At 38.3% G+C, this 264,114-nt stretch overlaps 2 protein-coding genes and 1 long non-coding RNA gene across 17 annotated transcripts; 2 read left to right on the forward strand and 1 right to left on the reverse strand.

Annotated features, from left to right (window-relative positions):
• Positions 1-2,654: 2,654 nt before the first annotated feature.
• On the reverse strand, positions 2,655-149,741 carry PRLR (prolactin receptor). Of its 5 annotated transcripts, none has more exons than XM_062612906.1 (17): positions 149,562-149,741; positions 149,123-149,185; positions 146,651-146,738; positions 131,817-131,907; positions 23,185-23,254; positions 18,159-18,272; positions 17,072-17,204; positions 14,826-14,995; positions 13,968-14,134; positions 12,828-12,969; positions 11,236-11,368; positions 9,836-10,005; positions 8,306-8,475; positions 6,945-7,089; positions 6,018-6,117; positions 5,028-5,097; positions 2,655-4,411 (listed from the first exon to the last, which is right to left on the reverse strand). In XM_062612906.1, the coding sequence occupies exons 6-17, from the start codon at positions 18,226-18,228 to the stop codon at positions 3,383-3,385; spliced, it is 2,499 nt and encodes an 832-aa protein (XP_062468890.1). In that variant the 5' UTR covers positions 18,229-18,272; positions 23,185-23,254; positions 131,817-131,907; positions 146,651-146,738; positions 149,123-149,185; positions 149,562-149,741; the 3' UTR covers positions 2,655-3,382. The 5 variants fall into 5 exon arrangements, with proteins under 5 accessions (XP_062468890.1, XP_062468888.1, XP_062468891.1 ...); XM_062612904.1 differs by having other exon boundaries at positions 149,123-149,305; positions 149,473-149,741; XM_062612907.1 differs by lacking the exon at positions 149,562-149,741 and adding an exon at positions 149,330-149,464.
• LOC134160685 (uncharacterized) lies at positions 146,480-147,887 on the forward strand. Its single transcript, XR_009963656.1, has 2 exons — positions 146,480-146,734; positions 147,730-147,887. It is a non-coding gene; the product is annotated as an uncharacterized LOC134160685 (long non-coding RNA).
• Positions 149,742-150,048: 307 nt separating the features above from the next.
• SPEF2 (sperm flagellar 2) lies at positions 150,049-237,227 on the forward strand. 11 transcript variants are annotated; one of them, XM_062612919.1, is made up of 35 exons: positions 150,049-150,119; positions 150,777-150,879; positions 157,563-157,815; positions 159,492-159,662; positions 161,289-161,429; positions 162,449-162,519; positions 163,380-163,596; positions 170,182-170,370; positions 171,363-171,550; positions 172,603-172,771; positions 177,288-177,504; positions 177,617-177,747; positions 177,970-178,036; positions 179,803-179,876; positions 180,679-180,782; positions 181,626-181,873; positions 183,260-183,368; positions 183,890-184,047; positions 187,190-187,350; positions 188,810-188,937; positions 189,031-189,169; positions 192,636-192,773; positions 195,150-195,310; positions 196,147-196,330; positions 198,347-198,485; positions 200,841-200,963; positions 203,716-203,854; positions 205,158-205,387; positions 221,326-221,432; positions 223,302-223,484; positions 226,562-226,654; positions 227,301-227,471; positions 230,578-230,766; positions 230,908-231,030; positions 236,766-237,227. In XM_062612919.1, exons 1-35 carry the CDS (start codon positions 150,062-150,064, stop codon positions 236,844-236,846), a joined length of 5,157 nt encoding a protein of 1,718 aa, XP_062468903.1. In that variant the 5' UTR covers positions 150,049-150,061; the 3' UTR covers positions 236,847-237,227. The 11 variants fall into 11 exon arrangements, 10 of the variants coding, with proteins under 10 accessions (XP_062468903.1, XP_062468906.1, XP_062468904.1 ...); XM_062612922.1 differs by having other exon boundaries at positions 183,263-183,368; XM_062612920.1 differs by having other exon boundaries at positions 177,973-178,036.
• Positions 237,228-264,114: the final 26,887 nt, after the last annotated feature.

Genomic DNA, 264,114 nt, shown 5'->3' on the forward strand with positions numbered 1-264,114 from the left:
ACTTGAAGTGATGCATATATAAATTTGACACTGAAAACACCATTCAAACTTTTCACAGAATAAATCCAAATGAAAAATTTGACTAATGGTGCAAGAGCTGGAGGGCTAATCCCTGTTTCTGGGGTAAATTCGGTTGCATGCTTCATCCCTCTCTTTGTCAAAAGAGGTGTCAAGAGCATGTTATCCCCCATTGGTGCATCATAATTTTACAACAGTTGACTCTGTACAACTGCTGCAAAATCTCATGTAATCTATTTCCTAATATTAAGCTTAAAGAGCTGCAAGCAAAAATCTTGTTGCAAACAGAAAGAAGTATTTAAACATCCAGAGGCCCATGCACTCAGCTGAAGGTTATTCTGATTTTACAGAACAGTAGTTTATTATCTTCTTAATGTACTTTCAGATGTTAAAGGCCACTTTCAGAAGGTGTTGTTCCCACCTTGAGATTAACAAGGTGTTTTGGAAAATAAAAGCAAATCCAATGGAAAAAGAATCAACCTGTACATTTGTTCAGCTTAAACAAATATATTTATGAAACTTGTGTTCAAATTGTATTTGGCTAGCAAATCCCTTAAAAAGTTTAGCTACTCAGAGCAATGAGCACCTTTTTCACTCTGGCTGAATTTTCCTTTTCACAGAAAGCCATGATGATTTGGCATATGGAGACATTCCTCAACAAAGGTGTGAGAGAATCTGTACCTCACAATTTAATCTGGGCTACAGCTATTTTGCAGCTTCAGTACCAATTTATGGCAAAGCATAATAACTCTTCTGTTCAGTTTTTCCTATGTGTGGATTACTGGAGGTACACATATAGATCCCTACAGTTAGGCAGGACAAATCATACACTTAAAACCTGCTAAAAGTTGTGTCTCTGTGCCTCAGGTCCAAAGTAACTGATAAGACAGCAAAAGCCTGCTGCTGACACCCTATACCATGCTTTGGTTTAAAACAGTCATCTGTGTCTTCCTATAAGAAATCCACTACATAAGGAAGATCTGTTGTCTACAGTTTGATAAGATCCTATTGCCTCTATGCATCACAGAAGGCCTGTAGCAGCATGCCTTCATGTGTGGCATCAGGTGTAGAAAACAGCTTGGGTCAGATACGGCTAGCTGTGTAAAGAAAGGGAGTGTGTCTTATCTGGATTAGCTCTGTCCAATTCAGTCAGAAAAGTGAAGTGTCAGTGGAGCACTGTCAGAGTAAATTACCAGCTTACATACAAGCGCAGACTAATTTCTGCCTTGCAGAATACAAAACATTCCAGTTTTGACTGATAAACTGGTAATTTGTTTTGCAGTACTTTTAGCATTTCTAGAAAATTTTTAAGATACACTACAAACAGTATATCTACAGTAAAATCATCCTGTTAACTACAATTAAACAAAATTTTATGTTTATATGCTCTCTGGAATAACCACTTCATGGGTTCAAGTGTTAAATAATTGCCTGAATTAAGAATTTAGCATACCTCCCAACACGTTGAGGAGAGCATCTAGTCTGCTCTGGTCAACCTCTGGAAGTTGGCAGTATGTTGTCTGTGTGGTCGACACAGGCTCTAAATTTGATGTCTGAAGTAAAAGTTTCAGTGTACACTGACACTGTGTGTTTACAGACACACAGATAATTAGTTAAACTCTGAAGTCGTGGCAGTGGAAGGGCTAGATAGCTCAACCAACCTGTGCTTGAGCAGTTCCTTGGCATGAAGGTAACAGGTGAGAATCTGATTTGCCAATTAGATATGGCCTTCTGGTACCTTCAAAATCTGAAAGTCTCTTTGGCCTGGCTCTGCAGCAGATTACCTGATACTGCAGGAAGGCTGGCTCAGTGCATAAAATCATGAAAAGCTGAAGAAATGTAAAGCTGTACAGGAAGGATAAGAACAGAAAAGAGCTCATCTATAGTAAATACACTTTCTTGCCCATGTACAGTACAATTTCTCTTACCTCATGTTTCCAATTTCCCCTGAAGCTAGTGATACTGGCTAAATACTTGGCCCAGTTTTAAGTAGTCATCACTTGGTCATACTTTCCTGAAGTAAATTAAATTTTTGTTTCAACAAAGAAGTTGCTGTCTGAGTAAGTTACCACAGTAAGTTCAAAACCATTCCAGGATCATTTTGATTCTGCCTCAGTTACACAGATATGAGGAATCCTCACTGTTCTCATTGCTGCTCCGGAGACGTGTCCAGCCTTTCTTTCCTCATTCTCACCACTATTTCAGCAGAGTTCTGACTCAGACTTTATGCCTCATATCTTTGACTTTGTAGGCTAGATTCCAAATTACTTTTTGTAAGTTCATAATGAAAAATCTGACTTCAAACTTTCCTTCCAAGTAAAGAAAGAAATGCAATGCCTAAGGATCACCTGATTGGCATTGGAGTATAAATTCAGTGGGAAAGAAGCTTTGCTCTCAAATATAGATTCTATTTTAATTTTATAATTACAGGTGATAAAAAATATTTGAAAGAAATAATTTGCAATTCAAAAAGTAATACATTTGCAATATATTAGAAATATAGTTAAAAATGACAATATTTTTAATTAGTAGAAAGTTTAATTTTATGCTTTATATAGAAATTATAGCTTTAGTTGTTACCGCTGTCTCAGCAGAAGGAAACAGAAAAGTTCCTAAGTAGTTAAATAGCATTGGGGAATTAAAAAATATTTTATTTTGGCTTTTTTTATTTAATGGTAATATAAAAATAGCCTTTAAAAATACATTGTTAAACATAGGGGGTTTTACTAGAGTAGAATTGTGTATTATATACAGTAAGGCATATAATATTTTCCTGCTATTTTTTTCATGTTTGGTTTGATTGGACTAGGATATAAATGGGATGCAAATTTTCTGTCACATTGAACCAAAGCAAAAAAAAATTTAGAAGAATTTATTTTACTGTAATTTGTTGAATACATTCTCTTTTATGATTTGTCATATATAAGAGCTCCTTTCTACTTAAGGATTGAGAAAAATGTAAAGAAAACTTTATCTAGTGACAGCATGCATTCAGAAGAAAATACAATTTAACTGATTGAGGAACCGCTCGGATCACTATGGTATACTGATTGATCTGTAATGATTTTCATCTTTGTTGAATCTGCAGTATTCCCTCAGATTTAATCAGTTAATAGAAGATCTGGAGAGCTGAATAATTAGTTTACAATGTGTTTTTCATAGCAGATAATATCCATTTCCTCATTTCTGTGTGTCAGAAACATGTGTGAATGATCGAAGGTTCACTTCCATGGTTATTACCTCAACCCACAGTTTATTTTCTGTGTAATACACATAGGAGGCTAGACTTTTTTAAGGAACTCTTTGCTATGTGGCTTTGTTTTACTGTACATACATACTGTGTATGTACCGTACAAACTACTAGTTATTTAAAGGGAGGCATAAAGGAAGATGGGTCCATGTAGTCTGATGCACTGTCCTCTCTATTCATCTCACTTGGGGCTGTGGCAATGTAGCTTGTATCTGTTTCAGCTTCACTTTGCTGGACATTCTGAGGTGTTTCCACTGCAGGTTCTTGAGGCACAGACGTTTGCTGGTTGTGTGCATCTGGCATTAACACTAGAATATTATGGTCCACAACTGTTGAGACCTTGGTGTATTCTTTGCTGGTTCCTGGAACAGTGTATTTTTCATTTTGTCCACTATTTTCTTTACATTTCAGTAATACTGCTGGGTCCATATCTTGTTTGACTTTGTGAACTTCTACATAATCCATTAGTCTAGGATTCAAAAAAGGTGACTGGTCATTGGGTCTGTTTTGTTTGACCTGCACTGTGGTTTGGTCAGTTTTGGAATGGAAATTCTCCATCTCTCCTCGATTTTCCAAGTTGTCATGGAGAGTTTCAGTGATAGGATATCGTGGCTGATGATTTTCTTCATTTCCCACCAAAACTGGTGCAATGTTCATATTTGTGGCACCCAGTGTTATTGTACGTGCATCTACTGTACTGTGGTAGGCAAACATAGGAGGCTGATTATTAGGTAACTGAGCTGGAGGCCACGTGGATGATCTTGGATTCTCATTGTTAACAGGGATTATTCTCTGTTCTGAGGCTAGACACAGAATTTCACAGCTTCCTTTTCCTCTGTTTTCTTGAACATTTCTTACGCCTTGTGTTTGAAGTGTTGATGGAAGGGCACGGGCGCGGGACCCTTTGCATTTCTCAGAAAGCAAAGAAGGGCTATCACAGCTCCCTCGTCCTGAGTCACTGTCTGTTTCCTTGGGTGTCATTTTTGTGTTTTTGCTGGCATGACCATGGTCACGGCTTGGCATGAGTTGCTGTTCTTCACTGTCCTCTACCTCCAGATATTCTACCAGTAGTTCCTCACAGTCTGATGTTGGAGGGAAACCGTGACAACCAAGAGCACTCAATAATTCTTCAGATTTTCCTCTCTAAGGGCATAACAAGATACATTTTTTCACTGTTAACCCTAGGTTTTATCTGACTAGAACAATTGTGAACAGTCTACATATTTAATATACAAAGACTTCAATAGTTATATCACTAGACCTATACTGGAGTTTGTATTGCTGCAGAAAATAATGGAAGAACAGATTTCTTGAGTTCCCTCAGTGGGGAGGCACAGTCCCAGAATTCATGTTTCTAAAATGGAAGGACTTGGGAGCTTCTGGGAGGTACAGGTCTCATGGGTTTAACAAGAGTGAAATGGAGGAGAATGATGGAGCAGCTATTTCCTGTCTCCTCAGCACCGCAAGAGACTGTGGAGAGTAACTTCCATAAGAACTGGCAGGAAGATCACACAGGCATTAGCTCTTGTGGTGTCCCAAGGAAAGTCACAAACTGTTCTTAAATACCCTCCTACTACTAGTGCAAGGCAAGACTGTCTCACACATACCCTCTACACAACCAATCTGAAAATGTTGTTTATTTTTAACATTGATCAAATCAACTGAAGCTGTTTTATACTTTATTATGGCAATTGTACTTGCAAACACATACTTTAGGAAAGTAATGGCGAATTCTTTTGTTGCTATCAGTGATACTAACCTGTAACAGATGTTTATCTATGCCTGTTATCTTTGGTCCTGGAACTGGAGGTAGGATAAAGGCTACCATTCTAAAAAAACAGAACAAACACACAAGGTGTAAGTATGGGCTCTATCTCTCTTTGTTCTCCTATTTGTTCTTTTTATGTTTGACATTTTAAATACCTCTCCCTTATCTGACGTCTCCCTGTTGGACCTCCATTTCCTGTCTACCTCTCAAGCCAGGTAATGTAGAGATGCAGTTACAGTTCACAACTCACGCTTAGATGTATTTATAAGAAAAAGTACGCAAGTTATTCAACTGCAGAAGTAACACTGCTAATATGTTTTTGCTGTCCTTTGTCCCTTAACCTCCACTTCTCCAATGTCATTGTAGCTTCAAAACTAGCCAAGAAACAGCTATCTGGGGCACAGTTCAGGAGGACTACTGGGCCTGGGTGTATATACTTGTCGACTCACTACTGCTATATAGGATTTATGAGGAATGACTTCTGCTGGCTTTTCCATCAATGCTTTAATCTCCTACTCAGCCAGTAGTTTTGCAAGACTTGTAAAGAAGTGATAATTTATGACATCTCTCTCTGATTTCAGAGCTGATTGAACTTAGTGTTCTAAGAAATTATTTGGGAACTGGCAAAGAGGTGAGCAGAAAGACCATATAACCTTGTTTCCTTTAGAAAATCAGGTCAAAACCAAAAGGTGTGTCTTCTGTAGAGGCAGGGATACTCCATATTATATTTGCTGAATACTTACGTGGCTATCCAAGATGGTCAGATCTAATAGGGACATGTATTTACTGAGAATTTAGCCCGCTTTCCCATACGAACAGAAATACCTCATTATCAGCTGCAAATTTAAAGTCAAATACCTGTAACTTGTAGTTTATAAGAGAACACAAAACCTATAGGAAATTTAATCAGATGTTAGATTGAATTTTTGAAAAGGTTGCTGAGATTTTCAGCTCCATGCAATTGTGAAATTGGTGACTTACCTGTACCCTTTTAAAATCATTATCCAGCTCATGATTAAACATATAAGAGATGACAAAACACCAACGACGATCCACACAACCATATCTTTTACTCTATATTCTAAGAAACAAACAGAATTATTTAAAGATGCACATCTGCTGTATGCATAGTCAGCATGCAAAAAAGGTCTCAAATTACTTCTATTTTAAAAACTGGTCCAAACTGCCAAATGTAGTATTGAATATAGAGACCTTTACTAGCATAGGTGGATCTCAACAATCATTGTAGTGTCTGATAATAACTATGCTTTTTATTAATAGCACTGTGCAGGAAATAAACTCTCTTGGAAAAATGATACAAAAATATATGAAGAGGGAAATATTGTCACAACCAGTTATAGCAATTGGGTTCAAATCCAATTACTCCAATACTGTAGTTATTTAATTATCAAATACATATCATACAATTAATTAAATGGTGGGTTAAATCATCTAGGACTAGATATTTTTAAGGATTTCTATGGTAACATAACATTTTTTACATTTAGGTGTTTATTTCAATTTCATTCCAGACAAAAAGTAATTAAAAGCTGTTACTGTCTGAAGGCAGTCACTCTTTGTTGTCTGTGTAGCAGTTTTAATGCAGTTACTGGTATTCTTTTAATTAAAAACTACCATCATGAGAACAAATGAGGCAATAAATAGAAAAGACATTGTTTAAATAAGTAAAGGAATTGACTTTAACTTCTTAACTCCAAAAGGTAACAAAGGGGAAAGCTGACAGGGTAAGGTGCAGGGACACTGAGAATTCAGTTACGTAGCAATGATCTTACCTGTCCTAGGCAAACTATGGGATGTCAGTCTGCACAGGTGCCACAAACAGCTAACAGAGGTATTATGTGAACTTCCATGTAACAGCAATTACTGAAGGGATGCCTGGCCACTCACCAGTTGGGATTTGAATATACTTTTCTGGGCTCCATTCACTCCATGATCCATGGTGATCTGGTTTGCAATGAATCTGTATAATGTATGTCTTCCCAGTATTTAAACTAAATATTTTATACTGTGTTTGCTGTCCAACAAAAACAGTCTGGAAATTAAATAAAAATGATAAAATTCATGTAAAATTGAGACATTTTTCTGTGAAAATCAGAGCTGGGTTTAAATCTTCATAATGAAGTTGGGAATATAGAACAAATCAGCATAGCTTCCTAGTAACTGTCGTGGAGGCATAGACTAATGGTACATTTATTTTATTTCTATAGTTCAGCTTTCTAACATGATTCAGTGGGAATGAGATCTGCCTCTGGTATACTGTACAAATCAAAGTACTACAAAAACACATCATGAGAATAGGGCAAATAGGGAGGAACCATGGTAAAGGTTGGAACTATAGTGGTGTCAGGGAACAGAGATGGGGAAGAAAATAAAAAGAGAAAAGAAGGAATGTGGAGTTGGTGGGACTGCACAGGGTGTTAAAAAGTGGGTCTTCAATGGCAAGGGGGCAGGAAGTTCAGTGGCAGGAAGGAGGAGATACAGAGATGTCTGGAAAGTACTGCAGCAGACAAAAAGGGGATGCAGCCAAATACAAATAGCTGTAGTATTTGCTGCCCAGTTGTGTAGTTGCACATCCTGGCAGTATACAATTATTATGTGGCCATGACAACCATCACCCAGTGGCTTTTTGTAGAAATTTATATAGAATCATAGAATCACAGAATAGTCAAGTTTGGAAAGGACCTTAAGATCATCAAGTTCCAACCCTCCTGCCATGGGCAGGGACACCTCCCACTAAACCATGTCACCCAAGGCTCTGTCCAACCTGGCCTTGAACACCGCCAGGGATGGAGCATTCACAACCTCCCTGGGCAACTCATTCCAGTGCCTCACCACCCTGACAGTAAAGAATTTCTTCCTTATATCCAATCTAAACTTCCCCTGTTTAAGTTTTATATGATTTTACATAATGTCAGTGAACTTTCTGTTACCCAAGAAGTACTTGTAGGTAAGAACAAGTTATCAAAAAGAATCCTGGCTAAATGAGAACAAACAGTTTAAACTGTAATGCCAATACGCTTAATATATAATGGCTGCAATTAAAAATAAATATTCTGTCACCTGCTATCATGCAACAGCATCTGAGATACCAGTAATCTCAGTAGGTAATTGCAGATTACATGCAAGCACTTTTGAAAAATGATGAACTATTCACTGTGCCTGTTTCATTACATTCAGGTGTGTGACCTGGCTGACAAAATCTAATTGACCAGAAAACACCATCTAGTGAAGACTTGCAACATCCTCACCTCCCATTCCTCTCCTTCTTGAAGCTTTAGTCGTAACTCATATTCAAGGGTAAGCCATCCAGATCTGACATCAGCCAGTGGGGGTGGAGACCATGTCAAGATTAAATATGGTTTTCTATTTACTGACTTTTTTAATTCCAAAGTTATATTCACAGGAGGATCTGGCTGTACTGTTAAAATAAAAGAACTGTCAGTAAGAGTCTAAATTATTTTTTCCTTGAATAGTAGCAATATAAAATGGTGTGAGTGGTCAGTTACCACTTCTGTTGTACCTAGTCATTTAGAAATGGTGCTGGAAAACAGGGATCAAGAATTTCCTGATAAAGGAAGCATGGATTTATAAATATAAATTAAAAACTGAAGAACAGTTCATATGTTGAGTTCATCTTGAGATTTGCCTTAATCATTTATCATCAGAAATAATTTTTTCTTACATTACATTTATTGTTGCTTTTCCACACGACTGTTAACCTCTTCAGTGGTGTGTTATGAAAGCTGTGTTTTTCCCATAATTGTATCAAAGTTGGCATATATATTTAGGAATGCTGAAAACACAGATGTAGCTGATGAAACCTGTACCCCACCCCATCTTTTACATTCAGAAAACACAACAACATGATGCCTATATGCATATGTAACGATATTTAAATATAAAACCAGTAATATTAAACCCCGTCTATATTTCAAAAATAATCCAAAATGGAACGCAGGTTTCTGCTACAGTCAGGCTTGCAAATTGCTCAGTTCAGAAGTAAAGCTTGTGCATATTGTGCATGTATTTTATCACTCATACAAAGCTTCATGAAGTAATCAGGGTATAGAGGTAAAACATAAAGCCTTTTCTCTAGCTGCCAGACTCTTGGCAGCCAGATCCTTGTAACAAAATGTTTATTGACGATAATGTTCCGTTCCCTTAGAAAAATACCTAAATGCTTGTCCACAGTCACTCTGTGGAAAAAGTCTGAGAAAAGAGATTATCAGTACACTGCTATAAAGAACACTAATTCAGCTTCTTGTGGGTCTGGAAACTACTTTTAGGCAAATCAAATGTAAGTGTTATTAGTTAAAAGCTCAATTTGGTTTCAGTTGCTGGTAGAGTGGAAAAAGATTTTAGCTGGATGATGTTTCTTAAGGCTTGACTGAAAGATACATGGAAAAACAATAAATTGTTATCTGGATACATTTTTAAAGCTTTTAGAATTTTTAGGTTTCCTTTGAAAATAAAACAGTAAAGAGATGAATATTAATTCATTATTACACCATACTTTGTGGGGTGTGGGTGGTTGTTAAGTGTTTCTTTTGTGGCTTTGGTGTTGTTTGTAGTTTGGGTGGAATATTGATGGTCTTTGTCTAATCTGTTTCGCTGGTGGCTGATCCTTTTTCTCAGTAATCAAGACGATCTTATTTGTTCTTACAAGTTTTTAACTTGGATATAATACTATACATGAGAAAAGCTGGAATTAAAATTCTTGAATTAAAACACATACTCATGAATTATTTGGCTCCACAGAAATGCTTTTTATCTGTTACCTATGTAAGTCACATCCACATAATGAGGATCAGAGACGTTACTTCCCATTTCATTTGTTGCTTTCACAGTAATATTGTATATGGTCCAGAAAGAGGTGTGCTTTCTATCAAAGTAACATGAATTGGGGCCTGCAGTTCTGTAGTCTGGACATTCATAAATTTGTTCTTCTCTGAAATGAAAGAATCATGGTGATTAGGCTGTGTGATTACAGAGACTGTAACACCTGATTGATTACTAGTAGTTCAGCATTATTTGGGGCTGGATCAGGTTTTTCATGGCTGGAAATGTAAAAAAATCGGAAAACTGTTTTCAGACTAAAGAATCCTTGGACAATTCCAGAGACTGTAATAAGCATTCCTCCCCCCCCCCCCCAAAAAAATATAAAGACTACAAAACTTGAACGATTTAGGCTGTTATAGATACAGCAGTGGGCTAAAAGAGTGCAGCTCTTACTTTTCTGAATGCCATTACCCTTTGCATAGACCTTACAGGTTTCAGACAGCCAGCAGAAGTGCTTGTGAAGTCTTCTAACCCATCTATTAAAAAAAACATGAGTATTTCCACCGTACATTTCACACTTACATGAGTTCTGCATTTTAATATGCTGTCAGAATCTATTTTGGTCTTTCATCACCTGTTCCACAAAAACATCTACTTTGTACCTGTCCTCCAAACCCATTGCCAAGCTTCCCAAAGGGAGCAGGGATAGGAGAGAAAGTGGGGTATGTAGTACTTGTTTCCATGCTTCTCTGAGAGGCACAGTAACAAAAGAGAAAGTTGTGGATGTGGACCTCATAGGTTGCCCTTGCTGGCTGAACCAGTAGTTGTTTTGCACTAAGACCTAGCTTTCAGCTAACATGTACAGAGTTTAGCATCTAGTTGGGGCAGTGCAAGGGTGAGCAGTGCTGGGTGAACTAGAAATAGTTCACAGGACCCAAACAAAATATTGACTACTGCTTTAAAGTGTTTAGCACTTGATCTAAATTCCAGGACCAAGATTACAGCAGAAACCAGGAGGCATTCATGGCTTATGAATACCTGTGCAAAATAAACATTATCAGAAGATGAAAATTTTAGTATCTATGTGATAATTTTGGAAAGTTTTACTTGTGGGGCTGTGGGGCTAAAGATCTACAGGTGTGTGCATGCTTTTATGCTGTTGCTGGTACCATGGCACCTTTCAAGGCAGTCTGTCTTTCAAGGCAGAAGAATTCACTGAAATTTGAAAAACCTGATGTTATAGAGAGACCTTATTTCGGCCTTGGTTCTATTCCAGACTGTATCACTTGGACAAAACCATGTCCTATGGAAAATGACATCTTCTAAAAGCAAAACTGATTTGGATTAGTTTTCCAGGACCTTCCAATAAAATACTGAATAGTTGCACATAGCTTATTACCCTTCTTTGCTGTAAAGCAAAGTGTGGGTAATAGGATATCCTCCATTTGAAGCAGGTTTCCACCAACAAGTAAATGTTTCCTTTTCTGGAGAACGGCATTTTATTATTGTAGGTTTTTCAGGAGGTGACTGTCCTGTTAAAACATAAAGAAATGAACTGGTTAGTAAGATTAATGCGTTATGTCAGCGCTGAACTTACAAAGCGTCAAGCAGAGCACAACAAAATACTATTTTTATCTACAAGGAAAGAAAACTTTTGCTTCATATTAGCGTAGGAAAGGAAGAACAGTTCAGTGGTTAGGGCAGCAGCCTGCTACTTTGACCTGGATTCAGAATCCTTTCTCACTGCAGCTGTGCTGAGAAGTTATGTTGTGGTTCCTTGGATTTAGCTCTTCCCCACCGTATCTGATAAGGGCTGCTCAGTTACTGTTACAGCATGTTCTATAAATCATTTAAAATACATTCTGCTATCCAATCTGTTTTCAACATAAACCATTTTTTCTTTAAAAATTGTATTTTAAGATGCCTCTTATTGTTTAAAAAATATGCTGTCATTTGTTTTGGGCTTTACAGGAAAAAAAGTGTTTCCTCATTTGTTTATGTCCTTTCCAGTAATTTCCTTTTGAAGTACCTATGTGGAGCTGACTTCAAAGATAGATACAAAAAAAAGCAGCTCTCATATTTCCTTGTAAAATGACATTATACTCAGTACTCAGCCTGACTGCTGCCAAGCAATTTATAATTATTTGGATTCCTGATAATGTTTTTATATAATTAAGCAAAGCACTTTGAGTAGGGCAGAGGAAAATGTTTAGATTTTGAATAGGATGCCAGTCAAAAGGTGGGATTGAAACTTTTTGTAGTTATGTATTTGTGGCAAAATATGGTCCTATTACATCAATAATAAATACCTTCTACTATGTAGAGTAGGGACATTGATTTTCCAAATTTCTAATTGCCTAAGCTCTAAATTCCCAGATCTGAAAATGGGACATTTAAAAAGTATTTTTTTATTAACAGTACTTCAGCAATCTCCACGTCAAATAATGAACAATACAATCAGTGACAGAAGATTTGGCTAAAGTGTCTGACAAGACAGGATGTCATGCATATTTAATGTGTCCACTCAAACCCACAAAACACAGATAGTTATTTCCATGTGATAGTAGCTGCAAATGTTATGCTCTATTAGACACAGCAGTGCTTTCATTTCAGTTACTAATGAACAAATGAATGATTCCTACACAAGTACCATTACCCGGTACCTACAGTGGCAGATTAAATCAACATGATTTTTGTAATAAAGGGCGAGGAGCAATAGATTATTTAGGCACACTTGTATGAGAAGTGACTTCCTGGTAAATCCTAGCTTGTTTGTCGTAGCCAGTTCGAGCAGAGGATCCTGAGTGGATCAACAAGACTAAAATGTGGTTACACATGAAGTATGTTGAAGATGCACTAAGATGTTCCCCCAGCACTATGAAGTATCTGTGTGAGGAACCAGGTTTTCAGGGCTGCCATTTATGCACCTTTCACAGCACTGAACAAGCTAGAATTTAAAAACAATTAACAGAATGGCAATCATCTGCTCACCTTTGGGGATCTGAATGCGTCTTTCAGAGCTCCACTCACTCCATTTTCCAAGGTCTAACATGCAACGGACCTGAACAACATACTTCACCCCAGGCTGTACCCTAATCACTTTGTACTGTGTCTGCACTCCCACAGATATTGTCTGGAAAACAAAATGGACAGGAAAAAACAATAAATAATTCATCCATTTTAATAAATAAGCTACAAAGGAGCTTGTGTCACTGATGATGACACTCAGACTAATTAAATAGTACTTAGAGAATAACTAAGAGACTTAAGAAACAAAAAGGGTCAGCCTGAAAAGCAGTATTTAAGGAAGCATGAAAGTTTTAAGGGAGAGGAAATTGGAATCTTTATCAGTGGTTGAAGTTCAGCTTGATGTGGTCAGAAGCTGCTCAGCTAGCATCTGCCTGGGCCAGCCAGAGCAGCTCCCTCTCTGATGCTGTGAGTAGCTGCACCCCAGACAGCACAGGCTGAAGCAGGCAGGAACCCACACCTGTGGGCTCTTTCTCACTGGTGTGTGTCTCGGTAGAAGGGATGCGGCTTCACGTTAAGTTAAAGCATCCACGTCCCCTCCAGAAGCAGCTGTACTTAGAGGAGTTTGTACTTGCAGGAGGTGGGGTGTGCTTGTAGCCTACCCTGGGAGAGGGGAATTTCTGCATTTAGCATACTTCTAGGACTAGTTACAGAGGCATGTTTATAAATTTGTAGGTGTCTATTAATGCTTTCATGTGGCTGGTATTGTGATTAGTCTGTTCTATTGCTAATACTGACCTTGACTGCAGAATTAAATGATTGCTTGTTAATTACATCTTAATGCATCAATAAACTGCTTTGATCCTGATTTGGTTTAAACTATACGAACTGAGCAATCTCTGATGCTTGGGAACAGACACATTGCTGAAAATTACAATTAAATATTGGTGCACTACAGAGGCTTTTATACTATACAACAATAGGAAAATTGTACAAATCCTGTGTCTACAAACTACTACAGTATTTTTTTTTCTTGAGTCAGATTTGGTTACAATATTTTTTCTATCCCTACAGAAACTAATTTTTTTTTTATAATACCAGTGAAATTCAGACAAGACAACTCACCAGAAGAGCATTTACACAATAAATATATTTTCCCATTACCTCCCACTCTTCCATTCCTTCAGTTTTCAGCCGTAGCTCATAGTGATACACATGTGAATTAGATCTGACATCAGCCATTGGAGGTGGAGACCATTTTGCCCAAAGGTTCGTTATGCTGGCAAATGTTTTTGTTTCTAGAGTGAGGTTCACAGGAGCATCTGGCTGAACTGTATAAGTGAAAAGTTTGCCATTAATGATTTAATTTTCTCTCAGGAAAAAAGGCACCTCCTTTACAGCTTTGTATTTAATCACATTAATTCCAGATCATTCAGCACTTCTTAAGATAACAGTACAATAGCTTTTTCTTCCTTTCTCTCTAATAGCATTTAAGTGGCTACTGCTTTACCACAGTATCAGCCTGATATTCGCCAGACTAAGGAAATACAAATTGTCATTTCATCAGGCTATTCTTGCAATATTAAAATGTCAGATTTTTCGTAGCTAAAAAGACTGACTACATTTATCATTACAATGTGTAGATTATGTGTATGCAGAAAGCAGAACAGAGTGGGAATATGATACTACAAAAAGCTGGCAAAATGCTTAAGCAGTTATTTTTACCCTCCCAAGACTGCAGCTAGCAGACAGAAAGATATTTACATCTGGAAAAAAAATCCTGGAGCAAATTTTCTAGCCGTAATTAAAATGACAATAAAATATGCAGTTACTTAATTCATAAGTAGAATGCAGTTTTTCACATAAATTAAAAATGCGTATTTCTGATCATCTGTATATAAACTGTTCTCCACAGCAAGTTTCACATGATGAGGAAAGAAATCTCTCACCACTACTTGCTCTGGGATTAAAAGCCACATACATCTCCAATTAGTTTGTTTTTAATTTCATTCTTCTCTTTACCTATGGAAGCCACATCCACGTACTGAGGATCTGAGCTGTTACTTCCAATCTCATTTGTTGCCGTTACAGTGATATTATATGTTGTCCAGGCATTAGTGTGGTTTTTATCAAAGTAGCAGGAATTGGGACCTGATCTTTTGTAGTCTGGACATTCATAGATGTTTTCTTCACTGAAATAAAATCATTTAAAAAGTTAGAAGTTTAGGAAATTAAGCAAAGCAGATAATATTCTTGTAATGGCCTATGTTCAGCAAAGAAATTTGAAATGTTTAAACTTGAATATGATCCCACCTCTGGGAAACATTTTGGCAAGTGTCAAATGCTATTACCATAATGTTTCATTGCTATTTTTACTGCAGTTGTTCAGTATGAGGAATATGTCAACAAAAGAATGGAGAGAGAAATTTCCAGAGACAGCACAAGGCAATTTAAAAAAATGTTTAAAAGCAAGTTTAAAAGCAAGTTAAAAGGCAAATTAAACACATTCATTTTGACTAAAGAAGAAAAGCTGCTAAATATCGTCACGTATTTCCCCTGGAAAGTAACCTTAATGGGATCTATGGCAGACAAGTGTTTTATTAGTTTGGTTTTCTGCAAGATGTTAATTTATCTGCTTTTTAACATGATCATTATCACAACTGTCTCAGTAAAAAATATCTAATTAATTCATGACCTCTTACATATTACTTTTGTATGGGTCTTTGGCTTTTTTAGGAGAGGGATTGTTTTGTGCTCAGTTAAAGCTGAATGGGTGATGTACTCAGAGCCTATCCCACGTGGGAAGAACTGCGTGAAACCACAGCACCAGCTGAGATGGTTCAAGGATGAACATTGTTATATGCCCAGTGGACCACTAATAACAAGCTCTCTTAGTTTCCAGGCAGTTTTGTCCCGGTTCACAAAGAGAAGATGGGAATAAGGGGACTGTACCTGAGAGGCAATGAGCTAAGAAAGGCAACTGTGGCCCACACATGGTGTGCTTGGCAGTGCCTGGTATTCGCCTAGTGTTTGGCGGATTTAATGAAATGGATAAGCATTCCTGTCTATCTCTAAGCACGACTGTTCTGCGCTGTGATAAGCATGACTTAAAATGTTCATTAAAATTTCTGTTTTGATCAAGATTGAAACATCTGGACTTTCATAAAATTATTGTTGAGTATGGTAACTTCATTAAAAGCTGCGTCTTTCCTGATCAATACCAAATGATTTGGAATTTACCAAATTCCAAATGATTTGGAATTCATTTAGTTGAAGCAGGGAAGTCTGAGGCTTTACCTTATCTATTCTGAACCTCATGGGATTTATTCAAAGATATTAAATCTCTGAGCCTCCCTGCTTACTGGGCCCTATTCAGAGACCTCTTGTTTTCAGGAAGAAAGGGCAATTATACAAGGAAGCACAGGTTAAGCAGAGCTGCTAAACATATACACATTTTATTCTTAAACAGATGAATGTATCACAGACTTAACCAGAACATTAACTTCTGGGATGCAATAGCCACATCTGATTTTACTCCCTTTTTGGGAACCACTAGATTGGCTACAAATCCAGAAAGGGAAGCAAAGATGCTATGTATCTCCAGATGGGGGTTTGCTGTGCACAGCATTGGACAAGCTCTTTAGCAGGACCCTGAAGGCACCACCAGCTCTCACACACTGCCTGGGTCCCAGGTCCCCATGTCAGCCTGCTGCAGTAGGGCTGGTCTCCAGCTCCCCACAGCTTTGTACTTCTCAACTTTCCCCTCAAGCCAGCCCCACCCCATGGGCTGACATCCTGGAGCAGCCTGGTCTCAGCCTGCTCTATTGCCAGGGAGGTGTGTGATGCTGAAGGCTGGGCTGCCCTGCAGCCTGCCCTGTTCCCAGGGATGGAGGTATTGCCTTGCTGCCCCAGGGGAGCCCCCACGGCCCCACGGTGCCTTGATGGTCCTCTCCTCAGTGAAGCATGCCATTCTGCTAAAAGCTGTGTGCCTCCTGATTAAGATGGATAAATACACCTTTCCCAGCACATCTTTAGATCAGTGGGATTTTAGGCCAGATGAGTTTCAGTAGGGACAGGCTGAAGGTTTGGGACCGGTAGTGGTCATGTTTTCTTCCTACAAGGGAAAGCCATTCATCTCTTGCAGCCCTTGTTGGCTATCTGAGATTTAAGAGTGTTTCATAAAAACACCTTTATAAATTAATGCTATCATTCCCTTGTTCTGTCATAATCATCACTTGATCATTTACAGAAGACATATGCATTGTTACCTGTCCTTGCTGTAGAACAGGGTGTAATTGGTAGGAAGTCCTCCATCTGAGCCAGGCTTCCACCAACAAGAAAAGGTTTCCTTTTCTAGAGAATGACATCTTATTATCTTAGGTTTTCCAGGGTATGATTGACCTAGGGAAGTGCAGAAATCCAGCTAGTTAGAGTTGGCCAATGTTTTTGGTTGTTATGATTGAATGACATATTCAGCAAGGAATGCTTTTCTGAGGACAATAAAATGATCTGAAACTACAGACTGAATTTGTCAAGCAAATCTGCCTGGGAAAAGCCTCAGAATTTACTAAAATAGCTACTAAAATTATTTTACTTATCTTTTTCCAATGAAAATTTGAGTTTAACCTAAACTTAGAAAGTGTACAGTTACCTTCAAATTAAATTTAAAAGCTTGGAAGTAAATGTGTGACCTTTTTACCTCCCCCTAAAATATAGAAGAATTTTTGTCTTCAGGTAATCTTAAAACTAAATTTCAACTTCAACTTTGCAACAGAAACAAAGTTTCATTAATTGCAGATATTTGGGGCAAATTGTAGGCAAGACAAGTAATAAAAAGAAGGAATCAGTGGGCTGGATGCAGTATTTTGTGTATTGGTAAACTGAATGTATTCATTAATTATTTGAATATTCCCTGATAATCCCAAAACATTTATTTCCTGTTAAGACTACTTGTCATTAACTTCTACCAAAAACACAGGCCATAAATTTACATACATTCTGACTTGTAAAGCATGTGGCTTTTCAACCTAAGCTTAGCTTTACTTCATGAAAGTTCCATACCATTACTTCTAATACTGTTACTATTATATGATGCTAATTCCCAAGCATGGAGTGAGTGTAGGGATGGAGTGAGTGCATTTCACCATTGCCACCATATAATAATGAAATTAATAGCATGAAAAGAAGAGAGGACTCAAGTCATTTCCAAAATCTCTGTACAAAACTTTAGAAGAAAGTAATTTAGATACGTACAGGCTCCAGTGGTGGTCAGGACAGATCAGGTAAAGCCTCAGACTTTTCTAAAGAAACTGTTTTAAAGGAGAAAACAAGTGTTTCAGGAAGCGTTGTGCTTACCCATCAGACCCACTGCAGTCAGAGCAAGTAGCAGAATGATTTGAACTGATGATGTCAGTTTCTGCTTCATGATGCCTGCTTCTCCTCAGGAGGAAGTACCAGATCAAAGGCTCACTGCAAAATACGTCATCACGCAGTAGTCAATAACAATGCTTAATATGTAATATGTATCACTTCTCTTGATCAAAGTCCTTCTTGAATTGCAGCTAATTGATTCTTCTTTTGCTCAAAAAGGTGCAGCAACACCTATGGTTCCACTTCAGAAGCAGAAAAACTGGATCACAGAGCAGTGAGTAATTCTTCCTGAATGGTTAACAGTGCTAGATTACAATTCTGTAGCATTAACAAATCTTACATATATATTTGGCATCTTGAGATGCTGTGTGCTTCTCTTAAAGCTCTTCATCTAGGCCCATTAGTTTATCTGAGAAATCAGCCTCTTGTAAAAACCAGAGGCAGTGTGGCAGAACTTGGCTGAAATACAGCGAGGCGCAAGTGAGAAGCCACCTGCTGTGAAGACGCAGTCCCTGTGGTGGGCTGACACCACTAGATGTCCTCAGAATTCAGGTTACAGCTGAGTGTGGCCAGGAGTCGCTGTTGTTGCTAAATCTGATTAGCCTGTAGAAGAGACAGAATGACTTCAAGCAAACCTCCTGCTTGTCCCACCAGTACTCGTCCTGTTTGGAGATGGTGACTGGAGTGGGCTGTTACACTCTCGGTAGCCAACCTCACTCCTTAAAGAAGAACAATTTATCATCTGAATAGGAAACTCCTTACCTTGGCTTTCTATTCCTACCGAGCACATCTGACAGGTATTTGTACGCTTGAAACCCATTCACAGCGTGGGAACAAGCTGTCTCTTTGCTGAGGAAAAATGCTTTGTGGTTTATCAGATGACTCAATTTTCATTATGCAATTCATTTTCTGTATCAAGAAACTATAATCTGTCAGCATATAAATGTTTTTTATGCACGAAGGCAAACGGAAGTATCGGTTAATTTAACTGAGTCTAAAGCATGTTTACTGTGGACAGTCTGGAGAACAACAGTTGGCTACCTTTCCATATACCACTTCTGAATATGAAAGCACGTTTAACACATGCTTCCTAGCTACAGCCTGGAAAATCACATCTGGGTTAGTTTTAAGCTCACTTGCAGCAATCTGTGCATATACAGTCAGTGGAGAGCAAGTAACTTTAATATGAGTTCCAGTTTTGTGTAAGCACATTCAGATTTTATGACTATAAACAAATGGCAGGCACAAACAGTTGTGTTTAACTTCAGAAATGAGCTGAAAACTTGGTGTAAGGCAGAGTGCAGACTACTGAAAGCATACAAGAGCAAGGCACATTTTTTCTAAAGGGAAGGTGAAATACTGAATTATAAACAGTAACTATTTCATGTACTTACGAGACCACTTAAAATATTTTATTATCTCTAACAATAGTTGCAGCATTTGCAAAATGCAGCACTTTCAAAATAAGACTCATACTGTGCTTTAGAGAACTGGTACTATGATTTAGGTTTTTTTTTTACTTTAACAGATGTATCTCTTCTGTGTAAAGAGCTGACAGACAAGAAATGGATTACAGTGGGTAAAAGAATGAAATTTATTAATACAATGAAAGGGAAAGCATCATAAAGAAAGTATTCAAAGAAACTGGGATCATTTTGGAAGCTGAAAAACTAAAGAACCAAATTAGTAGAAATGGGATGAAGTTAATGCATGTAAACCTAGGTGTTTTTCATTGGGAACATTCTTTTTTAAAAAAATGAGATGATCATGAACTGCTTTTGCAAAGTGGTTGTGAAAAAGAACAGGACATATACAGGGAAGGATTATGGTTCTATTACTGCCACAGACTGAACTCTATGAACAGTTCCTGTCACCTCTATTTGGCAAAAAACCCCACCAGGTTAACCATTTAGAAAATATTTAGACCACAGCTAGGAAGATGAGCAGAGGACACAGGGGGTCATCTCATGATGGCAGTTTAAAGAGTTGGCTTTCTCCTCCACGCAAGGATGGTTGTCTTCTGTAAACGTAGCAGGAGATTAGCATCAAAAGAGGGAAAATAACAATGGGTAAACTCTAGCAAATGTTGGAGCAGGACTAGATGGCCATAATTAGCTCATAAAATTAGAGAAAAAATGTTACCATCACAGCAGCAGGTTTCTGGAATAGTCTTCCAATCACGATAATCCCATTTAGTTTTCCCAGCTAGTCTGATCTATTATGAAATATATATGACATGGTTGGATGTGACAGCTGAGAACTGGACTTTGTGATCTAATATATGCTTTCTAGGCCTGTGTTTCAAGTTTAATACTTTGAACTATTAACAGTTAGAAAACTGCAGAAGCATGAGATGGCTGGACATCCTATTTTACATTCAGGATTTAGTGCTTTCAAATTATTTTCTACTAAAAAATTATTAGAACCTCTGTTTATTTGAAGATTAAGCTTAAAAGAATCCTAGAAAAGCTTCATTCTGATACTTGTTTTGCTTTCTGAAGGAATGTGAGCAGCAGCAGAGCAGTGGCCAGAAGGCTCCAGGAATATTAACCATATTCGATTTGTTCCAGTGCCTATGTTTCCATGGTTGCCTTGTATTTGGTATTTGTGGTTGAAATGTTGTTTAGTAGAACAAATAATATCCACTTTGTTGTAACTGCATCAAAAGTGCATCTCCCCTGTTTATGACTCGATGTTTTCATAAAGGGGTAATTAGCATTAATGAAGATGCTGTGAGGGAATGCCTCATTTTTAGGACTCAATGTATTCTTTTATAAGAGGCACAGTGGACAATGATTTGCCAGAATGCCATGCAAAACCAAAGGTTGAGTAACTGATAATTAAAAGATCACAAGCCTCCTTTTTGAGAGCTTTTATTTAATTCCAACAAAGTTATTGCATTCTGACATACTTGAACTTCTCCTTTTTAAGACAGCTGTTAAATAGTATTCAACAGCTGCACATTGCACCCCAGAAAACAGTGTGCCTTGATGGAAATTGGAATGATTACTGAGGTTTTAGCATGTACAACAGTGCGCTTTAAAGATGCCTGTAAAATAACCCTACTCTATAACTAATAATATTATGAAATTGTAGGTTTGAAAACAGTGCTTGCAATGCTGCTGAATGAAGCTGAAAGTTAAACACCAATACTGAAATCAGGTGCAGAGGACTAGGGTTGGAAGAAAAAATATCCTTGTCTTAATTGAGTTCTAGTTCGTACATTCTTTTCTCTTTCTTGGCTATGCTGATGGATAAATATCCTGAGATTGACAGAGAAGCCTTTATTCATTTCTGCAAAGATGGAAAAAATTTCTATCTGAAATGTTTTCAGGCTTGCAAGAAGGGGAATAACTGTATAGAACCCACTGGCAATGACATTACGTCCATCACAAGCTTTGCTTGTGCTGCTAGAGAAATCTATAGCCGAAAGTACTTTACCAGACAAGATTCACACCCCTACTAGTTATGATGATAAACAGTGTTCATCTTTCAGGCCTGGGGGAAGGCAGTTTAAGGAGTCTTAAAACACAGCAGTTCATTACTATTTGAAAGGCTGAACTACAGCTGTATGAAACCAACTGCAAATAAAGAACTAAATAATGCAAGAATGTGACAGGCTATTAGACCATACAGAATCCTACTAGCCATATATTCAATTATACTGGAGACATTGTATGAGTCTGTCTTCCCACATTAAGTTCTCAAATGCCAATACTGATGTATGTCCATAGCCAAGGCTTGGGCATCGTTACCACTATAGATGTGTTTCTGAGTGACAGTGATTGTTTGCATCATACTGCAAATTAAAAGCTGTGGATGGGCAGTGCATCCAGAGATCAGCTCTCTGAATGAGCCCTAATTGGAGGTCTCCAAATTCTGAATCCCTCAGGCACCCACTACAGCCTTCAGGGAGATATATAGGTTCCTCAGAAGATAGGGAGTTCAGACATATCTCTGATATGAATTTCCTTCGGCTGATTCCAGGTAGCTGCTTTCAGCACATTGCTTTTGTGAGTGCTTTGTGAGGATGCTTAGTTCCTGCTGTTGGCCGTGTAAGGAAAACTAGTCATCCAGTTAACTTCTCTCCTGGGACTTAACTTCGTATTTCTTTTGTTGTATAAACTGGAAGCACCTACAAGTTCTTTCAGGTGAAAAAGCTTTTCACCTGAAAAGTCTATATAAGGGTTTCTAATGTATTTTTCCTAAATTTCTCTCTCAAACAGAATTCCTCCTAACGATCCTTTGTAATCTTTCCTTTGATTAGCAGTTACATGTGATGATGAATGGAACAACTTCTCTCTCGCATGGACATGTGCTCCACAGTCTGAAACACTTAAGTAATTTCTGAAAAAGAAAAATCATGAAACTGCAGATTCTTGAAAATAGTTTAGACACTTATTTCTCCATCAAAGTATTTATGTAATCACTTAACTCCCAGTGATTTACAGAACTGAGCCTGAAACTCTTCTTATAACTCTTAACATCTGAAAGAAAAGCCAAGGAAAAAAGAAAGCACCATTCTCCCTACTTTACAGATGGGGAACCAAGACACAGAACACTCAAGTACTTTGCTCAGACTAATACCAGAAATGTAACAGAAGATACAAACTGATCCTTTCCTACTATTTTTTTTTTTTCTTTTCTGAATACCATCTCTACTGCCTTGTTTTCCCAGTAAGACTTGGTTTAGCTAACAACAGTGTTACCCTACCAGTCTCACGGCTCCTGAATATTCTGTTTTCTTCCCTGAAGGTCTGTATGTTTAGCCATAATTTTAGGATTCTTATTTTTTACAGCAGTCTTTCACAGATAAGAAAATCATAAGCTGTAAAGAATAAAATTTTAGTATTTGAATTTACATTACAATTTACAATACAACTCAAAAATTGCACTTGAAATATGATGGAAGTTCATTTCTACCAACTACCAAGCCCAACTCTATTATCTTGCTATAGTAATTTTAAATATTATTTATGTATAGCATGGTCATGTAATATCAGTTTCCTACCTGAAGGATTCATGTGTGTGAGGAAGATTTTTGTTCCTCTATTTTCATGAATGTCAGATCACTTGATAACCTGCAAAGAAAAAATATTCCAGGATTAGTATATTATTGGAAGTATCACTACTTTATTCCTAAAATGTGAAGAGAAAAAAAAAAAATCTCTTTTTGCATTAGCTGATTCAGATACTGACACTGTAAGCCAGTACATTTAAACATTGAGAGCAACAGCGAGCAACTGTACAATCTCTTTCCTTTATCTGTTTGAATAAAAGCACAAAATTTTTTAGCAATTTAAGATGCAGTTTAGATGTAACCAGTAGATTGTGCTAGGCTATGTGATCGAAGGCTAATAACCATCTACATAAAGACTGGGACAGCATCAGATAAAACTTGATGGGATCTAGGGAGGAACCCTGGTGGCTTAATTGGTGAGAATGGGGCACAGGGAATTGGCTACCCCTAAAACTATGCAAGTGCAGTCAGATCATTGTCCTTTGTGTGGAACATACCAGGAGGAGCCAACTGAACAAATCTGTTTCCTGCCTCACAGACTGAAGGGGGTATAACACTTGTTAAGGATGCGGGTGGGAAAGAATCTGGGGAGGAAAGGAAGGGATCAAAGTGGACTGGGGAGAAGCAAGCATGGGAAAATAAGGCAAAAAGGGGAATAAACGGGTCATTTAAGTGTGAACTGGTGGTTTCTCTGACTGAGATGTGCACCTGACCACTGTAGTCTACCCTTTATTTTCATTAAGTCCTCTTTCTAACTATCTCTTGTCTGGGTGTCCTCCATTCTGAGTGGGTACATTTGAATGTGAGTGAACTTTCAGACGGATTAGCCAGTGAGGAGTGGGATTGCAAACCTCACATGCAACTGCCCCTCGACTGAGGAGACTAGAGGATTTGAGGCCAGCTACTGGGTTGACTGAGCATCTAACACTAGCCACTAGAGCCACCCATTTGCTTTTTTTGCAAATACAGACATATATGTGAAAATGTATACGTTGTTGATGTGTGTGGTCCCTGTGTGTGTTTATTGTCCGTGTGCCCACGCATTGGGACCAGCTTGCTCAGCTTTGCTACTGTCAGTACTTGAAGGTATGATGTACAGCAGCCTCACATCTATGGGGCTGTCTGATTCAGCTGCCTCTAACAGACTGAAATTAAATGTTTTACCCCCCAGAAGCCACTATGCTTAACTAACTATTCTCTGACATCCCATCCAAATACATTATGCTGTGGAGAAATAATTTAGATGCGCTTCAATGGGCAACTTACCTGCAAGAGCAAGAAAAACTATTTATATGTGAAAATACTAGCTTCCTCATACTATTTCATACAAAGTCTTCTCTCTTTAAACAATTTAAAACAAAGTCGAATATTTTTATAACTGACATTAAGAAGGATCTGTATCACCTGGAGAGCAGGTGGGAAGCTGTGTTACTCAGTTACCAGGGTATACTTTTGTTTCATTCCATTTATGTAAAGCCTAATGAGAACAATAAAAATACCATGAAATTATTTGGCAGCTAAACATTATGCCATTACAGGGAAACAGATTTAACTGGGGGTGATAAACGATTTCTTTTTTATGTGTGTATATATGATATCATACATATGAATATAGCAGAAATAATGTTTGCAATGCACATATTCAACCACGACATAAGGTGAGATGTACTTTAAAAGACAGGGCTAAGCGCTCCCTGTTTTAGAAAGGGCAGAAATCTGGTTGCCAGTGTGCATGCTGGTAACACAGTTGGATTCAGAATTGGCTAAATAGAAGAATTCTCCCAAATACAAGCTGCCTTAGATCTGGATCTCTTCACAGAGACATGTAAAACGTCACACAATTTGCTGTATTTAAAAGGAAGCCTGTTTCTAAGGGAAAGTGGATGGTTATGATAACTAAATAAACTTTTCTCTACTTTTCTGATTTCTACAACCAGGTACTACATCAGAACATACACTTCTGAAATTTTGAAATTTTCCAGTAGGACATTTTCTGAAATTTAGCAAATAACTGCAGTTTTGCGGTAACTTTTTTTTTTCCCATTGAAAAAGTTTCATTCTCATGTTGCAATGAAAAATTTCTGATAATCTTTCTTTAATTATACATAGAATTTCAATGAACAATGCAATAGCATGAAATGTTAATTTGTCATTTTGGGGCAAAGATGCTGGTGGACAGGTGAGGAAGTTTATTTCTTATTAAGGAGAGACTAAAATGATTAAAACTTTACAGGAAGCAAAAGAGCAGAACTTTGAAAGCATTAAAGGGAACACAGTAAGAGAGAAAAGTGTGAAAGGTTTATAGAGTGACTGAGGAAAAGAGACAATAAGGAAGGATGCAAAACGGGAAAAAAAACAAATAATCTGTTGGCACTGGGCAGTAAAGGGTTGGATAAAGTTGTAATTTTGAATGTATTCCAATTTCCCCTTTGTGTTTCAAAGCTCCACCCCCAAACAGCCTTTTCTTGGGGAACACAGGCAGTGAGTTGGGTGGAGGAGAAGAATGTTCTGTATCGAAGGGCCTAAAAGCATCAGTAGGGTAGTGCTGAAGATAGCTGTGACCTTAGCCTTAGCACAGTTTCTTTATTTCCTCTCACTGAGATAGTCCATTTTGCCTGAGTCTGTGTCTGGAGTCTCTCCTCAGAGCTTTACAACTCTAGTAAGACTGTAACCTGGCTGCAGGGGAATAAATGTTCTTGTTCAATCACAGTTATGCTCAGTAATTAACATTATCAGTGGGAGCAAAGAAAACTATTGGACAAATAATTGTTTCCCATTTCAGTGCTCTCTTTTTCAGGAGGTCCTCAGTATGAAGCTGTGAAAGTAGCTGTTTCTTTGTCTTATTCTGAGTACATATTGTACATTTTACAGTTGAATTGCTTAAGTAAAAGAACACAATTACCAAAAATTACTACTCCAATCAAACCAATAGAAACAATCAATGTCCTATTATATGTGAAGATTTCTCAAACATATTCCCCAAACTTCAAACTTGTTGATAAAATAAAGCTTTGTGGTTGCATGCTAAAGGCTACTACTAGTGCCATATACAGATCAAGAGGCACACTTGTTGGCTAAAGGAATGAAACAAGTGTTTTCATTGTAATCTAAAACTAAAGGGAAGAATCTTTTCTTACAATTATTTAAGAGAAATTGCTCTTAATAATAAAACAATTGCTCTTAACAATAAAACAATATTTAACCTTCAGCCTTCACTTTCCTGAGCTTAAAATAATTACTCTTTTCACACTTCTAACCTGAAGTATTATACACTCCCTCTAATGCAGAAATACGTGGATGTGCAGAGAAGTATACTGGTGGCATTTTATAGATCTCTGGTGACTCATTCCTGTGCTTGACACATTTTTTAAGCAGATTATTTTCTTCAGGTGTTTATCTCAGTGTCATTAATTTCCTATGTCAGTAAAAACCACACAGCTTCCTTACAGAGAGTGTCTCATTACAGAAAGCAAAAATATCAAATTATTCTGAATTTTCTATATGCCAAACCAGTACCAGTATCACTATTGCTGTATCACAACCCTGTTAAGTTCCACATAGATTCTCATCTTCCAGAAAAAATGGCTTTATTATTGCAGTTTTGCAGTGAAAGAATACTGAAGGTCCTAAAACCTTCAATATGCATTCTGAAGGAATTACGCTGTGATGAGGATTACAGATTTCCTTCCTAACTTCTTCATGATGAATACATGAACTGAATGAACTATAGCACTAACCTGATCTACCCCCCATCTTCAATCCAGGCTGCTGTTTCTTGGAGATTCTCAGTTATGCTGGATTGTGGTTTGGATTTTTCATTTGTTTTACAGTATAAGGAAATGAATCTGACATTGCAGACTGTGAGATTTTTATGTACTTGTTTACAGAATAAAGACTTACACAGCAATCTCTGGAGGTAAAGGTAAGTTTATCAATGTATTCTTTCATTAACCCATTCATTTATTAACTCACTTGCTCTGTTCCTTAGAAACTGCAAGGACCGTACTCTGTCTCTTAGTGATGAATGCATTTCTAACAGGTAGTTTTTGCATCTCTGTCAGAGTAAATAAAATGCATCAAGAAACTACTTGAAGAAATTCATTTTGCAAAGAGAGAGAAATCATTTTGCAGCAATACCCTGTGGAGAATGACTTGAGGGTGTTGGTCAATGAGCAACTTAACATCAGCAGCTGGCTTCAGTGTGTGCTCGTAGCTCAGAAACCAACCGTATCCTGGGCTGCATCAAAAGGAGCATGACCAGCAGGTCAAAGGAGGTGATCCTGCCCCTCTACTCTGCTCTTGTGAGACCTCACTTGAAGTATTGTGTGCAGTTCTGGTGTCCTCAACATAAAAAGGACATGGAACTGTTGGAACAAGTCCAGAGGAGGCCACGAGGATGATCAGGGGACTGGAGCACCTCCCGTATGAAGACAGGCTGAGAAAGTTGGGGCTGTTCAGCCTGGAGAAGAGAAGGCTGCGTGGAGACCTCATAGCAGCCTTCCAGTATCTGAAGGGGGCCTATAGGGATGCTGGGGAGGGACTCTTCATTAGGGACTGTAGTGACAGGACAAGCGGTAATGGGTTAAAACTTAAACAGGGGAAGTTTAGATTGGATATAAGGAGGAAGTTCTTTACTGTGAGGGTGGTGAGGCACTGGAATGGGTTGCCCAGGGAAGCTGTGAATGCTCCATCCTTGGCAGTGTTCAAGACCAGGTTGGACAGAGCCTTTGGTGGCATGGTTTAGTGTGAGGTGTCCCTGCCCATGGCAGTGGGTTGGAACTTGATGATCGTAAGGTCCTTTCCAACCCTGACTATTCTATGATTCTAGGATTCTATAAAGGCAAGCAAATGGCCCAATGAATAAAGATTAGCTAAACATGGGATATTAGGTTTTGGATTATGGATAGTATTTATTTTTAACAAACTGAGGACATAAGAATGCCTCTCCCCTATTTCTGCCACCAAATATGTCTGATTAGATTTCATATGAATGTTTTCAGTTTGCCCTACTACTCCATGTAGTTTATTTAACCACTTCTTGATTAAATAATAAATAAATAATTATGAAAGAGAATTTGGAGAAAGATTTCAAGGAACAAAAGTTACATTTTATACTAGTGCAAAATATATTTTATTGCTTTTCTACAGTTATTTGGTGAAAAAAGACTCAGAATGAAATCAAGACCTTTTGGTTATACCATTTATTAATGCATCTGGCTACATCTGCTTTTCAGTGAATGTTTTTGATTTGCTTTTGTTGTGTTGCTTCAGTGGTTGTGCAATTTTTCCTTCTTTGCACTTAGTCTCAAATTGTATCTATGGTGTGTATGAGAATGATAAAGTTTTATAAGCCTTATTGTACTGGGTAATGACATCACCTTGGAAAGTAGAATCAAGACTGGAGTCCTCTGCCTTTGAAAGATTATAAAACCTCCAGCCAGTTTAGGAGCCAAAGGGGAAGGGATGATGAATGGGGATTGAAGTTGTCAATTTTGAACTGCTTGCAAGCAAAACCACCTGATTTTCACCTAAGAGAAAACTCTGACCAAAATTCAAAAGTTCCAATAATGATGACTTTTTATGCCCAAGCACCTGAAATGTCAGATCAGCATGTTTTAATAGGACAAAGGCTAGCTCACAAAAATGCCAAAAAAAAAAAACACACACAAAAAAAAAAGGTAATAAATCTGATATATCAATGGCATTTCTTTTAGAAGTATTTTAAATTTTCAGGGAATCAAAGAAAAGGCATACGCATCAGGAACCCTCATGCTTGCCCTCTATATAGAGGACTTCATAGTAAATTAAGGTAAACTAGTAAATTTTACTAACAGCTGAAATAATTTTAAGTATCATAATTTACATTGCTAGAAATCAATTATCAGCCTCCATAATTAACATCAACCCATTTTGTTTTATATTTCATTACAATGAACTTTAATTAGTATTTTTTCGTAGGCACCCAGTTACCTGATCATATTTCAAATGGTAAAAACATTATTTTTGCATTTAATCCAAAATATTTCATCCACAATCCCTGAAATAAAAACCTTATGCTGACATTTATGAAATGGCAGGAGGAAAAAATGCTCTAACTGGGTTTTACTTTAGGTGGTAATAACACAGGCTTTTAAATCCTTGCTTACATAAAACCTGACCTTTTCATTTGATATAAAAGTCATTTTTATTGAAACTTGGATCCACACTTCAGTCATTATTGCTACCTGCATCTTTACAAGTTGCCTTTTCAGTAATGCCTTTTATGGTCATACGCCTTCATCTTCTTGGCTGTATGCCCTAGGTAGCAGCATATTTTATATAGTTTAAATGAAAAAATCATTGAAGAGTAATGCAACCATATTTTAGATTTCTCTTTTAATCTTTCACTTGCTTCACTGACAGACTGTTGAATATGTAATCTGACACTCTTTAATAGATACTGGCACCAGACTTTCAAATCCAGTTCAGATTGTTTGTTTAACTGGGCATGGTAGGAATCCTGAGCCAGAACAGTCAGATCTCTGCCTCCCTTAACGTCTTCTAATTCATGCACCTGTCAGAATGCATGAGATGGTTACGCCTCTAACAGGGCTGCCAATATTACAGCCCTGGGTGGCTAACACCAATATAGAACAAAGCATCTGTGAAGAAGCTCAAGCACACAGAACCTATTAGGGCTCTAAGAATCACGCACAAAAGTGGGTAAAAGAGGCATTTTCCTTCCTCCTCCCTGCATCTTTGTCCCAGGTGCAGGTCAGAGAGTGTAGGCGCTTGGCTTGCAAAGGTTCTATCTGAATGAAGAACAGGTTTTGAGCATTGCTTTGTGGTAGCTTTTCAAGACATCAGAAATAGCAATAGGATCTTAAGAGGGCAAATCAGTTGCAGACAATACAGATGGGTAATAGAGGCATTATGAAGTCTTTAGATGGAAACATACATTTTAGAAATGAGTAGACCAAGTGAATCACAGAAGTCTATCGGGTTATAAGTACCATTTTTCTGCCCTTTTTTCCTGCTTAGATTTCTTCAAGCTTAATTCTATCGCACTTTCAGAGCCCTAGGTACATTTAAACATTTGCTTACTTTTGTCTTACTTTTCATTTACATCGCTACTTTCTATGAAATATGCTGACTGGTACAAAAACTAACTAGCTGTTCAATAACCCAGATAATTCTTCTTCATAGCTAAATGGTGCTGAATAACGTGTGCTAAGGATAACCTAAGACCATCTCTGCAATGTTGCTAAACTGGTTTAGATGCCTTCTGCCAATGAAGCATCATGCCAACACAAACTTCACTTCTTCATTCTGAACTATAAGCGTGAGCTACTCAGCACAGGCATCCGTATCACACAGATTAGGAGTCACAGGTGTACTGATCTGAATAGACAACCACTACCTACAGATATGTTACTGCCCTTTGTCAGAAGTCGGAGATGCAGTTAGAAAGGTGTGTTAGCTTACATGGACAAGAGATAGGCAATGACCCAGCTTTTGGAAGGATGAATAAACACAGTAACATTTAGCCAGTTCTCACAGGCTGTTTTGTCTCTGATACAAAAAACAAAGAGGGCATTTTTTTAATAACGATTTCTGGTACATTTCTCCTCCAGTGGTACAAAAGAGCAGTGCTTCTGCAGGTTGTTGATGGGCATTCCATTTCAAAATCTACTCCACTCCTTCAGTTTCCAGCTCTGATTTAATTGCTTAGCTATTAACTGCTTGAACAAAATTAATGCTTTCAAAGATGAAACTGGTACTTGAAAATACTAGTGTATGTGCAGAAGCGTATGAAAAGAGACAGTCATAGGCTCTTTTTTATAATTCAAACCCTCTGATCTGAGCAAGAGTGCTTAGTTTTTATACCTTCCTATTCCTAGAAGAGTTTCACAATTACATGTCTACAACAGAATATACAAATAGAACATCTCCAAATCAGAAGTGCACAATTATAACCATGTTGCTATACAAAGTATGGCCATACATTCTTAGCTTATTTATTTATTAAGAATACTCCTTTGTAAAAGGAATGCGATTCCTTCTACAGGATCATGTTCTGATTGTACATCTCTGAGACTAGACATATGCGAATATTGTCTTTGGGCATAATATTAAAGCTCTATTGTATTTCAATGATCTATTCATGGGACAACTGTGAATAGCAGATGCAAGAAGAAAGCACTCTTAACATCCTCTATGTGGCAAAGGCAAGAATCTTCTGCTGAGGAGAAGGCTATAAAGACCATAAAGACCATCAGTGTTACAGGAATCATTTGTTATCCTATTTTTCCATGTGATGGATTTTGATATCATTAATACTACATTTTCTTCACATGCTCCATGTCTGATAATTTCACCTGTTGAAGCTCATTCACTCTTAGAGGATTTCACAGGCCAGACAGATCTATTTTTTTGTGTTATTACCAAGCAGAATTTCTTGAAATTATATGTTTGTACTTCACAAGGCTCAGCAATCAAGCACATGGACTTAGTCCTTTACTATGCTGTCTGTATGAACCTCTTTACTTCGAGAGTCCTACTGATTCAAACTTACTTTTTGAGATTTCTGCTTTCTGTGTGATGAGTGTAATGGGAATTACACACTGCTATATTTCTTTAACCCTCAGTTTCACAGCATCTAAGAATTCTTTTAATATAGTACCTGCAAAATATTTCTACATATAAAATATAGAATATGAAGTGAGGTTTTAAAAGTAGCACACAAAATGGATGTGAATTATTGAAAAAAAATATGGAGTTATTCCTGATTTGACATAATCTACCTCAAGAAGCAAGCATTTTCCTGCAGGAATCTGAAGGCTTAGTAGCAGCTTCTCAAGGTCAGTTTTGCTATGGAATTAAGTTCACTAGTATACACTCTGAAATAATTTGATTTCACTGAATTCATGCATTTTTGCCACTCAGTGGATTAAATACTTGTATAAAATCAATCGATTACTAGAAACTAAAAAGGACAAGAAAGAGTTCATGCTTTTGCTATCGTGCCAGTGCAAATACTCTAGATTATGGGCTAAAAGCATCAACTGGATAGGAAATCAATCAGCAGGAAGCACTGCTAGCATCAATATCTTTATCTTAAAAAGCACTTCAGAAATACAGGGGGCAACTGTTAAAATCAGAGGCATTTCTGCAGGCTGTCTGCAAGTGAAACTGGTAGGAATAACCGTTAGTTCAAAGGCTTTAAAACTAGACTTCCAGTTTAAAGACTTGTTGCTGCTGTTTCTAAGACATGATGTTATTTTTACATTCCTCAGTGAAAGCATAGGTTCTGGAGGACAAATCTTTGGATAAAAGGAGGGAAAAAAATTCAAGGGCAGAGAATCATAGAGGATATTAAGCCTTCCAGGTACCAGAGGTGGGAAGACAGAAATGAGTATCAGAGAGCAGGTGTACTGCTGAAGAAGAAAAAGAATTAGAACTCAGCTCCAGAGTTCTGCTTCCATCCCCGCCAATAACTTAGTCTCTGACATGCTGGACATCTCTTGCCCACCTGCAAAATGGACAGTTTTGAGTATCTCCAAGGATAGCAATTCCACAACCCCTCTGGGCAACCCTTTCCACTGTTTGAATGCCCTCAAAGAAACAAGTTTTTTATTATGTTTAAATGGATTTTCTTATACTTCAGTTTGTGCTCATTGCTTCTTGCCCTTTCTCTGGATGCCTCTGAGAAAAGCCCACCTCTATCTTCTTTACTTTCTCCATCAGGTATTTACACCCATTGATGATGTTCCCCTGAGCCTTCTCTTTTCCTGGCTGAATAGCCTGAGCTCTTTCAGCTTCTTCTCATAGGAGAGGTGCTCCAGTCTCTTATTTATCTTAGTGGTCCTTTGCTGGACCTCAGTATGTCAGTTGTCTTTTTTCTACTAGGAAGCCCTGAACTGGACACAGCACTGCAGGTGCTTTAAACTTAAGACTGGCAAGACCTTCAGGATAACACTCAAAAACCAAAGCTAAAATATGTAACTAATTCCATTCATTGAGAAAGGGGGAGATTATGAGGCCAGCTCTTAGGACTTTGCATTAGAGCCCCACTATGCTCACTTTCCACTAGTGAATATGCATAAGATCTGGCGCTGGGGTTCAGGAAATCCTGGTTCTACTCTTGAATCTCTTTTTATTTACTTTTACACAATATTTTTCCATTAGTCAAAATCTGATTCCTTTTTTAGAGGAACTGTGTTCATAACAAAAGCAGCAGCCAATGACTGAATTCCTTTGCAAACCACTTTATTTTTTACTTTACAGCCAAGCCATTAAAAAAAGTCATATAAATTCTCAACCTGGGTACAAACTGTTGTTCTTCACAAAGTTCATTTGTTTGCATTTGGCTAACTGCATGGAAAATAAAAGCTTTGTCATTTATTGATATTTTTTTCTCTCCCTCCATCAGCATGCAGGTTGGTAACCCCTAACAAGCATTATATGCCTGGCATTTCTATTTCAGTGACATTTTCAGTGATTGCACTGAAATTACATCCCAGAGCATTTTAATGATTATCACTTTACAAAAAGCTTGGAGTGACAGCACACTTCTCATTGCTGAGGAACATGAGTCTTTGTTCTTTTTGACATCTACAAAACATGCAGGTCTGTGTTTTTCCTGCAGCTTTACTTACACAAGTATGTTTGACATTAAACCCCAGCAAAGCCTCCTACTGACATGACGAAAAATGTTGTAGGTCATGAATCTGGCTGGAGTACCTGACTCTGGTGGGTTGACCCTGGCTGGATGCCAGATGTCCACCAGAGCTGCTCTATCACTCCCCTCCTCAACAGAGCATATGATAAAAGTATGATTTGTATGATAAGAGACTGGTGGGTTGAGATAAGAGCAAGGACAGATCACTCATCAGTTACTGGGCCAAATCAGCCCAGCTTGGGGAAAGTTAATTTATTTTTTTTTTACCAATCAAATTAGAGTGGGGTAACGAGAAATGAAAACTAAATTTTAAAGCACATTCCCCCCACCCCTTCCAACTTCCCAGGCTTAACTTCACTCCCAGATTCTATACCTCCTTCCACTGAGCAGTGCAGGGGAACAGGGAATGACAGTTGTAGTCAGCTCATCACACATTGTCTCTGTTGCTCTTTTCTTCTCAGGAGAGGACTCCTCACACTCTTCCCCTGCTCTGGTGTGTGGATCTCCAAGGGCTTCAGGTGGATCTCTGCTCCACCATGGACCTCCATCGGCTGCGGAGCACAGCCTGCCTCACCATGGTCTGCACCATGGGCTGTAGGGGAATCTCCGCTCTGGCTCCTCAAGCACCTCCTGCCCTCCTTCTGCACTGACCCTGGTGTCTGCAGGGATGTTTCTATCGCATATTCCCCCTCCTTTCTTCAGCTGCTGTTGTGCCAGTTTCTCCCCCTGCCCTGCTTCTTAAATACATTCTCCCAAAGGTGCTACCACCATCGTTGATGGGCTCCCTTGGCCAGTGGCAGGTCCATCTTGGAGACAGTTGCCCTTGGCTCTACTAGATATGGGGGAAGCTTCTAGCCTCTTCTCACAGAAGCCACCCCTGCAGCTCCCCTGCTACTAAAAACTTGCCACACAAATTAATACAATGACTAAGGACACCGTGAACTGAGAAGATGGGCTCTGTGCCAGCTATAACTATGGCAGCACAGAGGAAGAGAATACTCATTTCAGATTTCTTAATGATTTATGTATCATCCTTTTCCTCAAGCCAGCAGACGAGGTTTGAATGACAGAAAGCTGGTATGAAACAAAATTATTTTCAAATAGTTCCGTTATACACAGTGGTATTCACCTATGATGATGGTGCTAGGGTGTGATGTGTGGCTTAAAGACTTTGCTTATCCCTTATACCCTAACTCGCACCAAACATTTCTTGGCCACTGCTAACACGTTGTGCCCTTGAATATAGTAAGTCTGTAATTTTGTTAGAACAAAAGCTCTTTCAGGTTCAGGTTTGCAATACTGAGTCAACACGAGTTAAGCTCTACAACGTAGCAATAGCACATGATTAAAGCTGAGACCAGCCTGCATAAAAAAAAGGTTTTCCCATGAGCAGTGGAACTAATGGGCTTTTGTCAAGTGGAACTCAATGTTAACTAACCTCTGCACAATTTTCCTTCCACATGAGGACCCACCAATTAGGGTCATTTGACAATTTCCAGAAAAATTGTATGTTTGTATCGGGAATCTTTGGGAATTTCACCCTCTGTTAAATATGATTTATTCTGAGTGGCAGGATAACACAATATTGTAAGGGATGGGGCCTGTGTATTCCTTAGGAAACCAAGAGTAGTTTCACATTTCAAAATATCCAATGATTATTTTGTGAGTTTAGAATGGTTTTCTATTTTTCTGGTAAGTCTGTAACAGTGTTTTGTTTCGCTTTGAGCATGTGGTTCTCCATTATGGATTTTCACCTGGGCCAATAGGACATGGGCGTCTTAAAAACCTGTGTATTACAAATTATTGCTTCACTTACTTAGATAAAAGTAGACTTGTGTGATCATTTGCCTAGAAACCAGGAGGCATAGGTTAAATCATCATCTCATCAGAGGGAAATTCAATCCCAAATCTCTTCTTATGGCATAGAGTAATCTGGGCTAGAGTTGTTGTCTACCCCTTTTGTTTTCACTCTGGCTATGAATTAAAGAATACAGGGAGAGAAAAAAGATAACCAGAACAGAATGTGACTATAGTTTAGTGTTCAGGATACTTGGATGCGAAAGAATGAGGTTTGCTTGCTCTTTGCCCAAATTTTCTGTTCATTGTACAGTGGCTTCTCATTGTTAAATACATGAAGAGATCTGCTGGGCAGAAAACACAGTATTTTAGAACAGCAACACAAAGAAACATTCAAGACAGCCTGGATAGGAATTCAGATATGAAATGTGATTTGCTGCCTAACTTGCAGTCTTCTATAGTAGTCGAGGAAAAATGTGAGAAACAAAGGATTTGGATGACTGAACAGGAACTGTCTTGAGCCCTGTCCAGCTTGCACTGCTGGTGACAAATTCATGGAGAAATGTCAGAGAGACAGGTCACTATTTTTGTTTGGACAAAAGGAAAAGAAAAGGTCTGGATTCATGGGTAATCACGACAGAGAAGATAGATAGAGTTGGCTATTCAGATGAGATGCAGAATATAAGATGTGGAGGGAGAATGAAAGAAGTTCAAGAGTAAACCCCTGCTGAGAAAGGAGGCATGCTGCAGTAGTCAGGAGAACTACGGAAACCAGAGATAAAAGTAAAACTTCTGTTTCCTGTTGTGTGTGTGTCTGTACACGTGTGCATGCCGAAGGGAGGGGAGACTGAGGAAGAAGACAGCTGTAGGGGAAAAGGGACAAAGAAACTCTTTCAATTTTTCTTAAGAAATCAATTATTCAGCAATTTAATCGATATTTCTTAAGCTGCCTATTACATACTGCAAGTTTGTATAGGAGAGATTGTGGAGTCCCCATCCTTGGAGACTGAAATCAGCCAATCATTTGTTTTTGAATTAGACATGCAGGAGCATGTATTTGTTTAACTTTCCATACAAAAGAAATGTTCTAAAAATGGTCTTGAAGAACAAATCAATGGTATTTGCCTGACACAAGTAAGAAAGCCAGAAAAGCTAGCTGACCTTAACTCTAGACATACAACAGCTGCTTAAGTTAGGAAAGTGGAAAACCAAATATAACATGTTTGTTCAGAACTCCATGAAATTCTATGAACATTTGGAGCTACCTAGTATGTAGTAAACAAACCCACAATATTTATGGTCATGAAGCACTATATCCATGTAACTCCTGTATGTGTTAAATTACACTGAACTAGATATTGCAGTTTTTACTGCTAAGACTAAAAAGACCAGTGGAGTACTTGGCTACTGAAGTTTTACTTCTCAGTGGGAACACTGCTAGTAAAGAATTCAAAAAGCAGAGGTAACTGGGACATGCACACGGGAATGCTGCGCACAAAGACAATGTGTCTGTATGTAAGTGGATTGTAAGAAATGCTCTGAAAATGGAAAACAGAAGTGTAGAAAGACCCAGCAGGGTCACCCAAATGTCATGGGTACTATCAAGGTTAAGCAGAACAGCACGGAACCACAGAATCAAGGAATAATTCAGCTTGGGAGGTTGGTGGATCTCTAATTCACCCTCTGCTGAAAGCAGTCACCTGTGGGACAAGACTGGGTTGCTCTATTTACCCATTCAGAGCTTGAAAATCTCCAAGGATGATACTGCACAAACTCTCTGGGGCAACACATTCCTCTGCTTGACTCTCCTTAGGCTGAACTACCCCGTATTTAGTTAGAACTTCTCTTGTTTCAATACATGCCTGTTGTCTTTTTTAATCCCACCACACACCACAGCAAGAGCCTGTTCTCATCTTCTCGGTAACTTCCCTGCAGGTACTGGAAGGCTGCCATCAGGAAAATGCAGGCCCATACTTTCCTTTCTGTTTATAGCTCTGCTGTCCTCTTGGCACTCTCTGGTTGTGATCCAAAACTTTCACTTTCTTGGAGCACTTATCTGAATTTTAGGCTGACCTTTTGATGCAGTAACTACACATTCATTCTGTGATGTCTCTGGCCCTTTCTCGCTCTTTAAAAGCCAATAAAAACAGTGTAAAAAAAATGCAAAGTACCAACAATCAACGAAAAATTAAAATGTACTTGACCTACATAAAAAAGTATGTCAGCAGCAACTTAATATGAACTTGTATTTTTCTATGAAAGGAAACAAAATTTGAATAGATCATGAAAGTCAGCTCTGGCGAGTACTGCTGTTTCGTCATAGCAGTCTCAACTTGAAACAATGATTCTGATTAATTTTTTTTTTAAGGAGTTGCATAGAAGAAATCTCATCAGCTCCCACAGAACTGTCACTGCGACACTGAACAGATCTAAGTATATTAAAAATAGATATGTGTACGACAATTACCAAGTTGTGTTTTGACACTTGACTATCAGGCTTGTTACACTGTGCATTTTGATCATCCCTCTCTTTGCATCCTGTCTGTGTGGACACAGTTAGAAATGTACTTTACTGTACATAAACTAGATGGTCTCAGTATGGAGGTAGGGTAAACAGAGCCAGGAGATCAACAAAGACTGTGAACCAGCCTGTGGGCTCTCATACTTTCAGGAGAAATGGTTAATAACCAAACAGTCTGGAAATTAGGGAATAATTTATCAGCCTTCCCCAGCCAGTTTGAGGTGAACACTTCAAAACTTACACAAGTGTGCACAAAAAAAAAAAGCCAGCTCGCTGTTAAAACAAAACCTATTCAAACTTTGTGGGCAAAAGAAATGGCTCAAGAACATTTCATACTTCTGAAGAAAGTACTTCTTGAAGCTGGCAAGATTAGAAAGATAGCTGCCTATTGTTTCAGTTGAAAAAGATTAGTATTGGTGGGAATTCATTTTTTTGTTGTCATTTTCATAAAAGCTGCATGTTCCCAGGTCTAGCCCATTCCTTTTAATGCCACTGACTCCTTCTCTGCAGACAGAGATATTCTGCAGGTGCTCATTTAAACCTACAGCTGCAGAATAAGAGACAATTTACTGGTTAGCATTAGCATTTCTTTAAACTGGCCTGCATGGGACAAATGGAGCCTGTGAAAGAAAGATTGTTTGTCTGTTAAATAAGATCACTAGACAACAAATGTTTAGGTTAAAACTGGTGAAGTGAATGCAGTTATATCAATAATTGGTTATCAGTTCATTATTCTCAGTCCCTAAGATCCCAAGGCTCAAGATACCTATTCATGGCACTATTGTCTTTACTATGGCAAGACACTGAAGCTAATTCTTCAAGGAGGGGTACAGTAAAGTTTTATGTGTACAGAAAAGTCAGTTTCTTGCCTTTACTCAACAACAGAAAGTATAATAAGGTTTTAAGACTCTCCTTATGTGGTATAAGCCTTGCAAGTTTTACTGATGTTGATGGATTCTCTTGCTTGTAAGGTGAGTGTAATGCCCTTTTTCACATGCAACATGCATATAGAATATAAGTAGCTTGTGCAGACTTGAGAAAAATATTGAAAAGTTGCACTCTGACTCAGAATGTATTCTATACTAGCTTACAGGAAATGTAACATCTTTATTTTAAATAAGCCCATGCTGTTTATGTGGAATTAGTGTGGAAATGGGCTTAGCAAGTATGATAATGCAGCAGGTCTCCACTAGCATGTTCAGTTATTATTGATTTTAATATAAAAGTAATAATGTCTTGCCTTTTTATGAACAGCGGAGAAGAAAATCCAAATGCAAATTCATAGTGTTTTCTCATTGTCTTAATAAATAAAACATTAAGATCCCACACTGAATTTGAATAAAACAGAAAACTTTCCTGAAACTAAAACTGGAGAGATCAGAATCTCACTTGAACAAAAACCTCACCAAAATCTGATTTAGCCTTTTCTGATTTCTAAGGCACTTTATTCAATGACCTGGAAAGACTCCTGGGCACCGTGGATACTCACATAGCATTGCCTGTTTAACAATTCTGTATATTAAATATTCTGTACAAAGTGGCTACCTTGGTGGTGGTGCAGTCCTGTCTTCACCTGGCTCACATCTAAAAATACCTCCTGTCCTACGTATCTGTTGTTTCCATTCTCTGGTATTATTTGACTACATTTTCTGAAAAGACACTAGAAGAACTAGTAGCATTGGCTGGTATCATTTTTCAGGTGCTTCCCCTTACAGAGGCAAGTAAGGAACTATTTATATAAACAAGCTGAAACACTGTACATCCCTTATAGTAAACAGCTGTTTTCAACTCCACTGAGGTAATCCCAGTACAAAAAAGTAGTCAGAACAACTTAAAATTTCCTCTAGCAAATTTCATTATAGCTTTGTATTTCCACACTTTATGAACTGTATAGAAATTACTGTTATTTCCATTTTCTATGAGGGCACAGTGAGTGAAAGACATTGAATACAGCCAAAAATAAAACTGGAAGGTTATTTTACCATCAAAGCTTGCATGGCAAATACTGTATGTTGCTTCATGCATAAAAAAAAAGAAAAAAAGAAAGATGAAGTCAACCTGTAATCTTTCCTTCAAAAAAATATTTTGCTTTGCTACCTTTTTTCAGTCTATTTTGCAGCTGATGTATAATTAGATGACTTTTAAGCATTAAAAGGATCTAATGAATACTATTTTTGCACTACATAATATTCTTAAACAAGCTGCTGATAAAGTAATTTGTATAACACTGCATTTTTCCATGCTTTTTTTTTAAAATCTCAGGTTAAGATGCATTTCTATGGCAAGTATAGTACAAGCTAAGAAGAATCCAGAAAATCACAAATTAGGAAGTTATTTGGAAGAACTTCTGCAAGAAATAAATGCCAATAAAATATTCTTGGAAGCCAAGAATGGGGAGACTGATTCCTTCATAAAACCTCCCATGAAATAAGTCAACCTGAATAATACAAAACTCAAGACTGCAAATTCAAGCCTCCACTGCCTGTCCCAGCCAGATCAAGTATTAACTTGCCCTCCAAATGTTTCTTCCACTGAGGAAAGAAGAAAAACAAAGTTTATGTTGACCCAAACGCATTTGATAGAAATAGGCACAGAACAATAACCTTGACACAAGATATCACAAAAGAAGGGCAGAATGGAGCCACAGGCTAGGTAGGGGTTCTGTGAGTAACTGCAATGAGACTGTACAGTCCTCAAGGGTGAAGACAAGCTGCTTAGATTCTTCTTAAGGAAACACGGCCTGACTCCAGGAAAAGAAGATTAGTTTAAGCAGATTCTAAGCCCAAGCTGCTTTTCAGTAGCTGGATTTATCTGTAACGAAGAGGAGTATTTATATTTTTTACAATTACTGTTCATCTAAATTATAAAATTACAGATGTAATTTTTGCAGCCAGAGATGAGGTATTGCTGAATTTGAACCTTTACCAGTTTTATGCTTTGCTGTAACCACATGCCCTTGATAAAAGTAATCACTACTTATATAAAACACATACAGTTCTGTTAATGATTTACACATCAGGAAAAGAAGCCCTCGGTTTATGTACACCACCACTGTAAAGCGCGTACAATAAATTCTGCAGCTGTGAGGTAACAAGGACAGTATTTTACTGCTCTGACTCTACAAAAGCACCCAAACCTTTATCAGTCACAAATTATCAGGCTATCTGCTCTCACCAATCTCAGCTCCTTTAGAGTAAAGCAAGCACCTCTGCTCCGTCAAAGGATAATGCAAATCAACAGGGTAAGAACGAGAAGAAACTACCAGGCTGTCTTGGTTATCCTAATGCCCTATTGGCTAAAAAGGACCACGTAGACAAACACAAAGCTGAAAGCAAACCAGCAGATTGAATTAAGGAAGCTATGAGGAAAACTAGCAAGAAAATAAGTTAGGAAAGATTTCCATAAAGTAGATGTAGATAAAAGCATACTTGAAACTCAGAACTGGTACTGATCATAGCATAAAAATGCCATGAAAAAGTGAATCTTGGCAGTAGCAAATTCTATGGTGTAAGTGCAGACTTTCAGTACTTCCCCCAGCAGGAGAGATGACTGCTGCCTGAAGCATGGGGCTAAAAATATTCTGTCAAAAAAGTGAAATGTATTATTAAAGGTAATAAAATGTATTTTTTTAAATTTCCATCAGATTTCCCATGGGTTTTATGCCACAGTCTGTGTGACTCAGTCACAAACACATTCATTCAGCTAAATTTATTTTTTTCTCAAAAGATCACTGGAGGCTATTTTAATGTAGAGGAAGGTTTTAGTGCAGGAACTCTTTCAGCTTTGAATTTGTCAAACAGTTGAACATGAAAACGCATAAAATATCTATGGGTGAACAAGCCTGCAATAGCGTACTTGAGGTTTATTATCATGACATGCCATCTTTCAACTGTTTTTGTTTTCTGTGCAAGCAGCTGGCATATGGGAAGGAAAAGCAAAAACCCTGGGGAAGGTGCTAAGAGAAAAAAGGTTAATTAAAGAGACAAAATACTCCAGTCATTGGGCGGCTTATCTTCCTAAAATCCTTGGTAAATGTCTATGAATATCCTCTTAACCTTAGTTTTATTTAAACAAGATCAAAAATAGGAGATGAACCAGGACCTACTAATACAGAATATGTAACTGAGCTTCAATTAAAATAACAACCACTTTAAGAAGAATACCAATGAAACAAGGAGCTTTTGTTGGCTCACACAGCAAATCTTACACACTCTTGAAGAGGAAAACATACTAATTAGGTTTGAGCCTAAATAATAATTTTCAGTTTCCCCTTGTCCAAATGTTTTGTGGACTTCAGATCCCAAGTGCTGATTTTGTTTCACTGTGTTACAGGTTGTGCAGCAAGTACAAGAGCTGCAGCAAAGGCAGGGCAACAGAGACTCAGCAGATGAATACAGGCACCAGTCAAGCTGCTCCTGCAGCTTTTGCTGTTAATGCTGGTCAAAAAGAAGAGATCTCCATTGGGGGACAGCGAGGCAGCTGAGACTGCCATAGGAAGACTCCATGGGGTCTGGCACGTGAAGGAGGAGAATGGTGCTCTATTATTTTTACACTTTTGCAAATAGGACCCTAAGTTTGATCTGGAAACTTTAAGGATATGATAAGAAATTATTTTCAGTCAGTAGCACACATACATAAAGAATGTATTTTGTAACTGGGAAAAAAGGAGCCATACTGTTGGTATGAATTTGTCATGTTTTCAGCATCCTTAGTGAAGCCAGTCTTTCTAGTACAAAAATGGCACACATGCCAAGCTTAGGCACTGCCTCATCTTAGGCACCTATGAACTTTCAAAATCAAAACGCAAGCACCTGCTAGATTTTGAAGAAAAAGCATTTGTATGCTTTGATTTTACCTAAGTGCCACACTAGGCACCTTAAGACATCTGGAACTGTCACAGGAGACAGTTCAGAAGACTCTTCCTGTCTGAGGGTAACATACCATACTAGGGGCATATAGTGTTTTGCACTGTAACTTCTACCTGCTTCTTTCTGATAATCTTCCACAAGCTTGCAACCATTTCCATCTCTCTGGATCTTAGATTTAGTGGCAATAGCATATTAATTATGAAAGCTAGAGAAGATTATTACCTTCACTAAAGCCAATCAACTAGTCCCTGGTAATCTCTGGAATTACAAATAATAATTTAGATAATTAACCTTTTCTAATCTGCTTGATTATACTGATACCTATTAATGAGATTACCAGGAAAAATATGGATCCTACCTAATATAATTAAGATTGGTGTGAGGCAGGATCAGGAAATCTGATCTTAGATAAAGATGAAGATTTGAAGGCGCAAAGGTTTAATTATGATATTGCTTGGCTGAAATGCATACATCTTGAAAAAGTCTAACATCCTTTCTTCCAAGAAAACAACTATTTATTTATTAATAGTACATTTGAACAATGGATATTTATTCCCTAGTTCTGTATTAAGAATACAAATCCTCCTTCTTGCCCACTCTCTTTCTAATTAAGCTAAATATTACAACCGCTCCTGACAAAAGAAGTGTTGCCTTTGAGGTATTCTTGCATCAGAATAGTGGCTACACTAAGTGAAGCTCAGACACGCTCTGCCAGTGACACTGCAAGAAACCTGAGCTGCGTGTAAGACTACTTAACATAACTTGCAAAACTGTCCACACTAACTGTTGCTGTCAAAATCAGCATGATTGAGAATAAAAAATGGCAACTGAAGATGAAATAGGAAACCCCCCCAACAAAATACTGGGAATATATACAGTGAACATGTTATATTCAGTTTCTTTAGATCCAAGATGAAACACCTTATCATTTACAGAATTATTCCTTCCACGACATTGCCAAGATCCACTTTTAGTGACAAAACTCGTTACTAAAATATTACATGAATCATGAAAATGAACTCCAGCTTGAATCAGAAAATAAGACAAATTCCAAAAGAAAAGACTTTGGTATCTTCATTTTTCCCTTTTATAGTGCAAAGCATTGATTTGATTTATTTCTCATTTTTAGTTCAAAATTTTCAGTGTCTGCAAGTGCTAGGTCATTACGTTTTTCCACTGGGAGAAGTGGGATACAGAAATGACACCAGTAGTTGGTAAGCATAGGCAATTAAGTCAACTAGACTCTGTAATTAAGGTGTAAAGAATATGCAATAGTGAACTTATTTTTGTTTTAATCAGGCCCTTAAGAATACTATGTTGGGGAAAAATAAAAATCACATACATTTTTCTTTTGTAAATCGCCGCACTTTCTCTGATTAGACAAAAGTTCATCTAAGCCATTATCTCTAATAATGACCAGTAACAAAGATATGGCAAGCAGTCCTCTAAGTTAATTACTGAGTTATTTTACCCGCTATACCAATCCCATGTGATGCGAAGGGTTAAACGATGTACGGGGGCATTAGGGTTAAGCCGTTTGTTTAACAATGTTACTGCTTACTTGTGCTTACTCAGCAAACACAAGCTCAACACTTACCATGCTTGCCGGAACAGAGTGGGAGGACCAAGGCTATTGATAGGAGGAAGAACAGTAACTCCTGTTCTCCGGACCCCTAAACCAACTGAGATCAGCTCTGCGGTTTGGACAGTGACTAAATCACCAAGGAACATGCACAACGACTAGAGATGAAAAGTTCAGGGAAGACTCGTTCACTTCATCTTCAGACCCCCGCCCATGACCACCAGGAGACCCTACGCAAGCAAGGACCTTTATCTCATTATAATATGAAGCAGGGATAGGTCACGAATATGTATAGGCGTGTTGTGTAACCTCATGAATATGTACTAGTTTAGAGGATAAATATGAAGGAGAACAATGCTGAGGTGCGCATGCCTTTGGAGGAGCTATCCCCCATGCGCCTCAGCAGTGAATAAAAGCATACCTACTTTACAACCTTAACGAGTTGTGAAGTCTACCTGCACATCACATGTACGCTTTAATACCCTCTTTTGCTCTGCACTGTTCACATTCAGACCAGTATATACAGAGAAATCTCACTGAATTTAATATTAACTGAAAACACACATGGTACATCTGACTTCCAGCCAGGTACTTCTGCTTCATCGGGCAAAATAGAACAAAAAAATTAAAATGAATAGGTTTTCTATTAAATGGAATGCATGTAAAACTTGCATGATTAAAGAGAAGCAAAACCACGGTGTTTGCTACAAGAACAAAAATATCCCCTTGATCTCACTGACACTTGTGCTAACTTTAATTGGAATAATTCTAGCAAGTAAGTATGATCTTTAAACAAGAAGAAAAATGTAATGCAAGAAATGAGAACAATTCCTCAGAAGTTATGAAACAAGTCATCTGAAGGCCACACCATATCCACACATTCAGGGTCATCCTTGAAAGTAAAACTGAAAGTAGAGTGGAATTTCAAGCAGCTTTTTAAGCTAACCAAGTTATTTCCTATTTTATGGTCAAATCATCAACCTCTTTCTTATTCTGATGAACTGTAATTCACAAAAGATAACTATAGGTGGATTATTTAAGTAAAAGTTTATAAAATGAACAACGGCTTCAATTCTTTTCTTTCAAGAATGGCAACACTTTGACTATGTGCCATAGTTATTGTCCATTTACTTGACCAGCAAACTGAAAAATTCAGTGTTTGGTTTTACAGACATTGATCTAATGTGAGACTTTCCATTTCTTTAATTGTGCTTACAGATACTGTTGCACCTTGATGCTTGTCATGCTGTGGTGCAGGATCAAACTCTGTCTCAGATTCACGTCCATTTTTCTTCAAAGGTGTAGCCATCCTCTACTGTAGCCCCGTGCGCCTGTAGCCACACTTTTGCAATTGCTAGTGATGGCCTTCGGACTGTACTGGCTTTGCCAGTTCGCAGCACTGAGGCTTATGAGGCCAACTTTGAACTTTTCTTGGCTTGCTTGCAACTTTTGTGGAGCATAGTAATATTTTTCCTAATTTATTTTACTTTTAGTTTTCTCTTGTGTATAGTATAATTGTATTTTTTATTTAGAGTAGGAACATGTAGTTATTCTGATATGATGAAATATTTAATAATGGCATAATGATACAGTGGAGAGGAATACAAGCCTAGTGTGATAGCAGAAGCGTTGAGAATGGGGACACAGGATGCACTGCAGAGGTGTTCAGGTATGGGTTGATAAGAAAATTGAAACAAGCTGACATTAGAAATCCAGGGGCTATAACTGACTCACCAGTGGCGAGTTAAGGAATGCCTACACTGAGCTGAGCAAAATGAAAGTAACGAAAAACAATATCCAAAATATTGTGAGTAAACTTGGATGCAATGTAAACTGTCGGTCCAATGAATAAATAGCAAATGTATAAAAAAGGCTCAGAGCCTGTCCTAAAGAACGGGACAAAGAAACCATGAATACCAATATTATATTCCTCCTAGTGAAAAAAGAGCAAGTAACCCCACCATCATCGTTTCACTCCTCTCACTGAAAGACCTGGAGCACTGATGATCTGTTGTGATGCTCACCCTTCCTTTCTGCTTGGGGCAGACTGGCATTGTTCACCTTAGCAGGCAGGGGCAGTGAAAAGATGAGCAGAGAAAAAGAGACAGAATCTAGGCATTATGTGCACAACGATTTTCATTGTATTATTATTTTGGAGACTTCTGAAATTGTATTCTTCTCTTTTCTGTAACAATTAGATCTGGACTAGTAAGGTTTTTTTGATTAGACTCTTCTATAATAATAAAAATAAATGCACAAATTTACATATAAAAATATATGTAAAGTTGTAAAAATGAGTATTTTGCTCATACCAGAATTTATAACACATTACCCCTTATCTAGATCTCATTTAAACATTCAAATTTTACTTTCAATTTCCTGACCAGAGCTCCTTAATATTTCATGTTATTTCTCATAGGAAGGGTGTTTTGATAGCTGTTTTTCAGATATAATCTCTCTATTTGATTTTGCTAAAATCTGTGTCATCATAGTACACGGAGAAATAAAAATACCACTTCAAACACAGTAGCATCATATGACTGAGTAACACAGATGTAGGACAGAGATACATGGGTCATCATAAGGAACTTCCAGTTCTCAGTTTTTACCTGCCTTTGAAGCATGCTGGCTTTTCTTCTCTCATTTCATGCATATAAAAATGGTGTATGTACTTGCACGACAAAGAGGATATGAAGGAAATTTGAAAGGTTTATATATGGAACTTAATACACAGATTCAGTTCTAAACCAAATCAATGTAATGCTTTCTCATGCACATTCTGCTGGAATTGCTTCTATAGTCAATTATCTGTTTTAGCATTTGTTTCTAATAGTCTTCATAATGTGTAAACCATGCTCTAGAAACAAGACAGTCGCTGGCCTGGACTACTGACTAATACGTAATTTAGTGTGATGTTGCTACAGCAACCAAAAAGATGGAATAGCGTGTCATATATCATTTACACATTACTTGGAACGTTCAGCTTTCTAAAAGCCACTAATACAGCAGAGGTGCTGTGATGAGGAGACAAGGGTGTCTTAAAGGATTCTAAAATAGTTTCCACTTTTCTGAAGGTCCAGGGCAGTAAATGAAAGTAAAAAGCAGTGCAAATAAGCGTTAAGTATTTAAAAATAGAAAAGCCTTACTTTAACACTTAACACAGGGTCCAGCTGTCAGACGAACACGCTTCTAGATCACAGACAACCTAGACTTTTTACTTCAGACTTCTAAGTGTGTATGTTTGTGGCCCACATCACGGCATGCAGAAATCTTGTAGACTCCATGTGGCACGCAGCAAAACAGCTACTGCCTGAATTAAAGCTTGAGAGGTTTCCAAGATGGGGGCTATGGCTTTGGTCCAATGGACCTCCTCAGTAAATTCCCTTGCTTTCATTAAAAGTAGTCTTGGTACTCCAAAACAAGCTAATTACCTCTCTTACTCCCTGCAGATACAAAAACTAATGTGAAAACAAAACCAGTATGTGTTTGCATGGTGGCAGGAGTGGTGATGGACAAATTTAGCAGACAAACTGGGAAAATTAAAATTGGTAAGTTTAATGACTTAGTAAAGCTATTTATGCATTGAGTTTGCAAGTGATCTGTAGAACATACAGTTTTATAATGGCATTGTGGAAAAAAAAGTACCCATGATTGGGTTAAAATTTTAGATTCGTCAACAGGGTGCACATTTTGGATAAGAAAGTGAACAAAACATCTGGGAGCAAGTCTGGAGATGTTTTCCAGACCACAGCAGAAAGATTAATGACCTAAGTCTGTCAGGCTAAAATGGAAGCTTACAGAGGGTCTGGATAAGGTTTTGATTTAAGAAAAAGAAGAAGAGCAGTAAAACAATCTATAGAGTGGATCGGCCTGCTGCTTATTGTCAGAAGGGATCTAATTCTTTGCTTATGTATAAACACAAGAGAGTTTCATAATTATGTAAAAAGGGAACATTTTGTACTGGCAGCAATAGGAGAAATCCTGCGAGCAATGGAGGATGCCCAGTCTTTTTCTACATCTGAAGTACCAGAGGGTTTCTGGCATTGAGAAGAGAGACAAGTTTCAGCACGTCAAGACACTCCCTGAGAGCACCAGACAGTGGAACCTCTTGAGTGCCCAATGCTTTCCACAGCATCCTCCTGCACAATGGAGAACATGCTGCAATACATCATTTCAGAGCTAGAGACCAAGCCAACATGAAACCAAGTGGAGTATAGAACCTTCATTATTTTATTTAAGATGTTTGTGCAGGTAGGATCGAGTTTTTGAAAACACCACGTACCATGGGGACATCACTGCCTGTATGCCACAGGTGGACTGGACGCAGCTGTAAGGCAAAAATAAAGAAACTATGACTATAATAAATCTAGGGACAGGGACAACTGGAAGAGGAGTGGGGAAGAAGACTTAGAGGTCCGTCCTTTGAGGAGAACTACAGAGCCTGTAAGAGTGCATGATTTCATCACCATAATCATAGAATCCCAGGTTGGAAGGGACCTCACGGATCATCTGGTTCAACCTTCTTTGGCCAAGCATGATCTGGACAAGATGTCTCTGCACCTTGTTCATCCAAATCTGAAAAGTGTCCAGTGTTGGGGGGTTCATCACTTCTCTGGGGAGGTTATTCCAATGGCTGATTGTTCTCATTGTGAAAATATTTCATCTCGCATCCAAATGGAATCTCTCCAGGAGTAACTTGTACCCATTACCCCTTGTCTTTTCCATGTGACTCCCTTCTTTGTAGCCACCCTTTAAATACTGGAACAAACAATGTGATAGAGAAGAATAAAAAGGGCCTTCAAGATACACTATAGATATCTTCTAAAAGGTTAGTGGCTAAACTTTTATTCACACAGCTGTTGGTGTCCTATTACCATAGTACATCATTGTTCCAACAAAATCTTCCTAGCCATCTAGTTTTACAATTCAGAAACAATGAGATACAATTACTAGCTAAATCCATCTGGCAGGGACACGCCTTCCTCCTCCTTGAAAGGAATATTGATGCTATTGAGCTTACTGACCTCCACTAAACCTGTGGGTACACATACAAAGAAATACCCTTCCCTGTGGAAGGATCCATCCAATAAAAGTTAGCCAGCCACAAACAGGAGCAGAGCTGCAGTGAATCTGTTTCCTTATCACCTAATACAGAAGACAAAGATCCCAAGACAGTACAATATGTCATGGACCTGAAAGGAGTCCAGATGAAGCCACAAAGGATGGGGCACAGTCCTTCAGGACAGAAGCTCAATGCCATGCCTAGTCATCCTCTTGAAGTGGTATTTCCATTGCAGTGCTTGCTGAATGTGCTTTGAGCCTCTAAGGAAAAACATGTGTGCCAGCATGTAGACACATGCAAGGCTGTCAGAGATGCTCTGGCCAAACGGAGGAGGCTGATTATATCAACAAGGACTGGCAGCCTTGCCACATGCTTTTTCCAAAGAACTGTTTCCGATGGAGGCCAGGGACCCTGTCATATCATGCCATCTTTTCTTATAAGGCATTCCAGGCTGCAGCCATAATCTCTACACTCAAACGCCATTATCATACTGCCTAGCAAAGGCAGTCCTGGCTTTGGGTGAACACATCATGAACTGAATTAAAGGCAGGCCTGCAATGTCTTCTAGAAGATATGACAGCACCAATTGATTATGCTAGAAATAGCAGAGGAAGAAGACGCAGGGCAGCAGAACTGCCCTGGAAATGACTGGAAAAGGGAAAATAGTGATGCTGTTCTTCGGTCTCTACTGAGTATCAGCTTTTACGGAAGCTGCTCATTTGCCCTTGACAGGAAAGCAACATGCAAGCAGGAAAAGTCTGGGCAGCAATTCAAAACACTTATAGAAAAAAAGACAGGAAAAACCCTTCTGGCACAAGTTATTGGAGGCAAAATCTCATTCAAGTACAGCCAAATGTGCCTGTGTGCCCCATTAGACTGTGCCTTGGGCAGAGCATTTTCTGAGCTCATACACAAATAAAGGCTATCTAAGCATCTAAGCATGAGTGTCAAATCCAAGCAAGTCCTCTTACTTATCATAAAAAGTTGGGGAAAAAAAACAGGAGGAAAACCTTTATTTTTATTACCATGCTGGGTTGACCTTGGTCAGCTACCAGATGCCCACCCAGCCACTCTTATCCCCCTCTTCAACAAGACAGAAGGCAGAAAAAAGATGAAAAAATCTTGTGAGATAAAGGCAGGGGTATCACCTAACCAATTACCATCTTGGGCAAAATGGATCCAACCAGGGGAATGTATTGCCAGCTCTGGATGGTGACAAGATGTGAAGACAAAAATAAAACAACACCTTTCCTGACACTTTCTTCCAAGGCTAAGCTTCACTTCTTCATCCCTGACTCCTCTACTCCCTGCCACCAGAATGGTCCAGGGGAGACTGGGGAGTGGGAGATTACAGCCAATACACACTAGTTCACCTCTGCTGCTGCTTCCTCACCTTGCTTTTCTCCTATGCTACTCCCCTGCTCCAGCATAGCCTCTTCCCTTGGGCTGCAGTCCTTCAAGAACTGCTCCAGTGAAGCTCCTCTTCACAGGCTAAAGACCTTTAGGAAAAAATGGACTCCTGTGTGGGTCCTCCAAGGACCAGAGTTCCTGTCAGGAGAACCTCCTCCTGTATGGGCTCCTCCACGGGCTGCATTTCCTTCAGGAAATACCAACCTGTCCAGCATGGGGTTCTCCAACTGCTGCGGTGTCAGTATCTGCCCCATTGTGGTCTCTTCTATAAGGTACAAGGGAATACCTGCTCTGACACCTGGAGCACCCCCTCTCTTTTTTTCTGACCCTGGTGTTCACACTTGTTTTTCACAGCTTTTTTCCTTACTCCTCACATTGCCATGAAATGTTTTAACCTTTCTTAAATATGATTTCACGGACTTACCACCAGCTTCACTGATGGGCTCAGTTGTGTCCTATGTGGACTGCTGAGTATTGTGGAGCCAGCTGGAACGATCTGTGTCCAGCACAGGCATCCCCTGACTTCTCATAGAGGCCACCCCTGCAGCCCCCTGGTGCCAACACCTTGACACCTACACCCAACATGTCCACTAATATTTCTCATGTGAGGGCAGAAAAGTCTTTCTGTCTGCCTGGCTCAAAACTCTTTGCTGTCTATAGCTATAAAAATATGGGGATAAGGAGGAAGATGAAAGAAGAGTTTGCAGGGGGTGAAGAGTAGATTTAGTCTCAAGACTAGGTAAAAGAAAAGGCAAGAATAGTCATAGTGGTGTGAAACTTAAGCAAGACCTTTTCCTCAACAAACTTTTTAACCAAAGTCAGCCTCAGGCTTGGCAATAGCTTAGATATGGGCCTGGAGACACAAACAGCAAGAGCCATCACTCTTTACTGTCTTTTCGTGGGTTGCAAAGTATTCATTTGCCTTACAGTAATTGTATCCAGGCTTGTATTAAGTTGACTTTATGGACAACACCAGTAGGCCTTAAACTACCGAGAGTGTACCCAGTAGATAGCTGATAAAAAGTCATCATCTGAATAGGAGAACATACCATATGACAGCAGACCTAAGCGTAAGCCTGAAGTCTCTAGGTGAGAACATTCATGTCTTGACTGTAAACCTCTTCATGGGAACAAATTAACATCACAGCACGTAGGAAGACTCTGAAGTCCTGAAATATGTGAATCGGAGTGTTTCACAAAGTGTATGATAAAGCTGAACATGAATTGGTTTAGAGTAGCTTGTTAGTTACCAGAGCATGATGCAATATTCTGATGGGTTCTCCAAAGAACATCTATACATTATTTACAAAACCTCTGGCCCAGCTGTTCATATTGCCTCCATGGAAAGCAGCAGTGATGTCAGGAGAACAACGGCCAAAGCAATGAACAAAGATGGCCTTGAGCATCTTTCACCAGGAACAGTTACAGCAAGAGGGCCTGACAACAGTAAAATTTCCCAAATCTTTAACGAGCATGTTGTGGCCAAATAATGCCAACCCACTTCTGGATCAGGAAGGACTCCCAGGAAAGCTCTGAAAATGCAGAATAGCTAATTCTGAATTCATCAAATTAGGCCTAAAAGGTCTTCCACATCCTGAAATTACTATCCCATTACTAATAGTCCAACACCTGAGGAATGATGTGATCTTATCTGCAGATGCTAGTGTGACCTCAGTGTTGCCATCATTCTACAGTTCTGTTGTTTTATCCATGAAGTGGACAAGGAGCAATTTTTGCATTGCTGAGTAATAACACTGTCAGAGACACAGAAATATGAAACTGCCTGATTTTGCATTCAGCCAGACTACAGCTCATCCTTTTTCAGTTTCAGACAGCAAGGTGACGCAACAAACCCAAATGTGGACATCTAAGGCAGTAAGTAGGGTGCCCTATACAACAGGCTTACATGCTGACATGAAGCAGAAAGGGAGGCAAGTGCTAGGTGGATCTTGCTATCAGTAATGCAAGATTTCTGTGACAGCTTTTGCTTCTGCCTCTATCTCAACCCATGAGTTTCCTCACTTTTACCCTTCTGATTCCCTGCCCCAACCCACTGGGGGCAACTGAGCAAGCGGCTGTGTGGTGCTTAGCTGCTGATCAAACCACAACATGGCTAAAGGTCCCCATCCTGTTGGGGCAGAGCTGATCTCTGAACAGCGTAGCTCTCAAATGACGAAGCAGTTGTCTCAGTAACTGTTAATTGCCAGCATCAGCACTGGGAGGTCAGGGAGCAGAGAGAGGCTTATGTAAGCCCTGGCCTGGGAAGTTTGGAAACAACATACTTGTTACCAAATACAAGGAACAGGTTTTAGGTCTGGTGGAATGATGATCTTAGGAAAACTGTTGCCTAATTTACTTTCTGTACTACACAGGCACAACATCTTGCAAAGATGTGCAGCAGTGATTAGTAAAGAGATTTTCATAGAGAAGGATTTAATCCACAAATTCAGGTCCTGAGCTACTGGGATAGCCAAGAGCAGGTGTAATTATTGATGCAGTAAATACGTATCAAAACCAAGTAAATATATCAAAACAGGTAAATAGCAGACTTGGTTAACAAAACCAAAACTGTGTTAACAAAACAAAACCGATGTTATCAGACTAACAAACTTAGTGTTATCAGATTATCAAAACCAGTATGCTTAAGTGCAAGAACAGAGTGCTCCTTCTATGGCTTCAGCTTTTCCTCTTAGGCACTGAGACAGCTCCTGCATCCTCTAAAAGCAATGGTTTTGGTGAGCCGTGACTAGACAGCTTCTTTATAAGAATGCATTTTCTCTTGGATTGCCTTATCCTAAAAAGTCCATTTACACACTTGCTCTAAGCCCCACCATTCCCTTGAGACCCAGGGAAGGCCTCAACTGCTTTCAGATACCCCCCCCCAAGATCTGAGACTGTTTCAATAAGAACATGGCCTGCAAGTTCACCCTCCCCATTTAATTAAAAAAAAAAGGTTTTTTTTCTATTTAGTGCTCTTTTTTCTTGACTATACAACAATGCTGCTCTGCCAGAATCCTGGAAGTGCATTACTATAAAGTAAGCATGATCCTCAAATGCTTGCTTGGAGGGTGTTAATTTCAGAAGACACTTAACTGTCTTCAGGATCACTCCTCTCACAGTTCCTGTACAGCTTGATGAATGAACATCACAATAAATTCCTAAAATCCAATCTATAATAATTGCACTTCACAGGCTAAGCATATGAAATATTCATAAAGTCATGGCACGCTTAATAGATCATTGTTTTGCAGTCCTGTATATATCATTCTCTTTTCCTAACGCAATAAAACCGGAAATTGGGACACCTTGTTCTTACACACAGAAGAGGAACACTTACAGACATGGCAAGGGTTGCTGCTGCTAAGCCCATGTCAAATCTGATTGTGAATTTAGAGGATGGCAGCAGTCAGTAGGTATTTGCAACTCCTTTAGAAAGGGTCTTTTCTTGTTGCTATTACTGCAATACAAAATAAGCCTGATCTCAATCCTGTGAAGACAGGCTGGGAGAGTTGAGTTTGTTAAAACTGGGGAAGAGAAGGCTCTGGGGACAACTTACAGCAGCCTTCCAGTGCCTAAAGAGGCCTAAAAGAAATCTGGAGAGGGACTTTTTACATAGGCATGTAGGGACAGGACAAAGGCTAATGGTTTTAAGCTAAAAGAGGGGAGATTGAGACTAGATATAAGCAAGAAATTTTTACAAAGAGGGTGGTGAAGCACTGGCACAGGTTGCCCAGAGAAGTGGTAGATGCCCCATCCCTGGAAACATTCAAGGTCAGATTGGACGGAACAACCTGATCTGGTTGAAGAAGGCTTTGCTCCTTGCAAGCGGTTGGATTAAATGACCTTTAAAAGTACCTTCCAACCCAAACCATTCTATGATTCTATACTGTTCCAAATCCCCAGAGAGATTAGCTTTATCTGAAAGGATTTATAAAGTTAATGAAGGATATTCCACACTTTGAAGTTTTCTATCCTAACTGACAAAAGCAAAATCAAGGAGTTTGTACTTTGAGGTGAGAAGGTTATTCCATTACTGTAGAGTGGAGTGAGTTAAGGTAGGCAATGAAAGGCAACAATCAAAATCCTTTGATTGTTACTTACATGAGCAGGAATAGGAACAGAGAGACGACTGCAGAAAAACACAGGTTAGCGTACCTCTAATTAGAGGCAAACACCTTCACCACACTCAGAAGCTGTAAATTTCAGTTTTGCATAAACAGGATTCTTAAAAACCTCAGAATATCAAGTTACCTTTGCCCATGCATTCACGTCTCATGTACAGGGATAGTGAGTTTGAAGAGAAAAATATGTTTTCATCTTTAGAAGCATAACAGAAAAGGTCAGGGCTGCTGATGGACAGCCATGTCATTATGTATTTAGTGACAATGTCAGAATTTTAAAAATTTGTTCTTATTTAATGCAAACCAAACAAAGCTTTAATATGTTAAAGTAGAATAAATATAAGAAAATCTTCAGTAAAATTCAGACAGCAGAGAGTTCTGGTCACCAAAAGACATTGCAGAAGACTAAGTATATTATTTCAATTTATTAAAGAGAATAATTCCACTGTGCTATGATGACAAGTACAGTATTCTGGTAAGGACAGAACATTTTAATGTAACCTGGATTTAGACAAGATTCTTTTTAAAATGTGGTAGTGAATTATTCATAACTCATTAACCATGTCATTGTCCTGTATATGGTAATTAAGTGAAGGATAGAACCGGAATTTATTAAAGAGATGCATTTTCTTGGTTTTTTAAATATGATTTTTTAAAGGCTTTAGGAGTCTGAATTTGAACTACAAAATTCTATAGAACTTTTCCATTTACTGCGTGGAAAAGGAGATACCATAAATGACGCTATGGTCCCTGTGCATTGAGTAAATCCAACTGCAAGAAAATGTCTATCCTCCAAACAGACCATCTTCTTGTTTCTGGAGAAAGCAAATGCTGTTTAGAGTTACTGTACTATTTGATTCTCTATCTACAATATGGGTGCCCTGGGTTCAGCAGTAGCAGTCATTTTTCTCCTTCTTGGCAGCTGGTGCAGTGCTGTGTTTTGACTTTCGGCCTGGGAACAGAGCTGATAACAAGGATGTTTTGGTCTGGCCAAGGACTTTGTGAGGCTCATGCTCTGCCAGGGAGGAGGGGAAGCCGGGAGGAAGCAGAGACAGGACACCTGACCCAAACTGACCAAAGAGGTATTCCATACCACAGCACGTCATGCCCAGGAGGTAACCGGGAGTTAGCCGGAAGGGCTGGGCGACTGCAGGGTTGGAGGAGGTATCGGTCAGAGCTTGGTCGGGGCTGGGGGGGCGAGTTATCGGTCAGCTGGTGGTGAGATGATGTATTCTCTTCCCTTGTTATTTCCTTTATCATTATTATCATTGGTGGTAGCAGTAGTGATCTGTGTTATACCTTAGTTACTAAACTGTTCTTATCTCAACCCGTGGGAGTTGCATTCTTTTCGATTCTCCTCTCCGTCCCTCTGGGAGTAGGGGGAGGGAAAGAAGGGGGGGGGGGGGGGGTGAGTGAACGAGCTGGCTGGCTGGGTTTAAACCATGACAATGGGGAACATAAAAATCAGATACTGTAGATGCTAGAAGATAAAACGTTTTACACACTCCCTCCCCACCCCAGCCAAAGCATTTATTACTTCACTGCAGTCTTAGCTCTGAGCTAATGCATGTTTTCATAAAGCTGCCAGAGCTATAAGCACATCTCTTCTACCTTCCCTCTGGCTGGGGATTTGTCTTCTGGGCTTCAGTACTGGTGCAAGTGTCTAGCTTTGAAGACAGCTCTTCCAGAAAGCTCTGCTGAGAAGCCTCAGTGGGTGTCTCCCCCCACTTCACTTTGCAGTGGCTTTTAAGCTGAGGGTCTCATACTTGATCCCATCCTGAGCTATACAGCAGCTGTGCTGCAGCTATGCCTGTGCTGGGCCAGGCACCCCACTGATCTGGACACAGACCCTGAGCACTGAACTTGAGCTTCTGGCCTGATCCCCAGCCTGCCCCATCTGTATGGACTTGTCTGGCCACCCAGGCTCACGGGTGAGCCTTGCTATCACCAGGCTTATTTTGCCATTGTGGGGCTGAGCCCTTGCACAGATGATGAACACATGTATCTCTGATACCATCACAAACTTCTGTCTCTACCTAGTTTCCTTCTGGGCAGTTTATCATGTATTTGAGACTGCAGCTGGGACATTCTGACAATTTGGCTGACGTGGGAAGTTCTCACTTCCCTCACTTTCCTTGCTCCTGGACACATGCTCCCACCTCTCCTGTTGCCACTTGAACTCCGAGCTAAAAGTGACCTTGAAAAAAACCTTTTGTCAGGTTAGCAAGTTAAATCAGCTTCATAAAAGGTCCAGTGAGCACCAAAGATGGTGCAAAGAAGGCTGGTGCTCATTGGCAGATAGGAATAAAGAAGCCGAGGGAGCAAGAGGTGAATAGGACCTCCTTTTAAAGAAGCATTCACTAGCTTAACTCAGCTGCAGCATCACACCCAGTCCTGAAGTTATAGCCAGTTTCATGACTGATCACTGTAAAATCAAATTGTACTACACTACATTTCTCTAAGAGTGTATGAAGGGAGATAAAAGAGAGTAGAGAAGATAGTTCAGGTCCTTGGAACTCTTTGCACAAATGTACATGTTTTCACCGGGCTTTCTAGTTAATTAAGCTGGTAGCTTCAGTGGTTTAGTAAAGAAGAAGCAAAGGCTGCACATGAAAGCAAAGGGGAGAAAAAAAAAAGGATCAAATCTCTACTTCCTATCAGCAGGTGATGTCCAGCCACCTCCTGGGAAGCAGGTCCTTAGTATGCCTAGAGGTTGCTCTGGAAGACAAATGCCTTAATAATTACTGCCCCTTCTTCTCCCTTCTTCTCCCCCTTTATCTTACCTTCTGTTGCTGAGCAGACATCATATGGTATGGAACATCCCTTTGGTCAGCTTGGTTCAGCTCTCCTGACTATGTCTCTCCCAACCTCTTGCCCACCCCCAGCCTACTGGCCTTTGTAGGGGCTATGTCGGAAAGACAGCCCTGATGGTGTGGGAGCACTGCTCAGCAGTAGCCAGAGGACTGGTGTGTTATTGACACCTTTTTAGCTACAAATATAAAGCACAGCACTCTGAGGGCTGCTATGGGGAAAGTTAACTCCATCCCAGACAGACCCAACACACTCACTCAACCCAACCCTTCCTGAAATTGCCAATGACAAAAAATTTACAACTGCACTGTACAGAACCCAGGGAAGCTGCCTGACCCACCAAGCTGCAGGATCTTGCTTAATTTTCATGGCAAGTATGATTCATCATACTTATAGTTTTCTTTATTGTATAAAATTATTACACAAGGGCTCCAAGAGGTCTGTGGGAAATGCATAAACACCAGAAGTGTTTATGTAATTACTACTCCCACTCCAGTGCACACTGCAGATTTCCATAGTACTGGACAGAGTCAGGAATGTTACTGGGTGCCTGATAAAAAAACAGGGTAAGAATCTAAGAGAACAATGTGAAAAGCTTATCTCCATTGCACAGAGCTGGACTACATAAACACATATAGCAGTTCCCTTGCATAGTCCTCTATTTAGTTTAGCAGTTACACATGCAATGTGTAACTGCCCTGTGCAATCCTCACAAAACCTTTAGCAGGTAGACAGAAAGTACCGAAAGAAAAGTGCAAGTTGAAGGCAATTGCCCCACTTACCAATGTGGTAACCAGTACTAACCTAAACAAAAGGCCAATAAAATAGGGCTTTATAAAGTCAGCAGCAGTTATCACTAATAGAGGCAGCAGTGACTCTGAAGAGGCACCTGAAATGCGGGATTATACCCCTTTACCTTTTCCCTTTCCTCCCATTTTTTCCCAAGGAACAACCTTCACTTGCACAGGTCGAGAAAGACAGTTGGGAAAGTTGTGGAAACACCGGCCAGACCTGTCCTGCAGGTGCTGCCCAACCATCCCGTGAGGGAATCACTTCCTTCCCACCACAGGCAGTACCTTCGCTTTCACAAAGGCATAATGAAGCCTTTCATATTCTTCACTGATATGTCAAAAGCTCAAGAGTGAGAAAACCTTATATCCCTGCGTACATGAACCAGCTCTGACCATTGCCTAGACCTGCAATGAAAGTATGTGCTGCAGGCTACCAAAATAATAGCCAAATTAGGCAAAGAGCTGACACTAGTGTCATGGTTCAGTCTTCAAAAAATATTTCTGAGTTAAGGTGGACCTGTAATATGTCAGCAATCTGTCATCCACAGTCTTCTCTATAGACTCACCCTTACAGAGGCAACAACTGGGTGTAGAGCCTGGAAGAAGCCACCTGATTCAACCAAGCCACCTGCTGTTATGAATAACCATATTGCATAAGCCTGTTAATGAACTAATACATTTTGAAAGTAACTACTTCTTTGGCTCTGACTGTTCGTAGTGGGAGGTGATCCAGCTTATAATTGCTTTAACGGAAAAGAATAACCTTCCAATTTCCCACTAATATTTATTCTCTATTTTCTATCTACTTGTTCCTGTAGCTCAGATAGTTCAAAGAGTTTTGCATTTTCTTTTCCTCTCTGTCCTTAATGTTATAGCCTGCCTCTGGCATTCCTCCTTCACTGTTATGGAGAGGTACAATATCCCCTCTCAGCAGACAGTTGGATGGGGCTTTGATGTTCCTGCCTGTGGCAAAAATGGGACTTGGTGATCTTTAAAGGTCCCAGCCCACACAAACTCTTCCATGATTTGATTCCTTCTCAGAATTTTTGCTAGGGTAAACAGATTAGTTTTGAAGAATCTTCTTGTAAGAAAGTCTACTGAAAGAATAGAGCCTTTCTTTGCTTCTGCTCCTATTTTCATTCATGTTTCTTGAATATGAATGAGTAAAGCTTCACAATTTTTTTTTTTGTGTGCTCCCTAGAACTTTGCATAACATCATTAACGCTCCTCTGATTCTGTATCAAATAATTCAGCTAAGCAGGCCAAAGGTCCTAGTATTGTACTTGCCAAAGCAATTTGCTTGTGTTTCCAACTAATGAGCTGCTGGCTGAAACAGTAATTTTTACTATTAGTCCACTTGCAGTTGCATTCCATTTCATTGGATTTGCATTTTGAACTGGTGAATTTCATCCTGTTTACATTGCTAACTCAAGGTCACCTAGTTCTTCCCGTAAGCGCTTTGATACTATGAGTGAACTTTGCATAATGTGGAAATTTCATCACCATATTCTTAGCTGTTTTATCCAAGTGATTGAAAGATGTATTAAAGACTGAGATCCTCAGCTGCCCTGAGGAATTTCAAAGCTAACCCTCTTCTACACAAGAGCTTTCCTTTCTCTGCTAGTGTTATTACCTACTGAGGTACCTATTATCCACTGAGGCTGCAAATTTTCCTCTAAATACTCGTTTTCAATCCCAGTTTCCTATGTGTCAACAAAAGATATGATTTATTGAAGTTCAATGAGATTTACGGCACTTCTATATACACAGGTATCAGATTTGCCTATACCTGTCTGTACCAGCTCAAAATACTTGTGTTTGATTCCACTCTGCATTTATTTAATTCTTCGTCTCTACCTTAAGAGAACTGTTAAAAAGTTCTGCATACTTCCTAAATTACTCTGACCAGTACATAGCTGCCTGCATCTTTTTATTAACCTCTCGTTTAACACAGATTCTATATACACAACATTCTTGAGTCATCTGAGAACGAATGCATGTTCTGCTATGTGATGGAGATTCCCCCATTCTCCAGTATTAGCAGATATTAGCAGATGACTTGGGAACTCAACAAATCATTTGGAAAAAGAAATCTTGTGTGAAAACTTGAAAAACCAAAAATAACAAGTGATTTATAACTGTACAAATCAATGCTGGAGAAAAGTTAAACATCTACTGAAATCTGTACGAATTTATGAAACGAAAGACAATGTCAAAACCCAACTCTGTGTGTTGCTGTGTGTTAGCAATTTTGGGCACTGTTCTCAGATCTGTAGGCAGTATGTTTCGTATTAGCAGCCTGGCTTTCTGTCACTGTGTCTAAATCACCCTTGGTTTTGCGGTTCTCAGATCCTTAAAATTATATTCTGGTATTGTCTTACAAAGACTGGCTTTAGCCCAGACGTTTGTCAATTCATCATTTCAGCTGCTTCAAAACTTTCTGCGATTTTAAAAGCAAATGCTTGGTTTTTTCTTTACTTAAACTGAAATGTCTTATTTCTCACATATACAGTTATAAGTTATAAACTCAAGTTTGTTTCTTTAATGCAAGGAATAAAATTCTCACAATACATTCACATAAAAATGAAAATGCCAAGCAAACAGCTTTTTTTTTTTTGAGAACAAACTATTGTTAAGAAAACAAACAAACAAACCACCTTTTTTTTTTTTTTTTCCTCTCTGGTGATACTAGTTTCTGAATAAATACAAAGTTTTCCGATAACCTGTCACGGTTTGCTTGTTCAGCTTCATTCCATAAGCCTGAGGAAAATGCTTTAAAAGAAGTTACCTACGTAAAAAGATGTAAAACACTACGTCTAGCTGAAAGAAAAACCCCAAGTAGCGAAGTAACAGATTAGTTCTAACCCACAGGGTGTTTCATTATATTAAATAAAACGGACTCACAAACATTATTTTTTAAGTGGACTTAATCCTAAAACTGCTTCTTAACAAAGACTGAAGTGTGCTTGAAAGTGTTTCCTCTGAAGTCCTTCCTTTCCACTGTCTCTTGTCATTAAACACAAAACCTAGAGGACATTACTAACATGTAATACTAACATGTTAGTAATATTCAGTAACACAAGGATTGTTTATTCCAATACTTAAAATTGTGGTGCAGATACCTGATTTAATTCTAAACACTGGGAGTTACTTTTCTTGGAGTAATGTTGCATTTAAGACTCAAATTCAAAGATTGTACAGATTTTTGTTAATAACACGATACAGAAGTATTCTATAACCCTAGACTAGTGGGAATTTTACATCAGCAGTAGTTTGCTCATGGCTTAAGTTTCCAATGGACACTTGCAGCAGGGCTTTATCCTAGCATTCCACATACCTACTTCTTGTTACTTAAATAATTCCCAAGTTATTTTTAGACAGTTCAAGGACAAAAGGAAAAATCAACACACCTAGTACCATTTGCACATCTAAGGCTAACACATCTGATCCATTTAACTAAATAATTATATATATACATATAAGTATGTATATAAGTAAGAGTGCGACCTTACCAGGCTCTATTCTTAAGCAGCCTCCACTGATTTCAGAAACCTTTGACTTCAAATGTCCTGGCTGAAGTGCAATATTGTGGCTTTCTTCCTGCCAATTGACACGAAGTAGTACCTTGTGTCAATATTCAGCTTATGCCTTGGTTCTCCCTATGGACGGCTATCATAAAGTCCTTGTTTAGGCATTATTCCTGATAACTTACCTGAGGAAGCGACTCTTGCTCAGAACTGAAAGGAGCTTGTTAACTTTCAATTTTTGGTTTTCTGGTTTTATCTTCTGGTGATCTGTTCCTATGATTTTAACCCCTAGATGAGAAGGCTTTTAATAATTTTTCTCTTTATAGAATTACTTTAAAAGCAAGTCACCTATTATTTCTGAATAACCAGACTGAGTCCTTGATTTGCTTCTCATTAAGATACCAACTTCATCTCCCCCACAAATCCTGCAGATTTCTGTACCCTTCTATGTCATCAGCATTCATAAACGGTAGGAGCTTAATGAATACATAAGAATGCATTTTGTAATGGTACAGAGACGTTGTAAACAAAATTATCTTGTGGAGGCAAGCTTGTTGAGCTCTCGCTTTATCCTACAGCATCAAATATTACCCGAGTTGCTTATCCTCTCTCAAGCCTCAGCAATTCTCAGAATTAGTGACTATCACCACTCTGTAAAAATTACCTTCATTACTTACTACTGCTATCTATTGTTCTATACCTAACTATGCTTAACACACTGTACGAATGCCTCTAAGCTATTTTGTGACCCAAAGTGCTGTATCTTACTAATTTCGTGTTGTCCTTATTTACCTCTATGATAACTGTTGGCCACTTTGCTCAGGAGTGATTTTAGTATGTCTTTCACCATCAAGAATTAATCAAGCAGAAGCAAATGCAGTATTGCTTTCTCCAGAGGTCTTCTAGAAACACCTCTACAGAAACACTAGTACCTTTGGGGATTTAGTGTGTGTACTCTAATACATTTTTGAAGCACTTACTGTTTTAAGCAGAACTTTGAAAGGAAAATGAAGATGTTTTTCAAAGAAAATATGTTTTCCTGAACGTTACATCATTATCGAAACCTAGACCTTTAAGAACCCTTACAAAGAAATCTGCTCTGGGATTTAAAGTGGTCCCTCTAGCTCAAGAAGGGCTTTAGAATTCTTTTCTATTTTGGATTTGCTGTGGTTAACAAAATTAAATTCAGAACCTACTGATGTAATCTAAATTTCAGCTATTCTGTGTTATGTCATGTGATCTACTCTCATCCAGCAAAGCCTAATTCGGCCAAAACCAAATATGCCTTGTCTGTGTCTTCCACTGAACTCAAAAGAACATTAGAAAAAAAACAAAATAAAAGACATGGACAAGATGAAACTGAGTTGGTACTGGGCCCTTTTAAAAAGACTGTGAAAAACTCTTTGCCTGTTAAAAAATCTGAAGTATCTATTAAGAAGTAAAGCAGTCTTTTTCTTGTAAAAATATGTGGTGGAAAATTGTAGTATAAAGTAAAAATCTTCAGGATAGAATGATTTTTTCATTTTGTTTTTCTAAAGAATTAGCATAATGAGATCAATCCTCAGAGCTGGCACTCAAGAGTCACCATGACATATTCTTTTAAAGAACAATGCAGCTGTTTAAATATACATTCTTCAGACCAAATTTATCCTTGTTGACTTCTGGTCAGTTTTAACAGGCTGTTTTTAAGTTTTAGAGATCAACAGAAGATTACATTAGTTAATAGTTTTCTAGCAGAAAACATACCTATAAATCAGTATTATTTTGGTACGTCTACAAGGGATCTCTGTGTACAGCTTTAACTGGACGTGCACTTTCTGTGCACCTGCAGTCTTAATTCCTTGGTGTCACGCTGTGGTTTACTGTATCATGTGCCTTGCACACATGATACAGAATCCCCTTGTGGGATTCTTCAATCAGCTAAGCAAAGAAACGGTCTTGACTGTAAAATTAACAGTCTTGCTTATGTATTTTTAACTTTAGTGGCCTATTTTAGGCAAAGCAGAAGACACCTTTAGTGCCATTCATATCATTTGATTTCAGTTTATCTTTCACATGGTAAGACACCAGCTTTGTAAAATGCTCCAGAATGTCTGCAGTAGATTCTGTAAAGAAAAATATGACCGACTCTTTGAGGTAAATCTCTTCAGCACAGCTGGGGACCAAGGCAGTAGGAAACAAAAGGCAGAGAAGGGCAAGAACATTATCTGCCCCATAAAAATATTACAAATCAATGTATGACATACCCAAGCTTTCATGGAGTTACTAGGCAAGGGTCATAAAAAGAGTGCGTTGCACAACTGGAGAAGAGCTTTCAAGCCCAGGAGACCTGAAGTTCAGCTACCTGTCTGCAGAATCACAGAAAGTAGCCATAGTCAGACTTTGCTTATGCTACAGCATAGCACAATCAAAGTCTGAGAAGTAAAAAATTTGGGAACATGATGTTGGTCCTTAAGATCTTAACATCTTTGTCGCTGACACGGACAGTGGGATTGAGTGCGCCCTCAGCAAGTTTGCCGATGACACCAAGCTGTGTGGTTCGGTTGATACCCTGGAGGGAAGGAATGCCATCCAGAGGGACCTCGACACGCTTGTGAGGTGGGCTGGTGCCAACCTCATGAAGTTTAACCATGCCAAGTGCAAGGTCCTACACCTGGGTCGGAGCAATCCCAGGCACAGCTACAGGTTGGGCAGAGAAGAGATTCAGAGCAGCCCTGCAGAGAAGGACTTGGGGGTGTTGGTTGATGAGAAAATGAACATGAGCCAGCTTCAGTGTGTGCTTACAGCCCAGAAAACAACCATATCCTGGGCTGCATCAAAAGGAGCGTGACCAGCAGGTCGAAGGAGGTGATCCTGCCCCTCTACTCTGCTCCTGTGAGACCTCACTTGGAGTATTGTGTGCAGTTCTGGTGTCCTCAACATAAAAAGGACATGGAACTGTTGGAACGAGTCCAGAGGAGGCCACGAGCATGATCAGGGGACTGGAGCACCTCCTGTATGAAGACAGGCTGAGAAAGTTGGGGCTGTTCAGCCTGGAGAAGAGAAGGCTGCGTGGAGACCTCATAGCAGCCTTCCAGTATCTGAAGGGGGCCTATAGGGATGCTGGGGAGGGACTCTTCATTAGGGACTGTAGTGACAGGACAAGGGGTAATGGGTTAAAACTGAAACAGGGGAAGTTTAGATTGGATATAAGAAGGAAATTCTTTCCTGTTAGGGTGGTGAGGCACTGGAATGGGTTGCCCACGGAGGCTGTGAATGCTCCATCCCTGGAAGTGTTCAAGACCAGGTTGGACGAGGCCTTGGGTGACATGGTTTAGTGTGAGGTGTCCCAGCCCATGGCAGGCGGGTTGGAACTAGATGATCTTAAGGTCCTTTCCAACCCTAACTATTCTATGATTCTAAGATGTGGCTACTGGTCTTCACCCAGCCAGAAAAAAAAAAAGCTTTACGGTCTGGTGAAAAAAAATTATAATGGGGATGTGGAAGAAACAAAGTCCTATGGATCCAGTGAAAATTATCTCCTATTTAAAGAATCTAGTCCATACACTCTAGACCGTAACTACCTGGCTCTGGATGCATAGTACATATAAAGTTGTGATTTCTCATATAAAAAAACTTCAAATTTTAAGTATGTGTCAAGCACCATCCATTATTAGGGGTCAGAATGAAGGAAGCAGTTCCCCATCTAGCAGGTTCACAGTCCTCAGCTCAGACACTGTCTGTACAAGGAGTGTACGTTATGCTCTTCCCAATGTTAGGGCTGTAATTCTACAACATGCTGATGTACACCAATACAGCTATCTCAGGAAGCTTCTCTAACGAAACTTACTGTTCTTCCCATACTGCAATTTTCTACTTTAGTCAGTTGATAGAACTGCTCACGGGTCTGTGAGGCAATCATGGAAAGGGTTTGCAATAAAACATAAGCTACAATTTTTCTTGAAGCCTGAGTCATCTCAGTGATTCAGCTTATACCACCACTAAATGAACAGCTGTTATCACTATGACAGAGTGATAGTGAATTGGAGGATGGGGGTAGGCTGCAATTTCTTTAGCTTTGCAATTACAAGCAATGCATGATGGAAACCCTCTTCAAGGTTAATATTCTTTCTTAACCAGACCAAAATATCAGACCAAACCTCAACAAAGAAAGGGGGGGGTGCCTTAAAGTCACTTTCTAAAATTCATTATGCTATCATACGGTATCTTAAATCTCCAGTACTGGGCAATGACATTGCATCAACTCAACTCCATCTCTTATGCAAGATGTGAATACCCACAAGAAACTAGGTTTCAGCTGAAAGAGGACAATCTTTTCACTTGAGACTGGTGCCTGCTCTCCAGAGTAATTCTTTCCAACATTATTCCTAGTTGCTGGCATTAAATGGCAACTCAGTTCAGGGTGCTGCTGCTCAAGAACAGGAAAAGGGAGGAGAAAAGCTGCTTTCCTCCTTCTAGAGCATTCCCGAGTTCTGGTCTCAACTTGATACTTAATTTTTACTGGAGTCAGGAAACAGCAATCAGGTGTTCACCTTTCCTTTGTTTCCAGGATCTGCTCAACAGTGACAGTAAATGGTCTGTTTTGTTGCACACTGGCCTGCCATTTTCTATATTTCCCAACATCTTTTCCTAGTTTCTTCTGTGTTCCTCCCAAAGGTTCACAACAGTGTCTTGTCCTACTTTCTTAACACTCCAGGATTTTAATGCATCTCTAGGCCCTATCACTGCCTTACCTCATTTCTGTCAACTTTACATAGGAATCTACCCCTTCTTGAAATGTACAAAACTCATCACAGTTCATTTTCTACAACACAGCAGCAAAACAGCCTTCTATCTCTAAACTAGTTAAATTTTCCTTCTTACACCACTCCCTGCATGCCATAAGATGTAACTGCAGAAATTAAGTCAGACACAGCTAATTCAGTGCACTCATTCTTTACATCTCGTTACAGGACCTCTCATGGCCTCCATCAAGAATATGCAGGATTAGATTAGGATTGGGTTGGACCTTAAAAAGTCCAAGGACACTCAGGTAATCTCCCAGTCCTCACCAATACCATTACTACTGAGTTCTAGGTAAGTATCAACTTCTGTATCTCAACTCAGCCTGCCTGAACTGTTCCTTTTGTGTAGCTATTAAATATTAATTGAACCAGACAGCAAAGTACAAAATATAATTCAATAGCAAAAGCATTCATCTGCAGTGCTGGACAGGCAGGATCCCCACTACAGTTAATACTGTATTATTTATGAAGAGTGGAACTACTCACAAAAAGAAATTAAACTACTTCATTTTTCATAAATATTAAATATTAACACCAGTTAACTACTTGTGACATGAGGTGAAACAATTCAGACTTTCAAACTGGAACAAAAAAGGTTTTTATTTTATTCCAGTGGGTAAGATAAATAAACCAGGGCAGAGATTGTTATAGTTAAAGGCCCTACTCAAGTTGAAAGAAAGCAAGGACCTGGAGCTGATTCTCAAAAACTGCCTGAGAATGAATGCTCTAGCCTCTCAACTACTTTAACTCAAATTATAATGAGAAACATCTTCCTTCCAAATAATATTTAAAAAACCAAACCAAACCCTTTTTTATTATTCCCATAGAACTTTATGTCTCAACAAATAAAACTTTCCATAAAACACCAACAGTTCTTCATAGATGTCATTAATTTATATCTTCCATTGTGCATCAGAAGGTTGGAAAAGGGGACTGAAATTATACTGAAAAGATCTAGACGACACTGGGGAAAAGATAAAGAAACATGCATTTCATTCTGTAGATAAAACAGCTTAAAGGAATTACAGAATCATTCAAAGAACTTACCATTCAATTTTTTAATGAAAAACAAGTGTATCTGAGCTCAAAATCTGTTTGCAGTAACAGATATAAAGATACACTATTCAAAGGCTGCAGTATCCCTTCATGCTCTATGATAGAGTCAGGTGTTGCTCTGGTTCAAGGAGTGTGTCTTTCTAAAGACCTCACTCTCATAAAACTTACCCTGTTTTAAACCATAAAGGTTCACCCTTCATTTACACTGCTGTTGTGAAATCAGGTTTCTTGTGTCTGAAACATAAATCAAGAGTCTGTCTTCCTGTCAGTATCAGTGCCATCCAGATTATCAAGATAGTTCTGAGTCAACTAGCTTAAGCATTTGCATTAGTATCACTGCATTAATGTAACCCTCCACAGGGGCTAATACATTCTGCTTTTTAGCATTGTGTAATGTAGACAATTCCCCTTCCAGTTTTAGTTAATGAAATACTCTTTTCCACATTTTCTCCCCAAAACTGTTGTGTAACACCACTGTGTGCTGTAAATAGCTTCACGCTTCCATCTGCTGCCTGAAGTGTCTTCTCTAAACTGCTTTGGTTTGTAAAGCGTTTGCTTTGTAGCATTTATTAGCCTAACCACAACGTATCATCTCTTCCAGACTGCAGCTGCCAATAAACACCAGGCAATGGTACGTAAATGCTATACTGTTAATACAAAAACATTCTTACTCATTAAAAAGAGTACATGAAAAAAATCATTTTCATGAAGACATTTCACAACAGATTGGACATCATTCATTTAGAGAGTATTCCCCTTTATCAAGGGGCTGAACAGCAGGGCCAGATTAATATCTTTTTATGGTTTTACGGCAATGATGAATAAACAGTAAGAAATCCAGGAGCCCCCTGAGTTCAAAGGTAGGCAGCATTATTAACCATCTGATCTGAGCGCTCTGGGAGAAAACAAACTTTTAAAGCCTTTGCAAATATGATATGGATAACAATCATTCTTCACTTACATTGGATTTGTGACTATATTGATAAAAACATATTAAAATGATAAATTAGGAGTTTATCATGGCTGATTTCTATTACAGATCGTATCAAAACATGATTTTTACCTACAACAGTCACTGCCACAGTTTCCAGGAACGTTCTAATCAGCCAAGATAATCTGAATGATGCCAGGCAATTCTGAAACATGGTTGTACTGAGCTTGCATTGCAAAGTTTTAGTGGCAGGAGGTACTACCGGGATGGCTTCTGTGAGAAGATGCCAGAAGCTTCCCCCATGTCCAACAGAGAAAGCACCAGCCAGCTCTAAGACCTGCTGCTGGCTAAGGCTGAGCCCATCAACTACTGTGGTAATGCTTTTGGGAGAACGTGTTTAAAAAGTCTGGGAAAAGAAACCTGCACAACAGCGACTGCAGCCAGAGAGAGGAGTGGGAATACGCGATAGAAACAGCTCTGCAGTCACCAAGGTCAGAGCAGAAGGAGGGCAGGAGGTGCTCCAGGCACCAGAGCAGGTTCCCCTGCAGCCCATAGTGCAGATCATGGCGAGGCAGGCTGTGCCTCTGCAGCCCATGGAGGACACTACACTGGAGCAGGAAGATGCCCAAAGAGGGCTGTGACCCTGTGGGCAGCTCATGCTGGAGCAGGCTCCTGGCAGTTTCTGTGGTCCCATGGAGAGAGGAGCTCAAGCTCGAGCAGGTTTGTTGCAGGACTTTCGACCCTGCAGGGGACCCACACTGGAGCAGCCTGTTCCTGAAGGATGTACTCCCTAAGGGACCCACGATGGAGCAGCCTGTTCCTGAAGGATGCACCCCATGGAGGGACCCACGCTGGAGCAGTTAATGAAAAACTGCAGCCTGTGGGAACTCACATTGGAGAAGTCCATGGAATAATGTCTCCTGTGGGAGGGACCCCACACTGGAGCAGGCGAAGAGTGTGAGGAGTCCTCCCCTGAGGAGGAGAGAGCAGCAGAGACAATGTGTGATGAGATGGCCACAAGCCCCACTCCCCATCCCCCTGTGCAGACTGGGAGGAGGAGGAAAAGAAATTGAGTGAAGTTGAGCCTGAGAAGCCACAAGGGATAGGGAGAAAGTGGTTTTAGATTTGTTCTTACTTCTCATCCTCTTTTGGTGTTAATAGGCAATATACTAAATTAATTTCCCCAAGCTGAGTTGGTTTTTGTCTGTGATGACAATTGCTGAGTGATCTCTCCCCATACTTATCTTGACCCGTGACCCTTTCATTGTATTTTCTCTCTTCTGCACATTTTAGGAGAGGAGTGACAGAGAAGCTTGGTGGGCAGTGGGCATGGGGCAGACAGGGTCAACCCACCACATCACTGATAGCACAGTGACTCACAGTCATGTTCCAACACAACATGCTGATTACATACCATTATTACTATATAGGTTCTATAATGACTACAGTTTCTAGCTTCGGATTACTTTGCTATGTCCTGTAGAAATACAAAAGATATAGTTCCTGTTTCAAAGAATGTGAAACCTAACAATTTTATGCATAAGAGTGTCTCAATAAATCATAGACTAGAAGAGGTCTCAGGAGGCCATCTAGATCATCTAAGTGCCCTAAGGTGGCATTAACAATGCCAATTTTATTCTTCAGATTTGCTTAATCTGCTCTTAAAAAATTCTGATTAGGGGACTTTCACAATCTCCTTAGGCAATGTAGGCTACTGCTTTATCTTTATTATTAAAATATTCTTAATATCTGATCTGTATCTTCTGTGCTGCAACTTAATCAAAACACTTATTTTGCAGTCTAACAGCAACAGAACAACAGACAGCTTGTCTCTCTGCAAAGCTGAGAAACACTGGCTTGAGCACTTCAAATAGGTCATCCTTGTCTGACTTAGATTTATCAATCCTGGTTCATTTTCTCATATGCCAGATTCTCCAGACCTCTAAATGTTCTTGTTACTCTTCTGCAGACTCTGCCTATCTTTCATGAAGTGTCATGACTCAGAATGACAAAGTATTTTATTTGAGGCCTTGAATATACTGAAAAGAATAAAAGAATCACTTTGCACACCTCAGAACAGACTGATATTTATAAACCCTGGCTTGCTATTTACTTTTTGCACAGCAGGATGACGTTACTGCATCCTGTTCCTCTTGTGTACCATTATACCATTATATACGCAATACCTTTTTGAATCTTCATCACCTCTTTTCTGTATTTTGCAGTGGAGTATCTGTGTTTAAGAGCAGCAACTTGCTCTTGTTTTCACTGAGTAACTTTTTTTTATCATACAATCACACAACGGTTTGGGTTGGAAGGGACCTTAAAGGTGTTCTAGTTCTAACCCCTGCCATGGGCAGGGACAGCTTCCACTAGACCAGGTTGCTCCAAGCCCTGTCCAACCTGGCCTTGAACACTGCCAGGGATGGGGCAGCCACAGCTTCCCTGGGTACCCTGTCCCAGTTTCTCACCACCCTCACATGGAAGAATTTCTTCCTGATATCCAAAAAGTTGTTTAGTACCTTTTAACAGGAGTACAGTAACCTAACAACTGCTTTCTCTTCTCCATGAAACTGGAAGTCCCTCTCCTTTCACTGTTGTCTAGTAAATACATATGGTATAATCTTAACCACATCACTGATGAAACACTGATTAGTTGGCACACCACACAGTTAGTCTTGTGCAGCCGGTTTCAATTTGTTCTTTTGCTCTGACTGCAACCCACTGATAACCACTGCGCATCCAGTACAGCACTTTCATCTGGACTACATCTAGCTAATCTGTGAAAATTTCATGAAACTGTACTGAAATAACCACAGTGAGGATGTATGAAACCACTGCTGCTCTTCTGTCCTTGAAACATGTTTACCTTCTTCACAAAGAAATTGGATTGCTTTGAGAAGATTGTTTCTTTTCGGTGGGAACATACACTGCTGTTACTTGTCTCCATGTTCTCTCCAAGGAGTACTCACTTCAGTGACTTCCAGCAGTTTATAACCGAGATCTACACACAGAGGGTATCTCAATTTTAACTGCCTAAGATGGATGATTAAGTAATATTTTCACAATTGATCATAAAGGCTACTCTTTGCTCTCCTGCCCCTAAATCACATTTGTTGAATTTAAATTATCTGTCATAAATGTATTCCTTCTTGTGACTAGGCAGATCTAACAGTTAAAAGTCTTCACGCAACAGAAGCGCACAGGTACCAAAATGTGAACAGACTACAGAAACTGACTTGGTATCCTGTTGTCTGGAAAAAAGGTTTTGTCTCCCTTTCCCCTTGTCCTCTTTCAGATTCTGGGAGGGCCAGGACAGGGCTGGCAGGGGAGGCCATGCCTTGGTCAATCCACAAGAACAGCAAGAGCAGACTATCCTGCCCCTGCTCAGCATGGGGCTGCATTTGGTCACAGCTGCCATTTTGTTAATGGTATAAACTCTGTGATCTCAGTGCATCTCACTACATGTGGCAGCTGAACCCCTGAATTCCTGGTCACCCAGAAGCTCTGCAATGTCCCTCATACATTTTTGATGCATATGACACATAGCCATGTAAATATCTCTACAAATTTATAGCGAAAGGAGTGTATAAATACATGTAAATGCATGCATACATTTCTTTTTAGATATATATTAGTTTATATCTGAAAAAGTTTTCTTAATAAACATTGTTTATTAAGAGGTATTGAAATAAGCAAAGTTTAAATAAGAATAGAAAAAAATTAAATAAGAAGAAAATACAATTATGGGACCAGTAAGTAACTGGACTGATGAAAACCCAACCAGATCACCATGTAGTATTACTTGAGCAGCCTCTGGACTCTGTGCTGTGCTACAGGATATGGGCAACATCACCTATTAAAATAGAAAACCAGAACAAAAGCTCAACTTTACAGGAATGTGTGTTGGGGCACTAAGGAAAGTTCCCAATGGGCCTTCCCCAAAAGACCACATCTATTGGGTAACTGATAGTCGGGTTGCAATTTCTGGAACCAAATTGTGCAGCATGACAAGGGAAGGGGACTGCAGTTACCAAAAGGCCTCTCTAACACAAATGGCTCTCCCAAACCTGATGCAGCGGTCTCCTGTTAGGACAGAAGATGAACTGATGAAGGCAACTTCCAGGTCACCTACACCGTACACAGCAGCCTGTGCCATACAACCAGAATGAAGCTGTCTCCTAACATAACATCTAGCTCGCTGAAAGTAAATGCCAATAAATAATTCATCAAACTCACTCTTTTCTGCAAAAATTTTGCAGCAGAGATCCAGCATGATTGTTCAGACCTACACAGTGTTTTCCGTTCAAGTCCATGGAGGGAAATTATGTTATAGCTGGAAGTAATGGCATCTCAACGAACAAGCTCTTCTTGATCCTTATCTGCACTGGGACCACTTCAAATGAATCCAGTTTGTGTTTGGTACATTATTCTGAGCAGCCATAAACAAAGATCAGATTTATTAAAACCTGTCTTGCTTTTTAGTGGTAGAATGGGCCATCTTCTTCTGGATCTCGTTTCTTTTCAATGGTTCAGTAGGGTTTGTTACTCTTTTTCTTGCGGCAGCAGCCTGACACTACCCATCCTTTTCCTTTTAAGGGTTTGAGGACGGCTGTCCCTTTAGGGCTGTGATGTGTCTCTCAACAACCCTGAGACCTCCTGCTTTGACAGTGTTTACAACTTGGCCACAACAGCCTGGGAGACACATCTGAACACATCTGTGGACATGTTTGCAGCCATCCTTTTAATGTGTGTGTTATCCAAACCCCTTTAGAAAAATTATACAGCTTTTGAAAAGAGGCTGTAGAATATAACCTCTGCTCCACCTGGCGTCCTTCATAATTCATGTACAAAAAGGGGTCCTTTAATTTTTTTCACTACTCCTTTCACTACTTATTATTTACTACATTATGATATGCTTTCTTAGAATATCAGAACCTTCCAGGGCAGCAGATGCGACTTCACAACCTCTTCTCCACTGTGAAATAAGATGTGCTTGTTTTAATTTGCATTTACTTCAGTGTTACCTGCATCAATATGAGATTGGCATATAATGCAGCATTCAACAGCATATAATGCAGCTTGTACTGTGTCACAGTTATCTCAGTGCTCTTACCATTTGCTGGAAACAGCAGGATAATGGAACAATAAATCTTCAACCAGCTGGTACTCAACACAGCTTTATGTAGAGGGAGATGTAGATAACCTTCCAAGCATGTCAGATGAAAAGCGAAACTGTCACTGGCAACCCAAAGAGAAGCTTCCAAAAACACTGCTAGCTTCCCAGCTGTACAGAAAGTACAAGAGTTTTCATCTTTGTTTTTCTAATTACAGGATTGAAGACCAGGCCTATGGCTAGTCAGCAGTTAAAGTTCTGTTGTTGGAACTAGTACGTGTTTATATATTCCAGCAATATGCATATGGATGGATAATAGAATAGCCACAAAGAATAATGCCATGTTTTACCCAGCAGCACTATTAATATTATTGCAGCTGTTGGCATTGTATTTCTGCAAACCACACCTCCCACTGGCCTGACAGCTCCCAGGGGCTTTCAATAGCTGCTTAGTAAAGTTCAAATTGGTGTTTTGTGGGCAAATTTTGGTTCAGGCATTCTTGTGGAGCCTTTACTTGATGTAAAAAGTACAGGTCACCATCATTCTTTTTCTCCCATGCTGGCTCCAAATGCCAGATGATGGACTTGAGAGGCTTTTATCCAGCTGTCAAACTTAGAGGGCCAGGAAGTCCACTTTACAAACAGATGTTTCTTCCTTGCTTGCCTTTTTACTGCTAGAAACTTTTCAGGTTTGCAGATTTGCGTTAATAGTGTTCACTTCTTTAAAGCTCACCGGAATAAACTGTGCCCTTGATAGCTTGGTGACTGTAGTCTGCTAAGCACTTCATGGGTATTTGACCCATTCTCATAGTTTAAACTACTGTGAACATCTGCTCATAACAATTGTCAAATCTTTCTTTTGTTCTAAACATCCTCAAATGGCCTTCCTTTCTGAATGGAGGCATGTTTACTTTAATTTTGCACCAATTCCCATACAGGGAACCATACAGGTTTTCCAAATCTTTGCAGAACTTTCACATCCACATGTCCAGCTCTGACAGTACTGTGTAAGCTGCAGTTGTATCTCTTTATTATAAACTCTAGTAACACATCGATGTAGCAAATAGTAACTGCATGCTGCGAAAGAACCCCACATCTTGGTTTCTACCACGCTGTTAAAGCAATCTTGCGACAGAGCCCTGTGCTTCATTATTAGTATCAAAGTAGTGAAAATTGCTCTACTTTAACAGCTTGTCTGAAAGCTGGTTTAAAAACATTGATTCCCTGTTTGGTCTGTAAATACCAAGGTAGCAAAAATGGTTTCGAAAGCTCCAGCTATTCCAAAACCCATTCTGTCTTTTCGACACACAGTCCAGGCACATTTGGATAATGGCGCTCATCACCATTAAGAGAAGCTTAACACTGCTAATGCGTTTAGAACACGCTATAGACACCTGTTACTTCTAAAGTGCCTTCTCACTGCCTGATGTGTGTTATATCTTGGTTTACAAGCCACAAGGCCACTTGATTTCTGTTCGGATCAACAGGACTCCTGGCTGTTTCAGAAAGAGACTCATTTTGCCAAAGCTTCCCACTTCCCCAAAAGCACAGTAAGTATCTCTTAATAGGTGCTGCAAGCTAGTAACATGCTGCTACCACATGCACATAGGAAAACAAACATCAGACAATCAATTTAAGTAATGCTCAATGAAACTTTATTTATCGATTATTTGAATTATGGTGACCTGTCCCCCTCATTGTCACTGTTTCTTTTCTTTCAAAACTGTTGTTCCTCTTTTAAGTGTTGCTCTTTTCCTTTTTTTGAATCCTGTGGTCCTAAGCAGGAACAAAACCAGCTCTCAGCATAATTCTGTCTCCTATGTAATCAGCCAGGATTATGTTTTCAAAAAGGTGCTATGAAATCCACATTGACATAAGGATAAGTCAACTCATGCAGTACAGTCCCTGTTACGGTATTACAAGTAGCTATTAGCACACTGAGATGTAGGCAAAAGTTGCCTACCACTCCCCGCAACAAACTTTCATTTCCGAAATCCCAGACCAACTGACTTCTTTCTTTTGCTCCTGTCTTTTTTAGGAAAACCCTTTGGAGTGTAGGTGCCCCTACACACATATACTTGTGAAGTCGTCTTTGTTTTGGCTTTCGACTTTAGTGCTCAATGTTACCTTTAGTTTCTAACCCAGGATGAAGATGAAGGGCTGCCCCAATGTACAGTGATCTACTTGGTTTGAAGGTAGGTGAAAGGGGCCTCTTGGTATGACTCATAGGTCTGTCCTTTGGATGAGCTGGGTCTGGGTCTTGGTCAACTTCAAGCCTTAGCCCTTTGCCAAGGGCATATTCAAATTTTTCCATGGTTCCCACTTGTTCTGACACACTCCCACACCCTTCAATTGTACTTCCCTTTTATTTAATTTTCTTTCTATTTACATCAAATTTTGACTTAATTTCGTTATCTCTTATTAAGCATTTTTATAAACACACTCCATATAGTCATGTTTTTATGAAGAAGTGTAACTATATATAAAGATATGTTTATGCATTTTTCCAACTCTCACATGTATCTTTATAAATGCATACCCATATATGTATGCATAGTGTGTATACACACGTATATACAAGGGGCTTTGTCATACTTCTGGTGTACAGAAAAAGGCAGTGTTTCAGCTGTCAGAAATCACAGGGTGTTTTGAGATCACACAGGGTATGGCCATGACCGTGACAAAATGATGACTCTTACGGATAAAGGAGGACATCCTGGGCCTGAGGGAGTGGATACACTTCTGGCCTAAGTGGGTCATATGGCTGGAAAAGAAGGAAGGGCTTCTGGGGACAACGGCCTTCGGACTTTTGAGGGGTAGGTCTTCAGCAGAAGTGAGGGAATGGGGCCTGCATCATCTTGCCTCAAAGTTCTTTAACTGTTACTAATGACATTTCCCTTGGTTGTAGCCGTTGTTCACCCTCTCCTCATCTTTCTGAATCACAAGAGAAATTCAAGTTGCTACCACTCAAACAAGGAATAAAGAAAGATATTTGATACCTTTCTCCAATCTATAAATAATAGAAAGCAGTATATAATAATCATCAGAGAGAGGATTTACATGTGAACAGTATTTTAACATACATTAGTAATTATTGCAGGCAGATTGGGTTAACTTGGCATTATTTAGGCTAAGCAGATACATGATGGTATAAGACACATGAGGTTGGGCTTTTCCTGGAGCGAAGTATATCTTGAATGCCAAATAGCCAACAAACTAGTTTTTATCTTCCTTGTATTCAAACAAAACAGCATGAGCATAATCGATTACATTACATGGACAAAGCATTTTATCTTTTTACATAAAACAAAGGTGCCACACAAGAAGCCTGCCTTCAGATTCCCAGACTTTTGTCATTAAATCTGGTAGTTTAGTAGTTTAGTTAAACCTGGTAGTTATTGCATTTTAATAGGCAATTTCTCTATGTTATTAAAACTAATCTTTACTCTTAACTTGAAGTATCTTTAATTTTTTATATTTTTAGACTTTTTTGCTGTTTTCGTTCTGTATTTACACAATCATGGTCTACTTTCCTTTCCTATCACTATAGCACATGACTTTGCCTACCATAACTGAAGTGAATTGTTCTTTATTTTCTCTTTGCATTATGATCAAGTAAAATTAATCTTCTAAAGGAAAAGCCTACTCCCTTTGGATTTGCTTCCTTGAACTCTGATGACTTCCCAGTTAATGTTTAGGGGTGAAGAGCAGCAACAGCAGCAATCAAATTTCTGGATCAAGCTGTGAGCAGATGTAGATTTGGCTATGAGTCATCTTTGCTTTTCCAAAGGCTGTTTCTTGTTTCCTCCAAGGAAGAAGTGTCACATCATATGTAAGCATTTAAAACGTGCTATTTATCAAACAGATTATTCTGTCCCAAGCTATAAAACTTCAATTTTTGTATCATGATTGCTCCTGATTGTTCTTGTTCCAGTTAGAGGCCTAAAAGTTTCCAGAAATTATCAGTGCCAAATTTATTGACTTCTTTTAATGAACCAGTACATACTTCCTCACAGGGAAAGTTGTGTATCACATGTTCACTGAAGAGGAAGTGTGACAATTTGAAAGTACTATTAATGTGGCATGACTTCACCCAGAGGCAACAATGAATGTGCTCAGAGGTTTGTCACGCTAAAAATCTCTGGTTACCTCAGGTTGTCAGGGGGTTGAAAATCAGATCAGAAAGTTCCTCAAGACAAGGAGAACAAATATCAGACATAATGAATGTGCTAAGTGAAATATTCTCAGAGACCATTAACTGTAAAGCTAGAGAGATCATAATGATAATATAACCTATATACACAGGTGAGACGACTCACCTAAGTGCAATCCTGAACAGCACAGATATTTCAAAAAACTGTATTTTTAATATTTATCTTAAATGTAATTCTTCCACATTTTTAATTCAGCAACCTAGAGTGGGGCAGAAAAACACAAAAATAAAGCAGTGTCCTTGGTTCTTCAAAAGACAAAAAAATACCCCAAAATTACATTATCTAGTGGTCTCTTAGAAATTTAAAATAATCCCTTACCTCCTTTTTGGTGCATTATGTCAGCCCACCCTAAAAGGAGTCTAACTGGACTCCTCTGCTTTGTTGGTCATATGCTACTGCAAGGCTTGGGGGGTATACGTAGTAAGTCATCAGTTAGATCCACAGGTGTACTTGGCATTACATGCTGCAGGCAGGGAATAATGATTCCTGTGTTATGGGGTAGTCTGGGTTCAAGCTGCCCCACTGAAGGTGTTGCAGAGTGCATCCAGTGGCATGAGACCACCTCATTGGCACCTCATGCATTCTTCACAGTTACTGTATGTGGACACGTGAGTGCACGTGCTCAAAAAGCTTCTGAGTACTATTCTGAAATGTTCACATCACAAATACTTCTGGAATACTCTGCCCTTGCAATGCCCATGATGTAAACAAAAAACCTGGACTATGGAAATGGATACACACTTTGAGGTTTACATTTGTTTGTATCTTTGCAATGATTATTTTTAAAACATTCTTTTCTTATCTGCCAGTTTCATAATTTTCAGTGAATTATGGAAAAATATGAATAAAGCAGTTCACAAAAATGAATCTGCAGAGGATTTCCAAATGTTAAACTATGCAGATCTCACCTTGAACTCTTCCACAGCAGTGAGCTGTGTTTATGAATGCTACAATTTGAGACACGATTGTTTTGTTTCTCAGCTTGTCTCTCTTCTCTCCCTTTTCTAATCACAGTTAATGGATACCTAAGAAATGCTCTTACAATAAGTAGTTTGAGTTGAATGCTTGAATATGATGGAAAAAAGGGTAGATTTTGGAGTTCAGTCAATAATCAGGAACTGTAACAGTTTACAATTCCTAAAGTAAGTAGGGTGCTATATCCCAAGTAAGACGAGGTGATTAGAGCATTTTGGTATTTATCAATATTCACATTTGAAAAGCATGAGAAAGATTTCTGATGGTGGATGCAACAGCTTCAAGTCTCATAAAGTACGTGTACTTGCGTGATGAGAAGGCATTCATAGAATCATAGAATAGTTAGGTCTGGAAAGGACCTTAAGATCACCTAGTTCCAACCCCCCCACCATGGGCAGGGACCCCTTGCACTAAACCATGACACCAAAGCTCTATCCAAAAGCTCTGGAGAATGCAGGCCCACAAGATTCTCAGAATAAAAGTTTGTACTACTCCGGACCATACCAAACTTGGTGGTAAACCTTAGAAAAGGAAAAGCAGAGATTTAATTTACACAAAAGGAAATTTCTGGTTAAAACTTTTATCTATACATACAAGCTAAAGTGAGCTGATACTTTTATATAAGATGTATCAATTTAAATACAGTGTTTCAGAAGAAAAAGAAAACCCAAACAGTATCCTCAAACACTGAAATGAGTCATCACAGATTTCTATGAAGGAATTTTATCATTTTTGATATGACAGTTTTATAATTTATTTTCTTCTAATTTCTAAAAAAAAAAAAAAAAGACTTGAAATGGTTTTCCTTCAGATTAGCTAGTATTAGCTGAATGCTTTGTTCAGCCTGAAGGTTTGTCTTCTCAGTTTGCCAAAACACAATTAAGAACACCTTATACTTTCAATTTATTTAGGAACAGTTTTCAGTACTGCTAATGAACTGAAAAAAATCATACATATAAAAGTCTGGTGAGATTATCTGCAAAGGCATTCCTACGAGCAGAATTACCTGTGTCTTTGCTGGAAATATCTACAGAAAAGTCTACTCAATAGGAAAGCCTTTTAGCAGGTAAGTTTTTTACAAGGACTAAAGGTCATACTAAATAGAACCACCAACAACTGGTATGGACCAGACCTGTGAGAATCTTTTCTCTCAGACCGAGGTCATGATCTCTTCAGTAAGGCCAGGCAATAAAAAAAAAGACAGAAAGGAGGAAGGGCAAGGAAGCAGGAAAACTGCCTTCTCTCATTATTTAGCTCACACACGCACACAAAACATCTGTACACTTGATTTCATACTGCTTAATTAAATAGCTCCACAGTGCTAACTTGGGGTAAGGGAAGGACTGCAGAACAGTACAGCTACAGCTGACCAATCAATAAAAGGTATTAAAATAATGAGACGGCTCTTTAAGGGGTTAAAATCAGCCTCAAATTAAGTAAGTTCAACTTTGCTGCTCATGCAGCAGGTATCAGTACAGATTCATGTGACAGACTTCTAAATCAGAGCCAGGCTAAGGGGAAATGGATAGCCATCAGAGATACATGAGAATGGAGACCAAATTAGGGAATGAAGGCATCCCCCCAAAAGTATAGGGAACCAGTTAGGAAAAGGTCAATAAGGAAGTCTTTGAGAGTTAATGTATTAGAGCACTAGTCTAATTAATTAGTACAAACAAGGACTTATGGTACAGTCTGAGCTGCCCTTTGATTTTACCTTGTGAAATCCAACAGCCTCTCTGAAAGGCAGCTGTTCTGAAGGAATAAATGGGAACCAAAAATGGTGCTGAAGCAGAAGCCACAGAAAACTAAGGTTTTTATGGCGGAGCAGATAGATCTTTGGAGGAAGGGCATTGCCTCGCAAGAGTTTGGAACAAAACCCTAACAAAATCCTGCCTGGATGATAAAAAGTGCGTTGATACTTACATACGTATACACAGGTACATAAATATATAAAAAACAAAGTTTGTAAGTTGAAGATTCTGGAAGTACCAGATTATTAGCTTCAAACAAGACAAAACCAAGACAGTAGGAATAAAGCATTTCTACTGTTTTATGAGTCTGTAATTAACCTGTATTTAATTCTGGCAAAGAATACAAGCCTGAGAGACCAGAATCACAGAATCACAGAAGTTTAGACTGATAGCCTGATCCAGCTGAAGGAAGTGGCTGAACTCCCTTTGCTTCGGTACAGTAAGAAAGGTGTAGAAGTCAGACTTCCATAATCTCTAAATGAAGGCCAGAGCTTTCAAAAGCCACCTCTGTGCCTGAGTACCCTGATTCTGATAGCAGAACACTTGCTATGATGTTAATTTAGCTGGAGCCATGAAAACTCAACACATTTAAAAATGATCTTAAGCTGGGCAACAAAAAATAGGATGACAATACAATGCAAATAGCTTAAATACATACAAAACCCTTCTCAAAATGAAGATGAAAATTTTGAGACCTGAACCATCCCTCTGAGTTCATAGCACTGCAAAACATCTCCCTATCAAAGCATTACATCTTTCACAAGAAAATTTAGTGTGACAGATTTCTAGTTCAATTTTAACACCACAAAAAAATGTTGGGATGACCTATCAGGCTTGGCTCCTTATTGCCTTTATACTAACTGCATTTCTCCGGATATTGTTTTTCTTCAAAATCTGCAAGCTCCTTGCCAGATTAGAGTCTATGTTAATCCTTCCATCAAATTTAACTAGTCTGTACTTCATCACAGAAGACTGATGTGCACTCATGCCATAGACTTTCTATAGATATTGCCATGAAAAGGGCATAGAATAAATGGCTGCATGCATTACAGACATTCAAGCATGACTTGTTGCTTAAACATGCTCACAGCCTGGGCAATCCATCTGCCTGCCTTGGGGGAGTACCTAGCTCAGCTCAATACTAGCAAGCCAGATCTCAGAAGAAGAAAAGGATGACAGCTGCGGCATAGCTTTTCTACAGCACAAAGCTTATGCTGGTAATACGGACACAGAATCCATACACTGTCTTGCAGGCTGCTGCGCTCTCTAGAGGGAACTCAGCAAAAGAAACCGTATTCATTCCCAGAGTATTAATGAATTCCCAGGTGACTGCTGGAATAGTGAAAATATAGATGACGATGGTCCAGTGTTTCAATAGAACACAGGGGAAACTGGCTAAAAAGACACTCTCAGGATCAAATCACACCATTTTCTTTACTCCCTGTCAGCTCAGTTACCAGCTTCCTCCCCCCCCCCCCCCCTTCTCTCTGAGATCTCTGTTTCCCTTCAGTCTTCAATTGCCAGTCTATGCCAATATCAAAGAATTCTGAAGCTAATAACACACGAAAAAAAGGGTCAGGTAACTACTGAAGGTACATACAAACGTAGGAGAGGACAACACATGAAGAATAAAATCATAGCTAGGGAACTGTAGATAGTAGAAGGTATGACAGCAGTTACGGGAGCTTATTTCCTCAACCAGCTTATTTTCATTAATGAACGACACAAATAAGGTATACTTAGTAAACATAAACAATATAAAGCAGTAGTATCATGAGATTATTACTACCATGTGCATTTAAAAAGCTTTACAAAAATAAACACAATCCTGAATGTCATTTTAAGAAAACTTATAGGAGTGGCATCTCTGTGTCTGGCTTATTTCAGTATTTTAACAGAGACCACTGACAAGTAAAAATGTTTTGTTTTGTTTTTTTTTTTTCAGAATGTGAGCCATACAATATTTAGCATACTATATTGAAATTATTTTACTTTTTTTAAAAGTTTTTATTTCTGCTAATGAAACTACAGTCTACGCTGTCCTTATGCAATGACACAGAATCCTTCATAGGTAAACACACAGTAGGAACAGGTTTAACTGCAGTACTTACTTTTGCCTGGTAACGAAAAGTATGTTGACCCATGTCAGTTCATGAATGCTTCCTGAACAAGGACTTCAAAATCCAGCATTTGAAAGAGTTCCACATATGTAAAAAGAAAAAAAAAAAAAAAAAGAAAAAAGAAGAAAGAAATTCAGAAAGAAAAGGGGAGAAAAAAGACCCCAAAGTAGAAACATAAACAAAGAAAAAGCCTGTAAGGTTTACAGCTCTGACTGCAAAATATTCAGCCTGGCAGCTCTAGGAGGGATACAACTGTATACTTGTGCATGCTCTCCCCAGTAGAGGAGGAGTCAGTTTTGCAACACTTATGCTCCTTGCTCTAGGCAAAACAGTGATTCTCTTCAGTGCAAGCATGTTTGGAGTGTGACAGCTTTAAAGGTGAGAGGTGTACTGTGGAGTGTAGGAATGCATCAGCAGAAAAATAGTATTTTTAAGTGTCAGCTACATACTCTACAGGTTGTGGTTCCTTTTAAATGCTTATTGCATAGGATTTTCTTTTTTTTTTTTAAAGGAAAAAAATAATACTCCTTCAACATAAACTGCATCCAGAATACTCTGTGCACCAGTAGCCTATCTTTTATATTCTAGGACACCAGAAAAAAAAAATTCTTTTTATAACAGAATGAAAGGTGTTGGTTTTGCATCAAAAAGCTCACTTAAGAAAAAAAAAAAAGAGCATTTTTTTTTTTGTTTTTTTGTTTGTTTTAAATTTATTTCTTTGTTAGCTTTTTCCTGTGATTTGAAAAGAGTATCAGATTATGCAATTGGGCTTTCAATTTTACTGACATACTCAATTATTCACTAGTCATCTGCCTCAACTGAAAACATTTTAACATATTAATCCTTTCACTGAATCACATTTTTATCTTCTCTGTATTCATGCCAGTGAACTGAAAACAAAATGCATGCATGTGTAGTGAAAACTCTCTTGAGCAAGATGATTGAGCAAGAACATTCTTTTTCATAACAAAGCAAGTTTATGTGGTGTGGATGTTAAATTGTTACTGAAGTCTGTCCTATCAAGGTCAGAATTGCTCACATTTTGTGATAAAATGGGCATTCTGCAGACTATTTCAAACAGTCTTGGCAAGACAGGCAAACATTTTCGAGTCAGGAACACATCTTGTGATCTGTACACACAGAGATTATAAATCTTCAGGTGTTTCTTCAGTATGTGCTACACTAAATGCCAGCTGCTGCTGTGAGAACAGATTCTGTCTGCACCACCACCTGTGTTTTTCCCTTCCATGCATCATGTGCGCTGTGATATCTGCCTGACTCCATGTTAAGACAGTTTAGGGAGCTAAACTAGTGGAAGACAATTCCTTTTTTTTCGTTCCTACTGTGAATTTCTGAACAGGCTCACTCTGAGGTCAAATAAATGCTGGCAATAGGGGAACGGGACGCATAACTGGCAGTAAAGGCGGAGTTTATTGTATCATAAACTATGCCCTGTAATTGATCACATGCTCACGGTGTTAGCCAGCTCTGAGCAAATTCCACCAGTGACTCGCTGTGTTGACAGGGATGAAACTGCTCCTGGTAAATAGAGAACGTGTGCTTAAAAAGATGCTATCACCTCAGAAATGACAAAAGGAACAGAAGGTAGAACCCAACACGTATTTCACCAGCCAGAAAAGATGTAACAGGCTGTGGCTGGTTGCTGTATTTCTGCATCTGCTTGCCTCTGCTGAACGCAGGGAGATCAACATGGGGAGGGGAAGAAGGGAGAGACAAGATCCTGCCTAGTGGAGAGATTTTCAAAATGAAGGTGAATCAGGAAGTACTGTCCACATCATCACTATCTTAATTTCTGTAAGAGAAGCATATAATGTTAAGGTCTGCATGCACATTTTTTGCTCTAGCCAAAATAGTCTTTATTTGTCTGGAATCTGTTTAATGGTGAAAAAGAGAATAAAAGCTGAATCACTAACAATTTAGTGGAGGAAAAGATGTGGCATGAAAGTTAAAAACTATTACTGAGATCTTCCAGATGAGTAACTTCAGACATTTATACCTGTGCTATCCAGTTTATCGCTAGCTGACATAATGCAACCTTGGTAACTGTGGCAGCAGGTACTGCAGCGTGAGATAGTTCTTACATGTTTCCCCAGGATTTTGAGTTAGGTTTTTCAGCTTTTAATGAGCACTGAGTGCCTGTGGCTACACTACTAGCAATATTCAAGCCAGTCAGACAAGTTTGTACAGGCACACTCATCCTCTGGTGGATTACTGCCAAGAAAAGACAACTGTGATCCTAAGAACAGCGGCTTAAGGAGAATATTTTAAGGTAGTAGTAAGATCTCACATTCACAGAATACAGATAAATCTATGTTAAAGAAAGATTAGGACAGGAGAAAAGAGAGGTCACCACAGTGAGGTAAAGGATCTAAAGCCCATCTATTAAAAAGTGACTTGACAGAACTTGGCCAGTTTAGCGTGGCAAAGTAAAGGTTGAGGCAGAAAATGGAACAGGCACTTACATGTCCCTATAAATGTAATGTATGTTTATAAATACAAGTACAGTGAGCACTGGAAAAGTCCAGTAGGTGTTTAGGCTAAAGAACAATGCTGGAACAAAAACAAGTAGAAAGAGAACACAAATATAATCAGGCAGTAAACTAAAAGGATGCTAACCACTGGAGTATGAAAAATTGGAGCAGACTTTCAATAGAGCAAAAAAAAAAAGAAAAAGCATAGCTACTTCTAGAATAGAGCTTGGCCAGTCTCTGAAAGGGATTATCAACTTGGCTTAGCCTGTGTCATGTAACTGGGGTATCCACTTTAGAAAGAAGGTTTAAATCAGGATTTTAGGCTGCCTCTATAGTCAGCAGAGAAAGATTCCTCTGTGGCTGGTCTAGCAGTATAAATAGTTAATTTCCAGAGTCGGATTTATCAGAAAAGTTCATAGGCTTGGAATCTGTTAAAATAAAATTCCAATCAGCAGTCCCTAATATCAACAGATCATTTACAGAAAGGAAGTCTTTGTAAATCAAGAGTGCAAGGGCCTAACTTTAGTTTCAGTATAATGACATTTGTATCAGTGTAAATTCACCAACCTCAGTGATGCTATTCTGTGTCAGAACTCCATCAGACTTCTGGCATTTAGGCAGACAGAATTTCAGTGCCCTTAAAACCAGCAAAAAAACAGCACAACAGGAAGCACACAGGACTGTGAGAAAGGCAGGAAAGAAGATCGAAGTTGAAGGAAACACTCAAAAGTGGCAATAAAGTTTCAGGAAAGGGCTTTACAGGTGAAGAAAAATGCTAAAAGGAGCATGTCAAGCAGTGAGATTGAAAGGGCACATGAGAAGAGACTACAATCTCTCTTTCCCTTTCACTCAGTACTTATCAACCATAAACCTCCAGCCTTCCTTGGAGAGTAAGTTTGTACAGGGGTTGTGGCTGTTTGTCCCTGTCCTCCCCTGCCCCCTGCAAAAGGGAAAAAAAAATAATCAACCCAGAGGAAAGCAAACAAAGAAGCCTCTGCTTTTGAATTTAAAGGAAAGACTATAAGAAATAGAACAGGAATAAGAATTCATAGAACTACAGAGAGAATGACATTATCTTCAGCTGCTGCCTACTTTTCTTTACCATGACCCCCTCTGAAGAAACAGCAGCCAAAAGCCTCTGACGCGAGTCTCTCTAGAGGCAGACAAAATGTCCTTACAGGACACCTGTCACACAAGACAAGACATGGCAGCTGCCATGGCCACTCAACTCACTCTCACATTACCCATGTGCCTCGGAAGTCCCTCTTCTCGTCACACAGCAGGTTCATCCCAGAAGTACTGCAAGGACCCATAGGACCAGGATGTCCTCAGCCCATTTTGACAGACCTATCCAAGAATGGCCTATGATGGGGTGGCAGCTGAAACCATGCCTCCTCATTTACCCACAAGTATGCCAAGGCAAGCAAGACCAGGACATCTGCATCCACTCCATGCCATCAAGCCCTTCCTTATTTGTGAATTTTTACTCATGGACAAAAAGCACTGATGCTGGTTTATTTTCAAGATCTGTTCTCAACACATACCATATTTCCAGTCACTACATGTGTGAGTCTTTTCCACAACCTCTCTGCACCCCTCAACAAAACCACTTCAACATAAGTGTCCTCAACATAAAAAGGACATGGAACTGTTGGAACAAGTCCAGAGAAGGGCCACGAGGATGATCAGGGGACTGGAGCACCTCCCATATGAAGACAGGCTGAGGAAGTTGGGGCTGCTCAGCCTGGAGAAGAGAAGGCTGCATGGAGACCTCATAGCAGCCTTCCAGTATCTGAAGGAGGCCTATGGGGATGCTGGGGATAGACTCTTCATTAGAGACTGTAGTGACAGGACAGGGGGTAACGGGTTAAAACTTAAAAGGGGAAGTTTAGATTGGATATAAGGAAGAAATTCTTTCCTGTTAGGGTGGTGAGGCACTGGAATGGGTTGCCCAGGGAGGTTGCGAATGCTCCATCCCTGGCAGTGTTCAAGGCCAGGTTGGACAGAGCCTTGGCTGACATGGTTTAGTGTGAGGTGTCCCTGCCCACGGCAGGGGGGTTGGAACTTGATGATCTTAAGGTCCTTTCCAACCCTAATTATTCTATGATCCTATGAATAGCCAGGACCTTGTGCCATTGTAACCATTCTCCAGACCTCCATGGTAGTCTGCATTTAGGGCACCATATTCTTGCACTCCTGTTCTTTGGGATATGCGAGACTGCCGTTTGTCACAGAAATCCCCAGTCGTTTGTGCCTTCAGACTCGCTGACAATCTTTGTATTGACGTGTAGTGGATGGTCACACAGTGGGATCTCAGTGTGACATATGTGTGCATGGAGTGCACTGGCAAGCAGGCACGGCTTCGGGAGCCAGGCAGGCACAGGGAGATCATGCTGGTGTGACTGACGGTGGCAAGGTGGCTGCCGGCTGAGCAAAGCAAGGGAGGGCTGCTGGGTCCTGAGGGACCTCACACTTTCCCAGGGTAAGGCTGCCATGCGACTGTGGCAGGCAGGACTTCTGCCAGGAGCAAGGTCACATCTTATCCAGTGTGAAAGTTGTCCTTTAACTAGTGACAAAGTATTCCCTTTACCACCCTTGCTGGTTCCCCGTACAACTCCTTATCTGTGTTGTGTAATAAAGAAAACTGGACTCCTACTAAGTGTGGTACAATGTGAAGACCTAACTAGCTCTAACAGTGCTGAAGAAAACTGAAAAACTGAAGGCCTGAATGAAGTGATGAACAAATGAATTAACCAGATTTTCTCATTTTACGGTTGTTTCCATACGTTTGTTTTTGTTTTTAAATGATAAGCACATCTTTTGTATTTACATAACTATAAAGAATATGCCTGTCATCACTGAGAACTGTTTTTCAGGAATCATCCTTATCTCATCATGTCCAATATGTATGCAAAATAGTTTGACATGGTTTTTAATACAGACTGAATATTAACTTCTTTAATGTTACATTAATTATTATTAACTTAATTCAGCCTTTTATCACTTGCCCTGTAAATCCCTGTAAATTCATATTCTGCTGTACAAGGCTGGCACTTTCAGCTGAGTTTATCTGTTGATACAGATAAAGTAACTCTTTAACTCAATGGGACCATCGTAGAATGGGACAGCTTCCTACACTGTGAAGCCCTGCTTGACCACTTGACTACCTCCTAAAGAAATTTAAGAAATGTTCCTATCTCTTTTAATTGTAGAGTAGTAACAAACCCATGGTATACATGGATGCCTTCAATGGGTATCTCATTCTATTACAGCTGCCACATAGTTTAATTATATATATATATATATATATATATATATATATTAGATATACATAACAGAATCAGCTAGGTTAGAAAAGACTTTTAAGATCATCAGCTCCAACCTCTACCCAGGACTGCCAAGTCCATCACTAAACCATGGCACTGAGCGCCTCATTTACATGGTTTTTGAATGCTTCCAGGGATGGTGATTCCACCACTTCCCTGGGCAGCCTGCTCCAATGCCTGAGCACCCTCTCTGTGAAGAAATGTTTCCTAATATCCAATCTAAACCTCTCCTCGTTCACAGCTTGAGGCCGTTTCCTCTTGCCTTATTGCTTGTTATTGGGGAGAAGAGACCGACCACACCTCTTTACAACCTCCTTTCAGGCAGTTGTAGAGAGCGATAAGGTCCTCCCTGAGCCTTCTCTTCTCCAGACTAAACCTCGCCCAGTTCCCTCAGCCGTTCCCCATCACACGTGTGCTCCAGACCCTTCACCAGCTCCGTTGCCTTTCTCTGGACCCACTCCAGCACCTCAATGTCTCTCTGGTAGTGAGGGGCCCAGAACTGAACACAGGATTCGAGGTGCAGCCTCACCAGTGCCCGGTGCAGGGGGATGATCACTGCCCTGGCCCTGCTGCCACACTATTGCTGGTACAGGCCAGGATGCTGTTGGCTTCTTGGCTGCCTGGGCACAAGCTGCTCATGTTCAGCCAGTCATCAAACAGCTTTCCAAATAATAACCCAATTATGGTTATTATTAAAACAGAAATGGAACATGGTAGAGGGAATAGCGATTGCATGCACTATCTGTATTTAATTTCATTATTTATTATATTTCTGTGTCAAAACCTCACTCCCTCCAATTTAATAACCTCCAATTTAATAATGCAAAGAAAGGGAAAAACAATAAACTTTATCTATTGTCAACAAATAGGTTTTCATGTCATGGCAACGTTCATGAAATAAAGGTGATATTCATCCTGACTGATTTTTTTTTGCATAAGTTATAAACAAAATATTTTTTATATCTCAGCAATTTGGTTGATGTGAGATGCACATGCACATATAGTGGGTTAACAATACAAGATCTAACCGATAAGCAGTGAAGCCATAAACAAAAGTAGTATTTACACAGTAACATGATCTCTCTGTACTGGTAGTAAGTGACAGCCCAGTCAAACCTTTCAGAGTGTTACTGTTTTAATCTCTTTGATCTATAACTAAAGTTACACTAACATACAGCGAGTCATTTCTTACTGGATACTTTTACTGTTATGAAAAGCCTACTTATATTTCTAAACTGGAATGCATTTCCACAAAACTCTACATCTAATTAGCACAGTATGTCTAACAGAATCTCATGTTGTTTGAAAAGGCAAGTAGAAAAAGAGGTGGTAATAAAAACAGCCTTTCAAAGGCCTTGTTTCCTAGATATTTACAATCTCTCTTAAGTTGATTCAGTCTCTTCAAGTATTCTAAATGGTCCCATCCATTACCGTAGGGCAGATGCAGCCTTTTAGAAGACACTAAACACAAATAATGCTTTATTTCTAACATACATGATCGTCTTACAAGCACCAGCTGTAAAAGTGTAGTTTATGTATTGCCCTCATTGTATTCCTACTTTTTAGCCTCTTCAAATGCAAAAGTGTTAGAGCTCTGTCTTAAGCTGTTTGATCCCTAAATCAATCATTAATTGTTGAAGTAGATGAGATGTACGTGAAATCAATAAAGTGTTTAATATGTAGGAGGTAGAACTATGTAATGATGATGAGATTCCTTCTGACTGCAATCTCTTCAGTTATGAACTTGGCCTAATGTACTTCTCCATGCCATTCTACTGATGACCACCAGTGAAAGCCATTATGGCCAAGAGCAGGGTGTCCTGAGTGATGTTCAAATTCAGCCCTGACTGCAGAAGAACGGCTATACAAAAATCTTGTCTGAAATGTGTGCCTCAATGTATTCCTGTTCCTTGCTCCAGAACAATCTCATGTCTCTGATCTAACTTTGGACCTGACATCTATGCTATCCAACAAAGCTGAAAAATCTTTTAGTTTTTATCTTAAGAGTTTTCCAAGTTGTATCATCTCTATGATATAATGTATGATATAATGCCATAATACATCATATTATGAGACGTATATATATTTCAAGAAAATTCTCCCTTAAGAATTATTGCCAATAAGTGTATTAAACAGAAAAAAATGCTCACTTCCAAAAAAAACTACTGCTGTTCAAAATCATGCTATATGATCATTAAGAATAATGCTGTTCCGTATTTGGTTTGATTGGCAAGGTTCTGGTAGCCAGGAGGCTACAGGGGGCTTCTGTGAGAAGCTGCCAAATGATTCCCCCATGTCTAACAGAGTCAGTGTCAGATGGCTCCAACAGGGACCCATCACTGGCCAAGGCTGAGCCCATCAGTGACTATGGTGGCACCTCTGGGATAACGCATTTAAGAAGAGGAAAAAGATGCCGGACAAAAGCAACTGCAGCTGGAGAGAGAAGTGAGCATATGTGATAGAAACAGCTCTGCAGACACCATGCTCAGTGAAGAAGGAGAGGGAGCAGGTGCTCCAGGTGTTTTTGTCGAGAAGGTGTTTTAAGATTTAGTTTTTATTTCTCATTACCCTACTTTTATTTGTTTGGTAATAAATTAAACTCATTTTCTCTGAGTCTGTTTTGCCCATGATGGTAACTGTTGAGTGATCTCTCCCTGTCCTTATCTCAACTCATGAGCCTTTCATCATATTCTCTCTCCCCTCTCCAGCTGAGGAGGAGAGTGATAAAGTGGCTTTGTGGGTACCTGGCATCCAGCCAGGGTCATCTCCACCATGCTGTCTTATTTAACATCTGGGTAATCATTGTGTAGAAAAATGTCTTTTATTTACTGAGTATTCTTTATCTTAACAAGAAAGGTGCTATATTTTGTCTTAGCTTGAATGATTAATGTAGTAGTTTATAAAATAGAAAGGTATGTCTGCTTGAGACTATTCTCTTTTTGTAACAATTATTGGCTATTGTTGGAGAAGAGAGAGTGAACCAGACAGACCTTTCATCTGACTCAGTATGACTGTTCTTCTAACAGTACTTAGCAGAGTTTAAATAAAAAAATTACAATAGTAGGAGGCATGATGCATCTTTTTCTCTGACAGGTGGATATTCTCAAGCCCCTTCCCATGCAATAAGCCTGAAGAAAGAGGTCTCAGTCGTCATTACTGGATTGTTCAGAAACCACTGAAAAAAATAGCTGGATCCCAAACAGGAAATTTGGAAATCGTTCCCTCCTATCAAGGCTGTCCAATTTCCCACTTGATTATTTTGAACCACAATAATTCAATTGTTATTTGGGTATCTGGGGGGGTCACCTTTTGACCAGAATTGTACTTCTTAGTTAGAATAAATCACAGAAGGACCATCAGCATACTAAAAGCATCCTAGCAGATCAGTTTAATATTGACATAATTACTAACAGTAAATCTTTACTAGCCATTTCTCTGTTGTGTTTTGATTTTATTTATTTTTATTCTTTTTTCCCCTTCTTAGTGGACTCTGACTGATAGCCATAATTGTAAGAAAAAACAGTTTGTCCATAATGGTAATTGTCTCTCTCCTTAGTAATTACTAGCATTTTTTCCTAAGATTCAATCAAATTTTCTATGTGATAGTTTGTTAACAAGAAAGAAAAAAAAAAATTAGTTACAATGCCTAATTTATGTTTTTAACTGATGCTGTTCTATTGTAGTAGTCCAAAACTGGAAGAATGTTTTCTTAGTAGCACATCCCTACTTTGATTTTAAACTTTTTTTCTGCTTCTATTTAACATGAAGAACTAAATTCAGCAAAGAGACAAAGCCACACAGTAGAAAACTAGCAATGAAAATGGCTGTGATAATTTCTTACAAACCACAGACTGAAAAGAAGAAATTAAGACATGATGCTTTACAATGATACGACCTGAAGAGACAGATTCTGGAGACTTGAAAAACAGTAACTTCACATAATTTGCTGAAGTCATTTGTGGGACACAACACACTAACCAGAAAAATTCCATGGGAAGCAAAGTAAAAAATAAAACACATGGCAAATAACAATATAATGTACACTTAAAGCACTCTGACAAGCAGAACTTGGATATGAATTATATTTGTTTTCTTGATATTTGAATTTTAATATCACAGCAAGACTGCCTGTCTGCAGGGAGAGCAGCTGGTTTTTATATTTTATTGTTTTCTTTAATCTAAAATAAGAACTTTTATTGAATGTATGTGCCTTGCTCTTTGTGTGTAACAATAAATGTTTTTTTCAATAGAACTGCGTATTTGAAAACCTCCAGAAATACTTAAAAAAATCTGAGCAAAATCATTAAATAACAAAGCTTTGTAAGATTATTTATGAACTACTCTCAGTTGGAAGCAAATAGAAAAAATAATGCTAATTTTGCATGCTCATGCTGTTTCTCATGGAATTATTCCTAGCAGTAATTCCTAGCAGAATAAGGAACTACCATTACAAAATTACAGAAAATGTGCACAGAAAATAAAGTGTAAAGGCAGCAAAACCAATTTCTTCAAATCCAATTATTGCTATATTCTCCTAAGGCTGAACATGCTCCGCTCAATTTAAGAGCCCTTTTGAGGTACTGCTTCTCTAAGAAATAAAATCTAAAATCAACCTTCTGAGTTTAGGAGAGGAAAGATAAAGGATAAGTCCCTAATTTCTCATGGGCCACTTCCTCATGGAAGGAGGTGCCTTTGGGAATTGCAAAGATGGAGATTTCAACAGCCCCCTTAGCTAAACCAATTCACTCTGAGTGGCTCTTTTGCTTATGTTCAAGCCAAATCTCCCTTTTCATGACTTCTGACCACTGCCTTCTTCCACTACACACTTTTTAGAACAGTCTGGCCTTTTATGTAGTCAAGTAATATAACTAGATCCTCCATTATTCTAAAGGCTAAACAAAACCTCTTCCCTCAGCCTCTTCCTGTGTATGTATCATATGCTCCAAGCCAATAATCATCCTAAGGGCCCTCTGCTCCAGAATGTTGACTTTTCTCTTTATGGGGAACACAGCAGTACAGATGCAGTTACCCTCCCCTAAAATAGCACAACACAGTTGCCTGTTTCACAGTAAGAGTGCATTATTGGCTCATTTCAATCTGGCATCCATTTTAAATCCCAGGTCTTTTCCAACAGAGCTGCTACCCTGCCAGCTGGTTCCCAGTCTGTATTGATGCATGTGGTTTGGATGCAGAACTACAAGAGCCTTCTTTTGGCCCACTCCCTGGGTTTATTAAGTGTATCCTTTTGGTTGAAACTCTGCCACTTGATCTCTCAGTCTGACCTCACTCCTCTGACCTCAGTCTGACCTGACTCACTAATTTTCTATCTATTGTAAATTTGGTAATGGTGATGTGTCATCATACAAGTCACTGATGGAAGTATTTACATTAGACCACCATTAGACTGTCAAAAGGTAAAACTAGATCTGGAAATAGGGGTAAGAACACCACACTGTCAACCACAGCCACCCAAACTATAGATATTATATGATGTTCCTAATGGAAGAAAATGTCACCTCTACAGAACAAACACTCCTAAAGATGTTTGGGTGTGCACAGCTATATGCTGAGGGAACTTCTGGTGCAGAAGGTAAGCACATACATATTAGGAAGATGGAGAGAGATGGCCACACTCCCTGCTGGGATTTAGCTTTAGGAGCTAATGTTCTGGTTTAGGCAAGAATCCAGCTGACAGTATTCCACTGAGTGAGTATGAGAGCTAGCAAAATAACTCCTAGGTGCTCAGGGACAATTAGTGGCAGCATGTAAGACCAACTCGGATGATCTGAAGAGAGCTCAGTACCTGACAGAATACGCACACAAACTATCTGCTTCAGAAGGTGTTTGTAGGGAAGTGAACTACTGGTTTCTTAGCAAAACCTTCTGTTATTATTACTTTGCTGATATACACAGATAATTAAATGGAGACAAAGAAAACTGTGGTTTTGTTATAGGTTTGATCCTTTATTCCAAACCACAGCTTTATATTCTTAGTTTTACAGTAGTTTTGAAACATATTGCAGTCTTTTGAAAGACAGCAACACATTCTGTTCTCTGTGCCCTTTACAACAGATGTGTAGTATTCGATATATTCACACCACTTCATTAGCAGAGAGATGATTAAATCAAGCTATTTGTGCCTGCTTTCTCCTCTAACCCATATATACAAGTAACAGGAAATGCTTTCAAAATGGAAGATCTAAGGTATAGGCAACACCACCTTGTGGGAAGAAATTAGGAGTTCTTCCTAACTGGAGAATGCTCAGTTTCATTTTTGCTTTCAAAAGCAAAAGAAACAACCTGCAGAATGGGTTTACGCAATTAAGTATGGAGCACAGTTGATATTTTGAGGTCCCTTAAACCATTCTTCAGTTCTGAAGTATAATCAAGTGTACCAAAGTAATTTAGAAAAAGTATTTCTCTCAGCTGTTCTCAAAGACACCTAGTAACAGAAGTTCTACATTTCCAAGTAATGTTAGAGATGGTTTTTCCCACTGTTCTTGAAAAAAACCTTTTACAATTATTTTAAGGTGGCTGATGCAAATAATTACAGTTGCAATTGTTTATCCTAAATTATTGCACCAAATACTTAGATAATCTACATATCTATGTACCTGATTCATAGGAATAGGAAAGTCTTTACAAGCCTACGTCAATTTGTAAGTCTGCCTTTACAAGTGCTACATGCAAATGCAGAGCAATCTGCAGAAAATCTGCATTTTTAACTATGCAGAACTGCTTTAATTCCTCGTTTGTGGATTAAACACATGAATTCCTTCTCTGGATTCATCTATTTAAGATGGCTCACAGAAATAATGCTTTGGAAAATATCCTCACTATTAGTTTATTTTTCTGCTAATAGATTGGACTGAAGTATCTCTCAAGCAAAGCACTAGAAGGAACTTCATTGTAGATACTGTATGAATGTACAAAGGCATATAGATTTTTTTCACTGGTCCTTCTCCTCTACTGTATGTGCTCTTCAAAACATTTTTTTTTATCCTTCTAATAGGAATGTAGAATGTCCATGAGAGTTTTTGATAGGAGATGCATTTTCTCCCATAAATTATGTGTTTTCTCATTTCCCATACAGATTATCTGAAGTGACTCTTAAACATAGTGGTTTTCAATCGTTTGTAATCATTTAGATGGTTCCATGGAGAACTTCATTCTACATGAATGTATAGTTTAATACTGTTTAATGTTTATCACCAAAAGAATATTTATTTGTGAAACACATCAGATCACAGTAAACAGAGAATACTTCAAAAACCCAAGAAAAATTTTCTCCCTCAGGATGTTAGTCCCTCATTTTTACTTTCTTTGAGATGTACTACCTGAGATTTTTTTTACATTTCTCATGCATTCCATGCAGTTTTCAAGAAAAAAAGGCAACTTTAAAAATAGGATCTGTGTTAACAGGAATAATTTGGTGAAATAACATTGCCTTTTTAGACAACAAAGCAGAGAAAATAAAGAATAACTGAATACCATTCTGCACCTTGATGTGCTGGATTTGACCTCGACATGCATATGCTATTATTTTTCTATTTACCCTTTGTAATCAAACGCAGCATCTGACACAGCATCACCAGCTGGTCAACAGAGGTGATTCTCCCACTGTATTGAGCATTGGTGCAGCCTCACCTGGAGCACTGTGGGGGCAAGTGCTGGGACCCACCATTTAAGAAGGATATGAAGGCCCTTGTATGTGGCCAGAAGAGGCAACACAGCTGGTGACAGAACTGGAAGGAAATATTCTGTGAGGGGTGGCTGAGGGCTCTGGGCTTCTCTAGTTTGGAGAGAAGGAGGCTGAGGGGTGACCTCCTTGATCTCCTACAGCTTCCTTAGGAGGGGAAGAGGCAGGTGCTGAGCTCTGCTCCCTGGTACCCAGTGACAGGACACATGGGTATGCTTCAAAGCTGCACCAGGAGACGTTCAGACTGGACATCAGGAAGCATTTTTTTTTACCAAGAGGAAGGTCAAACACTGGAACAGGTTTCCTGGAGAGGTGGTCGATGCCCCAAGCCTGTCAATGTTTAAGAGACATTTGGGCAATGCCCTTAACAACAGGCTTTAACTATTGGTCAGACAGTCGGATTAGATGGTCATTGTAGGTCCCTTTCAACAGAAAATATTCTGTTCCATTCCACTCCATTCCTTTCCACTCCACCCCATTTCACCCTATCCTATCTTATCCTATCCTATCCTATCCTATCCTATCCTATCCTATCCTATCCTATCCTATCCTATCCTATCCTATCCTATCCTATCCTATCCTATCCTATCCTATCCTATCCTATGTCCTATCACATCCCATCCTATCACATCTCATTTCATTCCATTCCACCCTATCCTATCCTATCCTATCCTATCCTATCCTATCCTATCCTATCCTATCCTATCCTATCCTATCCTATCCTATCCCATCCCATCTTAAGAAATGCTATCAGCTAATTCTCCACAGTTGCTACAGCTGAAATTTCAGTCACATTGTTACTGTGTGGCTCAAAGGTATGCAACACTACTGGGATAAAAAATTAACTTGTATCTTAGAATACAAGTGACAGATGCTTGATAACTAGTATATGGAAATGTGTGGAAGTTTTTAAATGGTTTCAGAGGAAAAGGGTATGACCCCGACCCCGCAAATCCATGTACATTTTCATGTTAACAGTGCTTATTTTAATGCCTTTCATTACAACCTACAGCCTCCTGTTTCCTCCCCTCTGCTGCCTGTTCAATTACGTCATCTTATTTATTTGGGAGGAACTATGGTGAATTGAATCTAGGACTTGCATATTTTATCAGATCTTTGAGAAAATAAGAGTTTGTAAGTTGCTTGATTCAGTTCACAGTCTCACTCCACAGTCAATTGTGTCAAAACAAAAGAGAGGCAACATTCCATGACTTGAAATAAGCAGGGAAGTATCAGGAATAATCTATGAAGAATGACTAAGAAATGTGCCATTTCATGCAGGGAAGAGTGAATGAAAACATTATATACCTTCAAATACTGAAAACCAGAAAGGTCTTACGCTGGTGCTGCTGTTGCATTTGGAACTTCACCCTAAGACAGTGCAAAATAGGGGCAGAAAAAAACCTAAAATAGCATCTGCTGTATCCCCAATATCAAAGTGCTTTCTCATTCTTGAAAGACATTTTTATAATGTACTCTTAATGATTCAGCAATGGATTTCCATAATCTGCCAAGAAATCTACAAATCTTAAAAAAACCTAAATTTCTGCCTTCTCCATAATTTTGCCTAAATTCTTACATGGGAGACTTCCTAATCTCTCACCTGCATAACATACTGTGTGATTTCGAACTGTTACTGTTTTCTCTGTGGCGCACAGAGCAAATACAGATTAACCTGTTCCTTTTTGCAGCAGATTTGAAGTATTTGTAAATTATTATATCCTTCTACTCTCATTCTCTGAGCTTGACTTCTTAAGATCAAAGATTTCAAGTTCTTCCCTTGTCCTAAATTTATCTGAATTTTTGACAAGGCTTGATGCTTTCTCCTAAATTCTCTGAAATTATTCTACCTCTTCTTGAAGCAAAACACTCCAAAAATGAGTAAATTACTTTGATTTAGTAATTGCTGTTGCTGAAGAGTAGAAGGAAAAATACACATCTTACAGACTGTACTCTTCTTTATATCCAACATAATACTTACCGTTCTCACAAATTACAGGTTTTCCTAGTAAATCTGAAAGTAGCTGTATGTCTAACTCGGACAGAATATGTGCAAAGAACAATGGAAACATATGGCAGAACAGGAAGTCTTTTGCAAACAAAGCATGGTTTCAGTGTGAAAATAAATTTCATATTCAGACACTTGAGGTGATACACACCAAACAGATTCAACAGGCTTAACACTTCCTCACCCTGTGATCTGCTATAGTTTATATTTGTTTTTTTTTTTTTTTTCAGACTTAGTAATTAGTTGTTACCCATCCTGTTGCTGTGTGGCTATTTTATTCCTACTTAAATTTGTAAGTTTCCATTCTTTTTTGTGTTGTTGTCTCTCTTTTGTTTTTTTTGTTCCATAACATGACTTCAGTTTTTAAAGGCTATTTTGGATTATCTACCATTACAGTTTCATCACATCAATTTTATTTTGTTTCATTATTTTCATGCTGATGCTTAATGAAGTTAATAAAAATCCTGAATAGTACTGGATACAAGAGGGGAGGCATATAAAACTCTACCTGATACAGACTTTTGATGCTGAACCACTGATAAATGCCTCTGGTTTGATTTTCCAACCGTTTTCACCCTAACATAAATTCCATGTTTCACAGCTAGCTTATAAGAATGGCATGTGATGAAGCATTGAAAGCTTTATTGAACTCAAGATATCTAATATTTACTGCTTCTCCATCTATAAGGCCTGCTACCCCCTCAGAGAAAGAAATCAAAATGATTTGACACAATTTTGTTCATGACAAAGCTGTTAAGTTACTCATCTCCTTGTTCCCCTTGTGGTGTTTATAGATTAGTAGTTTGATTATATTGTTCTATTTTTCTGCTTCAGAATTAAACACAACACCATTATCTCTCCCTTTTGCTATTAACAGCAATCAGCAGCTCATTGAGACTGACTTCTTTAATGAAAGCTAATTAAAATCTCTTACCTTTCTACTTGTTAGAGAACTAAAGTTCTCTTGGTCTTTCTCTTCTCTTATTGTGCCAGAGAGATTTTTCACATTTTCCAAACTGTCCCTCTTTAGTCACATCTCATTTTATGCCTTGTGTTTGGGAAAGCCTGTAACCTTGATTTGTACAAAAAACCAAGACCTTATGTTGTTAATAATTTGAGCCCATTCATTCCTATTCAAAGGCTTTAAACAGGATCTAAACCCAGGAAGATAAATGTGCTATACTAGAATTGTCTCCTTTCCCTCAAAGGATAGACAACACATTTCAGAATCTCTCTAAAGAAAATAAATTCTACAGTAAAATGTGAAAAGTGTTCACTGGCAATATTTACTGTAGCAAACAAAATAAGGTCAAGGCACAGCTCAAGCACTGGTCTATACCATTTAACAGCACGCTCCTGGTCCAGTTTTAGTACTAGTAATGGTAGAGGATTCTACTAGTTGCTCATTGGAAGCTTTGTTTTCTTAATCTTTCTAGGTTAATTGTATTTACTAGGTCCTTACAACTATAATTGTCTACATTTCTGTCCCCTTTAAAAAAATACCCATAAATTTCAGTTCATCCATCTGCCACTGTATTATAAACTCCAGATTAAGTGTCTAAGCAAACATCACTGAACTTCTCCCATGTTCATATAGTCAGTACAGAAAGTACCATCAGCCTGTTATGAACTGATATAGCTGAGAATCACAGAATCCTAGATCATTAGTAGGTCAAGAGAGGTTCTCCTCCCCCTCTACTCTGCCTTGGTGAAGCCGCATCTGGATTGTTGTGTCCAGTTCTGAGCCCCTCAGTTCAAGAAGGACAGGGAATTGCTTGAAAGAGTCCAGCGCAGAGCCACAAAGATGATAAAGGGAGTGGAACATCTCCCTTATGAGGAGAGCCTGATGGAGCTGGGACTCTTTAGCTTGGAGAAGAGGAGACTGAGGGGTGACCTCATCAATGTTTACAAATACGTAAAGGGTGAGTGTCAGGATGATGGAGCTAGGTTTTTTTCAGTGACGTCCAGTGATAGGACAAGGGGCAATGGGTGTAAACTGGAGCATAGGAGGTTCCATATGAACATCAGGAAAAATTTCTTTACTGTGAGAGTGACAGAGCACTGGAACGGGTTGCCCAGGCGGGTTGTGGAGTCTCCTACATTGGAGATACTCAAGGCCTGCCTGGACAAGTTCACACACACACAGTCACACAGTATGCTAGAGATTGGAAGGGACCTCGAAAGATCATCTAGTCCAATCCCCCTGCCAGAGCAGGAACACCTAGATAATGTTACACAGGAATGTGTCCAGGCGGGTTTTGAATGTCTCCAGGGAAGAGACTCCACAACCTCCCTGGGCAGCCTGTTCCAGTGTTCCCTCACCCTCACTGAGAAGAAGTTTCTTCTCAAGTTTAAGTGGAACCTCTTGTGTTCCAGTTTGTACCCATTACCCCTTGTCCTATCATTGTTTGCCACTGAGTAGAGCCTGGCTCCATCCTCGTGACACTCCCCCTTTATATATTTATATACACTAATAAGGTCACCCCTCAGTCTCCTCTTCTCCAAACTATAGAGACCCAGCTCCCTCAGTCTTTTCTCATAAGGAAGATGCTCCACGCCCTTAATCATCTTAGTTGCCCTGCGCTGGACTCTCTCCAGCAGCTCCCTGTCCTTCTTGAACTGAGGGGCCCAGAACTGGACACAATATTCCAGGTGCGGTCTCACCAGGGCAGAGTAGAGGGGAAGGAGGACCTCTCTCGACCTACTAACCACCGCCCTTCTAATACACCCCAGGATGCCATTGGCCTTCTTGGCCACAAGGGCACAGTGTTGGCTCATGGTCATCCTGTCGTCCACTAGGACCCCCAGGTCCCTCTCCCCTACACTGCTCTCTAACAGGTCGTTTCCCAACCTATACTGGAACCTGGGGTTGTTCCTGCCCAGATGCAGGACTCTACACTTTCCCTTGTTATATTTCATCAAGTTATTCCCTGCCCAACTCTCCAGCCTGTCCAGGTCTCGCTGGATGGCAGCACAGCCTTCTGGCGTGTCAGCCACTCCTCCCAGCTTAGTGTCATCAGCAAACTTGCTGATAGTACACTCAATTCCCTCATTGAAATTGTTGATGAATATATTAAATAATACCGGTCCCGGTACTGACCCTTGAGGCACTCCACTGGTTACAGGCCTCCAACTAGACTCCACCCCATAGACTACAACTCTCTGGCTTCTCTCCTTCAGCCAGTTCACAGTCCACCTCACTACCTGATCACCCAGACCACACTTCCTCAATTTAGCTGTGAGGATGCTGTGGGAGACTGTGTCAAAGGCTTTGCTGAAGTCAAGGTAGACCACATCCACCGCTCTGCCATCATCCATCCACCGTATTATTTCCTCATAAAAGGCTAAGAGATTGGTCAAGCATGATTTCCCCTTGGTGAAGCCATGCTGACTGCCCCTCATAACCCTCTTATCCTTGATATGCCTTAAGATGGCACCAAGGATAAGGTGTTCCATCACTTTCCCAGGGATGGAGGTGAGGCTGACCGGTCTATAGTTACCCGGGTCCTCCTTCTTGCCCTTTTTGAAGACTGGAGTGACATTTGCTTTCCTCCAGTCCTCAGGCACCCCTCCCGTCTCCCAAGACTTGGTAAAGATGCTGGAGAGTGGTCTAGCAATGACTTCCGCCAGTTCCCTCAGCACCCGCGGGTGCATCCCATCTGGACCCATGGATTTATGGATGTCCAGATGGCTCAACTGATCTCTAACCCATTCCTCATTGACTAAGGCAAACCGCTCCGTTGACCTGACTTCATCTAAGGTCTCAGGGGTACAGGGCTCTTCAGGACTGCCTGCAGCAGAGTAGACAGAGACAAAGAAGGCATTCAGCAATTCTGCCATCTCTGTATCTTCTGTCCCCAGGGCACCCATCCCGTTCATCAGTGGGCCTACATTGCCTCTGGTGTTAGTTTTGTCCGCCATGTATTTGAAAAAGCTATTTTTGCTGTCCTTGACCCTTCTCGCCAGGTTTAATTCTAAGGCGGCCTTAGTCATCCTAGCTGCCTTCCTACATCCTCTAGCAGCAGCCTTATATTCCTCCCAAGTGGCCAGCCCCTCCTTCCATGACCTGTAAACTCTCCCACTTGAGCACACCCAGCAATTCCCTATTTAGCCACGCAAAGTTCCTGTGTGATGTACTCTAGGTTGCCCTGCTTTTGCAGGGGGATTGGACTAGATGACCTTTTGAGGTCCCTTCCAACCCTTGGGATTCTGTGATTCTGTGATTTGGGTTGGAAGAGACCTTAAAGCTCATCCAGTTCCAACTCCCCTGTCATGGGCAGAGATACCTTCCACTAGACCAGGTTGCTCCAAGCCCCATCCAACCTGGCCTTGAACACTGCCAGGGATGGCACATCCACAACTTCTCTGGGCAGTCTGTTCCAAATCAGTAGGATAATTAATATGTATTACTATAAAACAGTGCAGCTTCTTTGTGAAGGACAAAGGTGGGTAAAAAGTAGGTGGTGTTTGACTGGACACTGGAAATAATGCAATCAGCCATATACATTTGGAGGAAATCATCTGAAGTATAAATTGAAGGTGCATGCTTAGGAAACAAGAATTTTACACATGAACAACAGTGGAACAGAAGCACGTTAGTTTGGAATGCACCAACAAATATAAATACACTTTCTTAAGAAACAGAAAGTAAGTTGGCCTCAGCATGCAAGAGCTAATGAATTCTATTCATTCAAAATTCACCTTACTGACAGTTTTCGGCAGCTTGTGACAGAACATTCTCATGCCCTGAAGCTCACTGTAACAGAAAGCTGTGAGACAGAGGCTGCAGTCCCAGACAAAAGAAAAATAAATTCAAACTAAAATGCAGTGGTGTAGGTGCTAAAGAGAAATTTTGTAAAGGCATAACAACAAAGAAGGCAAGTATCACAGACAACTCAGGTCTCCATTGTGGTAAAAACAGCAGGTCTAAGTAAGTAACGCAGCAAAATCCAAATGGTTTAAAAAAATTTTTAGTATAAAAGAACATAGAAGTGCATTATATATGCATCATGAAGTATTCAGTTGGAAGGGAATTTCCATTAATAAAAAAAATTATTTAAAGCAAGACATGGCAAGAAGAGAAAAAACATGAAAAACATGGAAAGGAAAGGATTCTGATCTGTATCTCTCAGTTAACCTCTCAATTACCTATATGCTCCCTGCTTGCAGCATTAGCTCTTCAGCACAGAGATCTCTGTCTCTTAACATCTAAAAAAATTCATAAACTACATCAGTAATGTTTTTAAAGTGGTTGTTGATGCTGTAACGGAATCCTGCAGCTCTTGAACTCAAAATATTACTGTTTTTAAAGTTGCAGTTATTTTCCATTACAGATCTGCCAAAATGACTTGCCTTGAATTATGTTACAGAATATTGCCTTTAAGCTGCTAGGTGTCTATCCTTGATTAAATCCTGACCGGTATTAGTTATAACATTGCTTAATACTCACTTTGTTAACACACAAATCCTCTAAAGTAAGTGCTGCCAAAACCCAGAGGTCTTATTTTGTATCTCAGCCAAGATTCAGCAGAGATTGTGATACTGTGCTCAAATACTGAAATGGTGAAAAAAAAACATTTCACAGTGTATTTGCTAATATATTAAACACATCATGGATAGGTAAAATCATTCACACCTGTTGAAATCTAAAAGAACATACATAAAAAAAATTAGGTGCCGTATGTTTTCTCTAAACGTTCCAGTAAAATGTTAGTCTAATTCATGTTGAAGGTAGCAAACAGAATAGGTGAATTTCGTCTCTAACTCAGAACCTGAAGTTATTGTACAGTTCAACAGAGATGGCAACAACATTCAAAAAGTTCACATTAGTGTGATATAAAACCACATCATATTTTACTAGGTGCTAATAAGGTCAAATTGATTTTTACAGACTGAAACTATGACATGTTCCCTGCAATGGCCAAATCCATCCTTGTGTATCATAGTTATCTAGGAACACTCCTGGGTATCAGAGCCCAGCTGCCTATACTGCTAAATTTTTTGAATGGCCACTGACAGATCTCGTCCAAGGCATCTATTAGTCTCCCAGAGAACAGCAGATCTGGATACTAACCTGTAGCTTGCACAAGGGACTAGTCCCAGTAGGTGGTCTGCATGCAAACACAGTGTTTTGAATACAGTGTTTTAGAGGGCTAGACAATGAAAAACATGGACATAGAATATTTCATGTCAACTGGCCTCCAAGAGAGTAGATGCAGACTTAATGACTGCCTGGCAGAAAGGAATGCTGAAACTTTTTAATATGCATAGGAAGGCTACTGACATTGTGCTTAAGTATATATTAGAAAGAAGAAACAAGCATTTTATGTTATGACTAGTAAGCTAAAAGTGGCATTTTCTATAACATCAAAGCTGCAAATGCTAATAAAGTATGATAACCTATAGGACATGATACTTCATTGCCTATTAGTTTACATATTTCAGCGGCATGACCTTCCTGAGTGTCCAAATGGCTATTTTGTAAAATGGAGCTAAACAATGAAGACGGCATCAGAGGAAAGTATGTGAATTTTAAGTATCAATGTTTGGTTCTGGTTTCTTTCCCTTGTACTCTTTAATTCTAAAACGACAGAGATGGGGGTGGAGAGGAAAGGACTATTCCTCTACCCTAACATACATTACTGCTATTTGCCATATTTACTGCATGCTAAGGGAACGGGATTAAGGGAATACTCTCAGAATACGAGTACTGTAATAGGATTGAACTAATAATCTGATTATAGAATGAGCTGTACTCTGCTTAAGACACACACATGGAATGCAGTATACATGTAGGCATGCACATACATGTATATCATCATTGGAAAACCTGCATTACAGTACTTCTGATATAATCTGTTGAAAACCTAATCTATTACGACTATATTCTTAATTTCTCTGGATCTAAAAAATTACCACATTGTTGACTGGATAAAGAAAAACAAGATGCTGATTAATCCCACCTAGTTTTAGTCATGTAACAGACATACATTATAAGCATACACTTTTCAACAGTGTAGTGGGCAAAATGTTAAAAGGAGCTGAGCCATCAGCTTCTTTTAAAACCTTCCAAGCACCAAAACAATGTTCTAGGAAAGACTCAGTATTATGTATGGGAAATCTGATGAATTTATTTCAGAAGAAAAACACACTTTCCTGAATAGACTACTTATTATGTGTCCTGTTAGGGTTTTAAATTAAGTAACTATAGGCTGTGGCAAATACTAAATGTATAATATATGCAAAAGTATTGGTCAGATGCAGTGTTAAACTAGTATCTGGACTTCGTCTACATCATTGTGTTTATGAGAGCTGAATCATGGTATTTTTTAAAAGCAAAAAGATTTGGGACTGGATTTTATTTTGTGTCTTTATGATTTATTGAGGAATTCAGAAGTTCTTTTCTTCCAGCTTAATGTTAAAGGTAAAATCGTAGGCAGCCTCAAATGACAATTGGAAATTATGGTATCACATGAGACAAGACAATGAAAGACAGGGAACTGAACAAAAAATTGTTTCCCTTTTGACATTAGGAGAGCTGGTGATCTTTAAAGAATCCCAACTCAAAGTATTAGATGACATATGCTAGATGACATGTCATTTAACACGTATTAACTAAATAACATAAACATCAGAGAGCTTTGGCATCAATAAGATTACTTAAAAGGTTAAAGTCGTTCCCAGTGGAGTCAAAACTTTTAATAAAGCCAGCTTTATCTGGATAAAAAAACCCTCCCTCAATTCAAACTTCTACATAATATAAATAGTTCTGAGACTGATGTACAGTTTTATGAAAGTAACTTCTTATTTCATCTGGAAAACATGGAAATAGAAAAATGTTTTTAATACTGCTAATGCAGTCTAATCCAGATTGTGTATTAGAAATCGTACCCGTTTTAGCTTGCTGAAATAGAAAAGCATGTAAAAAGATTACAAATCCAAGATCCTGAGATATGTTCAGCCCAAATGCCAAACAAAGAAATAAAAAGGGAAGTTTTGATTTTGGCTATTCATTGTACTTTCTTGATTTGTAGAACATTTTTATACTGTTACTTGGTGTTCAATTGTTCAAAAACTTCTAATATCTTAATATAGCCAAAATAAGAATAATCATGAACATTAAATGTACAGCACTATTGAAAGAAAGATAAAAACAAAACCAAGAAACTAGTTGTGACTGTGGGAACTGGAGGAAGGTACACGACATTTCTACCTTAGTGAACAACTGTCACCAAGATATAATTAACCATGGATAACTTAGTCTCAAGCAAAAGCTGATTTTGCCACCTGGCCTCTGTAGGTCAAGCAGCTGGCAGTTACCTAAGTAACTTAGACTGAACCCAAGACATAATGAGACAATAAGCATCTGCTGCAATGATTTATGACTTCTTAAGCAAGGCTGGAGGTGACGCAGAAAATAGCATAGTAGCTCAAAAAAATAAAACAACTGCTGAATTGAGTGAAAATAGGACAAGCAAGGAATTGGGAAAACTACAGAAAGTGACCAGAACAGCCAACCTGTGAACATCCAGAATGAAGAAAAGCTGAATCTACTTCTGAGTTTCATTATTTCCTAGACTCCCAGGCCATTTAGAGAACAGATAAGATCGCTTTAATAGGGATTATACATCACTGTGTTTTGCACGGTTGTATATGCAGCTAGTAAACCTTGTCCATTATGTTACGGACAGTCCTTTGGTCACTGGCTGCTCAACTACTCAACCCCCACAATGACAGTTTGAACAATGGATTTGACAACCATGGGTGGGTTCAAAGGATGAATGAAACAAAGCTTTTTGGATTGAAAGACTGAGACCCTTCCAGCTGCCACTGATCTCAAATCCTCTGTTTCATGGGGCCTATTACACCATTCTGCAGGGCTAATATCTTACCTCCCTCAAAAATAACCCATTTTGCCTAGGAACAAACGACCTAGAAACACCAATTTACATCAATTTTTACTTCAGAACTCTCCATACAAACAGTTTCCATTCACATAGGATTCCTGGGATTAAATGAAATGCTTAATACTTAAAAAAAATAAAACTACTATAATCCAACCTTTCTCAGACATAATTATCCATTAGCAGTTACAGACAGTAACTCTAGATCATTTACATGCAATGACTACCCCATCAATGAACACAAGAACTTGGATTTTAATTCCAGCCAGTCATGAAATTATTCAATTAAAATTAAGTTCTGAACTCTAATTTTGCTCCAACTCCCTTCCTATCTACTTAACTTTTTGTACATTTAACTTACTTCTCTGAGCATAACTTTGCTTATAAGAACATGTACACCCTCCATGTGCCAGCCATACTGTGCACTGAAGACTTCAAGATTGCTTCTTCTCCTCTCCTGCTGCTACTTACACTCCCTTACGACTTTATTTGAGTCCACTGGGCAATCTCACTCCTTGCAAGTAGTAGAAATGGGTCCAAATCACAGGAATTACCACCAGGCATAGCTGTTATGCACAAGAGACATTACTCTAATGGGTAAGCCTTCCAGTAGCTGAAGGGGGCCTATAGGGATGCTGGGGAGGGACCCTTCATTAGGGACTGTAGTGATAGGATAAGGGGTAACGGGTTAAAACTTAAATAGGGGAAGTTTCGATTGGATATAAGGAGGAAATTCTTTCCTGTTAGGGTGGTGAGGCACTGGAATGGGTTGCCCAGGGAGGTTGTGAATGCTCCATCCCTGGCAGTGTTCAAGACCAGGTTGGACAAGGCCTTGGGTGATATGATTGAGTGTGAGGTGTCCCTGCCCATGGCAGGGGGGTGGAACTTGATGATCTTAAGGTCCTTTCTAACCCTAACTATTCTATGATTCTATGATTCTAAGCTCTTCTGGCACTTCGATTTTTCTGTCATGCAAGAAAGAACGATGCAGACAGGTCAGTGTTTTCTGTAAAGCCTGTTCTGCAGAGAATGTGCTTTTTTCAGGGCAAACCTCACGGTGGAAGTCCCTGGGCCACTGCGTATCAATTTCATTTTAGGTTTTGTCAGATTCTTCTGTTTCAGCATTTCCATGCAGACAGGTAAGGCACAACTTGGCCAGGTTTTCTAAAACCTCTGTCAAAACAGGAATTTTTGTTGAGTTCTCTTCAAATATTTAAGCAGGCAGGTTGAAATCACTGGTACAGCCAATAAGAGTATAACACTACGTATCTTTAATCAGTCGGGTCATGACTCTTAAGCATTAGACCATTAGAACCATGGCTATAGAAGAGAAGTCTTTTATAGAAAGAACAGGCCCTGGGATAGACAAATCTCAGGGACAGAAAAGACAGAGGATGTGAAACTCAAATATCTATTTCTACGAGTCCTCATTTTAGCCATTCGGTATGCAATCGCCCTCCAATTGTGGAAAGTCTCTTTGCATTCATAACTACAGTCTGCGTAACAAAGACATGAGAGCAGAAAGGTTCCTCAGCAGGAATATATCCTGTCACAGCTGATTCCAACCAGTCTGTGGGAAAGAACTGTCTTTATCTTACCATGGTTGTGATCAGAAATACTTATTTTGTTGCCATTTACAGAGTTTAACATGGAAACATAAAAATCCTCCAAAAAAAGTAACGGAAACAGTTTTACAGTCATATTCTTTCTGAAACCAAATGCACTATAAATCAGCAGGAAAAATATTTCCATCAAGTTTTAGTTATTTGTTACTGGTTTTGTAATTCTAGTCATCAGGTTGAAGTCTGAAAACTCCTACTTATCCATAACATACATGAAAGAGCTGGTATCATTGAGGAAATATTTTCTACCTTTGCTTTTTCTTGAAGGGATCAAGTAATGTGGAAAGAAATAACTGAGAATTAATTAAAATAATCGGCTCAACAAAGTACGGTAAACCATGACTAAGCATAAAGGTATTTCAGTGTTTTGTCTTTGCAATTTTGTAATATTTATTAGAATTTTTAGAAATACTTTAGAAAGAGATTAAGAATTCCTTGTGACTGCAGCTTACAGCAAAATTTACAATAAGGCGAAAAAAACCCAAATGCATGAGATAATTCTTTTTTATAGTTAATTTCTCATTATGTCCAAATAACTGAAAACTGCTGAATTAAATTCACACCACTGATAAAGCTCAATATTAATATAAATAATATTATTTCAGGTATACCTTATCAATGTCCTTTATTTGTAAGACCTAATTGGAAGATAAAATCATTTAAAATACCTAAAACCAGAAGATGTAGTTAGTTACAATGTATATAGAATTTTATGAATTATACTTGAAATAAGAACTGAGATGAGAGAAGACACAGGTATGCATCCAGACAGCAGAACTGGAAATTATGGCAAAATCATCTTTCATTATTCTATTCAGTGAAGTGCAGCTGTATTAAATCTGGAGATGACAGTTCACTTAATGAGTGGAACAAATCAGCAGTTTGACAAGTCTTGCTTCCTCACTTTTTCCTGTTTCTCTTGGTTTTGGTTCAGTTCCTTCCTTCCCACTTGCAGTAATGCAGTTTCCCCACCCTGTCTCACTGTCCAGGGTACACCATCCATATAATTTCAAGATTAAAGATTTAATGAGTTAAACAGCTTCTGGTTTCCCAAGCTAGTTTTCTGGCATTTTAGTGAGCTGGCTATGCTCACGTGCAAGGTAAGCAATACACTGTTTTAGCCAGAACTGGGGAAAGAGAAACAAGATAGGGATTTCCCTTTTTTTTTCCCTGGGAAGTTATTAATGTGCCTACATCTATTTTGTGTGACCACATCTTATTAGCATTTTTAAAAGAGGAAACATACTGTCCATTCATCAATGCATAGTCTGTATCAAAGTTTCAAGATCTGTTAATATCTGCAGTGGAAAAGAAATGAAGGCAAAAGTTTTCTGTTCAATAAATGGAAAAAAAAGTGAATCTGAAGATTTAGAGAAATCTGTAGTTGAAAGAAGCAATCGTAAGAGTTAACTCTGTCAAGTAAAACACTCTAGAAAGGTCACTGTAACTTTCCCATCTTGGAACAAGGACCTAATGTTTCCTCTTTTATAAGTTTAACTGAACTATAAGAGTCGATTATGTGCTCACTAAGAGATAATACTTTCACAAATGACAAATCAGGATTCACCTCACTTAACCAGATGCCTATAGCTGAGCTTGTAGCTGAGCTATACAGGGTCCCTATATGATCAATGAAGGGAAATGGGCTCTTACAGAATGTGACTCATCTCACCTATGTTAGATAAAGAGTAAGACAAGTTTCTTGGAGAAGTACCTACTTCACTGCCTATGGACAAGGAATCTAAGCAGGCCGTTGTTAAGTATCCACACTAGAAGAACTGCAATCACGGTAACAAGTGGGAGAAAAAAAAATAATAAAAAAATAAAGAGATGGCAACTAAGTCTTGTCATTACAGACAGCTGCAAATACCTTCTAGGCACGTATCTATGGAGAACCAAGATTTTACTCATATCCAAGTATGATACCCAGCCTTTTTTCATGAGAGCCCACTCTTTCCCAAATCAGCATAAAAATAATGAATCTTGTTCATATTGATGAATTTAAGACTTGGACCTAACATCTGAATGAGATGTGTCTGAATGAGGCACTTTCCTATAATAACATAGTAATGAAAGATTACAGATAATTGAAAAAGTATATACTGCAGTAGGAAATAAATGTTAAGCTGTAAGTCCAATATGCTTTTAATGGTTTATATGTGAGTGTATCTACAGAACAGCTACCCCAAATGACCAATTGGAAAGCAGTCTTATGTTTGCTGCTAATTTTTATTAACAATTTTTGGCAACTTCCATGTTCTGTTCGATTTTGCTTCTCAAACCAAGTTCATAACCCGGTATGTGGAATACATACACCTGGAAATGAAGCAGCAGCCCTGTTCTTCATGATTTGAAGGCTGGGAAAAGATAAGACAGAGTAAAATTTGGTTTAGAAGGAGCAGCTCACTGGACACAGAGAGCAGAACTAATCTGAAACTTTATGATTACTAATATTTACTGATTGCAACCAAATAAAAGTTTCCAACATCAGACAGACAATATACTTGTACTTATGCACATGCCTTTATAATCTGTGAAAGCATTTTTTCATCTAATCATAGTATTTTTTATTGACAGAAAAAAATAATTTCATAATATTAAGTAAACTGTGTACTGTAAAATGGCATACATGGCACCTTTTATAAATTAAGCGTTGGTTAAGCTACTAATGCATTTATTATTTCTAATATCATCTTACTGATGTATGGAAAAAATACTAAGACCTTGCAATTTAACTTCCCCTGTCAATCAGGCCAAGGTCAGGGATATAAATACCTGTGAGAAGAGAGAAACATTAAATTTTAAATCTAAGGAGTGCTGTCAATTTTGAGAAATTCTTATAATTATTTTGCTTTAGACAAGAACACCAATTTTCACTTTCTATTGCGGAGAAATGTAAAAAAAATAAAAATCACAATTTTGTTACAAAACATAGGGTACAATTTCATGTGAAAAATGGAAGAACTAAATGTGTTGGCAGACTCTCTTAGTTTTGTTTCCTGAAGTGCTTTAAAACAGAAATGACAGCTTTTTCATAATGGTAATCACATAAAGATTTTTTTTCTTAATATGTGTAATTAGGTAAATTCTGGTTTTGATACAACAATGGGCTATTGCATTGTGGTTGAATACCTGTACAACAAAAAGTCATGTAGTTTGATTTTTCTGTATCTGTTAAGAAATACTGTTTTGTATTGATCTTTTCTTTCGTTCTGAAACAGACCACAAAACACATCAGAAATCTTCTGAATGCCCTTTCCTTTCCACCTGATAAAGAAAACAAAGCAAATATATTTCCAGAAGGCTGTAATCAAGCCAAACAGTGCAATATAAAAGGAAACTTTCTGCATGAATGTGATGGAAAATGGGAATTTCATGCCTCCAGCACCAGGCTAAAATCTAAGTGTCTTTCTCACATGCTCTGAATTAAAAATAACAAAACAGTGACTCTGTGGTTCATCATTACTTCAGCTCTCTGCTAAGCATGCTGTGTAAGACTAGCCATGAAAATCACTCCATCATTTAATGCAAATAGTCTCACACTCTCAGAGGAAATGGCCACTACAATATCCAGAAAATCAGAATACATTTAAGGTAGGAAATTAAGATACATTCAGGGAAAAAAATAAAATCCTGCATTTCCCTCTAAATTTTTGTGCAGACCTTTTATTATTTAACTTTGGAAATCCTGTTCTTTCACAGTCTTCTCAGTTTCTTGAAAGTGTAAAACCATGATAGGATGTCATAAAAAAAAGATGTAGAAACATGTCTGACCTATCGCAATTACATTTCCTCATGCACCTTCAAAAATTGTAATTTGTCCCTACTATGCATGATGAAAATTGCAGCCTTCTCCCACAATACATATCAATCCATAAACATTTCATATTCATACCTATGTGGCTCTCCACTTGCACTTTAGAATTCTGATCTAACCCTCAGATAAAATAAAATAGAATAAAATCACATAAACAAGTTTACTTCAAAAATACAAAAAACAGGCTTAGTATTTATTTATTTATTAGGGATTGGGATTCCTCACCTTAGTAGGAAAGCACAAGATTTTTAAGACTATAATACTGACAGTAGGACTAGGATGATGAGTGTGTGTGACATACTGTGGGAGACCAGGAAATCTGAAAGCAAGCAGCAAACAATAATGCACACCAGGTAAACTCGGGGTTGCTTTGCTGAGGCAAAAGTTTATAATACTATACTGTATTATTTTAATTAATCCAGCCAGAAAACCCACAAGAGGAGAGATAACTCTAGAGTTAGCCCTCTTAGTCCTCCACAAAAAAAAAAAAAAAAAAGTTTCAGAAAAAAAAGGAGGAGCTTTCCTTACAGGAGATATACTTGAAAATCTGTTTCAAATGTACATTACAGTAGAAGATTTGGAACGTAATAACAAAATTAACTGTTGCAAATTGCCAAAACTAAATGAAAAGTACTCACTAGTTTTGACAGAACACCCCTCCAAAGTAACTAAAATGTTATTGTAGATGTGAAAGCTGTCCAAAGTAGGTTGCTAGCGTACATGCCTGGGTTCCCCTCCTGCCCTGAATATGATCTAACTATTACTTCTGCTTCCCCCTCATTTGTAGTGTGACAACATGTTGTCACACCACAAATGAATTCAGTTCACTGTGGGAAAAGCTGCATAGAATTGTCACAGCAAAAAAACGTAAATGAGTATCAAATGCCAACAAAACAGACACTTATTAATGTCCCTTCAGTTTAGAGGCAAGGATGCTGCGCAGGACAGTGTCAAATGCTTTGCACAAGTCTAGGCAGACAATGTCAACTGCTTTGTCTCTGTCCACCAGTTCTGTAGCCCCATCATAGAAGGCCACCAAATTGGTCAGGCAAGATTTTCCCTTTGCATATTTTTCATGTGCCTTAGCATGCCTTCCAGGAGAATCTACTCCAAGATTTTGCCAGGCACAGAGGTGAGACTGACTGGTCTGTAGTTCCCTGGGTCATCCATTTTCCCCTTCTTGAAAATGGGGGTTATATTTCCCTTTTTCCAGTCGCTGGGAATTCACCCGACTGCCATGATTTTTCAAATACGACAGACAGTGGCTTAGCAACTTCATTTGCCAGCTCCTTCAGAACCTGATGATGGATTTCATCAGGTCCCATGGACTTGTGTACATTCAGGTTTTTAAGATGATCTCGAGCTTGATCCTCTCCTACAGTGGGCCTAAGGTCTTCATTCTCACAGTTCCTGCATCTGTATTCCAAAACTTGAGCAGCGTGGTCAGAACACTTGCTGGTGAAGACTGAGGCAAAGAAGTCCTTGAGAACCTCAGCCTTCTCCAAATCAAGGGCTGCCAGTTCTCCCATTTCCTTCCCAAGAGGGCCCACGTTATACTTAGACTTTCATTTGGTGGCCACATACCTACATAATCCATTTCCATTACCCTTGATGTCCTTGGCCAGGCTCAAGTCTACCTGGGCCTCAGCTTTCCTGACCTGATCCCTAGCTTCCTGGACAACGTCCCTGTATTCTTCCCAGGCCGCCTGTCCTCGCTTCCACATTCTATAAGGTTTTTTCCTTCATACTTGAGGAAGCAGTATGATCTTCCAAAAAATGCTCTGTAAATTCTTATTTTAACCCCAGTAAAAGAGTTTAGCTGCACTGACTCAAAGTGACTTATGCTGATTTAAACCAATTGAAAATCCAGACCAATAAATTTAGACAACCTTTTGATAATACTCCCATTTAGAAAAAAACAGCAAAAGCCAATATGCTGAAGGGCAAAATTTGAATGTGACTGCAAATTCTACACTCAATGATCCTAGTAAACTTATTGCCTTAACAGCAGAGTTCTTAATGTGAGTTACATCAGAGTGATTCGTGTCAGCAACTCAGGGGTCCTAGTGACCATTGCACTTTGTGTGGAGATGGAATCCCTTGTGATCATTGTGCTATGTGCAAAGGGTACGATAAGTGTCCCTGTCAATACCACAGTGAGGAGGAAGAAGAAACAAGGAAATAATTCCCCTGGGTGAACCGCAATATTGTGCAGAGAAATGTTTTGTTCATTGTTTAAATTGCATGAATTTTCTTAGAAAAGGGGGGGGTAGGTAATTTAGAGGTATGTCCTGCTACAGAGTGTTGTGAAATCTGTGCGCTGAACAAATAAACACGTAAGGAGTGGAATTTATGGGGGCTGAGATGGCGGTCAGACTTGTGATAGACATAATATTTCTTCACCTGGAGACAAGACCCCAACAACAGGTGGAGAATCCTGGGAAAAGAAGACAACAGGATTGGCTGGAACCCAAGAAGCCGGGGAAAAGAAGACAACAGGATTGGCTGAAGAAGCCAGGGAAAAGAAGACAACAGGATTGGCCGAAGAAGCCCGGGAAAAGAAGACAACAGGATTGGCTGAAGAAGCCGGGGAAAAGAAGACAACAGGATTGGCTGAAGAAGCCTGGGAAAAGAAGACAACAGGATTGGCTGAAGAAGCCCGGGAAAAGAAGACAACAGGATTGGCTGAAGAAGCCCGGGAAAAGAAGACAACAGGATTGGCTGAAACCCAAGAAGCCCGGGAAACCAAAAAGTATAAGAGACTATCCCCAGAAGTTCCCCTTGTGTGTCTCGGGCGGAGCAGAGACCCCCCGGCGCACCCAGCGCTGCTTGCTTATTGTCTCTCGATATTAATTATAATAAAAATCAATTAAAACAGATTGGCTAGATTGTTATAATATTAATCATAGCCTCTCAAGACCCATGGATTTATTAAAAAACAGGACCACAAACCAGAAGTCTTTCCAATTCCATTTCTTCTGATTAAATAAAATTCACTCTGATTTTAAATAATGGTCAGTACAAATAGGTTATATATTATTAGACTCCACACGAACTTTAATTATAACTAAAGAATCCAACTATAAAGGGAAAGCATGTAAGTATGGTTCATGCTTAAAGAAAAAAAAAAAATCACCAAAACCTAAGTAAGAGATTTCATGGGAAAATGAAAATAGTTCATATTGCTATGTCCCTTCCAACTGAACCACTCTAGTGTAGTCTAGTCTAGTCTATAGAAAAATTACAGATCTTAAAACACAATCTGATTAATATTTCTGCTACAGATTTGCAAACATTTGCAGCCAGCATGAGATTAATATCCTATGCAATTCCTTTCATTAAGGTACTGCACATGAGAAATTTACTCCAGGCATGCCAACTGGATGAACATTTAGAGATCAATCAGAAGGAATTTTTAGCTGGAATAAAATAATCAGCCACATCAACGCTCTGGTATAGGCAAGCAGAGTTAAACACAACTATAAAAAAAATTAAATTGTAACTACATAATAAAATGGATTAAAATATTTAATTTAAAAAAACCCACCTGCAATACCTGTTTCTGGAGCTGCCAAAATGCCAGTGAAGTGATGGGCTATTTAAACAGAACCTTGTAAATATGATGCAGCAGGGTGATGTAAATATGCCAAATTATAGTAAAGGTTTATGTGGAACTCACACTGAAGCAAAACAGGTACTATGTATCTAATACCTGTCACTTCTGTGGACCTGAATACCATCCTAACCAGGGAAAGTTACCATCTCAGCAAAAACTGAAGTCTGATATTTGAAAGGATTTTACGCTTTTCAGGAAAAGCATAGGTTTAAGTTGCAGAAGAAAGGCAAGTATTACTTTGTATCTAGTATAATGTAAAGTACATAATAATTAGTTTTCTTCTGCTGGATTCTAATGAAACTTGCATATAACTGTGTGTTTATAATGTTTAAAGCTCGGTAAATTCAAAATTCCTCGAAAATGTTCAAGGGGAACATCTGACCTGCAGTTAATGAATGTGCCCTGCTAAACAGTATGTGACCTATAAAGAAAAGACCAAATACCACAGGCTAAGGAATTCAATATTGCTTAAGAAAAGAGCTTCAATCCAGGAAATCTGCAATCCCAAACATTTGAGAACATACCAGATACCTGATTAAAGGGACCACAGAATGAAAGAATATCTGTTTCCTAACTATGATTCTGGTTGTCCTGGTATTACATTGCTCCATTAAATACTCTTTGGACAGATAGGGACTTTGTAACCTAGACTCTTGAAAGTATCAATAAAGAAATTAAAATGTGTGCGTGTCAAAGAATAATACATTAGATTGTATTATCTCAAGCAAACAGGAATATACAAATGACTAAGTGAGCTAACAGCAAGAACCTTACAGGCCCACCTTCATAGGCTCCAGTGTATGAGATATAAAAGTTGCCTGTGTTTTTATCTGTACTCTGCTCTTACAACCATGACAACACAGAATCATAGAATCATAGAATGGTTGGGGTTGGAAAGGACCTTAAGATCATCTAGTTCCCACCTCCCTGTCATTGGCAGGGACACCTCACACTACACCATGTCATCCAAGGCTTCGTCCAGCCTGGCCTTGAACACTGACAGGGATGAAGCATTCACAACCTCCCTGGGCAACCCATTCCAGTGCCTCACCGCCCTCACAGTAAAGAACTTCTTCCTTACATTTAACCTGAACTTCCTCTGTTTCAGTTTAAACCCATTATCCCTTGTCCTATTGCTATAGTCCCTGATGAAGAGTCCCTCCCCAGAACCCCTGTAGCCCCCCTTCAGATACTGTGGAAGGCTGCCATGAGGTCTCCACGCAGCCTTCTTTTCTCCAGGCTGAACAGCCCCAACTTCCTCAGCCCGTCTTCATATGGGAGGTGCTCCAGTCCCCTGATCATCCTTGTGGCCTCCTCTGGACTTGTTCCAACAGTTCCATGTCCTTTTTATGTTGAGGACACCAGAACAGCATAGACTTAATTTCTACCTTGAAAATCACATTAGCTACTATAATTTCCTTGGTAACTACAAACTCAGTGGTCACTGAAAGAAAAAATCCCTGACCTACTTGTATATATACTGGAGATAGAATCAAATGCACCTACTAAGAAAGAAACCTAACAAAAAGCTCCTTAATATTTGAGGTTTCTAAAGAGCTTAAGCAAAAACAAGGCGTAAGAATTAGAACAGGAGAGAGTATGCACTCTCTTCTGCTGGAACTCAGTGTTCATACGGACTACAGAAATCAAAGACATATCTATACTAGTAATACTTAGTTCAGTTCTAACAATCACATGTATAAAAAAGAAAACAGGAAGAATAAAAAAATAACAGAAGGAAGTTCAGACAGGAACTGTAATTATAATGCTAAAAATATAAGGAAAGGTATGGAAACAGGCACCATACAAAAGGGAAAAAAATTCTGGGCTCTGTAACTTAGAAAAGAATATGTGGGCTTATAAAACAACAAACAATACAATGAAAATATGCTTGGCTGGTATCAATCAGAAACAAAAAACTAGCGAAAAACTGACAAAAAGAAATGCTTAAACATCCCTTTTCCTCAACTTTGTGGTTCTTGTCTTGTTTACTATTAGGGGCTGAGCTCGCATGGAGCGTTTTAGATACCATATAGGTCTTTTCTCGCTGTTACCTAATAAGCTGCGTATCAGGAAACATAATTTCAATGAATATTCCAAAAGCTTCTTCCTTCCCCTTATGACATATCCAAGTTTCTCACCACACTCATAACTGACGCAATCCTATCCTCTCCCCAGAACTGTACCCTCAGTTTCACCCAGTTTCTCCATTCTTGTTCAGGCAGTATTTGTGAAGTACTGACTATTCAGAAGACAATGTCAGCTACTTGTGTCATTGTCAATCTATGTGTCCTTTTCCTTCTATCAGCCTTCCTTGCTGTTCTCCTCTACCCAGCAGCATTAGTAAGTAACTTTTACCTTTCCTTCATTTTCTCCATCCAACACAACAGAGCAGAGTCTCTGCATGTAAAGGAAGCCTCACAAGCACTGACTGGGAGAACTTCACATGAAACGTTCTTTACTAAGCTGATTATTCTGTAAATATAACAGATTGTTTCCTTTTTCTCAAGAATGGGTTATCAACTCCAATGAGAGACTGTGTATCAGGAAAATGAACAATAGCTTTGATCCAATATAGCCAATTCTATGTTCTTGTGTCTGAAAGGACTTAAATACCCCCTAAGGAAACACAACAGTTTTGTGTTAGCAACCATGTGCCTCAGTATAAATCCTAAGCAACAAGCATTGAAATAATAATTTTCTTGTATATGGGCCTGTTAATACCCTTAAAAAACCAGAACCGGTAATCCAAATCCAGATCCTCTCTGTATTATTCCCAGCCAACCTGAAGGTCTGTTAACAGGACAAACATTATTACCTCCAAAAGAATGTTTTATCTCTCAATGGAAGCATCACCAGTATCTACTTAGGTTTTATCAAGACTTCAGACTGGAAATGGAGACACCAAAGAGTATTAGCAAATCATAGAATCATAGAATCACAGAGTTGGAAAGGACCTTAAGATCACCTAGTTCCACCCCCCCTGCCGTGGGCAGGGACACCTTACGCTAAATCATATCACCCAAGGCCTCATCCAACCTGGTCTTGAACACTGCCAGGGATGGAGCATTCACAACCTCCCTGGGCAGCCCATTCCAGTGCCTCACCACCCTAACAGGAAAGAATTTCCTTCTTATATCCAACCTAAACTTCCCCTGTTTAAGTTTTAACCCGTTACCCCTTGTCCTGTCACTACTGTCCCTAATGAAGAGTCCCTCCCCAGCATCCCTATAGGCCCCCTTCAGATACTGGAAGGCTGCTATGAGGTCTCCACACAGCCTTCTCTTCTCCAGGCTGAACAGCCCCAACTTCCTCAGCCTGTCTTCATACAGGAGGTGCTCCAGTCCCCTGATCATCCTTGTGGCCCTTCTCTGGACTTGTTCCAACAGTTCCATGTCCTTTTTATGTTGAGGACACCAGAACTGCACACAATACTCCAGGTGAGGTCTCACAAGAGCGGAGTAGAGGGGCAGGATCACCTCCTTTGACCTGCTGGTCACGCTCCTTTTGATGCAGCCCAGGACACGGTTGGCTTTCTGGGCTGCAAGCGCACACTGCTGGCTCATGTTCGGTTTCTCATCAACCAACACCCCCAAGTCCTTCTCTGCAGGGCTGCTCTGAATCTCTTCTCTGCCCAACCTGTAGCTGTGCCTGGGATTGCTCCAACCCAGGTGTAGGACCTTGCAACATATCAGTCGAATGTTTTTTCTCAATTGTTCTAGTAATTTCCTGGATTTGGTTCTATCACTTCTAAAGCACTGAAACACTAAATTAAATTGAAACACTGGTGCTTTAATAAAAGTAGTAATGGAAAACAGACATGTTTTGCATTATTCAATAAACAATCTCGAAAACTGCACACCACTTACCAAGGGATCAAAAAACCCAACAGGCACTGAGGACTGCCTTTCTTAAGGTAGTAAGTTGTGTATTGCTGGCAAGTATTACAGAGTTTCTACAAGTTAGGCCAAACTAGCTTGACTGAAATGAAACACCTTCTCTATTTACAGACAGAAGACAGCTGTGAGAGGCACTCTTCACTTTTCTCCGATGCAAGGCTACAACTTCATAGTTCGGTATCTCTGCAGCAACTTCCTTGCTCTCTGAGCTAAGATGCGAACAGGCACAGGAGTAGGCACTCAGCTACTACTCATTTCTTGAAAGCCACATGCTGTCTCCTGGAAGATGCAGTGAGCTATAAGGGAGCATTCTTAAGCACAGTCCAGCTTGTATGCTGCTGGTTAGATTACAGTAAGCTTCAGTAAAACAATTTTAAATATGATTATCTACTGCTGCTATCAAACAACAACTTGAATTTAGGAAGAATATCAATTCAAACACAGTGGCAATAGTTTTGGTTTGGTTCTCCGTCTAAGTTTAAACTAGGTTGTAAATTGAACACTTATGCAAAAGCACACTCAATGTATTGTTTTTTTTAAATATCCGTAGATCTTAAAGCCTACTGCTGCCCGCATTTCTATTTGCTTGATTATCTTGTATACAAAAGACATGCAATATACATACTATAGGAGCTAACAACAAGAACAAAATGCAGTCAAGTATGCAAAATTTTCTATATAATGAGTGTTGATTAGTTTCAGTAAAACTGGGCAAAAGCTTGATGTACTTCTGGCTAGTTGTTTCACTTAGCACTATCTATTGGTATCAATACTGCAGTGACACAAAGGTACATACTACAAATGTCTTTAGTTTTCATGTTCACAGATTGCTGCTGGGGCTGACAGTCTTTGACTTAATGGGTGAATTTGACTGACTGGTGAAAGCATATAGGAATACGTTTGTTGGTTTGTGGGTTTTTTTTTTAAATCCATGTGTATGTTGAATAATATACCCACTAACATAGAAAAAATCTGGACTTCATAACTTCAAAACTGGACTTCATCAAGAAGTGTGTTCAAGTTTGAATGTTTCAGTTGTCCAACCTTGTTCAGAAAGTGATTTATGGATACTAGGTCACCCTCATGAGAAACTTAATGCACCGTAATCTAAAGGAATATAATTCACATGCAGAAGATTTGAGAACATAGGACTAAATTAATTTGATTTGCATGTTATACTTTTACACAATAATATGTTCCCAGTGACTAATCCTGAATTTATGTCTGAATTTGATCAAATAAATTAGACCTTCCTGGTACAAGGCATTTAGAATAGATGGACCAATGTTACACCTGTATTTTAAAACGGAATGAGAAAATTGAATTGGCCAGCATTTCAGAAGGAAGAAAAAAGATCTACTACACCAGCTGAAACACCTGGACATGTGTATTTGGGCCATGCATAGATGGACTGCTGCAAGATCAACAGCATCAGAAATATCTCAGAAGAGTTATGCGCACACACCTAACTCACTTCAGGAACAGAGAAAGGCTGATTTGCCTATTTGTCCACAAATGACCCACACAGAAAGACTGCTACTGCTCTACCTATTCAGGATTGCAGATTATACCAGAAAGTGGCAGAGTAGTAGATAAGCAGAAGTAGAAGCTAAGCAGGGTCAGGCCCAGTTAGTACTTGGATAGGAGACCGCCTGGGAATCAGGTGCTGTAGGCTTTCCCACATGACATCCGTGTCTCTAAATAGGAGAGACATCAATTTGATGGGTGGACCACTTGGTGGATAAAGAACTGCCTGGATGGTTCCACACAAAGAGTTGTGGTCAATGGCTCAACGTCCATTTGAAAACCAGTAACAAGTGGTGCCCCTCAGGGATCGGTGCTGTGACCGGTCTTGTTCAACATCTTTGTCACTGACATGGACAGTGGGATTGAGTGCACCCTCAGCAAGTTTGCCGATGACACCAAGCTGTGTGGTTCGGTTGAGACGCTGGAGGGAAGGAATGCCATCCAGAGGGACCTTGACACGCTTGTGAGGTGGGCTGATGCCAAGCTCATGAAGTTTAACCATGACAAGTGCAAGGTCCTACACCTGGGTTCGAGTAATCCCAAGCACAGCTACAGGTTGGGCAGAGAACAGGTTCAGAGCAGCCCTGCGGAGAAGGACTTGGGGTGTTGGTGGATGAGAAAAGACGAGCTGGCTTCAGTGTGCATTTGCAGCCCAGAAAACCAACTGTATCCTGGGCTGCATCAAAAGGAGCATGACCAGCAGGTCGAAGGAGGTGATCCTGGCCCTCTACTCTGCTCTTGCGAGACCTCTGAGGATTGTGTGCAGTTCTGGTGTCCATAAAAAGGACAAGGAACTGCTGGAAAAAGTACAGAGGAGGGTCACAAGGATGATCAGGGGACTGGAGCACCTCCCGTGTGAAGATAAGCTGAGAAAGTTGGGGCTGTTCAGCCTGGAGAAGAGAAGCTGCATGGAGACCTCATAGCAGCCCTCTGGTACCTGAAGGGGGCCTACAAGGATGCTGGGGAGGAACTCTTCATCAGGGACTGTAGCAATAAGACAAGGGATAATGGGTTTAAACTGAAACAGGGAAAGTTCAGGTTAGATATAAGGAAGAAGGGTGTGAGGGTGGTGAGGCACTGGAATAGACTGCCCGAAAAAGTAGTGAATGCTCCATCCCTGGCAGTGTTCAAGGCCAGCTTGGACAGAGCCTTGGGTGACATGGTTTAGTGTGAGGTGTCCCTGCCCATGGCAGGGGGGTTGGAACTAGATGATCTTAAGGTCCTTTCCAACCCTAACTATTCTATGATTCTGTGATTCTGTAACTTGCAGAAATTTACTGGCCAACTGTTACAGCATTTAGTTGTTCTAAAGAAAAAAACCAACTTGGACTCTACTTCTACTCCCTAAATTAGGGATGGCTGGTCAAGTTCATTCATATTAATGAGCTCTAGATTAACTCTGTAATCTAATTCACATCAAACTCATTTCAGAATCCAGGGTATTTAACAAAAGCATTGATTTTTCTACTTGAAAAGGAAAGAAAAACTGCCATAAAGCGACAGATAGAAGACAAACCAAGAGAGAATAAAGACAGATTTATTTGTACAAAAGTAGGAAAAAGGCAAGGAGGGGAAAAAAGGTCGAGATGTAGACTATGAATTAGGAAAAGTATCATGCTTCATTTATTCCCCTGATGTTCTGATACAAAATCTTAACAGGAAAGTGGCCACTCTCAGAAATGCAGCAATAAAAGTTTCAAGTTTCCTGTAACAGCCTCAAACATGCTGCAAAACATCTGAACCCTCTTTAATAAGAAACATCTTACATACAGATTTTTTTCTGTAACTTAGATGAAATGGTAAAAACGGTAAATCTAGTAGAGAAAATCAGGGATTTTAAATAATCAGATATAAAGAAGAAAGAAATGAGAGCATGGAAAAAAAAAAAGCATGGAGTATCAGAAAAGAACAATCAAAACCTGACAAAATCCATTGTCTTTGCCAGGTTATCCTCAGTAGGAAAAATAAAACCACCAAGCAAGAAAATAGATCACGAGATAATGTCAGAAGCAATATCACTATGATAATCAGATGCATCTCATTTCATAGTTTGCTCCAGTTCCTCACTTCTCTGTAGGAGGCACAGGGCAGTATTACTATTGAAAACGGTTAATCTGACATTATCTGCAAAGAAAGTAACATTGATTCTTTTTTTTTTAATGGCCTTTTAACACCTCAGGTGATACTGACACAAGAAAAATATGCTGTTAATACCTGGAGTTTAACAATTAAAACATAGGTCAAATTAAGAAAGATATTTAATCGCCTTTGATGTTACGTGACAATACATGAAAAAAAGCATAAAAAAATCCAGAAATTCTGCCAAAACATGTAAAATTTACTTGTTCATTTATTCATTCTTACTTATTATGAAGCTTCAACTGAAGTGTAGCATTCTGTTTTCCTTTAGAAAAAGAAAAATATTTTAAGTTTGAACAGAAAATAATTAACTTGTAACTTTCAAATTCCTTCCCCACTCAGCAAAAATAAATTTGGCATTTTACCCTCGCTCTTAATTTATCTCAGTTCCATTTGGATATTGATTCTTCTAGCCAAAAAAAAACTGGGATGAAATAACATGTGTATGCTGGAGTGTGAGTTTACTTCAGTGACACATGCATTCATTCCTTTTACTAGAGAAGAACACTGTGCTTGAAACTGTTGAGAACTATTCTGAATCTTGGTGGTCTATAAACTTTCTTATCAGTGGGAAATTTGTAGTGGCATATTTGTGTTTGAATTTCAGCCTGAGTATAAAGCTACAACAAAGATCAAAAAGATTGCTGGAGTTCATTGTATTTCAATTTCCTCTTCCTCATTTCAAAGCTTACAGAAAAACATGTCACATTACTTTCTTTGCTAGTATCTATTTTATATAAACATTTACTTACACAAATGGAGTCTTTTGATCCATCTAACTGGGAAATGCACTCACTTGTTAGAATAATCCAAATCTGACATTTAAATTGGGTATATTTCATCTGTGTTTTTGCTTTTCCCCTACTCTTAAGGGACACCTGCACAGTGAAGAACAGACAGATCTTGTTCATCCCTGATAAGCTCACAGAGGTTTAGCTATAATATAGTCTTGCTTAATCCTCATTGGTTTTGCCTACTGAGCACAAGGCTGTTGCCTTGACAACACAGCTGCAGTTGCCACAGCATCCAGAGCCACATGTGATGTCCAGGTTTACAGCATGGCCCAGTTGAAAATCTATTATTCAGTGCTATTTTCTACAAGTCAAGGCTAAAAATAAAATCAGTGAAAATCTTCATACATTCTATGTCTTCTCTTACAACCCTTCGTATTACTTACTTACAAAGACATTTCCTATATGGGATGGACACTTTTGACACTCAGGAGCCATGAGAATTCTTGGCGCGCAGAGTCTAAGGGAATTCTTTATTCAATGCATGTCATTTACATGTAATACGCAAGTAAGAATTAATCATCAGGTGGTGATACAAGATGACAGACAGAATTAGGAAACGTATAAAAATGCAGGAATCTGGAAAGTAAAGACATCACAAATGGAGGCAATTCTAATTTTTTTAACTTTTTGATCCCAACACCACCCCCACCCCCCCCCCCCCAAAAGGAACTGACATAGATTGCACCCAATTAACTGGTTTTGAAGTAGAAAATCATGCTAGACTATGCAAAGCCCACCATATTTTTTTTTATGCCTCACCTCACATCTTAGCCATGGCAGGCAACTGTTTATCCTCTTGATGCTAATTCAGGACAGAAGCAAGGCACAGAATTTCAACATTACTGACAGTTAGGCATTGAAATAACTGCTGAAGGCTATGTGGAATAATGCACGAATTCTGGATGACCTTCAAGGTTGCGCATTCTACTTTAAAGAACAGTAAGTGCATGGAAATTCTATAGCCACAAAAAGAAAAGGTGATTTGATGATAACAGCATTATAACTCATTACTGAAGTTCAGAATAAATCAATCTACAGTAATCTGTCACACTGGCAATTTTAAAGATGAATGTATTCTGGAGCTTCACAGACATAGAGCAGACTAGCTCAAGAGCTACACATACAAAGTTCCAGTGCCCAGCTAAGTAGATGTAGTTTGTTTCTATGAAACACAAGAACACCTCCTATCTGTCTTCCAGTGAGTTCTGGGCTTATGTCCTCTTTGTATGAGGACACACACAACTTGGTCCTTAGAAGTTACAGGTGCACTCATCACTTAACTGTCATGAGTTTACACATGACTCTCCAGCACTCAGACTAGTTGTTCTAGAACAGAACAAGTCCATGTTCTAAACTCTTCCAAACAGGCTGACTGCAAGCAAACTGCCAAGTGGGAATGACCAACAGCCTATACAAACTCCCTAACTCTGGAAATTTTTAGCAATGCCCTGGGCAAAACTCAGTTTTAAAAAAAATAAAACAACATGGACAACTGAAGCCAGTGTGGGGGAAAGTTCCCTGGCACTCTGTAACCTACTAAGATTCACATAACCAAGGAAGTGAGACCTCATGTGGCATAAAACCTTCTGACCCTAGAGCCTCGGAGGTTGCTATCCTGCATTTGCCTGTCAATAAAGCAACATTGTTGTGAACAGCAGCATCAAACAAAATCTACTGAATATAGAACTAAAATGAAATGTAGCCTCTTTCAAGCATTAGAAATAATAATAGTGGCCTGTGGTGTTTAGAAACACCAGAACAAAACGAGTCTGATGGAATTTAAAACTGACAAACAAACCAAAAATTTGAAGCCAAAACCACATGATTTACACAAACAGAAGCCAAAATTCCTCTGTTGTTTCAGAGGCCGTATTTCCAAATTAGTGCTGTAAGTTATGTCCGATCATTTGACTCATCTCTAGTAAAACAAGCTGAGAATTCCGAATTAGCCTAGAGAACAAAGATTTCACAGGAATATTATTTTTTTTTCTTTTTCCGAGAAGGAGGAGCATTATTACCACTGTAAATCAACAGACCTACTGATCCTCTGATATTTGTCCTAGAAATATTTCAGAATGAGTATGAAGTAAGGGTCAGCAAAAAGTTGCTGAGATTGTACAAGCCAACCTATAAAGCTATTTGTACTACCTGGAAGCATACAGCTACAAATAATAAATGAAATATAGCAAATGAAGAACACGGAAAGGTACACAGATAATGGTTAATGCCTGATAAGTCACAGTCATACAGCACTAACTGATAGGCACAAGATATTGCAAGCTGTAATTTATAATGTTCTATCAGTTTCAGTTGACTTAGTAAGTTTCGGATCTTCTCTGGGTATCTGATTTGTTCCGAATCGTTAAGATTTAGATATTTGGATTAAAATTCTAGTCTCACATTAATCAAGAGCAAAAGTTCAATGAAAAACTAAAAGTGGATATAGACAGGTGAGGAATAGAATGAATACAGAATCATACAATCATAGAATAGTTAGGGTTGGAAAGGACCTTAGGATCATCTAGTTCCACACCCCCTGCCATGGGCAGGGACAGCTTACGCTAAACCATATCATCCAAGACTCCATCCAACCTAGTCTGGAACACTGCCAGGGATTCACAACTTGGAGCATTCACAACTTCCTTGGGCAACTCATTCCAGTACCTCACCACCCTCACAGTAAAGAACTTCTTCCTTATATCTAACCTGAACTTCCCCTGTTTAAGTTTTAACCCGTTACCCCTTGTCCTGTCACTACAGTCCCTAATGCAGAGTCCCTCCCCAGCATCCCTATAGGCCCCCTTCAGATACTGGAAGGCTGCTATGAGGTCTCCACGCAGCCTTCTCTTCTCCAGGCTGAACAGCCCCAACTTTCTCAGCCTGTCTTCATACGGGAGGTGCTCCAGCCCACTGATCATCCTTGTGGCCCTCCTCTGGACTTGTTCCAACAGTTCCATGTCCTTTTTATGTTGAGGACACCAGAACTGCACACAACACTCCAGGTGAGGTCTCACGAGAGCAGAGTAGAGGGGCAGGATCACCTCCTTCAACCTGATGGTCATGCTCCTTTTGATGCAGCCCAGGGTACGGTTGGCTTTCTGGGCTGCAGGCGCACACTGCTGGCTCATGTTCATTTTCTCATCGAGCAACACCCCCAAGTCCTTCTCCGCAGGGCTGCTTTGAATCTCTTTTCTTCTTTAGTGGTGGACTTTGCAGTCCTGGGGTAGAGGTTGGAGTTGATGATCTTAAAGGTCTTTTTCAACCTAGCTGATTCTATGATTCTGTGATTCTATGATATCTCCTTTATTTATGTTGAATGATCAGTATTACAGGCTGTAATCTCAGCAAAACCTTAATGAAATCATTACGAACTTTGTGCAGCTAGCAGAGCAAAGCGATGGTAAGAAACCATGGTATGTAAGGGGATTACTCCATGAATTCCCATCTAGTGGGAAAGACAACACCAGAAAAAGCAAAAAAAAAAGATAATTTGAAAATTTATCAAGTGGACAATAATGGCTGGCATAGAAAGGAGGGAGGGAGTATTGGGGTGCCAGACTGAAACATTTGAAAAGAAGTTTTAAGGTGGATATAGAAATGAGACAGTGACAAGCTACACACAGCACCAATATTTTACATAAATACACAGTGAATAAGGCTACGTATTTCAAACTTCAGAAAAAGGATTTTACAATAATTAAGAAAAAATGTCAAAAAAGAAAACAAATGTATTAGTTAGTCTGTAGCTGAATAAGGAAGGTGATGTTTTAAAAATACTGTTCAGTAAGTATAGGAAAACTAAAATCATAGTCAATCTAGCCAGATTCCTTACACTGCAAAGTTATGCAGTGCAGTAATGCACAGGAGAAATTCTATACAGAAATTATTTTATTGGTTTAAATTTTTTCAGACTATTCTGACAGTGGCAGATTTTTTTATCTGACTACATATCAACTAATCTAATACAAAACCAGTAAGCTGTTAAAAAACTTTTCATGTGTGTGCACTGACTTACTTAACAGAAACTCACTATGTGCCCAGAACAAGTCAGTGTTCTAACCTAACTTGCAATTCAATGCTAATGACTGCAGAACAAGAATGGGCTGAAGATGGCATCCTGGCTCCATTACCATGTGGCAAAAGCATTGCCAGGTACAAAGCAAGAAACAAGAGTGAGGTAAGTCTGGAGAAACAGGGAGTTTTGCTTTGTCCCCTGCTGACCTGGAACTTCATAGTAGATGTTCACGGAAAGGTGACTTGGTGATTTTAGTTTAGACGGAGCAAGAATAAAGTAAGTCAAGAAGCAGATAAAAGCTTGACCTCATGGTTAACGGATTTCAGATGTTAGAGCCTGAATAAGGAATTGCAATGGATCTTGTGGTAAAAACACTTGCAAGAAGATTTAATCAATTGACACAAGAGTTTGTTTCTTAGCAACACAGGTCACCAAGAATACATCACTCGACTCATATAATTGATCTTCTGTTGAATACGGTTAAATTTAGGTTTTCGATTTTTCCTCTCAAATATCTGAAGTATAGAAGCTTACATGAAAAAAAAAGATAAGGTTTAGCACAGCTATGAACACAGCCTCTCCGACAATGACTTTCCATTTTCAGGAACAGTGGAACTGAAAATGTAAAGAAAATTATAGTGGGTTTGAGAGTTTCTGGGCTGAATTTGTTGTTTTTTTTTTTAAACACCCAACAAACAGTAGCAAGTGTTCTCCGTCTTTCTGGGCCATATTTGTCAAATTAGACATATGAATTTAAAACTATTAATTCTATTGCTTTCAGAAGAAAAAATATGATCTGACTTATTTTCCTACAGACTTATGGGCTACATATTAAATAACCAATATAGATAATTGGGACCTTTGAAAGAATGCATTAAGAGAAACAATATCAATTTTCTAAGATATCAAGATAGTAGAGTGATAAGGTAGATACAGTAGGCCTAGTAAAATAAGCACAATAAACCAAGTGCATTTGGTGAATGCTATCTGTGCTTTAGTCTCCTCATGTTTCATGAATTAGAAAAAGTCTAAATCCCAAAATCTGAAAATTTGTAAAAACTTATTTTGAATAAAATACTGCCTATACTGAACTATTAATAAGTCGTTATCTGCTCATTTCAATTCTGGGAAAGTTATTACTTACACAGATAACTGAACCACACAAAATCTGCACACTGCAGATGTAAGACAGTGAAGAGAGACTAAGTGGCTTTCGGAAAATGACATTTAAAGTATTACTGAAAAGACTGTTCACCCTGTAAAGACTATGAGCACCTTACACTATCAATACTCTGTGAAATTAGTGTTATAAAATACTTTACACATTTCAAAAATAATGTAGATACACAACAAAAATGGCAATTACCCATTCCAAACCTTAATGATACAGAAACAGAAGTCTCCCTAGGAGTGTCATTTTTATGAGAAATGCAACTACATATAGAAAGACAGCTAAGGTTATTAGACAAAGATGTACCTATAGGGAAGCCCCAGAGTTAATTATTAGAGATTCTGAAACAACTTCAAACACAGCTTTATTTGCATCATGTATTTTATATTTATAGCAGATTAAAAAAAACCACCCCTAAATCTATAGCTCGGAAAGGAACTTAATTTTCATAATGACCTTAAAAAGCACCAGCTGATAAACACAGAAAATAGTAAATATAAATGCTTAAAAAAGAATAATTACTAATGTGAGCAATCTGATTTCAAATTCTTTAAAAAGAATGACTAGTGAATGAAAACCAAGCTTACAGCCTCACTCCTGTTGTAGGCTAGCACATATTGGGCAAGATAAAAGCAAAAGCAAAGTTAAGTGAATATAAGGCTTTCTGCAACAGAAGAAGGAATAAGAAAGAGGAAAAGATAATTAACTGAAAAAAACTTCAAACAATCAGGGTTAATTCATGCTTAACGACAACAACAAGATTCTTACCTGGCAGTTCATGTTTATATCCCTAGAAGAACTCCAAATCCCTAAGTTCATACAATCATAACCATGTAAGAATGGAAATATAAATGACATTTAAATACATTTATAATAATGTTAATGTATGGAAACTAATGCTAAAAATGAAGTTAAAAATAAAATAATATGTTGATAAAAATTACTATTTTATTACAAGCAGGACTTTAAGTGAGTGTCTTTCCTAGCACATATAGTAGTAGTATGAATCCTGCCAGCTAACCAAAGTCATCCAGTCAGAACCATGAACACCCCCTTCAAACATGAGCTACTCAGGATTCCAAATCCATTGCCTCTTCTTGTCTTCGAACAATGTATTTATGTCCTCTCTACTGCAGTCTCTGCTACCATCCTAGCTCACCAAGAAATTCTTCTGAAAACTCTATTTTTATTTCCTGAAGTTATTAAGAATGTACATTAATTAGACTGTAACACAGACCAGTTGAAAGATGCTGATACTTTCGTGAAAGTATTACAAATCTAATTCATAATTTTAGCTGGAAAAGTTAAGAAGGAAGTTTTTCTTTTGTAATTTATTTGAAAACAGCTTTTCTGTACTTAATTAACTGGCATTTAAAAACAAAATTTTCCTCATGGTAGGAAATTCACTCAAAAACAAGCATTCCTAAAAATACAGAAAACAGTGAATTTTCTTTATCTACAACAGAAAAAACAGAGATAAAATGGTTAGATGGCTTACATCATGTCACAGAGTTAGGAGCTTGGGCAGGAGAAGGTCTTGCTTCAACCTTCTTGTTTCAAAAACTCTGGATTCTTTCAGCCTCCAATATCTAAAAGGAGAATTAAGCATAGGTTAAAAAGGGAGCAGTAGTACAGACAGAAGATTTTCCATTTCCTAAAAAACAGTGAAGCTTTCAGCATTACAAAATGCTTTTTTTTAATGTGATGGTGACAGATTTTTCTTTTTGTCATAATTAATGATGCCTTGTCAGGTGTGTTCAAGTAATTACCAAAAGTCTAACAGCAAAATGAAGCAACCCAAACTGCCAGCATTTCCACATACCTGTCATACAGGTTTTCAATCATCACAGCTCCTATTTCAATTCTTGTATCATAATTAACCCTCATTAGGGCAACATTATGACATGCAAGTAATTCCACTAATCTTAATTGTCTCACAGTAATTCATGTTTAACTACCTGCTTGTCTCTGTATTCCTTCATTATACTTTTTCTACACAACAATATTTTTTTGGATTGCATAGTTATAAAGACAGTACATACTTCAAAGAATGAAGTTTCCAGATGTGGCCAGCACATTATACAAGGAACACAGACATATAGTAATATCTTTTCACCTCATCTTCCTCCCACTAAAGTAATTCTTCTAAAAAGCACTAGGAGAATCTCAAAGTCCTCAGTGATGGGATATGTCATGTTAAATTTGTAGAATTTCAGCATTCTTTCAGATGCAAATGGAGAAATAAAACCTACAAAATGTCTTACATAGTCTGTAAAGTAACACTTTGTAACGGGCAAAGTGATTGTCTCTGGTTGATGGAATTAATAATTTTAGAAAACATTGCTAACTTGGAACAATTCAACTAATGTAAACCAAAATATTCTTCACAATGAACACATTTCAACACAACACAGCAAATCTATTAAAATTTCCTACTATGAAATTAGAGATTCAACAGTATTAAACACCTTGTATCTTTTTGCATTTTCAGAATTAAACAACACAATGAAATTCCACACCAGAAAATTCATCCTTATAGCAATTTCAGTGCTGTTAACTTAAAAAAAAATAGATTGTCTTAAGGTTATTAGATAAGCAGTACCCAAAGTTTAGAAAGCCCAGAAAAGTAATTATAAGCATCAACCAACTTTTTTTGCTAGGCAGTATATTATTACCTGAATATACTCAAAGAATTATTAGTTCTAACAAATTTGGGGAAGTTTGACAAAAATGATCAATACTGAGAGAAAGAAAGAATTAAAAAACAGAATATGTTTTTTTTTAATTTTTTTCAGTTCTAGACATGTTAAGCAAAAATAGCTAGTAGCTTGATAATTATTTGATAATCACTGGATCTGAGTTTGCAGGTCAGTTTTCACATTACTTGCAGTGAGAAGTAAGACGTATCACCAAGAATGAAAAATACTTTAAAAGAATTGTTCTATATGATATTCTGCTGATTGTCCAGAACTCATAGACCCTTGTTAACTAGCATATTAACTACTCCACAGCTTATACAGTCCACCTTTTCAACATGCAATGACAGCTGATGCAACACAGTGGTCATTCACTTGCAGCTACTAAGTAACAACCAAATAATTATCTAATTTTTTTGTATATTTCTGCTTTCCTGTTTATTATTGCCTTCTAGGTTCATAGGTTCAATGTCACTTCACTTTCAGTTTTTCAGAAATGTCAAAGTTTTTATTAACAGATTACAGTCACACTTCAATAATCTTACATGATATACAAGACCTCCTAATGAAAAATATAAGCCCATATAAATGATTTTAAAAAAACCTCAAAGAAACCACAAATAGTTTTTTTTCTGTCTTGCTGACTGTGCAGCAACTGGATTTTTTGTAATCCTGATGTGCTTACCATCTGTAATATTCTAGTAGTAAAAGGATCAAAAAGACTGGAGCAAATGTAATACATTTGTTTCCTACTACAGTCTTCACAATGTTATCAGAGAAGATCAACCCCTCCTAAGCAGAGGATTAAAAATATTTACAACTGGTCAGTAACTGTCTCATCTATAATAGTTCGTTGGGCCTAAAGGCAAGACACACACTGATACAGTACAGAATGTAATAAGAAATTACAGTACTCTCAACGTGAGGAAAAAAAAAATTAAGGGTATTTAAGAAAATCTTATGACTCCCATCAGTTAATCACAACAGGCACCCCATGGCAATACATTATTCCCCCTATTTCTTTGCCTAGGATGTCCTGTTTCAACCTCCATGACCAATATAAATCTCCCTCTTGCCCCCTTTCTTCTTTTCTTCCACCTCTGTTATTGTTGTATACATCCTTTCACCCTGTTCGGCAAACCCTAGCTTCTTCAATCTTCCACTTTTATCAGAGTTGCCACTCTCTCAAGCAAAGTGACTGCCATCCCATGGCGTCCTCATTGCTTTGTGTCCCCTTCATGACTCCAAGTCATACCCTCCTCATTCACTCTGTTCCTGACTATGAAACCATCTTCACAGTTGCATGGAACCTTCCCTCCCTCCCTCCCTCTTCCCCCAGCACCTCCTCCCAACAGAAATGCTATGTTTTCAATGGAAACTGGCTTGGCTTTCACTTTTTTAATATAGAGTGGCAGGATACCTCCTGCCTTGTATATTAACTTAGTATGTCTTAGTATGTGCAATACATATATTGTACTGTCTCAGTACAGGTCCTTTTCCTATTTTTTTCTGCTTCATTTAACAGTAAGAAGTGAAGTTTTCAGCAGGCCTGAATTTTGCACTTCCAGAAGTATACAAAGAGGTGGCTTTCCTGTCATTTTGCTGGAATTAGCACTGCGTATCTTGGAAGAGGGGTTGAAAACATAAACAGAGAAGGATACATTAATGGAAAAAGCCAAAGAAGGAAGAAAGAAACAAGCTGCTCCTTGTATCTCCTTTGTGATGTTACAAAATAGTGTATTTGCCATTCCTGGTTGTTGCAAAAAGTATTTAATAATTTGTCATATCAACTGGCTAGAACATGTCTTGGGGCTCCTAGTCCACTGGGAAAGAAAATTTTGACTGTCTGCTACAAGATTTATTAGATTAGTTAAGTCTTGTCTTCTGATGGTGAACAGCCAAATTTCTATCCCAGTCATACAGTTGGAAGTATAATGGTGACTGATCTGCTGCATAATTCACCCACAAACTCACTATCTGGTTTACCTACCGTGATATAATTATGAATGCAAATCATACTATCTAAGACAAAGATGCACAGTTTTTCTCATACCAGTCTCAAAGTCAGCAGAAACTTAGCCAACCCAGAATTTAACGGACAATCAAAGATTTTGTGATTACATGTGCAAATCTTTTGGTTGCTCTGGCTGTTGCAGAAAACCTTTGCTGTACTTCAAGATTCAGTTGCTGGCCCAGCTGAAGTAGCTTCCCTTCTTTGAATTATACACCAGCATCATCAGTCCTCTGGTGAAATGACAGAGGCGTTTGAAGCATATCCACCCAGCCACACTCCATAATAATTGCATTTCCAAACAACCATGTTCTCTAATTTGGTAGAGGAACAACCTACCTGTGTTCGTGGCCAAACAACAACAAAAGTTTAATTAATTCTGCTGCCTGGCAGCCTAGTCCTTAATAACTTCCAGAAAATGAACAGGAAGTAAATATAAGTTGCTATGAAAATTTTGTGATCTCACTCAAGCTTCCTTTTTAGCTCCCTATACATGGGACCTATATTTATAGTCAATTTCATCAACTCTCAAAATTTGATGTTGAATATTCTCAATAAATACTCTTGCATAATATTGTACAGGTAGTATCTATCAGCAGCTGGTTAGAGAAGTTTCAATTGTACTCAACTTCATTTAACTAATTTGTTACAACATTTTTAAGAATGCTACATGCAAGTTATACATGCTGCTTTGTTTGGGATGTTACAATTAATATCTACTATCTTGAGCCAAGACAGCCAAGCTGAATGGGTTACTGCAAACAATAATGTAAAGAGTAATGTCATTGATGTGGTTAGATGAAAAGCTGCACTAGATCAATAACAAATTCTGGAAAAATTAGTCCACATGCAAGATAAGGTGCAAAATACAGCCAAGAGAAACTAAGTTGAGAAACACTTTGTAGAGATGCACAGAAACTTAATCCTTTCAAATGGCAGACTAACAGAGGTAATGAAAAAAGTGCAGCTGTTTGTTTCATAAGCAAAACTATAATTAAATGCAATTAAAGATTTAAACTAATATGAATCAGTTCAAATATTAACTGCCAAAGTTTTAGTCAAATTAATATCTGAAGAACAATTGGCATTATCTACAGATCACTACTGAAATGATTAGCATGTCATTAACTTTTACTAAAATTGGTGGTGAGGATTAGTTTAGACTCATTGCCATGTTCCTTTTTTGGTTCTGCTGTTACTTCAAGTAGACAGAAAGAAATTGAATTTCGGAAGAAAGCTACGGTTATGCTATGTAAACTGTTATGTGTTACATAGAATGTACATCATGTATTATTCAGATTTTCATTTTTTATAAAATAACACTGTCTTGGTACATTCAGTTCATCATCTAAACAATATTCCATAATGCTTTGTAAGACTTCAGAGGCAGCTGCTCAAGACACAGTGTACCCATGTTTTGATCAATCTCTTCAAAACACAGATTAAATAGTTCAGGGACTGAGACTGTCATCATGATGTTCTCCTTGACTCCACAATCGCAAAGATAACTTCTTCAGCTCACCTCAACTGATTCTGGGTAACAAATTCTGACTTACCGCATACAGTGAGCAGCTTGAAGCGCACCAGCGAAACTCCTCTCACCCATCTATATTCAGAGATCCAGACCTGGCTATTGATGCTCTCTATCAGTTATGAAAAAGCCAGTTTTAATTCTGACCAGAATTTGCACATTAACTCACATCAGAGGTCACTAAGTACTCTATAAACAAAACAGCTCTCAAAGCCATTTAGACCATAGAGTATCAAATCACCATCTACTTTGTCATGTGGATAAGGGAGTGAGTGGAGTCAATATAAATTCCTTGACTTGTATACTGACTTATATTTCTATATCAAATTACTTATACTTTCATTCTGGGACTGCATGGCTTCATACATGTAACAGGAATATTATTTCCAATGACTGGGGAGGGGCTGGGCAAGGAGGGAAGGAAATACGCACTTTTCTTAGTGCGTAAGAAATACTAATTCTACCTTTCAGGTTCACAGGGGGGTAACCAAACAGTTTTAGAGGTATATTACTCTATGAATTTAAAAAAAAGCTCATTTTCTAATGGCTGCGTCTGCAGTGAGGTTTCCTTTGATTTCAAAATCATGTACTGTCTTCAGAAAAAAAACCCTAAAATAATAAATCGACAACATCAAGCATTATAAAGTTCACATTATCTCCTACAGCAGGTTACTGTTCTTCAAACACGGTTAAATTACAGGGTACCAAGTCATTTATTACACCAGCTTAGAGAACATAATTTTTTTTTCTAATAGCAATACAGTACTATTAAAAAGGTTGGAAAATAAACAGACACTTATGCCGCTTCAAAATGAGGTTTTTTTTCTCTCCAATATTATTGTTCTTCCCTATTTTGACAACTACTGTTAAAGTAGAGATACAGATTTTCCCCCAGGGCCAAGAAAAGCAATTACAAAATGCATCACATCAATCCCATTTTAATTTTTTTAAAATGTATTTTTTGAAATATGTCTTTCTTATGCACTTAAAAAAAGCAATTAACACAGTTACTAATGATGAATTGTTTTCTCACAACTCTAGGGTACAGATTTATGTATCTGATTTATATATGCTTACATACATATATACATATACACGTAGAAGTATATTCACTAATTTTTATTCTAAAATACACAAAAAAATCATATACGTTACCTATCAACATTAAAAAAAAAACACCAGAGGAAAATACACCATTCCTTTATGATCATTTCGCCTGCTTCCAAAATTTAAAGTGCAAAAAAGTCTATATTCTGAAAGAAAATTGTTAGTTCATGTACTTTGCATGACTGGAAAGCAAGAAAAAAAAAAACAAAAAATCCCTATACAAAAAATACACAAAACCATGTCCATTCATAACAACATTTAATTTAGGACTTCATCTAAAAACATTCAGAGGAAATACAAAAACTTATATGCAATAACAAATTTAACAGCAAAAGTACATGTATTATGTTCAAACGTACAGTGAAAAATATTCTTTCAGACTGACTGCTCTGGAATCAATGAGAAATAGGTAACACACAAGAGGGGACAGGAGAGCACTAGGCTGCTAAATTTCTCTTACAGTTTGATTTCTTTTAAGTAAACATTTACAGCCTAACATAGAATTACAGACGACTGCTTTAAAAAACTGCAACACCAGACCCACTTCTAATGCTGTAAGCCAATTTAGTGTAAAATAGTCAGAAGACATGCCTGAATTAAGAAAAATTTGGCACTCACTGTACCTACCCAAAAGGACAAAGAATTTTGATGAAACCCTGAAAAACACATTACAGTTAAGACTAAATAGAAGATTGCTGGGCAAGACCAGCAAAGCAGCACAGTTTACACAGCAACAAATATGGTCTACATCTGCTAGTTTAAGCTGTGGTGATTTCCAGAGATTGTTCCTCAGTTAAATGATAGGCTACAGCACATTTTTGTAGGGACACTAAAACAAGCGGAAAGCTCAGTACGCAGCTGTGGAGAGCACACTGAGAATTAGTCCCAAGTTATATTAACTGATGAGTTGCTACAAATAAAACATGTTTAAAGTCAAATGCTAAACTAAGAAAGAAAGAAAAAAATCCCAAACTAGAAAATACATTTCAATCTTCACCTCATGCATGTTCTCAGGCACCATCATCTCCCCATGTTTAAATTCTATCATAAATGGATTTCTGAGTCATGGTGAGGCAATACCCCATAATTACTGGCAATAATTATAAATTACAATGTATGATTTCCTACCCCCTTTAAACATCTCGTCTGCCTATACAAGCCATCAAACACCCAGACCTGCCACAAATGAGATCCAGTATATTGATCATAATTTCAAGTCAAGCTGGTTCCTAATGATCTAGCAGCTAGCACTTTGTTGTGAGGACTAGAGTTCTGTGTTCCAGAATCTGATTTGATTTTATTTATAATATTAGCATAAAATTCACACTTCACCTTATTTGGAATTGTAAGTAGAAAGTACTAAATTGTGTTAGAAATAAAACTGTTCATATATATAAAAAAAAATACATATCCATGTTTACAACTTGATTGAAAGTGTATCTTCAAATAAAAAAAAAAAAATAGTGGCACAGTACTCTAGCCAAAACATTAAAGGAAAAGATAATCCTAAGCCCTTTAAGTACATTGCATTGTATCTCAACAATAAATTACTATATACCTGTTCTGGCCAGGAGCTGTAACAGTATAAAGAGATGTCTTATCGGGGCACAAAAAACAGCCAAGCTAATCCTTTGAAGGCTTAGGTGTGTGTAACTGGGATATATAAAGGGTAAACTTTGTCATCTTTCCACCAAAAATTACGCATCACTAAATCCTTTCTTAGCTTTTTAAATTACCAACATTTTAAGGATTGAGCAAGGAAATACGTCAACATTTTCCATCTAAGCAAATAGCCCCACTTTCTTTAATCCTCTTTTCTCTCTCAGAGCACTTTATTTTCTTATTGCTCATGAATGGACTCTAAATTAAAATGCCTGTGCTTCATCTATACTATTATTCTGATTTGTTTTACAGCTTCACACTTAAGATTCTAGCCAAAATGGTGACTTTAAAAAAAAAAAAAAATTTAACCAGAACCTCTTCATTTTTTTGCACATTACAGTTTACAAGTCATTGCTTCCATTCTCTAGTAAAGTGGCATTGTTCTTCTATAAAAGTATGTCCAATTCAGAAAATCTGCTTTAATGAAAATTGCTCCAATAATGGTTGTGTAATCTCCATCCAGAACCTAACTAATGGTTTAATCTTACTGCTTTAACATACTTGCTAACTTGAAGTTGTTGAAGTATTTCCTAGCTTTAGAGCATGCATGTGTTTCATACCACATAACGGAAGCATTTGTCATACACCAGAATGCTGTGGTAAATCCAGATTCAGTAAGCCGTTTGCTAGCAAATTTCTGTTACTCTTAGGTAAATAATGTGTCAGTGAGGAATGTGCCCAATGGTTATTTACTGTGATATACATGCCTTTTTGGGCTTTGAATTTTATCCTGCTCAAAAATGACAGTACTTCACAAAATATCATATGACATTTTAGGGCCTTAAACTTCACTTCTTTGATCATAGAGTTAAGATTTACACACATTTTTTATATATAAATATATCGTGTTTTTTAGTTGCTGTAAATCAGCAGATTGTTAGAGCTGCTGACACAACTTGCTAGACTTCATAATACTAGGGCAAAATCATTTCCCTTAAATGCATACATTCTCTTTCTTTTGTGATGATATACTATATATTTAGTTTAGGAGTTTTACTCAAAGAGCCAAGGTCTGATGTCAAACTCATTATAATATGAAACCTTTCTGGAAAAATAATGAGTTTTACAGACCAGATAAAATGTAGAAGAATTTTAGGCCTTGTAGTATTTCTGAAAAATGAAATAAATATGAAAAGAAATGGAATCTGAACTGAATCAAGCAGAAAAAAATCCTCACTGCAGTGAGGCAATATAAGAACACAGAAGAGAGGTAACAGAAAAAAAATGTAAAGGACAATGAGCAGGTCTTGCACAGGAGAAAACAAAAGCTGACTGAATTTAAATACACAAACTTACATAAACAGTGGTAATGAAAAATTATAGCAGTAAAAGTTGAGCAAAGAGGAGGAAATAAGGAACATACCAGAAAGTAGAGGCCAGAGAAATACTAAGATTCAGCTAGGGTGTGAAACAGAACTTCTTACAGAAGTACAGGCTTTTTAAAAATATTTTTATTTTTAGGAGTTTTGCCCTTTCACAGAACAGGATTTGAACTCCTACTACATTTTTGACCCAAACACTTTTCCAAAGAATTGCAATTAGCACATTAAGAGTGTAAACAGAATGTACATGGCATACATACTGCAACTACAAAATTAGGATAAATAAGGTTTCCAACAGGACTATTACAACATAGTATCAAGTTCTCCATACATACAAGGACAATGCATGCAAAATAAGAAATTATATAATTTAAAATTTTGTCCTGTCTCAACTCTCCTTCTTATGCTTCAATATTAATCCGATCTTAGAAACTGAGGCAGGTCTTTCAAGTACATGAAACTAGTGCAGCAACAGTATGCAACATGATGCCAGAAGACAGGTCAGCATAACACTGTGATAAAAAGGTAATTATGACTTTCTCATCAGGATAGCAGGGAACAGCGATGCCTTGTGATAGGATTAATAGGTTATAAAGCTTAACAAAAATGAATGTTAAAATTATTGAAAAATTACACCTCTGTAGCAGCTGCTGTTCTATATGCAGACACGTCACATGCAGGATGGAAATCTCTACTTCTAATCTTACAAAAAGATTGGGAATAGTAGCTCAAAAATACAGAAGAGATGGGGACAACAGAAACATTATCTAAATATAAAGAACTGTCATAAAGAAAGCAATGTTACTTCCTGATTTTCACAGAAAAACTGAGCCAGAGATATCTATAAAACACTGCTATACTCATTCTCTCTGAACAAACAAGCTGATGGATGATAAATTCAAAAGACAAATAGAATAGAATATTTCAGTTGGAAGTGACCTACAAAATGTTTGAATAAGTTGTATTTACATAATTATTCAAATTTGAAAAGTATGTCATGAAGGAAGAGAAATATTATTATATATTATATTATTATATTATATTATTATTGAGCTGTGTTTGGTATTGCAAGCTAAGTAACAGTATGGTGAGAGGTAAAACAAGAGAAAGGGCAGAATGAGCTTTACTGTCAGATCGTCAGTGAGAAGAAAAAAAAAAAAGAGAAGCAGTAATGTGCCAGATCACCTCTATACTGACACTTGAAGACACTCTACCTGAGTATATATCTTGACTAATGTTACCTGAAACTCAGTGAGGTTTTCAGAAGAGACAGGAAGAAATAGGTGCATTCTTGACGTTGTTAATGATTCAGTCTGACAAATGCCGCTACTGTGCTGCTGAAAAGGAACTTGTCATTGGTACCATTTCTTTGGAAGCATTCATTCTGCATAAAAAGCTAAGTATACTGACAGCAAATCCTCAGGCGAGCAAGCAGCTTTTCAAACCCAAGCACAGAAAAAGATGTTCCAGACTTCAAATGTAAATTGTGTAAGATAAATTAGAACTTAGAGGTTCAGAGTAAGCTACAATATACATAGGAACACAGCCATAATTATGCAAATTTGAGGATACATGATCAGTGGTTTCCCAAGAAACAGAATGTGCATAGGAAACTCGGTAGGAAAGAAAGATTAGGGCAGCAGATGAAAATCAGAAGACAGGCACATCATCAAATGTAAACACCTGAGGAATATGAAGAGAGAAATAAATGGACATATATGAGTAAGAATTAATTCTGATTGCAGGACAGACTAAGAATCCATGGCAAGAAAAGAGTTTGAAATAGGAATAAGTGGTAGGATAGCTGGAGAAAATCAGAAGCAGAGAACCAAACTAATTTAGTCTTACTACTGGCTTGACCACAGAGTGGTCTATGTTATTGAATGACTTGAAGTGATTCAACAGTAACAGTAAGGCAGTCATTGCTCTACAACACAAGCTCATAACAGTTATTATTTCTGTCAGTTCTTTAAAAATGTTTATTTGTGCCACAACTTACAGCATGAACAGCTGAATGGCTGCTTTGCATCTTTCATTAGTGCCTGTATTCAGTCATTCTATATTAAACATTTTCACAGAATTCCATTAATTTTAAGGTCAACCCTTTATTCCATCATTTCAATATTCTAGTCAGGTTGGATGTATAAAAAAGGAGGAAGTTTCTGAATAAGACAAAGATATTGTTAAACAAAATTGTATTTCAGTAGCCATTAAACACAAACACAACACTATCCCTATCATCATCATCAACTCTTACATCCAATTAAAAAAACATCTATTGAATCAGCCCGAGAACAAATTCATACTGGCATAAGATGAGAGAAATGTGCAACTTGAAAGCTAAATCACTGTTATAAAAAAGAAAGTCTACACATATCTTTCTCCTCATAAAATTAAATTATATATACAAGCATTATTGTGCCATGATTTATTATTAATTTATTATTAAAAGTAGCAATTGGGCTTGTTAGCCCATGGTCTCTCCTTTAACTATATCAACATCCTTTTCTTTTTTCCCCAACTAATTACAGCATCAGTTTTACCCTAATTAGTTAACAACTGTCAATTAAAGAAGAACTGTGAAAGCCTGGTATTCTACCAAAAACATTTCCAACATACAATATACTTGACCAATGTTCTCTTTCAACATAATGAGAAAGAACAAGTATCCGAAGCTTTTAAGTGCTGGCATTAATTGCAAGGATGCTAGCCAAATTCCAGATCACCTAGTTACATTATGCTTACTTGCACCCCCTCTCTACACTAGTCTTCATTTTATATCTTAAAAATATAACTGAACAAAACTGTTAGTGCACAATAGCTGTTCTAGTTCTCAAATAAGAAAAAAAAACAAAGGCAGCTGCATCTCAGTAGCAGCCAAAAACCAAAAGGATTCTAATTACATTACATACGTTCCTTACAAATGCTAGACAAAAGCTACAGTGAAAGAACATAAGACAAATGGTGCACAACTAATGAAAGTTTATTGAACAATAAAGACATAATACTAACGGATGAGGTCTTGTGAGTATTTCAAATACTACTCAAAATGTATCAGGCCATTGTATATAAAGTAATGCATTCATAAAATGATAAACTCACGTTTTGTAACTGTCTGGAAAACTCTGGTCTTGGTTTGTATCTCACAGAAACACTATGCCAGAGACTGAATTCAACTATCCATGACAAAAATGAATCATCTGAATTTTACTTACTACTTAGCTGCCCTTTAAAAGAAGAGTAAAAGAATAAAAGTGGAGAAAGCTTTCATAAATCCATACCAAGCACATGACCATTCTGTGAAGAAAAGGATGACTACAAGAAAAACGTTAACATAATTTAAATTCTAACTATATTATGACACATGTGTGTGGATGTGGGCGATTACTGTGATTGACTGGAAACATCCTTTGCCAGTATGTTTTACATACAATTTCCTAAGGCAGAGAAATAGTGAATCAAAATTTCAAGGCTCTGTTCAAGCAACTGAACTAAGGCAATTTTTGTTGCCTTGATCCCCTTTGCTCCATCCCTAATGGAACCCTCTTAAAGGGGTTAGCTAGCTATCTGTACCAGTCACATTTCTTGTCTCAATTCCACTCTCTAATCTTCAACGTTTTTTCACCCCTTGCCTACACTCTTTCCCAGCTACTTCTAACTACTACAGATACAGTATGCCAGAATACTCACTTTTCTGATGGAAGAAAACATACCACACAGGTATTAAAGAGAGATTGATAATAAAACCAAACAAAAATTATTAAGAAAAATAAGTCGCTCAAAAAATGGGTAATCAATTCAGTAGCATCACAGTGACTCTTCAAAATAAAAATGCCCTTAATTTTCTATTCCTTTGTTTTGCAAACTTGCTTAAAGCTGTATCTACCTCCCCGTAATTTACCGTGTCCTTAAGACATGTATGTACTCAGTATTCAGAGAAGTTCTAGTAAACTTTCTACTTCCTTTATTTAGCGTATGTGAATTTTCATTCTGTCAGGCAGTTTGGTGCTTTATTTCCATCACTCGCACTCAGCTTTTACTGTTTTGAAGCTTTCTGGATAAAACATTCCTTTGCTCTGGAAATGGATAACCTTAAAGGCATAGAATCTCTTCAAGAACTTTCAATGAAAGACAGTAACTATATACACTTGAAAAAAAAAAAAGGCAGGGGAGGGCTGCTTCAGTAAGTCTTTAAAATTCTTACAAATGTAATCAAACAGCATCAATATTTCAGACATTATTCAGTATTATATGCCACTACTCACTATGGCAGATAGCGACTCCCGACAAATTATACTGGAGACACTGAACTCTTATTTGAAGCTGAAAAATTCTTCAGAACTTGGCTTAAATGTGGAATTGCAATAACTGAACTAAATGGAACCATATTGTCTTAGATACAGCAAGCAAGTTACGGTTCTGTGCAATAGGTTAAATTATGTTCTTCCTGTTGCCAGCATGGAAAATAATCCAAACATCAGCTGTAACACTATGCTTGTTCCTCATACTGGAAGCATTTTGCTCTGTTTCTTCTTCACAGCATCAGAACTTCTTCGCAGTTCTCTTGCCTTAATCTTATCCAGTAATTTAGTGAGGTTTATTCAAGTTAAACCTTCCTACTAATAATCCACTTGGCAAACAGCACACCCACTTAAGAGTATTTTCCTGCGCACAGCATACCTGTAGTTTTCCAGACTGCATCACACATTCTCATCAGTGTTTTAACATAAGAGATACTTGTTTAAAATACAAATAGGCTACTTAAGCAGTAATTGCCGTTCTTGTATATATATTGTATGTACCCACATTAGCGTTACCATTGTTTGTACTACAACTACTTAAAGTGTAGGAATTTTTCTTTTTTTTTTTACAGCACATTCACATCTTGGCATTCTTCATGTAGACAATAAAAAGAGCAGAATATGCAATAGGAACTACAGTTTCCCTCCAGAGACACAAACCCCTAGCCCCAAAACAGGGAAGAGGAGAGAATATTAAGATGAGCAGTAAATGTACATATAAAATACATCTATTACACACTTACTGGAAGCAAGATATCACTTAAAACATCAGCTCAATCTGCAAGTCTGTTGCCTAATGCTCTTGCTTAAAAATGAATCATAGAATGGTTAGGGTTTGGAAGGACCTTAAGGTCATCAAGTTCCAACCCCTCTGCCATGGGCAGAGAAGCCTCACACTAGACCATGTCACCCAGTGTCCAGCCTGGCCTTGAACACTGCCAGGGATGAAGCATCAGAACTACCAGAGTGCTGAAAGCAGTGAGCAGAAAACACAGCTTCAAAATACACAAAACAATGGAATTCTTCATGTAATGAAGGGTAATGTAGTTTATTCATACAATGGCTGGTTAAGATAAGGAACTCCTTACCACAGACCACTGTCTATATTAAAACATTTACACAAATTCAAAAGCGTATGCACATGTTCATGGAATAAAACATTAAGTGCTCTAGATCATGTGGATGCAGGAAGTCCTTCAGCACAATCAGTGGTGGCTGGGAGAATGTTCTGCAGGGTGTCTCAGTATCACAAAATCGTGATGGTACGTTAATAGATCTTAATATATGATTCCCCAGAATTTGTTATTGATCATTGCCAGAGACAGGAGACTAGGCTGGACAAACACATGCTCTGAACCAATCTATGGGGTGATCAGGTATTGGAACAGGCTTCCCATGGAAGTGGTGGAATCACCAGCTCTGGAAGTGTTCAAAACCTGTGTAGATGAGGCTCTCAGTGACATGGATTAGTGGTGGACTTGACAGTCCTGGGTAGAGGTTGGAGCTGATGATCTTGAAGGTCTTCTCCAACCTAGTTGATTTTATAATTCTGTAATACAGCCCTTGTCTTGTGGCAACACACAAAACCAAGCAGGAGTCAGGGCAGGGTTCCAGAATCATGGTGTTCTAAATGTCAGTATGGGGAATGGAACTGAGAGATGTAGCTAACAAAGAACTGTGAAAACGAGTGGTGAGCACAAACCTCAAGATCATGGTTTTCTGTTTAGGGCTTGATCCTCTTCTGTCCTCAATAGAGACATGACGATCCAGAGGTGATGGGAGGAGAGTACCTGTGCAGGATGAATACCATTGAAATTAAATTTCAAAGAAGATGTGATCTGTTGATCATGTCAGAGGGAATAAACAACATTAAGTAAAAGGAAAAATTAAAATACAGAGGGAAAGGTGGAAAAGAAGCCCTGTAAGAAGTGGAAGCTATTTACTGCCTTTGTATCTCCCTAGGAAAAAGACAAGCAAAGAACAAAGAACGTAACATTACCCCAAAATGATACTTGAGCATGTTTGTAAGTGATCTTCCTCATGCAGTAACAAATTCTGGTACAAAAAAGAAACTCCTGAACCCACACATTCTTTCATTACTCTGTAGCAGTTTAGTGCTACTACTATCTGTACGGCTTCTATCTAAGTGCCATTTAAGAATTCATTCAAATTCATTTGACTTTTCTTAATCTTGGTTGTATTAAGATGAAATAATTCCTCGGTTTAGTATCTTGAACATTTAGATGTACTTTGATTGTCCTTTTGTAATAAAACCTAGAATTCTTTTCTAGTTTTTTATGCATACCAATATCATGTCCACATTATTCAAAACTAATATCCACAAAAGCTGTAGGCTTGATTATACCACAAGCTCTTTTTTTTTGTTCTTATATATGCAGTTTCTTTCAAGAGGGCAAAAAGAATGAAATGTAACAGATAATCCCTTGGTACTTCTGTGCTCAACAGATTGCTGTTTGATGTCTTTTATTTGACCATTATAAATACGACCTATAAATTCTATTTTCTTCCAAAGCAAGTCCACAGGAGCATATATAAAATTTGAAATAAACACAGAGTTTTAGGTGAAAAATTCAGATGCATTCCACAGGCCACTATTAGAGTCTAAAAGCACACTGTCCTCTGGAAAATCAGTCTGGAATTTCCAGAACATTCCCAATGGCAGTCCTAGCAGAAAAATAACAAATTAACAGAGCACAGAATAAATAACCTTATTATTTAAAAATATCAGTGTTTTCAGCAAGGGTTGAACTAGTGAAACAGTTACCTCACTAGTTGTCTGCAAGTATTTTCCTTTAAGCAATCTCTGAACTCAGCTTTCACAGTGCAGAACACAGATGTCCTTCCAAGTTCTTAAACTCAGGGAAAGAATGAGTTAAAAATTGATTACTACATTATCCCACCACTACTCAGAATTCTGTTAAGAAAGCTACATTAATTTGTAAAGAGCTAAGTGAGACCTAGTTGGAATAGCAGACAACTACTAAATTTGAGAGGAATTCCACATCTTTCTCACAACTGTAGCTTAAACAAGATTTTATTCCATCTTAGAAGATGGAAGAACCAATGTTATTTATAAACAAAATCACTTATTTAGAATTCCACTGAATATGACAATGAACTTAAAGGAATACATTCCATAAAAAAATCTAAAGATACAGGAAGTACCAGGTTTTCAAAGTCAGAAGTGATATGGAAAGAAGTTCTAAACTCAATATAAACCAGTTCTTGTTTGCATTTTTTAAATCAACATACATTCATGTTAATGACTACTTACACCAACATGTAACTATACATAAATATGCTGATTTCTGGAGCTGAGGAAAGAATTTCATGATGAAGGTACAACAGATTTGTTCTTTGCCCTACGACATACCAGAAACACACTCTGATGATAGATACTCCCACTACAAATATTATATTGAAAAAAACAAAACAAAACCAAGGGGTGTTTTCTTCCCCTAAAGTGTGCGTATTTTTGTGACTTAACATAAAATTTTAAATATTTAAAAGGATTTTTGAACATCTGCCCTGAAAGTACTTTCACCCTAAGTTTCCTGTTACTCGATTTATTCATATGCTACTAATTCTACAATGACCTCTCAAGATATAAATGACTTGCCAGTTATACATTAACTCTTGCAAAACCCAGTAACTTATCTGCATGTGAAGCACACACTCTGTAAAAGCACAGAGATTTAATCTGAAGACTTCTAAAGCAACAGAATCTGTGATATTCCAAGTTGTTATGCCAACTGTTAATCACTGTCACTTTTGGAAATTACTATTAGCTTGCTTTCTGCCTGTCATTAACCACTAGATGCTCATGCTCCCGTCTTTTCTAGATTAAATAATCCTTTAGGATTTTGTTGCACTGAAAGGCACTTGAAAACTTAACTCCATCAACTGCAGATCTGCCTCCAGAGACAGAAACTGGGCAATTTAGATTCCCATGGTATCCATTGCATTTTTCAGATGTAGTCCTCTTCCCTACAGTCTACATTTTTCTAACACGCTCCTCAAACCGGACGCACCCAAACTATACCCAATTACTTCAGCACGATTCTAAAGCAAAGATAACAGCGCAGACAAAAAGCAAAGCACAGGGCCAGCGAGGCTCATTTCAAACCAAGCTCAGACCCCCAAACTGTCTTACCGTAGAGCCACAGGAGCAGCTGTATTGGCGCACAGACGCTTCAGACTTCTTACACAAACACTGCTGTTGAAAAACACCCCCGTAAACGTGTAGCACGCATTCAAACTGGCACAGCTTTCTTCAGCAGTTCTTGCTCTCCCTCCCCCTTTCATACGGTGCCAACAGAGTAATTTGTGCCATTATCTGAATCGATTTGAAGAAAATTACCCTGAATTAGTTTTTTTCTCGTTTCCCTTCTTGCCAGGCTTTCAGCCCGGGACTCCTCCGCTGAACACCATCTGCGCTAGCACCAGAGCGGTTTCAGCGGGGAGCAGCGCAAGGTCGAGGTGGAATGGGGAAGTTTTAGACACATTAAACAAGCAGCGAACCGCAACCAGGAGAAGGCGCTGGGGCAGGCGGGAAGGGCGGCTGAGGCGGACTCCGCGCCGCGCTGACAGACCTCGCAGCAAGCGGCGCGGGACAGCGAAGAGAGCGCCGAGGGGCAAGGGCCGCCGACCGGCTGTGTCCAGCGGGACGCTGCCACCAGCGTCCTCCGCAGGTCAGGGGCAGCCTAAGGGCAGCCCCGCGCTCGCCCGCTCGGCTCCAGGCAGACCCTCCTCAGGTACGGCTCGGCTGCTGCTTCTGCCCTGCCCTACCCTCTCCTGTCTGCCCGCCGGCTGCCGCGCCGGCAGCATGCACACCCCACCGCTCACACCGAGCCCACCCTCCCCCCCATCGTCCTCGTCTGCCCGCCCAATGCACACCTGTCGCCCCGCCCCGCCCACCTGCAGCGCATGCGCAGAGCGCAGCGCGCTCCTCCTGCGGGTGAGCGGCGCCAGCGGGCGGGTGCCGTTACCCGCCCCCCCCACTCCACCCCGCCACCGCGCACGCGAAGCGTCCGGTCGTCGTGGTAACGGGACGCGGTGCCGGTTGTCTGTGGGGCCGCCGCCGCCGCGGGACATGTCTGAGATCTTGTGCGAGTGGCTGAACGAAGAGGTGCAGCTCTCCCGCAGCCTGGGTGAGTGCGGGACCCGCTGCGGTGGGAGCGCGCAGGGGCTCGGGTATATAGCAGGCTTGCCCGTCAGCGCGGGGGGCTGCTTGCCGCAGGGTCAGGGTCGAGGGGGTCCCGCGGCCCAACTCCACGAGCCCTCCCGCTTCCCCGCGTCTAGATACCCCCTCAGGTACATTTTTGACCTTCATGCGTAAGACGGTGACTTTCGAGATGAAGGTAAGTTTCCTTAAGGCGCGAATGCTCCCAGGGAGTATGAGGAGCTCATGCTTCATCTGCTAATAAGGACTCCAGAGAATAAGAGTATTTTAGTATGTTTGCAAAGCAGTTTGCAGAGCCTTGCTTTACATGGCAGGTGTTGTGCTGGCTTTGAAGAAGCATTTCCTGCAAGGAGGGAGCAACTTTCTGTGGAAGAGAAGCGCTTTTGTTTTCATTTGCATTTTTTATTTTTGATTGTGTAAAGCTTATGTTGCAAAATAACTACACTGAAAGCAGATTTATTGGTGGCTTGAAAACTAGTTACTGCTAGATCAACTTCCTAAAATTCCTCTGAATTATTTAATAAAGTTTGGACAACTTTTTAATGAAAATAATAATCTATTGTATTATAATCATTGTATGAAAATTTTTGTTTCTTTTTACTAACAACAAAACCCCCAAACTTAGTTCCAGGATCAATATCGGAAGAGTTTTCTAATGGCTACCTCCTAGGAGAACTTCTACATAAATATGATCTTCAGGATGACTTTGATCAATTTTCACAGAGCAGGTCAGTACATATGGATAACATGTCTGTACAGAAATTAGGCCAAATATTTAGTTTTCAGGTAGGATTGGCTAATGCACAGTGGGAAATACATCTAGAACTTACCAAGATTTGGTACATTTATGAGTAAGTGAAAAGCTACTTGTATTTGACATATGGATTAGCTTCGTATTTCCAGAGAGACTGGTAATTCTTCAAGAAAATTATGCATTTTGATTGAAACAATGATAATAGCAGGTTGGACCAAAAAGTTCTACAGGTTGTGCAGAGAACTGATTCAGAGCAGCCCTGCAGAGAAGGACTTGGGGGTGTTGGTTGATGAGAAAATGAACATGAGCCGGCAGTGTGGGCTTGCAGCCCAGAAAGCCAACCGTATCCTGGGCTGCATCAAAAGGAGAGTGACTAGCAGGTCCGAGGAGGTGATCCTGCCCCTCTACTCTGCTCTTCCGAGACCCCACTTGGAGCACTGTGTGCAGTTCTGGTGTCCTTAACATAAAAAAGGACATGCAACTGTTGGAACAAGTCCAGAGGAGGGCCATGAGGATGATCAGGGACTGGAGCACCTCCTGTATGAAGACAGGCTGGGAAAGTTGGGGCTGTTCAGCCTGGAGAAGAGAAGGCTGCGTGGAGACCTCATAGCAGCCTTCCAGTATCTGAAGGGGGCCTATAGGGATGCTGGGGAGGGACTCTTCACTAGGAACTGTAGTGATAGGACAAGGGGTAATGGATTTCACCTGAAACATGAGAAGTTCAGGTTAGATATAAGGAAGAAGTTCTTTACTGTGATGGTGGTGAGGCACTGGAATGGGTTGCCCAAGGAGGTTGTGAATGCTCCATCCCTGGCAGTGTTCAAGGCCAGGCTGGATAGAGCCTTGGGTGACATGGTCAAGTGTGAGGTGTCTCTGCCCATGGTAGGGGAGCTGGAAGTAGATGATCTTAATCCTAACCATTCTAAGGTGCTATGAATCAAGGATGTCTCTACGACTGGAGATAGCAACACTGTCCTCAGGAGCTGTGTAGAGCTAGGAGTCCAGAGGTACGGTGTAGTGTTGATGGTTACATCTTCACTAAAATGATATTGGTGGAGATGTGTTGTGAGGCTGAGACAGTGTATGCATGCTCAATAAAGGTGATGATGTACGATGGGACAGGGTTCCCAGTACCAACTGGAGCAAATGCTGAGAATGTCAGAGGCCTCAACTCAGATTGCTGTCCAAAGGAGGCATTTCTCCATGATTCAGGCTGTAGGAAATGCCCAGAGTCTTTACCAAGCTTTGGGCAGGGTGTGGTGGCAGCTTTTTCTTCAGAGGTGTGTGCTCGCAGAGGATATGTGTCACAAAGTCAAGCTGCTACAGAAGGAGGTCAGTAGACTGTTCAGCATCAGATGATGAAAAGGATATTGACTGGGTCTTCTCGTGAGACACTACAGATACCAGAACCTGAGCACACAGCTATGCTGAGAGAGGGGCAGGCAGAATCTGTGCTTGTTGGGTTGGGAAAAGATTACTGGCAGCTTGTGACTTCTGGCAAGAGTAGGCATGTTCCGGCTCAAATGATCTGCAGCTGCAGAACAGGGTTACTGTCTTGGTGGCAGATGAGAGGCTGATAGCAATAAAGAATCTCAGCTGGCTCAGTCTGGATCACCCCAGGGCACCAGGAGGATAAGGTGAGGGATAGTAGCTGGATACTTTCTCTTGCAGGAGGTGGAGGTACCTTGTCTGCTGACCTAGGGAGGTCTGCTAGGCAGGGAGGTTTGCTGCTTGCTGGGGGGGTGGGTCAGGGACTGCAGAGGCTTGTCTAGCCCTTATACTGTTACCGTTGCTGCTCTCTTATGTGGGCAGCAAGGATACTGCCAGACAGACCTGGACCATATCAAGAGTGACTCTAGACGCAAAAGTCAAAGGTATGGGGGGCCCAGGTGTTTTTTCCCTTAATTCTGCTGGTGAGGTGGAAAAGCTTGATAAGGACAGATTCTACAGGGTGTGCAGCTGCTGTCAACATCAGGGATTTGGTTTTTGTAGTCATGGGATTCTCTCTGAAGGTGGAGGACTGCTAGGAAGAGATGGATCCATCGGACCAGGTTGGGCGCATCTTTGCCAACAGGCTGATGCTGATGAGCCATAAACTAGGAACTGGGGGCTGGGAAGAGATGGTTATCCTCAAACAGGTAAGGAAGTGGTGGTCTAGACTGGCAAGCAAGAGGAGGAGGGTGATGTAAATAAGAAGAAAAAACCAGTGCCCAAGTCTGCCCACCCCAAATGTATGCATTCAATTAAGGAAGTCCTGAGAAGATGGCATTATGGGAGAAGCATTCACACTTTTTCTGGTATGTGCTGGAAAAGAAACACTGCCAAGCGGAAGCAATCCAGGAGGTCTCAAGTGCAGTGAGGATAACTTCCTGAGAAATGTGATTGAGCTGCTGAAGAGGGGAGATGATCTGCTAAACCTGGTATATATTATCTGCAGTGACCATGACTTGGTGAAGTTCATGATCTGGAGAGGAAGGGGCAAGCTGAAGGGAGGCTAGAGAAAACATGCTGAATGGTACACAGGACCCAGTGGAAAAAAGCCCATCAGTGCTTACATTGAGGAAAATACTCCCATATTTTATAGCATTCTTCATAGGGGTCTGAAATCTCCATTGATTCACCTCAGACTTTCTGTTGCGACATCATTTGTACCCATGTGAAAGAGCAGGAATGAGTAGTAGTTTGAAAGTTGTATTAAGCTCTTCAGCCCTGTAGTTACATCCCTAATTTTGAACCCAGAGAGAAAGCAAATTGCCCTGAAAAGAGGACGTGGTCTGCAAAGAGGTGCTTCTGTTCTGCACAGGAGATAATCACCAATGACCACAACTCACCACTGTTTCTCCTTGGTGCTTGTCTTAAGGCAGGTTTTATTGTGAGGGGCTGATCTCTGCCTTTTACAAGACTGTTTGCACTGGTTCCTCTTCTATCTCATTATGTGCTTTGTCCACCATACCCAGGGCATTTACTTATTCTGTAAGGGTGTCTCAGAGGATAAGAACAAGTTTCTTTAACCTCTCAATGCTGTAACTGTCTTCAGCCTTTCCTTATCCCTTGTGATGCTGCCTTCCTGCTGGTGCAAAACAGATCCAGGACCAGCCTCTGTGGCCATGGTGAATTCGCTTACATCACAGATGGCAGCATACAGCTCCATCGGTCAGTATCCCTCTCAGATTCTCAAATACTCAGTCTGCCATGGAAAAGGCTGAATTACTTAATGCCTTTTCTGTCTTGGTCTGCTTTACTGGTAAAACTGACTCAGAAATCACAAGCCTCTGAGACTAGCAGGAAAGTCTACAGCAAGAAGGATTTACCCTTGGTAGAGGAGGATTGGCTTTAAGGAACGTTTACATAACTGGAAATACACCAGTCCATGGGACCTCATGGCATATACCCACACATGCTGAGGGACCTGGCTGATGTCATTGCTAGGCCACTCTTAATAATCTTTGCAAGGTCATGGTAATTGGGGGCAACTCCTAGGATGAGATGAGTGTAGCTGCCACCCTCTCTTCAAGGAAAGCAAGAAAGGGTCATTGGGAATGTAGAAGCCAGTCAGCACCATTTCAGTCCCTAGGAACTGATGGAGCAAATAAACATGGAAAACATTTTGAAGTATATTAAACACATGCAGATGACTGGGAGTTGTCAGCGTGGTTTTAGGAAGGGAAAATCATGCCTGACAAACCTGACAGCCTTCTACAGTGAGGTGGCAGGCTTAGTGCTTGATGAGAAGATGTGGTGTTTACATTTGCTTTTGACACTGTCTTCCTTCACATCCTCATAGACAAACTGATGAAATATGGGCAAGGTAACTGGACAGTGAGATGGACTCAAAACTGGGTGAACTGCCAGACTCAAGGGGTTGTGAGCAGCAATGTGAAGTGCAGCTGATGGTCAGCAGTCACTGGTGTAGCCCAGTGTGCATTGTGAGACCAGTATCATTTATCATCTTCATTACCAGCCTGCACAATTGAGACACAGTGGACCCTCAGCAAACTGGAAGGAGCAGTCACTACACCAGATTGTTGTGCTGCCCTTTAGAGGGACCTTGATGGGCTGGAGGAAAGGGCTGACAAAAAAGACATGGACATCTTTGAGCAAGTCCAGGGAAGGGCCTTGGCAGTTATTAAGTTCTGTGAGTATCTGGCATATGAGAGGGAGGAGGACTGTGTATGTTATTCTTTACCTCAGTACTTCACAGCTTTGTAAAGATAATTTGATGTTTTCACCTTTCTTAATTATTTTCTAATATTGATCTTTTGACAACTATTTAGAATTGAGGCAATGTTTTCTCAATTCCAAAATATTTCTTCTGCATCTTAATTATTGCGGTGTGATACTCATTGTACGGTCTTGGAATCCTGCAGGAACCTTTAACTGTCTGATCTTACTTAATATCTATAAGTTTTTTTTTAAATTTAGACTGTGCTCTTAAGGAACAGCATGTTTTTCGTGGATCATTTGGTAAGCTGATGTCACTTTAATGTATTTTAGCAAAGTCTAAGGCAAAATCATACTTGTTGGGATGGTGGTGGGATAAATGTAGATTCATTTTTAGGATAGGCTACTGTAATCTAGAAGGCACTAACAAGAAAGAATGTGGGTCATTGTGACTGACTACTCAAGGTATTACAGGTTGGGCAGAGAAAAGATTCAGAGCAGCCCTGCAGAGAAGGAGTTGGGGGTATTGGTGGATGAGAAAAACTTAAAACGAGCTGGCTTCAGTGTGCATTTGCAGCCCAGAAAGCCAACTGTATCCTGGGCTGCATCAAAAGGAGCGTGACCAGCAGGTCGAAGGAGGTGATCCTGCCCCTCTACTCCGCTCTAGTGAGACCTCACCTGGAGTATTGTGTGCAGTTCTGGTGTCCTCAACATAAAAAGGACATGGAAGTGTTGGAACAAGTCCAGAGAAGGGCCACGAGGATGATCAGGGGACTGGAGCACCTCCCATATGAAGACAGGCTGAGGAAGTTGGGGCTGTTCAGCCTGGAGAAGAGAAGGCTGTGTGGAGACCTCACAGCAGCCTTCCAGTATCTGAAGGAGGCCTATAGGGATGCTGGGGAGGGACTCTTCATTAGGGACTGTAGTGACAGGACACGGGGTAATGGGTTCAGGCTTAAACAGGGGAAGTTTAGATTGGATATAAGAAGGAAATTCTTTGCTGTTAGGGTGGTGAGGCACTGGAATGGGTTGCTCAGGGAGGTTGTGAATGCTTCATCCCTGGCAGTGTTCAAGGCCAGGTTGGACAAGGCCTTGGCTGATACGATTTAGTGTAAGGTGTCCCTGCCCATGGCAGGCGGGTTGGAACTAGATGATCTTAAGGTCCTTTCTAACCCTAACGATTCTGTGATTCTATGATTCTATGTCCAGGAACAGTGCAATGTAAGCAGCTAATACAGGTACATAAAAGCAAGGGAATAATAATTGAGAAAATGATACTACTTTTATAAAGGAATACTGCTGGAAAACTTTTTCCAATTTGGTTGTCCATATTTGAAAAAAAAGAAAAAATTGTGGCTTTCCCTGAAAATTGTCTTGAAATAAGATTTTTGTATTAGGAAGCAAGGTTAAGAAATTCCATCTGATCTGATTACAGAACAAAACATTAAGAAGTGGTATCATCACAGCTTCTCAATGCATGTGAGGTGATTTATGACAATAGGGCCTTTGCTCAAATAGCAGAAAAATTTTCAATAGTTGTGAGCTGCAGTTATATATAATTGTGTAAGAAATAAGGTACGGGCTATTATGGTGAGAATAATGAGCTCCTGGGCTGTTTCCTCTGGGAATAAGGTGAGTTCTGTGTTACCGGAACATCTTAAGTTAAAAGTGGACATTTCTGTACAATTATGCTCTAGCTCAGTTGACCTCAAAAGCTTGTTGGTTCATGTGAAAAAACTGTTGTGAACTCAAGTGATAGAGCGGTGTAGAAAGCATGATGTTCTGACTAAGGTTGAAGTTACGGATTTTTGAAATGAAATTCAATGTGTTAATTGTGATACAGTGATGATTTATTGTTACTGGGTTTTGTCCTGTATAGCTGTTGATTTTGAGTGCTTCCACAGGAGAATCTGCATATCAAGAGAAACATTAACCTGCAATCCACTATTTCAGTTTTGAATGTAAAATATTCATTGAGACCATAGTCTGTTTTCCACACTAGTCCAACCCATCTTTCCTTTCTTTTTATTGGAGAAGTATGACAAAGGATTGTTCAGGTTAAAGGACTATATGGCTTTTTTTTTTTCTTTTCCTAAATTTTGGCTGCTTGGAGCTCAAGTGAATTGATACAATTTATATAGAAATTTCATTCTAACTCTGTACTCTTTTTAGATAGTATAAAATTAGCTGCAACTGGGGGTAAGCTTTTGCTGTCTGATGCACTTTGTGTGTGTATGTATCAAGATTTATGTAACCCAATGTGTTCTCTATTTTTTCCAAACGTTATGCCTGCTAGACCAATGCAGTTTTGTGTACTGCAGTATAAAACCTAAGACAAAGTGTGTATCATATTATTTTAAGGAAGTCCTCCTCTGTGTTTTCCCCTACTATCTTCATAAAAATGTCATGACCATGCTTATTGAAGCAAGGTAGAATTGAAAATAAGTTTATGCTCTTTTTTTTTTTTTTTCTGTGTTGTTTTTCTTAATCATATAGGGTTGCAATTGCAAAACTTAACAATTTTTCTCGCCTGGGGCCCACGCTTCATCTCCTTGGTGTGCAGTTTAATGAGAATGTGGCCCAAAACATCATGACAGGACAGCATGGGGCTGCAACAAAGCTATTATATGAATTGTATATTGCCTTGGAAAAAAAGAGAAAGACAAAGCTCACCAGAGTAGCCATGGAAGCAATGATACCTGCGGCAACTGTAAAGCTTAAGTCTATTGAAAGTGTTTTGTATCGAGAGGTAACTAACTGTGCCTATTTTGTATAAATATATAGGAAAAAACATAGCAGGTTTACATGTACGAACAAGCATTATGCTTGCTTCCCTCCCCACTTTTTAAATCTCCTATTCAAAATCTCATATTTATATGGAAAAGGAGCAATCCTTAGTCATATTTTTCATACAGAGACATAGGATTACACAGTTTATCTGTGACTCATGAAGATATTGATTATCTGTGGTTTGTGTTCCTTTGTTTTGGCTCATTCTGTGTTACGTATAGCAACAAAGGCTTGTAGTTGCTCACCAGCTGCCTTTTTACTCATTTGATAAGTACAGACTGCAGACTCTGCTGTGGTCTGGGTATCAACTTAAACTAATTTCCCCTTCAGGAAGCCTATTTATAATTGTGTTGAGCTTTGTACCACAGCGGTTTGGTTCCTTCTCATTTGGTTCCTTCTCTTGCATATCTTTCCATATATTTATACTACACTCCAGTCTGCAATAAACATATGCTGAATAATACAAAGAGGAAAAATCAAAGGAGAAAGACAGTATCTGAGAGGAAGTCAGTATTGATGTAATAGATTCTGTTAAGGACATTCTTGTCTTCAGCAGTAATGTTCAGCATATGCAGACCACAATTTGTTATCAGGATGAACAATCTTTAAGAAGCTATATATCATAAATTGAATTCAGCTGGGTGAAATGTCACTTTTTTTTTTCTGACACACTTCCTGAAAAATGGTCTACAAGCAGAAAGTTATCCAACAAGCCCAAGGACAGTACGAAACCGTCAAAACATCCCCTCACTTACAGAGGGTCAGCTTAAAGAACATAAAGGAACTGAGAATGGTTCCTGTCAATAGAAAGATTCAGAATGGTATTTGAATTGTAGAACAGCTGAGGTTGGAAGGGGCCTCTGGGGTCACTTAATCCACCTCCCCTGCTCTAAGAAAAGTCAATGGGAACAGTTTGCTCAGCACTTTGTTCAGTTGAGTTTTGAATATCTCGAAATGCGGAGACTTCATAGCCTGTCTGGGTAAATTATTTATTACCCTTCCAGTATTTTTTTTTCTGTATATTTAAGTTGAATTTTCCATCCGTTTCCCTAGTATAGAACAGTTCCAGTTGAAAGGGACCTACAACAATCATCTGGTCTGACTAGTCTTATCACTTCAGGACTGACTAAAATTTAAAATACGTTATTAAGGGCAAGGTCCAAATGCATCTTAAACACTGACAGGCTTGGGGCATCAATCACATCTCTAGGAAGCCTGTTGCAGTGTTTGGTCACCCTCTTGGTAGAGAAATGCTTCCTGATGTCCAGTCTAAACCTCTTCTGATGGCTCTTTGAACTGGTCCAATGTGTCCTGTCAGTGGGTACCAGAGAGGAGACACCAGCATCTCCCTCTCTGCTTTCCCTCCTCAGGAAGGTGTAGAGATCAAGGAGGTTGCCCCTTAGATTCCTTTCCTCCAAACTAGACAGAGTTTGGTATTGCTTAAGTTCAGATCTGCATATTATTTTCAATGGAGCTAGTCCTGTTTTTTCTGAAAAATAATCAACCATGTTTAGATGTTCTGTGTACATTAGCACAGGAAAACAGATTGAAATTTCTATATCAAAATTGTAATATTTAATTATTTAAATCTGTTTCATACTGCTTCTGATTTAATTGCTTGATGTTGAATTTTAGCGTTTGAAAACTTTAACACCTCGTCAGTTTGATTTGCAACTACAACAGATCGCAGAGCAGTTTGAAAAAAAATCTAAGGCAGCAGAAGATAAAATAGCTCGTAAACATATTGCAGAGCAACAGAAAATTCAGAAGCTCCAAGAGGAACGAAGAGTGCGAAACATTGAAAAGGTGACTTCTTACATAGTTCTGAAGAATTTTCTTAAGGTCATGTACAAAATGGGTTAAAGCCAGTGTGAATGCTTGGTAATTCTGTGCCACATAGTCATGGTTATACAAAAACAAAGGGAAGGAATAAGCATAGCAGTCATTAATGTGTAGCTATAAAGACAATATACTGTTATAAGGCCTTTAAAGTATTGATGCTTTAAAATCACTTAATATTATATTAAGGATTCTTGCATATTGTTACGCTTGGAAAATATTTATAGATTTTAAGACAAGGTGCAAATTTTACTACTGTATGTGTTTAAGGTGTCCTTGTAAAAGAGTTTTGTGATGTTCTTCACTAATGAAGATGAAGCTTTGATCAAAAAGCAGGAAAAAGACACAGGAAAGGGAACCTGCAGTGGGCATGGCCTCAAAACATGCAGCTCTGTGTAGCTGTTCTGATAAAATAAAAAACAGAAACTAACATCTTAAGATACAGTAACACAGCCTGTGTACAGCCTGGAGTTTAGATAGAGAAATTGGCCAGCTATCCAAGGCGTGATGAATCACAGTGAAGGTGAAGTTGACTAATTTGAGATGCATTTTATGTGGCATAAAGAAAGAGAGTCTGTGGTTATTTAGCTGTTCTATTGCCACTGCATGAACAAGAATGAAAAAAAGAAAGAGTCCCTTCATGTATCTGGAAAAGAAAATACAATCGATATCCAAAATATTAAAAATAAAACTCTAGAAGAAAATATCGTATTTGCTATAGTACATACTTATTTTTAAATATTTGTTATCTTACATATTTCTTTTGTAGCTATCTTTGATATAGTGCATATTTATTTTTCAACTATCCTAAATTCTTTGTAAAAAACCCTTTTATCCACTTTCACTGCCTGTAACTCTAGTGCACTTCTAAATAGTGTAATTTAGATGTTTCTTACTTCTTGATCATCTGACACTCATTGTTCAGTAGTAATATTACATAATGGTATTCTCAGTTTTTGTACCAGGAAACTGGTATTCTGAGTTTCTGTTCTGAATTCTGACTTGAAACAGGTGCCATAGTAGAGCTAGAATTTAGTACAAGCCCTTAAATGTCTATCAGCCACTGTGCATAAACTGGTTGGGTTTTTTTGTTACAGATGGGGTTCTATTGCATCACAGTATTTGCTTATGTATATAAGATGTACCATTTCATAATGGCAGTGTAAAAAAAAGTCTTCATCCTCAAATACTGAAAACATATACTAGCATATTGCTAAATTGTCAAATTACTCGTAATGATACTTCAAAATGCATTTTACAGCATCTACTTGGTATAAAAACAGTGGTTTATGACTACAGTGTCTGAGAATACTGTAAGACAACATTTAACTGCAGACAAAAGATAAAGAATAATTGTTTTATGGCATTTTAGTGGTCCACTTAAAAAAAAAACCACAAAACAAAACAAAAACGGAGTAAATTCAGCCATTGCTAAAGCCTGGAGCCTGATAAGCTCTACTACTTTCTTCCAGGAAGACTTTTTTCCTAAGGCTTAATTACATTTACTTCATAGATACATAGGTAATGTATTAGGGCTATAGGGTGTATTTTGTTTCAACGTCATTATCTGAACGTAAGATATTGAATATTCAGCATCATATAGAAAGAAAGAGGCAAAATGAAATAATGGCTAGGATTCAAGAAGCCATTTTACAGACTCCAAAGCCACCACGAAGCCACACCATAAAAGCTATTGAAGCAAACAAATTCTTAAGGAAGAAAAGAGAAGCAGAGGTAACTATCATCTGTATTCTTTTAATGTTAATTGTATGACCTTGCAAAGCAGATAATTCCTAGGAGCATTTAGATTTAAAAATATTGTACTTGCACTCTCTAAAAGCAGACAATACAATGTTAAAATGGTGAAGTAGATTCAACCAGTGGAAATTTGGCTAAATATTAGAATAATTCTGCATTTGTTACTTGGAAAAATTAGCTTTTATGTAAGTGAAAGTTCTTATTGAATAAATGCCATAGGTAGAAACTAATATAATTGCTGACAGCTTTTAGTTTACTGAGTAGAATATGTGAAATAAAAGGACTACTGTTACCTTCTCATTTGTGCATGACGGTTTGCACATAATGTATGAACTCTTCTGTAACACACACTATAACACTGTCTGCTCTATCAAAAATGTTAGTAACAGCTGAAATAGACAGTAGTCAAAGACCAAGTGATGATGGCAGTGCAGCGATAAAAAAAAAAAAAAAAAATCTGTATTATCTGGTGCTGGAGATTACTTAGATAGTAATCTTATAGTTCATGGATTCGGTTGTCATCAGGAATGCAAATATTACCAGTTTTTACAGCTGCACAATGGTGCATTTAGATGTAGAGTGTACAAAAGCAACATAGTTGCTTGAGTGACTATCAGGGATAAATTCAGGCTACTAAATCTAAAGCAGATCATAGCTAGAATATCTTGTTTCAAGTCCCTGAATGGTAGGAATTATATAAATTGCTGGAGTCCTATGCAAAATCAGAATTATCTTGCAAAATGAACAGCTGCAAAATCTTGGGATTTTCTGGGTAGTGGACATGGCTGTGAAAAGGGCAGGCAGGAGGGAAATTAAACGTAGGAAAGGGAAATAGTCTTGTTTTTTTCTTCATCTATCTGATGCTAAAAATATTTTCAGTGTAAACATTTCCACTGGACTAAAATGACAAAAAATAATTTGTAAATCCTTAGTCTACTAAACCTTTGTGTTTTGTGAAGAGAAAAAAAAAAACATTTTTTTTTTTGTTATTTCAGGACGCATATAAGGAGATTAGTAAGTTTGAGAAATCTATTGCCTATACACTACACAGCCAAATCACTGACAGGTAAATAATTGAATATTAGATTGTTAAGATTAATCAGGATCCTACCTCAGGTGCCTACTATCTATGTAGACATCTATTTGAGGAAAATGTGATATCTTGTTTAGTTTTAACTGTGATTTTCCACTAGCACTCTAAATACTCCAGCTCCAGCACCACCACAGTTTTTACTTTACTTTTAGTTGTAGTAGGGATGGCTCAAACTTCCTTCTCTCCTTTTTACCATGTATATAGCAACAAAGGACACAAAGCGCTTCTCTTCTCTGTTCATTCCAGTCACTGAGTCTGTAAGGTCAGTTATATTTGCAAAGAGACAAGAATGGTTGTGGATGTACGTACACAGTAATATAAACCAGAGAAAGTAGAAGTAACCTTTCTCCTTAGACTTATCTGTGTCTTGAATTATTTGTGAATAATTTAGTCATTCTGTCATCTTTAGTGACATGCATAACATACTCAGAAGAGGTGGCACTCATGCATACTGCTGTGGATACTTCTGTGTGTAAACAAAATGTGACTAATAACTGCAAAACTGCACCCAAAGCATATGAACATCTTAAAAAGTAACCCATATTTCTCTGATATTCTGTGAGCCATCATAATTTCCTGTTTCTATAGAATATGACTTCATATTAGCAAATGAACTAATTGACAGTTGGCTCAAGTCAGTGTTGGCTGGAGCCCTCCTCCAGACTTAGTGGTCATTGTGGGGCACAAGAGCAGCAAAAAGTAACCACAATGCCCACAGAGTGCTGTTGTGCATTTGTCAGACTTCCACGTAATTATACAGGGATCTGAATGAAAACACCTCTAAGAGCCATAATTCCTATAAAGTCAGTAATCTTTTTAATCTTTTCAATCAGTGATATAGAAGAATCATTGCAAACACAGAAGTTGGAAGAAACAACTCCAGAAACTACAGAACAGACAGCAACTGAGCTATTAAGTGTTTATTCAGATGATGACTATATAAGGAAAATTAAAAAACGTTTAGAGGAAGATGCATTTTCTAGAGAACAACGAGAAAAGAGGCGGCGAAAAATGTTAATGGACCAATTAATAGCACATGAAGCTGAAGAGGTGAGAAAATGTATGTTGAAGTATATAACCCATGCACAATTACTAATTTAAAGATTTGCTTACAAGCATAGAAGAATGGTATTTTTGGAGGTTAATAGATTTGTATGCAATAAAGGGAGGTGTGTATGCTTAGCTCTGGAAATAACTTCTGTGCCACTGTTTTTCCTTGAAAAATGTGGACGGTTGTCCATTCTTTCTCACCATCTTTATGTCATACTTCATCCTTATAAATCATAAAGGATCAAATGAAGGCAGTAGAGCTAAGATTATTAAAAATCAGTTCAAGACCTACCTCTTATTCCTTCCCCCACCAAGTTGACCTTCAAATTATCAAAATGTATAGTGGTTCTGAAGAAGATACTTCTTAAAAAGCAACAAAAATGTCTCATTCCTTGGTTGGAAACCTGTATTTACAAATACGAAAATTTGATCGGGACTGGATGAATTCTGAAATGTTAGTTCTATGGAATATGAAGAAGCAAAACATGCTGCAGATCAGATCTTTGTTTTTTGATGTTGTCCTGGGTTCAGCAGTAGCAGTCATTTTTTCTCCTTCTTAGTAGCTGGTGCAGCATTGTGGTTTTGACTTTGGCCTTGGAACAGCACTGGCAACACCAGTGTTTTTAGTTGCTGCTACTCTGACCAAGGACTTTCCGAGTCTCATGCTCTGCCAGGGAGGAGGGAAAGCTGGGAAGAAGCAGAGAAAGAACACCTGACCCAAACTAACCAAAGAGGTGTTCCATACCACAGCACATCGTGCCCACTATATAAACTTGGGGCAGTTACCCAGAAGGGTGAGATCACTGCTCAGTCAGGCTGGGTATCCAGTCGGTGGGTGGTGAGCGGTTGTATTCTCTTCCTTTGTTATTTCCCTTATCATTATTATTATTGGTGGTAGCAGCAGTTGTTCGTGTTATACCTTTGTTACTGGATTGCTCTTATCTCAACCCGTGGGACTTACATTCTTTCAATTCTCCTCCTCATCTCTCTGGGGGCGGGGGGGGGGGGGGGGGGGGAAGAAAAGGGAGTGGGGGAGAAAGTGGCTGTGTGGTTCTGAGTTATGGCTGGGCTTAAGCCAGGATAGATGGCTTATGAAATAGAAGATACATCTCTGGAGGATGCCTGTGTTGTGTCTAAAAGGTGCGTTGCAGGTTATTTCATTTAAACACTGTCCCATAAAGCACAAGGCTTTTCAGATTCCTCCTCAGACACTCATTCAAAAAGCAGCTTTTAGACTACTGACTTCACAGACCTTCTTTCTCATAATGGTCATATCAAAACAGAACCTTGTAACTTACTGGGTTCTGTGATTTCTAGTGTCTTTTATCTTAGTATTGCATTATGGGTCCTTAGCTTAGGTCATATATGCTGAAATCAGAATATATCTCCACTGTTGTTTCCCAGTAAGAGCATTTCAGATGTGTGGCATATCTGAAAAGGAAAACTATGAAATTACATATATATATATATATATATATAAACATTGGAATCTAATGTCTGGAGATGTTATGGTGATGTTAAGAAAAAATTAAATTTATTGGTGTAGGCATCTTCTCAATATTTATCCTGGACCTATATAGAATCATAGAATAGTTACGGTTGGAAAAGACCTTAAGACCATCTAGTTCCAATCCCCCTGCCATGGGCAAGGACACCTCACATTAAACCATGACACTCAAGGCTCTGTCCAGCCTGGACTTGAGCACTGCCAGGGATGGAGCAACCCATACCAGTACCTCACCACCCTCGCAGTAAAGAATTTCTTCCTTATATCTAACCTGAACTTCCCCTGTTTAAGTTTTAACCCTTCACCCCTTGTCCTGTCACTACAGTCCCTAGTGAAGAGTCCCTCCCCAGCATCCTTATAGGCCCCCTTCCCATACTGGAGGGCTGCTATGAGGTCTCCACGCAGCCTTCTCTTCTCCAGGCTGAACAGCCCCAACTTTCTCAGCCTGTCTTCATACAGGAGGTGCTCCAGTGCCCTGATCATCCTCGTGGCCTCCTCTGGACTTGTTCCAACACTTCCATGTCCTTTTTATGTTGAGGACACCAAAACTCCACACAATACCCCAGGTGAGGTCTCACGAGAGCAGAGTAGAGGGGCAGGATCACTTCCTTCGACCTGCTGGCCATGCTCCTTTTGCTGCAGCCCAGGATATGGTTGGCTTTCTGGGCTGCAGGCGCACACTGAAGCTGGCTCATGTTCATTTGCTCATCGAGCAACACCCCCAAGTCCTTCTCCACAGGGCTGCTCTGAATCTCTTCTCTGCCCAACCTGTAGCTGTGCCTGGGATTGCTCCGACCCAGGTGTGGGACTTTGCACTTGGCATGGTTAAACTTCATGAGCTTGGCATCAGCCCACCTCACAAGCATGTCAAGGTCCCTCTGGATGGCATTCCCTCCCTCCAGCGTGTCAACGGAACCACACAGCTTGGTGTCATCGGCAAACTTGCTGAGGGCACACTCAATCCCACTGTCCATGTCAGCGACAAAGATGTTGAACAAGGCTGGTTCCAACACTGATCCCTGAGGGTCACCACTCATTACTGGTCTCCAGCCAGACATTGAGCCATTGACCACAACTCTTTGTGTGCAGCCATCCAGCCAGTTCTTTATCCACTGAGTGGTCCACCTATCAAACTGATGTCTCTCCAATTTAGAGACAAGGATGTTATGCGGGACAGTGTCGAATGCTTTGCCCAAGTCCAGGTAGAAAAAGTCAACTGCTCTACCTCTGTCCATCAGTTCCATAGCCCCATCATAGAAAGCCACCAAACTAATACTCTGTGAAAAACATCTGTATTGGCTTGAACCAAGAGTCCATCTATTCAACAACATCTTTATCATGTTCTTGTTGACATTCATGTGGGCCATGAAGAAATTTTGCAACCCAGGTATATGAAATCACTGTAGTCCCAAAACTGGCTCTTTGACTGCTATCAGCTGTTGCAGTCCCAGCAGGACATCAGCAGCCTGGACTAGTGGTTCTGATAGTCATGGCTATCAGCTGATGGCCCTGTGTCCAGCAGCAATCACTGAGGCATTTGATAAATAGAGCAGCTTTAAGCCAGCAAAGTCAGTCAGTGCTGTTGAGGTCAGACAGGTGGTTCCCCTGCGGTTGTAGTACAAGCCTTGTCAGTTTGAATGGAGGAATTGTTGCAATGTGCTGCCAATCAGACTGTCTCCAGTGAGGCTTTAAAGCAAGTACAAAATAACTTTTTATAGAATCATAGAATAGAATCATAGAATAGATATTTTCTTTAATAAATAAATATACAAAATAGTGAAAATTACTTTCTCCCTACATTAGATATCAAGTCAGAAAGCATTTTCAGACTGAAATGTAGCTTTCTTCAAAACATTAGGGTCAGATTGTGATCTATACTGCATAAAACATGAACACATGCACAAGATCGTTTAGAGTCAAATTTTGTCTCTTCAGAGTGCTTTAATGTGTTTTGTGTCCGTACATGTAAACCTCTACTAAAAGAGTCTTTTTCAAGTTCTTGAGGTTTGGCACACTACAAGCCTGTGAGAAAAAATACTTTACAATCACATGACAGTCCTCTGTGTGGAGCACAGGGGGATGCCAGTCAGATTTTCATAGGCAGGAGTTGAAAGTGTTTGACAGTAACATGGCTTCATCCCAATTGAGTCTTAGATCCCTACCATTTCAACAAAATGTTTTTCTAAGTACTCATTTTATTTAGTGCTCTCAGATTTTACCTCTCTGATTTTAAAAAGTTGTCATAAGAAGTTACTGTCAACAATAAATTGAGAAGATGGAAATGGGAGGGGAAAGGAATTGCTACTAGATTATCGCTTGTCAACCAAATAGATTTATATATGCTAAACTATAAGTTTTGGTCATAAATTTTATGACTACATCATAGGACAAAATCGTTTCATTTGAACATCAATTAAACAAGGAAACAGAAAAATAGAAAAACCTGATGTAGTCATTATGTATGAGCAACAAGAAACGTAAATGCATAAATGTTTGGCCACTGGATGACACTGTTGTCTTGAGTAGGTAAACTAAAAAAAAAGTGTGTATTTACGATTTCTTCAGGCACTTCACAATCCTCTGTAAAAAAGTTGATATTTACATGTTACATCAAAATGTTAGGTCAAAAAATTGTACTACAATTTTTATTTTGTGTCCTAGCATCTCCAGGAGTTTCAAAACTTTTCAGCCTTAGGTTCTAGTACATTGTCCATTACTGTGTGTATGAAAGATAGCTACCAATGCTTCAATAAGCACCCTTTTTGAAACTGTGAGTTTGGTATTCTGAATCCTAATTTGTCCACAGTGTAGCTCTGAGTTAATTGCCTTTTCATATGTTTTTGTTCATCAGAAATCTCTGGCTACCTCTTTTTAGGCCTATGCAGAATATCAAAATGTTTGATTGTGTAGAATACTGATGTTCTCCACTGTTAAGTTAACAAAGAAAAGGTCTCTTTTGGCTGTTCTGAAGTGTTCTAAAGGAACTGTTTCCTTTATAGAGCACATGCTACTAGAGGAGGTGCTTTGATTTCTTACTAAGCCAGCTATTTGCACCATACAGTTAATTGTTTGGGTATGTCAAATTACCACTGTGTTAGGGTGAGTACATCAGTTCCTTGTGAATTAAGATTTGAAGATCCATTTTCCTCTGGTGGAGCACTTACTGCATTACCAATCCATGCCTGAGGATAAGCAGTGGCAGCTAAAGAAAACAATGAAAATGATTTATTCCTAATGGGAAGCAAAGTCTATACATTCTCTTATCTTCATTGAAATCTTCATGAAATACTAAGCCCAAAGAAACAGTAGATAAAACTGAGGCAGGAAAGGGCATCATGTCTACTTTTATTGCCTTGACTTCATGAATGTGAGAGACAAATTGGACAACTCTTCAGTAGGCAGTGCTACTGGGAAATTTTATCACATGAGCTGTATCAAATGACACATAGGATGAATATGAAAATATAAAGTACATATAAAGTTCTTATTATTACATTGTTTTCTATTTCAGTTGAATGCATGATGATAATTGTATGCATAGAAAAGCAGTGTACAAGCACTACAGATAGAGTACAAAGCAAAAAACTTCCAAAATGGGATCTAATTCACAAAATTCACTGCATGCAGTTGAAGCATTATGGGACTGCATCTTTGCCATTAAAAATATCATGCAGTGTCCTGAGATTTAGTGCTTTGAAAGGGAAATGCAAAGCTTAGGCTTTTCAAGTCACCAGTATTTAATCTGAGTGTAGTTTATTTCCAGCAATTATAAAGGGGAAGGAACTTAAAAATATGGAAAGAGTTTTGTTTGAAAAATATTGGCTTCTCGCTAACATCAACATTAAAGAACTAAATTAATTAGAAAGTTGTAGTTATTGTAGTTATTATTAAAATAGCCATGTTGTACAGCTTTGTGTTAGAAATCTATTGCAGATGTCCTAATTGCATGAGTAGCACAGATCTAGACCTCTTTGTAGAGCCCTTTCATAAGTAGTATAATAATATGTAATTTAGTTTGATTTTTCATTTACAGGTGAATTTATGTAACGTGTTCTGCCTTCTCTGTCACAGACAGCTAATGGAAAATAAACCAGATTAAAAGAAAGCAGAAATGATACTTTACTTTGGTTTGGCTTTCATAGTATTACTAACTGGCTTTACCTGTTCTTCTGGTCGTAAGAAAATGAGTTTGAAATCTTCAGATCAGTTTCCAATTTAGGTTCTTAAATTTGAATACATATCATAGCATTTTTACTACATCTGAAATAAGTGTCCTGTGAATAAAAATATCCTCTAAAATACTGCTGTAGGAGTGATATTTGGCAATGGAGCTTGAAAGGCAAGCTTAGAAGTCAGAAGGAGTTCTGGACTGTGAAAATAATGAGGCAAAACATTAGGTTAGGTGAAGCATTAGTTTAGATACCAAGAGCAGTTTAAAGAAGTGTAGTAGTGAGAAGATACTATTATGTTTTGACAAGTACTGTGAGAAGTTACAGTCCACAGCCTTCAAAGTGTCTGTGCATACTGACTATGCTTCATGCAATGGTTCAGAATGATTTTCTTATAGTACCAAATAGAGGATTCTATTCGTGTCCCAGTGAGAACACTGAAACTGTTACCAGGAAGTCTTGTGTTTTCTTCTGCTCTGAATGCTTCCTCATATCCCACTTTTCTGAATGGAGGAAAATGGAGAGCATAATTACCCAAATCCCAAGAAAGCAGGGAAAATTTCGTAGAAGAACAGACTGATCAAGGATCCAGCAGAGTACAACACGGACTGGCAAAGAGCAAGGATAAGTTAATTGATTTGAAGAAAGGACATATCTTTAGGTACTGAAGCAAATATGAATAAATGTATTTTTTGCTATCTCAGTTAAGACATATAGAATTCACTTCTACGGTTCTACAGTTCTCACATAGTTTACAAATATATGACTTAGATATGTTGTTTTGCATTTATATATAAAAGGAGAAGGTAAATGCTGTTATATTACTCCATATTCTCTATGAGCAACTGATGAGTTGTCTAGGAAATAGTTTATAAGCTGTGCTTAATACTATTATTTTTTATATTTTAGAAGGCTTATCGGGAGGAGCAACTAATTTACAGACTATTGAGACAAACTCAGCAGGAGCGGAGGATTGCTGTTGAACTCATGCATGTTCGACATGAAAAAGAGGTGTTAAGGCAAAACAGGATTTTTAGGGAAAAAAAGTATAAAGAAAGACGACTGAAAGAATTCCAGGAAGCTCTTGACAGAGAAGAGGTAAAAGATTACTTACTTCCTGAATTGCTGCAGGGCTGTTACAGAGCTTTCCTTTTATAAAATGGGATTTGTATTGTCAGCTGTTAGAATTTAGGACTTTTTTAGGGACAGGAATATATTCTTTTATATAGGTTCAGAGTTACAGCTAAGTTAATTAAGGGATAAAGCTGGAAAACTTAAAGTCTGATTTTGATCTTTTCTTCCAAGCTCATTTTAACTTTGTAGGAAAACATCTATGTATGCTGAGTTATAAAAGGTACAGTCTTGCAGAGGCAAAATGACAAGACAGTGACATAAGACCATGTTCAAAGAATCATGTTTTTCATTTCCTGTAGATGTAATCTGTTAACATCAATTTTTGAGAAATGCTGGAGAACTTTCACTCATGAGTGCTAATTTCTACCTTGGAAACTCAACTTGGAGTTAATTAATAAACTAAAAGGACTCATAAACTGTGACAAACTGCAAAGTGCTACACTCATAGGAGACGATAATGTGATAATAGAAATCACCAGGTTTATTCCTGAAGGTTTGTTTTGAAGGTTTGTTCGTGCAAGAAACAATTAGCAGCTCCAAATTCTCCAGCACAGCTGGCATCCTAAATTATCAGCAGCTGCAGCTGTTGATTACAACAACTTTCTTAAGTATGCTTTTGGCATAAAGGAACACACTGTCACGGGAACTATTGATAATTTTCTACCAATACCAGAAGTCTTTCTCAAAGATTGATCAGCATCAATAATATCAAATTATTTGCAGATCAGAATCTTTTAAGCTAAATTGCTTGTCATGTTTTCTCAATGAGTATTCCATTGTGGGTTTCAGTGGAAGTAAGCCTTTACCAGTATATATACATAGTTGTTTCTTAGGAGGAATAGACAGTATCATTTCATTTTCCCCTGCCCCTTAAGCACTAACTGTGTTCTTAATCTTTTCATTGCGAAAGAATTTACTTTGTAGTCTCAAATTTACTCTTTAAAAAAAAATTCTAGGCTCTTGCAAAACAAGAAAAAATCGATTATGAAGAACAAATTATTAAAGAAAGAGAACATCATGAGAAAATTGCTGCTGAAAGAGCTCAGGCACATTATAAAAAGCATTATTCTATATGTTGGGAAGTTGTCAACCAAATCATTGATTTGTCAACACAAGTAGGAGAGTATCGTCTTCTGACAAACAAGTGAGTATAGTAGCTGTGAGCAAAAAATAACAGCATAGGTGTTAGGCTTCAGAGTTCTACATGCTATGATTCCCTCTTCTGATATGCCCTAATAGCACGGAGTCTGAAAAGGTCCTAAAAATGCAGTAGTGTCCAAGTGCTGGTGCTGTAGGAGTGTTTTGAAAACTAGAGTGGGGCCTTGTTGCTCTTGTTCTTTCATCAGTATTCAGTGATTAGACTGTGGGGTAAGGCTTATAGTATTAGAAGGTATGCCAAAATCTTCATTGTCTTTTAATGGAATTGTATGTAAAAATAATAAAGCTGTAACCATGTGAAATATATATGATAATGTTTTATGGAAATTGTATAAATTTAGGCCCAGTGAGTTCATGATAAAATAGTCATCCTAAACACAGTTTAGTGATGATTTGATTCTTTCCTTGTCTGACACAATCATGGTTCCAGTATAAGCTAGTGTCACATTTGCTTGTACTGAGTGGTGCACAATATATAGAGATACTTGAAGTAGATTGATGTAATCCCAACAAGTAATAGAAACTTTAATTTTGACTACATGTTAAATTTAAGTATACATTTAGCTTGCTACCATATGTAGTTTGTCTTGTTTGATATAAATATTTTCCCTTTCTAAAAGAAAAATTCAGCTTACTTTTGTAATGCTGAATTAATTTTAGGTTCCAGAAAAAAAAATCTATTGTTTTTTTGATGAGAGGAAGCTTTATCCCACAAAAGCAAAAAATATTTTGGAGTAGGGAAAAATAGCTATAGCAAAACTGTTATTACACAGCTCTGGCAGCCAAATACTGTGTGATGACACATTTGTGAAATATTGACGCCTACAAGTGCCTATGGCTGTCATATAAGTAACCAACAACTTATGTAAAGCTGTAATAATTATAGAAATCATTACAAATGATATCTACTTTAGCATATGCATGTTTTGTCATTGTGATTCTTGTAAAATCGAGTTCACTATTCTCAAATATCTAACCCCTTTAATTTTTGTTTTGGAATTCATTCTTTTTCTTTCTTTAAATTTATTTCTTCTGCAGCAGAATTCCATTAAAGCTGATGCTTGATTGGAAGGAACTTTTTTTTAAAGGAAAACCGATATATGAACAAGCTTCAATTCAGCCTTTGCCGAGTGAACCACACCCAGAAGAACTTTTACATCTGAATAAATTGAATCTTTTAGATGAAAAAGATTATAGTGAATACAAGGTACATCAAGCTGATAAGATAAAATGGAAGAAAATACACTTTGATTTTTCATAATCATAAATATTTTGTTGTGGTTTCATTATGTTCTTCTACAAGTTTCAAATATCAGATTTCAACATGCATTTTCTTTTCATTGCCTGAGGTTCTATATGAAATATATGGCTATATTTTATGTTAATAGCAGTGGAGAACTGGTACAATTTTAAAACACTGTTATGATTTCATTCTTGTACATAACATTGTTTGGTTTTCCCTCTTGAGCTCGTAGGACCAATATATTAACTTGATAGACTTAATTTCAGCAATTTTGAGTGAAAGCCTTCTAATAAGATTTATTAGTTTGAGATAAGCATTTGTTTTAAAATGGTAGCATTAGTGAAAATTATTGAAAGTCACTGGCATTTTTCTTAACCTTCCATTAGAATACAAGTAACTATTTTTTGGGGAGCCTTAAAACTTCAGCTTTATGATACTTTAATATAATTTCACAAGTTACAGATGAAGTATTAATGTTTTCCTGTTTAAATGTATTGTACAATTTTTTTCTGAATTACATTAATGGTACTTTTCTTTTTGGGGGGGGGGGGGGGAAAGAAAATCCTGCTACATATTCATTTTTTTCAAGTAAAAAAGTTTAACTAAAAAAATTTAACTAGAATATGGCCAAATCATGGCACATAACCCATGTTTGACTTTTGGGGAACTTATAACTACAATATGCATGTGCTTTTATCCACATCCTGAACCAATTGGTACATTCTTTTGACGTGAGTATAAATGTTCATTGCAAGTTGCTGTGATGAATGTCTGCCAGCTCAATTTACTTTGGTATCAATCTTAATATACATTTTTTCTGATTGTCTGCTATTATAACTTATTATCTGCTATTCTGGTGTCTATTTATAAGGTCTTTGTTCAGACTTTATCAACTCGTAGTAGATTTAATGATCACTTTCTTTAGGTGAAAAATGCATACATATAAGGCCAACGGGGAGGACATATGGGACAGACAGGCAGGAAACTGGAGAGCTTTCCCATCATGCTGTTGTTTATATTACACCGTAATAGTCTTCTTTAGATGTAAAGCACTGGAGATCACAAACATTTAATGACGCATTTAAAGTCTCTTTTTCAGTACCAGGCTGTTTCAACTGTACATCCACATACTTAGTTTTTTCCCATTTGCTGTTAGTCTTATGCCTTTCTGAATCAGTATTCCTGAAGAGCTGGTATCATATGACTTGTAAAATTTTTGGCACCAACTTGTATTTGTGTCTTCTAAAAACTTAAGTAGATTACTAATACATACCTTCAATTGATTCTAGATAAAAGCATGTTGGCAGGGCATTCTGGAAGTTTATGCTGATTTCCTTAAACCTTGAGAAAAAAAGCTCAGCAAAGGCAATTCTGCATCTCTCAAGAATATTAAGTTTACATTAGGAATACTGACTAAAAGTGTCAGATACATTTAATAAAATACAAGAACATGATACAGTGCTATCAGTCCACTGCACATTCCACATTAGATTGAAAATATTGGGAAACTTCTACATCATCAGATTCAGCTAATCACTTCATAAGTTAAAGGAATCACCCAAAATAAACCTAACAGTAGGCACTGCTCAAAATATCAAGTAATTTCTGGTTTCACTCAAGAGTGTTGACCAGGAGTTACTTAACTTTCACCTAGATACCTGAAAATGTGTTTCTGAGAAGTAAGCTAATTTAGCTCAAGAAAGGTACAAACTTCTGCTTAAAAGGGCAAGAAATCGGAAAGGTGAGTACATTAAATGGGGAGCCCATTTAATTTGGAATTAATTTTTCCTCCTAGAGTTTAAAACAACAGATCCATCTTTACTTATTTTTTAAGGAAGAATGGTTCAGATAGGACAACAATTTGGGTTTTTTAAGCATGTTATTTCAATTACATATTAAGAAGAATGTCAAAGCGGGAGATGATGGGTTCAGTTAGGTCCATGTTCTCTGAGAAAGTCAGTGATGGGTCTGGTCTTGTTTAACATCTTTGTCGCTGACATGGACAGTGGGATTGAGTGCACCCTCAGCAAGTTTGCCGATGACACCAAGCTCTGTGGTTCGGTTGATACGCTGGAGGGAGGGAATGCCATCCAGAGGGACCTTGACACGCTTGTGAGGTGGGCTGATGCCAACCTTATGAAGTTTAACCATGACAAGTGCAAGGTCCTACACCTGGGTCAGAGCAATCCCAGGCACAGCTACAGGTTGGGCAGAGAAAAGATTCAGAGCAGCCCTGCAGAGAAGGACTTGGGGGTGTTGGTTGATGAGAAAATGAACATGAGCCAGCTTCAGTGTGTGCTTACAGCCCAGAAAGCCAACCGTATCCTGGGCTGCATCAAGAGGAGCGTGACCAGCAGGTCGAAGGAGGTGATCCTGCCCCTCTACTCTGCTCTCGTGAGACCTCACCTGGAGTATTGTGTGCAGTTCTGGTGTCCTCAACATAAAAAGGACATGGAAGTGTTGGAACAAGTCCAGAGGAGGCCATGAGGATGATCAGGGCACTGGAGCACCTCCTGTATGAAGACAGGCTGAGAAAGTTGGGGCTGTTCAGCCTGGAGAAGAGAAGGCTGCGTGGAGACCTCATAGCAGCCTTCCAGTATCTGGAGGGGGCCTGTAAGGATGCTGGGGAGGGACTCTTCACTAGGGACTGTAGTGACAGGACAAGGGGTGAAGGGTTCAAACTTAAACAGAGGACATTTAGATTTGATATAAGGAAGAAATTCTTTCCTGTTAGGGTGGTGAGGCACTGGAATGGGTTGCCCAGGGAGGTTGTGAATGCTCCATCCCTGGCAGTGTTCAAGACCAGGTTGGACGAGGCCTTGGTGATATGGGTTAGCGTGAGGTGTCCTTGCCCATGGCAGGGGGATTGGAACTAGATGATCTTAAGGTCCTTTCCAACCCTAACTATTCTATGATTCTATGATTCTAAGGATGTTTTCTGAGATTGATTAGAGAGGGGTTATTGTGCAACTCAAGATTATTTTTTTTTTAATTTGGTTTTACTGATTAAAAATAGGAGATATTTTCATTTAGAGTGATAATAAGTTACATTGTGTTATTCTATCTAATGCACGTATATTCAAAGTTGACACTGATCAAGTTCTGTTAGTAGAATGTGTGCTGTGAAAATGTATCATACATGCAAGTAAGTTCAGGAAAAGGTTGCATATTCTACCTGGAACATGGATTCAAAACATTGTATTTCAGCAGAACTTTGAAACCAGTTGCTTCTGTTAATGGTGATTAAATATTTAATTTTAGAATGATATAATTGTTGAGGTTTAAAGGGATGTGGAGGTCATTTAGTATAACCTCTTTCCTCAAAGCAGGGCCAACTTCTGAGTCAGATAAAGTTGCCCAAAACCATGTCTGGTCAGCTTTCAAGTATTTCCAAGGGTAAAGATTCCACAGACTTTCTGCATTCAGCCACTTTTATTGTGAAATTCTTTTTTTCTCCGTTATTTTTCCCACTTGGAGTTTCTCTTGCTGAAATAGTTGACTGTGTAACAACCCTTTATTTTGCACCCTAAATGAGGTGGCAAGCCAGAATCTATTTGGTAATATTATTAGTCCATGTATCTTTGAAACAGTTTTTTAGTATCCTGCAACCAAACAATAATTAATACAGCACTAGAACTACCCTGCATACTAAAATATTCTCTTTTAGCTTTTTGTACCAGAAGTTGGACATCAGAACTTTCCTACAGCTATAAGATCCGGTAGTGGTAGAGTATATATTAGAGTGACTAATAGCAAAAAGTACAATTCTGTGTTCACTTCTTTTGACTACACCCTTTCAATCTCATATTTCTTCCAATGAGATTGTCAGCAAGAGTATTTTTACTAGCAAAACCTCATTAAGCTGTATGCTGGTAACGCGTAGTACTGATAAATTTATATTGGTCTCAGAGTAGCTGAACAGGAAGTTTCTACCCAATGTTTCCTTCCCTCATAATTGTTTGAATTATACGTTGGCTTGTTTGGTTTGGATTGTTGACTGTTAGTTTTTGGTTGGTTGGTTGGGGTTTGGGTTTTTTTGTTTGTTTGGTTGTTTTTTTTTGAGGGGGGTGTGTGTTTTTTTTTTTTGTTGTTGTTATTTGTTTGTCTGTTTTCGCTCTATTTTGTGTGTTAGGCAAATACATTTATTTGAAGTCTTTATCCATACAAATTTTCAAAGATGTGTAATACTGGACAACAATGTTACCCATTTTTAGAGTGCTGAATATTAAGATACTGACCTTCTGTTCCAAAAATCTGCTATTGATTCATTCTCTGTACTAGTGAATATCAATGAATGCCTAATGATTATGACATAATTAACGTTTTTAACAAGTGTCTATTCTAAAAAAATATTTTATTACTTGGTAGTATTCAGATTTGGTTATTGTATGTATCCAGTTTGTGTATAAATACATATATCTAGAAAGATGAAAGACAAGGAATATTAACAAATTATTTGGTGATTTGTCGTTTGACACAGAGTATGACAGGGGAATGGTGCCCAGATGAAGAGAACAGTGAAACCAAACCTCCTCTTAATAATAACATGTTGGGTCATGTGCTTCATAGACTAATGGAGATTTTCTATCCTCCAAAACCCATTTCTTCATCTGCATTTCCTCCATTTCCTATCAAGGGATGTATTTTGGGAAAACCTTTTAGTGGAAAAACTACCTGTGTAAAGTTTATTGAAAAAGGTAGAGTGGGTTTGTTCTGTTTATTTGTTCTTTTGTTTGTTATTCCTATAATTCTTTGTTATCTAAATTTTAGTCTTTATTTGCCTTAAAATCCCTCTTTTTTGTGTATTAGTTTGCAATATTCAGGTACTATCTGTGGATGTTTTGGTTCAAGAGGCCATCCAAGCTTTTCTTAAAAATGAAATGAAAAATGAAGAAAATATGATTCCGCAAGAGGCAGAGAGATCTGGGGAAGAAAATGAGGTAAGCAACTTCGTTGATTTTGGTTTTGGCTCCTACAGGGAGATGAGCATGAAGTATGTAAGGGAAAAAGCATGTTTAAATTTTTTTTGATAAATTTCAAACTTAACTCTAAGTTTTGCCTTAAAAGACTTCGAGAGTCAGCTTGAATTAACAGGCTTGTTTTTCCTGTGATATGTAGTTTCCTTTCTAATCCGTTTTGTTTCATAACTGATCAATGTCGAGAAGAACTTGCCACCACTGGATGTATTAAAGAATCTTGAAACAGAAATATCTATCAATGGAACCGAAGGTGGGTGTATATTTTACTTATATATGTATAGGTACATGTAATCTTACTAGATTTAAATGACAATTCCCCTTTCTCTTGTACATTTGAGGTACTACCCATGAATTCTCAGTTTTCACAGTAGTTTCTGTTATGAATTTCCTGTTTCCACACATTCCTAGTGTTTGGGAGCAGCAAATGCAGGCTGCTCCATGAAAGAAAGTGAGCTAGGTGACAAGGACAATAGCAAAGCAGGAAATGCCAACATTCAGAAACAGAGACTGAGGATATTTATTGATGTCAGAGTCACTATGAGGTCCAGAGACATTGATCAGCTTCAGTCTGATGCTGTTCACCTTCTTTACTGCAAGGGCATGTTGCTGGTTCATGGTCAACTTATTCTCCTCCAGGGCCTCCAGGCCCTTCTCTGCAAAACCGATTTCAAGAGAGTTGACAACCAGCTGGTACTGAAGGCAGGGGAGGTTCCTCACCAGAGGCAGGACTTTGCATTTCCCTTTGATGAACTTCATGAAATTTCTGTCAGCCCTTTTCTCCAGCCCATCAAGGTCCCTTTGAAGGGCAGCACAGCAATCTGGTATATTGACTGCTCCCTCCAGTTTGCTGAGGGTTGACTGTCTCAGTTGTGCAGGTTGGTAATGAAGATGATAAACTATATTCGTCTTACAATCCACACTTGGGCTACACTAGTGTATCACACACCACTGATCACTGTCAGCTGCGCTTCACGCTGCTGCTCACAACCCCTGGAGTCTGGCAGTTCAGCCAGTTTTGAGTCCATCTCACTGTCCACTTACATTGTCCATATTTCATCAGTTTATCTATGAGGATGTGAAGGAAGACAGTGTCAAAAGTAAACGTAAACATCTTCTCATCAACCACTGAGCCTGTCACCTCACTGTAGAACACTGTCAGGTTGTCAGGCATGGTTTCCCCTTGCTAAAGCCATACTGACAATTCCCAGTCATCCCCTTGTCATTACAGTACTTGAAAATGTTTGCATGCTTGTTTGCTCCATCAGTTCCTAGGGACTGAGATGGTGCTGACTGGCTTCTGTGTTTCCAATGCCCCCTTCTTGCTTTGAAGAGTGAAAGGCAGCTACACTCTTCTCGTCCTAGGAGTGTCCCCCAGTTACCATGACCTTGCACAGATTATTAAGAGTGGCATAGCAATGACATCAGCCCTCAGCATCTGTGGGTATATGCCATGAGGTCCCATGGACTTGTGTATTTCCAGTTTATGTAAATGTTCCTTAAGCTGATCCTCCTCTACCAATGGTAAATCTTTCTTGCTGCAGACTTCTCTGTTAGTCTCAGGGGCTTGGGATAACTCAGTCTTTTGCATGTCTCAACAGGCACACATTTTTGCTAGATTTCCTTTTGATGTGGAGGGACCCGTAAAATCCCATCATGTTGCCCTCCTGACTGGGCATAAGAAAAGGCTTTTCCCTCATGAGAACTATCCAGCATTGTAACAAAGTGCCTGGAGAGGTAGTGTAGTCTCCATCCTTGGAGGTGTTCAAGATCCCACTGGGTAAACTATTGAGCAGCCTGCTCTGACCTCATAACTGGTGCCACATTCTGCAGAAAGTTGAACTCAAACTAGGTGACTTCCAGAAGTTGCTTTCAACCAGAATTATTCAATGACCTTGTGATTCTAGCTATTATATATACCTTCTGTATTGATATTTTTCAAAGAATAATAATGAGGCATATACTTCAATCATCTATACATTAATAGAATTTTCAAACTTTACAATGTACATATTTCAGGCAATTTTCCTGTCAGAAAGGATCCATCTTGGCAAGAAATTAAATCAGATAACAGTCAAGATAACCTATCAAAGGTTTGTAATCTAATTTTAGCTTCTACTTTCTAAAGATGCATTAGTTAAAGTGGCTAAATTACTGAAATGGTGACATCCTTTTATCATTCTGAATTAATTTGTTGACCTCACTGCAATTATTTTCTATTTGAAATATGAAAAGAGTTTATTATGAAAAATTATTCCTTTGCATATTGTTTAGAGTTGTATGTATTGTTAAAGTTCTATGTCTTCTTGTTAAAGCTTGTATTTATGTAAGATATGGTATTATGCCATTTCTGAGGTAGTAAAAATGTGTTTCTTATCTTGCTGCTGCCAAGCCAATAGGTCATTCATCCCATGGCAAGGTTTCTTTTCTTTATGTTGAAAAATACTGAATTCTACAATGGTATCTTTGACTTAATTGCTTCTTGGAAAACACTTCAGAAGCTCAGATATAATGGAATCCCTGTGGAATTAATGCCGCTGTATGAAACCGTCAGTGGAATTACAGTATATGAAAATCAGAATAAGCTAAGAACCAGGACACCTAACTTGTTGTTTCTTGGCCTTTATATTCTTTGTTTCTCAACCTTGTTTCTGCCTGGCATTTTCATGAGTGTAATGACGGAAATCATTTGGAGATTGCGCTTAAACTGGGTCTTTTTTGCATCATTTGAAACTACTTATCCTTAAGAGATAATAATAAAAGTTAAATATAAACTAGTAATGCAATTAATTTAAATAAATAGTATGTGATCTATAAATTAGAATTATACTCTTTTTAATAGTGACTGTTGTGAACATTCTGAGCAGATTAATCTTATACTGCACTCTTCCACAGCTATCTGTACGTGCCCAGCTTGGCGCTGCGTCACAGAAATTGTTGAAGAAAGGAGAAAGTATTCCTGATGAATTACTAATTGACATCCTATTGGAGGCCATTAAGTATGAAACTGTACAGCTTATTTTCAGTTATTTAGAACTTAGTTATCCAGCTTGTATTCTAGATTCAGATATTTATATTTTTTAAGTTTTTTTTTTAATGCCGGAGTCTTCTAATTTGGAAGTGGAGCTAATTAGTGGTTAGTGTTCATTTTATGCTAGTAGTAGAATGCTAGAAGTAGAGTATGGCCCTAAATATTGCAGACATTATTGCATGCTACTGAAGGTAAGTGAAAATATACATCACTATCACATAGTCATTAAATATAACTAATGTGAATATAAATGTCTTTATTTCATTTATTAGCTGGAAGCTATTCAGCATGTGCTAGTATTTATTTTTTTTTTAGGTTTTGTGAAATGAGTAGTTCAAACATTCATACTTTAGCAGATATGTTACTTATCTTTGTCTACTCTTGTTTGGCAGAAAATTGTCTCAACTACCTAGATGTGCAGTTAGCACTTAAATTCCCACATGAATATCATTTCAGTTATATTACTCCCATTAGTATATTTTAAAATTATGAAATAGATTTTTTCTGTTTGCTACTTCAGTACAAATGTACTGTGTAGTACAAAATAATGTAATTACACCTCTGATCATAGTCTGTGTAGAGAGTGGTTTTGAAAGCTTTTTTTCACTTTTAGTTAGGCTTAATGTTATTTTTCAGATCTAGAATCCATTGCTCTACAGTTCAGGATTTAATGATGTGTGTCATATTCTCTATTCAACAGGATATTTAATATACTGAATTCAGAATGAGACTGCTAGGGCAAGCACTTCCTTAGGTGTTACTATTATGCTATCAATTCACTGTATGAATCTGAAACTTCATTTATTTTTAGACAAATACCACCAGAGAAGGGGTGGATTGTGGATGGTTTTCCGATGACAGTTAATCAGGCAAAGCTATTTGAAAAAGCCTACACTGGCATTGATCCAGAAGCAGAAGATGCAAACTCTGTAAAGCTCTCACTTGTTGCAGATCCTAGAGCCCCTAACAAGCCTCCTGCTACCTCACCTGCATTTGATATTTCTGTGTTATTGGATATTTCAGACACAGTAGTACTGGAACGTGTGGCTAACTTGAAGTGTAAGTTTCCAACTACTTTTACCAAGGTAAAATGACAAGCAGATTTTGGTGGTTGTAAAAGGAAAGTAAAGATGTTTATAGTACTGAAATATCTAAATTGTAAGTACTTGCAACATAACAGCAAACTGCATATTTTAATTAAAATACTCAATTATAACAGTATCTGTCTTTTTCTCTAAAAATTATGAAATCAAAAATTGTTTAGCTTTCTTGACATCTTTCTTCTCCATTTGCAAGTATTTTTTTTCCAGGAGATGCATTTGGAAAGGGATGAAGAAAATGATAAACAAACGAATGTGCCAGCGTTAATTCGCTATTGATTACTGCCTTTGCATTGTCTTCAATTATTCAGTGAACAACCAAAAGCTGACAATTTTGACTGCAAAAGCAAAAACATCAAAAGCTTTTTGAATGATGTTTCACTTCGAGACCACACATTTTTAATTGTGCTTACTCACCTTGGCAAAACATAGGTTATTTTCATGAATTGTCCAAATTATGAGGAGATTCCTCTCCACTGCTTTCACTCCAGGGCTTACATGGCACATAGGTTGAATTAAAGCATCATTACCTTTAGCTTTTATCAATAGGTAGGAGTGAGGATGAGGTAAAATCATTGTTAGCTTTTACTAACAATGCAGTGAAGATGAATGTATGGACGTCTGAAATTCTTGTTAGACCTTGTGTTGCCAAAACACTTTGAAAATGTGATAATAAACGATATAATCTCAGAAATCCAAACAGAATTGATTTCATAAAATGTAATGTGGTTATAGAAAGAGTCAAAAGATCCATTAAAAAAAAAACAGAAATCCATGAAAAAGGGCTTATTTCTAATCAATGAAAGGCTTTTTTAAAATTTTGGAAAGACTTAGAGAGTGAGAGAATACTTTGTCTTCCAATGCAGTGAAATAGCTGCCCACTGATGTGAACAGGAGTAGTTACTTCAAGGATAATTCAGATTAGACCAGCAAAATACCTTCTAACTGTTATAATAGATAAGCCTAAAATAGTCCACCTGCCGGAATGTTCCCCCTCTACAACTGGAGATTTCTATGACTGAAAGAATATATCTGGAAATGTTAGATGATCTTAAATGTCTTCTCCAACCCTAACCGTTCTATGAGTCTATGATTGGCTATGCGTTTAAACAGAGGAAGAGGCAAGACACTGTCTTCAGGTCCTTTCACGCTCAATTTTATATTTCTATCATTTTCTCTGACTTTTCCTTTCTTTTAGGAAAATGGTACCTAGTTTTTGCATGCAGAAATCTAGCATCATGGAACACTGAAATTTTTATTTTGATAATTACCTTACTTGGTGCAAAGAAGTACCTGCATAATTGCTTTTTTCAATATATGCTCATATGTGCTGTTTTCTACACAGCAGATAAATCAAAGCTATCTCAGACTGAACAGGAGAACAAAAATCAAAATCCAGATTCTGTAATCCTGGAGGAGAAGATTGACTTCAGCAGAGACAAGGTGCTACACAGGTGTGTTATACAAAGTACAAAGAAGTTGCTTCAGCCAAATGTTTAGGCATGTAATTAATCGGAATCTCATATGATAGTACTGGCGTGCATAATGTTAAGAATTTGCTTAGGAATTTCTCTAATATGAAGCCTAAAGAGTACATTCATTTTTAGCACAATATAAATAATCCTAGAAGATAAGAATTCAGGTGTTTTGTTTTTCCAGGGTATTATTCAAAGGAGAGGGTTTTTTTTCACATATATATTGCAGGAACCATATGTATACGCGTACGTATATGTATGTATCTATGCATACGTATATCTGACATCTGTCATGGATCATATAACTGCTCTTCTTTTTTTTTCCTATGTTGAAAATGAATGGGCTGATGTGGATGGAGTGTTATTTTGCAAAAATATTGCCTGGATTTGGTTTAGTGTTAAAATAGAGGATCTGCTTTTTCTTTTGTTTATTGTTTTAGTAAAATATTTTCTTTCCATTAGTTAGATTTTAATTTTATACATTAATGTGATTTTTGTAGAATTTCAGGCTTTCTAGATACCTGGCCAAAATTAGAGAAATGGTTTTCAGTCCATCACAATATTCTAGTGAAAGTCAATGCAGAGACAGAAGAAAGGCTTGTGTGTGAAACGGTGAAGGAAATTATAATACAAGAAATTTTCAATAAACAGAATAGAAGTAAGTTTTCCTTTTCCTACTTTTTCGAAGACTTTTTTCTTTATAATTAAAACTAGTACTAATCTGTAACCATATGGAAACATATATTTTACTGGCTTTGAAAGAATTTGGGGATATGTGAGTCAGTGATAACTGTCATGCCAGAAATTTGAAATTCTCTGTTGCGATTTTACTTTTTGAGAGAATATGAACCTGTTTTGCAGAAATGTAAAGGTAGTTTGAGAAAAAGAAAAAAAAATTGTCCATTTTATTTATTTAAATTTAATGACGTAAAGGATTAGTGAATTCAGTCCTTTCTTTCTTGTGTAATTATTACAGCTACCATCTTCAATATATGGGATAGCATAATGGTGTAAGAAAGATGATAATGACTACCTTGTCATTATAGAATCATAGGATCATAGAACAGTTAGGGTTGGAAAGGACCTTAAGATCATCTAGTTCCAACCCCCCCTGCCATGGGCAGGGACACCTCACATTAAACCATGCCACCAAAGGCTCTGTCCAACCTGGTCTTGAACACTGCCAGGGATGGAGCATTCGCAACCTCCCTGGGCAACCCATTCCAGTGCCTCACCACTCTTACAGTAAAGAACTTCTTCCTTATATCCAATCTAAACTTCCCCTGTTTAAGTTTGAACCCGTTACCCCTTCTCCTATCACTACAGTCCTTAATGAGGAGTCCCTCCCCAGCATTCTTACAGACCCCCTTCAGATACTGGAAGGCTGCTATGAGGTCTCCACGCAGCCTTCTCTTCTCCAGGCTGAACAGCCCCAACTTTCTCAGCCTGTCTTCATACAGGAGGTGCTCCAGTCCCCTGATCATCCTCATGGCCCCCCTCTGGACTTGTTCCAACAGTTCCATGTCCTTTTTATGTTAAGGACGCCAGAACTGCACACAATACTCCAGGTGAGGTCTCACGAGAGCAGAGTAGAGGGGCAGGATCACCTCCTTCAACCTGATGGTCACGCTCCTTTTGATGCAGCCCAGGATACGGTTGGCTTTCTGGGCTGCAGGCGCACACTGAAGCTGGCTCATGTTCATTTGCTCATCGAGCAACACCCCGAAGTCCTTCTCCACAGGGCTGCTCTGAATCTCTTCTCTGCCCAACCTGTAGCTGTGCCTGGGATTGCTCCGACCCAGGTGTAGGACCTTGCACTTGGCATGGTTAAACTTCATGAGGTTGGCATCAGCCCACCTCACAAGCGTGTCGAGGTCCCTCTGGATGGCATTCCTTCCCTCCAGGGTATCAACCGAACCACACAGCTTAGTGTCATTGGCAAACTTGCTGAGGGCGCACTCAATCCCACTGTCCATGTCAGCAACGAAGATGTTAAACATGACCGGTCCCATCCCCGATCCCCACTCGCTACTGGTCTCCAGCTGAACATTGAGCCATTGACCACAACTGTTTTTGTCAAGTTATAGTCATCTATCATCATCAGCTTAAAAGCGTGGATAACTTGGAGTGGTTTTTGCATGTGTTTTGGTGCATCTTTTTTCCTATTTTCCTTTTAATCATTCAAAAAGAAAGAGCCACCTAAAGAAAGGAAAAATGATTACATACCCAAGGGAAAAGATACCTCAAATAAGCTAGAACCAGTAGACTTCTGAATAATCATTTTTTTTCTCTGTAATTATTACAAGAAAGTCTTGATGTGTCTTCTACCACCCACCCCCCCCACCAAAACCAACAGCAAACAAACAAACAAACAAAACCTGTAATAGCTTGAAAAGCACTCCTAACAGTTATAGCAGTAAAAATTTAGACCACTGCTCCTACACAAGGAGTTCCAGTTCATTGGCTTCTGCTGGAGTCAGTGGCAGAATTCCTATTGATGCAAATGGAGTTGAAAATTTCTGGTTAGAAACCAGCTATTTTGCAGAAGTCCTTTAAGGACTATTTATGTGGAGCAATAATCCCTGCAGTCAGTTAATAATGCCTGATTTTGTGTTTATGTTACTAGATTCCAAGCTGTCCTTCACTATTAGGTTTGTATAGGCAGAACAGAGGTATGAGAATGTATTAATTTGTAACATTCCAGGAAGGACATGGTAAGGCTAAATCCAGAGAATGCAAAATATTTAGCAGAAGCTGAAGCACTTGAAATATTTCATGTGGTTAACAGTTTTGTTCATTTTATAAATTTAAATCAGGAAAATGATAGCAGTTTTTCCATTAAAGCAAGATTACTTTTCAGAGGCAGATTTGTCACACTTAAAGTAAAATAAAATAGATCTACTCTTTAAATATTAAGCTTCCTTCAAACAAAACGATAAGGCTGTTCCAACAGTGGTTTAATGCAAGCCTGTTTATTTTCTTTGTGTATTTTCAAGCAGCAGCAAAACTGGCCAGAGTTCATGCTCATGATTCTGAGCAGATAATTAATGTTAACTTAAAAATCTAGTTGTTGTAGGATCCTTCTGTGGTCACTGAGGAGAAGCTGGTATCTTTCTCAACATCAGTTCAGATCTTAGGGTTGAATCATGCTCTGAAGATGCTGATTACATTCAGTATTGTTTTGCTATACGATAGGTTAGCAGGGTTAGTTTTTCACTTGTTTCTTTCTCTAACATGATCTTTTCTGTCTCTTTTGTCCCCCATTCATCATCTTTCATACTTCTCAGCTTCTCATCAGAGTAAGGTGTATTTTCCATATTAGGCCAGATTTAGCTCAATTTATCTGTTTTTTGTTCAGTGTTTGTTTTTGTTGATTCGCTGTTTCCCAAGTCTAGCACAGAAGCTGTGTTTACAACCATTCTTTAATTAAGCAGGTAGTCCTTGAAATTATAACAGTGACAATGAATCTCAGAATTGTATCAACATCACTGGCTTTGGTTTACCTGGTAAAGAATTTGTTATGTATATGCATATATAATAATTCATTATCTTCCTGTTTTCCTCACAGTGCTGGTTTTAGAAAAGTATCAGTCCTGCAAAATATAAACTTAAATGGAAAGTGATTTTATAACTTTGGCATCACTGATTTGATTTTTATCTTTCTTGATGAACAACCCCTAAATAATGAAATAATTAATCTGTTCCATTATTTTGAGCTAGTCACTAGCATAGATGTCTAAGTCTGTTTACTGATACTTAAAATACTTTTGAAGTTACTAATTGTATGTTCATATAACAAGGATGTGCTAAAGAAATATCACCAGAAAAGATTTCACCAGCTGACGTAAGTAATATGGGTACACATACACAGGAAGACCTGCTTCCTCCTATTCTTATGGAACTACCACCAACTGAGCCAGGATCAGATGAATGGATTTATGTAGATGAACCACTCCCCAAGGTACATTAATTCATGATTGAATGACTTAAATATCAAAGTATATATTTTTCTCAGTAATTTATGTGTATTCTACCTGAATCTTTTGTCTATGTTCTTTTCTTCAATATTTTTCAATGAAAGTTACACTAGTACTGTATTATAAATATTGAAAAATACAAATAATGATTGCTACTAAAATATATGAAATAAGGAAACACATTTTTAAAATGGTGATTTTTTTTGTCTAAATTCTTCACAATGATGAACAATAGCACATGGATGCCAATTTAATGATACTTTTTAATACTATGAAATACTAACATAGTGTTACTAGGTCAGTTTCCTGCCTCTGACAGGGGCCAGTTGTGAATCTCTTAGAAAGAATGTAAGAATGGGGAAAGTGTGCACTGATCTTTCTCCTAGGATACTTTTTTCTAACATGTTTTCCCCTGGGACATCTTCCTAGTTTCCAGTGATCTGAAATTTAGGGGTTTCCTGAGATACTTTTAAATTTGCACCTTTGTGTACTCTCAGAAGAGTATTCTTCCATGATTATGTCTAGTTGCTTTTTTTTGAAGCAATTTACATTTTGATTTCCATGATATAGCTTGTATAATTATGTTCATTCTGGAAAAAAAAATTTTGTCTCTCCACTTTAAACCTGCTGTTTGCCTGGGTCATTTGATGATTCTATTTTCTTGGATCGTGACATACAACGAATAATAATTCTGTATCACCCTCTGAAGGTATGCAAGATGCGACAGACACCTATTACATCTTTGTTTAATTCAGTGTTTCTTTGCTTCTTCAATATAGTCATAATCTGTTTCATTCACCTCATGTGGGCAGTTCATATGTTTAGTCATGATTCTTGCCCTTCTGTCTGTTCTACTGTAATTTTTTGAGATGGGGAGCTGGGACTGCGTGAAGTATTTGAGACTCAAATTTCAAGGCTGCTTAATGTTGCTTTGTATTTTGTTCTGTAACTCGTTTCTTAATATTTACCAGTTTTGCTTTCATGACTGCAGCAATCTAATATATGTTGCATTTACTCTAGTCATGGGCTTTATTTTGTATTTCATGACAGTCAAATGTCACTTTTGCAACACTATAGACAGTTGGCATAGGTTTCTACCAGCTTTAGCAGTTGTGTACCATCAAATTTTGATACTTAAGTGCTCACTTAGGATCTTCACTTAGTTTTTGAGCATTTCCAAAACCACAGATATTGGAATATTCTGCTGGAATTTCTCATGTATTTTGAGTACTTCCACTTCTTCCCAAATAAATCCATGGATAAAACTATATGTTGGTACAGTGTCTATAATCAGTTATAAACAGTTGTAAATCACAAGAAATACACAGCAAAGAAAAACTGTAATATGATTTCATGAGATAATCTTATATTTGCTAATGCTACAGTTAAATGGGTTGCCAAGAAATATATTGATTAATTTTTATGTTTTTTAAAAATTCACAGGAGATACCTGGTTTTTTAGTACCTTACTGGGAAATGGTAGAAAATACATATATGAATACCATCAAAAGTATACTTAGATGTCTAAGAGATGAACAGCATTCGGTGATTTATTACTTAGCAGATGTTAGGTAAGTAGAAATAGTAGCTAATTACAGTAATATTAGTGTTTCCCATGAGCATACATCTTTTAACTCCAAAATCATTTTTACCATAATTCACAGAAAAAAATTCCAAGATTATTTGAAGCATCCTGATATTAAGCAGGAGTTTGTATCTCTGTGGCAATCAGATTTTAATTCAATTGCTGATGACCTGCGAGAAGATGAGGAAGCAAAAGCAGAACTACACCAAAGAGTTACTGTAAGTAAATAGCAAAAGTTAAAATATTATTTCATTGTATATAGAATCATTGAATCAGACTAGTTAGGGGTGGAAAGGACCTTAAGATCATCTAGTTCCAACCCCCCTGCCACTGGCAGGGACACCTCCCACTAAACCATGTCACTCAAGGCTCTGTCCAACCTGGCCTTAAACACCGCCAGGGATGGAGTATTCACATCTTCCTTGGGCAACCCGTTTCAGTGCCTCACCACCCTCACAGTAAAGAACTTCTTCCTTATATCCAATTGAAACTTCCCCCATTTAAGTTTTAGCCCTTTACCCTGTGTCCTATCACTACAGTCCCTGATGAAGAGTCCCTCCCCAGCATCCTTACAGGCACCCTGGAAGGCTGCTATGAGTTCTCCATGCAGCCCTCTGTTCTCCAGGCTGAACAGCCCCAACTTTCTCAGCCTATCTTCATACGGGAGTTGCTCCAGTCCCCTTATCATCCTTGTGGCCCTCCTCTGGACTTGTTCCAACAGTTCCATGTCCTTCATATGTTATCTGAGTTGGAAGCTGCCAGCTGTGAATCCTGAAAAAACAAATTTCTCTGATATCAGCTGGAAAATATAAAAATCCACCCCATTTTGTGGTGTGTGAAAAATTCCTCAAAGGCCTACAGCCTAAAGGGCATCCAAGGCTTTGGGATCATGGTCCAGCCTCAGAATCACTGTTGATAAAATATGCTTGAGCAGTCCATCTCTGTTACGCTGTCTTTCAGTAATTTCTCCATTTTCTGTCTTACTCTTTTGCTATCACCCAACATAGTCAGTCACTGTGGGTTAGGCCGCACTACTTGTCTTGTTCCAAATAGAACAGGACACATTCATCCATTTTTTCTTTTTTTTCACCATCTTACTACAAGGAAGCTGATCCATTTAACGCTCTTCTCTTCCTGCTGCCTCTTGTTACACAGAAGTCTGTCACACCATTTCCATGCAGAGATGGCAGTGGGGAACAGAATGGTTGCGTGCATGTTGTATCCTTATAAGATCTTCCGTGCTGTCAGTAAGCTACATACTGCTGCTATTAGATCTACTTTACTGGTTGAAGAGCCCTTAGTTATGAAGAATGTTGAAGAAAAAATTGCATGAAGTTATCCAAACTAATTGGAAGAATACTGAAACTCTGACATACTCAGAATTTTTCTAATATTTTTTCCCCTTTCTGTGTTCTTGTTGTAAGTGTAATAGAAAACAATTCAAGTGGGAAATTGTTGGTGCATTTGAGAGCTTAGCTATTCGTATTCTTGTATCTTTGTCTAGCTTAGATAGATCTCTGCCTGAGGAAAGCAAAACAGCCTACACATTCATCTCATACCTTTTATTATTCTCTCTGGCACATTTGTAAAGCTACTTTTGTCACCTTTATGTACGAACATGACTCGTTAATCAGTCTTTCACAATTATAACAACGAAAAAAAGCACCAGATGGGAAGATGCCTTATGCACAGGCAAAAAAAAAAATAAATAATAAATATGAAAAAGATATTTAAGTTTTCTTTCATAGTTATTTCTCATATTTCATAGAATCATAGAATCATAGAATAGTTAGGGTTGGAAAGGACCTTAAGATCATCTAGTTCCAACCCGCCTGCCATGGGCAGGGACACCTCACGCTAAACCATATCACCCAAGGCCTCATTCAACCTGGTCTTGAACACTGCCAGGGGTGGAGCATTCACAACCTCCCTGGACAACCTATTCCAGTGCCTCACCACCCTAACAGGAAAGAATTTCCTCCTTATATCCAACCTAAACTTCCCCTGTTTAAGTTTGAACCGGTTACCCCTTGTCCTATCACTACAGTCTCTAATGAAGAGTCCCTCTCCAGCATCCTTGTACACCCCCTTCTGGTACTGGAGGGCTGCTATGAGGTCTCTACGCAGCCTTCTCTTCTCCAGGCTGAACAGCCCCAACTTCCTCAGCCTATCTTCATATGGGAGGTGCTCCAGTCCCCTGATCATCCTCGTGGCCCCCCTCTGGACTTGTTCCAACAGTTCCATGTCCTTTTTATGTTGAGGACACCAGAACTGCACACAATACTCCAGGTGAGGTCTCACAAGAGCAGAGTAGAGGGGCAGGATCACCTCCTTTGACCTGCTGGTCACGCTCCTTTTGATGCAGCCCAGGATACGGTTGGCTTTCTGGGCTGCAAGTGCACACTGCCAGCCCATGTTCATTTTCTCATCAACCAGCACTCCCAAGTCCTTCTCTGCAGGGTTGCTCTGAATCTCTTCTCTGCCCAACCTGTAGCTGTGCCTGGGATTGCTCCGACCCAGGTGTAGGACCTTGCACTTGGCATGGTTAAACCTCATAAGGTTGGCATCAGCCCACCTCACAAACGTGTCAGGGTCCCTCTGGATGGCATTCCTTCCCTCCAGCGTATCAACCGAACCACAGAGCTTGGTGTCATCGGCAAACTTGCTGAGGGCGCACTCAATCCCACTGTCCATGTCAGCGACGAAGATGTTGAACAAGACCGGTCCCAACACTGATCCCTGAGGGACACCACTCGTTGCTGTTCTCCAGCCGGACATTGAGACATTGATCACAGCTCTTTGTGTGCAGCCATCCAGCCAGTTCTTTATCCACCGAGTGGTCCATCCATCAAATTGATGTCTCTCCAATTTAGAGACAAGGATGTCGTGTGGGACAGTGTGGAACGCTTTACACATGTCCAGGTAGATGACATCAACTGCACTCCCCCTGTCCATCAGTTCTGTAGCCCCATCATAGAAGGCCACCAAATTGGTCAGGCAGGATTTCCCCTTAGTGAAGCCATGCTGGCTGTCACCAAGCACCTTATTGTATTTCATGTGCCTTAGCATGCCTTCCAGGAGAATCTGCTCCAAGATTTTGCCAGGCACAGAGGTGAGACTGACTGGTCTGTAGTTCCCTGGGTCATCCATTTTCCCCTTCTTGAAAATGGGGGTTATATTTCCCTTTTTCCAGTCATCGGGAGCTTCACCTGACTGCCATGATTTTTCAAATATGATGGCCAGTTGCTTAGCAACTTCATTTGCCAGCTCCTTCAGGACCCATGGATGGATCTCATCAGGACCCACAGACTTGTGCACATTCAGGTTTTTAAGATGGTCTCGAACCAGTTCCTCTCCTACAGTGGGCCCAAGGTCTTCATTCTCACAGTCGCTGCGTCTGCCTTCCAAGACTTGGGTGGTTTGATCAGAGCCTTTGCCAGTGAAGACCAAGTCAAAAAAGTCATTCAGAACCTCAGCCTTCTCCAAATCCTGTGTAGCCAGTTCTCCCAAGAGCTTCCTGAGGGGGCCTACATTCTCCCTATTCTGGTTTTTATTTGCTATGTATCTGTAGAATCCCATCCTGTTATCTTTAATACCTCTAGCTAAGTTTAATTCTAACTGGGCCTTAGCTTTCCTAACCTGGTCCCTAGCTTCCTGGACAAAAAATTTTATTTTGTGTTTCAGGACTTAAGAGATCTTCTTTGGAATATTTGTGATAACCGAAGGGAAGCAGCAGAGCAGGAACGTACTGATATCATGAATGATGGCTGGTTACCAGATCGTAGGGGGATTGCAGTGAACCATTTCTTATCACTTATGCAGGTATGGATCTACTATGGAGTCTGCAGTGAGGACAGTGACTTAGGTTTGAAGGACTTAAGTAAGCTGCAGAGCAATTTCATATGGTTGGATCCAAATAAGTGAGGGATGGAGAATTAGATAAGCAAATGTTCATGCCTCCTCTGAATTTATCTAGAAAGCTAAAAGACGAAACGTAGACATTCATACAGTTAACTGTTTAGCAGGCAGAGTAGGTTAAGAAAAACACTACTGTTTTAGTCCAAGCCTTCAAGCTTTTAATTGGTAGTGTATAGTCTTAGTTTTGTAGTTTTATCAGTCCAGTGAATCATCTGAATTTTGTAACATGTATGTTACAGCTGTTTATCCTTCTGTGGTTATACTGACATCTACTCTTAATTTACACATTCCGTCATTCAGTGTAGGCCCACTTGCTGTTAAGGTTGTCCTGTGTTTCCCGTATCACAAAATTATTGTAACTGTACCAATGTGGCTTGAAATTTTACCTACAGACTGAAAAAAAAACGCAAGGAATGGTTTTGATTATGTGATGTCATTTGTTACTCTTAAGAAAACCTGTTCCAATATGACCCAGCTTTCACATTGCTAACTTAAAGTTTTCAAGAGACCATCTTCAATTAGTTGATTCACCCCTCACCCACATGAAGTCCTTCCTTTCATTCAGCCTGATGTGGATTACTTCAGGTCCTGAAGTAAAGTAAGATTTCCCTGTGGCTGCTGTTCTAGGTGCATAATTTCAGTTTAGGGCTGAACTGAACTGGAATAGACCAGTCTAGACTAGACAGACTTTTCTGTAAACTCAGGGACCATTGCATGAAAGTTTTGGCAATTTTAAAGAAGACAATGAAAACAGTACTTTAAACACATGCCATATGAAGCTACTTTAGCTGAAAAATCAGGCCTAATCATCTTAGGGTGGGCTTTCTGCCCTTTAATTTTCAGTGTCAGTTTTTAATAAAAAAGGGAACCACTCTCTTATCTCGTGAATTTTGTGATAATTTAGGTAACATTTCTGAAGTAGTCAGTTGCTACTGGCTTAAAGACTTAAGGCCACCAACTTAAAAGAAGTCAAAATATCAAGTAACTGCTGACTAAACCATATTCATTCTGTAATTACAATATTTATAGGGCCAAGTATTTAAAAATTTATCTTGAATTATGTGCACAAGGGAGCCAAAAGTAATATTGCTGAGCTTAAATCTTTTATTTTTCTACTTTTATATTCTTATATAATTTTGCAATCCTTATTCTCTTGTAGCCGAATTTCATGGGCACATACAATGTGGTCCAGAGTAGATTCACTATGAATCTAATTTGATCTGGCTTCTGTGGATATGCAGACTAACCATTTAAAATTACAAATACATATATTAAACATATAGAAGTTTAATAAAGAAAAATGCAAAAGAAAACATTTTTAATTTCTTTACTTTGTATATACTACATAAAATAAAGGAGCTGTTAATGCTAAAACAACAGAAATAAAACTCTGATAACTAAATCTTTACGTTATGACTTTGAGCAACAGCCAAAAATAGGCTGCTTTGGTGTTGAGCTCTCCATCTCTGGGTTTTTCTGTGGGAAGTTACATATATTCTCCAGGTGTCTTTTGTTACTGTGTGAACACATAGATTTTTATAAATGCCGTTTATCAGATTTCTTTCCACCTTTCTGTGTACACACAATTATACTAGAAGATATTTTCTCCTTAATTTATGGATAAGTTTACACCACAAAGGTTTTATCCTTCGTTTTGTGAATGTGGTTTTGTGCATTTTCCCATGAATACTTAGCACTGTTTTGTCAGTTAGAAGCTAACGCCATACTGTATCAATAAATCAAAAGCTGACAGGTGTGAAATGTTTTTTGAATCTTCTTCCAAGATGATTCATTTAAAGATCTTCAATACACTTAGGTCTGTTGATTTCTTTGGTCCAGCAATAAAAAAATCTATTGCTTTTAAAATTTTCTCAATCGTTCAACCCTTTGTATGTTATGCCATTAAGTATTTTATTTCTTTTGAATAAAAAGATCTATATAGTTTATTGATGTTAGCATACTTACTACTATAGAAATATATACATAAAAGTATGTTTTAATTAAATTTAATGCATCAAACATTATTTTTAAAATATTTTTTCCTGTTCTACCAACTAAGAGTTTTATTAATCCTTAAAACTACCAGTGTGATGACATTATAGATGCAAATAGAAGTATTTTGAATGCACTATAAATTTTCAAATAGGGTTGTGTCTGTTTGCTCTCCCTCACACTCTTATGATTTAGAATCACTTCTATTATGTATTTAAAAATGTAACAGAAGTTTTTTCTGTCATGTTTCGAATTGCAGTATTTCTATCTTTTTTTTTTTTTTTTGAGGTTGAAGTGGATCGTTTTCAAGATACAAAGAGACTTCTTCATGATTATTATAGAGCAATGGAAGGAAAAATCCCAACTGAGTACAGTCAAGATTTTACTAGGATCCCATTGCTAGATATTACGGATTCAGAGCAAAAGGAAGATCAAAACAACTCAAGAAGGTAGAAATACATTATTAAATTATAGAAATATCAACAAATATATTGTACTGATAGTTTTGTGGGTGTATGGGGAAATATGTGTGTGAAATAAGAATTTTTAAGTAGGGATTATAGTAAATTCATGAGTCTTGAATCATCGTGTATGTTAAGTATATAGATTTTTTTACTGATTTACCTATGTAATTTTCATTAACACATCTCAGAATTATAAAACATTTTAAAAGCTGCCTTAGAAAGGCATCTGATGTAGAAAATTTTTCTACTTCCTCTGTGCTGCTGATAATTTTCAGCATAATCTTCTCGTAAATAAGTTAAACATTATTACAGAACTTTAAAAGGTTTAAAAAATAGGTAATTAAATGGGTTATGTAATGAAAAATATAAATCAAAGGAGTCTTCAAAGATGCGTGCTATATTAGAAGTTAAAGCCATACCATCAAGTGATTTCACAATATAAAAAATGCCGTCAATAATGACTCCTGCTTTTTTTGTTGATAATGACACCTGCTTTTTTAAAATACTTGCAGTTCATTTAGAAACTATCTGAGTAATGAAGCTGTGCTTCTAGCCCATGTGGAATATATCAGCAGATCAGACAATCATTTGGCATAGTTTTATCCATCTATTACTATTCCTTAGCTTCTGTAGTTAAACTAGACAGTTTTCTTGTCATCCACATATTTAACCACTTTTGGTCATAAGGAAGTTCATCCCTTTTCTGTTGGTATGGCAAATTTTGAAAATAGCATTCTCTTAGCATATTCTCCAATGTTTTTATAAATTAACACTTTTTTAATAAAGGGGATGTAAGCAATGCCTTATATTTAATTTTTAAGGATTCCTCTAGTTTCTTGGAAAATGCCTGTACCAGAAATACTTATTACCAAATCAAAAACCAAGGGATCTCTGCAGAAGAGTGCTAAGGATGATAATTCTGAAAATGGAGTGGCTACTGTTAGAAAAGACGAAAGTCTTATTACTGATACATGGCAAACAGCAACAACAACAGTATCAAATATGGTAGGAATGTTTTTACATTTTACATGTATTTACTGAAATATTTCTGCATCAGACCCAGAAAGCCTCACATTCAGTAGGCAGCCTAAACACACAGCCTTCTCACTGTATATCTCAATTTCAAGCCTCTTGCTCCACCACTGATATTTCTATGAAATATGTTTGTGTTTCTACAAGGAAAATATTGGAATTGTGTATTATCAGCACCGCTATTTATAACTGGCCCAATCATTCCATTACTGAACTATTTTGAATGTTGACTTTATATGTCTGCTTCTTCCATGGTAAATTCTCCCGCTATCCCTCAATAGAAGCAGGAGAAGAGGGACAAGTTTTATTTTGTGATGCAGTGTTTGCTCAAACCTTTCACAACTTCAAAGGCTATGGTTACATTGGTTTTTATATATAGCTGGAAGTAAATTAAGCTGGCTTTTCAAATGGTTGGTTTCTAGGTTAACTTCTTCTTTCCTCTCTCTTTGATCATTTTAATGTAAACAAATATCTGCACCCTTACAGTGTAGCTGTAGTCTTGCTTTGAATACTGTTGAATCTTGCATTTCTCACTTTAGCCTAAAGTACAGCTAATGGGTTTCAAGAATTAAAACCATTATCTCTGTCTTGCATTTTTGCTGTAGAATTTTATATTTGATTCATGAAAAATTAATCAATTTAATTGGGTAATATGTTCAGTTCTTGCCCCCTCACTACAAGACAGAAACTGAAGTGCTGGAGCAGGTCCATAGAAGGGCAATGAAGTTGGTGAAGGGTTTGGAGCACAAGCCTGATGGAAAATGACTGGGGGAACTGAGAGCGTTTAGTCTGGAGAAAAGAAGACTTAAGGGGTCCTTATCACCTCAAAGGAGGATGGAGTGAGGAGGTGGCTTGTCTCTTCTTCCAAGTAACAAGGAATAGGACAAGAGATAATGGTCTCAAGCTGCAACATGGGAGGTTTAAATTGGATATTAGGAAAAACTTCTTCACTGACACGATAATTAGGAATTGGAACAGGCTTCCAAGGGAAGTGATGGAATCACTGCCCCTGGAGGTGTTCAGAAACCATGTAGAGGAGTCCCTTAGTAACATAGTTTAGAATAGAAGCAAAGAATAGAATCATAGAATAGTTAGGGTTGGAAAGGACCTTAAGATCATCTAGTTCCAACCCCCCTACCATGGGCAGAGACACCTCACACTAAACCATCTCACCCAAGGCTTCGTCCAACCTGGCCTTGAACACTGCTGGGGATGGAGCATTCACAACCTCCCTGGGAAACCCATTCCAGTGCCTCACCACCCTAACAGGAAAGAATTTCCTCCTTATATCCAATCTAAACTTCCTCTGTTTGAGTTTGAGCACATTACCCCTTGTCCTGTCACTACAGTCCCTGATGAAGAGTCCCTCCCCAGCATCCTTACAGGCCCCTTTCAGATACTGGAGGGCTGGTATGAGGTCTCCACGCTGCCTTCCCTTCTCCAGGCTGAACAGCCCCAATTTTCTCAGCCTGTCTTCATATGGGAGGTGCTCCAGTCCCCTGATCATCCTCGTGGCCCTCCTCTGGACTTGTTCCAACAGTTCCATGTCCTTTTTATGTTGAGGACGCCAGAACTGCACACAATACTCCAGGTGAGGTCCCACAAGAGCAGAGTAGAGGGGCAGGATCACCTCCTTCAACCTGCTGGTCACGCTCCTTTTGATGCAGCCCAGGGTACGGTTGGCTTTCTGGGCTGCAAGCACACACTGAAGCCGGCTCATGTTCATTTTCTCATCGAGCAACACCCCCCAGTCCTTCTCCGCCGGGCTGCTCTGAATCTCTTTTCTTCTTTAGTGGTGGACTTTGCAGTCCTGGGGTAGATGTTGATGATCTTAAAGGTCTTTTTCAACCTAGCTGATTCTATGATTCTGTGATTCTATTATATGTCCTTTATTTTATTTAAGTATTTTCAGAAAGTATCGGCTATGCAAATCAGTACTTGCACAGCGTTAATACTATGTACTTTCCTATGTGTGACTATGGTGTCAAGGTAACAGCTGAAATACAGTTTAGAGAAACTGAAGAAGAAGAAGAAGGTCAGCAGCTAAATCTGAAATCTTCAAAGCCATCAAGCAAAGCTACCAAAGATTCCGAAAAGCAATCTCCAAAAAAGGCTCCTAAGAAGAAAGGTATTTGAAATGCAGAACTTGTTTTAGCAGTGCTTGAAATTGCTGAAATGTAAACATATGACTAATACAGAAAAAAAGACAGCCAAGGCATTTCTTTTGGATTTAATTTCTCTTTTGAAATGTCCAATGAATGTGACATGTCAATGTGAAAAGCTGATAGTGATAAAGCAGTGTGGAGGCTTTTGAAAGACAATTGCATTTATTTAATCATATTAATGATTATTATGCGTTTACTACGTGCAAATTATGATTATTATGTGCAAATAAATATTCTAAATAGAACCTAGAAAGTAAAGATTAATTTTTTTCTACGTGCTGTTTTGGAATTGAATAGTTAGAAATAGTTCATCAAATTAAATAAAATTCCATTAAATTCCATCTACTTTACAGCCATAAGTCAGATATTAAAAGTACAGGAATAGAATGGATAAATTATCCAATACCTTAAGGTATTCTGAAATTAATTTGTCAGCCATATAGTAGCATGGATCTGTCAATGTCCATTATTATTATATGTAACTGTAACATACTGTAAATAATGTAAAATCTAATGGCATATATAGTCCTAAACCCCAGGCTCCCATAGGGGTAAATCTTGCTCATAGGCCTGGCAAGAATCTGTCCAAAATACAAAATTAATCTGTAAAAGATAAACAGACCTTAAAAAGCTATCTCTTTAACCTAACAATCCAAGCCATCTGATGGAAGGAGTTCTGGCATGCAATGCTGTTTATATATTTTTTCATAAATCATTCCTTAAGCATGTACTGCTTTAAGTAACTTCCTCTTTCCGCTGTAGCTCCAGCAGGAAGCAAGGCTAGTACCCTATGCCTAAGCATTGGGCTTTTTGTGAAGACTTTGTACACAGCAAAAGAGGGGCTTAAGCCCTGTGGATGTGAGGGAAGCCTGAAATTCAGGGACTTAATTTCCAAGTCAGAAAGCTGCAACTGAGAGTTATTATGCATAAAGCAGTTTTGGTTTTGTTTCTTTTTTTTTCTTTGAAAGGCATTTGATTCAGTGCTCTCTGGTTGATTCTCCTCATAATAGGATGAACAAGTATAGCCACATAGATGCCTAATTTGTGGCCCACAGGAATCCCAATGTGCGCTTAGCATCTCAATCCAGCCAAGGGAGTATCAGATTTTCCAATTTCTAGAAAAACTTTGTAATAAAAAACCAGTAGCTATCACCTAGTGCATGCTAAGTGGTTAGGTTGGGGTTTGTGGTTTGCTTCTTGGAACTAAATTTTTTGTTCAGACATAGATGCCTTACAGTTCTTTCACAAACCTATAAAGTGAAAGAACTGCAACTAGAACTCAGCTGTGCATTCCTCATGGTAGAAGATGAGGTATCAAATGATGTATCTGTAATTAAAGTATTGATTTTGATTTCATGACAAACACAGTATTACAATGGTCCTTCTGTAACAGAAGAGTTGCCTAGGGTACAGCTATAGGCTAGTAAGTGCATGATACGAATTATCAGGTGTGATTTTATCACTTTGAGATTTGACCATTTGCTTTATGTTGACCCTCTGTGTCATGTAAATTTTGTTTTTTTTTTCTTTTTTCCTGTAACATTTCCATCTGTTCTTCTTTTCGGACAAAGCAGTTACAAATATTTGAATATTTTTGAGTAACAGTCAAAGTGTTGTTACTGCAGAATTTCATGCAGTCTTTGAAAAGTTGATAAAATACCTTTACAATGTCTGTTCATAGGTGTGTAAGTTAAAGCAAGATGCAAAAGCAGCTAACAGAATGGTTTAGAAAAAGCATGAAATAACATAACTCTTTTTTTCCCCGACATGATTTTTTTTTAAATAACATTATTATTTTCACTGCTTTGATGGCAGCCAATGACATTTACTACCATAGTATTTTTACTACAGTTTGCTAAACATGAATTTGCTCCACAAGAAACAGCTGTCAATCAGAAGAGGTTTATTTATGTGCTGGTTGTGATAAATCAGTAGATTTTAGGATCAAAGAGGACATTCTGACCATCTAGGATCACAACAGAGACACACGTGCTCATTCATGATTTTCTATTTAAAAATACATTTTAGGATGTAATTTAACCAATTTTAATACAGTTGTATGTGCTGAAGTAATTTTATGTAGTATTAATCTCAGCATGTCTTGCAAATATCAATTACAATTGAAGAAATCTAAATATGTTATTTTGACACAAGAGACCTGAGTAATCACTTTTGTATTCTCATACATGGTCGCATCAAGTAAGTTGGAAAGTGCCATTTTTCATTTAAAACAATATGCTGTCTTGTAAGTGTTTCTGTTTGGATACACAAGCTTATTACAAAAAGTCCAAAGACTGTGGAGGTCTGTTTTCCTGCAGGGCTATCTTCTACTGCATCTATGGGTGAAGACGGTACAGTTCCTATAAACCCAGAAGAGTTAAAGAAACAAGAACTGGCACTTAAAATAAAGCAAGAATATTTCAGTGCCTTGAAACATGAGGGTATGTTACTGTTTGGTTACTTAGATTGGGGAGTGATTGTTATTCCTAATTTGGGTAGTGTCATAGTCAAAACTAGCTAGAAACCCTAGGCAAAATGGATAGACAAGTGAAAAAATAAGGGGGAGAGAAAGGAGTGCCTGAAGAAATCATGATTTTTCTTTTGTTAGGACGGTAGTTATCAATGATTATGTGTTAAATATATTTAAAATAGAAATGTGTTTTTCGTTCTTCTTTTTGTTGTCTTTCACTTGATTTAATTTAATTTAATTTAATTTTCCATGATTAAGCAAGTATTCCTCATGAGAGAGTAAATTTCACATTAGTGGCTAGCCGTTCTTCAGTATTCGACTGAGTTGAATTTGATATTTGAAATGTTTTGATCTGGGAAAGAATTTGATGGTAATTATATATTTATTAATGCTCTTCTCCCTGATTCCCTCTTCCTCAAGCTGCATGGGATTCAAGCAACAAGACTCAGCTTCTGTTTATTCTTCCAAACTCCTTTCCCAACAGTCCCTTCAAAAAACTATGTACTATTCAGTCCTTCTATCTCTTTGTCCATGTTACTGAATAACTTCCAATCCGGCTGGTCAATTTCAGCAAAAAGTAGATATCTGAAACAGATAAGTCCCAGACTGTAAATGGGTTGATTTTTTTTTTTTTTGTTTATAGGTGTTTAGACTAGAGCAAAGAGCCCTCTTTCTCACTAAGGAGAAGATAAAACCTGTTAGAGATTCTGTTTGTCAAGAGCTGGCAAGCCCCTCATCATGTATTTACCCTCATGGCAGGCTAACTTTTGCATAGTACTTACTATGAAAATTAGAGGGCAAACTTCAGTTAATAAACAAAACACATATTCATAAGGCTTCTTTAGGTCCCCACCAAATGCTTGTACACCTACCACTTTCAACACGGTTTAATCCAAAAGCATTTTAGGAATAAATAATCTTAAGATTTTAGGATAGTGAGGAGAGGAATGGTAGTAAGTTTGAGGATCTTAACAGTATGAAGATAAATCCTAGTGAGTCATTGACACATTTTATTTTCTGAGTTTGCTTCATTTTCATCTTGTATTTAACAAAAAAGCCCACATAAGAACTGAAGGAAGACTAAATATGTTGTGATAAATCAACTGCACAGACACATAGCTGGTACATTTGAGGATCATAGTTTCATTTACAACTATGGTAACTGATTCTTGAGCTTTTGGTTATCCGGATGCACAGAGACTAGCAAGTCACTAGTAGTGGACAGTTGCTAAGTTTTTAATATTGATTTTATATTCCTTTTACTCTGTTACTGTTAAAAGAGCAGCTTTATGAGTGTGCTATACCTGCTTCTGAAGATGCAGGAACCCAAAAGTTGCTGTACACTTACCTTTGTATCATACTGATAACAGCTACTAAAAGAAAATACAGAGAAGTCACAAATAAGGCAGCCTGTATTAAAGAAAAGTGACTAGACAGGCACAGAGCATCTTCGGGTTGCTTAGAAGCTTTAGTTTTTGCCATCAAATAAAATAACCCTATTTCAGACCCAGATCCATTCTATATTTAAAATTTTGGACTACTACTATTTCTTGCTCAAAACTGAAAGTGTATACAATTGCATTCTACTGTGAACTAAAAAATAGCATGAAAAGGCCATGCCTTATATTTTTCAGGGTCCATCTTTCCACACTGGTTGCCGAAAGAGTTTCAGCACCAAACCGAAGTATTTTGAAAACTTGGCAGCATATAGAATAAAGATCATAATATAAATAATTTTACAGTCTAGAACTTTGAACTTACTGTACCTCTTACTATATAACATTAATTCTTTAAAAGATTCTGAAGTGTAGAAAGTCTAATACAAAGAAGCCTCATCTTGAATCTGAATTTTCTTTCAGCATTGAAAATGATCTCTAGCTACTCATATTCATTTCTTACTCTTCTTTTGTAAGGCTTTGAATGTCTTCCAGTGCCTGTTCCGTGTACACTCAATACATTACCTTAGCTGCCTTTCCATCCACTTGGCATCCTTTTCACTTTGGACATTGCTGACTTGTTCACATTTCTTGTCCTTTTATATCCTTCTTTTTAAACATTAGCCTTTTAGTGACAGCTTTTTTTTTTTTTTTTCCCCTCCGTTCTTCGTATTCTGAAAACTAAAAATAATGAAATTCTTAATGGTTTTAAAAGTTACATGTAAATATGCATAACTTTGGTAGAGGTGAAGTATTTTCTCAGTGCTCACTAACCAAACTCGTTTCTAACCTGAGTTTTAGGTATAGAATAGTTATATGTGGGAAGCTTGGAACAAAACCAGTAAGGTTAATTTTAAAGGTCTGGAAGTTAGAAACAAGAAAGCAAACTTTTATTGTGACTACCATACAGAACGATTTAGATGTGTTTTCTTTAAAATTTATCCGTAACGGTTTACTCACACATGCATCATTAATCTTATAGGTCGGTTGCTGTTTAGGGTTAATTTAGTTCAATGTCACTGCCTACTTAAACATCCTCTGCACCTCTGTATTAGTTTCAATAAGGTGTTTGCTATTTTGTGAATTCTGATACCCATAGGAGACACACTTTGGTAAAATACATGGTGCATTATGGATGATCTGAAAAATAATTCAAGAATATGATTAATTGAATAAATAACTTACTGCTCAAAGACAAGTCAACATGTTAAACTGTAGGTGCTTAATACTGAGAATTTTTGTCAAATTTTATAAATAGTAATTATTATGACATTCCTGTTTGAACAGAGGCAGCCATAAAATTTCGACTAGAACTTATAAAAGAAAAAGCTTTAGCATTTGTTGAAGAGCTAACGATGAAAGCTGAAGAGGCTTATAAAGATATGGAAGAGTGGCTTGGATCCAGGTTCTTGGCAGAAATGTCCTGGTAACGTATAGCTAATTTTAAACAGGAACCTTTTTTTTCAAACTAGGCTATGCAAGTAAAGATAGTTGTTTATATAAACCTGGAAAAAATGTATAAAATAATAATTTAATTTAATGAACTGGTAATTAATTTCATCTTAAATACCTGAATGGTAATAGTTCATTTCTTGAATGATAAGAAGGTTCTGCTGGCAGCAGTAGAGATAAGTATCAGTTCTGCTGGTTTTGTAGTCTACAGATGTAACATATTTATGAGCATCAGCAAACAACCAGTTATTTCATTTAGTAGAAGCCACTGTGTCATTCTAGTGACACTTCTTCACCACTTCAGATTGTGGTGTTATTTTTTTTCCTGTGCTTTACATATGCTTTAAAATTCCACTTACTGTTATTATCACCAGGTATAATATTTCTCAAAATTATTTCAAGGTCCATAAGAAAAAATAAAGTAAATAAAATGTGCTTGTGACTACCATATTTAGGGCATCTGGCATAGGACAACCTATCCATATAATTAAAAGATTTTATTCTCCAAAAGAAAGAGGTCATTTTTCCTTTTGGAAAATCTTTCTTGCCTGTAATAACTTTTGAAGCATACCTGGGACAGTGCTAGTTGATCCATGTCAGGGCAAGCCAAAGAGACGAGACACGAAATGTAGGATGTGAAGGCTCTAACAGTCAGTAGCTCAAAGAGGGTGCGCCTCTGCCTTCCAGGCACTTTTATTTGCTCTCTTGACAACAACCACTACGAAAGACACAATATTTACAGAACAGCATGTCCTTTGACCTGACACCCCAGGCCAAAACCTACATCTAGTTAAACATTATAGAAAGCTGACATCTTTCCTTATATGAATTGTACTCGTTACACTTGAAACAGGAGTTCATATGCTTCTCCACAAAGCTACTTTAGAAAGTGCTTTGTGCATCTAGGATTTAGAGGCAGAGCAGAAAATAAGGCATTGAAATAAGACAAAGGATGATTACACATGCAACGTATGTGCTCAGGCCCTCTAAAATCTATGGACTAAAGAAAGCCTCATCCTTTCATATTTTTCAATCAGCTTTCTTCTATGGCTTATTTATCCCTTTATATCAATCTCTTACCATAGTTAAAAGATTTCTTGCTGCCAGGAGAGAACTAAACTTCATAATGATTTTGCTGAGTACAGAATTCACACAGAGAATTTGTAATTCTTACTTCAGGAAGGCTTTTGATGTGTAAACTCATTAAAACTTGAACCTATGTTATTAACATTGTCTATTAAAAGTACTCACTGTTTTCTACATTTACACTTTCACAGTGTTGAAAAGCTGGTTGAGGTTGCACGACATCATATTGAGAGTTCTAGCAAAATTCAGTATGAAATTATTTTAGAAGAAACAGATTTCTTCATCAACAATGATGTAAAAGTGTTTCCTGACCCTGCTCCTTCACCACACGTTCCTCATATGGAGACCTCTGGAAGTAGTACTCTGACTATGTCACAACTTACTGCACTTCATAAGCAGTTTCTCCAAGTAGCACCTAAAGGTAAGAAAAAATTTTCCTTTTCATTTCTGAACGACTGTTAGTTTTCTACTTAAAATTTAAAATAATTACTGGGAGCTACTAAACATTACTTACCAATATTGTTAAAGATACTGCTAGGTATAAAAATATAGTGCAGAATATTGAAAATGTGAAATACTAGACTACTTGAAAGCTTTTAATGTCTTTGCTATGGGCTTTATATCCTCAAGACCAAATAACTTATTTTCCTCAAAGTGATTCCTCTGTAATGCTTTTTTAGGAGTGGTATGTATCATTCTTACTTTGGTTAGACATGCCAGTCTTCAACTTAAGAATTCATAGGTCAGTGAACACTGAAACTATATTATTTTAAAAGACATTTTTAAAGAAATTAGTATTTTCATGGAACTATTAAATAGGGTCTAGTATAACTATTAACAATTGTATTCTTAAGTCAATGTACCAGTTGTTTTGGGTGATTTGCAAGTGTTAACTCAGATACATATTTTTTTTCTCTTTGTATGTGTATCTGTTTGTGTGCCTACCCTCTAATTCTGGGAACCTTGGTCTTAGGATGCTTGAAAATACTTTCTTGCAAAACTTACATCTACTGTATAAATGCTACAAAATAATTTAGATAAGGCAGTTTTAAACTGAGATGGAAAGTTGTTAAACATATTTGCAGAGGGTTTAATTTCTACCAGGGTTTCATATTGTAATTATAATTTTAGTATGAGTGCCACCAAGATTATGGAATACAATGTGTAAATATGTACTTTTGGATCCAATTCATCCAGTTTAATGAGGCCACAAAGGCACAATGAAGTTGAATTTAATTCTTTATTCAGAAATTATTTTCATGTATAATTATGCAGCAATTCCAATTACATTTTGAGCATGATTTTCCTTTAGAGGTGTATGTCATCTTATCTATAGATAGTATTGCATATATAATGCCATGTGAAACTAAAAATCTATACATTTGTAATCGTTAGAGGTGAAACACAGATACCAGTTTGACTGTCATTCTGCTTAAAAGGTTTTCTTTTGCTTTTAAGTCATTTATTCATCAAGATACTTAAAACTAAAAAAAAATTGTCTAATACAAACACTAGTGTTCTTGACCTCTAAAGGGATCTAGATGTGCTGCCAAACATCTTAGTCTTCTAATTCTTAATTCACCTGAGCGTATGCTCACTCCTCTGAGCATTCATATCAGAAATCCACACAAATGAGCATGTGAGGCATAGAGTATAGGGCTAATCTGAACAGAATGAATCTACCAATCTTCTATGCTATGTAAATAGCAAAATTCCTAAGGTTGTTCTGAAAATGGAATATTAAGCTTGTTTTCTATGACATTATGGAGATTCCATGAAGAAGAATTTTATCTAGCAATCCAAGAAATAAAAGAGTAACAAAGGAGAAAATATGTTGGAAGAAATAAACGTGAACAGTTTTCTCACAGGATATTTGGTAAATGTCAAAAGGATGTGTTTTCATGATGTGTTTAAAAAATTGCCAAAATTAACGTAAAAAGTGGTAGTGTTAAAATACTTACAAATTGTTTGGTATTTACCAAAGATATCTTACAGAAATTGTAAACAGTTTTGTGTTTCCTAGGAATTTAAAGTATTAAAGAACTGCTGGTTCATCAGACAACTTTATTCTATCCTGCACACTTGGTTCTTCGTGGAAGCAGATCACATTACTCACCATTCTAAGCACCGATGGACAAAAAATACAGCCTGTGCTGGACCTTTCTATGTACTGACACAGTCTTTCATTTCATAAGGAAATATTTTAATTATTCTTTTTTATTCCAAGTGCCATTTCCTAAACTCAGTATTTGGGAGTATTTTCATTCACAAAAGCAGTATTTCTTAATTTCATTAACTCCTTTGATAAATTTGTTAACAGTGCTTTAAAATATTGGCTCAGGAATGTGCTGCTTTTTTATAGGAAGAACTGTGGCAGGTCAAAAAAGAAGCTACTAATACTTTTTTTCCTCCTTTTCTCTTCTACAGTGTCTTTGGATATGTCCTGTTCTTATCAACAAGATTAAACTAACCATCCGTTAGATTTCATCTTCTTTGATTCCCTTTACCATTATCCTTCCTATCACGACATATACTGTCAATACAATTAGCACTTATTTGGAATGGCCTATTTTTGCTCTAATGTTGCTCCAGAGAATGCAGTTTTGGTGATATTTTGCATTAGGAAACAGATCAAGATTCTATCCAAGACCTTTCTTCTCCATCTTGTGATTGAATTGCACAAGAGAATTTTAAATTTTATTCATTTTTTTTACAGTCATCATCTTCATGAACCATTCCAGTTTGAATTATAGAACTGATTAGTCAATAGAAATAAATTCCAGTTAGGTTTAAAAAACTTCAACATCAAATATACAAAAAATGTTTCAAGTAAAACATAGAGGACAGCCTATGATCAAATTATGTTGCTATTTTCATATTGTAGACTTGTTAACTAAGTTTTTCTGGGTTGCTGGATTTGGAATACGCTAGATAGGCTATTAAATAGTTAATCTATTTCAGCTGAAATATTACCTTTTAGTAAAATATTTTGTTGAGTGGAATAGTCAGAATTATATGCTGACCTTGAATAATGTCTATAGATTATGCTTTCTCTTCACAGGCATTTTTGCAGAAAGAATTCAAGACCTTATAGTAGTAATTCTAATGCTCTGACTTTGATGTGAATAGAGTGAAGCCCATCTGTGAGTGCAGAAATAAGTTCATCATCTCTAACTTCACTTTTCTAAGACTATATTTCTTTTTATGTGCTTTTTTCAAAACTTGAAAATAACAAAGGTTAAGTTTGTAGACAGAAGTGTCTTTTGTGAGACAAACAATATAGATAGAAAATGCCTCAGTTTGGGGGATATAAAGCCTTTAATCAGAGACCTAGAATAGATACAATACTTCTTCCCACAGATAATGGAAAATTTGGTAATTCTACTGATTTAGTTTTACTTACACCTCCTATTATATCTCTTACTAAATCATGTATATTATCTAATTTCAGAAATCTCTATTTGCCTATAGTGTTTAAAATCTATGTATCCAATTGCTTTTATGAAACATATTTCACATGTTTCTATGTGTTTTTGTGCATTTGAATGTATATATATCCGAGTATTAAGATTTCAGTGGAGGAACGCTCCCCTCATTGCATCTGTGCAGAAGCAACCATACCTTATTCTGTGTAATTCAAAATTTAAAATCCCAATTCTTGTTAATTAGTAAATATTGGTGATAGAATCGATAATAATTGGTGAATAAATAAAGTGAAAGTCATCTGTAGACGATGATGAGTGTCTCAGTATCTTGGAGGGAATGAATCATATTTTCAAGACTCCTGTCTTTTTTATCTGAGGACAGAAGTATCTCATATTAATAGTTCTTAAACTGCTAAAATTAGATTAATATAATTCAGCCTCATGGTTTCTTTCACTCATTCATCCCTTACAGTGTTGCTATAAGGTGCATAACTTGCCTAGATCATCATCCAAACTTCAAGTCAGGAATTGCTATGGTTTATTTTTCTCAGTGAAAATTGAGGGGAGTAGGAATGTTTAAATGTCTTTGTAAATTTTTATGAAAAGGAGATAAAAATGGAAAATTAACTAACTCTAGTACAGGTTTACAATTGCTTCATATTTTGTCATAGAATCATAGAATCGTTAGGGTTGGAAAGGACCTTAAGATCATCCAGTTGCAACCCCCCACCATGAGCAGGGATGCCTCACACTAAACCATGCCACACAAGGCTCTGTCCAGCCTGGCCTTGAACACTGCCAGGTGTGGAGCATTCACAACCTCCCTGGGCAACCCATTCCAGTGCCTCACCACCATCACAGTAAAGAGCTTCTTCCTTATATCCAACCTAAACTTCCCCTGTTTAAGTTCTAACCCATTACCCCTTGTCCTGTCACTACAGTCCCTAATGAAGAGTCCCTCCCCAGCATCCCTGTAGGCCCCCTTCAGATACTGGAAGGCTGCTATGAGGTCTCCACGCAGCCTTCTCTTCTCCAGGATAAACAGCCCCAACTTTCTCAACCTATCTTCATATGGGAGGTGCTCCAGTCCCCTGATCATCCTCGTGGCCTCCTCTGGACTTGTTCCAACAGTTCCATGTCTCACAAGAACTCTACAAGAGTAGAGGGGCAGGGTCACCTCCTTTGACCTGCTGGTCACGCTCCTTTTAGAATCATTGAATCATAGACTAGTTAGGGTTGGAAAGGACGTTAAGATCAGCAAGTTCCAACCCCCCTGCCATGAGCAGGGACACCTCACACTAAGCCATGTCACCCAAGGCTCTGTCCATCCTTGCCTTGAACACTGCCATGGATGGAACATTCACAACTTCCCTGGGCAACCCATTTCAGTGCCTCACCACCTTTTGATGCAGCCCAGGATACAGTTGGCTTTCTGGGCTGCGAGCACGCACTAAAGCCGGCTCATGTTAAGTTTCTCATCAACCAACACCCCCAAGTCCGTCTCCACAGGGCTGCTCTGAATCTCTGCCCATCTGTCATCTGTGTAAATTTATAATCTGAATCTTTATTCCAGATCCTTGGTTTAGGGAAATTTTTTCATACAGTGCCTCCTGACTCGTTTATCATTAAGGAATACTGTCTTTTATATATCTGTGCCTTTATAACTGAAACATGTTGATTGCTTTTTTTGTCCTTGGGTCCCTTTAGATGTCACAGTCCTGGTTCACAGGGTATACATCTAGTGTATGCTTATGCTGGTGTCATTCTTAAATACTCTCTTTTGAATGCTAATATTTCTGTTTTCAGTTTCAGTAGTGTTCACAATCTTAATTTCCTCATTCAGGTGTTTTGTTTTTTTTTATATTTATTTATTATGTTTCTGCACTGCTTATGTAAATATAAGTGCTTGTCTATGTCACCTTGTGCATCACAGAATGATACTTAAAAAAAAAAAAGAGAAAGAAAACCAATTCTACTTTATGTAGCTTTTTCTACATTAGTTCTCCTTTTGATTTCACTGATGACAAAATTTTATGTGAAAATGAGGTCTCTTCACAAGTAGTGCAGGCTGTCTTCGTTTTATATTCTGTGTTCTTTCACTCGTGCCATTGTAACAAATCACAACTTTTCCTCCTACTAGTCCATCTCCTGTTTCTTTCCATGTTTGTTCGTCTCAGTTAAAAAAAAAAAAAAAAACAACAAAAAAAGCAACCCTCCCCCCCCAAAAAAAAAACCAAAACAAACCAAAACCCAAACACCAAACCAAACCAAACCAAAAAAAAAACATATCATCTTACCCCTGTGTTTTGTCTGCATAGCTAGGGTGCAGTGGATGCTGTGTGTGTGGTCTGGAACTGAGATTAGGCTGATTTACGCATGTTGGCCATAGAGTGGATAAAACCTCGTCATCTTTCTGTTTATTCCTCAGCATGAGTGTTATAAGGATCTTTCTCCTGTATCTTGGAGCAGATCTGAAAGAAATTCATAAGACCTCCGTAACTCTAGCCCACTGACAGACTTGGTTCAAATTTGCCATTCTAAAATTATCAGTGATGGAGAACTGGCAGACAGACAAATTGATTTAGACATACACAGGCAACATAACTGCATAACCTTAATTACTTAGGTAAGCATGGTAAGAGTATGCTTCAGAGAGCATTTGTAATGAGTATAATCATAGTTTAGATGGATTAAAGAGATGATCTGATTCATGACTCTTAGCTGTGTATTTACTGTTTTCACACACTGTAAGATATGCTGTCTTTCTAAAGGTGCATACAACTGATCACTTATTTTATACATTTTTACACACAACGTCCCAAACGTCTTTTTCTAAGGTTTAAATCCTTGGTTTTTGAAATGAAAAAATTCAAAACTTGAAAAAGGTGGTGTCATTGGAGGTCCATTTTACAGGGAAACTCATCTTTGACAACGGCTCATAGAATCTGCTCCAATCCCCTTTTTTCTAATCATCAGCAAATTTCTACAGGTGCCTATACACCTCAAGAAGCAGTGATCACTACAGAGGTGTTACAGTGATTTTTTTTTCCCTTTCACCCTCTGACTTCTGCAGTTGCAGATCCGTTAATCTTACCCCTCCACTCACCCTTTTTCACCTTCTCTTGCAGTTTTCTGGCTGGTATTAGAGAAGATTTTAATGTTTACCACATGTTAAGAATGCTTCTCCTTCTCTCTTTTTGGTCCTGGGTATGGTACTTGGGCATGTGTCAGGAAAAGCTTCTGTAGTCTAGTTGTTTCTGCTGTCCATGTGAATTACAGCTGCTACTTCAAATTTAAAGTTGTTTAGAAGAATCTCTCATAATGGCAATGTATTTAAACTGCATATTCTTAACAATTTTTAATAATGGCCTTTCAGGATGTTCAGAATAGAATGGGGCAGGCAAACTGTCATTTTTATGACAAGGGGAACAAATAGTTCTCTCATTGTCTAATGCATATATGAAAATTTTACCTCTTTTGAAAAATAGAAAAGGGTGTGGTATAAAGACCCTTTCTTAAGACCTTATAATGCATCAGAAATGACATTTCTTTTGGTGATTAGCTGAATGTAGCTAATTTTGTCTCTTCATGTATGCGTTACAAGGAGGGGTGTGAGTCAGATTGTTTTTAGGTCATTTGCTCAGTGCTTTTCTTCTGCTATTTCCCTATCAATAGGTTTCTTGTTGTATTGCCTTAGTCGTGCATGGAATTTGTCTTAGTTATTTGACTGCTTTCTTTGCAAAGTATACTTTATGGCAACGGTATACAAAAAGAACCATCAAATTACTTTCAAAACTAGAAAATTCATTAGTTCTAGGGATAGAATTTAAAAAAAAAAGTCTGCATATGGCATTTACTCCTACAAAAAAACAAGAATGACCATCTTGAGAACAATTTGTGAAATTAATGTTGAGAACAATCTCAATACTTTGAGAATGTTTCAAATTTGAAGGACAAAATGTGAAGCTTCTCAAAACATTAATAAAATCATTCTGTGGAGATATATATAGATACATATATACATATAAATGTATTTTAAGAAGAGCCAGTCAGCTACCTATGCCATAGAACATCTTAATGCATTTTATGACTTGTATAGGATTATGTATTTATGGACTTGCTCCAAGTTAACTTTTCTGTTAATGTCAGGTGTTGTGGGCATTGTAACAGGTTTGTGACTTCAGTAATATGTTCTGCATTCTGCCTGAAAGACCATTCTGAATTCTACTCTGTCACTGTTTTCCTCTGTTTCTAAAATGGTATTGATGCTGCTGCAGTTTACTGGTTGCATATTCTGACAAACTTCTGGTACTCAAAAGGAAATTGGAATCAAAACTGACCATTTCTTACAAGGGTCCTAGGTAGCCTCCAAGTGATTTAAGAGTAGATCTCAGATTTCCCTGTTCTCTTGCTGTTTATTGCAAGTCACAGTCTAGTCCCAAATTAACAGAATAAATGTAGATGAAAAAAGAAAACAAAACAACCAAAAAATTAATAATTTACTAAATAAAACCTATTTTATATTTAGTTGTTTCTTTTTAAATTATAGCCATAAAAGCACTGAAGCAATTCAAAAGAAAGAGTAATTCTTCTAGCAAGAGAGAAATTGGTGACAGAGGGAAAGAGAAGAAAGATTTGGAACATCAGAGAACAAAGAGGAATCGCCACTTTCCAAAAATATGGCTAACAAAATACTCCTGGTTAAAATATGATGGTGAAAGGGGAATAATGTTTTGTGCACCATGTCGTAAGCATAATGTAGATTTGGGAGAAAACATTCATAATTTTTGTTCTGGCACTGATGATTTCAAGCTGGAATTTATAAATACACACCAGAGTAGTGAAGCTCATGCCTGGGCTACCTGCATGGAAGCTGCCACTACTGCTTCACCGCATACAGCTTCTACTGAGCACATGTTGAAGAGCATGAACTCCATAATATTAGGTAGAGTAGAAAATATTTTTAGAACATGCCATGCTATTGCTAAATCTGGTCGTCCCTTTGCAGACCTTGACTGGATGTGCAAACTAGATGATATGAAAGGAGTGGATATTGGTTCTGTATTTAGAAATGAGAAGTCAGCAAGAATGTTTATACATTTTATTGCTGAAGTGGAAAGAAGAGCTTTGAAAGAGAAACTGGAGAAATGTAATTTTTTTTCTGTTATTAGTGATGGAGTCACAGACAGTATACTCAAAACGGCTGCAGTCGTCTATGTGCGCTTTGCAAATGAGGGAAAAGTCCATTGCCAGATTGTTGGGGTACAACCTGTTCACAAAACCGATGCTTCAACCATAAAAAATGCAATTGAGCAAACATTACAAATAAATCTTCAGCTCAGCCTGGCAAGCCAAGACTGGTCAAGAAAATTAGTTGGGTTTGGAAGTGATGGGACAGGTGTCATGGTAGGAGAAAACAGTGGGGTAGCTAAGCTCCTGAGGGAAATTCAGCCTTGTATACTGTCTCTGCGTTGTTTTGCTCACCACCTAAATCTGGCTTACAAAGAAGTGCTGAAGAGCGTGCAGCTGTACAACATCTTAATCAGCCTCCTGAGAAATATGTATTACTTTTATCATAACTCACCGCTAAATAAGAATAATCTGAAAGCCACATATGAAGCCATCAAATTACGCCCAGCTATTCCTTCTCGCATTGGGGGCTCCCAGTGGCTTCCTCGTCTACAAACAGCTCTACAAATTCTCCTTAAAGGTTATCCTGCAATTGTTCTACATCTGAATAAGGTAAATAATTTAATATTTGGATGTAACTTAAGGAAAAATTAATTGCTATAGCTAATTTTGTTCCACATACCTGATATTTTCTTTTTCTATATTGATTTCCAGGCTCAAACAGCCTCAAACCAGCAGAAAGTCAAAAGTCTTTTGCACCTCCTTCTGAAAATGGAGATAGTCAAGTTTTCTCACTTCTTGTTGGATGTCATCAATGTCCTCAACATTCTGTCATGTGTTACACTGGATCACAACTCCTCCATTGCAGATATATTTGCAACCGTACAGTTAACATTGGAAACACTCCACATGTATCAAACAAGGTCTGGCATTTCTAACTGAACCATGATCTCTTAGAATATAATAAAAGAGCATTACATATTGGTTTGTATTCTGTATCTTTCAGAGCTGGTCCAAAGGAACGCCTAATGGAGACTATTCAGCCCTTTCATGGTTATCAGCTTATTGGAAATGGAAATATTTCAGCAGTACGAACCAAAGTACTACGTGGTCTGGTGAATAGGCTACATGATTGTTTTTGCGATGCAAGTCAAGATGTTCTGGGAGCAACTACTATTGGAAGTTTTAAACTGTGGCCTAGCAAAATGAAACAAGGTGTAGAACTGTGAGAGTGGCTATTTGAAGTGCCTTCTAAACTTCTTAAAAGCATAAAACCATTTTTGTTTTGCTTCTGTTACAGAATTTGGTGAAAAGGAAGTGTCTGTCTTGATTAAACATTATGAAGTCATACTAGAAGCTGCCAGTGTGGAAACAGGTGAAGTAGAAACTGAATGGAGCATGTTGAAATCAGAACTGTATAACAGGTAAGAAAAAACCTACATTTATGTCTGTTTACCCAGAAGGATTATGGAAATATATTTAGTGATAGTTAATTATACTTCTTACCATGCCTTTTAGATTTCAGAACATCCAGAACTTGACATGGGATTCTGTGAACTCAGATTATTCAAAGAAGTATCCCAACATCCTGACGTTGGTAGATTTGATCCTAACTCTGCCGGCAAGCTCAGCTGTAACAGAGAGAGGCTTCAGTCAAATGAAACTCAGCATGATGCATTTACACTCTAAACTAAGGTCTGAAAGTGTGACCGATCTTATGATAGTTCAGATGAACTCTCCAGATATCAAAAAGTTTGACCCCCAGAAAGCTATTCATTTGTGGAATGCTACTTGGCAGAGAAATAGAAGACAACAGGAAGGTGACAAATAATGACAAGTCAAAAACCTGATTATCCTCGAGTTTGATTTGCAGACTTTTTTTTTTTATTTCACAGTCTTCTTGTGACATACATGGACGCTTTAACTGAACACCTTGCATGGTTAATGAGTGTAAAATTTGTATTTTTTTCATAATGTATTATAATGTTAAAACACGGCTTTTCTTTATGTTCACTGCGGAATCACCAGTAGGTGTTTACATTTATCCTTCTATAAACTGAAGACAATGGAAAAATAATGGAGTACCTTGTTACCTTGGCAACATTTGGACAGAGGGATGACTGTCCAACTTCTGTCTAACTGATCCTAACTTCTATCTGATTGTTTATTGCATTTAGCTGAGTTATAATGCATTATAACCACTGGGGTTAACTGTCATCTCAGTCTTCAGTAGTTCGACAAGCTCCACTGACTCTGAAATCCAGATTTTCTTTTCATAAATGTGTGAAAAATCAGTGCCTTATTTCTGTCAAATGACTGCTTGACCTCTGTAGCCTATGAAGTTTTGGTCGTACATTCTCTCCATATCTGTATATGTTGCTGCTTCTTAACTCACTTGTGGATGTAGTTTTAACATGACCTTTCATAGATCTTTGTCAGACTTGTTCTGCAGAAGGAAGTCCTTTCCTGCAGATCCGTTTTGCATTGCTGATTATTTATTGCACATGTCAGTCTTCCCGTAGCAAGTTCTATTAGTCATTCTTATGACTAATATACTTCACAACTTCAGCCACTTTTTTCCCCTGTAAAAATGTTTGTAAGGGTTACAATAAGAATGCTCTATCTTAATTTTTAATCTAGGAGTTGAGAATGAGAATTGTTTAGAGAACTATCTGATTTCGTAATTTTACATGTTCTGAATGCAACTTCCTACTTTATAATTTTCAATCAATGTAAAGCACACCAGCAGAATATATTTCCACCATCAAGGAAAAAGCGTTGATTATATCAAAAGGTAGCTAAAGTGAAATCATTCTTAGTTCTTCCAGCAGCGATGAGGATGAAATAGAAATAATCTGAGAGAAATCTGAAGGTGAATGACCTCACATTATCACTTTCAATATAAAATATGTCTAGTAATTGCAGAAGACATGCTATGCTATGCTATGCTGTGCTATGCTATGCATACATACATATGTAGTCTTTTTCTGTGTGTCTTGCATGTATATTTGTAGTACTTCTAGGTCTGAACATTATGTCAGAAATAGAGTAGGCTTTGAATGAATCCCTTGTTAAAGGATGTTAGTCCATTCAAGTAGAATTAATCTGTAGGGATGAGAAAAAGAGAGCAGTACTGTGAGTTATATGCCTGTTTATAGATAACAAAAAGTGTTTAATTATGTTTCACCTAATAAGTGGCACAGTATGTGTTATAGGGGATACCTTATTAGATATGTGGCATAGTTCTAAGGTTTTTGTCTTTAATGACATAATACCAAGTTTTTCCCCTCAAAGTTTTCAAATTGGAAGATTTTAACTATAATGAGATTAGAAGAAGTTTGAAATGTGTCTCTAGAATGTCCCAACAGCAGAAGACAAAGTAACAAACAAAAGGATGTTTAGAATCTGTAACACTGAAATTGCTTCCATGATGCATGGGGGCAGCATCACATTTTTAGTATTAGGATTGAAGGTAATCATAGAACCATAGAACCATAGAATAGTTAGGGTTGGAAAGGTATTTAAGATCATCTAGTTCCAACCCCCCCTCCCAGGGGCAGGGATGTCCTATGCAAAACCATGTCACCCAAGTCTCTGTCCAACCTGGCCTTGAACTCCATCAGGGATGAAGCATTCATAACTTCCTTTAACAACCCATTCCAGTGCCTCACCACCCTAACAGGAAAGAATTTCCTCCTTATATCCAATCTAAACTTCCCCTGTTTAAGTTTTAACCCGTTACCCCTTGTCCTGTCGCTACAGTCCCTAATGAAGAGTCCCTCCCCAGCATCCCTATAGGCCCCCTTCAGATACTGGAAGGCTGCTATGAGGTCTCCACGCAGCCTTCTCTTCTCCAGGCTGAACAGCCCCAACTTTGGAAAGGACCTTTAAGATCATCAAATCCAACCATTAATGGATGCATTGCCCTTGGAAAAATGCTGGCAAAATCTTACTATCATAACAAGTAGTTGGAAATGGATATCAAGAAGTCATCCATGTCTAAAAATGGGATCAAATTTAGTTAGAAAATCTGTATGCAGTATTTGCCCTCATTGTTTTTTCATAAGCTTTTAAAATAGTGCACTGTAGAATGTGTGGTTTATTTTCCTTAGTGCTTTGGTGTCCTTCTGATTACATGGCTCTTTATCAGTCTCTCAAATATTTTGCTGCAAATAAATTTTGTTTCCTATAATTCTTCCTAACTGCAGCTATGGAGAGGGAGTTACCCTCTCTGTAACTAACTTTTAGTGCTGAATTTTTTCATAACATTCCTTTCATAGATGAAACTAGCAGAATTCCTTCAACCTTGCTCTTTTTCTAGGCCTGTGATGGCTCTTGTTGCTTTCTTCTGGGCACTCTTTAGTTTCCATACTAGATCTGCAAATTCCAAAATTATATGCCAGCAGAAGCCTTAACAGATTAAAAGAATGCACAAGTTATTTCCAGTGTATGCCCATCTACTTTCTGGCAATATTCTAATCTGCCATAAACCCAAGAGCCTTTTCTACAGAAATTTTACATTGGCAAAAAGATCCCCATTGTCATGTTTATGCAGTTCATTATTTCAGCCCACTGTGGCACTTTACTTTTATTCTTATTGTATAGTATCCTTTTTATCCTAGAGTGTAACTCCAATTTGTATGTAAAGTTCACTATGAATTCTAATCCTGTTTCCAATGTGCTTGAAGTCTTTTCCCGCTTGTTTTAATCTGTAATGTAATAAGTGTATTAATTTGTGCAGTCTGTTTCCTCAGAGTACTTTGGTGTGTTTCCAGTGAAGTTTACTGGGTAATCTTGAACATCTCTCTGGTATTTCAAAATCTTGAATTCTGATATTTTTTCAAATATTTGCTAACCCTTCTTATTAAAAGTGTTTGTACACATTTAATAAGTTCATTTTCTATTCAGTCTCCTACATCATTCAACAAAAACCCACTGGGTGGTTTGGTTTCTTTTTTTTTAGAAACCAGTCTTCAGATGAGCAAAGCTGATTCTGGGAATTGTTTTCCCATTCTTTCCCAGAGGACATTATTTCCTTTTACCATTTGCAGAGTACTGTTTGCAGACACCACTATTTTTTTTCTTAGCACCATCTGTGTAGCTGCCCTATCATAGCACCTTTCCATGATAATAAAGCAATTACAACCCTGAAATTAAATTGATGAATCACCTTTTGTCTTATGATGCAATCAGATATTCAAAACCAGTTACATGCTCTACAATATAAAACCAGATACATTAAACTGAGGCAAAATATCTAAAAATACATTGAGCTAAGTTATTTGATACCTTTATTATGTGTTTATGACGGATTTCATCTCTCTCTGAGAGTTCCTCATTCCTCCTAAGTACTTGATGAGGAGGAATTAGGTCACACCCAATTTGAAGTTTTTGAACTATTATAACTTTTTGAGAACACTTTGAAATTGACCCACATGAGGGATTTTAAGAGGAGGTAGTAAAGGAAAAGAAATTGACCTAAAGCATACCAGCAATTCTATAATTAATAGATTGACAGTAGTTTAGCTCTGAGGGAGTTGTTTTTTCACACTTACCTCAAAGGAAGAAAACTGGGCACACACTACAGATCACCTGACAGTGCTGCCATAGGCTTACAGCAAATAATACCAAATTTACTTGAATACTATGTTCTAGCATGTTCTACAATCCAGAGTTCTATAAATTGAGATTAGTGTTTTAGTCTCTGGTCCTTTAATTCCATTTCAGACATTATCTCTTGATTAATAATTCAAGTTTTTTAATTTCTTTGCTCCTCACGTACCTCTTAGATATATTTCTGAAGTCATGTAGCTTCATGAAAAGTGATATGAGGATATAAATATTATTTTAGTTTGGTTTTTTTTCAGTAAAACAATAATCAATTTCATTTAGGAAGACAGAAACTCACAGGAAATACAGGAACAGCATTTTCTGTTGTCATATAGGGAAATCATAGTAGGAATTGAACAGCTTAAACCATAAGGTAATGTGAGAGAAAAAAGTTAGATTTCCAGAGTACTAGGGATCAGATGTGGGAAGGGAAATCTTTAGTAAAGCATTAAATATAAACTACAGTAGCTGGGCTTTTCATGGTAAAGCACTAGAAAATTTGAGATGCCAAATAAGATTTAATAATTTTCCTGTTATTTTAATACAAAGTTTTCTTTGGCTTCTTAGTGGCCCATAGCTTGTTCTCTCCATGAACCACTAAAAAGTTCCATGGTTTATTGAATGTTCTATGAAGTCTTCCAGTAATGATACCTCTGTAAGGCAGGCTGTATTGTGCTGTCTGGAAATCATCTGTTTCTTGTGCCTTGAGGTTGTCATCAAAATACAAGTCTCTGGTTACTTTAAAATTATTAAATCAGCAGTGCAAGGTGCTTCAGTAAATAGGACATGATTTATCGCATGGTGTTCTCTCTGAAAGTAGGTAACACAAAATCCTTCAAGGGGTGATATCAGAGCACTGTTATCAGCCTCCCAGTATTTTTGCCAGTTTTTACTTTCATGCTGAAATTTATGGTTGGACATAAGGCTTCAAGTCCAGGTGTTCCCCCTTCTTGCTCTCCCAATGAACTTTAAGCTTCCCAAATCTATTCTTTTCCTTTTCTGTCTAAACTTACATATGTACTGTATTTCTCTGCTGCATTAAGATGTGCTGAGGGCATTACTTCTGGTTTTCCAAGTTGAAGGCAAACATGTCTACAGAGATTGTAGACTATTAATTCAAATTGGCAACTTGAAACGTGAGTTTGGATACTGACAAAATTAATTTTTCTTGATAAACTTAACATATTTCACTTCTCTACTCCAAAGAAAAGTTGTTGACCACAGAATATGTATAGCTGTGCCTTTTCAAAAAGGCAAGTTTGGCCATAAAAAGGAGAAAAAAAAAAAGTAAGTCCTTCCAGTATTTCACTTACTGTGTTTGCTCTAAAGGTAATCTGAAAATTTACTTTTTTGACACTGTTGCAATGATTATAACCTGACCAAATCAGCTTTGTCTCTCAAAATTTAGATAATTCAAAACTAATTTTACTTTTTCTTTTTTGTCATTAATGCAGAGATTTCCCAATAAATCCTCACTAAGTCAGCAATGTCCATTTCTGAAAGAAAAGACCCATATAAGTCTGTTAAATGTTGGTACACAATTTTGTGTTACAATGTTGTGCATGGAATTTGAAGATTCTATTTGCGTATAAGCAAATCTGTGTCTATCTAAAAAAAAATAGGTTTTGTTGCACCTTTTTTTATCGCATGATTTCTGTAAAATAAAATTGACTGAGCTAGTTATAATTCCCACAAGGCAATTCTAAGAAGCCTTTTAAGCAATTGAGTTTTGTTTCAAAGTCTAACAGACAACAGTTCGTGTTTTCCATCCTGTTCTCTAACAGGATGCTTACTTTCGAGAGCAGAGATAGACTTATGATTCATTAAAATGGCACAGTGAAAGAAAAGGTTAGTAGAATGTGTATTTGATTTGTAGTCATGAACTGCTCATTAACTGTCAGTGTAGACTGCATCAGTATGGGTTAGTGACCACAATGCAGATGAGGAAAGTATCAAAAGGATTGCAGTGTATTCGTATATTTAAAATTTGCATATTAGAAAGGCCACATATGTTTACTTTAAATGAGAATTCTGTATTTAGCTTGAATGATACTACCACTATCAATAGTACATAATAACAAAATAAAATATTTTCCCATATGGCCACTGAAATAAAAAATAGATTCCATCTAACAAAAAAAAAGGTCATTTAAAATTATAAATATTATTTTTTATATTGACTTTCTTTTATTAGGTTTTATACAAAAGAAAGAATTTGTTGACATATTTATTGACATGATTAATTTAAATCTTGAAGCAAATTTCCTTCCTGATGCATGGATGAACTTAACACTCCCACACGTAAGTTTACTATTATTTTCATTTCAACTGAAGTGTTGGTTTGTGTAGAACATGCAGCATTGTCTTTACTATCATAAAGTCAAGAGTATAACTATTACAGGGTGTTATCACTTTTTCCCTAAAATTCTTCTGTTTCGCTGGAGAAAGATTCTGGAAGCCCCTGTGGCAGAAATAAAACGCTTTAGTCAGCACTGTTTGTTTTCAATTTTCAATTTCTAGCAGTTCCTTAGAAACCATACAAAAATAATTTCTAGGAGTTAAAAGGAGACTGTTTATGTTCTTCATTCCAAGACAGGAGAATAAAATCTGTAGCTGTATGACTTTAAAGTTATTTATTCAAGATTTTTCAGATTTAGGAACATGGAAATTTATAGTTTAATCTTGCCAAGTCTTCCACCAGTGAATATTCTTACTAATTTTACTTCCAGGTATTGTTGGTAAGCCTGTAAGCCTATGGAAAGGTTTACTTGTTTTAGCATATTTTTTATCATTATTTCTGTCAGTAAGCCATGATTCCCATTAAGGTTTTGTTGCATTTTACATGAGGGGAAACAGCTTTATTCAAATATTTTGGACACAGATGAACAGCATGAGTAAACCATTTGAAAGTTTCTGAGCAGTGGATTCCCACTGAGTTTAGTAAACACTAAGCACAGCTATCATTAGTATATAAAAATCTAATCTTAGCACAGGAAATTAATTATAGGGGAAAAATGTGAGTCAGACATTGTGTATTAATAGGTCACATGCGCATATATCCCATGTTCTTTATTCTTTGAGAAGTTTTAGTGCTTATAAGTACTATTTTAGATTTAAAAGCATACTTTCCTTCCTTAAAAGCACCATTTTAAAATGAGACTATTAGATTTATCGTGGAAGCCAGATCTTACATACAAAAGGAAGTGCATGGTGCATAAGCTAAGGTACATGTTTATTCTGCACAAGCTGTTCTGCGTTGATCTCCCCATTTCATAATTGTGTGACATGATAGAATTTCCAATACATTTTGGAATTATAATAAGCAGTACTGTGCCTGCCAATCTTGGGGCAGTTGACATCTATGGTATTACCAAATTGTTTCAGTCTGTGTTGCCTCAGGCCCTAATTCCTGAAAAAACATTGCTTCCTTCTTGAACTCCAGTCTGGAGAAAACCAGGCACTTCTCTTGACAAGGAAATCTGGCTGCAGGGCAAAAGATAGTGTAGAAGTACACAGTAGGGTCTCAACACACCAGTAGTGCAGAAATAAACTGCCAATATTTTTCCCTCTATCAGGTATAGCCTTTGCAATGCTGTGTCAGGAGACTTTACATGTATTCTATGTGTGTTCTGTACCCCACTTTGCTACCCACATACTTCTTCAGTGGTAAAAAGACACATGCAGTGTCTTTCCACTACTACTTTTTTCTAACTAAAAATAATGCTGGAGCAGGGGAAAGCCATGTGGTGTTCACCTGTAAGAGTAAGCGACATAGAGCCAAAGCACAGGCCCAAGCATTTACTAGATTTTGTACATGTGCTGCTAAATTGTCTGTTCCATTTTTAGTACTCTTCCAGGTGGAGCATAGTTCAGGAGTTAGCATGTAGCAAGGGCTGTTATTTCATAGGCAATTTAGATATAGACCCCTCTTTAGAGAGCTGGAGTATTTATTTATAGGGATATCAACTACATGTACCAGGTGGCCTCAGTGACGGACAGTGGTCTGTGACTTGTTTTGTTTAGTGATACATGTCCTTTATTCATCTTTGAAATCTCACTGCAGATGTCCTGTGCATCCTCACCAGGTAAAAGACCCAAGTATACATAGCATATTGAAAGAGTATGTTTATGCATGCATATTTGACAGTAGAAATTTTTTTTGGTTTATAGTTACAAAATCTGGCATCTGCATTCTCAGTGAACTCAGAACTTACTGACTGGCGCAGATTCTTGCTAGCAGCAGCACAGCCTTGGCCAATACCATCTGTGACACAACTTCTCGAAACACTACACAGCTTCAAGTCTATTGATGTAGCTGGATCAGGCTTCGTTACAGAGGAATACTATATGCAGGTTGTCATTATTTCCTTTTTAAAATAATATCCTTTCATTAAACTCTGAATTGAACGATGCATTGTTTGGTTTATTCGCATTCAGAAACTCAGTCTGAATTTTAAATGTTTTGGGGTTTGAGGGTGCTTTCTAGCGTCTTCAGGAAATTGAAAGCCTAATACCCATGTTATCCGTAGTTCCACAAATCTAATTAATTAAGCATACTTTTTACTTCCATTTCCTACTTCCCCCAAAGTAAATTTCAAGTGAAAATCCTTCCTGTTCAAAAGAAACTATTCTGTGAGCACTTTGACTACTATTAACTTACTTGACACCATTGCGTAGTTCACCAATGTTTTTCAGGAAACAAGTTTCATGAAAGAGTACTAAGAATACATTTTTATTCCTTTAGCAAAATTCTGCTCATTAAATTTTCACTTACTTTTACTTTAGATTCTTAATCATGTTTTGGATGACTGCCGGTTCATTCATTTAATGCATACTAGCTATATGTATCATATATTTGTAGATGTAAATTTATATAGGTAGATATATATATGTCAGTTTCAGAACTACTGTCAATAATTTAAAACTTTCATGAGTGCCTGCCAAGCCCTACATACCCGAAAGTTGCAAAGAAACAAGTTCTGCAAAGCCAGAAGCCCCACAAAATGTTCAAGTCTATCTGCATCTATTAGACTGATGCAGATTATTTATTGATGCATGTTATTTATGGATGTGGTGATTTTTACTGAAGTGTTAGAGCTTAAAAATAAGCTAACAGTGACAAGACATGCAGACTGTGAATGCAAATTTCTAACACAGAATCCTAGTTCAAATATTGTATTAACTGAGCAACATAAATTAACTGAGTGATTAATTTACTTCTGGATTGCATATTTACTATCATTCAGCTAATGATAGTAAATATGCAATGATGTATGCTAATTTGTTTATAGGCTTATCCTCTGTTAATTCTTCCAGACTTTCAGTAGAGTGATGACTCTGAACCTACAGTCTATATAGTGGCTTAAACACTAAAAAGGACTAAAAATTTCATAAACACACAGGTAGCTCCACAGCTGTCTTTATGAGAAGAGAACTATATCAATAGGCACATAACTTAGGTACATGAGAGAATGTTATGGGAACCTTCAGAGACTCTCCAAAGCACCTCAGTTTAACAGTCTGTGTTGCTTGGAAGATTTGCTCTGAAACCAATTCATATTGAAAATAAAAGTTGTAATGTCTGTCACCCCTATTTCATTTTTGAAAATATGACCAAAATATTCTTCACTTAAAGCCTCATGAAAACCTTGTATATCTACTGTATATGAGTAGATACACAAGGTCCTAGAGTTCATGTTACTGACAGTACTGTAACTTGGAAATTTTTCATATAGAATTATGAGAAGAACAAGAAGAGAATTTTTCAGACATAAGTAAAATTTAGTGCTCTAATTTAAAAGTAATTGATAAGGAACATCTGATTTTTCTTTTATTGGAATACTTGTTGTATCCTTTTGGACCAGTTTATGGCAAATGTTATGAGATCAATGCCTGTTTCATTTTTTCTTATTCATTTCTTTCTTGAAAAAATGATGATTCACTTCCTGTAGAACATAGTGCACCAGAAAATTAATGAATCATTGCAGTGCATAAAATTAAGGAAAGAACAATAGCAGAGAGTTACCAAAATTATTCTTTATCAAGTGTTATCATTGATATTACAATTATATCATCTACAGCAAACCATCTGATCTATTTCTGGTAAAGATTTCAAAGGCAACATGAAGTCTTTTGTCTTGTTACTAATTTGTTCAGTTTTCCAAGATAACTCACATAAGAAAATAGCAGAAAGCTAGCTTTATTGATTTCTTTTCCTTTCTGAAAATCTCTTGGAACTTCCTGTTTTGTTGTATTTCATTGTCTTGCTTTGTAAAGAAAACACATAGTAATGATATATTTCATATAATCAAGAATCTAGTAATTCACCTGAAATGCGAAAAAGGATGTTGCTAATGAAATTTATAGCTTTATTACAATATTTTAAGTTAATGCCTACACAGAAAGACTATTGCATCTTATTAACAACTGTGATTCATGTAGATTTCCAATTATTTGAAATTATTTCATATTAGTCTATTAATAGGGAACATAGATTTTTTTCATATGTTGAAATCTTTCAATAAAAATGGTAACAAACTTTATTCTGTGTTTAATACTGAGACTTATGTGCATTCAATATGTCATGAAACTATTTTATGTTACTGTATTAACAAGAAACAATGACAAGCATGTTCATTGAGAATAACAGGAAGAACCTTTCACTGGGAATTTGAGATGCCCCAGCTGGCCCCTCTTTCTGCATCTGTATTAGTAAACTACACAGTGCTAGGGAACACCCCCCGGTAATGGTACTCGGCTGTCCGTACTTTCATGTTGTTTACATGTTAAACCTGGCTTGGTTTAACATGCATGAGTTCCAAGCAAGTGAGATTTTCTGTAGGCAGTCTGTTCACGGCCATCCTGTTTTACAAGGTAAGATCTAGCTGGTATTTCATGTTTGTTTGGCCTAGTTTTGGAGAACTGGTTCTGGGCACAGCTATAGCTATAGCTCTGTAGGCATTACAGGCCACTGTCTTCTTGTTGAGAGCAAGCGTGGGAAGGGCCTTGACTCTGGCCTTCATTATACTGAGGTGTGTGGACAGTTTCTTCCAGAAGTACAGCTAGGACAAAAGCTATGATGTAGCAAAGAATACCCTAAAAGGATGAAACTAGAACACACATAGAACTTGGCATCATATTCTGTTTCTTGGGTAGTGTAGGTTTACAGCTACCTAGTTCATTTGCACTCTTTTCAAGGGCATAGAGTCACTCCTAGCTTACTCCATTTTCAGTAATCCCCAAAGTATCTGTTACAAAGTACAAACAGCTACTCAATTATTCTGGTGTCAATGTATGTTAATAACAAATTCAGCCTGATTAAGCTCAGGAGTTAAGCTCTTAGTTACCTGTCTGTTGAACAGTTATAGAGCATGAAAACCAATGTATTTCATTGTGTAAAAATAAATTACTTTTTTTTTTTTTTAAATCAGGTTGGCTTATGGTTTAATGGAAATGAAGAGCTAAGCATAACAGAAAGTTGCACAGAACCTTTGCCTTTAGATAGGCTAAGAGCGCTCATAAAGGTAACTTTAAAAAAACAGGTATTTTGAAGAGACCACTCACTATTCTAACCAATGGGTATCATTAAATGCTTCTTGGGTCTTTTTTTTTCCATTACTGCTGCAATTTTTCAGTGGTTTTTAAGGATAGGTGGTACCTCAAGGTATGATTTCCATGTATAAAAACCTCAAAGTTTTAAATAATGTAGAAGAGAATTGAGGAATTGTCCTTCAGTATTCTAAATTATAGTCTAGAGGAAAAGGGAAAGACTTAATTTATTTCTTTTCTTCTCTGAACCACATTAATTTTGCTACGCAGTAACTAGCTTTGTAAATAATTGGAAGCAAATGATCTTTGTATCTAAGCTTGTGGAAGTCTTCAAGGAACGAGTAGGTAATAGCATGCTCTGAATACAAGAAAATATTTTGGATCTATTTGTCATGATTTTCTCTTTGTTCTAGGAAAGCCCTCAATCTAGAAAAGAAAATATGATGATTTCTGTTTCCTTGAATAACATGTTTTATTTATCTTGATTTACACAGCCTTAACACATTTTTAAAGATAGTTTCACTTATCAGCAGTCATTACTTTATTTCATCTCTACAGTCATTGATTTCTGCTTAAGTTCCACTTGTAGAAACTAATTTATATATTTTTGTCCTTTTGTAGTTTTTCTTCAGTTTGTTTGCTGATACCAAAAAAGATCCTGCTCTGCTCAGCTATACTGAGATGCTACTTTATTTTGCCTCCCACTCTGATCCAGTTGAAGGTGTTTACAGAGCACTTAGCGTTGCTACTGGAACATATATTCATAGAAAAGAAGATTCTCTTCCATACGTGGTAAAATATTACAGTAAAATATTTGATAATAGTGGTTCTTGCAAATTAGAAATTATCTAGATTTCTGTATGTTTCTGAGTAGCTCCAGTCCTTACAAGGAGTCCCACTGATTTCACAGGAACTCTGCAAATAGTTCACTGACTTTAGTAATAATACTCATAAGTATTCCTCCAAAAGTCTGAAAGTTTGCTTGCCAGATAACAATGAAAGTTTAAGATATTTCCTGGGAACTACTTGTACAGATGAACAGAGGACCCTAATCTTACACAACTAAGTCCAGCTATCAATCCTCAGAAGTTAGACTGTAATATGACTTACAGTATCGCTATCTAAAGATATGAAGCCTGATATAATTTATTTTCTGCTATGTTTCTTTGGGGTATTTAGAAGTATATATACCTTTGTGTTATTTTGAAGTGTTTTGGCTTACCCATAAATCAGAAGGATCAATAATTATTTTATATTAAATAATTAAAAAATATTTTTACAGCTATGGTGAATGTATTGCCACAACAAATGAAGCTTTTGAACATTTCTGGAGCATCTTGTTATTTTTAAAATCCCCAAACTGCCATTAGTATACTGTATGTGTCAGTTACTTATTATTGAATTATAAGTAGTTTTTTGAGGCATAAAATTTGTGTCAGTACACAGCTTTGAAAGAGCTTGTTCTTCTCAATAATAAAATGTTTCACTTTGCTGTCACAACCACAGTGACTCTATCATTTGCTTAATACTTAAAATATAGTTGTGCTCTCCAGAAACTGTAGAAAGGGCATAATTTTACCACACAAATTCTACCCATACTAATAATTACATTTTATCACTTCAAATGACAAAATATATTCTTGTACTCCCCTGTGTCTGCTTTTATTTGGCACAATGGAGTTTTTGTCCATGAGAGAGACTGAATAGGACAATTTCTTTTTTACATTTCTTAGAAGGAGAGTACAGAATGCTCCCAATTAGGTACAGTGGATCTGAATAGTTTCCCATATTTCAGTGGAAAGTTCTAACTCTCATGTCATCAGATATAAAGCAACACACCTACTCCCCTCCTCACTGTTTTCTGCTTGGTTTGATCTGTTTAGTCGGGACTTTTGTAAGCCTCTAATTACATGCACTGGCATTATCACATATGTGTCTACAACTTGTTAAGGCTGTGAGTCACTGTTGAAGGTGAAAAATTCCTTTCAATCTAGAATTCACAATGTATTTGAGAAGCAAGAATTATACCCCATCCAACCTGAGAATTTCTTCATGCTTCGTTTTCCACTCAATGTATTTGCTCTGTGAGTCCATGATATGCCTGATGTATGTCTCACAATGTATTATACAGACTGGTTTTGTGCCTGATTACTTGAAAGTCCCTTAGAAACCTAGAAATATCAAAAAATTAGATGCTAAGTAAGCATCTTGCATGTGTGGATTCTCTTTGACATTATAGTAACCTTTTATAGGTTGGTGTTCAGAACCATAGGCTGATAGAACATAGTTTTAATATTTCTTTCTTCTTATGGCTTGTGTTCTTTATCTGCGCACTTCAACAATCACGTTGAGTACAGAAAAAAAGAGAATTAAAAAAATCCTGTTCCACTGAAGTGAATGAGTTTTCACCACTGGCTTCAATAGGGCCAACATTTCATGCAGGGTATTTCACAACCACAAGGTGGCAAAAAGTAAATTATGAGTTGGTATTGTGATACGTTTGGGTCAAGATCCATCAAATAGAAAGATAAGAGATCCCTGGAGACAGAGTGTTTTTCAGCACCAAAATAAGAAACTAAACCTTTTTCTAACTGTGGCTGTTTACATGTGATCTAAATAATGCCAGTTCCCCCTGTAAAGATACTGGAAATCTAGTAAATATTATTAGTGGAATATTCATCAGTGGAATACAAAGAGCTATGCAGCTCACCTCAAGTTTTGTAATACATTTTAGATAGCCAGTGTATTACATAGCAGCACCTGATTTAAGATGTTAAGTAATAGGATAAAAGCAGACAAACATATTCTAGAGATTTCTCTTTGACTAACTTCATAGCAAAACCCCTTTCACTTAAAATGCTTGGCTTTTAACTTTCAAGAATTTTGTTGTTGGTTGTGTTGACCTTACAGCTAAATGTAAATGGTACAGTGAGGGACAGAAAAGCCTGTCAATATTTGGGTGATCTCCACTGCTGAGTGTTAAAGAGTTTTGTTGAAAACACTCTGTCAATGACTGCTCATTCTTTGTTGTAAAGATCTTGTATTAAGGCCTAAGACAAATAGCACGAGTGCGACTGAATCTCAGCAGTCTCTCCCTCCTAATGGGAAAATAAATGTAATTTCCTGTTATTGTTAGTGGTTAGTCTACACAGTGGCCTCATCTAGTCAAAGCATTGTTCACCTATGTGAGGTGCTTTCTCATCTTTGTGCTCACAATCTCTACAGCTGTTTTGCTTGTTGTTTTGGGGGGGGTTGTTGGTTTTTGGTTTGGGTTTTTTGGGTGTTTCGGTGTTTATTTTTTCTTTTTGTTGTTTTGTTTTTTTTTTTATACTTGGCATCTCTAAGCAAAGACACCTCATTCAGTTCATAGTAAACTTCCAGTTTTTCTGCATGAAGCCCTTCTCATTGTCTGTGAGCAGCTGGTGATGAGCCTATGCTGTTAGCCTAAATGAAGTTCATGCAGTGATTCCTTAGTCTGAACTAGAAAATTCATGCTACTTTTTTCATGTAAGCATCCATAATTATCAAGTTTACTCCTTATACTAACACAAAGTTCTTAGTAGATATTGTAATTTGTAACTAGTAAGTATTTTTATGTTTTGTTGCTCAGAATATTATGAATTTCTCAGTGGAATGTTGGCCATGTTCCTGGAAAAAGTTGTTTATTAAATTTCTTCTAATGCCAACATTACAGATATTTCTGGACTTTCAGGATCTATTCCTTCATCCTACAATTCAGTAGATAATTTTTTGTGACTTGACAATTTTTGTTTGAACTGAACTGAATCTGAAGTTTGGAAGTACAATCCACTTATCCTTAGTGAATGCCTGACTGAAACAGATGACCTACTGGCAGACAACTTGACTAATACTAAGTATTATACCTACACTTTCTTAGGCTTTTCCTTATATCAACATAGACGAAGATGAGGAAACTTTAATAGAAGAAGAGAAAGAAGTCCTGAATTACATGGGTGAAGGAATAATTTCAGTGGAAACTCTACTCAAAGTGTTTCGTACTGGAGGAAATAAAGATGATGATAATAATAGATTTTGTAATCCAGAGAAGGAAGGCAGCTATGATAAGGTAAGCAAGTTGATTCAAAGAAGGTTTTGTAAGTTGTATTTTATGTTAAATAAATACCTGCTGCAATCTTTGCTTTTCCCCAATTGTTTTTGAAACAATAAATTGACCACTTTTTAGTTTTCTGTTTTTGTTTTCTTAAAGCATTTCATCAGAATGTACAAAGAGTTAGGCAGTAAAGATCTGACACCCATTCCGGTTGCACTCCTTTTGAAGCATTCTTTCATTCAAGATTTGGTCAACAGCTATCAAGAATATAAGCTTCCTGTAAGTATTGCTTTCTGGGACCAAGAACTTTTTGAGTATGCATACTGAAATCTGCATCATCCCAGAAATGTAAATGAAATTAATTTAGGTGCTGCCAAATATACAGCATAGCAGGTAGAGATTAGATGTTTCCTTTTCAATGAAAATAGCATCAATAAAAGACTGCATGGCTTTCTGACCTATTTTTTTTTAATGCCTGTTTTGCTGGCCTGTAGCTGCCTACAAGTTTTCTACTGCCTTATCACATGTGGCATTGCCTTTCCCCTGCCCATAGGAAGGAGCCCGATTGAATTATCTTCCCAAGAGCATCTTACTGCAAAACACCATGAGATATGTGATAGAACACATTCCATCCCAGGCCAGCTAGGCTGCTGAAAAGGGCATGCAGAGGTAGTACAGGTCTAGATGTTCTTCCCTGACATACTCTAGATCTTCCCTGTTACCTGTACTTATGTTTAAATGTGTGTTACAACAGTTCCACATGACACAAGTTTGGGCCAGAATATACGTATTAAATGTGTCTAACTATGGCAAAAATATGTGATATATAGGGTATAAGAAAATAATGTGAGACAAAATGAATGGATGCTTGCATTTGCATGCTCAAATTCAAACATGAGCAGTCTTCACAAGTTTGAGATTGTCAGCACCAGGGGCGTATAATATCGCACAACCTTTAAATCTGAATAAGGTACATAATGCTCCAGGACTAACTTTCTATTTCTATTTCTATTTTTCTATTTTTCTATTATATTCATACACTTGTAAGAAGTGAAGTGCTCAGCACTTATTTTAGCTCTCATAATCGTCGTTAGTAAAAGGCGTGATATAAGAATAATAGAATATGTTTGCTCTGTCAACAAGGGTTAAAATTTTATTTTTTGGTAGTAGGAAGGGATACAAAAGGACAATGTAAGAGAAAGACAACACAGCTGAAGATTACAAGTATGAATGTGTATCTATCCTGCCTCTGTTAATGTCTTGACTGATTTGGGAAGATAAGCACCATGGAATGTTAGGTCATTCCTCCCTTCCCTTCCCGATTCTTTCTTCCTGACCCTTTTTGTTTAATCGAGTACTGCATTTCCTCATTTGAATTTTTTTTCCAACTTCACTGAATTTCTCGTAGACCAGTTTCTTAAACCAGCTCACTGTTCTTGTACATGATCAAGCTCAAGCACTGTTCTTTACATAAGTACTTCCTTTACTTGCAACATTTAACATAGTGCAAGCTCCCCATGAAGACCAAATGTGTGGTCTAAAGTAGCAGCTGTTAACTGAGTAATGCCATATGCATATACTTTGCTATTTAAAGGCAGGAGGGCTGCTTTTTAAAACCTTTTTTCACTAAGCAATAGTAGAATATCAAGAGCAAAGCATCTATTCTTCATCAAAATTTCTAATCTTCCTGTACTACTTTCAGGAAGAACCATATTATATAGCTTGAAGAGTACACTGTAGTATGCATTTAAAATCTGCTAGGTACCTCTAATCACCTATATTTGGCTGGTAGGGTATGTTCAGGGCGGTACAATTATAAAAATTGTCAGACTATGAGAAAAAGTGTAGGTGAGAAAATACTGTATATGAATCCTGGCAGTAGCAGAGGGTTTCAGAGCACATGCTGTAGGCCAAAGAAATTTCTACAGATTGCCTACCAAAGATATATTAGAATCATTCCATTTAAATAACACATTTTTGTACTCACTAGGCAGATCCACTTGATGTCTCTATCTACTGACTTGGCAGTTAGATGATGCAGAGCTTCAATTTTCATTTGTAATGCATAGAATTTCCCCTTCAAGGGCTTATACTGACTGTGTCTCAAGTACAGCGCTTTATAGTTTCTATACTTAAAAAGGGAAGATTATATTCCTTGAGTGGACTGGTAAATACAGACTGCCGTCTTATGCATGAACACTTCACAGTCTTACTCTCAAATTGTGACTAACGAGGGAAGATCCATAATTTCTTACTGAACTTTACAACAAATTATTATATTCACCAGCAAACAGGCACAGTGACCCAGTGGTCATGAACTCCAAGAACAGTATGACTATTGTATATTTTGTGAACAGGTGTTGTTTGGTTTTTTTCCCAAAACATTTCCAAAGTAAGAAAACAATATTTTTAGCATCAATTATTTTTTCAGAAATTCTCCCAAGACTATAAAAATCTCTATAAAAATGAAACTCAACCACAGTGCTGTTATTTTGAGATCTTTTACAAGATAAATATAGCAAGTTAGGGTGTGGTTTCCAAGGTTAAAATCTTTCTACTACTGCAGTCATAAACAGTGGAAAATAAAATGTTTTGCTGAAAACTATAAATGGAATATCTAGCTTACAACTTTTTTTTAATTTTAGTGAGAGCACCTGATTATTTTGGCCTCTTGATTGCCTTTTCTATTTTAACCAGTACTATCTCTGATACAAATATTTGCTCCAGGTAAGATATGTTGTCTTTTAAAGGGAGTTTGTTTTCTCCATTCATGTACCAATCGTCTGGCAACATTGCTCATGATGATGACCTTTCTGTTAGCCTCAGCCAACAAATAAACTTGGAAATTTTGTTACATTTCATCTGGGATTTTTTGTTTTCATTTGGTTTGGGGTTTCTGTTTTCTGTCTTGATAAGTAGTCTTTCTGGTCTTGAGTAGAACTTTCAGATGGTTTGCAATTACCAACAATTTTTTTTTTGCTTATCAGATGAAATTCATTCCTTTAGAATAGTTAGAGCACACCTTCATGTAAGTGTGTGTTTATGAATGCACTCAATTACATTCTGAATCAAATAAATAAGAAAATATTTTTAGTAGGCTAACAGATTCAGATGAGAGAAGCAAGCCATTCTGCTTTTATCTACTGCAGAGGTCTGTGTATTAAGATTTGTCTACTAAGGGGTCTTTTTCAGGGCTGGTATTATTTTTCGTTATAAATTTTGCCTTCTATCCTCAATCTGTCACAGACAGATACAGTAATACAGGAACAACCACACATTTTAGTAACTGAATATTGACTGTGATAAATTAAAATTTTGGGATTTATGCATGTAAAATATATTCTATTTCTTAAATTTTTGCTTTCATTAATCTGTTATTTTGAGGCAGCACGATATAATTACTAAGGATAACAAAGAAGTTTGATAATTAGCATTCAGTTGGTTGATATAAAAAATATTATGCATTTCATAATGTTACTTTTTTATCCTGATTAGTCCTTTTTACACAACTCTACTTTTGAAGACAGGAATATCATAGAATCATAGAATAGCTAGGATTGGAAAGGACCTTAAGATCATATTGTATTTCTATGTGTCTTTGTTTTGAATAACAGGCCCTTTAAATATATTTTAATTAGGCTCTTGGATCAAGTTTGTTCCTTCTAAATTGTCATATTATTATTGCTGTTATTATTGGTCCTGTTAATCATTTCAGTAATATTACTCAAATATTCATGCAAATAAATAGGAGTTCCACTGATACAGGATTTTATAGTATAGCTAACATGTCTTTATTAAAAAAAACACACGTTTGACTGTATGTTGAACAGTCATTACAAAATCTGTTTATATGCACAGCAGCTATTTGATTTTACACAACTCAACAAACATTCAGAACTGCATTTATCATTTAACAAAGTAATAATGCTTTCTCTCTAGGGAGAGTTCATACATATTACATTCAGTAAGGCTTGTGAGGTAGACCATGTAGTTCACAGTCAACAGTAAATGCAGAAAAAAGTACTGCTGAATCACTGTCTACCCATAGGCAGTAGTTGTAATACTTATGAAACCTGAGAAGCCTTTTTCATGTGGTGTTTTAAATGTCCCAGAGTGCAAGAGAAGGAAAATTCAGCTCAGTGTTTAAATACCTAGTTTAAAAAAGAGACCTATGTTATGTTTCTCTTTATCACATATTCCAATTAAAAAAAATAATCTTAGGAAATGCTATTATAAATGAATAATATTATTTATTACATTTTAAAAATTATTAAAATATCTATTCATGTAACAGAAATATGAAGTTTACTTCATTAAACACAGACATAGTAAATCTGTTGGAGTACTATTCCTCCAGTGTTTTGAAGCTGTTTAGTTTTGGTTTCCTCTGCAAAACTGTTAACATAAACAAAACTTGTCCAGATAAAATATTCTTAAATGCTGTTCTGTCACTCTCTTTTCTGCATTGATTATAATTTTCAATCATGCTATGCTTACTTTTAGACTGATATTTAAGATATACTTCTGTGGCATTGCTGGAGTTTAAAACTTCCACTTCCCACACAGATGAACACAGTGACAGTACTGGATGTGTCTCTATATATCATTTCCTCTGCAACAAGTAGTAGATTGCTTGAGCTAATTTTTTACAGGAGCATAGATTTGAACTTTACGTTTATTAGAAGTCTCATAATATAGTTAACATTCTATCATGCCAGAAGTACTACAGTTAAACTGAGATCCTCATCTGCTTTGCGTGGTAATGATAAGTACTGATAATGAACTTGCAGAAGGCTCCATTTGCTAACATTTGCTTTTGTCAAACCGGAATTGAAACTCCTTTTTCTGACTCAAGGTGCTGAAAATGGCCTCCTTAGACTGAAGTGTTTCTTTGAGTAAAAGATAAGTGTTAGTACTACCTTCTAAACCAAAGGACTACTAAAATTATCTTTTAACATGGTTCCTCTGTACTTACTGAAATGCTCCTGATATTTTACAAGGCATGTGAAGCATCATTACATACAGGCAGTTTCTGCATCTTACTGTTGTTACTGTATCTTACAAATATGCACAAAATACATGCTGGAGTATTTAATTTATTTTATAACAGTTCTGATTCAATTATTCTACTGAAGAGAAAAGTATTTACTGATGGTACCAGAAAGTGGTAGAAAGTTTAAATACCATTTATCTTCATATTAAACATATAGCACATTATTTTTTAATCAAAAATTCCTTGTTAATCCTACTTACCCAATGGATAGTATTGCTGAAGTAGGCAATAGAGAAGATTGTACTAATAAAAATTATTGGAAATTAACAAATGAAACAATATGTTATAAAGAATGCAGAACTGCACAAAAAAAGATAACTAAATGTGGGTATTATTCCAAATGCTAATTACTTACTTTCTTTTATTTCCCTTTCCTTGAACTGTTGAAATTCAGCCTGAAATATGACATATAAGTAAAAGAAACTTATTGAAGAATTTGACTCTGTTCTGAATAATATTTCAGTGGTTTAACCAATAGTCTTAATACTCCTGTTTACTGACAAGTTTAAGCCAACTTTTGAGATTTCTACATACTTCAAGAACTGCATTTTAACGCACTCTAGTTTTCTAAAATTGCTGAAGGCAATGATGTTATGTAGATAACTAATATCAGTGGTATTACTTAGCTAATTATTAAGTAAATCAGGCACACTTTTAGAATTTGCCATGAAGGATGTTCTTTCTGTAATTGTCGCTGTATGTTTATGTTTTCATTAGTGTGCTGAACATACCTAGTGCTTAAGCTAAGTTACAGCATGGTTTTTAGTGCCCTTCTGAAGCACATGTTTTGTAATCTAAGGGTAGTATAAATTATAGCAACTTAAGTTAGTTTTTCATCTTAATTTAGGCACTAGTTAGAAGGCTCACCCCATGGAAAGACCGGCATTTTTACTAAAATTTTTAAGGTACAAGAGGCTGCAATATGAAATAACCTTTTAATGTTTCATTTTTCTTTCCATAGGATATTAAAATATTTTTCCAAAGATCCAAAGAAGCACAGTCATCTGATGGAAAAAATCATCATCAAAGTATGGATAAATGATCTTCATGAATACTAAGAAAGTTTTTTGTTGTTTTGGGTTTTTAAATTAAGTTTATAAGAAATGCTTCTTGCATCTTCAGTCCTCCCTTCCATGGGAAGGGATTATTTGTTTACTGTTGTGAGAGTAAAATCCCATTGAAATTACACATTTACTGTTACTTTAAATTAAAAACCAACCAACCAAACAACAAGAAAATACCAAGAGGAAAAGTTAGGGCTAGTACATATTAAATAATCTGATGATACTTCTAAATAAAATTAAACCAGTTTCTGAATTTAAAGAAAGCTTACAGTGTTCATTAATAACTGGTATAAGAACAGAGTATATCCAGTTCTATTAAGTAAGCTAAGCTATCTAGTCACCTTTTGTTATGTGTATACTTTATTGATTCATAGGTTTTTTTCATTAATTGAGTTTTTAAAAACTTGTTGCAATTCATAGCTAATAAATTAACTTTTTCTCAAAGTTCAGGATAAACTACCAAAAAGACATTATGTACATGAAAATGGACTGCTTGTTAACAGTGGAGATGAAAAATCTTCACTAGCCAACCATTCCATGTCTAACCCTTCACTGCAGCTTAACTCTGCTCTTACCCACTAAAACCCTGCAGGCGTTTTCTCTGGTGCAGCACCAAATGCATTTCAAGGGCATGGGTAGCAAAGGGTGCTACTGTCCAGTAACCTCCCCACCTACAGGGCTGCACTGAGCAGGCTCCAAACAAAGCAGTAGGTAGGTGCTACACTGTTCGTAGTTCCACTGCTAATTCTGCACATAATATTATAAGTAAGTCAATAGACTTTACAGTGAGGTTTCACACAGTTGTTTTCAGGAATCAATTAAAAGTCCTTTTTAACCAGCACAGTGTATTCAAGGGCACCATACAGTCCACATTTCAGGCTTTTGTGGTTTGTTTAGGTGATAGGTGTTTGTCTAAAAATCTCTATGGCACAAGAGTACATCTAGCAGTTGCCTTCTGTGACAGATGAAGCAGAGTCTTGAAACACTCTCCTTATTTATTACTGACATGGCTGTTTCTTTTTCTATATCCAGTTTGACTCTTACTGGCTTTCCTGGAAGTTGTTCTGAATGATTTTCATAGAATTTTTCTTGTTAATAGGATGCTGGTGTTTTCTTGCAGTTTTATTCAACTTTTCTCTTGTGGCTCATGATCGGCTGTTAGATGATAGGAAATATTTTTTAATGGAATTTCTTAACAAATTTTAGAACACTCTTTGTAATTAATGAATATGGAATTCAACACTGCTATGTCTCATACCCTCAGTTTTCAGTGGTGCTCAATTCTTCTAATCTACAGCTTCAAGTCTTCTCAAGACTGGACATAGCAAGTAGGTAGCTGATTATCTGAACACTGTATATCTTCTAACTTGCAATCTGTCAGCTGCCCAAGATTTAAACAAACCTGGTGCATTCTACATTGTTTTACTGGCTTAGAAACATAATTAATAAGTAAATATTTCCAAGATGTCTACTCATAGCTGAACATTGTCGTGCTGGAGTACTTTTTTCTATGCTTTGCAGTAGCTTTTAAAGCTTCCTTTGCCTGGTTTGAATCAGTAAGGTACCCTAACATACGTTGCTCTCTAAGAATACAAATAGTCCCATTGAAGTCAGCTAACTTATAGGGAACTACAAACCTTTGCCCTATGATAAGTGCTATCTGCACAGAATACTTTTACATTTTTAATGTATCTTTATTACCTTGTAGCCAAGCATGCATGACATAGGATAGTACTTCTATAACATTTGCTGATGTTCCTAATTGATTTTCTAAATTGCCTGCTTCATGTATAAAGCAGTTATGTATCAAAAAAGCAATAGCAGCGTACAAAAAAGAGGAACTGGCATAGTTACAGACAGTAACTAGCAGACTTACCTGTAAAAACAGTATGGTTTCTATTATGATAAAATTACCAACATTTGTCGGAGTTTTTGAACTTGCCGATGTCAATAATGGCAGTTTTGTTTCTTTGTTGATTTAAGACAAGTCAAATTTTGAAAGGAAAGTTGGTAGTCTAGTGGTAGCAGATCAAAGCTTCTATATGTGATATATGAAGCTCAGAATAGAACCCAGTAAGCTTATCACTTCAGGCAAATAATGTTGTGTCTCATCACTCTACATACGAGGTGCTAACCACACCAGCATATTGTAGCTAAGTACTATCTTAGAAACAGATGTAACTTTGTTGTGCCCCCGCAAACCATGCTAAAACCTCAACATCCTTGTTTTACTTATGACAACAGACTTCATGATGCATACAAATTTATCTGCTTTATTACCAGAGTAATTTCTTCCATAGTCTGTACAACTGGGTCAGAATTTCATCTCTAATATTCTTGAAATGTTACATGTATATATTTATACAAGACTTTGACTTTATTCTTCTAAAGTGAAAATACTATGTAGATAAAAAAATTACAATGCAGTTCTCTGCCTTTTGTATATTACAAAATCTTTACATTTTTACTTTTTTCCATATTTAGTTTCTTTAACAGAACCCAGCCTTAATTACTGAGTGTTCCTCATGTGAAAATAAAAAGCTATCACTTAAAATCTGTAAATTTGAATGAAGTAAAAGGGAGCTTTGGCTACGGGAAACCATAAATGGCCATTTAGGTAAAGTTCTTCAAGTATTACTCTTTTGACATACACTGTTTATATATTTTACTTATGGCCTAGAATGGAACATAAAGTCACAGAACCACAGAATCACAGATAAGCTGAGATTGGAAGAGATCACCCAGCATCATCTAGTCTAACCTTCCAGCACAAGCAGTATCACCTAGAACATATTGCTTAGGACTGTGTCCAGGCAAGCCTGGTGTATGCCTAGTGAAGGAGACTCCACAACCTCTCTGAGCAACCTATTCCAATGCTCATTCACCCCAGTGGAAAGAAGTTCTTCCTCATGTTCAGGTGGAACTTCCTGTGTTTCAGCTTATACCCATTACCTCTTATCCTATCACCTGGGATCACTGAGAAGAGTCTGGCCCCATCCTCTTGACACCCTCCCTTGAGATGCTTACATACATTGGTCAGATCGCCCTGAGCCTTTTCTTCTTGAGGCTGAACAGTCCCAGCACCCTCAGCCCCTCCTCATGTAAGAGATGTTCCATCCAATAATGGGCCCACATTATTTGCTAATTTTCCTCTTATTAATGCATTTGAAGAAGCCTTTCTTGTTGTTCATGACATCCTTAGACATCTACAATTCAAACTGGGCCTTGGGTCTCCTTGTCACATTTCTACATACACTTAACAACATCCCTATATTTATCCCAAGCAGCCTTTTCCATTCTTCCTTCTCTGCACTTCTCCTGCTTGTCTGAATTTTGACAGGAGTTCTCCTACCCTCTTTGCTTGATTTATTGCCCATGGGGTTGCACCAGTTTTGAGCTTGGAAGAAGTGATTCCTGAATATTAACCAGCTCTCTTGGAACTTTCTTTCCTTATCATTTATCATTATCAATGTAAAGTTTATCATTACTGATAAAGTTTGAAATTAAATGCAAATTGTGAAACAATGTCAAATAATAAAAAGTGAAATGGATTGCATGGTGAGGTGTCAAATAGCACGTATTTATCTATGGTAAGAATAAACGCATCATTTAAAAAGCAAAAAGTGTATGCCTTAACAATAGCAACTTATTTTTGTTGACAGTTGCCACTTCTGTATAATTGCCACAGTAGTTACTCTATAGACTTGGAGTTCCGAGCCTAATGCAGGCTCCAGACATAAAAAAATATCCTTTGACTCATGAAGGTGGAATGCTGAGTAGATTTGCATTCAGATTTGGCAGTAGAATTACAGTCATGCCATGTTCAGTTTTCATATCTACACTTACTTTGTCAAAGGAAAACTTAATGGAGGTTCAAGTATAAATTTACAAGAATCCATGTAACGTGCCCTCATTTTGGTAAAGACAAGATTCAATGGCTGGAACCTTAGGCTTCAAAGTAATGTACAGATTTTTAACAGGAAAGTGGATTAACTTGAAGCAACTTGCTAGATGTTGTGGCAATTTCCTCATCACAGAGTTTATAATCAAGATAGATAATTCTTTTAACCCCAGTTTTTGGTGGAAACTGAAACAAGAAATAACTGCACTTTTGATATTAAAAATATGTAATAAAAACCAAAACCTGAAAATTTAGTTTGGCTTTCAGTCAGCTAAATGCAGCATACTTGATTCTGTTTTCACAGCATGGTATCTTTTATTGTTATATTTCTTCTTAACTCCACTTATTTCAGGTATTCTTAAACATGCTGTGAAGAAAATGCCTTGGATAGTTTGCCTTTGAAAACATTTAAAAATGAATTAGAAATTGCATTAGAAAAATGCAATGGAATTTGTATTAACAATAGTCGTACCATAATTAAAATTACTGTATTCCATCCCTGCAAAACTGTTCTTTAAAAAAAACAACAAACCAAAAAGCTCTGCTGAATTAGAATGCCACCTCATTTTAATTGGCTCACATAAAACCTCTGTGTATAAACTGAACTCAGCATTTCATTCTGTAAAGAATTCAGGCTCCATACTAGTCTGTTTCAGGAATGTGAACTTAAGTACAGGAATGGATCCCTCTAGACACATTTCTCAGGAAGCAGTCTGGTCCAGAAAGATTAAAAAACTTCCAAGTAACCAAAACACTGTTAAAGAGTACTTTTTTTTTCACTTTAAACTGTGGCTATGTGATGTCACATTGTCACCATAATAGCAAGAAATGTTCCTCAATCTTCTCTGTGGTCCATACCTCAAAATTTCCACTGAGCGTGAGGTTCAGCCATGGTTTCTTTTTGTATTCTTCATAAATGAAGGAAGTCTTTTTGTGAAAAGCCTCTTAGATATAGATTTTTTTTAATGTGTGAAGACTGCTAAAGAGAAGTACTCCAAGCCATCAAATGAAGCACAGAATGATAGTTACAAATTGAAAATCAAGCATACTGCACAATCTTATTTGCAGTACTATAGTTACGAAACAAAACAACAGCAATCAAAAAATTTCAGAAGATGCAATGTTGTTCACTTCATCAGTATAGATTACTTGCTTTGGTACTGCTTTTGTTGCCTCTAATAGATTCAGTAAGAAATACGGTCATTTGTAAGTAGAAAAGCAATTTTATTTTGTTTCTGATTCTGCAAAATTTCCTGGACAGTGGAAATCTTTTATTTCTATTATTATTATGATTAATAATAATAATAATGTTAATAATGTTATTATGATGTGTAATGAAGATTCTGTAGTTGGACATCTCATCATAGGACATCCCTGAAAATTTGAGAAGAACAGGTGCAAAAGGCTGCCCCTTTGAAAGAGGTAAACTCCTGCACTGGTAAACACTGGGGGGTTTTCAGCTCGGGAGCAGCTCTGTTGAAAAGGACCTGGGGATTTTAGTGGACAGCAAGATGAACACAAGTCAAAAGCAGCAAAGACCAACAGCATGTATTAGCAGGAGCATAGTAGTAGATTGAGAAAAGTCATCAACCTCCATCAGTCAGCACTCATTATGTCTAGAATGTGTGTCTAGTTTGGGGCCTCCCAATATCACAAAGACAATGGCAGTGGGTTCAGTGCAGGGCCACCAAGAGGGTTGGAGGCCTGGGTACTTGCAAGGAGAGGAGACACTGAAGGAACTGGTCTTGTTCATCCTGGAGAAGAGTGGGCTTTGGAGAATATAGCTAGTTTTACAACACCGACGACACAGTTACAAAGAAGATGGAGTCAGATTCTTTACTGCGGTGCACGGCAGAAGGAAAAGCAACAACAGGCACCATTTTAAACAGGTGTAAGAGAAACATTTTTCCCCATGAGAAGACTCCCACAGAGGAATGGGTTACCCAACGGGGCTGTGCAGTCTGGAGGGTTTTTTTGATCGCATAAAGCCCTGAGCAAACTGTATCGATCTCTTGCACACACTGCTTGAGCAAGAAGCTCAAATAGATGACATCTGCAGTTCTCTTCCTGAATTATTCTCTGGTCTTGAATTTATTATTTTCAGTTGTACCTTGCAAAATCATTGACTTCATTGATGCAACACAAGCGTAAGTAAATGGCTTCTAATAACTAGCTCTCCTGAAGACGAAAATGGATGCTATGCCGTGTCTTTGATTATCTTATGAGCACCATGATGAGGGGAATGAAAAAGTGAACTTTTTAGTAACAATCATTACTGATGTCAAAAAGTATGACTTTGGCTATCTCCAGGTAGCACTGTTGTTAAGCAGAAATGACATCTTCCACCGTCACTTTTAAATGTGTGCTAGATTTCACCCTTGACTTTACCATATATGCATTATGCACTTTACCATTCATTTATATACAGAAATTGATTCAATAGAGTTTCAACAAAGAAAACAGAAATAATCATCACTATCTTCATTTAGTTTGGAAGCATTCATATTATAAAGGTAAAAGCAAAGGGAATTTCCTGACCTTTGAATATTCTATTCTTCATTTAAAGATTCTCTGAAACACTTTGAATTTCATTTCCTTTGTCTTCTGTAGTCATTTCACATTCAAGATTTCTCACTGTGATGGCTTCAATAGCAACGTCCTTAGACATCCTTACACTTTAGAATAGCAGAGTTTTTTCTTAGTACCTCAAGACTTGATAGGTTTCTAGCTCTTGGCCTTGCTACATTAAGGTGGCAAAAGTGGCTGTCTGTACTTAGAGAAAAACCTGTACTTGTCTTGCGCATGAATATCATACCTGTTAGTTAACAAGCAGCAGCAGTACCTACCAGTAACAAAGAATGCGCCCACACTGACTTCATAGTTCAACTTATGCAAAGACCTCATTTTCTTCTCTTTTTCTCATAATGGTTTGTCTTTGCTTTGCTTTTAATATGTGTGTATATGTATGCATACACATATCTATACAAAAAAGAAAGCTTAAACTTCTCTTGCGTAATTATTGGCAGGAGTACATTTTCATCTGAAGACGTTTCATTACATCCTGATTACCCTTCAATTGCTGCTTTTCTAGCAAATGACATTTGCACTCGATTTGATTTTTTTTTCCCTTACGGCATTGTAACTGTTGAACTCATAATCTGATCTCTTGCAGAACTTCTCTGGTATTATAGTTATCATAAGGTAGGTTTAGGAGCAGGTCTTGATCACAGTTGCTCTTATGGAAATGTTGCTACTTCTTGTCAAATAAGATTTAATTATGTCAGTGTAGGATGTTTGTTGAGCATTTTTAATTTGTTAGTAGAAATAAGAGTACATACAAAAATCAAATCATTGTTGCCAGTATTTAGAAACCTGAATGTGCTGAAATCACCTGGAATTCAAAGTCCTGTGTATTCAGGGCTAGATTAAACACACAACAAAACTCTGTAGTACTATGTCAGCTGAAGTTCAGATAGTACATGTTGCAATTTAGCAACGTGTTTTCCTTTTTGGCCTCATAATGATTAATAGTGACACAATGAAACCAGTGGTTTTTCAAACTGGGCATGTCATTGACATTGTTTGTCAGAGGAAGCCTAGAAGGGAAGAACGATGGTCTTGTGGTTAGGGTTCTGCAATAAGGGTATCTGTCTTTGTCAAGTGAAATTTAATATAGAGGTGTCAAAGCTGGCTGCAAGTAAGTTAATTAGCAAGTTCAGGCACTGGAGTCCGGCTAAAACAAACAGAGGCTGGTAATTGTAGTGCCATGGCTAAACCTAGAGCAGCTTAACTTCATACTACATTCTTCAGCATTTGTATATCCTTATGTGGTGAAAATATTTTTTTCTGGTAAATGCCTCTTACATTTTCTGTTCTTCTGTTGGCAAAAGGAACATCAAATAGAAGATTTCAGCTTTGTTCCATGTCAGTGGGATCTCAATGAACCTACAGAAGCTGTTTTTCCTTATTTTTTGCAATGAATATTAATGTCTTCAGGTTTTCTTCTTAACACTTTAAGCAACAATTAGTTTTTACTTTAAAAGCAATTATGTCTTCAGTACCTCAGTCTATTTGGCTTTTTTTCTCCACTACCACTTTAAAATTTATTGAATTAGATGAGCCCTCTTAATCTTAGTATATATGGCATATTTTCAACTGTCACGTGAATTACATAGGCTGCTTGATAAGCTTTAAAATAAAGCAAAGTTTTGTTTTTTCACCAAGCAAACTATTGAACTTTCTTTAATCTGATGCTAAGGAAAATGAGAAAAATATCTCTGTTACTTTATTCTTCTCATGCTCAATCATAAACCCAAATACGAGACTCCTTAAAAGATCCAAAGTTGAGCAAAGGAAGGGCTAGGGTGGCTTCTCAGAAACAGATGAATTAGAAGTAAGAAACAGGTTTCCTCTGCTCTACCACTACCCACATCTGAACATACAAACAACAAAAACAACGGTACGGTAAGGAACAAAATGAGGACAAACTCAAAAAAAAAAAAGAGAGAAAAAGAGCTGGTACTCAGATAAAATCAAAGATTGTTTCCTACCATCAGTTTGTTTTGCAGTATTTATATTCATATGGTAAGTTTTGTCTCTACTGAAATCAATGAACTATTTGTTACTGATTTCAAAGTAAACCAAGTTTTCATCTGGAGATTGTAAGAAACTTCATCCTAAAGTTCCCAACAAAAAGCCTAGTAATTTTTCCTGATGGTTTTTAAAAAAGTGCTGGGAGAAAGTGCAGAATATCTGACACCGATTTATGCTAACAATTACTCTCATTTTTAAAAATATGCACCTCTTCTTCAGGTTGAATTATAACTTCATGCTCCAGTGCCCAGACTTTGTTATGCTTTGCGTTCTAAGATGAAAAGCCTTTTCTTTTGGGAAGCTTAGTACAATGATTTACTCTTTCATTTATACAGAAAAAAATAAAGTTCTGATGTTTCTCCCCATAATGTCTATAGAGGACTTTGCTCTGTATTACTGAGTTCACGTTCTGGAATCAAGCATCCCAGATACTTGGACAGACTTTATAGTTTACCTTCTGTGAAGCCTACCTAGAAATCAGGTATTATTTAAACATTCACAATTCTCCCACCTTCTGTCTCCTCAATAAATCGCTAACAAAGCTTTCTGATGTGTTTAAAAGTAGAAAAGGACAAATATAAACGAACATATTGCAAGGTATAAAACTTAAAACCCTCTTAGAAAAATAGTAAGCCCATGTCACTGCAGAATATGGATGCAGTTCTATTTAAAATGTGCTATTGACACCAACTATGCTCTTCTTGGACTTGAGTAAGATTTACGGGATGTTTTGGGTATTAAGGTTGTACTGTATGGTCCTTTATTGATTAATATCTCTCTATTAATGCAGTACTGCTAGAGTAAGATTATTTTGTCTCAGCTTAAATTTGTTAATTCCCTATAAATACCTTTGATGCTGACACATACAAGTCTTTCAGCTTATAAATATGACTGCACTATGAGATCAATATTCTTAGCATTTCAATGCAGAAAACATGGCATTCTTTACACAAAGGGAAACTATTTAGTGTGCAAAAGCAGCTTAATTAATTGCCAGTGGTTATTACAGCTGATCTTGGTCACATCCATGATCTTGGAGGCTTAGTTATAAAACACTAAGCTCACCTCTGTGTTAGTTTTACATACACATAAAAGTACTCTAAGCCTTCTCAAAAGAGGGTAGGAGAACAGGCTAAGATATTAAATGGACTTAGGACTTGGAAATCAGGTTTTCAGGTCTCCATTATTCGTCTTTTTTAGTCCGCAGACAAGTGTTGATCATTGAATCATAGAATCAACTAGTGTGGAAAAGACGTTTAAGATCACCAAGTCCAAACATTACCCCAGGACTTCTAGGTCCACCCCTAAACCATGCCACTAAGGGTCTCATCTACATAGTTTTAAACACTTCCATGGACAGTGATTCCACCACTGCCCAAGGCAGCCTGTTCCAATACCTGATCACCCTCTCTGTGAAGAAATTTTTCCTAATATCCAATCTAAACCTCCCATGGTGCAGCTTGAGGCCATTTGCTCTTGTTCCATCACTTGTTACTTAGGATCCCCACCTCACCACAACCTCCTTTCAGGCAGTTGTAGAGAGCAATAAGGTACCTCCTGAGCCTTCTCTTTTCCAGACTAAACCCACCAGGTCCTTCAGCTGTTCCCCATCTCACTTGTGCTCCAGACCCTTCACCAGCTCCCTTCCCTTTCTCTGGACCCACTCCAGCACCTCAATGTCTCTCTTGCAGTGAGGAGCCCAGAACTGAACACAGGATTCGAGGTGCAGCCCCACCAGTGCCTGGTGCAGGGGGATGATCACTGCCCTGGCCCTGCTGCCACACTATTGCTGGTACAGGCCAGGATGCCGTTGGCCGCCTTGGCTGCCTGGGCACAAGCTGCTCATGGCCTTCTATGATGGGGCTTGGCCTTCTATGATGGGGGTGGCCTTCTATGATGGGGCTACAGAACTGATGGACAGGGGTAGAGCAGTTGATGTCATCTACCTGGACTTGTGCAAATCATTCGACACTGTCCCACACGACATCCTTGTCTCTAAATTGGAGAGACATCAATTTGATGGATGGACCACTCGGTGGATAAAGAACTGGCTGGATGGCTGCATGCAAAGAGTTGTGATCAGTGTCTCAATGTCCAGCTGGAGACCAGTAACGAGTGGCGTCCCTCAGGGATCGGTGTTGGGACCGGTCTTGTTCAACATCTTTGTCGGTGACATGGACATGGATTGAGTGCGCCCTCAGCAAGTTTGCCGATGACACCAAGCTGTGTGGTTCGGTTGATATGCTGGAGGGAAGGAATGGCATCCAGAGGGACCTTGACACGCTTATGAGGTGGGCTGATGCCAACCTCATGAAGTTTAACCATGCCAAGTGCAAGGTCCTACACCTGGGTCGGAGCAATGCCAGGCACAGCTACAGGTTGGGCAGAGAAGAGATTCAGAGCAGCCCTGCAGAGAAGGATTTGGGGGTGCTGGTTGATGAGAAAATGAACATGAGCCGGCTTCAGTGTGCGCTTGCAGCCCAGAAAGCCAACCATATCCTGGGCTGCATCAAAAGGAGCGTGACCAGCAGGTCCAAGGAGGTGATCCTGCCCCTCTACTCTGCTCTTGTGAGACCTCACCTGGAGTACTGTGTGCAGTTCTGGTGTCCTCAACGTAAAAGGGACATGGAACTGTTGGAACAAGTCCAGAGGAGGGCCACGAGGATGATCAGGGGACTGGAGCACCTCCTGTATGAAGACAGGCTGAGAAAGTTGGGGCTGTTCAGCCTGGAGAATTGAAGCTGCGTGGAGACCTCATAGCAGCCTTCCAGTATCTGAAAGGGGCCTGTAAGGATGCTGGGGAGGGACTCTTCATTAGGGACTGTAGTGACAGGGCGAGGGGTAATGGGTTAAAACTTAAACAGGGGAAGTTTAGATTGGATATAAGGAAGAAATTCTTTATTGTGAGGGTGGTGAGGCCTGGTTGGACGAAGCCTTGTGTGTCGTGGTTTAGTGTGAGGCGTCCCTGCCCATGGCAGGAAGATTGAAACTAGATGATCTTAAGGTCCTTTCCAACCCTAACTATTCTATGATTCTATGATTTTATGATCTTTCTGCAGAGCCTTTCTACACTCGTCTGCAAACTTAATGAAGGTGCACTTGATCTCTTCATCAAGATCATCACTAAACATATTAAACAACACTGGCCCTAACAACGACCCCTGAGACACACCACTAGTGATTGGTTGCCAACTGAATGTGACACCATTCACCACCACCCTTTGGGCTCAACCATCCAGCCAGTTTTCAAGCCAGTGAAGAATCCTACTATCCAGGGCACAAGCAGCCAGTTTCTTCAGGAGAATGCTGTGGGACACAGTGTCGAATGCCTTACTTAAATCCAAATACACAATGTCCACAGCCTTTCCTTCACTAACCAGGCAGGTCACCTTATTGTAGAGGGAGATCAGGTTGGTCAAGCAGGACCTTCCCTTCATGAACCCATGCTGACTGGGCCTGATACCCCTGTTTTCTGACACGTGTTGTGTGATCTCACTTGTGATCATCTGCTCCATGACCTTCCCCAGCACTGATTTTGACAGGCCTGTAGTTTCTGGGGTTCCTTCCTGCCCTTTTTATAGAAAGGCGCTGCGTTGACCAACCTCCATTCTTTGTTGACCTGTGCACTAGACAGGGACTGCTGATAGATGATGAGGATTGGCTTAGCAAGCTCCTCTGCTAGCTCCTTCAGCACTCTTGGATGTAACCTATCCATAGACTTGTGCACATCTAAGAGGAGCAGTAGGTTGCTAACCATTTCTTCCTGAATTATGGGACTCCAATCAGCTCCCCATCTCTGCCATTCAGCTCAGGGAACCGAGTACCCTGTGGATGGCTGTGTGACTATTAAATGCTGAGGCAAAAGCAGCATTAAGTACCTCAGCTTTTTCCTCATCTGTGGTCATTAGGTTTCCCTTAATATCTAGCAGAGGATGGAGGTTCTCTTTGGCCTTCCTTTTATTGCTAATGTATTTGTAAAAGTATTTTTTATTTTCGTTTATGGCAGTGGCCAGATTTAGTTCTATCTGTGCCTTTGTCTTTCTAACTTCCTGTCTACACAACCTAAAAACATCCTTGTATTTTTCAGGGGGTGACAGTCCCTTCTTCCACAGGTGATAGATTTTCTTCTACCTAAGTTCTAGCACTACCGCCCTGTTCAGCCAGGCTGGTCTCTTCCCCAGTGGTTTGATTTTCAGCACATAGGGACTGTCTGCTCCTGCTCCTGCTTCTTGAATATTTAATTCTTAAAGCGTGTCCACCCGTCCTGGACCCCTTTGTCCTTCAGTAATGTTTCCCAAGGAATTCTGCCAACCAGCATCCTAAACAGGCCAAATTCAGCCCTTGGAAGTCTGAGATGGGGGTTTTGCTGACCTTCTTCCTGACTTCTCCAAGGACTGAAAATTCAGTCATTTTGTGATCACTTTGCCCAAGATGGCCTCCAATTATCACAGTACCCACCAGTCCTTCTCTGGAACAGCAAATATAGCCAGGCATGTCCCCTAGTTGGCTCACTCACCAGCTGGGTTAGGAAGTTATTTTCCATACCCTCCAAGAACCTCCTGGATTGTTTCTTCTCTGCTGTTCCGATTCCAGCAGACATCTGGTAGGTTGAAGTCACCCATGAGATCAAGGGCAATTTTGAAAAGAGTGAAACTTGCCCCCGCTGCTTGAAGAACACTTCATCTGTATCTTCATCCTGGCTGGGTGGTCTATTACAGACTCTTACTAGGATATGTTTGGTTGGCATTCCCTCTGATCTTTACCCACAAACATTCAGCCTTCCCACTCACAATATTGAGTTCAAGGCAGTCGATGCACTCCCTGGTATACAGTGCAATCTCACCACCTCTTTTGCTTGCCTATCACTTTTGAAGAGCATGTAGCCATCCATTGCAGCACCCCAATCATGCAAATCATTCCACCACGTTTCTGTGATGATGATCATGTCATGATTTCACTGCTGCATAAGGGCTTCCAGCTCGTCCTGTTTGTTGCACATGCTGCTGGCACTGGCATAGATGCATCTAAATTGCCCTGTGGATCTGGACTCCAACAGTGCACACTACCCTGTGGCTCATTTCTAGCGAGCCTGGTGTTATCCCCTTCCCCCTTTAAACCTAGGTTAAAGCCCTTTCTATAAGACCTGCTAGCTCCTGGGCTAGAATGCTTTTCCCTCTTTGCGACAGTCATACCCCATGTGCTGCCAGCAGGCCTGGCGCCATGTAGACTGACCCATGGTCAAAATCCCAAAATTCTGACATTGACACCAGTCAGGGAGCCAAGAATTAGTGAGATTCTTCTGAGGTAACCATTAATCACTGATTGTGACTGGCAGGAGGGATGAGAACACTACTTGGGCTCCCAAACCCTGAACCAGTCACCCCAAGGCCCTGAAGTCTTTCTTGGTACCAGAACTGAGCAAAGTCACTCACCTGCTGCGTATTTAGAAATGCAAACTCAATCTCACATAACGTGTTCGCAAAGTCTTACATTACATTAAGTTGAATTAGATTGGTTTGACAGAAGTTGCACAGTATTTTGAAGAATATTGTATCAGAGATTTTAAGATACCATTGTTATGACGGTGTACTAATGGAGCTGGCTCTCAAAATGCTTTTAGCTCAGACAAGTGTAGCATACACAGTACAGAGGTAGGGCAGATTTCTGGGAAGGCTTTCAAAGTTTTTCAATTTCTATTATGGACATAAAAGTTTTTTCACACTAAATAATTTACGTTTATGTAAAGAATGCCACATGTTTTCTGCAGTGAAATGCCAAGGATATTGATCTTACAGTGCAGTATAAAGACTTGTATGTGTCAGCATCAAAAGTATTTATAGGGAATTAGTGAATTTAAGCTGCAGCTGTGAGGTATCAAATCTTATTCTGGTAGTATTTTATTATTAGAGAGATGGTAATCAATAAAGAAACATACATTATAATATGAATACCTAGTAAGCATAGCTCACGGAAGGGAAGGGAAGGGAAGGGAAGGGAAGGGAAGGGAAGGGAAGAAGAACTTAGCATATTGCCAAGCATTAAGTTTTCTCATTTTCACTTGAGAACTGAAACTCCTTCAAAAGGCAGAGATTTCTCCTTTGTGATTAAGTAACTGTAGAGTGCTGATATAGGAGAAACATGCAGACCACAATCATTCATTCCCAACACGTACAACCAGCAACAGGTTGCCTGCATGATAGTGGCTCATTAGATAAAACAGTTCTAGCACATAAACCACAGGCAAAAGTGTCATGTCACACCCACACCTAAATGAACCACTAGTACACCTTTAGGGTAAATAAAAAATCTACACTGATCAATTTTATTTCCTTTTTTTTTTTCCAGAACATTAATTTCTTTTTACACAAAACCCTCAGTCTATTAGGTAATGAGTTTATAGGAGGACATGGAACAAAACGTGGTAACATGAATTTCTGTATCTCCTCAAAGGTGGGAAACTCAATTGAAGAGATGAGTTTTAATTAATGTAATCAGCTGGGGCTTGTCATCTGAAATAACTGTTGCAGACTATCTTTTCAGATTAGTAAATTCTCACAGCTGATTTGAAGACACTAGGTTTTTGCAGCTTTACAGGGGATGAAAGGCTTTCAGAGTAAATGGTATGACAAACATCATTAGCAGAGTTGTCAAATCCATCCCTATACACAGTTACTGAAAATATTATTTTCAAATAATTAAAAAAAAAAACACCTCAGCCCCTTTCGTCTTTGCCAGGCATTCTCAGACTCACCCAAAGATATGGTAATGTAACTCTGATTCATAAACTTCATTTAGATTTTGGATTAAGAATTTTTAGTTTGTGTATTAGTCCCACAGGTTTTGGAATTTGCATAAATAATGCAAATAACTATAACATTCTTGTTTACCTGCTGTGATCAAATGGGAGAGAAATGAGCAACAGGTATTATGAGTCATAGCTTAATAATGATTGTCCTTTCACATTCAAGTAGCAGCTAAACTAAAAACCAATTTTTGAATGGTATATAAAAACATGTTACTCCTACAACTATTTGTTAATACATGAAGAAAGAGATGAACCTAAATGGAACAGCTGCTGGGAGCTATCTTTGTCTCACTGGTGTCTGACAAAATCCTACTTGTGCAGGAAGCCCCCTCACTCACTGCCTCTGAGCGTAGGAAGCAACATTAACGGGCCTTGATCACTAGCAACGAATCAGTTATCTAATCTGCTTATCTTTCCAAAATTTCTATTCTGAGGCTTTCTAGCTCAATTAAATAACCAGCTCAAACTAGTTAAAGCAGTTTAATTCTTCACAGGGACTCTTAACAGTCCCCATGATATCATATTCTCTGTTCAGGCGTTGTTGAAACCTTCTGTTTCCTGAGCTGAGTATTCTTACCTTGGAACAGAAAATCTTGGGTGCTCAGTGCATATGAATTGTTGGTAATTTTTATATTAGTAAGAATATTTTAGTAGAAATCAGGACTATGATAAACTTTTCAGGCTGTAAGTATTGGCTCTGCTATGTACACAGGAAAACAAAGTATTTTGATGACTTCCTATCCGAACATCATTTTCTCATGTGTATGTGCAAATGAGTCGATTGTCAGGAAACTTCAAGATTCTTCATGTGTTTGTAAAAGTACTGCTTCTGTGACAGTACAAACCACTGTTAAACAGCAGAGGTGCCAGGGACAGATTCAGCATGCTTATACAGGACCCAAAGCTGCATATTTATGGCAGAGAGAGAACATGCCTGTGTCCTGCTCTGATTCACAGTGCATTTCCTATCCTACATCCCTTGTTGTTGTGCTCAGCTTCTTAGTTAAATCCAGAGTTCACATCAAGATTTTACATGAGTGAACCACTTCAGAGAAAATAAAGTGAAGCTGACATAAAAACGTAAATCAGAATTTCTTAAGATTAAGAAGTTATTTTGGTACAGCCTTTCTGTGGTTTCAGAAGGGAGCAAAAATGAGAGGTTTTGTTATTGTTATTATTACTTTCAAAGTACATCATGGTTCATGGTGTAACATTGTGGTTGGTTAAAATCTTGACACTTCCAGACTCAGTTTGACACCTACCATGCGTTCACTGGAAATGCATATTCATTAATTCAGCTACTAATTACTGCTATCAAGGTTGCCTTCATGAAGTCTCCAGTAGGGGTAGAACTACAAAGTGCTCCAAGCCATACAGTTCTGTTAAAATGTTGGTGATCTTTCCAATTTGCTTTGTCACCAACAGTGGTTAGTGTTCAATTCTTCTTCCAAATTTCTGATCCCTTTCAGGTATTTGAATTTGACAGACAAGTGAGAAAAAAAAGCTGTTAAAGGATGAGGATGCTGTCAGGATTCATAGCTGACATTGCAGTTTGAGTTTCCCCCTTGTGTCATGAAGCTAATATTTACTTATTTTAAAAAATAAGGTTTTGTGGGTTTGTTATTAATAGCTCCAAATCAGTATGCTGTAAATAGCTTGATTCCACTTTGCTTTTACAGAGCATGTTTGTGATCGTGTCTACATCTTCTTTGCTGTGGGGCTGAAGGCAGCTGGAACAGACACAGGGAACCTGTGTAGCCAAAGCCAGCCTGCCCTGAAAATGGGAGATGATTGCAACTTCTGCATGCCTTCAAAACTGCACTTAGCAATGCTAGCAATTGAAATGTACGTCTGTTTCTGTCTGTTGCCAATTTTCTTCTGACGTCTTCATAGAAGGAAATCAGTACTAACACAGAGTCAAATCCTGCATGAGTCAACATAAAATCACTCCCAAATCTGAGCGTTTCTCCAAAATGTTATGTATACATTTTCCCTTGACTGCTGAGTGACAGTGCACAGCAATCAGTAAATCTGCCCCATGAAGCCCCATAGTTAGGCAAAAGGGCTATAAAACAAAAGGAAAATTTTCTGGAGCAAAAGCCTTGTGAATGTTGTCCTGCAGAAAAAATATGGACAGAGGTATAGCATCCAGCAGTCAAAATTTTTCCTGACTTTCCTTTGAAAGTGGCTGAGTCTGTGGAGGAAAGTTTAGCAAAATCTACTGGATTTGAGACTTGAAAGGAAATGAACCATTCATGAAATGGAATCATTGAAGGAAGGAAATACAAATGCTAAAGATGATCTCAATTTACCCAAGTGGAAGTCTAGCCATGTAGAACATGTTTCGAGTTTCTGGGAACAAGGGATGTTGAATATTTGAAGGCTGATGTTGTGCTTCAGTGTGTCATTTATAGCATAGGAATGAACTTACTAGGGCAGATTGCAAGCTGTAAGGGACTCAGACATACATGCCTTCTGGCAAGTCTTGATCCAGTCTGCAAGGCTAGTTGTGTGGAAGGGCCAATTATCTCAGTGTCCCTTATGTCCCCCTTCAGTCCCTGGCCTTTTCTGCTCCTCACAGGGGTAGGAACCTCCTCTCCTTCTATGGCCAGCTGTGAATAGCTTCCCTCACTGGGCTTGGCTTCTCTAGACAGCTGCATTGTTGCAAGTGGAGAGCAGACTCTCCAGACCATCAAACCACGGTTTTCACTGCTGTCTCCTTGAGGAAAGAAGCAAGCATTTAATGAGTTTCCTTTCTGTTTTATCACAGGAAGAAATAGTGGACACTAAGAAAATCACCGCCTCATCCAGAAGTCCATGGTCAGAGCCATCCTTTTGTTTTCTTCTGTACTTGCACTTAACATTTTATTGACAACTTTCCTAGCTGAATCTCAGATTGCTACAAATGTGCAGCTGCTGTCTGTTGTGGTTTGCTTTTTCTCTTTGGCTGCTCAATATTCAAATTCTTATTTCCCTCCCTGGCTTTTTCTTTTTTCTTCTTTTCTTTTTTCTTTTCAAAGCAGAAGTGATTTGGTGCAGGTTTACAAAACTTTCCAGCTGTGAACACAAACACCTTGATGCGATAGCTCTCATGGCAGTTACCCTTCAGCTGCACAGGGGTTAGGCTTGAAGTGTTTGCCTTGAAAAGCGAAAGCAGGGCAGGTATGCCTGTTTCCATGTTTTGTTACAAACTGCATCTCAGGCAAGGTGACTGAAAGGTCACTGAAAGGTTGGGCAGCTCCAAAACTTGTAAACAATCCATGTTACTGGTTTTCAGCAGCATTGCTTTCACGTAAGGCTTTGTCACAGGTTCTTGTGACAGTGATCAGTTTCTGACTTGGCTTTGACATTTCCCTAGGCTTCTAAGGCAACACTCTTGCATATAACCTTCCACGGAGTGAAAGCTAAGATTTGTGTCTTGCGTACAAAACTCTGTCCAGACAGCAGTACCTGATGTTCATCCATACGTATCGTAGACAGAGCAAGCATATACCCAGCTCTTCTGCACGCATGTTAGTGGAGAGAAATCAGAGCTGTGTAATGGCAGAATCTGCCAATGCTGTGCAAGACCGAGCTGCTGCAGGAGCTGGGAAGGAAGAACTGCCTGGCCCCTCTGATGGTCTGCAGGTAGCCATCTCCTCCTGCAGCACATGCACCTCTGCTGACTGCATGGAGCTTTTGCCAATGGAATTTATATTGTTCAGTGATTTGGTAGCAAATAAAAAGCTCCTTCTTGGTCTACTCTGCACCCACAGCAAAAAAAAAGAGCCCTATAATACTTTTTAAGTGCAGTCAACCCTAAATTACAAGAAGGCATCACTTCAGGGCAGTGTGTCCTGCACCATGCCCATGTGTCCGCCTGGAAACCAGTCAGGCTTTTTGTCTTCCTTCTCTAGGACACTCACTGGCTCCTGTTCATGTGATGCTGACATTGCACAGATCCTGGAAAACTTCTCCCCAAGCACCATGCTGGACATTCAGAAGAGCACCACATGGGTGAGCCCTCCCACTGCAGGTCACTTTGTCCCGTTTGTGCTGCCCCTGCAGATGCCAAGAGCTGTCTTTTCACCTCTCCCCAAGCACTGTTATTTCCACCCCTCTGTTCAGTGTTGTTCTTCTACTCCCTTCATGTATGATACATCTCTCTTATAGTACTGAAATTGAAAAGAACTATGATGCTTTCACTGTTCATCAGAAGCACTCTGGGTGTGTATTCCCTAATGAAACTTACCCTGTTCAGACCATGGTGGTTAACCCAGCTATGCAGACCAAGCAGTTAGGAGGTGGCCTGCAGCTTGTAAGGAAAGCATGTGAGCAAGGCAAGTAACAGCCCCATGAAATTAAGCAATTAGAGTCCCAAGAGCGCCTAACAAGAATAGGTACACTCAACAGCAGCCTCCCATTCCCAGAAGTCAGCTTTTGTATAGCATCTGGTTGTTGTTTGCACTCTTTCATCTATTTTGTTGTATAAAAGTCTGAGCTCAGGGAAGCAATGGCTCCCAAATGAAGTTAGGTAAGTCTGTGGCCATGTAATACAGCAGGTGATAACAGTAGATGCAACAGTTACAGATGCAGCAACTGTTGTGATCCAGAATTTATAAGCAAAAGAATGCAGAGAACTGCAGTGATAATATCCCAGCACACAGCGATTAGTGAGACCCTTAAAAGAGTGCTATGTCTGGTTCGAAGCGCTTCTGGGAAAAGGTGAAGGAAAATTTGCAGTCAGGAAGATCTGCCTAATTGAATGAGAAGTAAAGCCCTAGATTTAGCTTACTTGTTCAAAAACATGTTAAAATTATAATTTCATGGTTGACTACAATTATCTATATATGATTTCTGATAGTTCATTTTGTAAATGAAAGCAGGCAAGATCTGCTCACTGTACGTGGGATTTAGACAAATTTACACATACAAACTGACAGCTAATTTCAGGGGTGCAATATCTCATCCTCCACCATAATTCTTGAGAAGACCAAATACAATAACTCAGGCATCACAAACAAAACTGATACAGAGATGAGGCAGTGATATTTTTTGGACAGTATGTGCTGCAGGGCAGACCACATCATGACAGTCTGTTCTGTCTCATAAATCCTCACATTACAATCACAGTGCACAGTGCAGGATGGTCTAGAGGTACCTCATCAGGATCTAGGAGTGAACCATAGTGGTGATGCGCCATAGGGGCAGGCTGACACGAAGTCAGGCTAAGCACACCTCCCATTACATATTGCTGTGATGAAATTCCCAGAAGTCTTTGGTTGTTTTGCTGATATGCCTCAGTGTAAAGGAAAGGGGAACTGGAAAGGCTTGCTAGTCCTGCTGCTGCACATTAGACACTACGGTGACACAGCAATCCCTCAAAAGGAATTGCTATGTGGAAAGTAATACTAATAGTAATGGTAACAGCAACAACAACAATAATGATGATGATAATAACAATAATAATATTAATAATAACAATAAAAATAATGATGTGGCAAACAGTCTTCTGCTCTTCTTTTTAAACCTGCTGGGCCCCACACACAAAGGTTTCCACTGAGCAGTTGCCATGGCCTAGATTTCAGTCCTATGACACTTTCTATTTTTTTACGTTATTGACACACACCAACTTAATCCTCTAACAAAAGAAAGGCCAATCCTGTTGAATGTGTGGGTTTTACCTGCTTTGATCAGCACAGATAAGGAGCCATTTAAAAATAAAAAAAAAACATGAAGCAGGTAAGAATCTTTCCCTTGGGGTGAAGGAGGTGACCAGCAGGTCTGTGTTACTTTGGTAGCTCACTCTTTTGTTTCTGCGGCTGAAGAATGTTGTTTGTGCTCTATGCTGGCAGAAGCAGGGTGAAGCACTGCATGTTTGCCTTGCAGTGATGGTTGTGGCACTCTGCTCTGGGGGACCCAGATGGGAAGAGCAACTCTGCCCCAGAGCAGCTACACATGACCAAAGAGAAGCATGGAGCATTAGGAGCAGAGAGGGATGGCAGGAAAAGGAGCAAGCCAGTAAAGGGGAGTTTGAGACAGGAACATGGACAGTGAAAGGGTACAGCAGCAGATATTAATAGTTGGTTGTTTTTTTTTTCAGGAAAAAAGAAAACAAAGAGACTTCCTGAAGGATGTGGAGGGAAGAATGGAGCCTCTTGTTCCTAGAATCATAGAATCACAGAATCACAGAATCAATCAGGTTGGAAAAGTTAAGATCATCAGGTCCAGCCACTACCCCAGGACTGCCAGGGCCTCCACTAAACCATGGCACTGGGGGACTCATCTACACTGGAAAACTTCTACAAGTAATGCTTGGTGTCCTCGGGGATTGGTGTTGGGACCGGTCTTGTTCAACACCTTTGTCGGTGACATGGACAGTAGGATTGAGTGCGCCCTCAGCAAGTTTGCCGATGACACCAAGCTGTGTGGTTCGGTTGATATGCTGGAGGGAAGGAATGCCATCCAGAGGGACCTTGACACGCTTGTGAGGTGGGCTGATGCCAACCTTATGAAGTTTAACCATGGCAAGTGCAAGGTCCTACACCTGGGTCGGAGCAATCCCAGGCACAGCTACAGATTGGGCAGAGAAGAGATTCAGAGCAGCCCTGCGGAGAAGGACTTGGGGGTGCTGCTTGATGAGAAAATGAACGCGAGCCAGCTCCATTCAATGTGTGCTTGCAGCCCAGAAAGCCAAGCGTATCCTGGGCTGCATCAAAAGGAGCGTGACCAGCAGGTTGAAGGAGGTGATCCTGCCCCTCTACTCTGCTCTTGTGAGACCTCACCTGGAGTATTGTGTGCGGTTCTGGTGTCCTCAACGTAAAAGGGACATGGAACTGTTGGAACAAGTCCAGAGGAGGCCACGAGGATGATCAGGGGACTGGAGCACCTCCTGTATGAAGACAGGCTGAGAAAGTTGGGGCTGTTCAGCCTGGAGAAGAGAAGGCTGCATGGAGACCTCATAGCAGCCTTCCAGTATCTGAAGGGGGCCTATAGGGATGCTGTGGAGGGACTCTTGATTAGGGACTGTAGTGACAGGACAAGGGGTAATGGGTTAAAACTTAAACAGGGGAAGTTTAGATTGGATGTAAGGGAGAAATTCTTTCCTGTTAGGGTGGTGAGGCACTGGAATGGGTTGCCCAGGGAGGTTGTGAATGCTCCATCCGTGGCTGCGTTCAAAGCCAGGTTGGACAGAGCCTTGGGTGAGATGGTTTAGTGTGAGGTGTCCCTGCCCATGGCAGGGGGGTTGGAACTAGATGATCTTAAGGTCCTTTCAAATTCTAACTATTCTATGATTCTACACAGTTTTTGAACACTTTCAGGGACAGTGACTCCACCACTGCCCAGGGCAGCCTGTTCTTGGTAAAAGAGACCAACCCCCACCTCACTACAACCTCCTTTCAGGCAGTTGTAGAGAGCAATAAGGTGCCTCCCTGAGCCTTCTCTTTTCCAGACTAAATCCCCCAGTTCCCTCAGCCGTTCCCCATCACACGTGTGCTCCAGACCCTTCACCAGCTCCGTTGCCTTTCTCTGGACCTGCTCCAGCACCTCAATGTCTCTCCTGTAGTGAGGGGCCCAGAACTGAACACAGGATTCCAGGTGCAGCCTCAACAGTGCCCGGTGCAGGGGGATGATCACTGCCCTGGCCCTGCTGCCACACTATTGCTGGTACAGGCCAGGATGCTGTTGGCTTCTTGGCTGCCTGGGCACAAGCTGCTCATGTTCAGCTCCATCAATCAGCACCCCCAGGTCTTTTTCCATGAGCAGTTTCCAGCCACTCTTCCCCAAGCCTGGAGCATTGCTTGGGGTTGTTGTGGCACAAGTACAGGACCCAGCACTTTGCCTTGTTGAACCTCATCCTGTTGTCCACAGCCCATGGACCCAGCCTGTCCAGATCCCTCTTCAGAACCTTCCTACCCTCCAGCAGATCAGCACTCCCACCCAGCTTGGTGTCATCTGCAAATTTACTGAGGGTGCACTTCATATGCTCATCCACACTGTCAATGAAGATGTAAATAACAGTGGCCCAGTACCAAGCCCTGGGGAACAGCACTAGTAGCTGGGCTTAGAGCAAGCCTGGAGAATGGGTCCTTGTTACACTGGACAATATTTGAAATCTGATGGAGTTTCTCCATTTCCAAATGTGAAACATGTGAAACCAACTCTAGATGGTTTTTAAATGCTCACTGTAACGACAAGATGAAAACAAACTTGCATGCCATCGCTGCCAGCTGGGATCCCATCACAGCTCCCACATGTCCTTCTGCAATTAGTGTCCTATCTGCATTTTTCTTTTTCTCCTGGTTAATTAGGCATAATGAGTGGGAAGGAAATGTGTATTTTTCCCTGCTATAGAGATTCCCCCACCCCTGTATTCATACTTTAAGTGGAGGATAATCTTTCAGGTTAATTACACATATTTTCCTTTGGTTTACTGGCATGAATGTAAAGATTACTCCCATTTAATTTCTATGATACGGATGTAATTAATTCTGAATGGATAAACATCTCAGTACACAAAATCTGTGCAAAACAAAATCACAGGAATCATGCGTCTTTTTGTCACCTTTGATAATGTCTGTTTGCAATATGTTTTTTCAGTTGCAGTTTCAATTTCTTATTTTTTTTTTGCAGTTCCTCTCCTTCTAAATAGGTTTCATACCAGGAAAGATATTTTAAAAGAATTTTAAATACTTATGTGTTATTAGTCCTTTTTGTGACCTTTTGTTATCTAATGTTTACCTAGTCCTTATTTGCTTAAGCATGTTTTTTAAAAACATTTAATGGGTTCAGCATTACTTATGAAGCTACATTCAACACTAATTTTAGTCAACAAATTCTGTTATCCCTACGGCTAACAGTCGGCATGTCTCTAGATGACTTTTCAGTGCTGTTTGTTAAACCACTGGAAGACCACTGCAAGAATTTTTCCAGCAATGGAGAGCAGAGTTATACCTTGGTAGCTTGAGCAGTCTGACTTTACACCTTTTTTCTTATACAGAGTGATGGTGATTGCTGCAAGAGAAGTGCCCCAAAGAAGAGATATAAGGACTCCCTGAAACAATACCTTAGCCTTGGCCACATTGACTACCATCAGTGGTCCACCTTGGCCTCCAATCGGGAGACTTGGAGATACACCATACATAACGCCGTTGACTCCTTTGAGAACTCTCGCAGAACTAGTCTCGAGGAGAAAAGACAACATAGAAAGAATCCCACCCCACCTATACCACCCAAGGAGACCTTTTGCTGTGCTTTTTGCTGCCGGATTTGCCTATCTCACATTGGCCTTTTTAGTCATCAGCGTGCTTGTAGTAATCGTGGGTAAAGCCCTTCTCAAATCTTCATTGGCGAAGTCAAGCGGTGATGATGATGATGAAAGACCGCTGTGTACTGAGATGTGCAAGGAGAAGCAAAGGAAACCTATGCAGATATTCAGGGCTTCCTTCAGCAGCCTGATCCAGCCCAGATGCCAATCTAGTCCACTTCCCATCCCCCTGAACAGCACATACCTTGGTTTAGAAGCCCATCATCATCCTAAAATCCCACCTCTTGAAGACCTGACTCACTCTGGAGGCTCTATCCAAGCACAGGGGTGTTGGTGTTGAAGGGCTGCAGCACAGAACCCACAGAATAGGCATGAAATGACAAACACCGGCAGGGTCAGCTCCTTGGCATGGCACTCAGCACAGCAGCCAAGGTCCTTCCTATCGCAGCTTACCTCCATTGCCTTGGTGCCACAGACACCCTGGCTTTGCCACACCTCCTGTGCTCAACACTGGATTTTTCCCCTGAGTTTCAGCTTCCACTTTTGATCACTTTCATAATTCCAGCAGCTATTACCAAAAGAATTGGCAGTACTTGTGTACTGTACTATATGTACAAGTACATGCGCAAAGCAGATATGGATCCTGTACCTGCCCAAGTGGGAGGGAAGGGGAGAAGTAAGGGAGTGCTACCACCCTCAAGCCAGCACCTTTCCTCCCTTCTTTCCTCACTCAATCCTACTTATCAGACAGTGGAGGAGCCCCACAGCCACAGGACATGCAAGGATTACAATCACTATGTCAGGCTCCTCTCACTCTTTCTCACCCTCAATTCCCTCAAGATAGTTTCTGTCCATCTGTTCCATTTTACCGTGACATGTTGTCGTGTTGCCTCTGTGCACTCATTCCCTTTGTCCTGTTTGCTGAGGTCTATGCTTGCTTTTCATCTGAGACTTCCAGGTTTCTGTCACGGACTAGTCATACATTGGAATGGAGCCTACTATGTTCCCTTAGCTTTTTTTTTTTTTTTCTGGATTTGGGTCTGCATGTGGGAACACGAAATATCAAATATCCAAGAGCAGCCACAGCTGTCATGGGCAGATTCTTAAAGAATGTACTGAGCTGAAACCAAATCAGATTTTAGTAATTCACATTTTTAAACTAAAGGAAACCAAACTCATCAAAAAGAAAGAAAATCCAAATATATCTAATTTAAAAGTTGCAGATTGGAGTATTTTGCAGAATTACAATACATTCACAAAATTAATTGTCACCAATATGGCAGGGGTTTGGTCCACCATTCTGTTTGAAAAAATGTCGTTGAGCAAATGCAGTAGGCTCATGGCAGGAGCTCTCCTGCCAAATCTCATAAGTGAGTAATATGTTTCGCAGTAACTAATGTTTCTCTAAGACCTAAAATAAAAATAACATGAAAGCAATATAAGCTTTCATTTCTTGAACTATGCTTTAACTCAGGTTATTGTAGAGAATAGCTGAAAATATTATCCTGAGCACCCTAAAGGCTTAGAAACTAGCAAGCAAAAATAAACCCCCACACGTTTTATATATGACTCTTAATACGACTCTTCTTGTTACTGTTGTTGCTGTATTCGTTACTTAGGAAAAAGCAAAACCAAACAAAACAAAACCAATGCATTTTTAGCCTGTCCTGTAGATTTGGGTTCTGATCTTGTAATATTTGTACACCTGACCAAAGTCCCTCCTGCTTTACCCTTCACCCAGCAATGTTTTTCTAACTTCCCTGTGTTTTTCCCTCAGGTCTCTTCATTAATATGCTGCTGGTGTAAAAAAAAAACCCAGAAGATACATTCTGGTATGGAACCAAGTTTTCAAAGAAGGTCAGAGAGACAAATGTCAGGAAGCATCAAAAAAGACCATTCTGAATCCTTTTTCTTTATGTAGAAGTCATCTTTCTCATAGCTGAAGCTAGCCAGAAGATTTCTGCTTCTCAGCATATCTGGTAAAAAAGGTAAAAATCTAACAATTAAGTCTGTTTGAGTATATATGTAACAGATGTTCCAACGAGTTCTGGTTCATTAGTTGCATTTACCAAACTCTTTGCTAACAACAACAATAATAAGCAATGCTAACCATGATGATAACCATTTTGTTTAGTCTTATGCACAGATCTGCAACTTACAAATATGGGTATTAACAGCTCAATTTCAACTGTTTATTGAGTTTCAGAAACTCTGTTTCAGAGCTGCACAAATCCCAAAGTTTGTCTTTCTGGCAATAACCTAAAGAAACGTCCTATGGGAGGTTTTTTTAAAAGGATGTTTAGGGTATTTTTTTCTTGAAGCTTTAATGAGATTCAGATGCATACATGTTAAAGTTATGCACAAATTAATTATATTGAAAGACTATGGACCTTAATAGGTGTTAAAAGCCATCTTGAATCAGCATCCATGGCCCATAAAAAGGGATGGGAAATTGTGCCATCCTCTCTTCCAGCTCCCCACATGTTTGAGGAGTAGGGTAGGGTGGGTCGGGTTAGGTCAGGCAAAAGGACAGCCACCCTTGTTCTGTGATAATTTATTGATATCCCAAGAAACCGAGGAAACCCCATGCCACAGAAGCCCAACAGCTCCTGCCAAATCTCAACATGAGAAAAGTTCCTTCACAGTCCCAAGATGGGCCACGGTTTTACCCACAGTTTCTGACCAGGACACACCAACTGA

This window comes from Pezoporus occidentalis, unplaced genomic scaffold, assembly GCF_034315485.1.
Source record: "Pezoporus occidentalis ecotype Australia unplaced genomic scaffold, CSIRO_AGI_Poc_V1 ctg162, whole genome shotgun sequence".
NCBI lineage: Eukaryota > Metazoa > Chordata > Aves > Psittaciformes > Psittacidae > Pezoporus > Pezoporus occidentalis.

Bases quoted from the DNA above. Each gene is read 5' to 3' on its own strand.
- PRLR (XM_062612906.1), bottom strand. From the start codon at position 18,228: ATGAAGCAGAAACTGACATCATCAGTTCAAATCATTCTGCTACTTGCT. The intron at 12,970-13,967 runs GTAATGGGAAAA...TTTGTTTTCCAG, and splicing joins AAGGAATGGAAGAGTGGGAG to ACAATATCTGTGGGAGTGCA. The intron at 8,476-9,835 runs GTAACAGATAAA...TTATTTTAACAG, and splicing joins TGTGGATGTGACTTACATAG to TACAGCCAGATCCTCCTGTG.
- SPEF2 (XM_062612919.1), top strand. From the start codon at position 150,062: ATGTCTGAGATCTTGTGCGAGTGGCTGAACGAAGAGGTGCAGCTCTCC. The intron at 170,371-171,362 runs GTAAAAGATTAC...AAAAAATTCTAG, and splicing joins AAGCTCTTGACAGAGAAGAG to GCTCTTGCAAAACAAGAAAA. The intron at 171,551-172,602 runs GTGAGTATAGTA...TTTCTTCTGCAG, and splicing joins TATCGTCTTCTGACAAACAA to CAGAATTCCATTAAAGCTGA.